The 288,358-nt window shown below is 40.3% G+C and overlaps 1 protein-coding gene across 1 annotated transcript; it reads left to right on the top strand.

The window, feature by feature from the left end:
• Positions 1 to 24,079: 24,079 nt before the first annotated feature.
• Positions 24,080 to 224,745, top strand: auts2a (activator of transcription and developmental regulator AUTS2 a). Its single transcript, XM_061963084.2, has 16 exons — positions 24,080 to 24,165; positions 24,286 to 24,430; positions 124,720 to 124,768; positions 179,633 to 180,203; positions 183,594 to 183,877; positions 187,788 to 188,005; positions 190,060 to 190,104; positions 193,814 to 193,909; positions 193,972 to 194,043; positions 197,028 to 197,057; positions 200,326 to 200,397; positions 203,425 to 203,566; positions 212,218 to 212,298; positions 212,361 to 212,444; positions 212,569 to 212,809; positions 219,621 to 224,745. The coding sequence occupies exons 1-16, from the start codon at positions 24,080 to 24,082 to the stop codon at positions 220,819 to 220,821; spliced, it is 3,417 nt and encodes a 1,138-aa protein (XP_061819068.2). The 3' UTR covers positions 220,822 to 224,745.
• The last annotated feature ends 63,613 nt before the right edge of the window (positions 224,746 to 288,358 follow it).

Raw genomic sequence — 288,358 nt, forward strand, 5'->3', positions numbered from 1 at the left:
AACGGAAAATAACAGAGCTGATTTTTACTCGGTGTTTGAGAAAATGGCGGATTGCTTCCCAATGTGACGCCACGTTGTGACGTCATCGCTCCGAGAGCGAATATTAGAAAGGCGTTTAATTCGCCAAAATTCATCCATTTAGAGTTCGGAAATCGGTTAAAAAAATATATGGTCTTTTTTCTGCAACATCAAGGTATATATTGACGCTTGCATAGGTCTGGTGATAATGTTCCCCTTTAAATGTTATTCTAAATGTGTTCATTACTACATTACATATACTCTTACAGCATGTATATTAAACCTTAATGGAGGTGTTTGGACCATAGGTGAGGATGGGAACGTAGATCGACCGGTAAATTGAGAGCTTTGCCTTCCGGCTCAGCTCCTTCTTCACCACAACGGATCGATACAGAGTCCGCATTACTGAAGATGCCGCACCGATCCGCCTGTCGATCTCACGATCCACTCTTCCCTCACTCGTGAACAAGACTCCGAGGTACTTGAACTCCTCCACTTGGGGCAGGGTCTCCTCCCCAACCCGAAGATGGCATTCCACCCTTTTCCGGGCGAGAACCATGGACTCGGACTTGGAGGTGCTGATTCTCATCCCAGTCGCTTCACACTCGGCTGCGAACCGATCCAGCGAGAGCTGAAGATCCTGGCCAGATGAAGCCATCAGGACCACATCATCTGCAAAAAGCAGAGACCTAATCCTGCAGCCACCAAACCAGATCCCCTCAACGCCTTGACTGCGCCTAGAAATTCTGTCCATAAAAGTTATGAACAGAATCGGTGACAAAGGGCAGCCTTGGCGGAGTCCAACCCTCACTGGAAACGTGTCCGACTTACTGCCGGCAATGCGGACCAAACTCTGACACTGATCATACAGGGAGCGGACCGCCAAAATCAGACAGTCCGATACCCCATACTCTCTGAGCACTCCCCACAGGACTTTCCGAGGGACACGGTCGAATGCCTTCTCCAAGTCCACAAAACACATGTAGACTGGTTGGGCAAACTCCCATGCACCCTCAAGGACTCTGCCGAGAGTATAGAGCTGGTCCACAGTTCCACGACCAGGACGAAAACCACACTGTTCCTCCTGAATCCGAGGTTCGACTATCCGGCGTAGCCTCCTCTCCAGTACACCTGAATAGACCTTACCGGGAAGGCTGAGGAGTGTGATCCCACGATAGTTAGAACACACCCTCCGGTTCCCCTTCTTAAAGAGAGGAACCACCACCCCGGTCTGCCAATCCAGAGGTACCGCCCCCGATGTCCACGCGATGCTGCAGAGTCTTGTCAACCAAGACAGCCCCACAGCATCCAGAGCCTTAAGGAACTCCGGGCGGATCTCATCCACCCCCGGGGCCTTGCCACCGAGGAGATTTTTAACTACCTCAGCAACCTCAGCCCCAGAAATAGAAGAGCCCACCACAGATTCCCCAGGCACTGCTTCCTCATAGGAAGACGTGTTGGTGGGATTGAGGAGATCTTCGAAGTATTCCCTCCACCGATCCACAACATCCGCAGTCGAGGTCAGCAGAACACCATCCTCACCATACACGGTGTTGATAGTGCACTGCTTCCCCTTCCTGAGGCGGCGGATGGTGGTCCAGAATCGCTTCGAAGCCGTCCGGAAGTCGTTTTCCATGGCTTCCCCGAACTCCTCCCATGTCCGAGTTTTTGCCTCCGCAACCGCTGAAGCCGCACACCGCTTGGCCTGTCGGTACCTGTCCGCTGCCTCAGGAGTCCTATGAGCCAAAAGAACCCGATAGGACTCCTTCTTCAGCTTGACGGCATCCCTCACCGCCAGGGTCCACCAACGGGTTCTAGGATTACCGCCACGACAGGCACCAACTACTTTGCGGCCACAGCTCCAATCAGCTGCCTCGACAATAGAGGTGCGGAACATGGTCCACTCGGACTCAATGTCCAGCACCTCCCTCGTGACATGTTCAAAGTTCTTCCGGAGGTGGGAATTGAAACTCTCTCTGACAGGAGACTCTGCCAGATGTTCCCAGCAAACCCTCACAATGCGTTTGGGCCTGCCAGGTCTGTCCGGCATCCTCCCCTACCATCCCAGCCAACTCACCACCAGGTGGTGATCGGTTGAAAGCTCCGCCCCTCTCTTCACCCGAGTGTCCAAAACATGAGGCCGCAAATCCGATGACACAACTACAAAGTCGATCATGGAACTGCGGCCTAGGGTGTCCTGGTGCCAAGTGCACATATGGACACCCTTATGTTCGAACATGGTGTTCATTATGGACAATCTGTGACGGGCACAAAAGTCCAATAACAGAACACCACTCGGGTTCAGATCCGGGCGGCCATTCTTCCCAATCACGCCTCTCCAGGTTTCACTGTCGCTGCCAACATGAGCATTGAAGTCCCCCAGCAGAACGAGGGAATCACCCGGGGGAGCACTCTCAAGTACTCCCTCGAGCTGCGGTTTGGCGCATAAGCGCAAACCACAGTCAGGACCCGTCCCCCCACCCGAAGGCGGAGGGAAGCTACCCTCTCGTCCACCGGGTTGAACTCCAACGTGCAGGCTCTGAGCCGGGGGGGCAACAAGAATTGCCACCCCAGCCCGTCGCCTCTCATTGCAACGCCAGAGTGGAAGAGAGTCCAGCCCCTCTCGAGAGAACTGGTTCCAGAGCCCTTGCTGTGCGTCGAAGTGAGTCCGACTATATCTAGCCGGAACTTCTCAACCTCGCGCACTAGCTCAGGCTCCTTCCCCCCCAGCGAGGTGACGTTCCACGTCCCAAGAGCTACCTTCTGTAGCCGAGGATCGGACCGCCAAGTGCCCTGCCGTCGGCTGCCGCCCAGCTCACAATGCACCCGACCTCTATGGCCCCTGCTATGGGTGGTGAGCCCATTGGAGGGGGGACCCACGTTGCCTCTTCGGGCTGTGCCCGGCCGGGCCCCATGGGAACAGGCCCGGCCACCAGGCGCTCGCCATCGTGCCCCACCTCCGGGCCTGGCTCCAGAGGGGGGCCCCAGTGACCCGCGTCCGGGCGAGGGAAATCTGGGTCCTTTATTTTTATTCGTCATGGAGGTCTTCGAGCTGCTCTTTGTCTGATCCCTCACCTAGGACCAGTTTGTCTTGGGAGACCCTACCAGGGGGCATAAAGCCCCCGGACAACATAGCTCCTAGGATCATCGATTTGGTTTTCTAGTGAGTCCTCACCTATGGTCATGAGCTTTGGGTTATGACCGAAAGGACAAGATCACGGGTACAAGCGGCCGAAATGAGTTTCCTCCGCCGGGTGGCGGGGCTCTCCCTTAGAGATAGGGTGAGAAGCTCTGCCATCCGGGGGGAGCTCAAAGTAAAGCCGCTGCTCCTCCACATCGAGAGGAGCCAGATGAGGTGGTTCGGGCATCTGTTCAGGATGCCACCCGATCGCCTCCCTCGGGAGGTGTTTAGGGCACGTCCGACCGGTAGGAGGCCACGGGGAAGACCCAGGACACGTTGGGAAGACTATGTCTCCCGGCTGGCCTGGGAACGCCTCGGGATCCCCCGGGAGGAGCTGGACGAAGTGGCTGGGGAGAGGGAAGTCTGGGCTTCCCTGCTTGGGCTGCTGCCCCCGCGACCCGACCTCGGATAAGCGGAAGAAGATGGATGGATGGATGGAGGTGTTTGGATTTGGATTTTTTTAGGGGCTCTATAGGTAGAAAAAGAAACTGAAAACTTACCTATTAACCACCTATCTCTAATGCCTCATGTGGGGTAGACTACTGTTGGGTTTTGCATGGTTGAATGAATGTATGTATGTATGTATGTGTATGCTTGCTTTAGTACTATTATCTTGTGTTTATCATATAGCGTTGTTGTTTTTTGTTGTTGTTGTGCTTGCTACCATGTTTCATCATTCCATGTATATACTGTCCTCTGGACCCCCTGTCAAAAGCTTCTTCTAGCTTATTTGGGGGACCCTTTCATGTACCAACATCTTTAAATGATGATATTCACTAATAAAAAAATAAAAAATTGTACACAATTTGATCCATAAATAATAAATAATAAAGTGCTCTTAAAAAAATAAATAATAATGAAAAAATAAAAAAAATAAAAAAATAAAATAAAAAAAATTGAACGGCTCCCATAGGCTCCATTGTAGGCGGACTTTTGATCGCATGTATTTAATATTTAGAATGCATCAAAAGAAATGCATCCGTCATCATGTCTTTCATTATGATTGTGAATAATAGGCAAAATTCGGAAAAAAGTGAGGTTCCCCTTTAGGGTCTCTCAAATGGAAACAACCTGCTATCTGTCTGTTAAGCTAGCAAGAAGATTAATTGAAATTAGATTATTTCTAACAGGAAAAAACTGCTTCAGTTTTGTACGATTTGGTTTTCTAGTGAGTCCGCTAACAAAAAACAGACATTCCCGTGATCAGTGTTTTCATTCCATGATGCTTTGATCGAGTTTGTAGGTGTAGGTCTACTTGCCGTGATGTCTTATACCAAAGGCTACAAAGGAGATTTTTAAAGCTTTCACCGTGCAGCAATGAAGGTCACATGACCGCAAGGCGATGATTACATGATTAGATTTGGAATGAAAAGATTATTTTTCTCGGAGAGACTGAGCCACTAAAGCCAAACACCAAGTGACCTTCACATCTGTCTAATAAGAACTATGTCATTTTATTAATATTTTAAACAAATAGTTTTTTTTTTAGTTTTTTTTTTCACACTGTGATTACCTTTTTAATAAGAGCTTAGCCGTTAGCAATGTTTCAGGACTAACCGATAACGAGAAGACGGCCACGTTCCTTCAGGAGCACATCTGAGTGGTTCTGGTGCTTTGCCAGTGTCTAAGCTTTGATTTGAGCCAAGAACAGAGATGAGAGGATGGTGAAGGATGGAGAACGACAAGTGGAAACCTCGACGGATGAGCTGCCTCCAGTTGGAAGTAACTCCCATCTTCTCCATCTGTTCACCTCAGTATTACACTTCAATCTGCAGGGAAGACATTTCATCTCGTCTCTTCCCGTCTCCACGCTGGACGATGCCAATGTCCACTCGTCTCTTTGGTGCCAGCTGCTAACGAGAGTGCTGAGAGTTGCCAAACTTTATGAGCTGTTAATGAGCAGCGCTTGTGAAAGCATCGTCATTATCGCTCACAGCCGTCGTTATCTCCCGCATGCAGACGTGAGCATTTAAACAACTAGCCTACGACTTATCGCCCCGTACTTCCATATCTGCATATTGACGTTCAGAACAACGTGCAGCAGAAGCTTGGTTTTTGTTCATAACCTGTCCCGAAAGGTGCGATGATGACCAAATCCAACCAGACTGAAACCATTTTTCTGTAAGAAATAATCCAAAACCAGACGGCCAAAAATATCAACACGCACACAATTTATAGAGTATAGTTTTACATGCAGAAAACATTGACCTCAGGCAACTTTTTCACTTGTGATACAATACCAATATCAGATTCCTAATGAAGCCTTAGCTTGACGCTCCTCTTCGTTTTGTATTGTTGACTTGTCAACTTAATCATTCAAAAACGTAAAACAATAACGACGTGAGAACAAATGAATGGCAAAATGAAGCGAGTTTGTTACAGTAAGAAAGAGTTAGAAAAAGTAAGATTAAGTTCAAAAAACTGTGTAGCTCGAGTCCACCATACCTGACTACCGTATTTTCCGCACTATAAGGCGCACCTAAAAACCACAAATTTACTCAAAAGCTGACAGTGCGCCTTATAACCCGGTGCGCTTTATATATGGATAAATATTAAGATTCATTTTCATAAAGTATCGGTCTCGCAACTTCGGTAAACAGCCGCCATCTTTTTTCCCCGTAGAAGAAGCGCGCGGTGCATGCTGGGATATGTGACGTTTCATTTCCATTTGTGTGTTTATGTAAAGACCCCAAAATGGCTCCTATTAAGTGTGTTGTCTGTCTAATTATAAATAATGCAGACGAGGCGTGTTAACTGAGTTCTCAACGTTTACTCACAGCGTGCTCATAACCACATTCTAACTGCCAGCATACAACAACGCTTCTCAGGGCTACCGCGCATGCTCGTCACTATCGTTGCATGCTGGGTAGTGTAGTTGTTATATTTGCTAGCTCATAACATCACATTAAGAGACACGCTTACGCGCTTAATTCAATACTCGCCGTCATTCCGGGTGGATTGACAAAAGACCTCCAGCCGCTACATATTGGTGTCAACAGGGCATTCGAAGCTAGACTGCTAAATGCGTGGGAACAGTGGATGACGAAGAAGCGCGCGGTGCATGCTGGGATATGTGACGTTTCATTTCTATTTGTGTGTTTATGTAAAGACCCCAAAATGGCTCCTATTAAGTGTGTTGTCTGTCTAATTATAAATAATGCAGACGAGGCGTGTTAACTGAGTTCTCAACGTTTACTCACAGCGTGCTCATAACCACATTCTAACTCCCAGCATACAACAACGCTTCTCAGGGCTACCGCGCATGCTCGTCACTATCGTTGCATGCTGGGTAGTGTAGTTGTTATATTTGCTAGCTCATAACATCACATTAAGAGACACGCTTACGCACTTAATTCAATACTCGCCGTCATTCCGGGTGGATTGACAAAAGACCTCCAGCCGCTACATATTGGTGTCAACAGGGCATTCGAAGCTAGACTGCTAACTGCGTGGGAACAGTGGATGACAGAAGGCGAACACACGTGACGTTCACCAAGACAGGGAGGCAGGGAGACAGCGCCAGACGACATTTTGGATCCCACATTCGCCCAACTTTTCAATTCGGACAACGAAGGAGAATAATTCGAGGGATTTATGAATGAAGAATAACTTCAGAAAGTGAGCGTTATGTTTATTTTGTGTGTTGTGACATTAACGTTCGAGCAACATTATGTTGCTATTGCTCTGCACTATTTTGAATTTTACTATGTTTGTGATTGCACATTTGCGTACATTTTGGGAGTGAACAGAGTTGTTAGAACGCTGGTTTTTAATATATTATTAAAGTTTGACTGACCTATCTGACTGTTTTTTTGACATTCCTTTAGCGCAGTTAGATGCGGCTTACAACACCGGGCGGCTTATAGGTGGACAAAGTTTTGAAATATGCCGTTCATTGAAGGCGCGGCTTTTAACGCAGGGCGCCTTATGGTGCGGAAAATACGGTACTATTACCCTTAATACAAACCCCGTTTCCATATGAGTTAGGAAATTGTGTTAGATGTAAATGCGATTTTCTTATTTAAACGGGATAGCAGGTCCATTCTATGTGTCATACTTGATCATTTCGCGATATTGCCATATTTTTGCTGAAAGGATTTAGTAGAGAACATCGACGATAAAGTTCGCAAGCCTTGCCTGTACCGGAAGTAGCAGACGAGTAGCGTGACGTCACAGGTTGTGGAGCTCCTCACATCCGCACATTGTTTACAATCATGGCCACCAGCAGCGAGAGTGATTCGGACCGAGAAAGCGACGATTTCCCCATTAATTTGAGCGAGGATGAAAGATTTGTGGATGAGGAAAGTGAGAGTGAAGGACTAGAGGGCAATGGGAGCGATTCAGATAGGGAAGATGCTGTGAGAGGCGGGTGGGACCTGATATTCAACTGGGAATGACTAAAACAGTAAATAAACACAAGACATATATAATACTCTATTAGCCACAACACAACGAGGCTTATATTTAATATGCCACAAATTAATCCCGCATAACAAACACCTCCCCCCTCCCGTCCATATAACCCGCCAATACAACTCAAACACCTGCACAACACACTCAATCCCACAGCCCAAAGTACTGTTCACCTCCCCAAAGTTCATACAGCACATATTTCCCCAAAGTCCCCAAAGTTACGTACGTGACATGCACATAGCGGCACGCACATACGGTCAAGCGATCAAATGTTTGGAAGCCGCAGCTGCATGCGTACTCACGGTACTGCGTCTTGGCATCCAACTCAAAGTCCTCCTGGTAAGAGTCTCTGTTGTCCCAGTTCTCCACAGGCCATTGGTAAAGCTTGACTGTCATCTTTCGGGAATGTAAACATTGAAACACCGGCTGTGTTATCCGGCACACCAGTCAGGGGGTGCATTCTACGGCGGGGGTGCGTTACCCGGCACAACACCTGCCGCAATACACCGCTTCCGACCTACAGCTTTCTTCTTTGCTGTCTCCATTGTTCATTGAACAAATTGCAAAAGATTCACCAACACAGATCTCCAGAATACTGTGAAATGTTGCGATGAAAACAGACGACTTAATAGCTGGCCACCATGCTGTCCCAAAATGTCCTCTACAATCTGTGACGTCACGCGCAGGCGTCATCATACCGATACGTTTTCAGCAGGATATTTCACGCAAAATTTAAAATTGCACTTTAGTAAGCTAACCCGGTCGTATTGGCATGTGTTGCAATGTTAAGATTTCATCATTGATATAAAAACTATCAGACTGCGTGGTCGGTAGTAGTGGGTTTCAGTAGGCCTTTAAACGACTTAGTGTAGACATGGCCTTATTTACGTGGCTCACCTTCGACAGCGTCTTCTCCCCGTCATCTTTGTTGTATCGGTGTAGCGTGCAAGGACGGGTGTTGAACTGAGCTGAGTTGAGTTGAGTTTGAGTTTATTTGGAACATGCAAGCATACAACATGATACATCACAATTTCCAGTTTCTCTATTCAACATGTTCGAAAAGGAGTAGGAAGAAGCAGAGCTTATTTAATCCTACCCCTTTTCCTTTACATAGCAGTTGTTAAAACTTTGGTTCACTTCCTGCTCTCAATTTATTCACAATATACTCCATAAATAATAACAATAAAAATAAATAAATAATACTTGGTGAAGTAAGTTACATTTCATATAGTGAGATGAGTAAGATTATCTTGAAAATGAATGGATGGATGAGATAAATTCAGAATGTTTATCATGGTTCTTCTTCTTTGTACTTTGTAAACACTTTAAGTTTGAAGAGTTTCTTGAAGTGGATCATATTAGTACATTGTTTGATTGCTTTGCTTAATCCATTCCATATTTTAATTCCACATAGATATACTGAAGGTCTTGAGGGTTGTACGTGCGTACAAATGTTTTAAATTACATTTTTCTCTAAGATTATATGTCTCCTCTTTTGTTGAGAAGAATTGTTGTATATTCTTGGGTAGCAGGTTATAGTTTGCTTTATGTATAATTTTAGCTGTTTGCAAATTTACTATGTCGTGGAATTTCAGTATGTTTGATTCAATAAATAAAGGGTTTGTATGTATTCTATATCCAACATTGTGTATTATTCTAATTGATCTTTTTTGTAACACTTGGAGCTAACTGTTTTAATGACATTCAGACTTTACTTAAATCAATAATGGAGCAGCATCCGTGGCTCAATAATGCAACATCAACGCCGGAAATGTGTCCCGTAAAAAACTAACTAACTAACTAAAGTTCCGTGGGTGAATTATGTAAACCCACTACAGTTTTTAGCGCTTTGATAGCGTATCTACTGACAGATATAATTAAGAACTTTACGCTACTTTATATTAAAAATGGCAACAGCGGAAGATGAATGTCTCATAAGAAGATAGAGATAAAGAAGAAGCTTATGACTACGGGTCGGCACGGAGTACAATGGCGGACGCGCGCGCATTTTCAGGACTTATGCAGACCCGAAATACAGATCAGCAGGTAATATAAGGTAAGAAAAGTTGGTTTTGCAAAATATTGGGAAACAAAACGCCAGGTAGTATGTCTGCTAATAGGTGCCATTTTGCGGTCCTTATAAATGCACCATAATAATACTCGTATGTTCAAATGCGCCGACAATCCATCAAGCGGTGCATCTTCATAGCCTACCAAATTCGTACTAAAAGCATTTTGACAGATTTTTAAATGTGACTTGTGTAATGTTCTATATTCTCAATGGAACATTTAAAGTTTTGGTGTTGTTTACTGGCGTTGTATTGCAGTGTACCCATATCTCTTATGTGTGACTGCCATCTACTGGTCACACTTATCATTACATCATGTACCAAATAAAATTGATTCGAGGTCGGTAAGCACAACCAGAATCATGCCGTACATTAGGCGCACCGGGTTATAAGGTGCACTGTCGATTTTTGAGAAAATGAAAGGATATTAAGTGCGCCTTATAGTCTGAAAAATATGGTACATTACGGGGGGTCACATGATCATTATCATTTTTCCTTTCATTTAAATCTGTCAGTTACAAAATACTTCATCATAAAAGTTAAGATAAAAAAACATTTGGCTGTCAAAGTTTAATAACACTGTATTATTGTTAGAATAAAATCAGGAATGTCTAACGAAACTAACACCCCTTTGTAAAATTCAAAATGATTTATTCCCCCTGGTAGCAGCAAACACTTGACTGTTCTCCTAACACAGACGTCAGGCCTTTTAATTATTCCAAAAGTCCGGACCCATACGTACGGGGAGGCGTCATTCCATTATTACACCCCCCAGTTATGGTACAGCCTGCCGGATGCCTTCAGGGCCGTTAAGAATGTTACGATATTTAAAAACAAGCTCAAGACCCACCTTTTTAACGTAGCGTTTAATTAATACTCTCCATCATCTCATGAATTTTATTTTATTTTTTACCATTTGTGTTTATCTAGTATTCATTAGCTTTTATTTACCACCTGCCAAATTAATTAATCTTGTTTAGCTTTTAACTACATATTTATGCATTTGTATATTGTGTCTTATTAATTAATATATTGTATCCTCTTAATATATATTTAGATTTACAGAGTTGTTTCTAGCTCAGGGGTTGACTGTTTCAACTTGTGGTTATGCAATGAGAGCGGGAGGTACTGTTTTTTTGTTTTTTTATGTTTTTAAATGTATAGCACTTTGTGCTACGTTTTATATGTATGAAGAGTGCTATACAAATGATGTTTGATTGATTGAATGATAACGTTATCAAAGCTCACATTTATGCATTTACACGTAGCGCCAGCATTTGAAAACTGTGGTGCATTCAAGGAACCTTGATTAAAGTTCGAATCAGAGGCATCACTAGTTTTTAAAGACAAGGGAGGCTTAACTCCCAGTAAATGCACTAATAATAATATTAATTATTATTATAATAATGATGTATTATTATGATTATCACTATCCACTAATGATAATCCTACATGAAACATATATACTGCTACAATATGATCTTGGCAGATTTATAATATTTTTTTAGTAAATAATAACAATTTGTGTGATTATTAGAACTTACATTCAACCAAAAAACATAACTTTTTTTTTTTTTTTTTTAATAAAGCAATACCAAATAATTTGGGGGCCTCTAAAACTATGTAAAGATGTCACTGGTTAGAACGCTTGATAAAAATATAATCGATTAAACAAATACAAACCCCGTTTCCATATGAGTTGAGAAATTGTGTTAGATGTAAATATAAACTGAATACAATGATTTGCAAATCATTTTCAACCCATATTCAATTGAATGCACTACAAAGACAAGATATTTGATGTTCAAACTCATAAACTTAATTTTTTTTGTGCAAATAATCATTAACGTAGAATTTCATGGCTGCAACACGTGCCAAAGTAGTTGGGAAAGGGCATGTTCACCACTGTGTTACATGGCCTTTCCTTTCAACAACACTCAGTAAACGTTTGGTAACTGAGGAGACACATTTTTTAAGCTTCTCAGGTGGAATTCTTTCCCATTCTTGCTTGATGTACAGCTTAAGTTGTTCAACAGTCCGGGGGTCTCTGTTGTGGTATTTTAGGCTTCATAATGCGCAACACATTTTCAATGGGGGACAGGTCTGGACTACAGGCAGGCCAGTCTAGTACCCGCACTCTTTTACTTTGAAGCCACGTTGATGTAACACGTGGCTTGGCATTGTCTTGCTGAAATAAGCAGGGGCGTCCATGGTAGCGTTGCTTGGATGGCAACATATGTTGCTCCAAAACCTGTATGTACCTTTCAGCATTAATGGTGCCTTCACAGATGTGTAAGTTGCCCATGTTTTGGGCACTAATACACCCCCATACCATCACAGATGCTGGCTTTTCAACTTTGCGCCTATAACAAACCAAATGGTTCTTTTCCTCTTTGGTCCGGAGGACACGACGTCCACAGTTTCCAAAAACAATTTGAAATGTGGACTCGTCAGACCACAGAACACTTTTCCACTTTGTATCAGTCCATCTTAGATGAGCTCAGGCCCAGCGAAGCCGACGGCGTTTCTGGGTGTTGTTGATAAACGGTTTTTGCCTTGCACAGGAGAGTTTTAACTTGCACTTACAGATGTCTCGACCAACTGTAGTTACTGACAGTGGATTTCTGAAGTGTTCCTGAGCTCATGTGGTGATATCCTTTACACACTGATGTCGCTTGTTGATGCAGTACAGCCTGAGAGATCAAAGGTCACGGGCTTAGCTGCTTACGTGCAGTGATTTCTCCAGATTCTCTGAACCCTTTGATGATATTATGGACCGTAGATGGTGAAATCCCTAAATTCCTTGCAATAGCTGGTTGAGAAAGGTTTTTCTTAAACTGCTCAACAACTTGCTCACGCATTTGTTGACAAAGTGGTGACCCTCGCCCCATCCTTGTTTGTGAATGACAGATATAATTAAGAACTTTACGCTACTTTATATTAAAAATGGCAACAGCGGAAGATGAATGTCTCATAAGAAGATAGAGATAAAGAAGAAGCTTATGACTACGGGTCGGCACGGAGTACAATGGCGGACGCGCGCGCATTTTCAGGACTTATGCAGACCCGAAATACAGATCAGCAGGTAATATAAGGTAAGAAAAGTTGGTTTTGCAAAATATTGGGAAACAAAACGCCAGGTAGTATGTCTGCTAATAGGTGCCATTTTGCGGTCCTTATAAATGCACCATAATAATACTCGTATGTTCAAATGCGCCGACAATCCATCAAGCGGTGCATCTTCATAGCCTACCAAATTCGTACTAAAAGCATTTTGACAGATTTTTAAATGTGACTTGTGTAATGTTCTATATTCTCAATGGAACATTTAAAGTTTTGGTGTTGTTTACTGGCGTTGTATTGCAGTGTACCCATATCTCTTATGTGTGACTGCCATCTACTGGTCACACTTATCATTACATCATGTACCAAATAAAATTGATTCGAGGTCGGTAAGCACAACCAGAATCATGCCGTACATTAGGCGCACCGGGTTATAAGGTGCACTGTCGATTTTTGAGAAAATGAAAGGATATTAAGTGCGCCTTATAATCTGAAAAATATGGTACATTACGGGGGGTCACATGATCATTATCATTTTTTCTTTCATTTAAATCTGTCAGTTACAAAATACTTCATCATAAAAGTTAAGATAAAAAAAACATTTGGCTGTCAAAGTTTAATAACACTGTATTATTGTTAGAATAAAATCAGGAATGTCTAACGAAACTAACACCCCTTTGTAAAATTCAAAATGATTTATTCCCCCTGGTAGCAGCAAACACTTGACTGTTCTCCTAACACAGACGTCAGGCCTTTTAATTATTCCAAAAGTCCGGACCCATACGTACGGGGAGGCGTCATTCCATTATTACACCCCCCAGTTATGGTACAGCCTGCCGGATGCCTTCAGGGCCGTTAAGAATGTTACTGAGCATTTCATGGAATCTACTTTTATACCCAATCATGGCACCCACCTGTTCCCAATTTGCCTGTTCACCTGTGGGATGTTCCAAATAAGTGTTTGATGAGCATTCCTCAACTTTATCAGTATTTATTGCCACCTTTCCCAACGTTATCAGTTTGAACATCAAATATGTTGTCTTTGTAGCATATTCAACAGAATATGGGTTGAAAATGATTTGCAAATCATTGTATTCCGTTTATATTTACATCTAACACAATTTCCCAACTCATATGGAAACGGGGTTTTTACATAAACATATAAATATTGTGGTTTCTGATCATGGAGTTTACCATCTTCTGTACTTCCTGGTTGTCACGTTGGGAAGACTGAGACATGTGTAGAATATCGGGTACAATGATGGATGATGGGAGCGTTTACATGGAAGATGGAACTGATTTACAATCAGATCATCGAGACATGTTCATCCCATCTTTAAAAAGTCCAAAACATTATTCAAGTTTTTTCGATACAAATTCTTGGAAACGTTAAAAGCTGCATGCAAAAATCTTAATAAAGTTTTTTACATCTGTTTCAAAAAGATAGTTTCAACTAAAATAAGTCAATACTTGCCTACATGTAAATATACTGATTGTGTGTATGTGGGACGATGGGAGCTCTTCAGGAGCCTAATAATAATAATAAATAAATAAATAATATTAAAGATCAAAATGAGGCCACAAAAATCTTGTTCAAGCCTAGAACACACAAAGCATAGGACAGACCCTGAGTGCAATAATTTGTTTGTAGCAGTTAATAGATTACGGCCTGACCGGGGGTAAATTAATTAACACAAAGTCAGAAAACAAAATATTGGACACCGTTGCAGCAATTTCCTTTTATAATTTATAGCTGGTGGATTACAATGAATTTAATTATGGCATTTTAGTATCTGTTGCCGTTTTATTTTGAATTGTGTTTTTTTATTTAGATAATATTTTACTATTATATATCTCCCGTATAAAAAAAAAGGTCTGCTATTTGTGTCATTTTAGACGCACGCTGCAGGAATGTGATCTACAGCCTTGCGTGGATAATTGTGTGTTAAAAATGTTTATTTTGTGTAGATTGCGATTCAGAAAAGTGTTACAGATTTAGATTATATATGTGTGCTGCTAGTTCATTCAACGCACTGCACACAGGTCAGAACATCCTTTTATCATGTTTATACTGTATGCTGGGTGACTTCAGGGCTGATTCAAACAAATTCAATTGATGTGTTTTGGTGTCCTATATGGGTTGTTTCTTTTAATGGCCTTCATTTTTTTTTACATAGAATATAAATTCAAAAAAAATATCTTGTTTATGAAAACACTTACCGAAGATGGCATTTTTAATGTCTTGAGTAAAATAAATGCAACCTCTCTCCCATGCACGTTCAGTGATTAAAAAAATAAGAACAAATGGGTTTCAATGTAGATGCACTGCACGGCTGTTTCTAAAATGACAATAAAAAGAAGTAAATGTCTCCTGCATCTCTGAAAACATAGGAATAAGCTGCAGGTAGGAGCATGATGAAATTAATGTTGAGTAAATGATAGAGTGTCTCCGTGGTAAAAGCCCCATTAGTACGTGCAAAATCCGTATTAAGTAAGGCATTCTGCACCACTTTTCAATTGTACATGCAGTGTTAGGAAATCACATGCAACACGCCCACTAATAGTACAAGCTATTTTATAGATTCATACCAATGAATGTTCTCATTCATCCAGATCATTGTCATCTTAGGGCGTTCAATCATTCGCAACTGGACTGCTTAGTTTGTCTTGGAACACGTTTTGCGAGTGAGGAACATAGTCTAAGTAACAAAGACTTAATTTGATGTTATTTGGTTAGGGTTAGGGTTAGAGAGTTAGGGTTAGAGGTTTAGGGTTAGGGTTAGGGTTAGGGTTGTTGTATAATAAGGCCATGCAGAATAAGCACTTAATAATGACTAATTAAAAGCCAATATGTTACTAATTTGTATGTTAATAAGCAACTAATTAATGGTGAATATGTTCCCCATACTAAAGTGTTACCATATATATGTATATATATATATATATATACATATATATGTCTTAATAAGGTTATCCAAAAAATAGTGCTCGATACCGTAGTAGAGCGCAATATATGTATGTGTGGGGAAAAATCTAAGGTAATACGCAAGGACATTAACACATCCGACACATATGTAGGATTAACCGAGGGTGAATTCAAAACCAGATGGAACAACCACAAGGCTTCTTTCAGGAACAAAAACCTGCGAAATACCACAGAACTCAGCAAACACATTTGGGACCTCAAAGACAATAATGTTGAACATTCAATAACATGGCAAATTCTTGCATCCAGCACACCTTACAATAGTGGTAATAAAAGATGCAACCTATGCTTGAAAGAGAAACTGTTTATTATCTACCGTCCAGACCTGTCATCCCTCAACAAGCGCAACGAAATTGTAACAACATGCCGCCATAGACGGAAACACCTCCTAGGTAACACATGAGCCAATCACCACGCCCCTAGGCCAGCCTGTACCCACCCACTCTGTGCCCTATATAAACCATGGTATGCGAATGCTCCCATTAAAATCTCCTGACGATTGAGGGTACCCCCCTCATGAAACAGGCCTGTAGAGATGAAATAGTCTTGTGATTTTTTTCCCCACACATACATATATATATATATATATATATATATATATATATGTAATATGATATATATACAGTGCTCAATACCGGGTTAGAGCGGAATATACGTTAGGTCAGGAAAAAACACAGAGGCTAGATCAGAGGTGCTCACACTTTTTCTGCAGGCGAGCTACTTTTCAATTGATCAAGTCGTGGGGATCTACCTCATTCATATGTATAATTTATATTTACTTATTTATGAAATATATGTTTTTGTTAACAAGTTAAAGGTGTTTAATGATAATGCAAGCATGTTTAACACAAATAGTTAATATTGTTAACAAGTTAAAGGTGTTTAATGATAATACAAGCATGTTTAACACATATAGTTAATATTGTTAACAAGTTAAAGGTGTTTAAAGATAATGCAAGCATGTTTAACACATATAGTTAATATTGTTAACAAGTTAAAGGTGTTTAATGATAATACAAGCATGTTTAACACATATAGTTAATATTGTTAACAAGTTAAAGGTGTTTAATGATAATACAAGCATGTTTAACACATATAGATTCCTTCCTTTCATGAAGACAAGAATATAAGTTGGTGTATTACCTGATTCTGATGACTTGCATTGATAGGAATCAGACAGTGGTGCTGATAATGTCCGCATTTTCGAATGGAGGAGAAAAAAAGTCCTCCTTTCTGTCCAATACCACATGAACGTGGTTGGTTTTTGGCATCTTATTTTTCCAGCTTCCGTACTCCTTTGTATACACTTTACAAGAAATACATTGTCGGCAAACTCTGTAGCTTGCTAGCTTGTGCACGCCAGCTTTCTGAGACTCTTATTTTGTTAGCGCAACTGTGCAACTGTGCAGTCGGTCTTTGGAGTTTTGACGACAGGTACGGCGCCAGAGTCTGTTGAAATAAAGTGTTTCTCGCCTTCCAGTCGGTAATTTTAATGAGCTGGCAGTAGCCAGCGTCATCTCAGAAGATCCTCGGGTGCCGTGAATGTCAATCAAGTGACGAAAGTGACGTCATAGTGAAGATTTATGATCGCTCATTTTTAGGACTATTTTTTTAATGCCTGGCTGGTGATCGACTGACACACCCTCCGAGATCGACCGGTAGCTCGCGATCGACGTAATGAACACCACTGGGCTAGATCATCTCTACAAGCCTGTTTCGCAGGCTTATTCTTATAAACCTATAAATATGTATATATGTATATATATATATATATATATATATATATATATATATATATATATATATATATATATATATATATATATATATATATATATATATATATACATATAAGCGGTAGAAAATGGATGGATGGATATATATGTGTGTGTGTGTAAATATGTGTGTATATATATATATGTATATATATATATATATATATATATATATGTGTGTGTGTGTGTGTGTGTGTGTGTGTGTGTGTGTGTGTGTGTGTGTGTGTGTGTGTGTGTGTGTGTGTGAATATGTGTATACATATATATTTATGTATATATATATATATATACATAAATATATATGTGTGTCCATCCATCCATCCATCTTCTTCCGCTTATCCGAGGTCGGGTCGCGGGGGCAGCAGCCTAAGCAGGGAAGCCCAGACTTCCCTCTCCCCAGCCACTTCGTCCAGCTCCTCCCGGGGGATCCCGAGGCGTTCCCAGGCCAGCCGGGAGACATAGTCTTCCCAACGTGTCCTGGGTCTTCCTCGTGGCCTCCTACCGGTCGGACATGCCCTAAACACCTCCTTAGGGAGGCGCTCGGGTGGCATCCTGACCAGATGCCCGAACCACCTCATCTGGCTCCTCTCGATGCGGAGGAGCAGCGGCTTTACTTTGAGCTCCTCCCGGATGACAGAGCTTCTCACCCTATCTCTAAGGGAGAGCCCCGCCACCCGGCGGAGGAAACTCATTTCGGCCGCTTGTACCCGTGATCTTGTCCTTTCGGTCATAACCCAAAGCTCTTGACCATAGGTGAGGATGGGAACGTAGATCGACCGGTAAATTGAGAGCTTTGCCTTCCGGCTCAGCTCCTTCTTCACCACAACGGATCGATACAGCGTCCGCATTACTGAAGACGCCGCACCGATCCGCCTGTCGATCTCACGATCCACTCTTCCCTCACTCGTGAACAAGACTCCGAGGTACTTGAACTCCTCCACTTGGGGCAAGATCTCCTCCCCAACCCGGAGATGGCACTCCACCCTTTTCCGGGCGAGAACCATGGACTCGGACTTGGAGGTGCTGATTCTCATCCCAGTCGCTTCACACTCATCTGCGAACCGATCCAGTGAGAGCTGAAGATCCTGGCCAGATGAAGCCATCAGGACCAAATCATCTGCAAAAAGCAGAGACCTAATCCTGCAGCCACCAAACCGGATCCCCTCAACGCCTTGACTGCGCCTAGAATTCTGTCCATAAAAGTTATGAACAGAATCGGTGACAAAGGGCAGCCTTGGCGGAGTCCAACCCTCACCGGAAACGTGTCCGACTTACTGCCGGCAATGCGAACCAAGCTCTGACACTGATCATACAGGGAGCGGACCGCCACAATCAGACAGTCCGAAACCCCATACTCTCTGAGCACTCCCCACAGGACTTCCCGAGGGACACGGTCGAATGCCTTCTCCAAGTCCACAAAGCACATGTAGACTGGTTGGGCAAACTCCCATGCACCCTCAAGGACCCTGCCGAGAGTATAGAGCTGGTCCACAGTTCCACGACCAGGACGAAAACCACACTGTTCCTCCTGAATCCGAGGTTCGACTATCCGGCGTAGCCTCCTCTCCAGTACACCCGAATAGACCTTACCGGGAAGGCTGAGGAGTGTGATCCCACGATAGTTAGAACACACCCTCCGGTTCCCCTTTTTAAAGAGAGGAACCACCACCCCGGTCTGCCAATCCAGAGGTACTGCCCCCGATGTCCACGCGATGCTGCAGAGTCTTGTCAACCAAGACAGCCCTACAGCATCCAGAGCCTTAAGGAACTCCGGGCGGATCTCATCCACCCCCGGGGCCTTGCCACCGAGGAGCTTTTTAACTACCTCAGCAACCTCAGCCCCAGAAATAGGAGAGCCCACCACAGATTCCTCAGGCACTGCTTCCTCATAGGAAGACGTGTTGGTGGGATTGAGGAGGTCTTCGAAGTATTCCCTCCACCGATCCACAACTTCCGCAGTCGAGGTCAGCAGAACACCATCCGCACCATACACGGTGTTGGCACTGCACTGCTTCCCCTTCCTGAGGCGGTGGATGGTGGTCCAGAATCGCTTCGAAGCCGTCCGGAAGTCGTTTTCCATGGCTTCCCCGAACTCCTCCCATGTCCGAGTTTTTGCCTCCGCGACCGCTGAAGCCGCACACCGCTTGGCCTGTCGGTACCTGTCCGCTGCCTCAGGAGTCCCATGAGCCAAAAGAACCCGATAGGACTCCTTCTTCAGCTTGACGGCATCCCTCACCGCCGGTGTCCACCAACGGGTTCTAGGATTACCGCCACGACAGGCACCAACTACCTTGCGGCCACAGCTCCAATCAGCCGCCTCGACAATAGATGTGCGGAACATGGTCCATTCGGACTCAATGTCCAGCACCTCCCTCGTGACATGTTCAAAGTTCTTCCGGAGGTGGGAATTGAAACTCTCTCTGACAGGAGACTCTGCCAGACGTTCCCAGCAAACCCTCACAATGCGTTTGGGCCTGCCAGGTCTGTCCGGCATCCTCCCCCACCATCGCAGCCAACTCACCACCAGGTGGTGATCGGTAGAAAGCTCCGCCCCTCTCTTCACCCGAGTGTCCAAAACATGAGGCCGCAAATCCGATGACACAACTACAAAGTCGATCATAGAACTGCGGCCTAGGGTGTCCTGGTGCCAAGTGCACATATGGACACCCTTATGCTTGAACATGGTGTTCGTTATGGACAATCCGTGACGGGCACAAAAGTCCAATAACAAAACACCACTTGGGTTCAGATCCGGGCGGCCATTCTTCCCAATCACGCCTCTCCAGGTTTCACTGTCGTTGCCAATATGAGCGTTGAAGTCCCCCAGTAGAACGAGGGAATCACCCGGGGGAGCACTCTCAAGTACTCCCTCGAGTGAATCCAAAAAGGGTGGGTACTCTGAGCTGCTGTTTGGCGCGTAAGCGCAAACAACAGTCAGGACCCGTCCCCCCACCCGAAGGCGGAGGGAAGCTACCCTCTCGTCCACCGGGTTGAACTCCAACATGCAGGCTCTGAGCCGGGGGGCAACAAGAATTGCCACCCCAGCCCGTCGCCTCTCACTGCTGGCAACGCCAGAGTGGAAGAGAGTCCAGCCCCTCTCGAGAGAACTGGTGCGTCGAGGTGAGTCCGACTATATCCAACCGGAACTTCTCTACCTCGCGCACTAGCTCAGGCTCCTTCCCCCCCAGCGAGGTGACGTTCCACATCCCAAGAGCTAGCTTCTGTAGCCGAGGATCGGACCGCCAAGTGCCCTGCCTTCGGCTACCGCCCAGCTCACATTGCACCCGACCTCTATGGCCCCTGCTATGGGTGGTGAGCCCATTGGAGGGGGGACCCACGTTGCCTCTTCGGGCTGTGCCCGGCCGGGCCCCATGGGGACAGGCCCGGCCACCAGGCGCTCGCCATCGTGCCCCAACTCCGGGCCTGGCTCCGGAGGGGGGCCCCGGTGACCCGCGTCCGGGCGAGGGAAATCTGAGTCTCGGTTCTTGCATTTCCATAGAAGTCTTCGAGCTGCTCTTTGTCTGATCCCTCACCTAGGACCTGTTTGTCTTGGGAGGCCCTACCAGGGGGCATGGAAGCCCCCGGACAACATAGCTCCTAGGATCATTGGGACACGCAAACTCCTCTACCACGTTAAGGTGGCAGCTCAGAGAGGAGATATGTGTGTGTAAATAAATATATATATATATATATATATATATATATATATATATATATATATATATATATATATATATATATATATATATATATATAAAGACAAGATTTTAAGTTGGTGTATTACCTTATTCTGATGACTTGCATTGATTGGAAGCACACAGGATTCAAAGTAGTTACTGATAAGTTCCACAACTTCGAATTTACATTGTGGAGTGGGAATAAGTCCTCCTCTCTTTCCAACACCACATGATAGTAGTTGTTTTTAGGTTTTTATCCGCCTAGCTTCCATACTCGTTTTTTTATACCTTTTACAAGAAATACATTGGAGTCAATCTGTAGCTCGCTTGCTTGCAGAGGTGGGACCAAGTCATTGTTTTGCAAGTCACAAGTAAGTCTCAAGTCTTTGACCTCAAGTATCGAGTCAAGTCCCGAGTCAAGACAGGCAAGTCCCGAGTCAAGTCTAAAGTCAAGACTGGAAAGTCTCAAGTCAAGTCTCAAGTCCTGCATTTTGAGTTTCGAGTCCTTTCAAGTACTTTTAACCACAGACTAATATATTTACACAGATTGTGTATGCTTTTAAAACGCTTTATTTATTCATTAAAACAAGTGCATTTGAAATTGCAGGGGAAAAAACAGTGCTGACATTGCACTTCATAATAGCACTATTAACCAGTCATTTTAAACATTTAACTCATTCCTTTACAGAATAAACACATTTGAAAAAACAAGTGCAACTGTACTTACACGGAAGTGTTAACATTGTATTTCCATGGCATATTGCATTGTAACTAGTTCCACAGCAGTTTCTATCCTGTTCTTACCTTATCTCATTGATCTCATCTCATACTGTATGTGTGTTTATGTGTGCGTACATAACAAACAAACATAACAAAATACATGAACATAACAATGAACAGAGTTGTACTTTTTAGATGTCAGGGCCCTATGCAATATGTACACATATTATTAATATAGTATACATTTTAACTGACCTTTATTTGACTACCGTATTTTCCGCACTATTAGCCGCACCTAAAAACCACAAATTTACTCAAAAGCTGACAGTGCGGCTTATAACCCGGTGCGCTTTATATATGGATTAATATTAAGATTAATTTTCATAAAGTTTAGGTCTCGCAACTACGGTAAACAGCCGCCATCTTTTTTCCCCGTAGAACAGGAAGCGCTTCTTCTACGCAAGCAACCGCCAAGGTAAGCACCCGCCCCCATAGAAGAGGAAGCGCTTCTTCTTCTACTGTAAGCAACCACCTGCCCCCGTAGAAGAAGAAGAAGCGCGTGGATATTACGTTTCATTTCCTTTGTGTGTTTACATCTGTAAAGACCACAAAATGGCTCCTACTAAGCGACAGGTTTCCGGTTCATGAAAAGACGCAATCTCTCCATCCGCACACGGACTACTATTTCACAGCAACTGCCTGAAGACTTTCAAGAAAAGCTGGCTACTTTCCGTGCATATTGTAAAAACAAGATAGCTGAAAAAAAGATCCGGCCAGAGAACATTATCAACATGGACGAGGTTCCACTGACTTTTGATATTCCTGTGAACCGCACTGTGGATACAACGGGAGCACGTACGGTGAATATTCGCACCACAGGGAATGAGAAGTCATCCTTCACTGTGGTTCTAGCTTGCCATGCTAATGGCCAGAAACTTCCACCCATGGTGATATTCAAAAGGAAGACCTTGCCAAAAGAGAACTTTCCAGCCGGCGTCATCATAAAAGCTAACTCGAAGGGATGGATGGATGAAGAAAAGATGAGCGAGTGGTTAAGGTAAGTTTACCGAAGAGGCCGGGTGGCTTTTTTCACGCAGCTCCGTCCATGTTGATATACGACTCCATGCGCGCCCACATCACGCTGGTTTTTAATATATTATTAAAGTTTGACTGACCTATCTGACTGTTTTTTTGACATTCCCTTTAGCGCAGTTAGATGCGGCTTATAACACGGGGCGGCTTATAGGTGGACAAAGTTTTGAAATATGCCGTTCATTGAAGGCGCGGCTTATAACCCAGGGCGGCTTATGGTGCGGAAAATACGGTATGTTTGCCTTTTTGTAGGCGGCTAAAATACGCGGTGCTGCTGACCGCCGTTACGTTACTGTGTGTGTTACATTGACTAACGTAACGTTATGTGTTGGTACCTCATGCAACCCTGCTTAAAAAAAATCACTTGACAAAAAGTATGAATAAGGTAGCGAACTGCAGTGGACGCAACAGGTTGCCGTGTTTGCAATGACGTTATAACCATAGACATCTTATAAGTAGACGCAGCATTGATTGCTGTGACGCGAGAAATTCGGCCGCCATCTTGAAGTGGTGATGAGGAGTTGGCGAGCAGCCTAAACTGACAGTTGACAGGTAGAAAACAAAGCCTGCTGGTGTTCAGCGTTTCCCTGCTCAAATGAGCGGACTGTTGAAAATAGGAATCGGGGGATTACTTTTCACAAGTAAGATTTAACATTAACGTACTATTGGTTGTATTTTGTGAAAAGAATATTACCACAGAGTTGAGAAGGAGCAAAGATCTTCAATATTTGAATACCAAAATGTTGGTATCGGGACAACACTAACCTGCACTCTATCAGCCTTAAAGTCTTTCAAACATTGATTGTTCAGTAAACTGTTTTGGTCGAGTCATCGATAAAAAAAAGTGATGCTTATGCTGTCAGTCGCTGTGCAGCTGGGAATGTCTTCTCTCTTCTTCAAATGACTTCCAAAAAGATCCTGTGCAGCCAAGACAGGTTGAATTTCAAACGGGGCTTATCCGAGGAATTAGAGCGGCCTTTGGAGTTTGAGCGTTGCCTAATTCTTGGTGACCTTTCCCTGGCTGGGGCTTGACTTTTTACCACGATCAGCAGACGCTCTAACAAGCTTTTAGGTCTGCGTGGCTGATGATTAACGAGAAGCAGCCTTGTCCTGCCGTGCCCTCGCCAAGAGCCATCTGTGGAGAGAGAGAGAGAGAGAGATATAGAGATAGGTACATAGAGAGATGGATATGAGAAATGGAAGATGGCCTGAAGGTTGATTGTCGTGTTTGTCTGGATTCTAGCCTGTGATCACTTTCGACATTTTGTCCTTTCATTTTCAATTATTTCAGTTCGCAAAGCATCCGTGGACATTTCATCTGTTTGGCTTTTCTCAAAGGAAAGTTTTTCTCCTCCGGATATTGTTGTGATATTCATTTCTTTCCGCCACAAAAGGCAGGATTATTATTTCCAAAGGGTCATATTTTGTTGTCTGAGGTAAGTCTATTTCCTTTCCTTGCCGTTGATGTTTGTCATTCAGAATGGTTTTCAGCCGGTATGCAGATGAGACGTGGTGTCATGTGATTACACTCATTGTTCGTCGCAGATGATCTTTGTTCAGGGAGCCCTGCTGTGTTAGCGTTAGCATTGATTGTGTTTCATCAGAGCCTTTCTGAATTAATTATAGCGACAGGAAATGTCAAATCAGGTGTAATTAAAGGCTCTGATGATAACATTGGCGATATATACAGTAAGAATGTATTAGGTCTGTTCGCTGTGTTAATATAAATATTCTGTTCATTTGATCCTTTTCAGCATTTCCCAAACATTCATTCATTCATTCATTAATACATTTATTTACAAATATAGATGTGGTGCAACCTGTTAGGTGGCGCTATGCATGACAACACTGCTCTGCCAGAGAATAAGAAGATGCAGCAGAAGTGAACAATGTTTCCAACATAGCGACTTTTGCCGCAATATTCAGCATGAAGAAGCTCATGTTAAAATGTAAATTAATAAATGACAGAGTGCTTTACATAAAATGTTATCCCAAATGCATTCCTAACCCCTGCCTGCTATGTCAGTGATAAGAATATGATAGCTTTAGCACAAACAAAACATCAAATTAAATTCAAATTTGCTTAAAAACATATAAAACATTTTTATTTTTTATATTTTATTTTTATTTTCGGGGGCCGGTATATCTATTTTTAGGAACACTAATACCAAACCTCACAATAATGTCTGATTGAATGCTAAAAACGTTATGACGGACCGACTTAAAAAACGGAATGGAATTTTAAGTTTGTTTTTTTACTAAATGAGACACCCAGAATGTATATGAAAATAAAGAATGTGCGATTTACAATATTAACTGTGAACAATAAAAAACGGAATATTGACAACATATGAACGTCACACCCTCTCAATCGACATATTTTACAATTAAGCGAAACGCAACAAAAAAAGCAACAAACACAGTGAAATATGAACACGAAGGGTACAAAAAACCCCACCTACAATCTGATATATTTGATATATCGTTAAGCTTTAGAACTGTGTTGTAAAAATCTCCTTCCGCGTCTGTCCCTGACACCCGCATTTCAGGCTGGCCGCTCTGGAAACACTCTGTGGAAACACTCCCCACCCACACTGCTTGGTGCCTCGTCTGAGCTGCTGTGACTTAGATGACCATAGTAACTAATTAGATGACCATAGTAACTACTATATCATGCAAAAGCACAGATTCAAACCATTGAAATACTTTGTATAGTTCAAGACTTACGTTAATTTGAACACATCACTGCACATCAAAATGGCAGCTACAGTTTCCATCTTAAAGATCTAAAAAAATCATTTGGGAATGTCTGGCGGGCCAGATTGAAAAGCTTAACAAGCCGAATGCGGCCCCCGGGCCTTGATTTGCCCAGGTCTGGTGTAGAGAAACCCGGGTTCTTAGAATTCTAGAAATGTTGCCTCAAAACAATTTAGTTATACAAACCCTGTTTACATATGAGTTGGGAAATTGTGTTAGATGTAAATATAAACGGAATACAATGATTTGCAAATCCTTTTCAACCCATATTCAGTTGAATGCACTACAAAGACAAGATATTTGATGTTCAAACTGATAAACTTTTTTTTTTTGCAAATAATTATTAACTTTAGAATTTGATGCCAGCAACACGTGACAAAGAAGTTGGAAACGGTGGCAATAAATACTGATAAAGTTGAGGAATGCTCATCAAACACTTATTTGGAACATCCCACAGGTGTGCAGGCTAATTGGGAACAGGTGGGTGCCATGATTGGGTATAAAAACAGCTTCCCAAAAAATGCTCAGTCTTTCACAAGAAAGGATGGGGCGAGGTACACCCCTTTGTCCACAACTGTGTGAGCAAATAGTCAAACAGTTTAAGACCAACGTTTCTCAAAGTGCAATTACAAGAAATTTAGGGATTTCAACATCTACGGTCCATAATATCATTAAAAGGTTCAGAGAATCTAGAGAAATCACTCCACATAAGCGGCATGGCCGGAAACCAACATTTAATGACCGTGACCTTCGATCACTCAGACTGCACTGTATCAAAAACCGACATCAATCTCTAAAGGATATCACCACATGGGCTCAGGAACCCTTTAGAAAACCACTGTCACTAAATACAGTTTGTCGCTACATCTGTAAGTGCAAGTTAAAGCTCTCCTATGCAAGGCGAAAACCGTTTATTAACAACACCCAGAAACGCCGCTGGCTTCTCTGGGCTCGAGATCATCTAAGATGGACTGATGCAAAGTGGAAAAGTGTTCTGTGGTCTGACGAGTCCACATTTCAAATTGTTTTTGGAAATATTCGACATCGTGTCATCCGGACCAAAGGGGAAGCGAACCATCCAGTTCAAAAGCCAGCATCTGTGATGGTATGGGGGTGTATTAGTGCCCAAGGCATGGGTAACTTACACATCTGTGAAGGCACCATTAATGCTGAAAGGTACATACAGGTTTTGGAACAACATATGCTGCCATCTAAGCGCCGTCTTTTTCATGGACGCCCCTGCTTATTTCAGCAAGACAATGCTAAGCCACATTCAGAACGTGTTACAGCAGCGGGGCTTCGTAAAAAAAGAGTGTGGGTACTTTCCTGGACCGCCTGCAGTCCAGACCTGTCTCCCATCGAAAATGTGTGGCGCATTATGAAGCGTAAAATACGACAGCGGAGACCCCGGACTGTTGAACGACTGAAGCTCTACATAAAACAAGAATGGGAAAGAATTCCACTCTCAAAGCTTCAACAATTAGTTTCCTCAGTTCCCAATCGTTTGAGTGTTGTTAAAAGAAAAAGTGATGTAACACAGTGGTGAACATGCCCTTTCCCAACTACTTTGGCACATGTTACAGCCATGAAATTCTAAGTTGATTATTATTTGCAAAAAAAAATTAAGTTTATGAGTTTGAACATCAAATATCTTGTCTTTGTAGTGCATTCAATTGAATATGGGTTGAATAGGATTTGCAAATCATTGTATTCCGTTTATATTTACATCTGACACAATTTTCCAACTCATATGGAAACGGGGTTTGTACGTTCCCATCCTCACCTATGGTGATGAGCTTTGGGTTATGACCGAAAAGACAAGATCACGGGTACAAGCAGCCGAATTGAGTCTCCTCCGCTGAGTGGCGGGGCTCTCCCTTAGAGGTAGGGTAAGAAGCTCTGTCATCCGGGGGGAGCTCAAATTAAAGCCGCTGCTCCTCCACATCGAGAGGAGCCAGATGAGGTGTTTCGGGCACGTCCGACCGGTAGGAGTCCACGGGGAAGACCTAGGACACGTTGGGAAGGCTATGTCTCCCGGCTGGCCTGGGAACGCCTCTGGATCCCCCGGGAGGAGCTGGACGAAGCGGCTGGGGAGAGGAAAGTCTGGGCTTCCCTGCTTAGGCTGCCGCCCCCGCGACCCGACCTCGGATAAGCGGAAGAAGATGGATGGATGGATGGATTTGATCGATGTTCAGCATGAATGAGTGGTTGCTTTATGAGCGAGATAGAAATAGCAATGATGGATTGATTGTAAAAGAAGGAGCTTAGTAATGCCAGGTCGCTGTGATGTCTCTTTAAGAAACATCCGTGATCACCATCATCATCATCATAGAGTCATGTGGGTCGTCTGCTATGGTGCTTCCCCTCCGCATTATCATAAAAAGTCATTTAGGGCTGATTGATGCAAATGGCCCTCTGTTCTTTTCTGTCATTGACGGGTCCTTCGCTGTGGCCACGGGCGGTGATTAAAGCTGTCGTTTCCAGCTTCTCATTAAAGGAGAGCACTGGGCCATGGGAGGAATTTGTGGTGGGCGAGAGAGGAGCAAAAGAGAGAGAGGATATTTTCATCTTAATGCTGTTGAGGAGCAGCGACTAAAAATAAAAAGATGTGTTTTTCATTCTTCTATTCCCCACAGTCTTTGTCTGAATCAATTATCTCAATCAATGAGATAGGCTCCAGCGCCCCCCGCGACCTCAAAGGGAATAAGCGGTAGAAAATGGATGGATTAATTTAATATCATCTGATCCCTAAATGCTTTCTTTAATGCTGCCGACAGGATAAAAGGGAGCAATAACATGCAACTTTCAAGTTCAAATGGAAGTTTATTTTTCTATGCTTTTTATGGTCCAAAACAAGATTTTGTTTGTGGCTCCATTTTGGTCATTAATAATCCTTATGTGTTATTATTAGGCTCCTAAAGGGCCCCAACACCCCCCGAAACCTAACATCACACACACAGACACGCACGCACGCAAGCACACACACACACACACACACACACACTCAGTATGTTTACATGCTAGATTTGGGGGTATTGATCTAAATATCAAATAGTTATTCATAACAAAATGATAATATTAAAAAAATGGATAGATGTTGATAGTCCAACTCATACTGACTGGTACACACAAGCTATGGAGATGATATCAGTAGAAAAAACTGCATTTAGTTTAGATAATGAGTAGAGATGGCCGATAAATGCTTTAGAATGTAGTATCGGAAATTATCGGTATCGTTTTTTTTATTATCAGTATCGTTTTTGTTTTGTTTTTTTGTTTTTAAAAAATTATTAAATCAACATAAAAAACACAAGATACACTTACAATTAGTGCACCGACCCAAAAAACCTCCCTCCCCCATTCACACTCATTCACACAAAAGGGTTGTTTCTTTCTGTTATTAATATTCTGGTTCCTACATTATATATCAATATATATCAATACAGTCTGCAAGGGATACAGTCCGTAAGCCCACATGATTGTGCGTGCTGCTGGTCCACTAATAGTACTAACATTTAACAGTTAATTTTACTCATTTTCATTATTTACTAGTTTCTATGTAACTGTTTTTATATTGTTTACTTTCTTTTTTATTCAAGAAAATGTTTTCAATGTATTTATCTAATTTTATTTTTTTATTTTTTTTTAAAAAGGACCTTATCTTCACCATACCTGGTTTTCCAAATTAGGCATAATAATGTGTTAATTCCACGACTGTATATATTGGTATCGGTTGATATCGGTATCGGTTGATATCGGTATCGGTTGATATCGTTATCGGTAATTAAGGGTTTGGTCAATATCGGAATATCGGATATCGGCAAAAAGCCATTATCGGACATCCCTAATAATGAGTCATATATTGGAATATGTTTTAACTATTAAATGAACCGAAAATATGACTTATTTTATCTTTGTGGAAAATATTGGACACGATGTGTTGTCAAACGTATGAGATGTGATGCAAGTGTAAGCTACTGTGATACGATTGTTCATTTTTTAAATGTTTTTATTAAATTTTTTATAAATGGCTGTTATGATAATGAAAATGAGGGGTTTCTCTTCACTGCTCCACCCTTGCTGCTGATGGGTCGTGGTTAGGGCCTTGCATGGCAGCTCCCGCCATTAGTGTGTGAATGTGTGTGTGAATGGGTGAATGTGGAAATAGTGTCAAAGCGCTTTGAGTACCTTGAAGGTAGAAAAGCGCTAAACAAGTATAACCCATATGTTGGAATTCTTATGAAAATTGATACTGTTGTTGATATTATTCTTTTTTTTTGGACTACTTTTGGATTGTTTTGTGTCATAGTTTGTGTGTTCTCTGAATTGCTCTGTTGATTGCTATTCTGAATGTTGCTGGGCTGGGTTTGGTTTTGGAATTGGAATGGTATTATTATGGTATTATTTTGTTGGATTGATTCATAATTTAAAAAAATATATACATAAATATATATATATATATATATATATATATATATAAATAAAAAATAGTATTCATACCAAGGTTGATATCCGATCAATACTTTTGTTGTAGTTTCTAGCAGATTACTCAAATTTCCTCACAGTTTATGCGACTACAGCGTCTCTTCTGGTCTGCCAGTCTCTCTCTGCAGCTCACTCAGCCACACTTTGCCCATCACCTTACTACTCTACTGACTACCAACATTATTTTCCTTCAAATATATGTTTAATAAAGCTATTTTTGTTGTAAATGTAAATGTGCACATTATTTGGGGAGTTCTTGTACCCTGTGATATACTCACCTTGCATGGCAACCCTGTGTTGGGAGTGTCATTAATCTAAACTATTGCTACTGGCCTATACACTACATCATTGCATACATGCTACTTTTTTTATCAGAAATGGCAACAGCAGAGGATCTTAGCATGCATGTGCATGTATGAGCCAGTGTGCCCCACAACAAGAGGATAGAGAAACATAATGAGCTTATTGACTACAACTTTGGACAACAACTGAATAAAAATGGTGGACTCGCGCAAAATTCTTTGTGTAAACCTTCACCATATATGGAGATTGCCGCTGACATAACTAAGGCAAAATACGTCACTGAAGTCTCAAATTCCAAACAGCTCATTTGAAAGTGTTTAATGAATATATCTGCCGTGACTCCATGATTTGGATTCAAATTTTGGGGGATTAATGGGGATCACAAATACACAAAAACAGGTACCAACAGCTTAGAACAGTGGTTCTTAACCTGGGTTTGATCGAACCCTAGGGGTTCGGTGAGTCGGCCACAGGGGTTCAGCGGAGCCTCCGCCACAGAGGTAAAGACACATCCAAATTATCGTGTAAATAAAAACTTCTCCCTATCAGCGTATTATGGATACCTCCAAACAATGTTCCCTCTAATTTTCCATCTGATTTGCAGGTTGTTTGATTGATTGATTGAAACTTTTACTAGCAGATTGCAAAGGAAGAGAATACATTATATGAAACAGTACATTTTACACAGTACAGTACATATTCCGTACAATTGACCACTAAATGGTAACACCCGAATAAGTTTTTCAACTTGTTTAAGTCGGGGTCCACGTTAATCAATTCATGGTAATGTGTGTAAGGTGTGTAATTTGTTGTGAGTTCATGCACTGTGTTTTTTTTTTTTTCTTTGAACAAGGTGATGTTCATGCACAGTTCATTTTGTGCATCAGTAAAAAAACATATGACTTTTTCTTGAATTTGAAAAAAAATAAAATATATATTTTTCACTAAAGAAGGGTTCGGTGAATGTGCATATGAAACTGGTGGTGTTTGGTACCTCCAACAAGGTTAAGAACCACTGGTGTTACGAACTGGTCAAGGGGGTGACCCCGGGATGCAGAGACGGGAGGCAAGTTTGAATAACAAAAAATGAATACATTTAATAAGTCCAAAAAGTGTAACAAAAAGCGATGGGGCAGAAATGCACACCATGAATACTAACTAAAACAGGTTCCTCAGTGGTCGACAGGGGAAAAAAACCAGGGAGCACTCAGCACAGCATAATGTCCTTGCTGCCTCAAGGAGGCTGGGAAACAAACACAACAAAGTTAGAAATAACAGGACTAAGGAAAAATAACGTACCAGGACTGACGAGGCGAAGTAGACGCATGCACGTGGGAGGTGCAGGATAAAAATAACCGGCAAGACCCAGCTGTGGGTGACGAGCTTAAATACTCCTCTGAAGAAATAGGTTGCAGGTGTGCCTAGTGTCCGACTAATGAGCTGAGGAAACACATCACAATAAAAGAGAAGGCAGGGAAATAAAAACACAACACACTGGCTTAGAATAGTTAGTTTTCTCTAATAGGATCCATTTAAATGATAGTAATTATTTATTCATGTTTTTATTTTAAATCTGCAATATACAGTTAGCATGGTGGCAATGTCACTGCCACTGGGACGGCGTGGCGCAGTGGGAGAGAGGCCGTGCGCAACCCAAGGGTCCCTGGTTCAATCCCCACCTAGTACCTACCTCGTCATGTCTGTTGTGTCCTGAGCAAGACACTTCACCCTTGCTCCTGATGGGTGCTGGTTAGCGCCTTGCATGGCAGCTCCCTCCATCAGTGTGTGAATGTGTGTGTGTGTGAATGGGTAAATGTGGAAGTAGTGTCAAAGCGCTTTGAGTACCTTGAAGGTAGAAAAGCGCTATACAAGTACAACCCAATTATCATTTATTTATTTATTAACTACACTACAGTGTGTTGGATCAATGTTAATACGATGGGACTTGAAATGTGATATATTCCCATCCCTATTTTCTCGATTATTACACAAACAAACATTGCGTATAACAAACTACCGTATTTTCCGCACTATAAGGCGCACCTAAAAACCACAAATTTTCTCAAAAGCTGACAGTGCGCCTTATAACCCGGTGCGCTTTATATATGGATAAATATTAAGATTCATTTTCATAAAGTTTAGGTCTCGCAACTACGGTAAACAGCCGCCATCTTTTTTCCCCGTAGAAGAAGCGCGCGGTGCATGCTGGGATATGTGAAGTTTCATTTCCATTTGTGTGTTTATGTAAAGACCCCAAAATGGCTCCTATTAAGTGTGTTGTCTGTCTAATTATAAATAATGCAGACGAGGCGTGTTAACTGAGTTCTCAACGTTTACTCACAGCGTGCTCATAACCACATTCTAACTCCCAGCATACAACAACGCTTCTCAGGGCTACCGCGCATGCTCGTAACTATCGTTGCATGCTGGGTAGTGTAGTTGTTATATTTGCTAGCTCATAACAGCACATTGAGAGACACGCTTACGCGCTTAATTCAATACTCGCCGTCATTCCGGGTGGATTGACAAAAGACCTCCAGCCGCTAGATATTGGTGTCAACAGGGCATTCGAAGCTAGACTGCTAACTGCGTGGGAACAATGGATGACAGAAGGCGAACACACCTTCACTAAGACGAGGAGGCAGCGCCAGACGACGCCAACATCTGCCAGTGGATCGTAAATTTGCCCAACTTTTCACTTCGGACACCGAAGACGAAGGAGGCAGCGCCAGACGACGCCAACATCTGCCAGTGGATCGTAAATTTGCCCAACTTTTCACTTCGGACACCGAAGACGAAGGATTTACGAATGAAGAATAACTTCAGAAAGTGAGCGCTATGTTTATTTTGTGTGTTGTGACATTAACGTTCGAGCAACATTATGTTGCTATTGCTCTGCACTATTTTGAATTTTACTATGTTTGTGATTGCACATTTGCGTACATTTTGGGAGTGAACAGAGTTGTTAGAACGCTGGTTTTTAATATATTATTAAAGTTTGACTGACCTATCTGACTGTTTTTTTGACATTCCCTTTAGCGCAGCGTAGGCGCGGCTTATAGTCCGGGGCGGCTTATTGGTGGACAAAGTTATGAAATATGCCATTCATTGAAGGTGCGGCTAATAATCCGGTGCGCCTTATAGTGCGGAAAATACGGTATTCTATTTACCCGCAACTTAATCTTCAATAACAGTATATTATTTCTGCATTTAAAACTACAACTCATCCATAATCTAGGACCGATTTATTGGATTTACATTATTTTCTTTGGAAAAAATTGCATTGGTTTTTGTCTGACCTTTTGGGAACACATTACTCACAAAAAACTAAATAAAGCTGTATTTAAAAAAAAAAATGCATGCAGTTATATTATTCTGTATGAAAGGAATCGTTGAATTAATTTGAATGGGTGTAATTTGAATAATATGATAAAATTGTTCTTGAAGGTGTGGGGGCCGCTATCGAGAGGGTTGGGGCCCCCTAATATAATGGTAGGACAGATCACGTATTCATCAGTGATATTGTTACTCTTGAGGATCCTGCCCGCAGACGAGGGTACCAGCTGACTTAACACTCTCCCAAAAGACCACCGAGGAATAAATTATGAGGGCTGCGACCCCCACTGGCATCATATAATTGGACGTGATGGACCCCTTATCCCTCCCAGAGGACAGGAATACGCCCTAGAACCTTATCTTTGTTGAGCATTAAAATACAGAATTGTACCCCCGGGGCACACACAATAATATATCCTTTGTGTTGCTATAATCCATCTAATAATCATAAATAATCATCTTGCAGTGGTAGCACATTCTCTGCAGACCTCCCTGATGATGTAAGGTTATAATATTCATTTTTACTTGGTGGCTGGATGTGATCCCAGCAAGTAAGTCACAGATGTAGGAGAGGAGCTTAGTATAAAACGCTAAATCCCTCGCTAAAATACGTAGCCCTCAGGTGGTGCAGTTTCTTAAGCTCAGCTTTCTTGCGCTGATAAGAACCTTTCTTTGTTGTTGGCTGGAGAGTAAGGCAGACTAGCTAAAGGCTATTAAAGCCAGCCGTGCTTTTGCCAAGTTAATCATTTGATTGAATCTTCTTATGGAATATTAAGACCCCGTCACACACTACAGTAGCGTATGTAACTGTTACCAAAGAACTACACAGTGTTGCCACAGTTACTTTGGAAAAGTAATCCGATTACTGATTTATGATTACGCACTCATTACTTAATTTGAAAGGTCTCGAAGTTAGATTACAAGTTACTTTATTAGTTACATTTTCTGGCCAGCACAGTGTTCAACAAACCTTAATATTGTTGTATACACAAAAAAAGTCCAGACAATGCCTGTGTCTGCTGCTTATGGCACAGGGGTGGGACCAGACTGCTTTCCACTCCTTTTGAACTGTTGATCACTTAAGCAAAATTGTGTGCTTGTGAAGTTTTAACATGTTCAAAATAAAATAAATTGATTGATTGATTGATTGATTTAGCTAGAAAATGCCCATCTTTCTCCTCCCTCCATTGTTTTTTTTATTTTTGTGTTTCTTGCTACGTATTTTCCGGACCATAGAGCGCACCGGATTATAAGGCGCACTGCCGATGAATGGTCTATTTTCAAACTTTTTTCATTTATAAGGTGCACAGGATTATAGGGCGCATTATATTATTGTTGTTTTGTTTTTTTTAATTTAGAAAACACTTCCTTGTGGTCTACATAACATGTAATGGTGGTTCTTTGGTCAAAATGTTGCATAGATTATGTTTTACAGATCATCTTCAAATCTCTTTCTGACAGTTGTAGCGTGCAAGGACGGGGGTGGAAGAAGAGGGAGCTAACTGTTTTAATGACATTCAGACTTTACTTAAATCAATAACGGAGCAGCATCCGGAAACAACAACAAGGCCGGAAATGTGTCCCGTGAAAAAACGTCCGACCGTAACTCTAATAACTAAAGTTCCTTGGGTAAATAATGTAAACTCACTACACCGGTATGTTTTAGCGTTTTTAGGGCGAGTTTACTGACAGATTTAAGTAATAGCTTTACACTATTTTATATTACAAATGGCAACAGCAGAGGATGAATGTCCCATAACAATAAGATAGAGAAAATCGACTACAAAGGCGGACGCGCAATTTTTTTAGGATTCATGCAGATCCCAAATACTGATCCATCAAGTACATCAGTACAAGTCCATCAGTACAATCCATCAAGCGGTGCGGCTTCATAGCTTACCAAAGTCGTACTAAAACATTTTGATATATTTTTGAGCGCCGTGTGTAATGTTCTCTATTTTCAATGGAACATATCAAATGTTGCTGTTGTTTACATGAGTCACATTGCCATCATAGTGCAGTCTACACGCATCTCTTATGTTTGACTGCCATCTACTGGTCACACTTATCATTCCAATATGTACCAAATAAAATTGCTTCTAGGTCGGTAAGCAAAACCAGAATTATTTTGTACATTAGGCGCACCGGGTTATAAGGCGCACTGATGAGAATTTTAAAAGGATTTTAAGTGCGCCTTGTAGTCCAGAAAATATGGTGTAATTTTTTTCAAAGGGGGCGGAGAGTGGGACAGCATCAGGAAATTAATTCAACTCAATGAGTTGTTTTTCCACTCCATGCTTTCATGGAAATATGTTTTTTCAATCATTTTTCATGATAACTAGTGTAAACAACATATACATAAACATACATATACTATGTTCTTTAGCAGAACTGGGTAAAAGTAATAAATAGCAATGTCAAACGAGTAAATGTTTAATTGTTCTTTGTTTGACTCATTTCATAAACATCCACACTACAAAATAATAAATGTATAATTCCTGGTGATATCATAGCTGATCAATATCAGTATCAGCCATTATTCAAAGCTCCAACATCGTTATTGTATCGTAAGTGAAGTAGTATCGAGACGCTGCTAGTTCTAACGATGATGAAAGTTGGAAACCTGGTAGTGACTCAATCACCCGACTTCCTCACCTTATTTCCTATGGGAAATAAAAGGCTTTTGAACAATAAAAAGTATAAATAACACAATCAATTCGGTTCGCATGTATCACAGAACAAAGTGTCTTCCTCCTATGAGCTTCTACGGTGGAGGCTACTGAAATAAACGTCGGGGTGTCGTCTATGATTAAACTCTTTGTGACCGTCATCTCGCACAATCAAACTGTTTTCCCAGGAATTAGTCATGGCTGCTTCCAGCTGTTTTTACGTACACATCAAGCTTCCAGCTGTCAGTGATTACTGCCTTGGACCTCGCTCAGACCTCTTTTTGATTAGCAATTACCCTGGAAAAAAAAGCACGAGGAAAACACAGACTCCTTGGAGAGCAAGCTTCCAAACCTGTCTTTACTGACTTTGGTTCTGTCAGAGCAGGCGAAGGTTACTGCGGTTCACTGAGGTCCACGGCAAACCACTTGATTCCATCACCATGTCCAGATGTTGGGATCTGGCTCGGCAAAGCTGCATATGGTTCCGTTTACTCTCCGGGGAGGAAGATAAATGGTTTGTTTTTCTATTGTGGTCTCGCTCATTACACACTTATAAAACTGGCTTTTGAAGATTAAAACCTCGTGCCTGTGTTGAGCCAGATTTAAGACGGCATTATAGCGAGGAATGTGTGTGTACATTTTGAAGATCACGGTAAAAACTGCAAAGTTCACTGCATGCTTACTAGAAGGCCGAGTAACGGTAGTGAGCGCCATTATTATGCTTGTAGTTTTAGCTGACTCGTGTGTACATAAACTTTGTGACATACTTGGGCCTGCAGATCAGGAGTCTTGCCGCAGGGAAGAGGATATTGCTTTTGAAGCCGCAGTAGGTCAACAAGCTTTAGTGTGTTAGTTGTCCAGCTTTAGATAACATCTTTAAAATGTTCTGTTTCCTCCGCCAACCTTTCCAATATGAACGTTGATGCCACAATATTAGTTTGTGAAGGGCAGTAAGTACAACACAGACGTCAGAATTCATACTTGATCCGTATGAACCCACTCACTTTGATGCTTGCTAGTCCAGTTACTTCATTTGTTGTTGACTAATGGAAACCACTCCGTTGTGTTCTCTGATGTTCTATAGAATAGAATGCCTTTTATTGTCACTATACACAGGTACAATGAGATTAAAAGCAACTCCAGTATCAGTGCGACAGTCTATATATACGCAAAACATAGGAAGGAAAGAAAAGAAAAATAGTGCAAAGGAAGTAAGGTGCACAGTCCAGTCCTGAGAACAAATGTTCTGAATGTGTTGTTTAAATATTAAATATTGTACTATATACATATATACAGAAGCATTCAGACTCTGGGTGGAAAGTAATAATTGCACACAGAGAGGTGCTAAACTATAAAATCAGTGCCTATGAGAGTTCACCGTGGTGATGGATTTATGATCCATACCTCAGAAAACTTAGGGAAGAATTGTGCGGGTGTTCCCATCTATCCCTGCTCTGATCAATTTAAGTGGACCCCGACTTAAACAAGTTGAAAAACTTATTCGGGTGTTACCATTTAGTGGTCAATTGTACGGAATATGTACTTCACTGTGCAACCTACTAATAAAAGTCTCAATCAATCAATCAATCAATTAACCTTTCGAGAGTTGGTCATCAGTTGGTGGGTGTCAGGCCTGAAACTAAGCCAGGTCCCCCTTCTCAAAGAGAGGTCGCACTACTATGAAGGAAAGGCAGGGAAAAAGAACCTTCTCTGACGTGTCGGGGCGCTTTTTGATGTTCAAACTGATAAACTTTTTTTTTTTTGCAAATAATCATTAACTTTAGAATTTGATGCCAGCAACATGTGACAAAGAAGTTGGGAAAGGTGGCAATAAATACTGATGAAGTTGAGGAATGCTCATCAAACACTTATTTGGAACATCCCACAGGTGTTCAGGCTAATTGGGCACAGGTGGGTGCCATGATTGGGTATAAAAACAGCTTCCCAAAAAATGCTCAGTCTTTCACAAGAAAGGTTGGGGCGAGGTACACCCCTTTGTCCACAACTGCGTGAGCAATTAGTCAAACAGTTTAAGAACAACGTTTCTCAAAGTGCAATTGCATGAAATTTAGGGATTTCAACATCTACGGTCCATAATATCATCAAAAGGTTCAGAGAATCTGGAGAAATCACTCCACGTAAGCGGCATGGCCAGAAACCAACATTGAATGACCGTGACCTTCGATCACTCAGACAGCACTGTATCAAAAACAGACATCAATCTCTAAAGGATATCACCACATGGGCTCAGGAACACTTCAGAAAACCACTGTCACTAAATACAGTTTGCCGCTACATCTGTAAGTGCAAGTTAAAGCTCTACTATGCAAAGCTTTATCAACAACATCCAAAAACGCCGCCGGCTTCTCTGGGCCCGAGATCATCTAAGATGGACTGATGCAAAGTGGAAAAGTGTTCTGTGGTCTGACGAGTCCACATTTCAAATTGTTTTTGGAAATATTCGACATTGTGTCATCCGGACCAAAGGGGAAGCGAACCATTCAGACTGTTATCGACACAAAGTTCAAAAGCCAGCATCTGTGATGGTATGGGGTGCATTAGTGCCCAAGGCATGGGTAACTTACACATCTGTGAAGGCACCATTAATGCTGAAAGGTACACACAGGTTTTGGAACAACATATGCTGCCATCTATGCACCGTCTTTTTCATGGACGCCCCTGCTTATTTCAGCAAGACAATGCCAAGCCACATTCAGGACGTGTTGCAACAGTGTGGCTTCGTAAAAAAAGAGTGCGGGTACTTTCCTGGCCCGCCTGCAGTCCAGACCTGTCTCCCATCGAAAATGTTGTGGCACATTATGAAGCGTGAAATACGACAGCGCAGACCCCGGATTGTTGAAGGACTGAAGCTCTACATAAAACAAGAATGGGAAAGAATTCCACTTTCAAAGCTTCAACAATTAGTTTCCTCAGTTCCCAATCGTTTATTGAGTGTTGTTAAAAGAAAAGGTGATGTAACACAGTGGTGAACATGCCCTTTCCCAACTACTTTGGCACGTGTTGCAGCCATGAAAAAGTTTTTTTTTTTGTTTTGTTTTTTAAATTAAGTTTATGAGTTTGAACATCAAATATCTTGTCTTTGTAGTGCATTCAATTGAATATGGGTTGAAAATGATTTGCAAATAATTGTATTTCATATATATTTACATCTAACACAATTTCCCAACTCATATGGAAACGGGGTTTGTAGATACAGCTGTGCCTCGCAACATCGCGCTTCAAATATTGTGGTTTCATTACATTGCAGATTGTTTTATTTATAAGCATATTCATCATATGTCTGGCATTAATTAAGTGTTAAATTAAGTCTTATTGTTGGCTTATATGTATTCCTGTACAGTATTTGTCTTATTTTCTATTACGTTGTGGCAATCGATAAAGATATTCACCAAACGGGACTTCCGTTTCACGATCCATGTGACCTCACTCACTATTGTCTAGTTTCTCTACTGTGTTTATTTGTTTATGTCAGTGCTTCAGTCTTCTTAAGGTGGAAATAGCCGCAAACGAGATGTATGTATTTGTGGGCATCTCCATTAGCTGTGTTCTTGCTATCATACATGTGGCATCATGGATGATGCCAGTCACCCTCTGCATAGCGTTATCAGGAGCCTGTTCAGTGCTAGACTGCTTCATCCCAAGTGCAGGACTAATAGACTAAAAAACTCCTTTGTCCCACACGCCATCAGACTGTACAACTCCTCTCGAGAGGGGTGGGGAGGTACTATGATGACAGGGGATGCAAAACAATAACAGTGCAATACTTTTTCATAACATGGTCACTACTGCCTAGTTTCTCTTGTTATATTGTTATTTTTACTGTTATATTTTTATTCTTATTGTTGCTTTTTATTTTTATTCCTATTGTAATATTTTCTATTTTATTTCCATTTATACCCCCATTATTTACTTTTTACTTTTTAAATTCGATCTCAATTCTGTACACTGCTGCTGGAATTTTAATTTTCCAGAGGGAACTCTCCTGAAGGAATCAATAAAGTACTATCCATCTATCTATCTATCTATCTATCTCTCTATCTATCTACTGTACATGCTTGCATGCAACAAAAAGCATGTTGCATGTAGTCGACGATAACGACTAAGATTCGACTCAGACAATCTTTAGACAGCCCTAGAAAAAGAATCAGAATAGATCAGTGGTGTGCCCTCAGGGCCAGCAAGGCCTTCTCTGCTGGCCTAACATAACCAGAAACCATGATCATAATTAAAGATAAAAGTCATTTTTTATTTACTTTCCCTAAATATCTACAAGTATTCACATTTTCTTCATGTCATATTATGCTCCTTCCAGTGCTTTTGTTTTTAGTTTAGAGTTGATATCCAATCAGAATTCACCTAGCTTATGTTGCCATGCTGTACCAAATCTGCCCGGAGCCTTCAGAATCTACAATGCGGGCGCCTTTGCATTGTAAGTGAACGGAGACATACAGTTGATAGATAATTGCGATAGCCAATCAGATCACGAGTTGTTGTCAGTAAGGCCTTGTAGCTGGCCTAACGCTGTGATTGGATACTCAGTTGGGAGTCCCAAGTGAGTATCCAATCGCAAGTTGTGAAAACAGGAAGTGGCACCGGAGCCATACGAGCCATAGAAAGACACAGAAAACTCACCGGTACAATAACCACGAAGATAAAGTGTTTGTCTTTGGACAGACGAAGCCAAGCAATGCAGGTTCTCCCGCGAAGGAAATACATTTTTGGCAGGCAACCACATTTTGGCACAACACCGATGGTAAAATGGTTTGCTCGCCACTTTCACACGAATCAAATGACTACAATGGTACCACTGGCTTACACGGCGTCGAATGGGTTCTACAAATTGTGAGTTCAAATATTTAATTTCCTTATTTTTTCATGTTTCATTTGTTTCATACAATTCTTTTAATTTCAACACTACCACATAAGATATGTTTTAATTGCTGAAGCGGGTTTATTGAATGTTAAATGTTTTGTACACTGTTGAGGGAGGCATCACTGAAGGCCTAGGTGAGAAACGCACGGGACGCCACTGGAATAGATGAATGGTAAAGTAAAAAATTAAAGTTAAAGTACCAATGATAGTCACACACAGTAGGTGTGGTGAGATTATCCTCTGCATTTGACCCATCCCCTTGTTCCACCCCCTGGGAGGTGAGGGGAGCAGTGAGAAGCAGCGGCGGCCGCACCCGGGAATCATTTTTTGAGTTGTAACCCCCAAATCCAACCCTTGATGCTGAGTGCCAAGCAGGGAGGTAATGGGTCCCATTTTTATGGTCTTTGGTATGACTCACAACCTACCAATCTCAGGGCGGACACTCTAACCCAGTGGTTCTTAACCTTGTTGGAGGTACCGAACCCCACCAGTTTCATATGCGCATTCACCGAACCCTTCTTTAGTGAAAAAAAAAATAATAATAATTTTCGAATTCAAGACAAAGTTATGTTTTTGGTAAGACTTTAGTATGGGGAACATATTCTAAGTAACAAAGACTTAACTAAGTGTTTTTTGGACACTAGGGGAACATATTCTAAGTAACAAAGACTTAATTTAGAGTTATTTGGTTAGGGTTAGGGTTAGAGGGTTAGGCCAGGATAAGAGGGTTAGGGTTTTAATAAGGCCATGACGAATAAGGCATTAATAAGTACTTAATAATGACTAGTTAAGAGCCAATATGTTACTAATTTGCATGTTAATAAGCAACTAATTAATGGTGAATATGTTCCCCATACTAAAGTGTTACCATGTTTTTTTACTGGTGCACAAAATGAACCGTGCATGAACATCACAACAAAATCAACACAGTGCATAAACCATACCAATGCTCTGTTTATTAAATTAAAAATATTACAACTGCACGATCTTGTTGACCTCAACACTACTATTGTGACATACAAAGCTCATAACCACATGCTGCCTGGGTGTCTACAGGAGAGGTTTAAACCCAGAGAGAATCCCTATGACCTCAGAGGTTCAGCTGTCTTTCAGAAAGCTAAGATAAGAATAAACTTAAAAAGTAGATGTGTTTCTGTCAGGCGGGTTCAACTGTGGAACAGCTTGGATGATTCCTTAAAATGTTCCAGTTCCATTCACACATTTAAAAAACACTTTAAGACTAATGTCTTGAAAAAATATATCACTCTTGAATCAATACAGCAGTTAATACTATGATCAATGTTAATTAAAATACTAAGTGTGGGATATAAATAATAATGGAAGTATAATTGTTTGTATATAGTATAGAATTGGTGCAAAGGTTTAACACGTGTACAAGGATATTTCACATGCCTTTACTGTGTATATAATTGAACTGTGTTTATGTTGTGTATAATGTGTATTTATAATATGTTGTACAAAAGACATTTCATAATTTTCGGAAGTTCATCTTGTACTTGACATTGTTTATAGGGTTAGGCGCAATAAGTGTTCAACTTCAGCCTAAACCCTTTCTGTCTGCATCATTTTCATTTTCAATCTATGAATGTACAACTGTTTGTTTATTTTGTTGACCATTGACCGAGGAATAATAATAAACTAAACTCACAACAAATTACACACCTGTAAATCAGTCTGACTTCTGCTGTTGCCGTATCCGTAATACGCCGATGGGGAAAAGTTTTTAATTACACGATGAGTCGGGTGTGTCTTGACCTCCGCCGAACCCCTGAGACCGACTCACCGAACCCCTAGGGTTCAATCGAACCCAGGTTAAGAACCACTGCTCTAACCACTAGGCTACTGAGCACTTGCATGAACAATGTGACTGTGAGTGGGCTGCGTATTTCCTATTGTTGACTTTTTAAAGTGTTTTAAACACAGGAAATGAGCAAACATTAAATGACGAAATGTCGGCAAACAAAATAAGTGTCAACTTGTAAACAATAAACGACTTGTCAGAGAAAGGCTTCGATGAAATGAGCTCTGCTTCTTTTTTTACTCCTATGTTGAATTGTGTAAACGGAACAACGTGATTTATGTCTGAAACAAATAAACATAGGAGTTGTTCCCGTGTTGGCTCTGCTCAAAAAGAAGTCTTGGTCATGTGGATATTAGCTGGAGGCCAGCTGGAAGGAAAGGTGTGCTGATCAATGGAACTCCCACTCTTCTTCAGTCCGAGCGTATCAGTGTTCAAAGTGACATTTGGCAAAGTTGTTAAGAGCTCCAAGGCAGTAAAACAACAAGGTGCCAATAATGTGTCAAACTATACAATCTGTCAGTTCTGTGATAAAAATGTACTTCTTGTAGCCCATCACAAGTTGAGAGAGCCGTAAAGACGCGGCCTATTTTCATTAAACCTTCTTTGAACGCATCATAATTAAATTATCCCCTCAACTCCCCCCAAAATGGATTAACTCGCTGGAATAAAAAAGACAATATAACATACATCCATCAACGTGGACGCATGTGGAAAAAGTGCAATATATTTATCTGTACAGTAATCTATTTATTTATTTATACATATTTATATATATTTATTTATTTTATATATATATTTATATATTATTTATATATATATATTTATTTATTTATATATGCACCGTATTGCTTTTTTATCCTGCACTACCATGAGCTTATGTAACGAAATGTCGTTCTTATCTGTGCTGTAAAGTTCAAATTTGAATGACAATAAAAAGGAAGTCTAAGTCTAAGTCTTTAATTGGCTTTGTGAGGAATAATCACATCATCTCTGAATTACGTCTTTGGCAGACAGGCCGCGTACTTCCACTTGTCATCTGTCAAGATGTCAGCCAGGCGTCAGAAAAGAAGCGCTACACATGGCAGTAGGTTGCACAAACACTCCAGATCACACTCTAATGGGAGGACAGCCTGTCATAAACATGTTTTTTTTAAGAAATATGTTTGGGTAAACACATCTGTCTTTTGCTGTTTTTGAAAACTGAATAAAAGGCACCTGGTTTTTATCATTTCTTTTTTAAATAAAAGACACTTTGTTGGCAGGCACGGCCGACCCGGAATTCACTCTATTTTTACTTTGACTTAAACATGATTATGCAAGCTTTGAAGTAACATGAACACATGAGAAACCAATTTTTTTTTGTGCAAAATAAAATATAAAAGTGATGAAATAAATAACTGCTAATCGTCTTTTTCTGACAAGATTAGGAGTGTCCAAATACAACCTCTGATGTTACGTCAATATTTCGAGAGTGGGTGGGCGGCCGAGGGTGGAGTCGGCTCTCTTGGTTGCTTTGTTGGGTCTGCTCCTGTCTCTGGCCATGCTCCCCCCCCCACCCCAGCAGACGATGGTGTGGAACACCGCAGAGGCCACCACAGTGTACCGCATTTTTCGGAGTATAAGTCGCACCAGAGTATAAGTCGCACCTGCCGAAAATGCATAATAAAGAAGGAAAAAAACATATTTAAGTCGCACTGGAGCCCGGCCAAACTATGAAAAAAACTGCGACTTGTAGTCCGAAAAATACGGTATATGTTTTTTTTTTTGTTGTTGTTTTTACTTTTGTAGCTGTATGTAGAAGTGGCTGGTTGCATCAGCTCTGCTCTTTTAATGCATTTAATTGCCTGTGTTCTTTGATGTTTAATGTTTCCCTCTTACACACATGCTTATGTGTGCTATGGCTATGAGGTTTTTTTCTTGGCCTCTGTCTGGACCCCCTCTCCAGGGGCCAAGGTTTAGACTGATTTTTTTTTTTTCTCACCCCCGCAGCGTTTACCTGTTTCTCACCTTTTTTGTAAGGGGCACCGGAAGTTGGCAGACCTGTCAGCGATCCTGTTCTGTCTCCCTGTAATGTTTGTCTGATCTTGAATGAGATTGTGCTAAAAATCTTAATTTCCCCTCGCGGATTAATCAAGTATTTCTGATTCTGATTCTGATTCTGATTAGAAGTCATATGGCAACACTAAATTGGCCGTAGTGTGTAAATGTGAGTGTGAATGTTGTCTGTCTATCTGTGTTGGCCCTCCATTGGACTTAGGCTGTCTTTAAGTTGGAGTAGAGAGGTAATTTTTGGCGACACTTATAAACACAGTAATTCACAAAGTTACGCTCATGACGCAGTAAGTTGAAAGGTGCGGACACGTTTGTTACTGGATACTTTGTAATACACTTTTGCCTAGAAGACTTTTGATGCGTAAGTAATGTGCAAATTATTTGATACTTGCTTATATTGACAAAAGTGCTGTTTTAGACTGTAATATTATTAAATTAAGGACACTTATTTCGTATGTCGAGCTTGTGTGCTATTGTGTGCTTAGCTGTTAGTTCCTAGGAGCCCATAGCCCAGCATGTTTACCTTATGTAAACATTACTGTACATCTCTGACAGTGTCAGTTTCAATGTGTACTGTAATTCAATGTACTTATTATTTATTGTAGCTCATTATTAGGGATGTCGATAAATGCGTTAAAATGTAATATCGGAAATTATCGGTATAATTTTTTTTATTATCGGTGTGTTTTTTTTTTGTTTTTTGTTTTTATTTATATCAACATAAAAAACACAAGATACACTTACAATTAGTGCACCAACCCAAAAAACCTCCCTCCCCTCATTCACACTCATTCATACAAAAGGGTTGTTTCTTTCTGTTATTAATATTCTGGTTCCTACATTATATATCAATATATATCCATACAGTCTGCAAGGGATACAGTCCGTAAGCACACATGATTGTGTGTGCTGCTGGTCCACTAATAGTACTAACCTTTAACAGTTAATTTGACTCATTTTCATTAATTACTAGTTTCTATGTAACTGTTTTTATATTGTTTTACTTTCTTTTTTATTCAAGAAAATGTTTTTAATTTATTCATCTTATTTTATTTTATTTTTTTAAAAGTACCTTATCTTCACCATACCTGGTTGTCCAAATTAGGCATAATAATGTGTTAATTCCACGACTGCATATATCTGTTGATATCGGTATCGGTTGATATCGGTATCGGTAATTAAAGAGTTGGACAAAATCGGAATATCGGATATCGGCAAAAAGCCATTATCGGACATCCCTACTCATTATATTTTATTTTAGATTTGCACATAATATGAGCTGTGTTTTATGTTTCAATGTTGAAATCACCATTTGTTGCACACAGTATGTTATCCATCATCCATCAAAGCATTTAGGTTATAGATTTGCAAGACCGTAAACAGACCGTTATCTTTGAAGTGACGTTGCACAGTGTACATATTTATTTACATATATGTGTCATTTTGATGGTTGAACACAACTTCAAAGAGCTTTGATTTCTGACATCTGTGAACATCTGCTTTGGTAATTGAATCTAATCTTGGAACAGAAGATTGACTTTGTAGTCACTATTTGAGGGCCAATTAGGGCTGACTGATATACAGTATACACATATTAACAGATGTACATATATTGACATATATACAATATACACAGATTGACAGATATTCACATATTAACATGTACTACACACTCATATTAACAGATATGCAATCTACACATATCAACATATAGTATACACTATACAGTACACATTAACAGCTGTTTTAATTCTTCAAATGTGTCATTAATATTAGAAATTGACCTCAAGGCCTTTGCTCCAACCCATATTAGGAGAGTTCCACCAAATCAGTGATTTGATTTGATCCCCAGGAAAGAAAATATATAAATATACAATAAAATTAAGTGTAAAATAGGTTTTGTATTTATTAAAGTGTCTTGCATATTGATGTTGTGAAATATTGAATTAATTAAATGTATTAAACATATCGTTATGAATAGAAAATATAAATGGAACGGGTGAGGCTCGGTTGGTAGAGCGGCGGAGCTAGCCAAGGGTTCCAGGTTCGATCCACGCGTCCACCATCTTAGTCACTGCGGTTGTGTCCTTGGGCAAAATACTTTACCCACCTGCTCCCATTGCCACCCACACTGGTTTGAATGGAACTTAAATACTGGGCTTCACTATGTAATGCGCTTTGAGTCAGTAGAGAAAAGCGCTACATAAATATAATTAACGTCACTTCACTAAAGATTAGACTACCGTATTTTCCGCACTATAAGGCGCACCTAAAAACCACAAATTTTCTCAAAAGCTAACAGTGCGCCTTATAACCCGGTGCGCTTTATTACGATTCATTTTCATAAAGTTTCGATCTCGCAACTTCGGTAAACAGCCGCCATCTTTTTTCCCGGTAGAACAGGAAGCGCTTCTTCTTCTACGCAAGCAACCGCCAAGGAAAGCACCCGCCCCCATAGAACAGGAAGCGCTTCTTCTTCTACTGTAAGCTACCGCCCGCCCCCGGAAGAAGAAGAAAAAACGCGCGGATATCACCGTACGTTTCATTTCCTGTTTACATCTGTAAAGACCACAAAATGGCTCCTACTAAGCGAAAAGGATCCGGTTCATAAAAAGACGCAATCTCTCCATCCGCACACGGATTACTACCGTATTTCACAGCAACTGATATTCCTGTGAACCGCACTGTGGAACGGGAGCACGTACGGTGAATATTCGCACCACAGGGAATGAGAAGTCATCCTTCACTGTGGTTCTAGCTTGCCATGCTAACTTCCACCCATGGTGATATTCAAAAGGAAGACCTTGCCAAAAGAGACCTTTCCAGCCGGCGTCATCATAAAAGCTAACTCGAAGGGATGGATGGATGAAGAAAAGATGAGCGAGTGGTTAAGGGAAGTTTACGCGAAGAGGCCGGGTGGCTTTTTTCACACAGCTCCGAAGGCGAACACACCTTCACTAAGACGGGCAGACAGCGCCGGACGACATACGCCAACATTTGCCAGTGGATCGTAAATGCCTGGGCAGATATTTCGGTCACAACTGTGGTCCGAGCTTTCCGGAAGGCAGGATTCACAGAACTGCTGCACAACAACAGCGACACTGAATCCGATGACTTCAACGAGACGGAGCCGGCCATTTTTGGATCCCACGCTTGCGCAACTTTTCAATTCGGACACCGAAGACGAAGAATTCGAAGGATTTACGAATGAAGAATAACTTCAGAAGGTGAGCGCTATGTTTATTTTGTGTGTTGTGACATTAACGTTCGAGCAACATTATGTTGCTATTGCTCTACACCATTTTGAATTTTACTATGTTTGTGATTGCACATTTGCGTACATTTTGGGACAGAGTTGTTAGAACGCTGGTTTTCAATATATTATTAAAGTTTGACTGAACTATCTGACTGTTTTTTTGACATTCCCTTTAGCGCAGCGTAGGCGCGGCTTATAATCCGGGGCGGCTTATTGGTGGACAAAGTTATGAAATATGTAATTCATTGAAGGTGCGGCTAATAATCCGGTGCGCCTTATAGTGCGGAAAATACGGCCCCTCGAACACCGAAAAAGTAACATTTGTTGTCTGTTCCTACTTTCTACATTTAGACTTTACAATGAAATATAATCATTGAAATCCGTCTTTAATGTTTTTGATATGTATTTATGTCACTTCATATCTTTAACTTTATTTAGGTTGAAAAATAAAAAAGTTAAAATTGACACTTTTGTGATAGTTCTGTGTTTTCACTTAGTCATGTTACCCTAACACATGACCCCTCTGAAAAATGTGAAATATTGAGCAAGTCACATGATCCACAGGAAGTTGTCATGTGGCTATATTTCATGTAATTATATGCTAAAAACTCACTACTTTCAGTTTTGTTACTCAAATCAGTGATCTTCAGCTTAGGAATCTTTTACAAAAATGAAGTTAAAGGCCTACTGAAATGCGATTTTCTTATTTAAACGGGCATAGCAGGTCCATTCTATGTGTCATACTTGATCATTTCGCGATATTGCCATATTTTTGCTGAAAGGATTTAGTAGAGAACATCGACGATAAAGTTCGCAACTTTTGGTCGCTGATAAAAAAGCTTTGCCTTTACTGGAAGTAGCAGACAAGTAGTGTGACGTCACAGGTTGTGGAGCTCCTCACATCTGCACATTGTTTACAATCATGGCCACCAGCAGCGAGAGCGATTCGGACCGAGAAAGCGACGATTTCCCCATTAATTTGAGCGAGGATGAAAGATTTGTGGATGAGGAATGTGAGAGTGAAGGACTAGAGGGCAGTGGGAGTGATTCAGATAGGGAAGATGCTGTGAGAGGCGGGTGGGACCTGATATTCAGCTGGGAATGACTAAAACAGTAAATAAACACAAGACATATATATACTCTATTAGCCACAACACAACCAGGCTTGTATTTAATATGCTACAGATTAATCCCGCATAACAAACACCTCCCCCCTCCCGTCCATATAACCCGCCAATACAACTCAAACACCTGCACAACACACTCAATCCCACAGCCCAAAGTACCGTTCACCTCCCCAAAGTTCATACAGCACATATATTTCCCCAAAGTCCCCAAAGTTACGTACGTGACATGCACATAGCGGCACACACGTACGGGCAAGCGATCAAATGTTTGGAAGCCGCAGCTGCATGCGTACTCACGGTACCTTGTCTGCGTATCCAACTCAAAGTCCTCCTGGTAAGAGTCTCTGTTGTCCCAGTTCTCCACAGACCAATGGTAAAGCTTGACTGTCATCTTTCGGGAATGTAAACAATGAAACAGCGACTGTGTTTGTGTTGCTGCAGCCGCCCGCAATACACCGCTTCCCACCTACAGCTTTCTTCTTTGTTGTCTCCATTGTTCATTTAACAAATTGCAAAAGATTCACCAACACAGATGTCCAGAAAACTGTGGAATTTTGCGATGAAAACAGACGACTTAATAGCTGGCCACCATGCTGTCCCAAAATGTCCTCTACAATCCGTGATGTCACGCGCAGGCATCATCCTACCGAAACGTTTTCAGCAGGATATTTCGGTGCGAAATTTAAAATTGCACTTTAGTAAGCTAACCCGGCCGTATTGGCATGTGTTGCAATGTTAAGATTTCATCATTGATATATAAACTATCAGACTGCGTGGTCGGTAGTAGTGGGTTTCAGTAGGCCTTTAAGTTGCCTGAGATGAATCATTAAACATGTGTTTTATTCAAGTTAAAATTCTCACTTTAGTTTTGTTGCTGTGTTTTCACTCAGTCATGTTACCACATTACCCTCTCTGAAAAATTGTTGAAGTTGCATTACTCACATCATCTGCAGGCCACAAGGAGCACAAGTACATTACACTACTAGAATCTCAGCACAGTCCTCATTTTTTCATTAATTTCTAATTATCATTTCATTATTTTTGAAAACATTTGTGTATAATCACTGTGAAATGTTCACTGTCGTAAATGCTAATAGCATGAATAATAAATGGTTATATTTCATGTATTTGCTAATTCTATGCTAAAAACTCGGTTCTGTGACTCAAAAGAGTCATCTTCGGATTTAGAGTTAAAAAAAAAAGGCAGAAATAGAAGTTTTTTTGTTTTGTTTTGTTACAACAAGCAAATTGTACAGTGGTATTATGAACAATTATATATCCAGTATGTTCTTGTATTCCTACCCTTCTTGAGACATCAACAAGGAAAAGTGCCTTCCATATGAGGACCGGTGAACAAGTTTGGACGTAAATCATGGTCCCGATACGGAAAACCATTGCATCTAATAGAGAATGTCTCATTGGTGAAATCTATCAAAATTAGGGTGGTCCCAAAATGAGGGATTTTTCTAATTGACTGTGTGTTTTAAAAGTGCTCCCCCTCTGGCCAACATATTAAATAACAAGTGTGTGTAAAAAAAAAAAATGGAAGTGCTCCCCCTCTGGCCAACATGTGTAATAAATGTGTGTAAGAAATTGAAATGCGCCCCCTTTGGCCAAGATTAATTAAAATAAATAAAAAAATAAAAAAAAATAAAATAAAAAAAATAAAAAAATATATATATATATATATATATATAAATGAGACATACTGTAATAACTTGAAGTAAATAATAAAGATTAAAAAACAATTACAAAAAAAATGTATATATATATATATATATGTATATATATATATATATATATATATATATATATATATATATATATATATATATATATATATATTTAACTAAAATCTTACCTTTTTTATATTTGCTTAGTATATATATATATATTGTTAATGTTGTAAAAACAAATCTTTATATATATATATATATATATATATATATATATATATATATATATATATATATCTAGAAAGGGTGGTCCTAAAGAGGCAGGCATTTTTCAGAGGCCTCAAGAAGGTAACAAATACAGGAATCTGTGTGTAGGGATGATGTTACGCTGACTGTAGAAACACACTAAGCCAAACCTGTGTGTGTGTGCGTGCAAGCGTGCGTGTGTGTGTGTGCGTGCGTGCGTGCGTGTGTGTATGTGTGCGTGCGTGCGTGCGTGCGTGCGTGCGTGCGTGCGTGTGTGTGTGTTTTCTTGACACTTCATTAAGTTATTAGTGTTCACACAGAGCACCGGATGCCATGTCACAACTCATCAAGTCTCAAGGTGCTGTTCCATCAATTAAGCGCTCGCTCTCACCTTCCCGCTCGCAGTCATTTGCCATGCATTCAAGTTCCTGTTTAGACCCGAGAGCACTAATCTAATTATGTCTGCTCCGAAATTGTATCTTCATTATTCCCATTATAATAAACGATTTCAGGACCCATACAACACTTTCTCCTCTTCCCCACCGTGATACTGTTAAAGGGGAAATGCCCTTTTTTTGGAATTTTGCCTATCGTTCACAATCATTATCAAAGACATTTGATTACTTTTTATTAATGCATTCTAACTCGTAAATAAATGTAAAAAAAAAAGTCCGCTTACAGCGGAGCCATTGGGAGGTCCTCTATTCTGCCTATAAAACCCAATAAAAAAAATATTGAAAAGGCGCCAACAACACTCCATTTACATTTTGTGACTTTAATATTAACCAAGTATTAGCGCTTATAATAACAATATCATTAACGCAGACAAACTATTTATAGCGGCGCCGTGATCCCAAGCTTGTGTGCCAATGTTGACGTCATCGACTGATCAGCCGCTTCCTCGTTTGCTCGCTTGTCAAACTTTATAGTAGATCATAAATCATCCCCCTCACCTGGATAGTAGAAGAATGAGAATGTATTTCGACAAGTTGGTACACTTTGACAGTCAAATTAGACCCGGAATTGGCGAGAAAGACACAAAAATTTGCTTGGTTCCACCACCCTTTTCTTCTCGATAATTATGAGTCATTCTTCATCTAAATGGAAATATATATGAACATCCTAGCCGTCTGCATTTTAATGACAGCAGACATTGCACAGTAAGTGATGTTTGTTTATGTTTGTTAGCTCTCATAAAGTATGCAGTGAGCAGTAATCGGTGATGTAAAAAACAAAAAAAACAAACGTTGTGATTAGAGATGTCCGATAATTTCGGCCTGCCGATATTATCGGCCGATAAATGCGTTAAAATATAATATCGGAAATTATCGGTATCGTTTTTTTTATTATCGGTATCGTTTTGTTTTTTTTGTTTTGTTTTTTTTTTGTTTTTTTTTATTAAATCAACATAAAAAACACAAGATACACTTACAATTAGTGCACCAACCCAAAAAACCTCCCACCCCCCATTCACACGCATTCACACAAAAGGGTTGTTTCTTTCTGTTATTAATATTCTGGTTCCTACATTATAATTTTTATTAATTACTAGTTTCTATGTAACTGTTTTTATATTGTTTTACTTTCTTTTTTATTTAAGAAAATGTTTTTAATTTATTTATCTTATTTTATTATTATTTTTAAAAAGTACCTTATCTTCACCATACCTGGTTGTCCAAATTAGGCATAATAATGTGTTAATTCCACGACTGCATATATCGGTTGATATCGGTATCGGTAATTAAAGAGTTGGACAATATCGGGATATCGGCAAAAAGCCATTATCGGACATCCCTAGTCGTGATGCGTCTTATAAATCAACGTGCCGTGTCTGTCTTTTTTCTGTCAACTCTAAATGTGATATAAACATATTTAACTACTCAAAATATGTGCTCGTTCATCTCAGGCAACTTCATTTTTTTTTTGTGCAAGATTGACTGAAGGTAGGGGTGGCTCAATCCGATATTGATATAGGACATCAGTCCGATATCAGTCAGAAATTATAGCAGATTATATCTCAAATGTGTGATATAAGTGCTCCGATACAGTACACGCAGTCCTGCAGTGTTTACTTGTGCAAAGTTGGACAGCCAATCCTAATGTCCTCAAATAAACACACAAACATAACCTCTATTTTAGTAAAGTCATGGTAGGCTACTAGGAGCTAGCAGCTACACAACAGCTAAGCACACAATAGCACGCACGCTGGATATACGTATTAAGTGTCCTTCATTGAACAATATTGCAGTCTAAAACAGAACATTTATCAATACAAACAAGTATCAAATAATTACAGTTGTACGTTACTTACACATACAACGTCTCCAAGGTAACAAACGTGTCTGCATCCTTCCACTTACTGCATCATGACTCTAACATCATGAATTATTGTGACCACTAGTTGTCACCAAAAACAATTACCACTCCACTTCAAATTAAAGACAGCATAAGTCCATTCCAGACGGTTAATATTGATTAGGTTTGTGTTTTTCATACCAGTGTTCTCTGTTTATCTAATTTCACTTGACCAAACCTTTTCTAACGCTCCACAATTGGAAATAATACAAATATGTATGATTCTTGCTGATATAACTTTTTATGCTCCATCTATGAAAATATTCTATTTATAATTAATAAGTCCACGGTCAGGCCCGCTATCAATTAAGAGCGATAAACGTGGTGAATAAATGATGTAACTTCCTGTGGACCATGTGACTTGCGGAATTGTTCATAATTTATTTTGCTTTTATTTGGAAAATAAAGTTAGAGTATCCATTTAATTCAGAGATGTGCATCCTACAACTGCTCACTACTCTTGGGGTGATATATTGATTCAGAATCGACCCTCGATTCAGCCAATTTTCCAATATTTTATTTGGTATATGAATTGTAATAAACCCTTCCAAAATAGGTTACAGGCTAAAAGAAGATCTTCTCGGCTGCTGAAAAATTAATTCTTGAACATTTTAAATCGATTCAGAATTATTATAAATAAGACTATTCCAATGTGAATTGATTTTTTACGACGTCACTTACATGTTGTAAAAATCTGATTGACACCCAATTTATCCCATATGTATTTTTTACATATACAATATGTATTATATAGAATAACACAAACATGTAAAAAAATATAACATTTATTAGGGATTTTTTTTTAGTTGTATTTGATGATAATGTCTAATTTTAGGAAGTGTAAACATACCAAAAATTACATTTTTGTCAGTGTTCAAGGTGGTTTAAAATGATGTTTTAAATTGTGTCTATTAAATATGCAATCATAGGGCGCAGGACACTTTGCTGGATAAAAAAAATATTTTACACTAATTGTATTTGAATGTTTTTTACTGGGAACACATTTGGCACATATTGGGTGTAATGGTTCTGACTCGGAGATTTGTATGTATAATATGATGGGGACAAGCGAAATAAAATGGATGGATGGATGGATATGGATTGTGCGTCATCATATTAGCGGCATTTAGTATATTTGTGAGTTTATTATGTATCATTCCTTTAAATAGAAAAAAGATATATTGAACACGAACCTCTTATATTGTAGTGTTGAAGTGGTCGTGACTGCTGACATACGGGAACACTTCCATGAACGACCATCGCTTAGCAACGCCGGGGTAATTAATTACCGCTGAGCCTCCTTGGGATTTTAAGACTACTGCAGACACTGTACAATTATGTTATAAAAGTACTGTTTCTACTTTCAATTAAGATTTGCAATTTGCAGCAACTAATTAGGCCCTAGAGACAGAACTGACAACATTTCACGGCAAAGAAAAGCCCCAATGAAGTGTTGCCTCCCACTTTATGACAGTTAATAGCAAATGTGTTGCAGCAAAGAAGAGTAAAACATATCCAGTTTACAGACATGCTGACAAAGATACCTTACTTTTTGTTAGTAATCCAAAATGTTAGACAAAAACCGAAGCCATTTTTTCAATAAGAAATCATATAAATCCCATTTATACGTTCAAGACACCAAAAATATGAACACAAAACGCATTTTATGGAGAACTAGAAAAGCACTTGCAGAGTGCAGACCCATACTTGCCAACCTTGAGACCTCCAAATTCGGGAGATTTGGTGGGGGGTTTGAGGTGGGCGGGGTCTTCCAGGGGCTGGGTTAAGGGGGTGGAGTATATTTATAGCTAGAATTCACTGAAATTCAAGTATTTCTTTTATATATATATATATATATATATGTAACCGGTGGTCTTTTCCTCTCTGCGTTGTGTGGCTTTTATGAAAAACGACCGACACCATGGATTGCTCAGCTGCACTTTACTGATAAAACAGAACACAATTGTTGTCAATACGTTTTTGACGTCGTCGAGTCCCTCTCCCGTTATGGTGGACAAAAGGGAAGTACAACAGTGAAATAAACATACCTGATAAAACAGAACACAATTGTTGTCAATAAGTTTTTGACGTCGTCGAGTCCCTACACAAAATACAATACAGAACAAGAAAGTTAACTGAAGTTCTTAACATCACAACATATTTTCTGTCGTCACATGAACGCCTACCTCTCCCGTTATGGTGGACAAAAGGGAAGTTGGAAGGCGTGTCCAACGCATATATAAAGACAGGTGTCACAGTAATTATTGCAGTAGGAGGGACAACGAGACAATGGTTCCACATTGACAAAACATCAAACAATATTCAGGTATTTACATGTAACTTACACATTTTGTGTAATTATAACAATAATAAAGCATTATAAAATACATTATTTACAAGACAAAATTTACCCTGTTACATATATATATACATATATATATATATACATATATGTATTTTTTTATATATATATATACATATTAATAAAATAAATACTTGAATTTCAGGGTTCATTTATTTACACACATAAAACTCCTCTCTACTCATTGTAGTATTTGAAAGTGCAATGCTTTGCAGCCAGTAGCACAGCCTTTGAAGGAGCGTAGGTATGGGCAGTGTAATATTCTGGGTTGGAGTCAGTAACCAGGCGAGGTGACGAAGTTACGTCTCTTTACTTCATACTTCAGAACCGACTCCCACACTTGCCGTCAGGGTGCGCAATACAACGTAAACCGTTGGCCAACCAAAAAGTAACCACAGAACACTATAGCGTATAGTGTCCTCACTCAGGTCCGCACGGACCTGGAGGGGGCGTGCCTTAAGTCCGGCTGGAAATCGGGAGAAATTCGGGAGAATGGTTGTCCCGGGAGATTTTCGGGAGAGGCACTGAAATTCGGGAGTCACCCGGAAAATTCGGGAAGGTTGGCAAGTATGTGCAGACCTCTACCAGGTTGGATGAATTCCAATGCGTGTGTGTGTGTGTGTGTGTGTGTGTGGGTGTGTATGTGTGTGTGTGTGTGTGTACTCTCACGTCACGTAGCTTTGGTTCTCTCTGACGACGCCTTATTTGATTTATAGTTCTTCTGTGGGGGTGTGGCACCAGACTTGTAATTCTCTTCCAAAACACTAAGGGGCAGCGTCTCCAGAAGGAGCAACTGCAGCTGTCCTTGACTAGTTACTGTGTTTCCCTCTTGTGAAGAGTGACGATAGATTACAACCATAACATCAAAATCTTTGTCAACCCTGAACTAATCATTCAGAATCATCAGTTTACTTTTAATGGACGCTTTACTCATAAACCAGAGGAAAATACCTTCATGACGACGGACCGTGCAACTTCTGAACGAGTCGCGGCAGAGGACGCTATCATTATTTTCAACGCTGTAGTTTGCAAATGTTTGTAAGTATACCGTGCCTAAAATATTATTGACGTAGAATGAAAAGTGATGTTTAAGAGAAAATTATGTGTGTGCACGAGAACGAACATGTTGGAATTGAACCTGTTGTTAGCACAAGATTGGCAATAAAAGTTTAAAATAGTTACTTTGTGACTTCTTCTGGATGTAACGTCAACACAATCAGCAACAAAACGACAAATCCAGTAATTATTTTTAGAGCGCACAAAGATATTAGGTACACAATATCAGTTTTCATACAAATGTTTAATCATTGTTGTTTATTTATTACAAAAAAATGTGGGCATTTCAAGCAAAAAGTCTGATTGCCTGTTTTCAGTGATTCTACCTGGCAAAAACTGAACAATCACAGTTCTGCTTCGCGAACCTAGGATTTTTAGGCGGTTCGCAGGGGGACGGACGCGTCGGCAAGTGCTAAGGAAACGGCCTCATTGGCTACTCATTACAGCAGGCACTAGAGAATCATCAAGCCTCAAAGCTCCTTGGTTGCATTATCAAGCTTCAGCGTGGTAGCAATGTAAACCATGTGACCAGCTACTGCTCGCACAATGGCGAAATATTTGTAATTAGATCTGGACTCCATTAACTTTCTGTACTAATACTGATGACAGGATATTTGCTCAATGGTTAGAACAGCGATCTCATGATATATTGATTGAAATCATTCAATTACCAGGTTGCACTATTAGCAAGTCAACATCTCAACTCATCAAGAGGCTTTGACTTTTTTAAACACGAATTTACCAGTAAAATGATCTGTTTAGTTGTAAGTTATGTATCATTTAGGTATCATCTGTAGGGGGTCTTGATACAACTTATTTACTTTGATACGGATAATATTGGCCGATACCGATGTTGATCCAATACGATATCAGCATGAATCATACTGTCACGTTCAAACACAGGACATCTATTACACAAGACAAAAGGCAAGGAATCAAACAGAAACAGAATTCAATTTGGACTCAATTGAGGAAAGACATGGCCACTGCACTCTCTGTACAGTCCTGCACCACGCTCTGACAAAGAAGGTCTTCGTCTCCTCTTTTAATTCAGATGTTCCATGTTCACGCACCAACATATGTCACAGCAGGAATTGGGAGTATGTAAAACAGTCATTGTTTTCGGTCGCCTTGAAGTCCAAGAAGAGGACTTCTTGGGCTTGGGCTCTTCCTGGATCCAGCTGGGGCAGGTGTTGGAGGACAATGGACAACCCCTCCCGTCTCCTGTCCACAGCAACTTCAAGAGGGCAGCGGGTCGTAAATAGCGTTGACCAAATAGTTGGAAGAGAGTTTGGGAACCACTTCAAAGAGAGTTCGTTTAACACTTCAAAGAGAGTTCCTCCGGAAGTTGAGCACATCCTGCCATCTGTCCGTGCTGAAATCACAGTGGCGTTTCACGAGCATTCCTCCTCTTGTTAGGCCTCGACAGACAGCCTTCATCTTCTCATCAGGAACATAATGCAATATAATGTTTCTTTTGTGATAACTTACAAACAATTATTCCAACACATACATTTTTGTATTATTTTGTCATGTGGAATGTTAGAAAAGGTTTGTTCAAGTGAAATTAGTCAAACAGAGATCAATGGCCGTTATGAAAAACACTAGCCTATTTATTACTAACCGTATGAAAAGGACTTATGCTGTTTTTAAGTTGGAGTGGTAATTGTTTTGTGGGCGACAACTTGTGGCCACAGCTATTGTAGTACATTCACAGTGAAAGATTACTTCAAGGGTTTTTTCACAGCGTTTGTCAGATTGATAGCCTGGGGAAGAAACTGTTCTTCTGTTGGGTTGTTTTGGCATACAGTGGTCTGTATGTAACGTCTGCCGGAGAGGAGGAGTTTGAACAATTTGTGACCAGGGTGTGAGGGGTCTACAGTAATGCTACCTGCCGGTTTCCTGACCCTGGACCGGTATATGTCCTGGATGGGGGGAATGTCGACACCTATGATGTTTTTGCTGTCTTAACTGCTGTCTGTGTCTGACCAGCTTGGTTGCAGTTCTAGACTATGATGGGGGTGCACAAAACAAACTGAATGATGGAGGTGTAAAACATGATCAGCAGTTCTTGGGGCAGGTTGAACTACTTGAGCTGACGCAGAATGTACATTCTCTGCTGTGCCTTGTCTCTGATTGTGTCTATGTGGAAGGTCCACCTCAGGTCCGGTGAGATTGTGGATGCCCTGACCCTGAAAGAGTCCAGAGTAAACATTGTGCTGTTCAGAATGATGCGGAGAGAGGGGAGGAGCGTGGTTTCTCCTGAAGTCCACTGTCATTTCCACAGTCTTGAGCGGGTTCAGCTCCAGATGGTTCTGATTGCACCTTAGAGACATCTGTTCCACCTTCCGTCTGTAGGCAGACTCTTCGCCATCTTGGATGAGACTGATGACGGTGGTGTTGTCTGCGAACATAGAAGGGTCCCCTGAGGTGCAGTCATTGGTGTACAGGAAGAAAAGCATTGGGGAGAGGATACATCTCTGGGGGGGCGCCAGTGCTGACTGTCCAGGTGCTGGATTTGATGCTCCCCGGCCTTATCTGATGTCCCCTGTCAGTCAAGAAGTTGCGATCCACTGCCAAGTGGAGCTGGGTGAGTTTACGGTGCAGTATATCCTGGATGATAGTGTTAAATGTAGAGCTGAAGTCCACGTACAGGATCTTAACGTAGGTCCCAATAGGAGTCAAGGTGATGCAAGATGTGGTTCAATCCGATGTCGATTGCATCTTCCACCAAGCTGTTTGCCCAATAGGCAAACAACAGGGAGACGAGCAAGGGGCCTGCGATATCCTTTAGGTGGCGCAGCACCAGTTTCTCAGAGGACGTCATGACGACAGACGTCAGGGTGATGGGTCTGTAGTCATTGAGTCCTTTGATGGCAGGTTTCTATGGGACTGGGATGATGGTGGCACTTTTGAAGCAAGAGGGCCCTTCACACAGTTCCAGTGATGAGTTGAAAATCCATCCATCCGTCCGTTTTTTACCGCTTGTACCTCTCTCAGTGTGTAAATTTGGGCCAGCTGCTCAGCACACTCTTAGGCAGAAAGGGAACGCACCATTTGGTCCTGGAGCCTTTCTGATCCTTTGTTTCTGGAAGCGCTTATGCACATCCTTTTTACAGTTTGTCAGTGCAGGTGGGTTTGGGGGTGGGAGGGTTGTGGAGGGAGAGGGTAGGGCAGAGTCTAAGTGTTGGGGTGATGTTTGTGAGCTGGGTGATGGTTGTGAAAACCTGCAGTAAAAACTGTTCAGGTCCTTAGCCATCTATTAGTCTATTGTTATCTGCAGGGTGGGGTGTGGGATTCATGTAGTTAGTGACATCTCGCAGGCCTTTCTAAACTGCTAAGGGGTTGTTAGCTGAGAGGCTTTGTTTTAGCTCCTCAATGTAGCTCCTTTTAGCTACCCTGATCTGCTTTGTCAATTTTCCTGGCCTGCTCGAACAGGATCCAGGCCCGACTCCTGTCGGCACAGTTTCTTAAGCTTAGGTGTATACCAGGACTTGGTGTTGTTGTATGTGCAGAAGGTCCTGGTCTTTGACACACGTGTCCTTACAGAAACTGATGTGTGATATCACAGTGTCGGTGAATTGGTCAAAGTATTTCTGATGCAACCTCCAGACACTGCCTGCTGCTGTTTTGATTCCTTTGACCATTTCTTCACAGTCCTTAATACAGGCTTAGCAGTTTTTAACTTCTGCCTGTAGGTCGGGATACTGTGACTCAGACAGTTATCAGAGAGTCCTAAAGCTGCACGGGGAACAGAGTGATAAGAGTCCTTTGTAACTGTGTAGCAGTGGTCCAGTCTTTTAGCTCCCCTGGTGGGGCACTTAATATGTTGTCGGTAATTTGAAAATTCATGGGTTAAATTTGCTCTGTTTAAATCCTCCAGAATGATGAGCAGGGGGAGCCTGTCACCGAACAGGAGTCAGGATGTTAATATGAAATACTGTATGTGATATGTTATACTAATAATTAATGAAGTTAAGCTCATTACGGAGTAAGTTGAATGATACGGACACGTTTGTTACTAAACACTTTCTAATAAGCTTCTGCCTAGGAGACTTTGTATGTTTAATTAATATGCAACTATAATTAGTAAATGCTTGTTAATATTGACAAATGTACTGTTTTAGACTGCAATATTGTTCCGTCTCTACACTGCTTGTGTGCTATTCTGTGTACTGTGTACTGATATCAATCGTATACAATATCAACAGGAATCATACACAAGTTTTACTTATTTTGTTGGGTGGAATGTTAGAAAATTCTTTATCAAGTGATATGTTGTTGTGATCACTTGGGCGCTGCACGCTGGATCCTGGCGCTGCTGGATAGAAGTGCATGAGCCGAGTCTGGAATGGACCGGACACTATTTAGTTGTCATATCTTGTTTTCTTACATGTCTAAAGTCTCATTTGCGACTATGCACTCTATAAATATAACTAGATATGTCATGCCCCTTTCAGCTGTGTGCCTTCGCCGACATTGGTGAGCATAAACTAGTAGGGAGATTGTGTAAGCATATTGTTGCAGAATGTCGGCACATTGTGCTGCATACGCTTGCAAAATACACCACACAGTTAAAACAAGGACAGTGGTAATTATCTTTCATAGGTAATATATATTTTTATATTTTACATCCATGTTTCTACCGCATGTCCCTCGTGGAGTCACGGGAAGGCTGGGGCCTATCCCAGCTGCACTTGAGCGGAAGGCAGGGTACATTCTCATCACTTGCAAGCAAAAAGAGTGTAAAGACAAAAGTAGTCTATTGCCATTAAAGTGAGTGTTTTCCCATCTTGTATTTTGTGGAGCCTGCTAAGTGCTTATACTGTAAGTATTGTTCTCATTACACATTCACGGTTTGATTGTAACGCACATTGTAGTTGTACTTTTGATTACCAGATTTGGAGGTGTTGAAATCGCAATATAAAAATCGCCAATGCTAACTTCTTGCATGTATATGGTGGATCATAATGTAAATTAGCATTAAGCTAACACATTTGTTTTCATGCATGTCATGCAGGTTTTTTTTTTTATATTTCATGTATGTCACATTGACATACCGTATTTTCCGGACTATAAGGCGCATTTAAAATCCTTTTTTTTTCCCTCAAAACTCGACAGTGCGCCTTGTAACCCGGTGCGCCTAATGTAAGGAATAAGTTTGGTTGAGCTTACCCACCTTGAAGCAATTTTTTTTTGGTACATAATGTTATAAGTGTGACCAGTAGATGGCAGTCAAACATAAGAGATAAGTGTAGGCTGCAATATGATGGCACTATGACTCAAGTAAACACCAACATTTTACATGTCTATTGAAAATATAGAACATTACAAACGGCGCTCAAAAATCTATCAAAATGTTTTAGTACAACTTTAGTAAGCTATGAAGCCGCACCGTTTGATGTGCTTCAACATACGAGTATTATTATGGTGTGTGTATAAGGTAAGACATATTATCTGGTGATTTGTTTCGCAATATTATGCAAAAGCAACGTTTCTTACCTTCTGGTACCTGCTGATCTGTATTTGGGATCTGCATAAATCCTGAAAAATTGCACGCGTCCGCCTTTGTAGTTCGTGGAGACGCCGTAGTCTGTAAGCTTCTTCTTTTTCTCTATCTTCTTGTTATGGGACATTCATCCTCCGCTGTTGCCGTTTCTAATATAAAGTAGTGTAAAGTTCTTACTTATATCTGTCAGTGAACTCGCCATGAAAGCGCTAAAACATACCGGTATGGTGAGTTTACATTATTCACCCAAGGAACTTTAGTTATTAGAGAGTTCCGGTCGAATGGTTTTTCACGGGGCACATTTCCGGTGTTGTTATTTCCGGATGAGAAGATGCTGCTCCGTTATAGATTTAAGTCAAGTCTGAATGTCATTAAAACAGTTAGCTCCATCTTTTGACACTTCTTCCACTCCCGTCCTTGCACGCTACACCGCTACAACAAAGATGACGAGGAGAAGACGCTGCTTGAGGTGAGCCACGTAAATAAGACTGCCCACAAAACGGCGCATTGTGAAGCGACTGTCAGAAAGTGGCTTGGAGATGATCTGTAAAACATAATCTATGCAACATTTTGACCAAAGAACCACCAATAAATGTTATGTAGACCCAAGGAAGTGTTTTACATTTAGAAAAAAATAATAATAATATGACTCCTTTAATGCGCTCTATAATCCGGTGCGCCTTATATATGAAACAGATCAAAAATAGACCACTCCTTATAGTGCGCCTTTTAATCCGGTGCGCTCTATGGTCCGGAAAATACAGTACTTTATTTCTGTGTGTTCAGTTTTACAGTGTTTTGAGGTAAAGACTCTTAAAAGGCTTTCAAAATTGAGACAATCTGTTAACTGTTTGCTAAACTGGTTTAGTTTTTAGTTGTAAGGCCTAACCATTTGATACCTGTTTTTGTTCGTTTTTGCTGTTATTGGACAGATATCAATCTCGAATTTGGACACCCCTCATTATGTGATACTCTTTATTTTAAAATGCATTTTGTGGCATGCAAGTTGAATTGAATAGTAAATAAAAGGATAACTTCCGTAAGTAAATTCGAAATAAAATTTGCAACAGATTGTCATAATATTTTATCAGCTGTAATTATAGTTGTTTATTCTTTAGAATGGATGTTATGTGTGTATTTATAGGGCATTACATCTTGTACCAGCAAATGAAGGATGCTTGACATAATTCACAATTGGATGCTCTTCATGTTAGACTTGAATTTACAGAACAAGATTGTTACATTTCAAGGTAAATAGCTCTAGTTGGTAATTATCAGTGACGTGCGGTGAGGTTCATGGCTAGTGAGGCACTGACTTCATCACAGTCAGATTTACAAACATATGAACCCTAAAGAGTATCTTATTCACCATTTGATTGGCAGCAGTTAACGGGTTTTGTTTAAAAGCTCATACCAGTATTCTTCCCTGCTTGACACTCAGCATCAAGGGTTGGAATTGGGGGTTAAATCACCAAAAATGATTCCTGGGTGTGGCGCCGCTGCTGCCCACTGCTCCCCTCACCTCCCAGGGGGTGAGCAAGGAGATGGGTCAAATGCAGAGGACAAATTTCCCCACACCTAGTGTGTGTGTGACAATCATTGGTACTTTAACTTAACTTTAACTTTATACATACAAACTGTAGCACACAAAAAGCACATTTAATTAAAAAAAAACGTAAAATTATGGTCTTACCTTTACTTATAAATGAAGTCCATGCACCGCTCCTTCTGAACAAAAGCATCGATAACTTGTTTATAGAAGTCTTCCTTATCTTTCTTCAGTTTTAAAAGTCTCTCTGTCTCGATGGAGATCTTCCATTAATTATTACCTCCTGCTTCGATTGAAAGTCCAGTTTAGAAAACTGTTCTATTTTAGATATGTAATCCTCCATGTTAAAAGTCCAGGCGAGAGGAAAAAATAAACGATCGCTGCTAACTGTTGCTGCTTGTCACTTTTTCTGCAGCCGAGTAGTCGCAAGAATGATCTCTGGGATCACTAGCGCCCTCTACCACCATGAGGTGGGATTACTGCGAGCCTCACACAGTGCGTCTTCGCAGCCGTTTTATGATTGCTCAGCACAAGAAATACGTTACACACATACAGTTGTTGACAAAATACACTGTACATTATATACCTCAGCTAACTAAACTATAGAAATGTATAATATAATTCATATAGCAATACGGTCTCACTGCACAGCAGGCCAGCAGTTAGCCGAGTCATTGCGCAATCCATGGTGAGGCTCAACTGGTTGCTGATCACCGCAAGTCTCTTCTCAGTATTTGAACGGCAAATGTGAAAATTCTGCGATTTTGAATAAAAATAATCTAAAACTGGTGAAGTTAAATGGAAAATAACTTTATAGTATAATCACTGGATACATATAACAATTTAATTAATTGTTTTTCTTTTTACATTTTTTTTCTTTCCATGTTGGCACGTGAGGCCCCGCCTCACCTGCCTCCCCTGACTGCACGTCACTGGTAATTATTCATAGTCAAGTCCAGTCCAGACCTACAGTCTTCCAGTTATCAGCGCCTTCAAAGTGATATCACTCTGATATTGTCAAGATCTACAATTGATAAAATGGTTGTGATGAACACCAATTACGGCCATCATTAGCGTGCAGGATTGTTCCGGTGTGCATCCTGCTTTATCTTTGCTTTCAGGATTTTATGGGCAGTATTGAGTGAAATGCTTCATAGTTTAGTTAACCCTGTAGCATTCTGGGATTGTACGGTTAAAAAGGCAACAACAAAAAAAGTCATACACATAGTAAATGTAAAGGCATGGCTTTGGGCACTTTTAAGGTTTTTGTCATCTGCATCGCCAACAGTCAGAATGTGTCAATGATCCTGATAAAAAATGAAAATCATTTATTTCCCTGCCATTTACGCGGAAATGTCCAATATTTTTAAATACAAATGTTGACAGGTATGCTCGGGTACGGTGTCGATCAAAATGTCACACTTTATAGTTCATTAGGCAGCTTAAATTGACTAATGCATCTATGCTAACTGTTTTTATGTGGGAAATATGTGTATCTGATAGAAATGTTGCAAGTGTGTAGCAGTGGCTAGTGTGTTACTGTGAACTATTTACATTTACCGGATCATTGCCGACAACAAACTTCTATCAACTGTTTAATGATTTACAGCAGGGGTAGGGAACCTATGGCTCGCGAGCCAGATGTGGCTCTTTTGATGACTGCATCTGGCTCTCAGATCAATCTTAGCTGACATTGCTTAACACGATAAGTAATTAATAATTCCGCTGGTAATCAGTGTTAAAAATAATGTTCAAAATATAAAACATTCTCATGCACTTTAATCCATCCATCCGTTTTCTACCGCAAGAAGTCGCAACAATGATAAGAAGTATTATATTTATTATTGGTTAGCTTCAGAATAACAATGTTATTAAAAATAATAAGAGACTAATTATACTCTAAAAATGTTGCTCTTACTTAAAAATGCACACATTTAGTTGTATTCAGTGTTAAAAATATTATATGGCTCGCATGGAAATACATTTTAAAATATTTGGCTTTCATGGCTCTCTCAGCCAAAAAGATTCCGAATCCCGACCCCTGGTTAACACTATTACACCCTGGGAAACACACATGGGGCAGGGGGGCATAAACCCCTAGTTTCATCATAAATTTAGTAGAAAGTGTTTAAAAAGCTCTGCTTCTTCCTGCTGCTTTTCACAATGCCTGAAAGAAAAAAAACATATCATTATAATATAATAAAAATAATTGAACAAAGAACATTGACCAACATAAAAAACTAAAATGCTTGTTGTCGTTAAAACAATCCCTTTGTCTTTGTTCAACTCTAATTGTGAAAATTCACTTATTGAACTATTCAAAAGGTTCATTGGTCCTTCACAGACCACTTTATTTCATTTGTGTATTACAGCTAAACTGAAGATGACTTGTTTCAGAAAAAGTAATGAAAATAATAGTAATGAGTTTTTACCAAATAGAAATTGCAAATACATGAACTACAGCCACATGCTAAGAGCATGTTGACACAAACACATTACAGGGATTTAACAAAAAAGTACTTTAAAAAAAAAAAACACACAAAAAAAAAAAAATGTATGTATATATATATATATATATATATATATATATAGAAGTAACAGGACTGTGCTGAAATTTAAACCTCTAATCATATTGCAAATATAATGAAATATACATAAAAATAAATGAGTTAACTTACTTTTCTTCTTTTTTTTCATAGCCTGCAGATGATTTGAATAATGCAAACTCCTGTGGACCATATGACTTGTGGAATATTCCACATTTTTCAGAGCGGGTAATGGGTTAGGGCAGTGATTCTCTAGTGGTACGCGGGCTCTATTTAGTGGTACGCCAAATAATCATTTAATTAACTAGAATCTGTGCAATTCCGGTAGGAATTGCGTGTGAATGTCATATATGCGCAGGCCACAGAACCACCGATACGTATGAGTGGAAATAAAATGCTTGAAGTAAAAATGCATTTCTTTCAATATGCATAATAACAAAAAGGGTAATATTAAAAAAAATGGATAGATGTTGATAGTCCAACACATTCTGACTGGTATACACAAGCTATGGAGATGATATCAGTAGAAAAAAATTAATTTAGTTTCGATAATAATGAGTCATATATTGGAATACGGGATCCATTATTTAAATTTGTTTTAACTATTAAATGAACCAAAAATATGATTTATTTTATCTTTGTTGAATATATTGGACACAGTGTGTTGTCAAGCTTATGAGATGTGATGCAAGTGTAAGCCACTGTGACACTATTGTCCTTTTTTTCTTTTTCTTTTTTTTATAAATGTCTAATGACAATGTCAATGAGGGATTTTTAATCACTGCACTGCACTGAAATTGTTACTAATATTGATACTGTTGTTGATAATATTCATTTTTGTTTCACTACTTTTAGATTGTTCTGTGTCATGTTTGTGTGTCCTCTCAATTGCTCTGTTTATTGCTATTCTGAATGTTGCTCGGTCGGGTTTGGTTTTGGAATTTGATTGCATTGTTATGGTATTGCTGTGTATTGTTTTTTGGATTGATTAATAAAAATAAAAAAATAAAAATAATAATAATAATAATTTAAAAAAAAATTAAAAAAAAATGCTTGAATGTCCAGGGTGAGTGGGGTGTGTGGATGCTGGAACGGTTGGAATCGGTTGAGAAATGTGGGATATGAAGATTTATGTATACTGCCCATTTATTCTCAATAGGGGAACATTTCTGGTAATTACGGGTAATCTGTGAATTTTCGGAACATGCTGGTGTGAATGTCCAGGATGAGTGGAGTGTGTGGATGCTGAAACGGTTCAAATCGGATGAGAAATGTGGGATATGCACAAGTTTGTACATTGTCCATTCATTTTCAATAGGGAGAAATTCCTGGAAAACTGGGAATTTTGGTAAGTAGGAAACGTGTTTATGGCTTCATTATCCAGGGTAAGTGGTGTGTGTGGATGGTTGAAAGGTTAGAAATGGGGAGAAAATGGTACAAAAATGTGAGAAACTTCGAAGTTGTAGAACTTTGAAAATGTACATTCATTTTAATCGGAATTTCCTGAAAATTTGGGAATTTCGGGATCACAGGTAATTTTTTTAAATAAGATAATATCAAAATTGTTCCAGATTATTTGAATAGGTTGGTGTTGGAATTTTTTTTAATGGGTTGATAAATGTAGATTTAGTAACACTTTGTAAGTGAGAATTGGTATTTTGCAAATACTGGAATTTCGGGGAAAAAGGGGAATTTGTAGGGAAAAAAAATTTAACTTTTGATGTACTAACTACAAACGTAAGAGGAATGTTTTTATGGTTGAATGGTTGTAATTGGCTGGAAAATGTGGACAGTGAAACCACTATAACAAATGGTAAAAATAGGGCTTTGGAAAACCGGGGATTCCAGGAATTCCTGGAATTGTTTTTTAACTTGGAAAATGGTAGTTTGATTTGATTTTTTTACGAAGCCATCAATTCCCAGCGGAGCCAAACATTATAATCCAATCGGATTAAAACTGTGGCGGCTGAAAGGCGTCAAAATTTGGGCTGGAATTGCCTGTGAATGCCCCAATCAATGCTGACGCTGAATTTAAAAGTTAAAGGACTACAAAAATATTTTAGAGAAAAGTTTGAGTGTACTGTAGGAATGGTTTGAAATTGAAGAGCTGAAGCTCAGCTGGAATGCAGAATTATTGGTAGACACAATTTGACTGTGAAATGGTTTGAAACTTGAAGATTGGAAACTGTACTGAAAAATAGTATGAATACAGAAATGTCCAACATACAAAACCCAAAACCAGTGAAGTTGGCACCTTGTGTAAATCGTAAATAAAAACAGATTACAATGATTTGCAAATCATTTTCAACTTATATTCAATTGAATAGACTGCAAAGACAAGTACAAACGTTCGAACTGGTAGACTTTGTTATTTTTTGCAAATATTAGCTCATTTGGAATTTGATGCCTGCAACATGTTTTAAAAAAGCTGGCACAAGTGGCAAAAAAGACTGAGAAAGTTGAGGAATGCTCATCAAACACAACATCCCACAGGTGAACAGGCAAATTGGGAACAGATGGGTGCCATGATTGGGTATAAAAGTAGATTCCATGAAATGCTCAGTCATTCACAAACAAGGATGGGGCGAGGGTCACCACTTTGTCAACAAATGCGTGAGCAAATTGTTGAACAGTTTAAGAAAAACCTTTCTCAACCAGCTATTGCAAGGAATTTAGGGATTTCACTATTTACGGTCCGTAATATCATCAAAGGGTTCAGAGAATCTGGAGAAATCACTGCACGTAAGCAGCTAAGCCCGTGACCTTCAATCCCTCAGGCTGTACTGCATCAATAAGCGACATCGGTGTGTAAAGGATATCACCTCATGGGCTCAGGAACACTTCAGAAACCCACTGTCAGTAACTACAGTTGGTCGCTACATCTGTAAGTGCAAGTTAAAACTCTCCTATGCAAGGCGAAAACCGTTTATCAACAACACCCAGAAACGCCATTGGCTTCGCTAGGCCTGAGCTCATCTAAGATGGACTGATACAAAGTGGAAAAGTGTTCTGTGGTCTAACGAGTCCACATTTCAAATTGTTTTTGGAAACTGTGGACGTTGTGTCCTCCGGACCAAAGAGGAAAAGAACCATCCGGATTGTTATAGGCGCAAAGTTGAAAAGCCAGCATCTGTGATGGTATGGGGGTGTATTAGTGCCCAAGACATGGGTAACTTACACATCTGTGAAGGCGCCATTAATGCTGAAAGGTACATACAGGTTTTGGAGCAACATATGTTGCCATCCAAGCAACGTTACCATGGACGCCCCTGCTTATTTCATCAAGACAATGCCAAGCTACGTGTTACATCAACGTGGCTTCATAATAAAAGAGTGCGGGTACTAGACTGGCCTGCCTGTAGTCCAGACCTGTCTCCCATTGAAAATGTGTGGCGCATTATGAAGCCTAAAATACCACAACGGAGACCCCGGACCGTTGAACAACTTAAACTGTACATCAAGCAAGAATGGGAAAGAATTCCACCTGAGAAGCTTAAAAAATGTGTCTCCTCAGTTCCCAAAGGTTTACTGAGTGTTTTTAAAAGGAAAGGCCATGTAACACAGTGATGAACATGCCCTTTCCCAACTACTTTGGCACGGGTTGCAGCCATGAAATTCTAAGTTAATTATTATTTGCAAAAATAAAATAAAGTTTATGAATTTGAACATCAAATATTCTGTCTTTGTAGTGCATTCAATTGAATATGGATCGAAAAGGATTTGCAAATCATTGTATTCCGTTTATATTTACATCTAACACAATTTCCCAACTCATATGGAAACGGGGTTTGTAAGTACTATATGATTGTGAGCTGCCGAACATGCTCCTCTGCTCGTAAAACCAACAATGACACGACGTGACGACGGCGGGTTGACCGATACTTTTTAGAGGAGGTATAGTACTGAATATGATTCGTCATTATCGTGGTACTATACCAATACTGTACAACCCTAGTGTACGCTGTGTACAGGTCAAAATGATATCATTACCCAGAATGCATTTATGCGTAACCGTCAGTCAGAATGGTGGAAGGAGTACCAATTATATTGTCCAATATTGTGGAAACTCATGAATGCCTTAAAAGCTGGGAATTTTATGTAATGTATAAAATTCACATGTAGTTTTAAGGCAGCAAGCTAACGTGTCTTCAGTCGTGTAACAGTAAGCTCATGCATGAATTATTAATGCTAAAAGATTCCATTTGCTGGATCTAATCGCTGCGCGCCGAGCACAACCTTGTTAATATAAGAAGCACGCTCAATTTTTCATGTCCTCACCAAGTGTAGCCTTCAATTTTACATGTGCTTTTCATCCTGAGAGCGCCAAATTGCTTTTTAATGTCGAGGAATATGGTGTGTTTTTTTTTTTTTGGAGGGGGGGGGGGGGTCTCATGAAAAATGCATCCACAAGATACGGCGCAAAATCAGATCCAGTTTATTTTTGAGGCAGGAAGGAACAAAGTCACACCGGAGCAACAAGAAGCCAAAGCAATATGTTGTTTTGACACTTCTGTCACCTCGGGGTTCTCAGGTCCCAGGTATTTTTAGTGCGTAATTGCACAGAACTAGCATATGGTTACACGTAAGAAAACATGCCGACTGGCGTGTCACATTCTTTCGCTCGTGAGTGTGAATTCATGAGCAGTGTTAGGTGTTATTGTGCCTGCAGCGTGAGGGGATGTCAGGTGTTTATAGGCTTCGCTCCACCCGCCCTGCAGACCGCAGCCTTTGATGGTGTCTGAACTCCGTGAAGCATGACTAAAAGGCACTTCTCTAATAGTATTCCTGGTCAGAGTGTCGGTCTGTAGGACCTCCTCAGGGCATCAGACACCCGCCCACTCTTGTCATGTAACAATGCGGACGTCAGAGCAGACTAATCAGCTGACAGACAGCAAAGGGAAACTCAGCCCGCGGTCTTTTGAGCGACAGCTGCATTCAAAATGTCTTATGACAGAAGCAAGAAACAATGGACCACACTGTACAAAGATGGATTGACTCCACAATATAACAATCCAACACATATTGGGCACCCACCCAACAGAAAATGTCTAGTGCCGCTCAAAAAAATAAAAGAATGGCATCAGGAATTTGACATCTAGTGTAAAAAAACGACCGTATTTCCTTGAATTGCCGCCGGGTATATAGTATGCGCCTGCCTAGAATTACCGCCGGGTCAAACTCGTTTCGCAAAATAATTAGCGCATGCTTAGCATTACCGCCGGGTCAGAATTACCGCCGGGTCAAACCCGTTTCGCAAAATAATTAGCGCATGCTTAGCATTACCGCCGGGTCAGAATTACCGCCGGGTCAAACTCGTTTCCCAAAATAATTGGCATATGCCTAGAATTTCCGCCGGGTCAAACTCGTCACGTCACGAGTGACACTTCACCTGTCATCATTTTCAAAATAGAGGAGGCTGATTTCAATCATTTAAAGGCCTACTGAAATGCGATTTTCTTATTTAAACGGGGATAGCAGGTCCATTCTATGTGTCATGCTTGATCATTTCGCGATATTGCCATATTTTTGCTGAAAGGATTTAGTAGAGAACATCGACGATAAAGTTCGCAACTTTTGGTCACTGATAAAAAAGCCTTGCCTGTACCGGAAGTAGCAGACGAGTAGCGTGACGTCACAGGTTGTGGAGCTCCTCACATCCGCACATTGTTTACAATCATGGCCACCAGCAGCGAGAGCGATTCGGACCGAGAAAGCGACGATTTCCCCATTAATTTGAGCGAGGATGAAAGATTCGTGGATGAGGAAAGTGAGAGTGAAGGACTAGAGGGCAGTGGGAGCGATTCAGATAGGGAAGATGCTGTGAGAGGCGGGTGGGACCTGATATTCAGCTGGGAATGACTAAAACAGTAAATAAACACAAGACATGTATATACTCTATTAGCCACAACACAACCAGGCTTATATTTAATATGCCACAAATTAATCCCGCATAACAAACACCTCCCCCCTCCCGTCCATATAACCCGCCAATACAACTCAAACACCTGCACAACACACTCAATCCCACAGCCCAAAGTACCGTTCACCTCCCCAAAGTTCATACAGCACATATATTTCCCCAAAGTTACGTACGTGACATGCACATAGCGGCACGCACGTACGGGCAAGCGATCAAATGTTTGGAAGCCGCAGCTGCATGCGTACTCACGGTACCGTGTCTGCGTATCCAACTCAAAGTCCTCCTGGTAAGAGTCTCTGTTGTCCCAGTTCTCCACAGGCCAATGGTAAAGCTTGACTGTCATATTCCGGGAATGTAAACAATGAAACACCGACTGTGTTTGTGTTGCTGCAGTCGGCCGCAATACACCGCTTCCCACCTACAGCTTTCTTCTTTGCTGTCTCCATTGTTCATTGAACAAATTGCAAAAGATTCACCAACACAGATGTCCAGAATACTGTGGAATTTTGCGATGAAAACAGACGACTTAAAAGCTGGCCACCATGCTGTCCCAAAATGTCCTCCACAATCCGTGACGTCACGCGCTGACGTCATCAAACCGAGACGTTTTCAGCAGGATATTTCGCGCAAAATTTAAAATTGCACTTTAGTAAGCTAACCCGGCCGTATTAGCATGTGTTGCAATGTTAAGATTTCATCATTGATGTATAAACTATCAGACTGCGTGGTCGGTAGTAGTGGGTTTCAGTAGGCCTTTAAAATCGCATAAAGGGAAGAAGATTAAGAGCTATTCAGTAGGATTTAAGGTCCAAGCTATTGAATATGCTAAAAAGAACAGTAAGCAGCTATGTTTTATTAATATACCGTAGCTGCGTGTGTCAAATATGAGTCATTAAATGACTCCCGCCTACTGGTGGTAGAGGGCGCTAGTAATCCTTCTTGCGACTACTCGGCTGCAGAAGAAGTGACAACAAGCAGCAACAGTTAGCAGCGATCGTTTATTTTTTCCTCTCGCTTGCACTTTTAACATGGAGGATTACATATCTAAAATAAAACAGTTTTCTAAACTGGACTTTCAATCGAAGCAGGAGGTAATAATTAAAGGAAGATCTCCATCGAGACAGAGAGACTTTTAAAACTGAAGAAAGATAAGGAAGACTTCTATAAACAAGTTATTGATGCTTTTGTTCAGAAGGAGCTGCGCATGGACTTCATTTATAAGTAAAATTAAGACCATAAAACATTTTGTTTTATTAAATGTGGTTTTCATGATGGTATCCTTACATCACACTCAAATTTATAAGCGCAGGCCTAAATTTACCGCATGCCTTTGGTAAGCGCCGGAGTGAGAAGAGGTTTTAAATTAATTACCGCCCCGGCGCTAATTCAAGGAAATATAGTAATACAAATCAAACAAGTGATTGGTAGGAAAAGCAAAGATATAAAAATATTGATTTCTTTTTTCTAATTTATTTATTTGAATTAGGACAATGCATATTCATCAACATAGAGCAACAATGTAAATATGCCAGAGTTAGCACAATAGCTCATTTTCATCCGTTGTCCTAAGGCAGGGTAATACAGTAAACATTCAACAGGTCATGATACAAAAGAATACATAAATCACAAGACATTACACATTATAAGCATACCATGAGCACAGACCAGGGACAAAACGAATTTTAAAAAAACAAGTTAATAATCAATTTGTGCCATTCCACCAAATCAGTGCTATTTGCTTGTTGAAACCCTCAAAACAAATTAAAATGTCTGTCTTTTTTGTACTCTAAATTTGATCATTTGCGAATTAAACTACTTATATTGTGTATAGGCCCTAGTGTGTGAATGTGAGTGTGAATGTTGTCTGTCTATCTGTGTTGGCCCTGCGATGAGGTGGCGACTTGTCCAGGGTGTACGCCACCTTTCGCCCGATTGTAGCTGGTTCATCAAGGTTCTTAAGATACATATGACTCATTTTGGCAGTGAAAGTAACAGGAGTGATTTTTTTAGCATTGAATACTATGTATATAAATTGTATTTAAATTGCCAATATACTTGTGATGGTGGGGGCGTGGCTTGGGGCTTGGTGGGGTGTGGTCAATATGACATCATCAATAAAATGTGCATAATCAAGGTTGACGCATATGTTTTCTTTAAAAAGGCTTAAAGAATGATATGTTATGTATATACATTTAAAAACAAATATGTGTTATTAATAATTAGTATTATAAATAGGGGTCAGTCATAGATAACTTTATTAATAATACAAAGACATGCACCTGGTTGGGGATAGACTGATTGGCAACACTAAATTGGCCCTAGTGTGTGAATGTGAGTGTGAATGTTGTCTGTCTATCTGTTTTGGTCCTGCGATGAGGTGGGGACTTGTCCAGGGTGTACTCCGCCTTCCGCCCGAATGCAGCTGGGATAAATGGATGGGATAATATACTAGGTTCATTACACTTCTTTCAACCTTCCGCCTCAGCCACTTGGTCCATCGGCGAAAGTTGGACCGCTGTGACTTCTGTTGTGTCAGTCACGTCCTTCGTGGCTTAAAGTTGTGGTGTGGCTTTGCGTTATTGTGTTGTGGCGTTTGTATTTGTTGCGGTGTTTACAATCTTGCTGTAGCTGAAAGTTGTTGTGTTGTGGCTTTATGTTACTGTCTTGTCACGTTTGTATTTGTCTCCTTTCTCGCCCACGGTAGCAATCCACCATTAGATGTTTTGATGACTGATGGCGCGTGGCGATGACGCCACAAACCGGTATCCATAAAATCGATTGATTGCCTTGAGCAGATTGATGTAGTTGAATTTTAGTAAAATATATATCAATAGATCGATGTAGTGGATAAATAACTACAGCTGGCAGCTTTTAGTTTGCTGTTTCATGATCAATATATATATATATATATATATATATATATATATATATATATATATATATATATATATATATATATATATATATATATATGTATGTGTGGGAAAAAAATCACAAGACTATTTCATCTCTACAGGCCTGTTTCATGAGGGGGGGTACCCTCAATCATCAGGAGATTTTTCATCTCCTGATGATTGAGGGTACCCCCCCTCATGAAACAGGCCTGTAGAGATGAAATAGTCTTGTGATTTTTTTCCCACACATACCGTATTTTCCGCACTATAAGGCGCACCGGATTATTAGCCGCACCTTCAATGAATTACATATTTCATAACTTTGTCCACCAATAAGCCGCCCCGGATTATAAGCCGCGCCTACGCTGCGCTAAAGGGAATGTCAAAAAAACAGTCAGATAGTTCAGTCAAACTTTAATAATATATTGAAAACCAGCGTTCTAACAACTCTGTCCCAAAATGTACGCAAATGTGCAATCACAAACATAGTAAAATTCAAAATGGTGTAGAGCAATAGCAACATAATGTTGCTCGAACGTTAATGTCACAACACACAAAATAAACATAGCGCTCACCTTCTGAAGTTATTCTTCATTCGTAAATCCTTCGAATTCTTCGTCTTCGGTGTCCGAATTGAAAAGTTGCGCAAGCGTGGGATCCAAAATGGCCGGTTCCGTCTCGTCGAAGTAATCGGAGTCAGTGTCGCTGTTGTTGTCCAGTAGTTCTGTGAATCCTGCCTTCCGGAAAGCTCGGACCACAGTTGTGACCGAAATATCTGCCCAGGCATTTACGATCCACTGGCAAATGTTGGCGTATGTCGTCCGGCGCTGTCTGCCCGTCTTAGTGAAGGTGTGTTCGCCTTCGGAGCTGTGTGAAAAAAGCCACCCGGCCTCTTCGCGTAAACTTCCCTTAACCACTCGCTCATCTTTTCTTCATCCATCCATCCCTTCGAGTTAGCTTTTATGATGACGCCGGCTGGAAATGTCTCTTTTGGCAAGGTCTTCCTTTTGAATATCACCATGGGTGGAAGTTAGCATGGCAAGCTAGAACCACAGTGAAGGATGACTTCTCATTCCCTGTGGTGCGAATATTCACCGTACGTGCTCCCGTTCCACAGTGCGGTTCACAGGAATATCAGTTGCTGTGAAATACGGTAGTAATCCGTGTGCGGATGGAGAGATTGCGTCTTTTTATGAACCGGATCCTTGTCGCTTAGTAGGAGCCATTTTGTGGTCTTTACAGATGTAAACAGGAAATGAAACGTACGGTGATATCCGCGCGTTTTTTCTTCTTCTTCCGGGGGCGGGTGGTTGCTTACAGTAGAAGAAGAAGCGCTTCCTGTTCTATGGGGGCGGGTGCTTTCCTTGGCGGTTGCTTGCGTAGAAGAAGAAGCGCTTCCTGTTCTACCGGGAAAAAAGATGGCGGCTGTTTACCGAAGTTGCGAGATCGAAACTTTATGAAAATGAATCGTAATAAAGCGCACCGGGTTATAAGGCGCACTGTCAGCTTTTGAGCAAATTTGTGGTTTTTAGGTGCGCCTTATAGTGCGGAAAATACGGTACATATATTGCGCTCTACTACGGTATCGAGCACTATTTTTTGGATAACCTTATTAAGACATATATATATATATATATATATATACGTTAGGTCAGGAAAAAACACAGAGGCTTTTTCATCCCTACAAGCTAGTTTTACAGGTTTTCCTGCTCTTCAGGGGAGTTTTTAGAAACTAAAGGCTTGTAGGTGTAACGACCGGGGCGCATTGTGATGCGGGGTTCGTTCTCTCAGGAATGCAGACGGGCGTCAGACACAGCGTGTAGGTAAGAAAGTATTTATTTAATAAATAAATTATACTGGAACAAAGAAAAGGGTGCTCATAGCACATAAGGTAAAAACTAAAAGAGCTAGCATGGGAGCTAGAAGGTAAAAAAGGAGTTTAGCGTGGAAGCTAAGAGGTACAGAGCCAGAAGTGGTCAACTGTTGCATAAAAACAAACTACGAAGCAAGAACGAATGACAGGGAGGACAGGCTTAAATAATAATGTCAGTGATGACAAACAGGTGCGTGTCGGGAAACAAACGCGGCAGGTGAAAATAATAAGCAGCCATGGCAACAAACTCAGGTGTACAAAACAGGTACTCAAGGAGTCCAAAACTAACCAAAAACACAAGTATCTTGAAAACGTAAACAAAAAATATGATCCGGGCAACGGATCATAACAGTAGGGATGAAATAGCCTCTGTGTTTTTTCCTGACCTAACGTATATTCCGCTCTACCCCGGTATTGAGCACTGTATAACGGATAAACCACAGTAACATAGACTATACATATATATATATATATATATATATATATATATATACACAGTATATATATGTATATATATATACACAGTATATATATATGTATATATGTATATATATATACACAGTATGTATATATGTGTATATATATATATGTATATATGTATATATATATATATATATATATATATATATATATATATATATATATATATATATATATATATATATAATAGGTATAGTTTGGACACACCCTCTCATTTCAATGCGTTTTCTTTATTTTTATGACTATTTACTTTGTAGATTGTCACTGAAGGCATCAAAACTCAGACACCTTTGAAGTGAAAACCATTTCAGGTGACTACCTCTTTGATGGCTTCAGTGACAATCTACAATGTAAATAGTCATGAAAATAAAGAAAAGACATTGAATGAGAAGGTGTGTCCAAACTATACATATATATGTATATATATGTGACATTGTGTGTTAAGCATACTTGGAAAATAAATCTGATTCTGATATCAAGGGGTTCATAGTGACATTGGCTACTCCAATGAGTGATGGGAAGGCTCATAACCTGAATTTTAGCTCCTGACCTAAAAGCATAACAAAGCATGATAACAAGCTGGGGCACTCGTATTCAGAGGTTCCATTGTATAACATTTCTAAAGGTTTTAAATTTTACATTTTATTCCTTGGGGACTCAAACATCACTCGTTTGATGGACTGGTGCATTCACTGCCTGGCCCCAATAAATTTAGCACCTGCATTTTAATTTAGCAAAAAGGTAAGAGCAACATTGAACCATTAGTGAATGGGCGATTATGTTTTGGCTGGCAGCAATTTATTTAAGCCTTTTAAACTGTCCAACACATTATTAGAATTGGAAAGGAGACTGAGGAAAGTTTGTACAGATCCAATTTACTCGTCATCAACACAAGATCTTGGCAACTTTGCAGAAGCTCATAGAATGCCACAGCGAGTGATGAAGGCGGTCTAACCAAATATTGGTGTGTGTGACCTTTTCTGGGCCAGGCACTGCACTAAGCTGCATGATTGACCAAGTAAGCAGATCAACTGTAGCTGAAACAAAGTCCCCTGTTGTTACTGACTTAAACCTGTTAGTACAAAGCCTAAAGCATGCCCGTGTGCCACTGTGCCATCCCACTGGATCACAGTTATTGGACCTGGCAAGGCTCCTTCAGAGATTATGTGTTTGTTGTGGTGTGTGTGCCTAGCAAGTGCGTGTGCGTGTGCGTGTGCGTGCGTGTGTGTTTGTTTGTGTGTCTCAGATCATCTTGTTGAAGCTTGATGTTGGTAAACACTGCACAGGGTGAGCTCGGCTAAGCGGTGGCAGATTACTGGGTGGCCTTCAGCCCTGATGGCCTCCTGTGTAGCCCCGCTTAGACCAAGCCGCAAACACACAAGCTGAAAGAACACAGCAGCCCTAAGAGGATATTTATACAAGAATATTTTACTAAAATATTATTTTTTTAAATGTGTTTTGATTGCTACTCAAAACATCTACCAAAATATTGGACAACCAGAAACAGGTATCATAACATTGTTAACATAGTAAAACTTTACATATTTTCAAGATGGCGCCAAGTGTCAAAATACATGTTGTTTATGTTCAGACATATATAATTAACTGAGTTGCTAGTGATGTGTATTTCTGGTCTGGTCATCCTCGTCCGGACCGAAGGGCGACACGGCAGTGTGGCTGGATCAAGAGAGATGTCGGAGACGCTTTACTGAACCAAAAGTTGCTTTATTACAAGCGAGCGTCCTTATACAGGATTGCAGTTCCTGGAGGAGGTAATGTCAAAAAAATGTGTCTCTCCTAACTTGGAGAAGCCAAACCATCAGTTTTTATATTCCTCCTTTCTGTCTCTGGGTGTGTGCTAAGTCAGGACACCACACCCTGACCATAAAAGGAGATGTTCGTGTTTAAGTGTCTGGAAAACAACTGCTTTAAGTCATAACTTAAGTGTTGACGTTGCGCTAGACATGTAGTCTCTTCTCAAGGATAGGGCTATCACTTTTGCATTTCAAAGTCCCAATTGGGGCCTTTTTCCTATGAGAAGTCATCCAATCCACCTGCGAATATCAAACTAAGAGGCCTTATTTTATTATGTGATCAAACTGAAATACCACTATTTAATTAAACTTGGTGGTTTGCTTTCTCCAAGATGAATATAAACATTTATAATATGCAAAACATAATATGAGGTAATTAACTACCTTCACTAGCATGCTAATGTTAACATGCTAATGTTAACATGTAAACATAAGAACAGCCAATTATCAAAATCTATGATTTATAGATTTAAATTATTCAAATGAGCTAAAATGCTAGCATAAAACATTAGCATGCTAAAGCTACCATGTTACATAGGACAAGTTAGCATATTTGCAAGATGGCACCAAGTATCAAAAATCTAAATTTTTAGATCGCCTATCCCAGCTGCATTCGGGCGGAAGGCAGGGTACACCCTGGACAAGTTGTCACCTCATTGCAGGGCCAACACAGATAGACAGACAACATTCACACCCACATTCTCACAGGCCAATTTAGTGTTGCCAATCAATCTATCCCCAAGTGCATGTCTTTGGAGGTGGGGGGATTTCGGAGTACCCGGAGGGAACCCACGCAGTCTCGGGGAAAACATGCAAACTCCACACAGAAAGATCAATGTATTATTTATATCTTTTTTTTTTTTTTTACATAACTATGTGGTTTGTGCTAATTTTCCATTGCTGATTAATGGCTTTCATTGCTGATCACATACTTTTTCAAGAAAATCAGCCGAATCGATCAGCACATCACTAAAACAAACTACACTTAAATTTTCATTAAAAGAAATACCGGTAATAGATATTAAGTTGTCAATATTGATAATTGTCCATTCGTTGTTTTTCACTAAGATTATTGTTATTATGCCAACTAAAACCTTTTTTATGGGCTATAGCACACTTGAAAACGTACCATATTTTGGAAAAATGTGTTCATCACGAAAGGGTGCAAAGAAAATCATCAAAGACCGTTGAAAAACTTAACTTAGGACACCCATGGTGCTACACAAACAAACAACTTGTGTTGAATATCACTCACACTCTCAGACTGTGTACTTTAGCTCCACTCAAGTAGGCTCCTGCTGAATGTTGCTGCCAGTGTGGTAGCCTCACAGTGTGCATATTCAGGACCCAGAGTGTGAGTTTGTAGTGGAATGTGTCCTGCAGGCAGATGTCCTTCACTCTCAAAGGCATCTCTATTACGAGTAGACAAGCAAGGCTTTATGTCCTGGTCACTCGGCTCAATTCCACATTACTACACCAGTGCCCTGCTCTCTGCCAGCATGCACCCGTGTGGAAATCTACTGGCCCACTTCATCACTGGAAGCACTTCCACTTGACAGACCGAGAGTGTCATAGAGAGCACGCAGAATCATTCATACTGTACTTGGTTATGCTGGTTAGTTTAAAGTGCATAGGACTTGAAAGTGCAACGTAGTAAAAGCATTGCGTTGTTGGTCTTGTTGCACTCTGAATAGTTTGTTTACGCAAGACTCTGTGCTAAAGTTTTGTTTTTCTCTCTAATAAGATCAAAACGTGGCACGAACATGCAGCATCATTAACTTCCACAATCCTTGTCATGAATTCTTCAGGGAAAAAAAGGATTTGGTGAGATTTTGAAAACAAAGCCAAGGAACTTGGGTTACTGGGCTAATAAAAAGACGATGAATGGCCTGGATAGCAGCCGTGAAACAATCAAACATCACTTTTAACGCCATCACCTGGTACATGTTGATGTTTTCACTGAATTTTCAGACTGGTAAGTTTGAATTTAAGCACGTTTGTTCAGTAATGCACACAGCGTTTATTAGGCTGGTAGCGTTAGCCAAGCTAGCTATAGGCTACACACAACCTACTGTATTTTGGAAAAAAAAACATCTCGTCTAAAACATTAAAACATAAGCAACAACACCAAATAGCAGTGGAAAGTACTTTACGGTTAAATACAGAGCTTGAAAGTTACTAGCGCTAGCATATCAGCATGTAGCTTTCTCTTCTTCTACTGAGTGGCCATGCCAGCAATCGGAGGGTTGCTGGTTACTGGGGTTCAATCCCCACCTTCTACCAACCTCGTCACGTCTGTTGTGGCCTTGGGCAAGACACTTCACCCCTTGCTCCTGATGGCTGCTGGTTAGCGCCTTGCAATGGCAGCTCCCGCCATCAGTGTGTGAATGTGTGTGTGAATGGGTGAATGTGGAAATACTGTCAAAGCGCTTTGAGTACCTTGAAGGTAGAAAAGCGCTATACAAGTATAACCCATTTATCATTTATCATTTACTGTATTTAACATGCCGAAATGACCACAATCGCCCCCCTAGTGTACAAGAGGCACAATGCTAATGGCCAACAGTCACATTAGAGATAGAGCATGGAAACTAGAACTCCACATGTCCGTGTGAAAATAGAAGAAACTAAACTCCTATTTATTACCCAGAGGAAACATAGTCTGGTAAAAATATTCAACAGAAAAGCCATCAGTCAGAGCTGACAAACTGCCACTGCTAACTGCAATGCTAACAGATATAGCTCAGCTGAAACACTTGCTGACGTCACACGTCACTTGGCATTAGACACTGCCTTTTAAAAGCACACACATGCTCGCACACTCTGCTCTCATGAAACTTCTCTCAAATGCATATGGCATAGTTTTTTTTAAGTAATACATTAATTACCTTACCTGTTAAAGAGTAATTCCGTTAGTAATTAAATTACTTTTTTGATTAAGTAACGAGTAACTATAATTCATTAATTTTCAAAATATTTTTCAGAGCACTGGTAGTAACAATAATGTGGTGTTGAGTTTAAACTCAATACTTAGACTTAGACTTAGACGTCCTTTTTATTGTCATTCAAATTTCAACTTTACAGCACAGATAAGAACAAAATTTCGTTACATAAGCTCATGGTAGTGCAGGATAAAAAAGTAATAAGGTGCATATATAAATAAATAAATATATATAAATAATATATAAATATATATATAAAATAAATAAATATATATAAATAAATAGATTACTGTACAGATAAATATATTGCACTTTTTCACATGCGTCCACGTTTATGGATGTATGTTATATTGAGTATAGCGAGTTAATCCATTTTGGGGGGAGTTGAGGGGATAATATAATTATGATGCGTTCAAGAGTCTTACGGCCTGAGGGAAGAAGCTGTTACAGAACCTGGAGGTTCTGCTTCGGAGGCTGCGGAACCTCTTTCTAGAGTCTGCACGTTTTGTTTAAAATACCGATATACAGTACAGACCAAAAGTTTGGACACACCTTCTCATTCACAACACAACTGGTGGTCCCAACCCTATTGATAAAGCAAGAAATTCCACTAATCAACCCTGATAAGGCACACCTGTGAAGTGAAAACCATTTCAGGTGACTACCTCTTGAAGCTCATCGAGAGAATGTGTGCAAAGCAGTAATCAGAGCAAAGGGTGGCTATTTTGAAGAAACTAGAATATAAAACATGTTTTCAGTTATTTCACCTTTTTTTGTTAAGTACATAACTTCACATGTGTTCATTCATAGTTTTGATGCCTTCAGTGACAATCTACAATGTCATGAAAATAAAGAAAACGCATTGAATGAGAAAGTGTGTCCTAACTTTTGGCCTGTACTGTATATCGTATATCGCGATTCGGACTAAAAATACCGGGATATAACTTTTAGTCCATATTGCCCAACCCTAGTCATGAGTGAGCACAAAAATAAATGACTATTATTTTCGGAGTAGCGAAGTGAAGTATTTAAAGTAACAATGGGCGTGTTTGTTTTTTTTAAGAAAAACCTGCTTATGAAATGAGGCTGCGCAGCCTCACTCCACCTCGGACGTATAAGAGATGAAAGACGTAGATTACACAGATTTTGAACGAAGGACAATGAGCCTTAAAAGACAGCGTTCTGAAATCCTTCTCGGGTATAAAAACTGAGAAGATTGGCTTCGACAATGGCGACAGCTTACTCAAATCTCTTGTCCATTAGACTTGCTTACGTGGGTCAATTCCATCAATTTTACGAGGTAGCAAACCTTTGAAATGGTGTACAGTTCGTCTCGATGCGGTCCCTAGATTTTTTTTTGTTTGTACGATCCTTTTTAATCCAGTTTGTTGCTCTCTCTCATAATTCCGAGGGAACAGTACAGCCATGTAAACAAGAGCTTTGGCCAACAGTGGCTACCGCGGCCCCACAATGCATTGCGAAATCCCGTGCCCTTTCGAGCCTTGCAGACTGTGTCCTTACTGGGATCTTAAAGTCCTTCTGTGTTCTCTAGCTTGTATGAATTGAAGGGTGTAGCAAGTTTTATTTGATTGATTTTCTAAGTGTGGAATCAAAGCTAGTTGCATGAGCCGCAGCCAAAGCATGACAGCTCCGCTCAGGTCTGTCTTCAGCCGGCCTTTGATCGATTGTGACGGATAAAGAGCCCTGTGATCTCGCGAAACAGCGAGCTCGAGTGTTGATTACCATCCCCGCTGATAACGCCGCATGCTAATCATTGTAAACATCATGTCGTGCTTTGAAACGCTCAGGCTTATCAGTAATTGTTGTCAGTCTTACGAGCTTTTAATGAGATCACTGCGCTGATATGCCGAGTGCCAACAGGGCCCGCGTACGAGCGTGTGCTGCCTCAGTTGTGCTGGCTGATGGGGACATTTGATAGGCACTAAGTCCTCTTGCTGTGCTATTAATGAAAGGCAGCCACAAGCCGGAGAGCAAATCAGATAAAAGAGTCTTAAGGAGAGGCTGTCATGAAATATTGAAATATACAAGGCTTCAAAGCAGAAGAGGCCTCTCGGTCTTGTAAATAGGCAGACCCCCTGCAGTCCAGTCATGACCTCAGTCCCTGGACTAAAACCAGCTACACATGTACTCAGTTCGGAAGGTTTTTAGGACCGCAGAGGTCCTACTACTGTTGCGCTGTCATCGGGCAAGGCACTGAACACCCCAGGTGTTACCGGCTCAGGGGTGCAGTCAGGGCCACGTTAACCTAAGGGGGCGCCCCGGGGCTGAGTAGTTTTCAATTTTGGAATAAGGCTGTAACGTAACAAAATGTGGAAAAAGTGAAGCGCTGTGAATACTTTCCGAATGCACCTGATGTGATGATATGTGCTTGTGTGATCGCCCTGAGAAGGGAGATGTTTGAGTTATACAGATACGAGGACACAACTTTGTTCTGCTCACGTCTGTAATGACTGCCAAGGATAAATCAAATACCAAACAAGTACACGGTATTGCAACAAGTGAAGTTTGAAGTGAATTATATTTATATAGCGCTTTTCTCTAATGACTCAAAGCGCTTTACATCGTGAAATGATCTAAGTTACATTCAAACCTGTGTGGGTGGCACTGGGAGCAAGTGTCTTGCCCAAGGACACAACGGCAGTGACTAGGATGGCAGAAGCGGGGATCGAACCTGGAACCCTAAAGTTGCTAGCACGGCCGCTCTACCATCCGAGCTATACCGCCCCCAACAAATATTCATAAAATGCACAACAGTATTATTATACGCATATACATTCAAATAACATTCGAGTAGGTTTTCCTGTTCTTTGCACTAATAGACTTTACCTCAGTGTAACTGTATTGGAAGATGTCTCAACAAGTACCGTATTTTCCGCACTATAAGGCGCACCGGATTATTAGCCGCACCTTCAATGAATGGCATATTTCATAACTTTGTCCACCAATAAGCCGCCCCGGACTATAAGCCGCGCCTACGCTGCGCTAAAGGGAATGTCAAAAAAACAGTCAGATAGGTCAGTCAAACTTTAATAATATATTAAAAACCAGCGTTCTAACAACTCTGTTCACTCCCAAAATGTACGCAAATGTGCAATCACAAACATAGTAAAATTCAAAATAGTGCAGAGCAATAGCAACATAATGTTGCTCGAACGTTAATGTCACAACACACAAAATAAACATAGCGCTCACTTTCTGAAGTTATTCTTCATTCGTAAATCCTTCGTCTTCGGTGTCCGAAGTGAAAAGTTGGGCAAATTTACGATCCACTGGCAGATGTTGGCGTCGTCTGGCGCTGCCTCCTCGTCTTAGTGAAGGTGTGTTCGCCTTCTGTCATCCATTGTTCCCACGCAGTTAGCAGTCTAGCTTCGAATGCCCTGTTGACACCAATATCTAGCGGCTGGAGGTCTTTTGTCAATCCACCCGGAATGACGGCGAGTATTGAATTAAGCGCGTAAGCGTGTCTCTCAATGTGCTGTTATGAGCTAGCAAATATAACAACTACACTACCCAGCATGCAACGATAGTTACGAGCATGCGCGGTAGCCCTGAGAAGTTCCCACGCAGTTAGCAGTCTAGCTTCGAATGCCCTGTTGACACCAATATCTAGCGGCTGGAGGTCTTTTGTCAATCCACCCGGAATGACGGCGAGTATTGAATTAAGCGCGTAAGCGTGTCTCTCAATGTGCTGTTATGAGCTAGCAAATATAACAACTACACTACCCAGCATGCAACGATAGTTACGAGCATGCGCGGTAGCCCTGAGAAGCGTTGTTGTATGCTGGGAGTTAGAATGTGGTTATGAGCACGCTGTGAGAAAACGTTGAGAACTCAGTTAACACGCCTCGTCTGCATTATTTATAACTAGACAGACAACACACTTAATAGGAGCCATTTTGGGGTCTTTACATAAACACACAAATGGAAATGAAACGTCACATATCCCAGCATGCACCGCGCGCTTCTTCTACGGGGAAAAAAGATGGCGGCTGTTTACCGTAGTTGCGAGACCTAAACTTTATGAAAATGAATCTTAATATTTATCCATATATAAAGCGCACCGGGTTATAAGGCGCACTGTCAGCTTTTGAGAAAATTTGTGGTTTTTAGGTGCGCCTTATAGTGCGGAAAATACGGTACATAGAGACATTCACACGATACCGTAGGCCTATACTGCTTTAGTAACAAAAGTCACTTGTCCTTTCTTATTATTAAACAGACTACACTGAACTAGTCCCAGAAACTGTAGTAAATACACATTTCAGCAGAAATATACACAGATTAATCATTAACTACGCACAGTACCTTTCTATATATTTAACACTATTGACGCAGTTAGCATCAGCTTTGACATCGGCAGCGCAATTAGCTTTAGCATTAGCTTGATCATGTATAAAGTCGACTGAAAAGACACATATCATAAAAATATACCCTTTCAAACATGTTTAAGCACTATAAGGATACACTCAGGGGTAAAAACTATTTACATAAAGACACTTGTACCTGAGAAGTGAGATGTTTCAGTATACAGATTCGTTCTGTTCACGTCTGTAATGACTGCAAGGAAGAAGTCGGGTGTGTTCTAGTAAAGCTCCCATAGCAACACGCCCCCCTGCTGGAGCCCTCCAGTACTACAATGGCTCTTACCTTTACAATAACATTAGCTCCATATAATACAAATGACTGTGATTTACTGTTGCCATTAACAACAAACGTTTTTTTAAGATTGCAAATATAAAATGACATAGTAATACAAACCCCGTTTCTATATGAGTTGGGAAATTGTGTTGGATGTAAATATAAACGGAATACAATGATTTGCAAATCCTTTTCAACCCATATTCAATTGAATGCACTACAAAGACAACATATTTGATGTTCAAACTCATAAACTTATTTTTTTTTTGCAAATAATAATTAACTTAGAATTTCATGGCTGCAACATGTGCCAAAGTAGTTGGGAAAGGGCATGTTCACCACTGTGTTACATGGCCTTTCCTTTTAACAACACTCTGTAAACGTTTGGGAACTGAGGAGACACATTGTTTAAGCTTCTCAGGTGGAATTCTTTCCCATTCTTGCTTGATGTACAGCTTAAGTTGTTCAACAGTCCGGGGGTCTCCGTTGTGGTATTTTAGGCTTCATAATGCGCCACACATTTTCAATGGGAGACAGGTCTGGACTACAGGCAGGCCAGTCTAGTACCCGCACTCTTTTACTATGAAGCCACGTTGATGTAACACGTGGCTTGGCATTGTCTTGCTGAAATAAGCAGGGGCGTCCATGGTAACGTTGCTTGGATGGCAACATATGTTGCTCCAAAACCTGTATGTACCTTTCAGCATTAATGGTGCCATCACAGATGTGTAAGTTACCCATGTCTTGGGCACTAATACACCCCCATACCATCACAGATGCTGGCTTTTCAACTTTGCGCCTATAACAATCCGGATGGTCCTTTTCCTCTTTGGTCCGGAGGACACGACGTCCACAGTTTCCAAAAACAATGTGAAATGTGGACTCGTCAGACCACAGAACACTTTTCCACTTTGTATCAGTCCATCTTAGATGATCTCAGGCCCAGCGAAGCCGACGGCGTTTCTGGGTGTTGTTGATAAATGGTTTTCGCCTTGCACAGGAGAGTTTTAACTTGCACTTACAGATGTAGCGACCAACTGTAGTTACTGACAGTGGGTTTCTGAAGTGTTCCTGAGCCCATGTGGTGATATCCTTTACACACTGAGGGATCGAAGGTCACGGGCTTAGCTGCTTACGTGGAGTGATTTCTCCAGATTCTCTGAACCCTTTGATGATATTACGGACCGTAGATGGTGAAATCCCTAAATTCCTTGCAATAGCTGATTGAGAAAAGTTTTTCTTAAACTGTTCAAAAATTTGCTCACGCATTTGTTGACAAAGTGGTGACCCTCGCCCCATCCTTGTTTGTGAATGACTGAGCATTTCATGGAATCTACTTTTATACCCAATCATGGCACCCACCTGTTCCCAATTAGCCTGCACACCTGTGGGATGTTCCAAATAAGTGTTTGATGAGCATTCCTCAACTTTATCAGTATTTATTGCCACCTTTCCCAACTTCATTGTCACGTGTTGCTGGCCTCAAATTCTAAAGTTAATGATTATTTGCAACAACAAAAAAAGTTTATCAGTTTGAACATCAAATATGTTGTCTTTGTAGCATATTCAACTGAGTATGGGTTGAAAATGATTTGCAAATCATCGTATTCCGTTTATATTTACATCTAACACAATTTCCCAACTCATATGGAAACGGGGTTTGTACAACTCAAGAGCTTAATCTGCTACTTACAATCACTATATTCTACATACTGTCACACTTGCATGTAAAATGTGTGATATAAGGCTGTTCACTTCTGCATCTAAATGTCCTCCAACAAGCACACTAAGTTGGTCTTGTCTTGTCTCTTTAACCGCCAAAACAAAAATGAATAAAAACAATTTGTGCTTTTTTTATTTATTTATTTTTTAATCAAAATTAGGAAGTCAGGATTAATTCCTCACAGCCTGAAGCAGAGGGGGAGGAGCTCAGTTTCTGGCGAGCCAGACTTCAAAACCCCGCCAACAGAGGCATCCAAAAACTATGTGCAAGCTCACGCCAAAATGCATGATCCTTAAGATTTGATGCTTTGGCGTTGTTCAACACAGTGATTCTCAAACTGTGGTACGCGGGCTCCGTCTAATGGTACGCCAAATAATGACTTGATTAAAGTACAGTGTTTTATTTTCCTATATTCAAACACTGTGTTACTGTTCAAAATGTGTGCAATGTTACAGTAGCCAAAAATATGCCAAGTATGTTTAATAAAACCTCTGCCTTTTTTTTTAATGAATACTTGGGCCTACTACGGTACTGTACTTTAATGTTTGTGGAGAGCCAAGTGTCTAATGAAGTGGTACTTGGGAAAAAAGAAAAAAGTTTGAGAACCACTGGTTTCACATGAGTATTCAACTTTGTAACATTTGCAAGTCAGAAAAAATGAAATTCATAATAGGTCCCCTTTTAGTACAAAGTGCTTATGTAACCTTTATTTTGTTGGCGCACTCAGACAGGATCTTGCACACAGCGCTGTTATTGTGAAGGCTTGAAGTTTGTTGCAATGTTTGTTGAGTGTTGTTATGTTATGATTTTGTGTATACTATATTTACAGGGCATCACCACGGAGACACTTGAACATTTACTGCACATTCCATGCTCCTACCTGTGGTTTTTTGTTTTGCTATGTTGGCAACACTAAATTGGCCCTAGTGTGTGAGTGTGAGTGTGAATGTTGTCTGTCTATCTGTGTTGGCCCCTGCGATGAGGTGGCGACTTGTCCAGGGTGTACCCCTCCTTCCGCCCGAATGCAGCTGAGTTAGGCTACAGCACCCCCCGCGACCCCGAAAGGGAGAAGCGGTAGGAAAATGGATGGATGGATGGATGTTTTCAAACATGCAGGAGACATCTACCACTTTTTATGGCATTTTTGACACAGTCCAAATGGCATCTACAACCGAACCCACTTTTTTTTTCAGTGCTGAAGGTGCGCTCATGGGAGAGAGGCAGCACTTACACGCTCAAGAAGAAAAAAATGCATACTTCAAGAAGTTGTTATTATATAGGAGATATGTTAATAATATATATTCCATGTGAAAAAAATAATAAAAAAAACACCAGAAGGCATCAATTGAATTTGTTTAAATCAGCCCCTTCAGTAACACCTTAGCATTTTGAGATGTTGTTCAAATGTAAAGTGCAATACAAATAAACTCTATTGTTATTATTATTATTATTATTAAGTCACCCAGCATGAGCGTACAATTATAGAAGGTTGTTGCTGAATAGATGATATGTCTAATACTTTTTTTTACTGACCGTTCAAATATGTAGGATGGCGGATTCTCGTCTGTCCATAGCAGGATCAGCCGTGTGTGTAACTGTCAGTTTGCACACACTTTTCAGGCGTGCGAAATAAAAATGCTACTTTAGGTGCTGCAATCACTTTCTAGTTTAGTAAATCAGGCTGCGTGTACTAGGGATGTCCGATAATGGCTTTTTGCCGATATCCGATATTTCGATATTGTCCAACTCTTAATTACCGATATCAACCGATACCGATATATACAGTCGTGGAATTAACACATTATTATGCCTAATTTGGACAACCAGGTATGGTGAAGATAAGGTCCTTTTTAAAAAAAATTATAAAATAAAAGAAGATAAATAAATTAAAAACATTTTCTTGAATAAAAAAGAAAGTAAAACAATATAAAAATAGTTACATAGAAACTAGTAATTAATGAAAATGTGTCAAATTAACTGTTAAAGGTTAGTACTATTAGTGGACCAGCAGCACGCACAATCATGTGTGCTTACGGACTGTATCCCTTGCAGACTGTATTGATATATATTGATATATAATGTAGGAACCAGAATATTAATAACAGAAAGAAACAACCCTTTTGTGTGAATGAGTGTAAATGGGGGAGGAAGGTTTTTTGAGTTGGTGCACTAATTGTAAGTATATCTTGTTTTTTTATGTTGATTTAATAAAAAAAAAAAATTAAACAAAAAAACCAAAAAAACAACGATACCGATAATAAAAAATACGATACCGATAATTTCCGATATTACATTTTAAAGCATTTATCGGACATCTCTAGCGTGTACTAAATTATTCTCTTTGCATTTTCTCCTCCCAGTATTGTGGGTGTTCTGATGATCAGCATACATTTTGCATATTAATGGACCCATCCCCTTGTTCTACCCCATGGGAAGTGAGGGGAGAAGTGAGCAGCAGCGCTCGGGAATCATTTTGGTGATGTACCGTATTTTCCGCACTATAAGGCGCACCTAAAAACCACAAATTTTCTCAAAAGCTGACAGTGCGCCTTATAACCCGGTGCGCTTTATATATGGATTAATATTAAGATTCATTTTCATAAAGTTTCGGTCTCGTAACTACGGTAAACAGCCGCCATCTTTTTTTCCCGGGAGAACAGGAAGCGCTTCTTCTTCTACGCAAGCAACCGCCAAGGTAAGCACCCGCCCCCATAGAACAGGAAGCGCTTCTTCTTCTACTGTAAGCAACCACCCGCCCGCGTAGAAGAAGAAAAAGGGCGCGGATATTACCGTACGTTTCATTTCCTTTGTGTGTTTACATCTGTAAAGACCACAAAATGGCTCCTACTAAGCGACAGGGATCCGGTTCATGAAAAGACGCAATCTCTCCATCCGCACACGGATTACTATTTCACAGCAACTGATATTCCTGTGAACCGCACTGTGGATACAACGGGAGCACGTACGGTGAATATTCGCACCACAGGGAATGAGAAGTCATCCTTCACTGTGGTTCTAGCTTGCCATGCTAATGGCCAGAAACTTCCACCCATGGTGATATTCAAAAGGAAGACCTTGCCAAAAGAGACCTTTCCAGCCGGCGTCATCATAAAAGCTAACTCGAAGGGATGGATGAAGAAAAGATGAGCGAGTGGTTAAGGTAAGTTTAAGTTTAAGTCCATGTTGATATACGATTCCATGCGCGCCCACATCACGCTGGTTTTAATATATTATTAAAGTTTGACTGACCTATTTGACTGTTTTTTTGACATTCCTTTAGCGCAGTTAGATGCGGCTTACAACACGGGGCGGCTTATAGGTGGACAAAGTTTTGAAATATGCCGTTCATTGAAGGCGCGGCTTATAACCCAGGGCGCCTTATGGTGCGGAAAATACGGTAACCCCCAATTCCAACCCTTGATGCTGAGTGTCAAGCAGGGAGGTAATGGGTCCCATTTTTGTAGTCTTTGGTATGACTCGGCCGGGGGGTTTGAACTCACAACCTACTGATCTCAGGGCTAGGTTAGAATGTCCCACTTTAACAGATGCAATCCACTTTGCACACATTTAGTAAATGAGGATTGGGTGTGCTATCAAGTTTTTGCGTGTTTTAGTACATTCAAACCTTTAGTAATTCAGGCTCTTCGTCTGTGTTTCAAGTGGCAGTTTCTACATTGTTTAAGTTCTGGAGGGGGTGGCTCAGTGTTTCCGCATTTAACAGTAGATTCCGTTTTACACAAATAAGCATATAAAGTCAACTCGTTGTTTTCACTCTACAGGTATCTTAAGCATGGAGTGCCATGGCAAAGTGTTGAAAATACGCCCCGAGGCATTCGGACGTCGCTTGACTTTTGCAATGTTTTTTAAATTAAATTATGTCTTTAAAACAGGGACAGCATATATCATTCTTTTTTTTTTCATTTATTCATTTATTTCAGGCAATGACATAAAAAAAAAAAGTACAAGGTAGACAACACATAATATTAATTAATATAATGCAAAAGGTAATGTACAGTATGTAAGCATGATGATCCAGTTTTGCATGAAAGGGAGTGAGAGGAAGATAATCCCACCCCCAGTTCTCCATTCAGTGATTAATACATTGAGTTTCACTCTTACTTTGGTCAAGGATTATAATACAAATGTTGTATCATGGTGGCATTACCACAGGTAACAATAATTATTACACTGTAACAATAATTTGTATCAACAATGTAGGAAGAATGAACAATACCAACAATGGCATTTGACAAAATAGCAATAATGGTAATAGACAACACAGCAATTATGGTAAGGAAACATTGAGCACATGTTAACACTTTGAGACTGAGTTCAACAGCAAGTCAAATTAAAGACCCTCATCTCTATATTTGAACCAGACCCCATGTTTTTATAACAGTTTAAATCGATTAATAATTTGGCATTGCTTGTGTTGTAAGTCCAGTTTGTTCCAGAGTTTTACTCCGCATACAGACACACAAAAATAATTACGAGTGGTTTTAGCTCTTGGCAATGACAAATATCCAATGAACATACACGCAATATGTAAATATGTCAGGTTTTAGCCAAAGGCTAATTTCCGCCTGCCGTCCCCAGACAGGTTGGTGTTTACATACAATCAAATGACAATAACATTCACACAAAACAGAGAAAAGTCAAGATCACCACCACAGACTCAGTAACATTCCGGTAATTTAAAAGAGAGAGTTCAAAAAATAAGTAATTACTAGGGATGTCCGATAATATTGGACTGCCGATAAATGCTTTAAAATGTAATATCGGAAATGGTCGGCATCGGTTTCAAAATTATCGGTATCTGTTTCAAAAAGTAAAATGTATGACTTTTTAAAACGCCGTTGTGTACACGGACGTAGAGAGAAGTACAGAGCGCCAATAAACCTTAAAGGCACTGCCTTTGCGTGCCGGCCCAGTCACATAATATCTACACACACAAGTGAATGCAAGGCATACTTGGTCAACAGCCATACAGGTCACACTGAGGGTGGCCGTATAAACAACTTTAACACTGTTACAAATATGCGCCACACTGTGAACCCACACCAAACAAGAATGACAAACACATTTCGGGAGAACATCCGCACCGCAACGCAACATAAACACAACAAAACAAATACCCAGAACCCCTTGCAGCACTAACTCTTCCGGGACACTACAATATACACCCCTGCTACCCTTTCCCCCCCCCCCACCTCAACCCCGCCCACCTCAACCTCCTCATGCTCTCTCAGGGAGAGCATGTCCCAAATTCCAAGCTGCTGTTTTGAGGCATGTTAAAAAAAATAATGCACTTTGTGACTTCAATAATAAATATGGCAGTGCCATGTTGGCATTTTTTTCCATAACTTGAGTTGATTTATTTTGGAAAACCTTGTTACATTGTTTAATGCATCCAGCGGGGCATCACAACAAAATTAGGCATAATAATGTGTTAATTCCACAACTGTATATATATATATATATATATGTATCGGTTGATATCAGAATCGGTAATTAAGAGTTGGAAAATATCGAAATATCGGATATCGGCAAAAAGCCATTATCGGACATCCCTAGTTGTGATGAGTCTTATAAATCAACGTGCCGTGTCTGTCTTTTTTCTGTCAACTCTAAATGTGATATAAACATATTTAACTACTCAAAATTATCGGACATCTCTAGTAATAACTTTAAAAATAACAAAACTGTTACGAACTGGTCAAGGGGGGTGATCCCGGGATGCAGAGACGGGAGGCAAGTTTGAAATACAAAAAGTAATATATTTAATAAGTCCAAAAATGTAACAAAGAGCCATGGGGCAAAAAGTGCACACCATGTATATTAACAAAACAGGTTCCTCAGTGGTTGGCAGGGGGGGAGGCCAGGGTGCACCAAGTACTGCATAAAGTCTTTGTTGCCTCAAGGAGGCTAGGGAACAAACACAAAGAAGTTAGCAATAACAGGACAAGGGAAAGCAACGTACCATGAGGCGAAGTAGGTGCATGCACGTGCGGAGTTCAGGAAACAATGACCAGCAAGGTCAAGCTGTAGGTGATGCGCTTAAGTACTGGCGGGCTAATTGCGAGCAGGTGTGTCACCAGGTCCGCACCTCGCCGAGGATGAATCACTAAAACACAGGTGCAGACAACAGAGAAGGCAGGAACACACTAAAACACAACAAAAACAATTAAATAAAAATAAAAAGGAGGAATGTAGATGTATTGCATTGCACATAGCCCGATAAACTGCCAAGATATATTGCTCATAATGTCATTAACCTGTGACGTAAAGCAAATGCGACAAATGTGTGTTTACTTTCAAGATGGCGTTGCATGGGATGTTCGGCTTTGCTTGTCCTTTTTCTTTCTTTCTTTTGCCTGTCTACGTCAAGAAAAACACAGAATCATCGACAAGTGTCCCTTTTGAAAAAATGCATCTGATAGTTACGCCGTTACATGTTGGTCTCATGCAAGTTTCCAGATACAACCCGATGGCAAAGGGTGAAAGTAACATACAGATTAGGGTTGTACGGTATACGGTATTGGTATAGTACCGCGATACTAGTGAATTAGAGATGCGCGGTTTGCGGGCACAACCGCGGAGTCCGCGGATTATCCGCGGATCGGGCGGATGAAATTTAAAAAAATAAGATTTTATCCGCGTGCGGGTCGGGTCGGGCGGATCAATTAGATTTTTTTTTTTTTTTTTTTTTTTTTTTTTGCGGGTGGCAGTTAAACCAATTCGGAAATATATATACATAGTTAAATGTTGTTACCCACATACGAAAAACTAGCAGGCACCTGCTGCATATGCCACAACAGAAGAAAAAAAAAGAAAAGAGATGGACACTTTTACGGAGCGGAGAAGGGACGCCTCGCCGGTGTCCGGGACCGAGGCCCCTTCCCCCGAGAGGGCCCCACCGGGAGCCGTAGCTGAGGCGATCCGCGAGAAGGGCCCGACGCATGTCCAGGGTCACTACCGCGCCCACCGCACCGACACCCCGCCTCGTCCGCCTTCGCCGCGGCCGGCGTCACGCGCAGCAGGTAAGCAGCATACCTGCCCGCCACCCCCCGAAATTCACATTTCTATCACAATTATCATACTGTAAACATGGTAAGCTAACTTCATTAAAATTAATAGTCCTGTCAATAGCATGGAATTACAATTCAAATGTAGTTTTTTTGTAAGCCTTTCAAAAGAATTCAAAATATGAAAAATTAATGAAAATTAATTTAAGCCATCAGACACTTTGAAAAGTGGCACATCACATCTCTAATCATTTGAACTTTTCAACAGAAATAGCACTGCAAAAATATTAAGGACATACTTCTGTATTTTGGTAGTTATGCTGTCAACATTTAACAAGATTTCTTCAACTTGGACTTGAAAGCATAAATAGTATAAACACTTTTAACAGTATGTCGTGCTGTGAAATACAGCCGACAGGATTGCGCACCAAACACGAGGCAAGGCCAAAGTGCATGCATGGTGCAGGAGAAGAAAGGACTTCTTTCATTTAAGGTTTGTGATAAACCATCAAACTCATTCGTTAAAAGGACTCTATAGTAATATAAAGCGAATTTTTCTGGACATTATCATGCAAGAAAAGTTTATTTTTGGGACCGCGATCACCGCGTAATGATTTTTAAAGGTTGCATTACAAACATGTAACTGTCCCATGTGATCAGCCAGTGCGATTGGAAGTCCATGCTCAATTATTGCCTCCGTAAATAAAACTTCGGCATTTATCACATCCAAAGAATCTGTTTGGGCGACGAAAAACGTTGAAAGTTTTCCACTTGTATCGCTAGCAACGGCATTAGACTTGTGTTCTTTTGTCCCAACGTGGTCTTTTACATCGCTAATTCCTCCGTGTCCGATCGAAAAATCTTGTCTGCACAAGGTGCAATTCGCGTAGTTTTCACCCTTTTTTTTTTTAATTAAAGAAAAAACGTATTTTTTATCACTGCACCCGTAACCCGGAATAGGTTGATGAAAACCGTACGAATTACGGGAAAACCGGAGTAGTTGGCAGGTGCCTCACTAATGCCTTGCATCGTCTATATTAGATATACCGGGCGGATAGCGGGCGGATGCAGTTCTGATCAAATGTTAGATCGGGTGGATTGCGGATGGTTGACGACTTTCTGATGCGGTTGCGGATGAAATATTTGCCTATCCGCGCATCTCTATAGTGAATCATATTTGGTACTATACCGCCTTTGAAAAGTAACGATCCGCCACCCCCCCCCCCGCGCCTCCGTCGTCGTCACGTTGTGACATTGCTGGTTTACGAGCAGACGAGCATGTTCGGCAGTGCACAAACACAGAGTACTTACAAACAGACACAGTGTTTGGACAGAAAAGGGAGAACGGACGCATTTTGGCTTAAAAACTAACGATAAAGGTGAAGTTATAACACTGAAACGCCCACCGGAAGAGGTGCTTTAAGACATGGTCCAGCCCTAATCGGCAATGTTTTAGCTACTTCTAAGTTGCCTCCATGACGACAAATAAAGTACGTTTCTTACAAGTATCATCTCTGCAGGACGAGGAATAGCTAAACATGCTTCACTACACACCGTAGCTCACAGGCATCACAGTGTAAACAAACGCCATTGGTGGATCTACACCTGACATCCACTATAATGATACCAACTACAGAGCGTATCTAGTTGATGCTACTATGATTACGTTGATATTTTTTGGCATCACAACATCTTTTTTCGTTTTTTTAAAAGTTATATTATGTTTATAAACTCAGGAAATGTGTTCCTTGACACATGAGAATTTTGAATATGACCAATGTATGATCCTGTAACTACTTGGTATCGGATTGATACCTAAATTAGTGGTCTCATCCAAAACTAATGTATGGTATCAAAGAAGAGAAGAATAAGTGATTATTACATTTTAACAGAAGTGTAGATAGAACATGTTAAAAGAGAAAGTAAGCAGATATTAACAGTAAATGAACAAGTAGATTAATAATTCATTTTCTACCACTTGTCCTTAATATTGTTGACAAAATAATACAATTGAAAATGACACAATATGTTACTGAATATGTCAGCAGCTAAATTAGGAACCTTTGTTTGTTTACTTACTACTAAAAGACAAGTTGTCTTGTATGTTCACTATTTTATTTAAGGACAAACTTGCAATAAGAAACATATGTTTAATGTACCCTAAGATTTGTTGTTAAAATAAAGCCAATAATAAAAAATGTGGCCCCCTTTATTTATAAAAGTATCGAAATGTATCGAAATAATTTTGGTACCGGTACCAACAGTGCAAAAACTGAAATCTAAGCAAGATTAAATATCTCAAATAAGGGTGATATTTGCTTATTTTCTGTCTCATAAGATACTTCTTCTCACTAAGCAGATTTTATGTTCGAGTGTCTTACTTGTTTTAAGGGTTTTGGTCCTAAATGATCTCAGTAAGATATTACAGCTTGTTGCTGAGATTTGATGACCTATATTGAGTAAAACATGCTTGAAACTAGAATATCAACTGTTGCAAAGCTGAGTCATCAACACTTAAATATAAATAAAACTACTTTTTTAAAGTAATAATTTCTTATTTCAAGCATGAAAAAAAAAATCATGACTTTGACACAGTTGTGTCTCATAATTAAAACAGATGACAGCCAAATGGACTTTGCTGTTTTATTTTCAATGCAACAATAGAAAATACGTACTCGTATAGTAGTACAGTTGGTACAGTACAGTAAACTGACAGTTAATATTCAAACATTTGACATGTGACATTTCTAACAATTTTGAACAGAAATAGTTCATGCACATTCAGATAAAATCTTCAAAATTACAATTAAAACATTTTTGGCCGGGGGCCGGGCTGTATATATGAGCACTAATTGACTGAAAGAGCACGCACTTGGCGCAATGATGTCATGTTGTCAATGGAAAAATGCATTTTTAGACCATATGATTTGCCTGAGCGGCTAGGAGACCCCGAGAGTAACAAGCGGTTGCCTTGTTGCCTTTCCATTAAAAACAGTACATTAGTTTTAGTATAGGTTTGCTGGTTTCAAGAAATGTAATGCCGAGCGCATATCATTATGTCAAGATAATGGCACTAGTATTTACTTAATTTAAGAATATTTTTCAACATATTGAGCAAAAAGGTCTCTTTTTTTTCTACCAAGAAAAGTGCACTTGTTATTAGTGAGAATATACTTATTTTAAGGTATTTTGTGTTTTCATTGAGGTTAGCTAATTTTACTTGTTTTGGAAAGTCTTGACAAGCCAAATTTTCTTGTTCTATTGGCAGATAATTTTGCTTAGTTCAAATAAAATACCCCTATTTTTTTTTTTTTTTTTCTTGTTTCTGAACACTGACTTTTTGCAGTGAAAATATTGGTATCGGGACAACACTAATATAGACCTTTCACAAACATGTATTATCTTACAATACTGATGTAATGAGGCAGAAAACAAGGCGAATGCGGTGTTCTGAAGCAATAACCGACGGTAGCTTCAACCACGTTGCTGGCTTGTGGTAACCAGCGATGACAACATACAATTAACAAACAATTGAAAATGTGGCTTATGTGGCTGCGCTGTTTATTCTTTCTACATTGGTTAAAAAAATAGTATAGTTAAAGCTGCTTTAGAAAAATATACTGGAACATTTTATCAAGCAATAAAAAAATACAACAACCAATTAAAAACCAGTCAATATTTACGTGGAGTATCAACAATAGTAGCAATAACATGATGACAACAAATATGGTAATGGTCCTCACCAATAACGCCAATAACAAGTAGACAAATGTTAAGGTGCAATGACGCCCTAGGGCGGGGGTCAGCAACGCGCGGCTCTCAAGCCACATGTGGCTCTTTAGCGCCGCCCTAGTGGCTCCCTGGAGCTTAGATGAGGAAAATAAATATATATTTTGTTTTAATATGGTTTCTGTAGGAGGACAAACATGACAGAAAAAAATTGTTAGAAATCCCAATGTTTACATTAAACTTGCTTCACTGATGAGAGTATTTGGCACGCGCCATCTTGTCCTACTAATTTCGGAAATCCTTGAACTCACCGTAGTTTGTATACATATTTATGCCACTCTTTCTTTGTCTCATTTTGTCCACCAAACGTTTTATGCTGTCCGCGAATGCACAAAGGTGAGCTTTGTTGATGTTATTAACTTGTCGGAGTGCCAATCAGGCATATTTGGTCACTGCATGACTGCAAGCTAATCGATGCTAACATGCTATTTATGCTAGCTGTATGTACTTATTGCATCATTATGCTTCGTTTGTGGGTATATTTGATGTCATTTTATTTGCAGTTTCCGTTTCCTTCAACTTGGACACACACATCTTCACCTTTGGCCATTCTAAGCCAGTCATTTCCAGGAGTTATCAAACCCTCTGAAAAGCCTCCGTTTTAGTGGTTTTCCAATGTTGTAAAAATCCATCCATCCATCCATTGTTTACTGCTTGTCCCTTCTTTGGGGTCGCAGGGGGTGCTGGAGCCTATCTCAGCTGCATTCGGGCGGAAGGCGGCGTACACCCCGGACAAGTCGCCACCTCATCACAGGGCCAACACAGATAGACAGACAACATTCACACTCACATTCACACACTCGGGCCAATTTAGTGTTGCCAATCAACCTATCCCCAGGTGCATGTCTTTGGAGGTGGGAGGAAGCCGGAGTACCCGAAGGGAACCCACGCAGTCACGGGGAGAACATGCAAACTCCACACAGAAAGATCCCTAGCCCGGGATTGAACTCAAGACTACTCAGGACCTTCGTATTGTGAGGCACATGCACTAAGCCCTGTGCCACCGTGCTGCCAAAAATGTGTAGAATAAATTATACATTTCAACATTTCTGTCAACAAAGATTTGTGTCAGCCTGCGACACATAGTCATTTTGATAGTAGGCTAAAATAACTAGTATAGACACTTACATCATGTGTTGTCTTCATTAGAACACTTATATAAGGCTTTACATTTTTTGCGGCTCCAGACATTTTTTTTTTTTTTGTATTTTTGGTGGCAGAGGGTTTAGTGCATCTGCCTCACAATACGAAGGTCCTGAGTAGTCGTGAGTTCGATCCCGGCCTTGGGATCTTTCTGTGTGGAGTTTGCATGTCCTCCCCGTGACTGCGTGGGTTCCCTCCGGGTACTCCGGCTTCCTCCCACCTCCAAAGACATGCACCTGGGGATAGGTTGATTGGCAACACTAAATTGGCCCTAGTGTGTGAATGTTGTCTGTCTATCTGTGTTGGTCCTGCGATGAGGTGGCGACTTGTCCAGGGTGTACCCCGCCTTCCACCCGATTGTAGCTGAGATAGGCTCCAGCACCCCCCACGTCCCCGAAGGGAATAAGCGGTAGAAAATGGATGGATGGATGGATTTTTGGTCCAATATGTCTCTTTCAACATTTTGGGTTGCCGCCCCCTGCCCTAGGGGTTAAATATCTACCAGTCCTTCCAAAGGAGTCTACCATTGGTAGAACACAACATTAAGAATACCATTGGAAACTCCTCAATGACCAGCGGGGTTCTATGGTGGGATGCAGAAAGGGACAAGAGGGGAGGATGGGGGAGGGCGGACCGAGAGCTCCCTGCTGCCTGTCTCTCTGACAGCTTTTGATGTCCGTCGCCCATCTTGTGCCCCCCTCAAGGGACTATCATGAGGCCCGCACTCTGGAGCTGTTGAGTGCCAAGAGGGCCTGAGAGATGACAGGGGCTGTCTCTTAAGATGCTTGACAGAACGGTCTTGACGGGGCCTGACTAATCCCTTCGCTCGTACCCCTCGTGCTGGGTGTCGCTCAAGGGGGTGGGGTCAGACAAGGTCTTACAGGAGGTTTCGGTGGTGATTTCCTGTAGTGCTTTCTTTTTAAAGGACCCAGCAGGATTTTTCTTCCTCCCTCCTGACTCCCTCTTTTTCCTCTCCGCTGCCTCCCCTCTGGTTCTGCTCCTTTATCTCCCCTTGTCTCCTCGGGTGGGGGTTTTGGGGTTGCAGCGCTACGTTTTTTTGGGGGGGGTTTTTTGTGGGTGGTTGTCTGCTAGGTCCTCCCAAATATAAAGACATGTAGATTAGGTAAGGAAATGCAAGGGTCTGAGGTTTGACATGCACTAGTGGTTAGAGTGTTCGCCCTGAGATGGGTAGGTTGTGAGTTCAAACCCCGGCCGAGTCATACCAAAGACTATAAAAATGGGACCCATTAACTCCCTGCTTGGCACTCAGCATCAAGGGTTGGGTCTGGGGGTTAAATCAACAAAAATTATTCCCGGCCGTGGCCACCGCTGCTGCTCACTTCTCCCCTCACCTCCCAGGGGGTGATCAAGGGTGATGGGTCAAATGCAGAGAATAATTTTGCCACAACTAGTGTGTGTGACAATCAGTAGTACTTTAAGTTAAAGTGAAAGTTAAAGTATTAATGATTGTCACACACACACTAGTTGTGGTGAAATTTGTCCTCTGCATTTGACCCATCACCCTTGATCACCCCCTGGGAGGTGAGGGGAGCAGTGAGCAGCAGCAGTGGCTGCGCCCGGGAATCATTTTCGGTGATTTAACCCCAAATTCCAACCCTTGATGCTGAGTGCCAAGCAGGGAGGTAATGGGTCCCATTTTTATAGTCTTTGGTATCACTCAGCCGGGGATTGAACTCACGACCTACCGATCTAAGGGCGGACACTCTAACCACAACTTAACTGTGCAGGGTTTCAGTCTGGATGAATCTACAGTTTGATTCTTCAGGAGGGAAAGAAAACCGCTTTAAATTCCTCATTTGTAGTGATTCACTAAGATGTGCTTAGACCGATGACAACAAGTATTAAGTCTGATGCAGTGGCGTAAAACACTTTTTAAAAGTTGAAAATCTTCCCCATATTTGGAAATGCAAAAGTTGACAGAGAGAGAAATGTCGACTTTCTGAGCGTGGTAAACGCTCCAAAAAAACTAACCATTAACTCAAAGAAACAACTCAAAAGAAAATAGAGAGTTTAATGATTCCCGAGCGCGGTCACCGCTGCTGCTCACTGCTCCCCTCACCTCCCAGGGGTTGGAACAAGGGGATGGGTCAAATGCAGAGGGTCATTTCACCACGCCTAGTTGTGTGTGACTATCAGTGGTACTTTATTATGACAGATTATTTGCCTTCACTGCAAACTGGTTTAATATGTGTGATTGATATGTGGCCAGAAATTTCCATAAGGTGTAGCGTTAAAATACATTTTTCAAGCAAGGAATGAGTTGTTTTTTTTAAAGTAGTCATTTATTTCAACCTAGTAAAGAACATGCAGACTGTTTGTTTGTCTAAAAATAAAAAAAAATTCAAAGTTTATAAGCTGTGTTGCTGTATATTTTCTTAAATTATAGTATGCTATTGTGAGAACAATACCACCAAATCCAACACATTTGCTCTACATTTATTTATTTATTATTCAATTTGTAGCATGAATATGCCATATGACACCTGGTGGGGAAAACGGCTAATTGGGCCCAATTTTGACACTTTCCCCTCACGGTGTATTTACTTTTTGTTACCAGCCATTCACACATTAACATATATGTTTTTAATTGTTTTGTAAGACAGTGCATTTATACTCTTGTTTGGGGTGTCCCGCACACAATGTCTTCAGTTTTAGTCAAGGCATTTAAAGAAGGTAAACATGCTCGGCTATAGCCACTTCACAACAGCTAAGCACACAATAGCACACAAGCTGGTCATATATATGTAATAAGAGCCCTTCATTGAACAATGTTGCAGTCTAAAACAGTACATTTGTCAATATAAACAAGTATCAAATAATTATAGTTGTCCAATGACTACTTTACATTGTATCAAAGTGATGTTTCTTCAGTGTTGTCCCATGAAAAATGTTATCAAATATTTGCAGAAGTGTAAGGGCTGTATTTGCTTTTGTGAAGTACTTTCGGATTTAATTAACTTTATTGCCACACCAGCACAGAGACGGAAAAAATTCCCAAATTATGACACTTAATTTAGGACCTGTGGTCCCGGATTTAGCCCAATGAGTATCACAAGAACGATGGTATGTACAAACCCTGTTTCCATATGAGTTGGGAAATTGTGTTAGATGTAAATATAAACGGAATACAATGATTTGCAAATCCTTTTCAACCCATATTCAATTGAATGCACTACAAAGACAAGATATTTGATGTTCAAACTCATAAACTTTATTTTTTTTTTGCAAATAATAATTAACTTAGAATTTCATGGCTGCAGCACGTGCCAAAGTAGTTGGGAAAGGGCATGTTCACCACTGTGTTACATGGCCTTTCCTTTTAACAACACTCTGTAAACATTTGGGAACTGAGGAGACACATTTTTTAAGCTTCTCAGGTGGAATTCTTTCCCATTCTTGCTTGATGTACAGCTTAAGTTGTTCAACAGTCCGGGGGTCTCCGTTGTGGTATTTTAAGCTTCATAATGCGCCACACATTTTCAATGGGAGACAGGTCTGTACTACAGACAGGCCTGTCTAGTACCCGCACTCTTTTACTATGAAGCCACTTTGATGTAACGCCTTCACAAATGTGTAAGTTACCCATGTCTTGGGCAATAATACACCCCCATACAATCACAGATGCTGGCTTTTCAACTTTGCGCCTATAACAATCCGGATGGTTCTTTTCCTCTTTGGTCCGGAGGTCACGACGTCCACAGTTTCCAAAAACAATTTGAAATGTGGACTCGTCAGACCACAGAACACTTTTCTACTTTGTATCAGTCCATCTTAGATGAGCTCTGGCCCAGCGCAACTGACTGCGTTTCTGGGTGTTGTTGATAAACGGTTTTCGCCTTGCATCGGAGAGTTTTAACTTGCACTTACAGATGTAGCGACCAACTGTAGTTACTGACAGTGGGTTTCTGAAGTGTTCCTGAGCCCATGTGGTGATATCCTTTACACACTGATGTCGCTTGTTGATGCAGTACAGCCTGAGGGATCGAAGGTCACGGGCTTAGCTGCTTACGTGCAGTGATTTCTCCAGATTCTCTGAACCCTTTGATGATATTACGGACCGTAGATGGTGAAATTCCTAAATTATTTGCAATGGAATCTACTTTTATACCCAATCATGGCACCCACCTGTTCCCAATTTGCCTGTTCACCTGTGGGATGTTCCAAATAAGTGTTTGATGAGCATTCCTCAACTTTATTTATTTATTGCCACCTTTCCCAACTTCTTTGTCACGTGTTGCTGGCATCAAATTCTAAAGTTAATGATTATTTGCAAAAAAAAAAAAAGTTGATCAGTTTGAACATCAAATATGTTGTCTTTGTAGCATATTCAACTGAATATGGGTTGAAAATTATTTGCAAATCATTGTATTCCGTTTATATTTACATCCAACACAATTTCCCAACTCATATGGAAACGGGGTTTGTAAATTAATTGTGATCCTGATGCACAAATAGAATGTAAAACCAATGACAGCAAACCAAACCAAATAAAAGCCCAGTTCAGCACAGTTGGAACACGTGTGGAAGTTAAATGTACTTTTTGTACTGTGTTAAATTGACTTGTCTTGTATTTGTCATGACATAAACATGATTCTGTCTAATTTGCATGATGGTATCAATGTATTTGTTGGTTGTTCTTAAATTATGTAATGTGTGACAAGGCAGAATAGTGTGATGGTGTGAGTACGATGGGGGGTTTAAGCGTTTGAGGAGAGGAAGGTTAAACCAATTTCCTTGTCTCTACTGGTTTTGTCAGGCTAATTCCATGGCGGCGACATGACACTGATGGTCAGTGAAGCGAGAGCTCTTTTTTTTGCGCTCCCAACGTCAACTGGATCTAATTATAGCCTACCAGATCTGATTATTGCCTACCAGATCTAGATAATGTCGAGCATCGATCAGGCCGTTTATTCTGAGTGCCCACGTTCTGCTCTGCTTTCAGGGCTTTAATGCTAACACACACATCTGGTTGGCAGCACAGAACAGATTTTTAAAATCTTCATCTTGGAATATTTGAAACAGTTGAATAGACGAGTGTCAGCTTTTACTAATTAGGCTCCCTCCCCCACTGTTGTCATGTTTGCTGTCCCAGTTTAGTTGTGAATGCTGGATGCACTTGTCTCTGTGTGTACGAGTGTTTGTTTGCTTGCACAGCCATGTGTCTTCACATTAATAACAGCGGTGAGTGACAGATTAATTTATGTCTGGCTCTGTGTCTGAGGAATTGGGAAGAAAGAGCCTGTCAGCGCTGCTTGTTGGGAGGAGGTAGAGATTAAAGCCAGTTGTCACTGACAACCCACTGCAGGCTTAGGGAGATAAGGTCGAAAACACATTTTCAAATAATCATTATTAATAGGAAACCATTGCAAGCAAGGATGGACCAGGAGGAGATTCATTACGTGTCCATGCACTAAATTAGTTTGACTTCTCAAAGAGTTCGGCTCTAAATAAGCATCTTAAAACCCATGGAAACACCTTAATCCGATTGTGTTCGGTTTTTGAAAAGTCGGACTAACACACCTGGATTATGCGATTGAAAACCAGGTCTTTTGAAGCGGTGTGTGCGACCGGAGAGGACCCTTAGTATCGCGCGTACGCCAGTCTAAACGCGCGGGATACAACCCGGAAGCAGATAACATTCAATTAAAACGTAGGCAACAATTGTAATGAACTGTTAATTTGCTTCACAAATTAAGAGAACAGAACATTTTGAAGTGCATCGATGGTAGAAAAAAAAGATTTATTTAAGAAGGTAGCTAAGGAAATGTAAAATGCCGGTTTAAATCGGACACCCGGACAAAATACGAATGAGATGAAAGATAATAAAGCATGTATATTAAAGGCGAATAATAAAGCGTACTAAAACCTCTTCACGCTGCGTTTGTGCAAGCCAACTGATTACCTTTCCGCACAATGGGCATGATAGAACAATAGCAACCTTCCTATGGATACCAATCGAGGCACGAACGGTCTTTTCCTTCGGATTTAAAAATCCTTCAATCAATCCACAGAGCCTTTGAATGAACTTTGAGACATTCAAAAGTTTTGTTTCCATGATTTTCGTACGAAAGTTCCTTCGAAAAAAAAACTCTTCCGCTGCCTTTCTTTGCATCCGACCCGATAAATTCTTGGTAGTAGCCTCATGTCCGTAGCGCAAATCAAGATAACTTTTTTGTTGCTGTCGGCTATTTAACATCAGCATAGCCATTAGAAACGTAATATTTGTAATCTGTGCCAATATTGTTAAAACAAGTTGTAAGGATCCGCAAATCCTCGTGAGACGTCATAGGTTAACTGGAAAAGTAATTCAGTTATCCATGCTAAAAGGAAATAAGTGTACAGGAGGCACATGGCGTATGACCAGTAGTCGCATTTGAGAGTGTGCATGGGCACTTGGACTTCACACGTAGGTGTAAAAATACAAAAAAACAAACTATTTGGGAAATCAGACTATTTTAGTGCATGGAAACGTAGGTGGTTTTTATAACTAACTACAACTACAACTTTTACCTAACACAACCCATCGACCCCACCACATTCCACCCCCAGATTGGAAATAATTGTGTATAATTTTTTTAATGCTCTCTGAGTGTCTATCATTCACTGTTTGCTGTAAATATTCTTCAATGTTGTGACCTACTTTTCTACATTATTATGATGTCTATTAATGAGTCTGGTTTTGATGATTAACTTGAATGATGACTGTGTTATGCTGATAGTGAATAATTGTACCATGAATGGATTATCAGATTATGGTTTATTAGGTTTATTAAGACATTATGGAGTAACAATTGGTTTGAAGTAACATGGTTTGAAGGCTGTGTAAAAGGGCATCATTTTGCATCCAATCTTGGAAAAAAGATCAGTCTTCAGATAAATCTGATAAAGGCTTTTAACATATTCGATTGCTTGAACTCGTTTTACAGTTTTCTGCCATATTTCAACTGACATCCAATGTAATGGCAGAAAAGCTCATGAAGCCGCTCCCCTGTGATTGTAATCGAGAAGTTCCTGTAAAATGACACCTTGGTTGTTTGTCAGGGGAAGGTCTAAACGGCTGTGGTTTTGTTTCACTGGAGAACTGACATCCATGAAAGGAATACAAATCGATTAAATGTCTTTCAGGAGCTGATAATAGATCTGTAATTACCGAAGTACTGCATCCATCCATATGTTTGATCTTAGTACCTCAGTCTACAGTATTAAACAGATGATGTTTTGAAACTCTTTGTAATGTGTGCAATGAACTCTGTTTTCATTTTATTGGTATTAAGAATAATGTGCAGTGAGGAATGTGGCCGGTGGTGGTTGTAATCACAGACTTGTGGTTGCACTAAAATCTCATAAGTGTTTCAAATAAGGAACAGCAGCTCATTCATAGCAGCTGCTGGAAATGACTGGTACACGTTTTCAGGCTGTTAGTTATGTAAATACAATTTTGGAAAACAGTTGTTCCATGTGCTTAAGGAAATGTTTTCCCTCTCAAAGTGCAAGAAGTACATATAAAATACATATTTCTGCATACTATAGTGACTTTTGCAATTCAAAAGTATTTACTGTGATCTACAACTGTAAATAGATTTGTTTTATCATTTCGTTTGTTACCATCTATGAAACAAAATGTACAAATGTAATATTAGAATTGATTAAATAAACACATGCAGTACCAAACTACACCAAGTGAAAGGACTTTAACCAGCCACCTGAGGCCAAGCCATTCCGCCTCTGAGTGGAGCTTAACATTCTTGGTTCTGTATGTCATCGGTTTGCCCATAAACATCCAAGGAAGAGTCCATACAACCAGGACCTATTTTGGACAACTGTACCTCCTCCAATGTGTAAGGGTTTGTTGAAATAATTTCCAATTACTTCAGGTTTGTAAGGGTAGGTCCAACCAATGGACATTTAGGCCCAATCCCAATACACCCACTCACTCGTTACCACTAGCCCTCACCCACTACCAGTGCATCCTCCAAATTAGGTAAAAAGGGTTAGAGCTTTTTAATCTTCCCTAGGAGTTGGGACACCACTTTTTGTGTTACTGCATAGTTTCAGTGGCGGGCCGTGCGTTTCTCACCTAGGCCTTCAGTGATGACCTTAATGATTACCTCTCAAAATACCATAATTTATGTCACCACATATCCATTGCTGGAGAAATTCTATACAGAAACACATTTACTGTGCATTTCATTACCTCAACAGTGTACAAAACAGGTTTTTTTCTGGCGCATTTAAAAATCAATAAACCCACATCAGCAATTAAAACATATCTTATGTGGTACTGTCAAAATTAAAATTGGAAAAAACATATTAAACGTGAAAGAATAAAGAAATAAAATACTTGAGCTCACAATTTGTAGCACCCATTTGACGCCGTATAAGCCAGTGGTACCGCTCGTAGTCGCTTGATTCGAGTGGAAGTGGCGGGCATTTCCCCATTTCATTGCCTGCCGGGACAAATGAGCTAGCTTCCGGGTTTGGCCGAGATGTAGTTTCTGTCTGAATATCCTTCTTTAAAATGGCCTTGGAAATATATATCTGCCACCTAATCAACGTTTTGTTCTCCTTCTTCGTGGGTTAAAAAAGTGAGTATCTGTGATTTCTCTGCCAGCCCGGTATGGCTACGGCGCAATACTTCCTGCTTTAGTAAATTGAAATTGCAACTTGTGATTGGATCCTCACTTCGGAATGACAAGTGAGTATCCAATCACAGTCTCGTTAACATCCTAGATAGGCTAATGTCGACAACTTGTGATCTGAATGTCTATTGCAACTGTCTATCAACTGTATGTGTTCTCAAATTCATCTGCTAACGGTCCCGGGTGTGGCTCTGCTGATCTGCATAGCACCGCCGCGGCTCAAACCAGTGAGTATCCAATCACAGGACACGTAAATGTCACGTTCAACGTGAGGCCACCTAGAAAGCCTTACTGACAACAACTCGTGATCTCATTGGCTATCTCAATTATCTATCAACTGTATGTGCCGGTTCACTTACAGTGCACGGACGCCTGCATTGTTGATTCTGAAGGCCCCGGGCAGATTTCGTACAGCATGGCAACATAAACTAGCTGAATTCTGATTGGATACAAACTCACACAACAGCGCTGGAAGGAGCATAATATGACATGAGGAGAATATGAATACTTTTAGATATTTAGAGAAAGTAAAATGAAAAATACTTTTATCTTTAGTTATGATCATGATTTCTGGTTATGTTAGGCCAGCAGAGAAGGTCTTGCTGGCCCTGACGGCACACCACTGTCTGGGATATATTAAAGCTACGTCCATGTCGCAGACATGCTGACTACGCTCCAGGCAATCACATGTGTCTCGTTTACTTCATCAAAACACTTGGTTTCGGCAGTGCTGTTTTCGGTGGTCAAAGTCTTTTTTCGGCGGCCACATTTTTGGTACATCACTAATCAAAAGTGCGCTTAATAATAGGCTATATATAATTATTCATACTGTAACGACCTGCTGGTGGTAATGTAATGTACAAGCACCGTCCGTGCTTGTAAGGGGATTTGACGCAGGATGAGGAAGTGTTGTTCTGTGAGACGAAAGTGTCTGCACGGTAGGTAAAACCTGTTGAAGTTGGGCCGGTTGTCATCACAATATTGGCAATAAAAGTTAAAAAGAGCGCCAGACTTTGTGTGATTTCTTCTGGAGGCTTCAATACTATATTTAATTTGGTTTCACTTAAAAAAAATATATATATTTTTTTCAAGCTGTCGCAGCAATGATTTTTCCATGGCGGTGCGCCACTGTGAGTTACATTGAGGATAAACTACAGGCTTATCTTTTATACTTTATATTTTAGTCGATTTGCTGTAATTTTAGTAGACAAAAATGTGTAATTCAGATGACTAAAATTAGAATAAAAATAAAATACATTTGCGTCAAAGGACTATGACTAAAATTAAATTAAAAACTTGTAGGCAGAAGGGTAACTGCTTTGTTCTGCTCCTTGTGCTCCCATTGTGAATGTTTACATCAGTGTTCAGGTTGACACTATTGCTTCTGTTTTCAGTAGAAGTAAAGCTGTCTGGTCCTATTTGCGTGCCACAACCCTTATTGCTGGTCTTCTTGATACATGCTTGAGTTGAATAAAGAATTACACTGTTTTGTTTGTTTTTTAGGTTTTGGGATGAACTGCCCCTTTTTAGTGGGAGGAAAATAATTTATCTGCACTGCAGGAGTGGTCACAGAGCCATTGTTCAACCTGAACCAAATAAATTGGGTTTGTGACACAGCAAACCAGTTGTGGTGGAATCACAAGCCTGATCAGGATTTACCAGACCATACTGTGGCATAACAACAAAGTGTTGCATCCCATTCCAGAAATTGTCATGGTACAGATGTGCTATTTGTGAAGCCTCCATGGCTTTTAAAATGCTGAAATTGCCTAACCGACTGAATCAAACTATGCTGCTTTGTGGGGAAAGGGTTGAAGTGGCCCTTAGAGCAAACTGCTGAGCTCTGCTACCTCTAGCACCATTATGTTCTGTAGTTGACCCTGAAAAAATAAACTGAGTTTTTTTATTTTTCTAAATCCCTCTCGGGCTCTATAAAGTTATCACATAATTATAGACTCTGTAGTTGGGCTAAGTAGCAGCTTGTGAGGGTATAGTGTGAGCCTTGTCAAGGTGGGCATGGCGAGCGCTCAAAGCTCCCGTTGAAGGCTGAACGACCTTAAAGTGCTTTTTATATCAATAGTTGACCTACCTGCAGGCCTGCGGAGTAGGACTCCCAAGTGCAAAACATGGTTGCAAAGAAGAGCTTTTCATGAAGGACTTAGGCTTGCCAACTTCAGGAAAAAGAAGTAAGGGACAACTTGATGCAGGGCTGGTGTTTTCCAACAAGTGATGCACCTCTTTCAGTTGTGCATATGGTAGTGCAAAAAAATGATAATAATGCAGATTTTATTCATGTATTGGTGTACTTGACAGGGTCAGTGTAATTAATATTGCTGAAAATACACCAGAATTTGCTAAACGGCTGCTTTTCACCTGGCTGTGAAACTACCTTAACGCTATAAATATGGATTGTCCACATCTTCACATCATAACCCAATAAATCGAACATGTTATTGTTTATTAGGTTGTAGTGTAAAAGATGTATATTAAATGACAAATTACACTAATAATGCCGTAATTAGTATAAAGATTAAAGACACGTGAAATATTTATTCAACTAGTTTGACAGTTACAAAATTAAAAGGAATAGGTGTGCCAAAAAAATGTGTTCATATCCTTATTGTGATTCTCATTTATAAAAGTCCTGAATCGATTTTTAACGTTTAAGAATCGGTTCTTAAAAGTAATTTTTTTAGGCTATTTCCACACTTACCGGTACTCATATCAAATACGTAAAAAGAACCGCTTTCGCAACCTATGACTTGTTTTGAAAAGGTTGTAATATCACTTACAGTATATTCCAAATAATATATTGCGAATAATCCGTTTGAATCAAGAACTTGTCACCCCAAGGATCGGTTTCGAATTGAATCGTGAGGTGTTGAAAGATTCACATAACCTGTTTTTCCATGAGAAGGAAGAAAGTGAGTGTAAAGGACAGTGTTGAGAAGAAAAAGTGGGTGATAATCATTGAATTAAAAAAATAAATCAACAAACTTGGCAGTTTGGCACTTATGGCACTGCTAATCGACGTGGCACGATACTGAAGCAGGAGCCAGCTTTTTTTTTGCCAGCCAAGGGCGTTAAAATAATATGTAAATGGCAGATATTCATCCAGGAAAATACGGGAAAGCTGCTGATGGTGTGTTTGACGAAGAAGCAGCTGGAAGAACATACTGTAGAAGTCCGCTCTACATAGTAGAAACAACCGGCACTTGGAGCGGCACATTGCCCCAAAGTGGTCCGGAAAAATTAATGTATCATTCGTTTATAATGTTTTACTCATTTGAAACCACCACAGGAGAATCTCTACATGTTTTTTCATACTTCTTTCTTTTTAAAGTAAAACAAAAAATTACTAGTATTTTGCTTTTCCTATTTTACATTAATATCAATGAAATCAAATGTAAAAAAAAAAAAAAAAAAAAAAAAAAAAAAAAAAAAAAAAAAACATGGATACCATGCATTTAAACATGTCTGCAAATTCATATGATTCGATGTGAATTTGAGCTTGCAGCTAAACAAACGTAGAAGAAGACCAAAGACGACCAGGAGAATTGAGATTATGCACAATGGGACATTTGGACGCTTTTGTTGGCATAATTACATTTTTTTTTTTTTAAATTACACTTTTGTTGACATAATGTCATGTTCAAAAAGTGGCAATACACATGGTGAAATATTATTGATATATACCACAAAGAAACAGTCTGTCCAAAATATTTAGGTACAAACTACTTCCAGGTGAACGCAGCCATCAGACAGATTCATAAACATTGCGTTTAAAGACTTGTTATTTGGAGATGTCTTTTAGTCTTTGTTTAAAAAAAAAAAACAAGCGAAAAAGTGACATTGTTGTTTTTCTATTGTTAGTTTCAAATGGAAAAACAAATGAATTGCTTACCTTCCAATGTATTTTTAGCATTATATCATACATTATATACTGTACGGCTTTTAGCGCGTATTGACGTAAACCCCCGTGCATAACATGTGCACACGCATTAGCTCTGTGTGTTGGTAGCTAATAATAGCAATATGGATAGCTAAGGTTAGCTATCACTGAATATGATATGTTATCATAACAACAACATAACTGCAAATTGTTAGTCACTTTTTTTCGGACTGTTTTTGTATGTGTGCACGCGCTCCCTGTGTGTACGAGTGTACAAGACAGCGGGGGCATGACAAGCATGAACGCCGAACAAATTCCTCAGACCGATTTTTTATTCAATATAATTTTTAAGGAGCGCTGTAAGTGGCTGATCCGTTGGCGGTCCCGTCTTGTCCCCTTGTAACGTATGTCTGTTCTTAGTGGGACTGTGCGGAAAATTAAATTTCAGTTCTTATGTGTCTTGTACATGTTAAAGAAAGGACAACAATGAAGCATCTTGAATCTTGAATCTTAATTGTAAAGAATAAAGACACTTTAAAAAAATGATGTTAAACCACCAATGGTAAGCTACCCTGTGGTGCTGTTGTTATATTTTTGGTTTGAATAAAGTAACTGAGAGCAAGTTGCAAACAGCTGAGCCCCTTTAAAATGATGTATTTATTACTAGTTCTTGTATTATTATTATTGTTATAAATATTGTATTGAATTCCTATGGTGAAGGTGTGGTTTATATTTATTCTAACAGATGGATTAATTTATGTTGAAAATGTATCTGAAATAAAACTGTCACAAGGGCATGACATACAATAATAAAATAGCATTTGGTAACAACATAAATACAACCTAAATAAATTAGTAAAATCCAAATGAAAACCAATAGTACACAAAATATCAATAGAAGTGCTCATTTTAACGCAACCAAACCATTCTTAACCGCAATCAATGTGCTTCTTTTGTTGAGAGTAATGCAAATATTGAAGTACATGAAATTGTCATGTGAAAAGTTCAAACATGTGTATGTGTTGATGAGCCACAGCTGGAGAAAAGAAGAGAAATAGATGGAAGGTTGTACAGGCGACGTTGAAATACTATTGCTAGTCAGATCATTAGTGTTGGAGGCACTACATATAGCTAAATTGTCTGCTAACAAGCAATAATTTTATTTTTTTCTTTAGTGCCATTTTTGCATTCTTTCCCTGCATCCTAACTCGTCAGATGCGGCATCTGTGCGCGGACGCCGTCTTAGCAAGAGATTATTTCATCACCGATGGACTATATTTGTTATTTCATTACAGCATGTCCTCATTACATTAAAACACCATGGTGAATGAATTAACACAACATTTATTGGTGGAAACGGGGGTTTTATTTTATTATTCACGACTCGGTTGGTAGAGCGGCCGTGCCAGCATATTGAGGGTTCCTGGCTCGATCCCCAGCTTCCGACATTTTGGTCATGTCCCTTGTGTCCTTGAGCAAGACACTTCACCCTTGCTCCTGATGGGTTGTGGTCTGATCTTGAATCTTAATTTCCCATCGGGTTTATTAAAGTATTTCTGATTCTGAATCGCGATTCATTCGAAAAGAAAAAATTTTTACACCCCTAATAGGTTGTATTCACCTGACGTCACATCTGGCTCATTAAATATGCAAGGCTCGAAGTGGCGCTCAAATAATGCCCAAGTGAGCGTCTGTTGTCTAAGCGTATTGAGTGGCATTTTGCCTCTCTCAAAGAAAAATGCCCCTTGCTTGCGTTGTTTTAGGCTGTTGGAACCGTTCAAATCGCTTTTCCAAGCGTTCATCTGTTTTGTCGTGTAGAATTACGACTCGAGCACCAGATAGTTCGACATGTCTGGGAACTCAATTCTATTGCAGTTTAATGTTTTGCTCGTATGTGCTTTTTGCAGTAATATGTAGGCCCCTTGCGTACTCAGATAGTCCGAACTCTGTTTGCTGCACGGTAGCCATATTGGTTTGGTTGGCCACCACTAGGGCACAGTGCGTTTCTCTAGTGACTCAAAGTGATTTTACATAGTTAAATCCAATATCTAAGTTACATTTAAACCAGTGTGGGTGGCACTGGGAGCAGGTGGGTAAAGTGTCTTGCCCAAGGACACAACGGCAGTAACTAGGATGGCGGAAGCGGGGATCGAACCTGGAACCCTCAAGTTGCTGGCACGGCTGCTCTACCAACCGAGCTATACCGCCCCGTATAGACTAAATTGCAGTGACGTGCGGTCACTAGAGGCAGGTGAGGCCCCGCCTCACCTGCCATCATGGAAAGACAAAAAATGTAAAAAGAAAAAAAATTTATTAAATTGTTATATGTATTCAGTGATTATACTATTAAGTTATTTTCCATTTAACTTCACCAGTTTTAGATTATTTTTTATTCAAAATCGCTGAATTTTCACATTTGCCGTTCAAATACTGAGAAGAGACGGTGCGGTGATCAGCAGCCAGTTGAGGCACGTCACTCAATTGTGCCTCACCAAGGATTGCGCAATGACTCGGCTAACTGCTGGCCTGCTGTGCAGTGAGACCGTATTGCTATATGATCTATATTATACATTTCCATAGTTTAGTTAGCTGAGGTATTTAATGTACAGTGTATTTTGTCAACAACTGTATGTGTGTAACGTATTTATTGTGCTGAGCAGTCATAAAACTGCTGCAAAGACGCACTGGCTGATGCTCGCAGTAATCCCGTCTCCTGGTGCCGGTTAATGCACCCCCCGACGTGAGCGCCACACCAACCAAAGCCACACCCAAACCCTCCACGTGCAAGACCGAATCCACCCAAAAAAACTTAACAAGAAGCCAAAAAGTGCAAAAACAACAATGCTTGCGCCGGAGGAGCCGTACGTGAACAACTGCAGGGACACAACATTAGGTACACTTGCAGACTGCAGCACGGATTTCATATTTCATTCATTCACAACTCCTCCAACACGAACACCACTGTTCCCGCACTTATAAGTAAAGGTAAGACCATAACAACCTTTTTTTAATTAAATGTGCTTTTTTGTGTGCTACAGTTTGTATGTGTAAAGTTAAAGTTAAGTTAAAGTAGCAATGATTGTCACACACACTAGGTGTGGTGAAATTTGTCCTCTGCATTTGACCCATCCCCTTGATCACCCCCTGGGAGGTGAAGGGAGCCGTGGGCAGCAGCGGCGCCACGCCCGGGAATCATTTTTGGTGATTTAACCCCCAATTCCAACCCTTGATGCTGAGTGCCAAGCAGGGACGAATGCTGGTATGAGCTTTTAAACATAACCTGTTAACTGCTGCCAATTAAATGGTGAATAAGATACTCTTTAGGGTTCATATGTTTGTAAATCTGACTGTGATGAAGTCAGTGCCTCACCAGCCATGAACCTCACCGCACGTCACTGCTAAATTGGCCCTAGTGCAGTGGTTCTTAACCTTGTTGGAGGTACCGAACCCCACCAGTTTCATATGTGCATTCACTGAACCTGTCATGTCTGTGTGATCATGTTTTGTTTGGCCATGTGCTTTTTTGGATTTTGTCAGTTCCTGTTTTTTCATTCCCCGTTTTGTTTCCATGACAACCCATTAGTTTTCACCTGTCCTCATGTCACACACCTGATTCTTTTGCACTCACACACCTGTTGTTAATCATGTCTGTGTTATTTAAGCTTTTCATTTTCTGTTGGTCGGCCTGGCGACATCACATTCATGCTCTGCACTCTTGATACACTCCTTACACTCTGTTTCATGTTCATAGTCCATGCTGCCCTGTTCACGTCATCGCAAGTAAGTTTTGTTGATTAATGCCACAGTTAGTGTCTTTTGTTTTTTTGTCCATAGTTCTGCCTTTGTGCGAGTTTTTGTTTTTATAGCCAAGTTTTGCACTTCCGCCCTTGTGCGCGCCTTTTGTTTATTCCTTTTTTGAGTGTTAAAATTAAATATGTATTCACCTTCACGCCGTGTCCGGTCCAAATCCTTTGCACCTCGGGAAAACAATCCACGCCAAAGTCCACGTCTTGACAGAACCCTTCTTTAGTGAAAAGTCAAAAGTTTTTTTTTTCAAATTCAAGACAAGTTATATGTTTTTGTTAACACTTTAGTATGGGGAACATATTCTAAGTAACAAAGACTTACCGGTAATTTTGAGTTTTTTGGACACAAGGGGAACATATTCTAAGTAACATGGTTAGGGTTAGGGTTAGAGGGTTAGGGCCAGGGTTAGACGGTTAGGGTTATAATAAGGCCATGCCGTTTAAAGCATTAATAAGTACTTAATAATGACTAGTTAAGAGCCAATATGTTACTAATTTGCATGTTAATAAGCAACTAATTAATGGTGAATATGTTCCCCGTACTAAAGTGTTACTATGTTTTATTACTGGTGCACAAAATGAACCGTGCATGAACATCACCTTGTTCAAAGAACAAAACCAACACAGTGCATGAACTCACAACAAATTACACACCTGCAAATCAGTGTGACTTCTGCTGTTGCCGTATCCGTAATACGCCCGATAGGGAGAAGTTTTTATTTACACGATGAGTCGGGTGTGTTTTGACCTCTACCGAACCCCTGAGCCCGACTCACCGAACCCCTAGGGTTCGATCGAACCCAGGTTAAGAACCACTGCCCTAGTGTGTGAATGTGAGTGTGAATGTTGTCTGTCTATCTGTGAGGAGGTGGCGACTTGTCCAGGGTGTACACCACCTTCCGCCCGTGTGCACGGTGCACCCCCGGCGACTCCGAAAGGGACAAGCGGTAGAAAATGGATGGATGGATGGATGTGCTTTTTGCAGTAATATGCGTACTCAGATAGTTCTGCACGGTAGCCATATTGGTTTGGTTGACCACCACTTTGATCACCGGACGTAAACAAGTCAGGAAAAAGTCACCCATTCAACTCATTCTCTTTCTATGCCACATCAATATGGAATGCACACCCAACAGGTGTAAAAGAAAGTGCATCTCTATCCCCCTCCACATCCCACCTCCCCGGATTGTAAATAATCAAATGTAAATCATCAAATGTATATACATTTTCTTATGCTTTCTGAACTCACTATGTTCACTGCTCGCTGTACATATCCTACCAAGTCAGACCTACACTGTTTCAATGTCCATTTCTCAGATGATGCAATTGTTGATGACTGAAGTGCTGATATCAACCAAACCCCCCCCCCCCCCACCGCCCCAAGCCAACCCCCCCCCACACCCCTCTCCACATCCCACCCCCCGGATTGTAAATAATGTATATAATTCAATGTGTCTGATGATTAACTTGTGTGATGACTGTATTATGCTGATAGTATATATTTGTACCATGAATTGATTAACGTGGACCCCGACTTAAACAAGTTGAAAAACTCATTCGGGTGTTACCATTTAGTAGTCAATTGTACGCATACTTGCCAACCCTCCCGGATTTTCCGGGAGACTCCCGAAATTCAGCGCCTCTCCCGAGAATCTCCCGAAATTCAGGCGGAGTTGGAGGCCACGCCCCCTCCAGCTCCATGCGGACCTGAGTCTGCTTTCCCACAATATAAACAGCGTGCCTGCCCAATCACGTTATAACTGTAGAATGATCGAGGGCGAGTTTTTGGTTTCTTATGTGGGTTTATTGTTAGGCAGTTTCATTAACGTCCTCCCAGCGCGGTAACTACACACAACAACAGCAGTCACATTTTCGTCTGCCGTAAACAGCAATGTTGTGACACTCTTAAACAGGGCAATACTGCCATCTACTGTACATGCATATGTGACAATAACATCTACGGCTTTTAGAGAGTGCAGTGCAAAACTGCGCACACAACAAGGAGACGAAGCAGAAGAACGAGGAAGATACAGCCGTGGCGACGCTGACGACGAGTAAGATGAAGAAATACGCTTGTAAGTTCCAAGCCACAGCTGCAATTGGACCTGGATAGCCTCCGGGAAGAAGTAGTGGACTACCAAGTGCTTGGCAGTGAAGATCTTCCTCAGGAAGCAAAGATTGACCGGTTTTAGGCCATGCTAGGGAGAGATGGAAGATTCCAGACTCTAGTGCATTTGATGAAAGCACTTTTGTGCGTGCCACACAGCAATGCATCATCAGAGAGGGTGTTCAGCATGGTTAGAATAATAGTGACAGAGAATAGAACAAGGATGGACAATTCAACCCTTAACTCAACAATGAGTAGATGAGTGTTATGTGTGTATATGTGTAAATAAATGAACACTGAAATTCAAGTATTTCTTTTATATATATATATATATATATATATATATATATATATATATATATATAAAATAAATACTTGAATATCAGTGAATTCTAGCTAGATTTTAATAAGGCCAATCTGAAGACTGTACTCCCTAAGTTCTACCAGCACGTGAAGTGTTCTACAAGGGGCAAGAACACCCTGGACCACGTGTATACCAACATAAAGCACGCGTACAGAGCTACACCCCTCCCCCAGCTTGGACAGTCAGACCATCTTTCCCTCCTGCTCTCTCCTACCTACACCCCCATCAGACGCCAGGCCAGGCCTATCACAAAGACTGTTATGACCTGGCCTGACGATGCACTCCCCAAACTTCAGGACTGCTTCCAACACACAGACTGGGACCTCTTCCAACAACAGGAGCTGGAGACAGCCACAGGAACGGTGCTGGACTACATAAAGTTCTGCATCGGGAATGTGACTGTGGAAAAAACCATCCGGGTTTACCCCATCAAGAAACCCTGGATGACCAGCCAGGTCCGCACACTCCTCAGGGCCCGCGACGCAGCCTTCAGGTCAGGGGACAGGGCACTGTACAGTGTTGCTAGAGCCGACCTGAAGAGAGGGATTAAAAAAGCAAAGGCGGACCACAGGAGGTGCATAGAGTCCCATCTGTCCAGCAAAAACTCACGGGAGGTGTGGCGGGGCATTCATGACATCACGAACTTCAGAGGCTGCAATATGACAACTGCGGATCAGAGTGCGACACTGGTAGAGGAGCTTAACTGTTTCTTTGCCCGTTTCGAAATCCCCCAGCGACACTCATCTGCTCCAGCCCTGCCCCCGCCCCCACCGGGCTCCGGCGCCACTCCACTCACTGTACAGGAGCACAGTGTCAGACGAGTGCTCCTGGCTGTGAACCCCAGGAAGGCTACCGGACCAGACGGAGTACCTGGAAAGGTGCTCAGGACGTGCGCCCACCAGCTCGCTCCCCCCCTCACCAGGATCTTCAACCTCTCCCTGGCTCAGGCAGTCATCCCATCCTGCCTGAAGTCATCTACAATAATCCCGGTGCCGAAGAAGTCTCCCATCACCAGCCTGAATGATTACCGACCAGTGGCCCTCACTCCGGTAATCATGAAGTGCTTCGAGCGACTTGTTCTCCAGCACATCAAGGACCATATCCCTCCAGACTTCGACCCCCACCAGTTCGCATACCGGGCGAACAGGTCCACAGAGGACGCCATCGCTGTTGCTCTCCACTCTGCTCTGAACCACCTGGAGCAGCAGCAGAGCTACGTCCGGATGCTCTCTGTGGACTATAGCTCTGCCTTCAATACAATAATCCCGGACAGACTCTGCAATAAACTGGACACTCTTGGCCTCCCCCCTCTCACAAACGCCTGGATAAGGGACTTCCTAACGGACCGACCCCAGAATGTGAGACTTGGCCCGCACCTCTCATCCTCCCGCACGCTGAGCATCGGCTCCCCACAGGGCTGTGTGCTGAGCCCCCTCCTCTACTGCCTTTACACTCATGACTGCAGTCCGGCCCACAGTGACAACCTTACCGTCAAGTTTGCCGACGATACCACAGTGGTCGGGCTCATCTCCAGGGGTGACGAGGCTGCCTACAGAGAGGAGGTCCTGAAGCTGACGGCCTGGTCTTCGGAGAACAACCTCGCTCTCAACACCAGCAAGACCAGAGAGATCATCGTCGACTTCAGGAGGAGCAGCACCGACCCTGCCCCCCTCTACATCAACGGCGAGCGTGTAGAGAGGGTCCACACCTTCAGGTACCTTGGAGTCCACATCTCTAATGACTTCTCCTGGACAGTCAACACCACATCAAACATCAAGAAGGCTCAGCAGCGGCTACACTTCCTTAGAGTCCTCGGGAAGTACAACCTGAAGCCTGACCTGCTGCTGACCTTCTACCGCTCGTCCATCGAGAGCCTGCTGACCTACTGTATTACGGTATGGTACGGCAGCTGCACTGCAGCAGACAGGGAGAGGCTGCAAAGAGTGGTCAAGACGGCTCAGAAGATCATCGGCCGCCCTCTCCCCTCTCTGACGGACATCTACACCTCCCGCTGCCTCAACAGAGCCAGTGCCATCATCAAGGACAGCGCCCACCCTGGCTCTGACCTGTTCCACCTGCTGCCCTCTGGGAAGCGCTACAGGTGCATTAAAACCAAAACAAACAGGCTAAAGAACAGCTTCTTCCCCAGGGCCATAACCATCCTGAACGGACTGCCCCATTGTCCCTCATAACTGCCTTCTCTTCGGTGCAATAACCCATTCCACCAACCACCCTGTTTTTGTTGTGTTTTTTTTTTTTCATGTATTTATTCATTTCACACCATATTCATTGCACTTCTACATTTTTTATATTTTTATATATTTGCACATTGTTTTTCTAGCATGCACACATCGCACTGTATGGAATGGCCTCAATCTCGTCACCTTGCGTAATGACAATAAAGCTGATTCTGATTCTGATTCTGATTCTAAATATAAATGAAAATATATGAAATACTTGACTTGGTGAATTCTAGCTGTAAATATACTCCTCCCCTCTTAACCACGCCCCCAACCACGCCCCCTCCCGAAACCGGAGGTCTCAAGGTTGGCAAGTATGATTGTACGGAATATGTACTATACTGTACAATCTACTAATACAAGTTTCAATCAATCAATAAATCAATCAAAAACCCGTCCCAATACAACCTAAACTGAATTTTCTTACAAAGTGAATTTTAACGAATTGAGTTTTTGAACACACAAATATTGCTCAAAAATATTTATTCAATTAAACTTTAACTTTAATATATTAAAAAAAAAAGTTCACAAAATTGAAAATACAAAACAATCAGTTACATAAATTCAGTGTCCAAAAAAGCTTTCGTCAAAAACACACACAAGAACCTTCATTCAATCGGGAATCGTAATATTTCAAAATAAGAGCCGATTCCGTTTTTGGAGGTACGGTTTAGTTTCCCTTCCCTCGCGGTGGGAGCAACATCCTGGCGTCTGACATCATCTGCAGTCCTCAGTGGAAGAAAGCGTTCCCCTCCTTTTCCCCTTTCGCTCCTCTCCCTGCTCGCAGTCTGCTTTGCGCTGTCGGGTCGCCTTTTCTTTTCTTTTTTTTTTGCCCGCCATTTTACTGCGAACGTAAAGACGCGATGTGTCACCCAGCGGTGAAGCGCCTCTAGACCCGGAAGTGGGTGGACCCGACCCGCCGTGAAGGCATCAGCGGCGCTCCGGCACTTGGTCACCGAATGGATGCGAGTTGGTGTGCCGTGGAAGGATGGAGAGTAGAAAACTACAAGAAAATAACTGCCTTTGCGAATTAGGCTTGATGGTTTGAGCTGCTTCCCCCCCCCCCCCTTTGGATTGCTTCTTCGGTGCAAACACAACCGGATCCCCCGGACCTCTTTTGGATATTGAGGAGAATAAACAACAACAAAAAAAAGGATATTTTTTTCTCCTGCTCGTCGTGCTTTCTAGAAAGAAGCTTCGAGACTCACGCTTTTCTTTGTCCGAAAGGTTCTGCTTTTTGGGGGTGCTTTCTTTCTCCTTCTTCACCTTTCTGTCAGCATGGCGGTCATTCGTGCACACGGAGTAGACTTTTTTTGTGGAATATACCGTTTCAAAAAAGAAGATTGACAACATACATTTAAGGTACAATAATATCTGACTTTAATTGCTGCTACAGTTCTATTGTTGACGTTATTCCAGCATTGTATTGTGTAGTTTATTAGTACATGCAGACTATTAACACAAGCGTACTAAGAGAATACAAATATGCTGCTGGCAACATAACATTACATATGCTGCTAAAATAATATTCTAAAGGTATTTTTAAATGGCAAATTATAGTCAACATGTGCAGCTTTTAATCAAATGTAATTGTCTTGCTTCCTTCACGTCCTTGGTGAAATCCAACAGAAGCTTTGAGTAGGAATAATTTAACAAAATATAGTCAGCTGAAGATTTGGTGTTATAGCTGTGCTATATTTTTATTGTCCAGTTTTGGTTTCAAATCCATATTTGGGGAGTTATTATTGAAGACACCGTCTTGGCGGCTTGTAGTTGTAGAGTCACGGAGCAACAGTGCCCCCACATGGACAAAAACTGAAGTGACGTTTGAATCTGACGTTGACATTGTGTTGAGGTGATCAATATTTATGTGGTTGACGTCATTATGTCATGTTTGATAAATACAAAATAAAAGATACGGTTGTGAAATATCAAATATTTAGCATGGTCTATTCTATTTAATTTAATTTTGATGTATTCGCTTTATCTCGTGTATTCCTATTTTTTTTACTTGAATTTAAGCCACACATTCTTATTTGTAACATTTGTATGTCTTATTCTTTCCCAAACAATGCACAGGTAGTGTAATTTTTTTAAACTCCTATTTGCTTATTGATGTTTTTCCCCAGCAAGAGGAAATGAACACAATATAAATGTAAACAAACATGTGAACTAGTGTCAACATTGCAGTTATAAATACAGTGAGTTCTGCTTTTTCTGACTCCTTTTCAGGCATGTTGATGAGTACAATGTAACCATGTGATGTTTCTTAAATGTCAAACTAATACACAATTCCATATTTTGTTGAATAAATGGAATTGAGCAACATCAACCAATTGTTTAACATTTTCTTAAAAAAAAAAAAAAATTCTAATTCTTCTGCTTTTTTTGTAGGTTTCTGATGCCAGCTCAGAGAAATTTTTCAGCACAGCTGCACTTAAAGGTACAGGTATGTTTTATTTAAATTTGATACAAGTGAACAGGTGTATTGCTATCTTGTAATTGTTCCGACATGGTGACATTAGCAAGGTTGTATGCAATGACAGACATGTCGTTCTGGACTTTTGTTTACCACGTACGTGTGTGATATGGCCGTTTTGAGGCAAAGTCGTGTTCCAGCACCGGGAGCTGTGCTGCAGTCAGAGGAGAGAGATGTTCATCTATTTATGGCCACATGCGACCTCATTATCAAGTCATTAATTTGATGTTAAAAGTATTATCCCCTCTCTAAGGTGAATGGACATTCCTGTGTAATGAGGGGGCGTTAGCGGGCGGGCCGAGAGGCGAGCCTTTAATACGAAAGTTATGACCCCGTCAGGGCTGTGGCAGAAACCGAGACGATTGCTGCTATCATGTCGCTGAGCTCATTTCCCCGCACTTTTTGTTGGCACAGACACATTCTCCGCATAGAGGCCTTTGATTTGTGGCGTCCATTGGGGGTGTCTCAAAGGCCTTGACAGGGAGGCTTCCTTTTGAGTGTGCTTCTCCATGGACTGATTTGGTTCCCTTGAAAGGATTAGGACCTCCTTTGTGCTGCTTAAATCAACAGAGGGCTACCCTTCCTTTGAAAGGACCGGGCCGGGGAACGCAGTACGCAAAATACGCTTATTTTCTCCTGTGCGGTCATCTCCCCCACCCCCCCCACCCCCCGGCCCATATATCCATCTTAACATCCCCTTTTCATCATCACCAGCCCTTCCTCCTCCCTCGCCATATGTCAGTGTCCCTTGCAACAGGCTAGTAAAAGAATCCAGGTGCTAAAAGAAGACGGAGCGTTGGTATTTTTATGGTGTTGGGATTAAAAGGTTGGCGGGTTTTTGTTGGCGAGGATTAGCAGCACTCCATAGGATCTAAACCTCAAGACCAACAACACATCCCATTGAATATACTGCTTACAGCCTCATTGATGAGTGTGTGTGCATGTGTGTGTGTTGTATGTGTTTGGCAGGTGCAAGTCATCTACATTTGTGTGATGCTGTGTGTGTCATTTGGTGGCATGTAGTAGTTGTGCAAGACAACTGCAACAATAGTGGGAATGTAGAAAAAAGTAGTGTTTATGATTCACAAAGCAAAAATATGACCACTAATGCTACACAGCTTTACTAGCTGCAGTCTATGTAAGAATGTCTTGTAATATATTAATAAGCATGGGTATTGTTTACGTTATTACAAATTCTAAACATGTCGCTTAAAACAATGCATTTGTATTTTTAAGGATTTTGTGTTATACAAGTTGAACTGGATTCTTGTTAAATATTTCAGTTGTGTAAATACAATAGTAATGGGCTTTGGTTGGAGTAAAATTTTTATAAACACAAACTATAACAAGAAAACCACCAACTATATTATAAGTCCTCCTAGGTTTTTTTGCGGACTGAAACAAAATGTCTGAATTCGCGACAAATTTTTTTGAAAGTTACGGCAAAAGTTGCAATGTTTTGAGGCATATTTTTTCAATAACATTTAATGTTTTAGGTGTTCCTTGTAACCTTAACCTCAAAAAGCACAGGATTTCAGCAAAAATCATAAAACAAATACTGTATTGGTGTTTTACTTGTTTTATACCACACATACTTAAAAAGAATAGACACTAAATGGCAGTCAAAGCACATACTCCAAGCCCACTCTCAAAGTACTGTTCTAATTAATTGTAACTAATAATAGTAATGATATGTTATAATTACAAAAATAAACACCTCCACAGGCTGCATTACTGTCTTCTATCTACTCTGTCATCCACAAGTTTCAGACATTCTTTGTGTTTGTTTTACACTTGAAAACTGTTTGTCCAGCTTAAACATTTGTTTATGTTCCAACACATTTGCCCCTGCATGTTAAGAGCATTAGCATTGCAAATATGAATATGTTTGTAATTATCTTACCCTGGATGAATACATTTTAAATAAATGTAAACTCGGAAGTAAATGTTTACATACCACATTTCTCAGAAGGCTTTGCACTTTAGACAGGAACAGGAAATAAAGTTAAAGTTAAAGTTAAAGTTAAAGTACCAATGATTGTCACACACACACTAGGTGTGGCGAGATTATTCTCTGCATTTGACCCATCACCCTTGATCACCCCCTGGGAGGTGAGGGGAGCAGTGGGCAGCAGCGGTGGCCGCGCCCGGGAATCATTTTGGTGATTTAACCCCCAATTCCAACCCTTGATGCTGAGTGCCAAGCAGGGAGGTAATGGGTCCCATTTTTATAGTCTTTGGTATGACTCGGCTGGGGTTTGAACTCACAACCTACCGATCTCAGGGCGGACACTCTAACCACTAGGCCACTGAGTAGGTCTGAGCTACGCAGGAGGATGGAAATTATGTTGTTTGATCAATTAAAGTTTTGATATTGTTGCACATTGTTGGTCCTGCTTCATCGACACAAGAAACAAACATGAGTTTTGATTAGACAATTGACATGCACGTTTGAGCACTGCTCAGAAACATATTTGATTGGTGAAAATGACGCTGATTGGCCAAAATGTGCGGGGAAGTTGTGGGCATTGGACAAAGTTTTGAGGCTGTGTATAATTTCCGCCCACTTTGCGTGCGTTGGCGCGATCGCGACATTGTGAATTCCTAGAGGGACTGGAATATGTTACCATTAGTGGTTTAATAGTTGAGTTTATAGGACTAGATAGTACAAACCCTATAGATAATTGGTACTTGGTGTAGCGGTGGGGATGAAGGGCTAAACACTTCACAGGGGTCTTCAGGTGAGCACCCTCTTCCATTGGTGTTTTGTTGAAAAGCCCATAACACCTCCAAAGGGCTCACAAGCGACACCTGGCATCCCAGGTATGCCCCCCTCTGCTTTTACCCCTCTATGGTCGCTTTGCAGCCCAGTTGGGGTCCTTTCTCTTCATCCATAGCCAGCGGCTGCTTTGTTCGGCAGCATCTGACAGTGACTTGACGGCTTGTCTTTAGGCTTGTCCCCGCATTCCCATTCCCTTAAGAAGCTTGGTTGTGGACGTGGCAGCAAATCCTCTACACCCAACCCCAACCGGAAGAGCCTGTGAAGGCCAGCCATGTTGTTTTGCCTCAGTTGCTATGTCAGAGTACTTCAGTCGATTTGGTCTTTAAGATCTCGTAGACCGTTAGCGGCCAAATCAGGTGCGGGAGCAATCCAAACTGCAGGCACCACAGTTTCAACTTGCCAGGAAGAAAGGTCTTGTCTATACTGACAAAGCCTTCGATGGTTTCTTACTTCAGCTGATCACTCCGGTCTGCATCCTAGAGGCTTGCATTGTACCTTGTCCTTGGGACTCGACTGCCTGTTCTGACACCAAAGGAATGAGTGTATACATTAATTAAGGGAGAAGTTGAAATACCAGTAACATTTCTTGCAATAATTATAATTATATGTTTGCATGGGTCAGACTCAAAATTATAGCAGGAACGGTATAAGTACTCAAATTATAATGAAGTTATAAAAAATAATTAGCATTAACATCTCAGGGCATTCAAACGATCGCAACTGGACTGCTTGGTTTGTCTTGGAAGATGTTTCGCCGCTCATTCGAGTAGACTTCATCAATTGGTGCTCATAGATTTAGGACTAAGTCTAAGCCTACTCCGATGAGCAGCGAAACGTCTTCCAAGACAAACTAAGCAGTCCAGTTGCGATCGATTGAATGCCCTGAGATGACAATGACCTTGATGGATGAGAACCTTCATAGACAATTATCATTAACGTTATACTTTTTTGTATATTGTGTATCTACATTTTAAGCAAAAGCGTGAACTATTATATTAATTTATTATCTTAAAGTGAAGCTGCACTTTTTGGGGGGAATTTTGTTCACACATTTTTTTTACAATCATTCACAATCATTATGAGAGACAAAAACACATATCTTTTTTTTTTTTTTTACAGATTTTAAAGATGATAAAAAACGCTTGAAAGATGTGGCTAATGGGAGTCACCACTGTAGCCTTCAAAGCCCTTTAAACAACTTCAAAACCCTCCATCAACGTTTTACATACACACTGCAAGTATATATATATATATATATATATATATATAATGTAATAACAGACAAGTTCATAACAATATGTAATATGTACAAATTATACGACATTTTGATCATTTTAATCAATGCCGAGACTGATTTATTCAGCGCATTGATTACCGTTTCCATAGCAGTGCACGTCCGACTTCTGGTAACAACTGTGTGTTCTGGAAACAAATACGTGAGTGTTCTAATCATGGCAGAATCGATAACAGACAACGAAGACAACTATTTTTGGACAAATGAGAATTCACAACCTTATCTTTCTGAAGCTGAATATATGGAGGATGAACTGCTGCTTGTAAAAGCGAGCACAAAGGAAGCGTGAGTGAGGTGAAAGTGACTTCATATATATATAAATATATATATATATATATATATATATATATATATATATAGTCATTGGTTGTAAAACATTTGAAAATTATCGGTTCAAATTTTCATTCTCGTGCATCCCTAATATTTAGCAAAGGTCATTTTGATGGAGCAATGACTCATTAGTTTGCAGCTGTTTCGCAAATCCCTCATCTATTTATTTCCTATCATCATGCATCATAAGAAAGTATTTTCATTCTCGCTGTAAGCATAATCTGTATTTTTTCCCGATGACTTACTTTCTCTTCCCATGTCCCAAACGTTGAGGCTTGGTTATGACCAGGAAACAACTTTATTATGTAGGAGTCGTTAGATGTAAGCTTTAATTAGCATGGCTGTCAGTGTGTCAGTGTTTCTGCAGGTGTTATTACAATATGCAAAGTGATGAATAAACGGTATGAGACTGAGTTCAGTGCACAGTGTAGTGACTCTCACCCAACTGCCAAACACGTATTTCACCACGCTTTACTGGAGTTAATGTGAAAATGAAGCGCACTGTGTCGGTGAAGTGTGTTGGGCTTGAGTTCCTCCATCACCCGGGGAGGGAGTATAAGTGTGATGTGGAAGGTGTAATTTTCAGTGCTGATGGCATTGTTTAAAAAAATAACAGAGACAAAAGCTAGGGTGAGCTTAGAGCTGAAGAGCTCCCTGGATTGCCATGAAGAGCTCTGTCGGCTACAAAGTGTCCTAAAGTGTGTGACTTGTGTGGGAGGCTTGTGTTTCTCTCATCGCTTCATTCTCTCGGTTCCATGAGAGCTGGTGATGGAGCTGTGTGCACTTCATTCCCGGGCAGCCACCTGCTGTAATCCCAAGTGATATAGTGGGTCGCCCCGCCGCCCCTGGAAGCCATTCAGTTAACTGGAAAGAGAACCTTTCACAGCCCTAACTCCCCCTTTCGCTGCCCTTGCTCACCTCACGCAGACTTCTGGCCTCTGTGTGGGTTTGTGTGTTGAGAAATCAGCGCTGTTGTTGTGGATCTTGACCTTGTGTGCAATGGAAAGATGACCTGAGTACAGTTTGGCTTTTGTGCCTTCTGAGGGATGATTGCAGTCAAGGACGATATCTTTTTACTTGCCTGGGGCCTGGACATCACTGACCCCTGAACCCCTCCTTCTTAAAACCACCACGGTGCAATAAAGTTTTCCTCTGCTGCTGGACCACACATTGAATGGTATTTAAAAAGCATTAGTCGTTTCTAGGGCTGTCAAAGTTAACACGTTAACGCATGTGATTATTAAGATTTGTATCACGTTGAATAAATAATAAATGGAAAAAGATAAATTACAGTGTTTGTTTTGACCGCCATAAGGTGGCGCGCATTGCACAGACACTGATCAGTTTATCTGCATTCACCACAGATACATGTACCGTATTTTTCGCACCGGAGTATAAATGATAAATAAATGGGTTGTACTTGTATAGCGCTTTTCTACCTTCAAGGTACTCAAAGCGCTTTGACACTACTTCCACATTTACCCATTCACACACACATTCACACACTGATGGAGGGAGCTGCCATGCAAGGCGCTAACCAGCACCCATCAGGAGCAAGGGTGAAGTGTCTTGCTCAGGACACAACGGACATGACGAGGTGGGGATTGAACCAGGGACCCTCGGGTCGCGCACGGCCACTCTTACACTGCGCCACGCCATCCCTAATAAGTCGCACCTGCCGAAAATGCATAATAAAGAAGGAAAAAAACATATATAAATCGCACTGGAGCTCGGCCAAACTATGAAAAAAACTGCAACTTATAGTCCGAAAAATACGGTAGTTAAAACATTTATTTTCTAAATTGACAGCCAATGCCTCATCGCAATGCTGCGATGAGGTGGCGACTTGTCCAGGGTGTACCCCGCCTTCCGCCCGATTGTAACTGAGATAGGCTCCAGCGCCCCCCGCGACCCCAAAGGGAATAAGCGGTAGAAAATGGATGGATGGATGGACAGCCAATGCATCGACAGTGTCGCCAACTTGGCGACTTTGTCACTAAATCTGGTGACATTGCAATCCTCTTGGCGACTTTTTTTTTATAAACAGCTACTAGCTAAAAATCTAGCGACTTTTTCCAGTTTTATTGGAGACTTTTTTTTTGTCTTGAAGACTCTGACGTGCAGCAGTACTGTCCTCAACGAGCAGTGACGGGTGCTACTGTGAGCCTCTCCCCCGTTCCAAAACACTCACAGGCGGTCACTTTAAAAAAGTAATTAACTATAGTTACTTGGAACTTAACCAAAAAAGTAATTTAATGTGATGTCAGCAAGGGTTTCAGTTAACCAGTATTTGTAGTTAGCAGCGGTAGTTTCTTGGGCTCTGTCGGCTGCTCTGTTGAATATTTTCACCAGATTGTGTTACCTCTGGTAAATAAAGAGATTGAATGTGCTTTAAATATGTTATTGTCCATAAACAGGGTATTATTTGGATTGCAAGCTTTTCACTTCAATCATTGTTTTGTTGTTCACTAATGAAGTGCTTTATGTAATTGCCTATTTGTTATGTATTACTGCTTTTCTTTATTGCCTATTTATTATATATTACTCTTTTTCTTAATACTTGCTGGAACCTTAATCCAAATTTTGTGGCAACATGTGCACATGTGTACGGGTATGACAAATAAATCTCTTTGAATCCTTGAATTATTCCCACGGCAAGTAGTAGCATTGTGTATGTGTGCGTGTGTTGTTGTCTTGCTGTCACTGTGTGATTATGCCTCTTTCTATTTGATATCAAGTTCATTTTGATATCAAATAGTAAAAATATATTTCCTGGATTGAATTTGCTGTGCTTCTGACGCTGTCTTGTTGACGTATAACCATATCAGAAGTAGCAAGACTATCGCTATCAGTCTCATCTGGTACGGGACCATGGAAATCTGACTTATGTGTGTGAATGCTTTCACACAATTAAAACAAAGCATCGCAAAAGCCCGTGGCGGGTTTTGACGCACTGTGAATTCTGCCCAGTGCTCTGAATGTCAAAATAAAAGAACTCAAAAAGCGCAGGTTAACGGCGGGAGTAACTATCAAAGTCAGCATCAAAGTATATTCTATATCGGTATGTCGGTAATGTCTCAAATATATATCTCTTTCTAAAAGATATTGGTATAACTTGTATTACCGGTATACTGCCCAGCCCTAAAGCCAATGAACACAAATAATTCAAAACAAGTTTTGCTTTCATTTAATTATACTTCAAATTACAGTGCATTCACTGCGTCTTACTCTGAGCAACATTCTAATTTGTATAATGTTATTTGTAGTCCAAATATAAATTGTACTTTTTATGCAATCATGTTCTAAGAACTAAATAAAGTGCTTCCTCTGCAAGGCAATACATCTGCTGGAATAAAATACAATAAAAAATGTAACGTTGTTCATTGCATGCACATAAATAATACCCTCCAACATTGAGATTAAAGAAGTGCAAATGGATAAACACAGGCTTTTCACTGAAGTATCCTGGGCTCCTTGTTAGTGTGCACTGATGTTAAAGACAATGTACACTTCATTGTACATGTATGATATCACTATATTGATGATTAAATGCATTATGGTTCCACGATAGTTTTGCAGCAGCACACACACAAGCTGTCCGGTTTGGATGTGCAGATCGGCTGATTCAGGTGATCACTCTGTGCATTGTGCTCCTTTCTCATCATACATTGTCCATCCATCCATTTTTTCCCACTTGTCCCTTTCTACTGCATTCGGGCGGAACATTGTACCTTGGGTAAATTATTTCACCATAGTAAGCTGCTTTTTAGCGGGAGTTTGTTTTTGTTGCGGTCTTGTTCGCTTCGAAAAGGGTTGCATTTCACCCACTTTGTTTTCAGTTGCTGAAATAAGTTTGTTGTGCTGTGGCCTTTTTCAAAGAAACTTTCAAGCGTGCAGTCGTTTGTTTGACACCTGTTGCCGCAAATCTAAAGCAAGGACGACACTTGTCTTTTCTTAAGAACAAACGTCTCGCTCTCGTTAACATTAGCATAAGGGGGACGGTGTGGCGCGGTTGGGAGAGTGGCCGTGACAGCAACCTCAGGATCCCTAGTTCAATCCCAGCCTTCTACCAACCTTGTCACGTCCATTGTGTCAGCGCTCCTGAGAATTGTACTTTATAGCCTATGGAATCATAACTAAGCCATCATTCGAGGACAAGCCTGAACCAACTATACATGGAGTTTTAAATGTGAGCGATTCCTGAGTATTCCTGTAATGCTTCTGCAGCTTCACTTCCCTTCCTGTTGCCTCCAGCACTACAAAGAGGTCGTTTAGAGTTTGTTCCCCAAAACCCTGAGGTTAGAGACTAAGTAAATCCATCCATCTTAATGCACTTATTGTAGCACCAGGAGAGTTGCAGGGAGACTGTGTAAACACTCGCCATATCCGACATGCCACGCTAAACCCAAAGAGCCTGGAATCCATCAGGCCCAAAATGAAAGGTCTACATCTCAAACACAACATTTTAACGGGCTGCACTCCAGGGATCAAAGTGAGTGATTTTGTTTTCCACTGGTCCACCGTCTGTTTGATTGGCAGTTAAGCTTAATGGGCAATAAATGTTTCATATAAAAACAAATCTGTGGCAGAATGTTTTGTTGCGCTATGTAAGACTGAAATAATTCATGGAAGAATGCTCTATTTGAAAATGTAGTGTAGGTTAACACAACCTTAAAGGTGCAGTGTTTAGGGGAGGCTTGCAATAAGTTGAATGATGCAAACACATTTGTTACTGGATACTTTCTAACTTTATATTTGTAAGTGATATGCAACTCTAATTATTTGATATTTGTCTATATTGACAAATGTGATGTTTTAGACTGCAATATTGTTTAATTAAGGACACTTATTACGTGTGTCTGTATGGACCACTCTTCCACGCACAGCACAGGTGAACCCGGAAGGACATCCCCCACTCAATTATACCCACTCAACGTCCATTGCCACTGATTACCCTAGACGCAGGGTCCCTACATCTGCGGTCCCTTCTCAAAGTTTCTGGTTTTTTCCCCCCAACTGGGGTCTTTTGAGTTTTTCTTTGCCCAGATGTGTGTTTAGATTAGGGGATGTTGTTTTGAATTTTTAAAGCCCTATGAGACACTTGTGATCAAGGGTTATATAAATAAATTGATTGATTTTTTTTTCTTTTATGTCTTGTTTTTGTGCTATTGTGTGATTAGCTGTACTATATCCTAGTTCAGTGTTTTTCAACCACTGTGCCGTGGCCGTGAGATACAGTCTGGTGTGCCGTGGGAGATGATCTAATTTCACCTTTTTGGGTTAAAAATATTTTTTGCAAACCAGTAATTATAGTCTGCAAATGATGTGTTGTTGTTAAGCTCGGCAGAGTAACCGTGTATTACTCTTTCATATCAGTAGGTGGCAGCAGGTAGCTAATTGCTTTGTAGATGTCGGAAACAGCGGGAGGCAGTGTGCAGGTAAAAAGGTGTCTAATGCTTAAACAAAAAATAAAAAAAAAGGTAAGTGCCCCTAAGAAAAGGCATTGAAGTTCATGGAAGGCTATGCAGAACAAAATTAAAACTGAACTGGCTACAAAGTAAACAAAAACAGAATGCTGGACGACAGCAAAGACTTACTGTGGAGCAAAGATGGCGTCCACAAAGTACAATTCGAACATGACATGACAATCGACAATGTCCCCACGAAGAAGGATAAAAACAAAGTAGATGCGGGAAATATCGCTCAAAGCCACCAAAATAAGAGTGCAAGACAAGAACTAAAACACTACACACAGGAAAACAGCAAAAAAAGTCCAAATAAGTCAGGGTGTGATGTGACAGGTGGTGACAGTACACCTACTTTGAGACAAGAGCTATAGTGATGCATGCTTGGTTATGGTTTAAAGACATATCCAACAATTGCGACAACAACTTTTTACTGTCAACTGAGTTTTGTTTTTTAATGATTTCTGCTGGTGGTGTGCCTCTGCATTTTTTCAACGCAAAAAATGTGCCTTGGCTCAAAAAAGGTTGAAAAACACTGTCCTAGTTGTCCTTTTTGTAAAGGACTTTACTAAAATGTAAGAAAAAAAACAACCATAGCCTAAGGCTGAGAATATTGCCCAGCCTCACGACATACGTTTTTTATATTGATCGATATCGATAATTATTCATACTTTTTATGACTTATTTAAGCCTGACGATAAATACGGTAAAACAATTTCCAACTTACCAAAGGTGCTATTTATCAGTGGAGAAAGTGTCAGGTAGCCAAGTAGGATGAGCGCAGCTAAGGTAATAAAAATATAAAAGTAGATTTGAAAGTAGTTGCCGTTTTGAGACACTAGGTGGCAGTAGTGTATAAGATATTGAACACTACACAGAGTAGTTTGAGAAGCTCCTCATTAAACCGACACATTTGAAGTGTCAGGATGGTGCTGCCCAGTCTGCATTAAAACTAAGAAAACTAAAGACAAGTTTCTATTATTGAGTTGATATATCAGGATGTCACAGTTTCTCTTCTCACTCAATGCAGAGAATCCAGAGAAAGACAGAAAAACGGCGTCACCAAACTTGGTAATTGATACTGTTATGTGTTTGGATGTTAGCGTGGGCCTCCCATTGCTCAGTGAATACTGTTACTCGATTGGCTGTTAGCGTGTCCCTCCCAATGCTCAGTGACACTTCCTGTTTCCTGTTTTCGGAGCGCGCGAGTGACTATTTTCAACTAATCTTGCTTCATAATTTCTGGTTTCTCCCAACCAAAAAATATAAATATATTACAAATGTTGTATCGATCGCATTTTATATTGATATCGATCATGTGTCCAGGCATGTGATTTTTCCGTCTAAAGTCGGAATTCCGTCTTTTTTAATCTCGGGAAAAGAAAAAAAAATTATCTCCCGTTTTTCCGTTTTTTTTTCCGACCCTAAATCAAGATTCGTTTATATTACGCCGTAGTTGATTGGTCGATATGTTCCTTGTGACCAATCAGGACATCTGTTATGAATGATGACGTTAATAACGTCATCATTCATAATGGTTATTACCGCCATTTTCCATATGTAAACGATGTCGGTTCTCGAGAGAAAGGACGCTTTACGAGTAAAAGAAATTGATAAACATGTCAAAAATAAGTTTCGATGGGACTGGATGGAAAGGGAAATCACTGATACTGTTGGGAAGAAGGAAGTTACGACTTTGTTCGGTGATTTTATTCGGAAAATCGATCATCCCGGAAAGGTTTTGTGCACGTGGTGTCATGATCATATGGATTATGGATCACGAGGTTTCAAGGCTTTGGAAGTACATGCGAAACACCAAAAACATATGAAACAACTTGAAGCAAGGTATGTTCTATTAATGATGTTTTCATGTCTTTAAACACTAAAATATTTTCTTCAAATGGTGCTGTCTTTGTTAATTTTAGCATGTTAAATTGGTGAAAAACCAGGAGCTTCGGGGGGCGTCGCCCCCCAGACCCCCGGAAATTGTTTGTCTTTTTCATTGTGGTCAAATCACATGTCTGTGTGTCTATCGCGATATGTATTGATATCTTTTTATACGTCCAGATCTAACTGATACCATGTAAATAAACAGACAATATTAAGTCATATGTCTTTTACTAAAGTGTAAGTAAAACAAATACAAAGCAATAATATACAAAACGATATGATTTAGCATTAGCCTGATTTAGCATTAGCCTGTTAGCATTAGCATTTGGTTCACTCGGGTTGAGGCCAATAACTACACAAATGGCGTGTCACTTAATACTTTTACACCACGTAACGTAGTATACGGTGAATATTTTATGTGACTTACCTTTGTTTCACTTGTCCTTCATTTCACATTTCTCTTTAAACTACAAGTTCGGAGTCCCAGTAAGCTGTTCCCCTCGCCGCTTCGAAGTCCGGCCCAAACTGTGTTCAGCAAATCAGCGGTCGACAGCACAGTCCGCCCCTCAAAGGTTCTTGGTGGTACTTCAGAAAGTCCCACCTCGCGATTAGGAACTGGAAATACTTCCTTTCGAACTAAATCTACCCGGGTAGCTTTTGGTGGATACACAGGGGCATGTTTGGCTAAATCCAGTAAAAGTTCCTAGAGTGGAAAAATGCCTCTTGTGTGCTTGTTGGAGGACATTTAGAGGTTAACTGACTGTCCAGCTTTGCACAAGTAAACACACAGCAGGACTGCTTGTATCGGAGATTATATCACACATTTTAAATGGAAGCACATGATTTCGGGCAGATATCAAAATCTGATCAAAATTCAGGACACCCCTACTTGGGATTCCTATTCAACTGCACAATGCCATCAATGTATAGCGGGGCCCATACAACCCCAATGCTAACAACACCCACAATAAAAAAACATTAAATGAACACCATTGGCATTGTGTCATAAAAATTAGCATTATTTTTGTTGAGACTGAACTTTTCTGTAAGTGTACCCACTGCGTTGCGGCAGGCCAGTGTTTAACCCACCCAACGTCATTCTAGAAAGATATGGCATTTGAAGGTGTTTTATGGTCACAGTGCAAGTGATGGATGTGAGTTGGAAATGCAGGCTGACGGATAGAACAAAAGGCTGTTGAATGTGCGGGGCAACGCAACGCTTCCCTTATCCCAGGAGGAATTCTCCCCCATCACCATCACCAGTGACCATTGATCCAATGCGACATCAGCCACTCTGCTGCCAACTGTGCCGTATTAACAGGGTCAACGCACAACTCGCACAAACCCACACACACACACAAACACACCACTTATCAAGAGCAGGGCATTCCCAGTGCACGCTGACGGTGTGTGCAGGCCAATCATGCCTGTGTCAGTCCCTAAGTCCCTGCAGCAAAGGTGACATTGCCCGAGAGTGAGAAGACCTACTTAATGAGGCATCGTGGTGGCTCAGGAGTGTGTGTGTGTGCACAGCAGCAGGAGATCTGATTTCCGCCACCACAAGCCCAGCTAGTGTGCATTACCACAAAACCTCCAGAAGCGTGCAACCCAACCCTTATTACTTCCATATATGCTTAGAGACACTCTTCTTTTGTTAGCCAACACGTTGGACACCACTGCTTTACTTATTTCACCAGGAAGGCCTGAGGGCCATTTGCTGAACACAGGTCACAGCAAAAATTGGAATATAAAGCAAAAAGGTATAACACAATGAGAAAGGCTTGAATGATATACTGTATGTATTAGCCTTTTTAACAGATGACATGTAGCACAATATGAATCATTGCAGTGAAGGAATATTAATAAAAACAATTAGCTTTTTATATGTCAAAGATCCAACGGCACTGTTGTATTTTTCTGGTACACCTACTGCCTGAGGCTAAGCCAATCAGTGGCCACGATCCTATACAGGGTGCACTGATTGGTTTGATCTCATCCCCTGGCCAAGGCTACTACTGTATTTTTCGGACTATAAATCGCCGTTTTTTTCATAGTTTGGCCGGGGGTGCGACTTATACTCAGGAGCGACTTATGTGTGAAATTATTAACACATTACCGTAAAATATCAAATAATATTATTTAGCTCATTCACCTAAGAGACTAGACGTATAAGATTTCATCGGATTTAGCGATTAGGAGTGACAGTTTGAGTGATTGTTTGGTAATTATATAGCATGTTCTATATGTTATAGTTATTTGAATGACTCTTACCATAATATGTTACGTTAACATACCAGGCACGTTCTCAGTTGGTTATTTATGCGTCATATAACGTACACTTATTCAGCCTGTTGTTCACTATTCTCTATTTATTTTAAATTGCCTTTCAAATGTATATTCTTGGTGTTGGGTTTTATCAAATAAATTTCCCCAAAAAATGTGACTTATACTCCAGTGCGACTTATATATGTTTTTTTTCCTTCTTTATTATGCATTTTCGGCCGGTGCGACTTATACTCCGGAGCGACTTATACTCCGAAAAATACGGTATATAATATTGATAAGTTTATCAGCCAAAAATATGTCAAACATATTTCAAATCTGCGACAGAGTGAAGCCTCAAACTTTGAAGCGCGATATTACGTGGAACGACTGTATTGCATAAATGGACAGCCCAAAAAAAGTGAATATCAGCCGCGGGCTCAACACTACAATTTTTACGGTACAACAGCACCATGAGTGAGGCGTTTATCCCTATTCTGCTTTATACAGTGGTGTGCCGTCAGGGCCAGCAAGGCCTTCTCTGCTGGCCTAACATAACCAGAAATCATGATCAAAATTAAAGATAAAATAATTGTTTTATTTACTTTCCCTAAATATCTAAAAGTATTCATATTCTCTTCATGTCATATTATGCTCGTTCCAGTGCTGTTGCTTTTAGTTTTAGTTTGTATCCAATCAGAATTCAGCTAGCATATGTTGCCATGCTGTACGAAATCTGCCTGAGGCTTTCAGAATTAACAATGCGGGCGTCCGTGCACTGTAAGTGAACGGGGACATACAAGTGATAGACAGTTGCGATAGCCAATCAGATCACGAGTTGTTGTCAGTAAGGCCTTCTAGCTGGCCTCACTTTGAACGTGACATTTACGCGTCCTGTGACTCATCCTGGGACCGTTAGCGGATGAATTTGAGAACACATAGAGTTGAGAGACAGTTGCGATAGCCAATCAGATCACAAGTTTTGATAGTAGCCTATCTAAGTAGCCTGATGTTAACGAGACTGTGATTGGATACTCACTTGTCATTCCAAAGTGAGTATCCATTCACAAGTTTCAATTTAGTAGGAAGCGGGAAGTGTTGTGCCGTAGCCATATATATATATATATATATGTGTATATATATATATATATATATATATATATATATATATATATATATATATATATATATATATATGGCAGATATATATTTGCAAGGCCATTTTCAAGAAGGATATTTAAAGAGAAACTACATCTTTTGAGACGATGTCGGCCAATCCCGGAAACTAGCTCAGCTGTTCTGGCGTTGAAATGGGGAAATGCTCGCCATTTCCACTCGAATAAGCCGACGACGAGGGGTACCACTGGCTTATACGGCGTCGAAAAGGTTCTATAAATTGTGAGTGCAAATATTTTATTTTTTTACTTTTAATATGTTTTTTGATATTGAAATTTTGACAGTACCACATAATATATATTTTAATTGCTGATGCGTTATAATAGTTTTTTTTAAATGCGCCAGAAAATACGCAGTAGGGCGTAAATGTGTTTCTGTATAGTATTTCTCCAGCCAAGGTCATGTGGTGACATAAATTATGGTATTTTGAGAGGTAGTTATTGAAGTCGGACATCACTGAAGGCCTGGGTGGGAAACACACGGCCCGCCACTTAGTAGTGGAGATCATCTCATTTGATAGATGGCAATTAGTTCGCCCTGTAGAAATACCATCAATGATTGAGCTTGAAAGAGGTCTGTATGTATTAAATCTGAGTAGACAAACTTTGACTGGCCAAATGAAATGACTCGTGTGTGTCAAGTTGGGCCCCACTTTGGGCACCGCTGCAGGCACAACTCAGTCTAAACGTTTTAATACATTATAAACATACGCATTTATACTTAATTGGCATTCGTCTTCCCTTCACAGTTGAGCTTTACTCCCCAGAAAACATAAACAAATGATGCATTCACTCTGTAATTCACAACAGCCAGAAAAGTGCTTTTTACAGGCGCTTAGACTGCAGTCTTACAACGTGTAGAACTTTCAAAGAAGAGGTCAAGTTAAAGACTCTTTTCTGTTTGACTGTCGGCTCCCGTGGACCCAGAGGTGGGTCAGTTGCTGTGCAAGTGAAAGTGTAAACATCGACCTTTTAAAGAGGCAAAAAAGCCGAAAGAGAAAAGAGCACAAGGGCTCTGATCAGGATTGATGAAAGCAAGGATTTAATTGCTCCCACAAGAGAAGAGGTTATATCTTTTATGCCCCCCTGGCCTCTTTCTGGTGAACGCCGCAGTTCTCATAAATATTCAGGGCCAAAAGCACTGATGAGCCGCAGAGTGGATTAAAGAGAACTACACAGCGGGTTGGTGGTTTGTTCACTGATCTTTTGCATGTGTTTCTGCTCTGCACACAGTCTGGTTTTAATTTGTCTCAACCCATATTTTATTATATTTCCACAGGCTACTATTACATACAGACCCAAATGCTGGAAGTTGTGATAGGAGCTGTCAGAGCTATAGGGGAACATTGCCCCCTGGTGGTGGATGTGATCTCTTTAAGCGAGTGTGTGCTGTGCTGAATGATGATGAAGTGAGCTGAACGTTGAAGGATGTGCTTGTTTTCAAAGCAAACAGTGTTCGGTTTTATCGCCGTTATTTGCTTCTCCTTGCCTGGCTTGTTGCCACATTTCCTCTAAGCCCGCCCGAACCCATCATTGTCCATCCAGCTGTCACCATCTGCTAATGATTAAGCTGCTCCTGGTGGGAGCTATTTGATTTCAGGGTTCTGTTGCATTGGACTGTAAACACTTGTAGAGAAAATAAATCCCAGAAGAGATCGCATTTTCAGGCCTTTCAAGCCAAAAGCAAACAGACAGTTGTGCTTGGACATGCGGTATGTTTTGTGGAGCCGTCAGCATATTGAGACCAGGAGAATGTGCCAGGGCATTTAATCGAGAAAGCTGTATTTGGAAGCATTTTCCTTCAACTCTGCCCAGTCAGTGTGTTGTGGTTCTGTGATGTATGAATCCTCCAGCCATAGGCGACACTAGCCAGACTGTCTGAGGCCGTGTCCTCGTTGACTAGGGGGCCATGCACAGAGCCGGCATTGTTCCATCGGAGTAACCTAAACCATGAGCCAGCCGCTGCCCAAAGGGGGATATCAGGTTGTGTTCTCCCTACCAATTCAACAATCCTCACTTAATCTCCGAGGCTTGACAAGAAAGCAGAGAGGCAGCTGACTGTTTAGACGACTGAGCAGTTCAAATAAACAGCTCAAATCCCAACCAGCCTCACTTAATCTAACCACCCTCCACCCCCCACCGAGTAATGCAGCCTTGCGGCCGCGGCTCATCGCGCTCGGGCCTGCCAAAACCCCTTAGCTAATTTGTGGTGTTATTTTGGAAAGCATGTTGATGTGGCTGTGCTGAGGGTTTTGCACAGAGAAGGCGAATGACGTAGGAATTAGGCCTCTCCTCCGAACTTGAATGCTGGCTTGGTTTACCACTACATCAGCAGGCCGCGTCACATTTGCAGTCCAAAAGCAATTTAGTACGTTAACAGGGTTTCCTCTGCCAAGATACCGGGCGTGGTCACCAGGACGTCATGAAGTAATTTGCATAATTTACTATGATGGTATGATTTTTTATTTAAAAAAGGCTCAAATGTATGCATACATTTAAAACAGATGTTATTAGTAATTAGTATTAACATGTTTTTTTTTATCCTTTTGCCATTATTTCAATTGTTCCTGCTTTTCGTACAAGGTACTTGTGAAGGGGGGCGTGGTCTGCGGGACTGCCGCGGAGCGGGGTGTGGAAGGACCGGCCTCGAAGCACAGCTGGCAGGTGATTGGATTACCCAGATGGGGCTGATCATCCATTCACCTGCCATGCTTATTAGCAGCAGCCGGTCCGAGACACGAGTGTTGGAGTTGGAGCGAGAGAGAGACACTAGAGAGCAAAGTAGAGACACGTCAGGCTGAAAAGTCCTATCTAGACACTGCCGAATAGCAAATCATACTGGTGGATGACAATAAAAGACTTGATCCAACCTGAATACCGGACTCTCGTGCCAGTGGTCAGGGGAACCCACTAGAGGGCAACTACTACAGTACTTTTAATGACTTTTTTCAAATCAAAAACAAGTATCAACAAATCTAGCAACCTCTTCTTTTGCTATTATAAAGTGTACTTGTGTTTAGAGACTCTTAACTTCTGTTACTCGATGTCCCTGACGAAAGAAGAGAGCCGCAGCTAGCATGACGTCACACTTGCGTCGCACTGTTGCTCTAGTTTCTTTTCTTAAAGCCGCCACTGTACTCTATATTTTTGCACATTTTGTAGATGACTGTCCGCAGGTATATCTGCAATATATATAAAAAAACAGGTCCACATCGCGACATGCTGACAACGCTCCGGACAATGGTAGCGCGATTTTCGATATTCAATGTCTTTTTCCGGTGGTCAAGTTTTCGGTACATCACTTGTCAATAGTGCACAAATAATAGGCTATATATATATCAATTCATACTGTAACGACCAGCTAATGTTAATGTTTTGTGTTCGTGTGGTTTGGATTTGATGTCAGTCTTACCACATTTGCAAACACACCGTCCGTGCCTTATAGGTGATTGGCGGAAAATGAAAAAGTGTTGTTGCACGGACTCTTCAGAGACAAAAGGTAAAAACTGGGGTTTGTTATCATAAGATTGGTAATAAAAGCTAAAAAATAGCATCAGCCTTTGTGTGATTTCAATATATTACAATATATTACATTACTTTAATTTGTTTTCAAGTAAAACAAAAAACAACAACCTTATTTTCAAGGTGTGACGGTTATAAAAATGTTAAGGGGAAACCCGATTTCTTAAACAATTGGGTTTCTTCTATTTTCACACATATGTGAAGTTTCGCAACCCCGAGAGCGACAAGCGGTAGAAAATGGATGGATGGACAGTTTTCATGGTGCATTGGTAATGCGACTTTCGGCCAAACGCTGTGTTCCGTACACTCAGGGGGCATTTGTGGTCATTTCATCTTGTTTAGCTATGTGGGAATGTCAGTAGAGTAAGAGAATGCTACATGCTAATAAGCATGTAGCTGTCACGCTGCGGACCTAACCGATAACTACAACGTTCTACTCAGGCTGCAGAATTTTGAGAAAAAACCTAATTGCGATTTTTTTTTTTATATATATATACAAAATAGATATAGATAAAATATACTTAGTGTACAGTTCTACTTGATTTAACTTACTTGTATTTATCTTTGGCTGACATAGTTTTACTTAGCATATAAACTGAACATAATTAAACAACTTTAATTTCTATTTGAAAAATGTTAACCATGTTAATGAATATTTTTGTGTAATTGTCATTTGTCATATAATACGTTGTGTTGTATTTTGTTTACTAGTATACTAGAATATTTGTTTAATTATCATATCATACTCATCCATTCTATCCATTTGCTACCGCTTGCCCCTTTCAGGGTCGCGGGGGGCTGGAACCTATCCCAGCTGCACTCGGGCGAAAGGCAGGGTACACCCTGGACAAGTCGCCTCACAATCAATATGAGAGACAATAAAACAGACTTTTTTTTTTTTTTATGGATTCTAACTCGTAAATAAACATTAAAAAAAGTCTGCTTGCAATGGAGTCAATAAAACACCTCAAAAAAATCAATCCAAAAACCACCAACAACACACCATACATATTTTGTGACCTGAATATTAACTATTAGTGATATTGTTATCATAAGCGCTAACAAAGCACACAAACTATTTTTAATGGCGGCGTGATCACAGAGAGCTTGTGCTGTTATATTGACATTATTAGCCGTTGAGCTGCTTTCTCGCCTCGGAGCTCGTGAAAGTTTATTCTGGATCATAAATCATGCCACTCACCTTGATAGTAGAAGGATGAAGACATAATCCGACAAGTTGATCAACTTTGGCATCCAATATATATGGTGAGAAACACAAGAAAAGATACTTGGTTCCACCCCCCCCCCCCCTCCCCTTTTTCTTTTCGAGGATTATGAGTCATAATCCTCTGTCAATATAACAACATCCCATCAGTCGGCATGGTAGTGACAGCAGACATTGTACAGTAAGTGAGGCTTTATTATGTTTGTTGGCGCTCATGAAGTCTGTTGTAATCAGTGATGTAGTTAAAGGAAAAAGCAAATGTGATGTGTTTGTAAAATGTATGCGCCGCTGTATGCTTAAAATGAGCAAAATATGTAAATATTACAGGTTATTATGAATGTGCCTGTTACTACGTTACATATATAGTGTATAAAACACCTTGATTGAGGTGTTAGAATGTTTTGTAGGGGCTTTATAGGCAGAATAGAGCGACTCCAATCGGCTCCGTTGTTAGCGGACTTTTGCTCGCATTTATTTACAAGTTAGAATTAGGGCTGGGCGATATGGCCTTTTATTAATATCTCGATATTTTTAGGCCATGTCACGATACACGATATATATCTCAATATTTTGCCTTAGCCTTGAATAAACACTTGATGCATATAATCACAGCAGTATGATGATTCTATGTGTCTACATTAAAACATTCTTGTTCATACTTCATTAATATATGCTTATTTTAAACTTTCATGCAAAGAGGGAAATCACAACTAAGTCAATTTACCAAAACTGTATTCATTAAACAGTTATTAAGCAGTGGCACAAACATTCATGTCATTTCCAAAACAGAAAGTGCAATATTGTCAGACATTTTAAAACAAGCTATGAGTGCACTTTTGTGCATGATGTCACTAAGATGACATATCAAAACAACACTAAATTAAAGTGCACTTTTTGTACAGAACACCACTACAATAGTTTAAAACAAATAAAGTGCACTTTTGTGCAGGATGTCACACAAGATATTTCAATAAGTGTCAAATAAAAATTAGCTGCATAATAGGAAATCAAATAGTGTATGTTCTTCGCTATGTGGTAGGTTCCTGCGCACGTTATCTCCTTCTACTGTTGACTATTTTTTTCATACGGTGTTGATCTGGAAATAGTTGCTTCGCCATTTTGTTGGTGTGGCACCGAACGGAGATGTTGACATGCAGAGTTTCAAGCACTTCTTATTCTCTTGCGGGTGACTTTTCAAATGATGCTACATTAGCAGTGGTGCTACTTTTTGTAGCAACGCTTTTGCCGCATAATTGTTCAACATCTTCCCGCTTGAAGCCAAACCACCGCCAGACGATGGACCCCGTGCTGTTTTTCTTGATAATTAATTCTTCCTTCATTTGTTACCAGATTCGCACCTTCTCTCTCTCGTATTACCACCCGCACCGCACTGTTAGCATCACAGCTAACTCCGCGGGAGTGTGTGACGTTGCACACGTGACGTATGTAAGAAGGTGCGCTTGTTTTATCTCTCTGTGAGAAGGAGAGACAAGAAAGAGTGGGAAACGCATGCAGTGTAATGCCCGCAGCTAAAAGCAACTGCGTGAGAACGTATACCCGAATATCACGATTAGGGCTAATCGATTAAATCGATTAAAATCGATTATAAAAATAGTTGCCGATTAATTTAGTCATCGATTTGTTGGAACTATGCTATGCGCATGCGCAGAGGCTTTTTAAAAAAAAAAAAAAAAAATTAATTTTTTTATTTTATTTTTTTTTTTTTAAATAAACCCTTATTCATAAACTGCAACATTTATAAACAACCGAGAAACAATAATCAAAATAAGTACAAAAACAGTACAAAACAGTGCCAGGGCAGCGCTGAGGCTACGTCTCATGAGGTGGCGTCAGCTAGCCAATCATGTGTCATGTACAGCTCACGTCTCCTTTGCGGAAACTTTCAAAAAATGGCGCAGGAAAACAGTACGAATAGTTCAGCGGAAAAACATCTTGAGGTTATTGCTTCAATGGAGAAAAGTGTACGACCTAAGTCGTCAAAAGTGTGGGAACACTTTACTTTAAAGACTTCAAAGAAGAGCGTTTCCTGCAAAATGGCACGGAAGTACAACATTGCTTCAGGAGCACCTGAAAAGGAAACATGTTGGAGCCATGGATGAAGGGAACTCACGGTACGTAACTTTTTAAGTCCATAGTGGCAACAAGCATTCATGAGTTCAGCTTTTTTGTGAGTAACGTTAACGTTATGCCTTTGTTGCAACGCGGGGCTGATAATGTGTCTCCGGCACATTTGACTCCGTTTTGAGAGAGAAAACGCACGGTTACCAATTTGGAAATAAACGTAACGGACAGAAATATCACAGGTTGGTTTCATAATGGATCAATGTATTTAGATTTGAGTGACGCTTTAGTATAACTAAATGTTATGAAGGTGCTGGAATATTTCATGCTATTATTCAGAGGCAGCCTAAAATGAATCCTTTATTATTCACAACAGAAACGTGTACAATATCTGATTCAGTTCTGATCTGATGAGTTACATTTCTGTGTTATTATTGGTGTATACTGCATCCCCAATGTCCAGAACATGGTGCCAGTCTGCTGTTTTTTCCCCAATAAAATACTGGAAAGGATAGAAATGTAGTTTGTCTCTTTTATCCGATTATTAATCGATTAATCGAAGTAATAATCGACAGATTAATCGATTATCAAATTAATCGTTAGTTGCAGCCCTAATCACGATATAGTCATTTTCTATATCGCACAGAGACAAACCCAGTCCTAGTTAGAATACATTAAAAAAAAAGCATGCAACATTTTTTTTAAAGTGCAGTTGCTTTTGAAGACCTCAGTCTTGTGTTTCTAAACTAAACAAAGTTGATCCTAATCAACTTGTTTTTGGTCCTTTCATCCAAATGAGAATCGATAAGGGAATCGTTGAAGAACCGAACTGTTGCAAGCATAATCGGAATCGTAAAAATCTCATCAATTTTCATCCCTAATGGAAACGCAGTGTGAGTGTCTCTTGCTAATCCAACTGCAGTGGATCGTGAGCCTGGCGGTAATAAGACAGCACTTGACACGATCACAAACACATGCACAAAAACACATCAGATGCTAATACTACTGCTGCTTTAGACTTAAGAAGCCCAATGGCAACATGCAAATTGATACTTTGCCAGATTTTTTGATATTTGATGCATGCCGTCACGCCATTATGGCGCAATTGACAAAGGCGGTATTAAATCTAATCCTTGCAAGCAGCTCGAATGTGTGGTGTGGATGTGTTAAACCAGTTGGCTCCATTTGAAAGCCTACGAAAGAAGCCTGAGACTGTTGAATCTCCGGGGACACATTTCTCTTTTTCCAGCGCGCCAAAAGCTTTTCTTCCCGTGAAATCACGGCGGTGTCAGCACGTCAGCTCAAGCTGTCACTCATCAACGTATTGCTGCAAGCCACTTTCACTCACACTCACTGTGATGGCTCACGGGAGACAGAAAGAAGCTTGCGAGGGAAGGAAGGGAAGAAAGGAGGCGTTTTCAGCAACAACCATTTGCTGCAAGTGGAAGAACAAAACAGTTGTTAAGTAAGGTTGCCTGAGAGGAAACAGCTTTACAATTAGCTGACACCTACCCACTAATGGGTGGTTTTGATTAATCCTGCTGACTGCATGGCGAAGAGGACATCAGTGGTGAGAACACGGCACATGACCTTAGCTGGAGGGGTTCTGGACCTGCTGTCTGATATAGTTTTCTATCTTTGTCAAATTAATTGAAAGTCAGTGGTGTTTATGAGCAGGTGTTGTAATTTTATGAGCATGTGGAAGTAATTGTGAGTTGTGACGTAGGCATGCATGTATTTGAGGTTACGCCAAGCCGCCGCGGTGGCTGACAGGAAACACCTGGAAGTGTTGGGCAATCCTTCTGCAGTTCTGGCATACGGTTGGTAGTTCAAGTGTTTGAAATACGTGTTTGTTTATACTATTTCGGGTTAGCTCGCAGTTCATCACAAGTGGTGTATTGACAAGTAATGGAAACACTGTAGGTAGTCACTAGATGGGCAATATGGTCTAAAATCAAATTTTGTGATTATAAAAGAATATACTGACCATATACTGATACAATGTTTAGTATCATTACTGTTGATTTTTGTATTGATCCGCCCACCTCGGTTTACATTCAATAGCTTTAGCTTAGTGGTTAGCTATGCTTTTTTTGTATGCGCCTATAGTGTGTAGTGTAGCATGCTTAGCTATTCTTCGTCTTAGACACTTAGACTTAGACTTAGACTTCCTTTTTATTGTCATTCAAATTTGAACTTTACAGTACAGATAAGAACAACATTTCATTACATAAGCTCATGGTAGTGCAGGATAAAAAAGCAATAAGGTGCATATATAAATAAATAAATATATATAAATAATATATATATATAAAATAAATAAATATCTATAAATAAATATATAGATATTGCACTTTTTCACATGCGTCCACGTTTATGGATGTATGTTATATTGTCTTTTTTATTCCAGCGAGTTAATCCATTTTGGGGGGAGTTGAGGGGATAATTTAATTATGATGCGTTCAAGAGTCTTACGGCCTGAGGGAAGAAGCTGTTACAGAACCTGGAGGTTCTGCTTCGGAGGCTGCGGAACCTCTTTCTAGAGTCCAGCAGTGAAAACAGTCCTTGGTGGGGGTGGGAGGAGTCTTTGCAGATTTTCTGAGCCCTGGTCAGGCAGCAGCTTTTTGCGATCTCCTGGATAAAACAAAGAGGAGTCCTGATGATCTTTTCCGCCGTCCTCACCACTCTCTGGAGAGACTTTCAGTCTGAGGCATTGCAGGCTCCAGTCCAGACAGAGATGCTGTTGGTCAGCAGGCTCTCTATAGTGCCTCTGTAGAATGTGCTGAGAATGGGGGGAGGGAGCTGTGCTCTTTTCATCCGACGCAAAAAGTGCATGCGCTGCTTAGCTCTTTTTATAAGAGCTCCGGTGTGTAGGGACCAGGTTATATTGTCAGTTATCTGCACCCCCAGGAACTTGGTGCTGCTTGCTATCTCCACCGCTGTGCCGTTGATGAAGAGTGGAGCGTGGCTGGACTGGTGCTTCCTGAAGTGCTAAATGCTTAGCTATTCTTCGTCTTCCAATGTTAATGATATTTGTAAGAAACGTCGTTTAATTGTCGCCATGGAGGCGAGGACTCCTGACTTAGAAGCAGCTTTACACTATACAGGGACATGAGCCGCAAGCAAGGACACTACAATGCGTTGAGGACTCCTTCATTTGCTTGTCGCTTTCAAATTTGCGAGACACAGCTCGAACGTGTCATCAACATGCATTATCATGATGATAAAAGCTCTATCGTTAGCCACATTTATAGAATCTATACTGTTTTGTCTATATCGCGCAACCGTAACTAGGGATATATACCGTGTACCATTTTTTTTTTGGTATCAGTTCGTAATATGGTCAGTCCAGAAAACCCGTTAAGATTCTGGACTCGTGATACAGTATCTGAATTTTTTTTTTATTAGGCTGACCGTCGTAATTATGACACGCTGTCAAGTGCCGCTGCTACGCATAAAAAAAGACATGGGTAGATGGTTATCAGTTTGGAATAATTCAAAATAAGGAAGCAACACTACACAAAAGTGTGTAACAACAATATTTCTTCAGTCAGGCATGCTTATAGGAGTAAGTGTCACTTTGAAGTGAACACACTACCATGGTTCATCAACTGTGCAATAAGCGATCCAGTAATACACAGGCCAATATCAATCCACTGAAAAAAAATAAAAAATTTGAATAACCAACGGGTCTTTTTATTTATATAATACACATCACACAGACACATACACTGGGTTTCCCCTTAATGTAACTGAATGTGGCGCACTGCCACGGCAATATCATAGCCTTCAGACCTTGAAAATCTGGGTTTTTTACGTGAAAACAAATGAAATAAATACAATGTATTGTAGCCCCCAGAATAAATCATACAAAGTCTGATGCTATTTTTAACTTTTATTGCCAATCTTATGCTAACAAATGGCACAATTGCAACAAGTTTTACCTCCCGTGCGAACACTTTCGTCCCTGAGCTTCCCCAGACACGTTTACAACCCTTTGTCATTCTCCGCCGATCCGCTTTCATGCACAGACAAGGTCTGTGATCATGGGAAAAATTGACATCAAATCAAAACCACCCGAACATAAAACATTACCACCAGCATATCGTTACAGTATGAATGGATATATATTGTCTATTATGTATGCATTATTATCTAGAGCAGGGGTCAACCTTTTTGAAACCAAGAGCTACTTCTTGGGTACTGATTAATGCGAAGGGCTACCAGTTTGATACACACTTAAATAAATTGCCAGAAATAGCCAATTTGCTCAATTTACTTAACTCTGTTGTTATTAATAATTAATGATATTTATCTTTGTGGAAACACTGATCATCTTAATAATTTCTCACAATAGATATATATAGAAACAGATAAATATCAATATGCAACACTTTATTTTTATATTTTCTCTAAGTGCACATTTTTCAAATTGAACATTTTCAAATGATCACTTCTAAGACAGTCTTGTGAAATCACAATATCCCATTTTAACTAGCTAAACACCAACATTTTTTAACAAATCATGAATTACTTTGCACCATGTTTGTACAAATAATAACTCATGTAAAATACAAAAGTCAACTCTCATATTCTTCACACTCAGCTGCGAACCGATCCAGTGCTGAGTGTGAAGAATATGAGTTCGCAGCTGAGTGTGAAGCGACTGGGATGAGAATCAGCACCTCCAAGTCCGAGTCCATGGTTCTCGCCCGGAAAAGGGTGGAGTGCCATCTCCGGGTTGGGGAGGAGATCTTGCCCCAAGTGGAGGAGTTCAAGTACCTCGGAGTCTTGTTCACGAGTGAGGGAAGAGTGGATCGTGAGATCGACAGGCGGATCGGTGCGGCGTCTTCAGTAATGCGGACGCTGTATCGATCCGTTGTGGTGAAGAAGGAGCTGAGCCGGAAGGCAAAGCTCTCAATTTACCGGTCGATCTACGTTCCCATCCTCACCTATGGTCATGAGCTTTGGGTTATGACCGAAAGGACAAGATCACGGGTACAAGCGGCCGAAATGAGTTTCCTCCGCCGGGTGGCGGGGCTCTCCCTTAGAGATAGGGTGAGAAGCTCTGTCATCCGGGGGGAGCTCAAAGTAAAGCCGCTGCTCCTCCGCATCGAGAGGAGCCAGATGAGGTGGTTCGGGCATCTGGTCAGGATGCCACCCGAGCGCCTCCCTAAGGAGGTGTTTAGGGCATGTCTGACCGGTAGGAGGCCACGAGGAAGACCCAGGACACGTTGGGAAGACTATGTCTCCCGGCTGGCCTGGGAACGCCTCTGGATCCCCCGGGAGGAGCTGGACGAAGTGGCTGGGGAGAGGGAAGTCTGGGCTTCCCTGCTTAGGCTGCTGCCCCCGCGACCCGACCTCGGATAAGCGGAAGAAGATGGATGGATGGATGGATGGAACTCTCATATTTTTAAATAAATCATGTCACACTTTGAAACTGGACACCAAATCTGTTATCTGTTTCTTTGTCAGTTAGTGAAGGAAAAATATTTTCTTGGCTTTTCAAATTCTATTTGAGTTTTGTCTCTCTTAGAATTAAAAATGTCGAGCAAAGCGAGACCAGCTTACTAGTAAATAAATACACTTTAAAAAATAGAGTCAGCTCACTGGTAAGTGCTGCTATTTGAGCTATTTTTAGAACAGGCCAGCGGGCTACTCATCTGGTCCTTACGGGCCACCTGGTGCTCGCGGGAACCGCGTTGGTGACCCCTGGTCTAGAGACTAAAAAGACATTGCAGGTGGAATTTGTGTAACATACATTTTTGTTTGTTTGTTACAAAAGCCTTCAGTTTGGTACATAAGTACACTGAATTTCCCAAGAGATACCCATTTTAAGAGATGTGAAGTGTTTCTTGCATCATGCATTTACTTGCTAATAACATACGGTCATGAAAGGCAAAGTATTTACTCGTGTTTAGAGACTCTACTTCTGAGCAGCGAGCATGACGTCACATTTACTTGACGATGCCGCTCCAGTTGGACTTTCTCGCCCTAAAAGCCACCACTGTCCTCTATATGTTAGCACTGTGGCACTAAAAAGGTGATTTGAATGAATTACTCCCACTGTGACCTAAGCATGTAGTGCTCTGTGACATTCATGTGTAAAAGTTGTATGGAGTCTCATAAACTTGTAAGTGAGAAGCAATCCCATCACTATGTGCTCACACACACACACTTCTCAATTCTCAGTAGTGGTGAGAAATATAAATATGGTGGTACATGTGACATGTCTGAGGTTAAACAGTGCGACACAGCTGCCATGGGTGTAGGTTTACATCACCATGTTGATGTTTGCCAACTATCTGCTGTCAGTCCCTGTTAGATGCCGTTGTTATTTCAACGCTTAAGCAAGGCCGGCGTATGAAAGCGGTAGAGCTCAGGTGTCAGGTTACAAAGTGATCCCAACATTGAATACTGACTAGGTTTTTACTGTTGCTTGTACACACACTGAAATATTTAAAAGAATGTATTGAAAAAAAAAAAAAAGGATATATATATAAATATATTCGTGTGTGTGTGTGTGTGTGTGCGTGTGTGTGTGTGTGTGTGTACACATCCATCCATCCATCCATCCATTTTCTACCGCGTATTCCTTCGAGGTCGTGGGGGGGCGCTGGAGCCTATCTCAGCTACAATCGGGCGGAAGGCGGGGTACACCCTGGACAAGTCGCCACCTCATCGCAGGGCCAACACAGATATATATATATATATATATATATATATATTTATATATATACAAACCCCGTTTCCATATGAGTTGGGAAATTGTGTTAGATAAGCGAAATACAATAATTTGCAAATTCTTTTCAACCCATATTCAATTGAATGCACTACAAAGACAAGATATTTGATGTTCAAACTCATAAACTTTATTTTTTTTTTTGCAAATAATAATTAACTTAGAATTTCATGGCTGCAACATGTGCCAAAGTAGTTGGGAAAGGGCATGTTCACCACTGTGTTACATGGCCTTTCCTTTTAACAACACTCAGTAAACGTTTGGGAACTGAGGAGACACATCAGGTGGAATTCTTTCCCATTCTTGCTTGATGCACAGCTTAAGTTGTTCAACAGTCCGGGGGTCTCCGTTGTGGTATTTTAGGCTTCATAATGCGCCACACATTTTCAATGGGAGACAGGTCTGGACTACAGGCAGGCCAGTCTAGTACCCGCACTCTTTTTCTATGAAGCCACGTTGATGTAACACGTGGCTTGACATTGTCTTGCTGAAATAAGCAGGGGCGTCAATGGTAACATTGCTTGAATGGCAACATTGTTGCTCCAAAACCTGTATGTACCTTTCAGCATTAATGGCACCTTCACAGATGTGTAACTTACCCATGTCTTGGGCACTAATACACCCCCCGTACCATCACAGATGCTGGTTTTTCAACTTTGCGCCTATAACAATCCGGATGGTTCTTTTCCTCTTTGGTCCGGAGGACACGACGTCCACAGTTTCCAAAAACAATTTCAAATGTGGACTCGTCAGACCACAGAACACTTTTCCACTTTGTGTCAGTCCATCTTAGATGAGCTCAGGCCCAGCGAAGCCGACGGCGTTTCTGGGTGTTGTTGATAAACGGTTTTCGCCTTGCATAGGAGAGTTTTAACTTGCACTTACAGATGTAGCGACCAACTGTAGTTACTGACAGTGGGTTTCTGAAGTGTTCCTGAGACCATGTGGTGATATCCTTTACACACTGATGTCGTTTTTTGATGCAGTACAGCCTGAGGGATCGAAGGTCACGGGCTTAGCTGCTTACGTGCAGTGATTTCTCCAGATTCTCTGAACCCTTTGATGATATTACGGACCGTAGATTGTGAAATCCCTAAATTCCTTGCAATAGCTGGTTGAGAAAGGTTTTTCTTAAACTGTTCATTTCATTTTTTCATTTATTTATTTCAGGCAATGACATAACGAAGTACAAGTTGACAAAACATAATAATATAAATTAATATAGTGCATGATTGTCCAGTTCTGCCTGAAAGGGAGTGGGAAGAAGATAACTTATTTAATCCCACCCCCAGTTCTCCATTCAGTGATTTTTCACATGAGTTTCACTCTTACTTTGTTCAAGGATTATAATACAAATGTTGTATCATAGTGGCATTACCAAAGGTAACAGTAATTATTACACTGTAACAATAATTTGTATCAACAATGTAGGAATAATGAATATACCAACAATGGTAATAGACAACATAGCAATAATGGTAAGGAAACATTGAGCACATGTTAACACTTTGAGACAGAGTACAGCAGCAGGTCAAATTAAAGACCCTCACCTCTATATTTGAACCAGACCCCATGTTTGTATAATAGTTTAAATCGATTAATAGTTTGGCATTGCTTTAGTTGTAAGTCCAGTTTGTTCCATAGTTTTACTCTGCATACAGACACTCAAAAATGTTTACGAGTGTTCAACAATTTGCTCACGCATTTGTTGACAAAGTGGTGACCCTCGCCCCATCCTTGTTTGTGAATGACTGAGCATTTCATGGAATCTACTTTTATACCCAATCATGGCACCCACCTGTTCCCAATTTGCCTGTTCACCTGTGGGATGTTCCAAATAAGTGTTTGATGAGCATTCCTCAACTTTATCAGTATTTATTGCCTTCTTTCCCAACTTCTTTGTCACGTGTTGCTGGCATCAAATTCTAAAGTTAATGATTATTTGCAAAACAAAAAATGTTTATCTGTTTGAACATCAAATATGTTGTCTTTGTAGCATATTCAACTGAATATGGGTTGAAAATAATTTGCAAATCATTGTATTCCGTTTATATTTAAATCTAACACGATTTCCCAACTCATATGGAAACGGGGTTTGTATTTCGTGCATGGTGTAATGATAAGTGTGACCAAGAGATGGCAGTCAAACATAAGAGATAAGTGTAGGCTGCACTATGATGGCAATATGACTCAAGTAAACAACACTAACATTTTATATGTTTCATTGAAAATATAGAACATTACACGCGGCGCTCAAAAATCTACCAAAATGTTTTAGTACGACTTTGGTAAGCTATGAAGCCGCACCGCTTGATGTGCTTCAACATAGGGCTGGGGGATATATCGATATATGCGATATATCGCGGGTTTGTCTCTGTGCGATATAGAAAATTACTATATCGTGATATTCGAGTATACGTTCTCACGCAGTTGCTTTTAGCTGCGGGCATAACACTACAGGCTCTTCTCACTCTGTCTTGTCGCTCCTTCTCACAGACAGCAAGCGCACCTTCTTACATACGTCACATACTGTCCCGTCATACGTCACATACGTATACGCCCTCCTTGAGCAGAGAGGTAGAGGCATGGCTAAAGTTAGCTGTGATGCGAGTGGGAAGACGAGAGAAAGAAGGTGCGAATCTGGTAACAAATGAAGGAATAATTAATTCCCAAGAAAAACATCGTTTGGCGGTGGTTTGGCTTCAAGTGGGAATATGTCGAACAGACAACCGTAATTTGTCAAGTGTGGGGCGAAAGCGTTTCTACAAAAAGTAGCATTACTGCTAATATGTAGCATCATTTGAAAAGTCACCTGAAGAGTGCTTGAAACTCCGCATGTCAACATCTCCGTTTGGTGCCACACCATCAAAATGCAGAGCCAAACATTTTCACATCAACACCGTATGAGAAAAAGAGTCAATAGAAGGAGATAACGTCCGCAGTAACCTACCACATAGCGAAGGACGAACACTATTTGATTTCCTATTATGCAGCTCATTTTTATTTGACACTTATTGAAATATCTTGTGTGACATCATGTTTTAAACTAATCGCTTGTTTTAAAATGTCTCTGACAATCTTGCACTTTCTGTTTTGGAAATGACATAAATGTTTGTGCCACTGCTTAATAACTGTTTAATAAATACAGTTTTGGCAAATTGACTTAGTTGTGATTTCCTTCTCTACCTGAAAGTTTATAAGTAGCATATATGAATGCAGTATGAAGAAGAATGTTTTAATGTAGACACATAAAATCATCATACTGCTGTGATTATATGCGTCACGTGTTAATTCAAGGCTAAGGCAAAATATCGAGATATATATTGTGTATCACGATATGGCCTAAAAATATCGAGATATTAAAAAAAGGCCATATCGCCCAGCCCTACTTCAACATACAAGTATTATTATGGCGTGTGTATAAGGTAAGACATATTATCCGGCGTTTTTTTTCGCAATGTTATGCAAAAGCAACTTTTCTTACCTTCTGGTACCTGCTGATCTGTATTTGGGATCTGCATAAATCCCGAAAAATTGCGCGCGTCCGCCTTTGTAGTCCGTGCCGACACCGGAGTCGATAAGCTTTTTTCTTTTCTCTATCTTCTTGTTATGAGACATTCATCCTTCGCTGTTGCCATTTCTAATGTAAAGTAGTGTATAGTTCTTACTTAAATATGTCAGTAAACTCGCCATGAAAGCGCTATAATCTGGTGCACTATAATCCGGTGCGCCTTATATATAAAAAAGATAAAAAATCGACCATTCATGGGCAGTGCGTCTTATAATCCGGTGCGCACTATGGTCCGGAAAATACCCCTTTCAGAGATCACATTTAGTTCCGCTTAATATATATTTTTATTAGCATTTCTGTAATCTAGTAACAGCATTTCATAAATAATATTCATACGACAAATTAACATTCTTAATAAATGACTGAAATAAGCACATCTGTTAGGGGAGTCGTAGTGTAACAGTCTGGAATTGACACTTTGTGTGGTGTTGGAGTTATCCGACTTTTTGTGTGGCAGTAAATGCATCACTGGCGAAGTGGCGTGAGTGCGTGCGTTGGTGCAAGTGAGAGATATGACAGATGACAAAGTGTTGGTTTAAGCCTGGTTTGTACGTCACTTTTGCTGGATAGAAGTTTTTTTTTCTTACAATGTTTTTGTTGTGGTTACGGCCGACAAACAGTTTTGCTCAATAAAGTGACGGATGGAATTCCTGCCCTCTTTAATTTAATAGTGTTGACGAACATTGTTTTCTCTGTTGTGGGCGCTTGCCGTCACCTGTTACTCACAGTTGAATTGCAAAAACATACCGAACAAATTATCTGTTTATTTTGTTTATAGTTCAGATGGGATATATTTGCCATGCGCAGAGGGTGTGTGAGCAATGCGCAATTGCTTAGGTGTGCCCTTTAAAGGGAACGTTGAGTCCAAGTATGTTTAATTTGCATGTTTTCTTAGCTATTTCTGCATTGCATTTTGCCTGACACTTATTCATGTTGTCACTTTTTTCCTTCATCTACTTCCCTGCATGCCTCAACAACACTATTTTCAATTTCCTGTTAGTGAACTTTATGATGATGACCGCTGTGGCGTTATTCATGTTGTTTTGTAACAAGTCAATCAGAAAAATCATCATGTGATTTGTAAACGAGGGTGAGACATGTTGCACACAAACATAGTAAACACTAATACATGGATGTGTGGAAAATGCTGGCTGGTGTCCCAAAGATTGAGTTGAGTTGAGTTTGAGTTTATTTCGAACATGCATGCATACAATATGATACATACTAGGTTGTATCGATGTTTATTTATCTAACCCCGGTCTAGCGGCAAATACTGTGCTTTTAGTGAGCGCTGGTATTTGATTAGCCAGTAATAGCTTGATGCAAGAAGCACTTCCTGTCTCTCACTTTTAATGTGTGGTAATACGACACACCTCTGTATCAAACCCACAGCTCCACAGCAAAAAGTTTGAATACGGATACATTCACCATTACACCTATGGGGTGTCCCCGATGCAACTCTGTTTACTTCCGATGTCAATCCGATATGATACCAGCAAGAGTTATACATACTTGTATGACTTACTTTGTACAGTAGTGTGGAATGTTGGAAAATGTCAGGTCAGGTATAGGAATGTAGCAATAAACAATGTTAATGACAATTGCGGTAAATCTCGGATAGTATTACCATTTTAGATTAAAATGATCGGGAAACTGTGATTCTTATTCACACTAGCGCTAGCTCAAGTGAGGCACAAGAAGGAATTGAAGACAACGCAGAGAAAAACGAGAAAACCAATGCCGAGTTAATCCAAGTTTTTGATGACAAAAGCCTGTCGCTCATTATGAGGGAAGCAGCGGAAGGTGGGAGGAAAGCATTAAAGATACTGCGACAAAATGATACAGATAAAGGAATAAAGGAAATATAGTCTATAACAAGAGCGTTATAGACTATATCTTCCGAGCAGAAGCTGCAATTACCGCACTGAGAAATACAGACGAAACTTTCGAGCAAACGACTATTGAATGCAATGATCCTAAAAAGCATGCCTCACAAATTTAAGCCGTTTAATGTGTACGTGACACAAAGCGATGAGACGATGACAAGTTCAAAACAAAGCTAAGGAGCTACAAAAGTACGGACAAATACGGGAACAGCTCAAATGATAACATAATACTGGCATGTGGCGGAGTTAAGAGGAGAGAAAATAAAAATATCTCAGAGATTACATGCTACAACTGTGGACAGAACGGTCACAAGGCACGTAAGTGTACAAGTGAAATCAGAAAATATAACCCAGAGACAATGGTGCAGTTTTGCAAAAATTCGACTCATACCAATGTCAATTGTGGACGAAGGAAAAGAGACAATGTGAAACAAGCAATTGACACTATTTTAGATGGCAAGGAGTATGTTTACTGGAGTGTAACTTACCAAAACAACCTTGGACGTATGCTGCATTGACAGCTGCAGCTATCCGTAACCTGTGTTACAATAGACGTGACGGACAGACTGAATACGTCTTATTGACAGGACAGAGACCTGATCTTACAATAATGAAAACATTTAGATCAGTTTGCTATGCATACAGGCGGCATAAGAAAAAGTTAGATCCAAGATGTGAAGAAGGGATTTTTGTTGGTTATGATGAAGATAGCCCCTCATATTTGGTCTACAATCCAGACAAAGGAACATTTCTTAAATACAGACTGGTGAATTTTACTGTTAAAAGTACAGTTGAACAACAAACTCAGACCCACAGATGATAGATGATCCCTGTGAGGAAAGGTTCAGGACACCCATACCAAAAGTCAAAGAGACAGATAATAAATCAGAGGGGACACAGGAACTTACTGCTGAGCCTTTGCAAAGGGAAAAACAATTCTGGACAGAGCAACAAGGAACTAGTCACAGTTCACATTGTCCTACTAGGGAAGGGAAGAAATCTCAATATTAAGAAGACTATGAATGTGATGTAGAAGAAAGGTGATGACCTTGCCTCAAAAAAATGTTGACTACTGTTACAGGATGGTCTGTAACATACCACAAACGTATAGTGGAGCCATGCAGTCGCCACAATCAAAATTATGGAATAAGGCTATGAAATATGAAATAAATTATTTTCAGGGGAATAACACATTCACGTTAACCACACTGCAGAAAGGTAAACATGCAGTGGGTTACAGATGGGTTTACGCCGTTAAATAAAATCCATGTGAGATTGAAATATACAAGGCTACCGTATATTTGTTTGCGAAAGGCTACAATCAGGTGGCGGGAATAGATTACAAGGAGACATTTTCCCCAACTGTAAATATGATATCAGTGTGTAGTTTGATGCAACTGGCAGCCCAGTATGACATGACATTACATCAGACGGATGTCAAGACATCTTCACGCACCTATCGATTGTTTGGTGTGTATTAATCAAACTGAAAGATTTGAGATCAAGTCATGTGACACAAATGGCAAACTAGCCTGGAAACTAAACAAGTCACTATATGGGTTAAAACAGTCAGGGAGAAACTGGAATAGGATGTTACATGAACAACTTGTTGAAAATGGTAATGTACAAAACCTAGTAGATCATTGTGTATATAACAAACAAAATGATGGTGAAAGTATTAATCTTATAACTTGGGTTGATGATCTGATCATTGCTGATACAAATTAGAACACACTTAATAAAGTGAAAACAATTGTTGAAGTCACAATCTAGTATGAAAGACCTTTGGAAACTCAACCACTTTTGGGGTATTATAGGAATGCTGCAAAAAATTGGAATGATTGATTGTAAAGTAAGATCAAAACCTAGTAGATCATTGTGTATATAACAAACAAAATGATGGTGAAAGGATTAATCTTATAACTTGGGTTGATGATCTGATCATTGCTGCTACAAATTAGAACACACTTAATAAAGTGAAAACAATTGTTGAAGTCAAAATCTAGTATGAAAGACCTTGGGGAAACTCAACCACTTTTGGGGTATTATAGGAATGCTGCAAAACATTGGAATGATTGATTGTAAAGTAAGATCAATCCCATGTAACAAAAGCTGGATATTGACAGTGACAGCGCACCTGGTAATTCAAGAAACTATCGTGAAGTTGTCGGAAGTCAGATGTATGTCATGACATGTACAAGACCTGCCCTAAGTTGGATTGTCAGGAAACTATCACAATATCTAACAGAACAGACAAGAACAACACTGGATGATGACAACACATGCATTAAGATAATTGAAGGGAACAAAGGATCAAACATTGTGTTACAAGAATAAAGCAGGTAGTCTTGTAATGTATTGTGATGCCGATTGGGCAGCAGATCAAAATGACAAACAAAGCACATATTTAGCTCGACTAAATATGGACCTGTTATTTCATGGAAATCCAAGAAGCAATCAACTGTAGGTTTACCAACATGTAAATGGTGAATGGGTTGTACTTGTATCGTGCTTTTCTACCTTCAAGGTACTCAACGCACTTTGACACTATTTCCACATTCACCCATTCACACACTGATGGCGGTAGCTGCCATGCAAGGCCCCAACCACGACCCATCAGGAGCAAGAGTGAAGTGTCTTGCCCAAAGACACAACGGACGTGAATATAATGGTAGATCAAACCAGGAACTCTCAACCAACCACGCCTCAGCATCCCGTGAAACTGAATTTGTGAAGAATGTGAAGCAGAATTTATTGCATTGGCTGCTGCAGCACAAGCAAGTTTGCATATTGTCCAACTTTTAAAGGGAATTGACAGTGGATATAAATACGCACCTGTAAGAAGACAACCAAGGTGCAATATCCAACGCTTTTAAATTTGGCGACAAAGACCTGGTCCTGAACGTCAACAAGACCAAGGAGATCATCGTCGACTTCAGGAGGTACCATTCCAGCCACACAACATTCTTCGTCAACGGCACAGCAGTGGAGATCGTAAGTAGCACCAAGTTCCTGGGGGTGCAGATAACTGACAATATGACCTGGTCCCTACACACCGGAGCTCTTGTAAAAAGAGCTCAGCAGCGCATGCACTTTTCACATTCGGATGAAAAGAGCACAGCTCCTTCCCCCCATTCTCAGCACATTCTACAGAGGCACTATAGAGAGCCTACTGACCAACTGCATCTCTGTCTGTACTGGAGCCTGCAGTGCCTTAGACTGGAAGTCTCTGCAGAGAGTGGTGAGGATGGCGGAAAAGATAATCAGGACTCCTCTTCCTCCTATCCAAGAAATCACAAAAAGCCGCTGCCTGACCAAGGCTCAGATAATCTGCAGGGACTCCTCCCACCCCCACCAAGGACTGTTTTCACTGCTGGACTCTATAAAGAGGTTCTGCAGTCTCCGTAGCAGAACCTCGAGGTTCTGTAACATCTTCTTCCCTCAGGCCATCAGACTCTTGAACACATCAAAATCATTCCCTCAATTTCCCCCTAAAAATGAATTAACTCGCTGGAATATAAAGACAATATAACATACATCCATAAACGTGGATGCATATAAAAAGTGCAATATATTTATCTGTACAGTAATCTATTTATTTATATCTGCACATTATTGCTCTTTTATCCTGCACTACGAGTTAATGCAACAAAATTGTGTTCTTATCTGTACTGTAGAGTTTAAATTTGAATGACAATAAAAGGAAGTCAAAGTCTAAGTCTAAGTCTAATATCCTTGTCAAAGAAGCCAATATGTTGACTCATCAGAGATGCAAACATATTGATATCAAGTATCACTTTGTTCGGTTTGCACTCTGTGAAAAAAAGGTAAACATTATATATTGTCAAATAAAAAAGATGATTGAAGATGTTCTTATAAAGCCTGAGACAAAAAGCAAAATAGACAAATTTGGAAAGTTTTTGTTCTGGATTTGAACTTGTTTATTTGATGTACAAACGTTTGTATGTAAATGTGAAAAGCTTTGCTAACATTGTTTAGTGTTATGCCCAACAGATTGTAAAGTGTAAGGAGTTAATAATGACTCAAATAGCGAATAATAGTACAGTGATTCAGCGGGTTCTGCATGCTGAATCCTGGCTCTGCTGGATAGAAGTTCGAGAGCAGGTTCTCTGGAATTGACTGCTTGTACGGTAGTGCTTGTATCAGAGATTTTCGATGTAGGCCTATATAAGCCGAGACTCCTTTTTTTCTGAAGATATTGTACCAATATCAAATCATATCGGGAAACCCTAATTACACCACTGGTATTTAAGTATCTAAAGCAAAGTCGCTAAGTTGGCAAAACTGATCCTTGCTGCTAAGTCTTTATTATCTGGCAGACCAGGTGTATGTCAAAGGCTGTTTAAAGTAGCAGAGTTACCATGTTTAAGGTATCGCCCCTTTTTTTATTTGTGGTGGGAAACACTGCAATTGATAATTTGTCCTTAGATGCGAATGTGTGTGTGAATTATTGTTTGTCTATATCTTGCTCTGTTACTGACTGGCATCTGACAGATGTAGGCTTCAGCCTATCTGTGATCCTAATGACTGAAGAAAGTGAATGGAAACCATTGCTGCCCTCAATGCCTTCTTGTCCAAAAGCAACGTGTTGTAGCAGCAGTTTATATTCCTGTGAGCTAATATCAGCATGCTGTGATATTCTCACAAAATACTTCTCGTCAGACTCTCTTAGCCAGAATAGTCGGTTGTTCAGTCGCCCCCACCATCCCGCAAACATTGTTTTCGTATCAACTTCCCTTCTACACTCTCGGAGTCGCCCTCGGGCGTCTAGGACTAATTAAGCATCTCTCGTCAAAGACCCTCCGCACAGCAGAATGTCCAAGCTGTGTAATCCAACACTTCTACCAGCTCTAGCTTTTAAGACCTGCTGACATGACGGCAAGTTTGGGAGGGCCAGCAGGGGAGTGTCCGTCATTCCCAGACCACAGTGCTCACAACTCAATTGTGGGTCCAGTGTTATTGTGCACTGTAGATGCAATGCAGCAATATACTGTACTACAGAAGCAAGGGAGTAACATAGGGTACATTGTGTTGCTCTGAGAACAGTTAATGCTGTTAAAGGCTTCCAAGATAAGGAAGAAGGGATAAGGGGCTAATAGTCTGGAGATTTCAGGAGGCTTTGGCTATGAGATCAAGGAGAAAGCTTCCGCAGATTAGGTTACTGACACAAGAGTTCAGCTGCTCAAGAAGCTGATACCACCAAGTGCGAGTGTCACAGTTCAGCCACAACATTTTAAACTTTTGTTGTTTTAGCATGACAGGCAACATAATAATGTATTATAGTTCACACGTATAGGCTCGTAAAATATGCATTGGGTCTACATTTGAGTAAAGTAGATGTGGGTATTTGTGCGACATGGACCCTCCCCACTTCAGGCACCAGAGGGAAGTATTATAACATTGGGGTCTCAAAACAACTTCAAATCACAGCAACATGGGAGTTGAGCTCAGCTGTCATCCACTAATGTGAACTCCTGGGTATTCCACTCAGCTGGCAAACTCCTGTGTGTGAATGTGTTGGCTTACTCAAGTGCATTATCTACGCATAGGTTCTAGAAACAGACTTACGTATGAATCGATCCAGCAGAACTTTAAGGCAACATCTGCACAACAACCAAGTATAATCTGTCATTTTTCCCTTGCATTCTAAACCATCAACAAACAGGCATGCAAAAATTATGTATCATTAAAGGGGAACAGCACTTTTTTGGAATTGTGCCTTTCATTCACAATCCTTATGTAAGATAAGAACTATTCTAAATAAATAATAAATGCGATCAAAAGTCCGCTGACAATGGAGTCGTTCTATCCTACCTACAAAGCTCTTACAACATATCCAAACACCTCCATTAAGGTTTTATATAATTGCTGTAAGTATATATGTAATGTAATAACAGGCATATTTATAATAACATTTTAAAGCCCCACTTAAGAACTGTCAGTTTTGGTTGATGTTAGCAGCGGCAGTGGACCAAAGCGGTTTTGTTTTGCCTGAAAGAAGACCACATTTCCCATGAGGACCAACCGGCGTTGCAAATTGTCAGAAACTACTGTCAACTACCAACTGACGCGATAATACCACACTGATTCAGTATGACGGATCTTTCTACAGTAGGAACCTGCATATTTTACTCAAACTTTATATTTGCGGTTTGCAGCTATCGCATTGTTTTTTCTTTTTACAGTGTTTTTGAGTTTGTTGCGTGGCTGGTCGTGTCAGTGTGGAACTGCGAAGGTGGGTATTTATTGCTACCATGAAAATTTCCAATAGCTAACATTAGCATTATCATTCTGATTTGAGCATCAAAAGTCAGAAACAGGGCAGCATTGGGTCAAAAATCTCTCCTTGTTGGAGCTCACGCCAGCGAGTGTAAGCCGGCGCAATGTTTATCCGGGTAGGCTCCCCTTTTCTTATTTTTGTCTCCTCAGGCAAAACTTTTCGATTGTTCGGCTGTTTTGCAACTTCAACCATGATAGCAGTGTAATGTTGTGTTCCATTTATCTGGGAAGTTGGAAGTCGGAGCTGGGAATAACGTCACAGCCGAGTTGAGAGTGTTTCAATTACGACGTGGGAAATCAAAATTGCCACATCCAGAAGGCTATTATTGTGCTTGCCTTATCTGGATATAAACAACTTATGGGAAAATATGCACTTTTTCTGCAAACACCGTTTGTCCCTTTCGGGTCGCGGGGGGGTCGCTGAAGCCTATCTCAGCTGCATTCGGGCGGAAGGCAGGGTACACCCTGGACAAGTCGCCACCTCATTACAGGGCCAACACAGATAGACAGACAACATTCACACTCACATTCACACTCGGGCCAATTTAGTGTTGCCAATCAACCTATCCCCAGGTTCATGTTTTTTAGAGGTGGGAGGAGGCCGGAGTACCCGGAGGGAACCCACGCAGTCACGGGGAGAAAATGCAAACTCCACACAGAAAGATCCCGAGCGCAGGATCGAACCCAGGACCTTCGTATTGTGAGGCAGACGCAGTAACCCCTGTCCACCGTGCTGCCCTACACTACACTAATGTTACCATATTTAAACATACAACAATACATTGTTTATAGCTGATTTACTGCGACAAAAACTAATCAGAAGTGCTAATAACGGATATTATAGAAGCGGACATCATTGTTTACATTTAGAGCAGCCATCTTTGAAACAAACTCAGGGGTGGTGAAAATGTTCCAACTTTCCGAGTCATAAATCCGACTACGAGGGGCGTTCCAGTTGAAATTCCGACTAAGAACTCGGAAATTCTGACTTACCAAAATGGAGCGCTTGTCCGTCGTTGTTTGCATCGACTTTTGACTTTTTAACAAATGGGGCAAGGCGGAGTGACGTATGCCGTAAAGCAAGTCAGGACATTTGTAGTTTTTGTGGCAGGGTACCTGCCACCTTCCCGACATTTGCATAGTGCCAGAAAAAACAATACAGACCCCGTCAGGCCATGACAGAGGTGTCATTCAACTAGTTGTAAGTCAATGTCTCATCCCAAAAGTTATGAAAATATTATAATATTATAATTAATGTTGCTTTAATATTTACGTAATTTGAACATTTTAAGCATACGCGGCGCATTAATTTCAAAAACGCATCACAGCGTTCGCTTTTTATTTTTACCACCATCACTGATTAAACATCACTGCAGACTTAATGAGAGCCAACAAACATAATAAAACATCACTTACTGTACAATTTCTGAGGACATTAGGGTGCCACTAGCACCCTAAAACTGGAGTGGAATCAAGCCTCTTTCCGTGTCGTTCTCTAAATTGGCTACATCTTCGTCCTTCTACTAATTAGGTGAGAGACATGATTTATGATATAGGATAAACATTCACGAGCAGGTAAGCAAGGAAGCAGCTTACCACTCAATGATGTAAACATCGGCACACACACTTCTGATCACGGCACTGCTATAAATAGTTTGTCTGCTTTAGCGCTTATCATAACAATATCACATACTTGGTTAATATTCAGGTCACGATATTTGAAGAGTATTGTGGGTGGTTTTTGGATGTTTTTAATTGGGTTTTATGGACGGAATAGAGGACTTCCCAATGACTCCGCTATGCTCATTTTTACACAGATTAAACACGCATCCTTTTTTAAAGACTTCCATTTTCAGCCTTTAGATATTTGCATTTCTTTTATTTGAAAACACAGTTTCTATAAAAACAAATGGCCAAAATACCACTTTATTCTGTGTTCAATTAGAGCAAATTGCTTTGAAGATACACAGACAGCACAGTTTTAAGTATTGGTTTTGAGTGGCTTTTTATTAATTTCATTTATGTGGAAAATAGTTCCTGTCCTGCAATTTTTGCAATTCAAAACTTGATGAAGAGCTAAAAAAAAGACTGATCCCAGAGACCATATTGACCACTATTAGGAATTGAACCACGTATGCTATCAAATTAAATATGGATGTCTCAAGTCGAGAAGGATTTTTTTTGTGCACTCACAAGGTGACTCACAAGGCCAACCCTGGATTTGCAAGTCCGTTGGCAGACTGGGCACATTCCTGCTCTCGTAACCACTCCTTGATTGCAGAGGAGTCTTAATAAAAGGAAAAAGCCTATGCCTGAATCTTCTTAAGTGTGGTGACTGCTGCACGACACACAGCTCAACAAGGATGAGGACTCGTATGCACTGACAAAGAGAACTGATGATTGTGAGTCAACATTTGCTGCAGCCCTCATCTGCCTTTGCAGCCAGTGAACTACTGCATGTTTGCTACATAACTGTCAGTTTTACAGAACTGCCATTGACACTGGTCTTGTAGGACCATGAATTGGGTGAAATCGGGCTGTATCCCTGGTGCGGGCGGGGAAGCTAGTGTCTAGGAAGTGCCTTACTTCTCAGCCGAACATGGTGCTTGGAACATACACATTTTTTGCTGCAAGAATTAGAAAGCCCTGCGGAGTAATTAGATTGTCAACTAATGCTCTCCTGTTTTGATAATTCTTCCGTGGATGCAATGAAATAAAACAGCAAATGCTGTTTTATTTCATTGTTGTGTACCTGGTAGATCTGTTTCCATCTTAGTGATTCAGAGGGGTTGTGATACCATTTTTCGGTGCTTTGAAGTGCTAAAACAGATGACTGCCGGAGTGTTTAGTTTATTATTGCACTTGTTACAATGTGTAAACACATTTGTCTTTTTGCCAAAAACAAGGGATGCTTAACAACATATTTAGCTACAGTTACAAACCATCTTTAGTCCCGAGTAAGGTTGGTTACGGCAATAACCATTGATCTGTAAGAAGTCGCTTTGTGTGGCAAAACAGCGATTGAAATGAAAAACGTTGGCCTCGTTTACACTGCACATCAAATCTGATGTCTTTGCCCTCAAGTGACACAGATGTGATTTTTTTTTTGCAAGTCTAAATGCTCCAAAGTGATTTAAATCTGATCTTCTGGCATCAGATTCAGGCCACATCAGGAGGTAGTCCTGAATTCAATTGGAATCTGATCTTTTCTTTCTCCAGTCTAAACGCAATGCGACCTGTATGTAGGGCTGGGCGATATATCGAATATACTCGATATATCGAATATACTCGATATATCGCGGGTTTGTCTCTGTGCGATATAGAAAATGACTATATAGTGATATTCGAGTATACGTCCTCACGCAGTTGCTTTTAGCTGCGGGCATTACACTACAGGCGTTTCTCACTCTTTCTTGTCTCTCCTTGTCACAGAGTGGTAAAACAAGCACACCTTCTTACATACGTCACATACTGACGCGAGTGCAACGTCACACGCCCTCACCGGGCAGAGAGTTAGTGACATGGGTAACGTTAGCAGTTGCAGGTGCTAACGGAGCGGTGCCAGTGGTAATACGAGAGAGAGAAGGTGCGAATCTGGTAACAAATGAAGGAAGAATTAATTCCTAAGAAAAACAGCACAGGGTCCATCGTCTGGTGGTGGTTTGGCTTCAAGTGGGAAGATGTTTTACAACTATGCGGCAAAAGCGTTGTTACAAAAAGTAGTATCACTGCTAATATGTAGCATCATTTGAAAAGTCACCCGCTAGAGAATGAAGAGTGCTTGAAACTAGGGCTGCAACAACTAATCGATTAAATCGATTAAAATCGATTATAATATAGTTGGCGATTAATTTAGTCATCGATTCGTTGGATCTATGCTATGCGCAGAGGCAATTTTTATTTTATTTTATTTTTTAATTATTTTATTTTTTTATTTTTTTATAAACCTTTATTTATAAACTGCAACATGTACAAACAGCTGAGAAACAATAATCAACATAAGTATGATGCCAGTATGCTGTTTTTTCCCCCAATAAAATACTGGAAAGGATAGAAATGTAGTTTGTCTCTTTTATCCGATTATTAATCGATTAATCGAAGTAATAATCGACAGATTAATCGTTAGTTGCAGCCCTTCTTGAAACCCTGCATGTCAACATCTCGGCCGGTGCCACACCAACAAAATGCCCAAGCAACCATTTCCACATCAACACCGTATGAAAAAAATGGTCTAAAACAGAAGGAGATAACGTCCGCAGTAACCTACCACATAGCGAAGGACATACACTATTTGATTTCCTATTATGCAGCTCATTTTTATTTGACACTTATTGAAATATCTTGGGGCAGCACGGTGGAAGAGGGGTTAGTGCATCTGCCTCACAATACGAAGGTCCTGAGTAGTCTTGGGTTCAATCCCGGGCTCGGGATCTTTCTGTGTGGAGTTTGCATGTTCTCCCCGTGACTGCGTGGGTTCCCTCCGGGTACTCCGGCTTCCTCCCACCTCCAAAGACATGCACCTGGGGATAGGTTGATTGGCAACACTAAATTGGCCCTAGTGTGTGAATGTGAGTATGAATGTTGTCTGTCTATCTGTGTTGGCCCTGCGATGAGGTGGCGACTTGTCCAGGGTGTACCCCGCCTTCCGCCCGATTGTAGCTGAGATAGGCTCCAGCTCCCCCCGCAACCCCAAAAGGGAATAAGCGGTAGAAAATGGATGGATGGATGAAATATCTTGTGTGACATCATGCACAAAAGTGCACTTCCATCCATCCATCCATTTTCCACCGCTTATTCCCCTCGGGGTCGCGGGGGGCGCTGGAGCCTATCTCAGCTACAATCGGGCGGAAGGCGGGGTACACCATGGACAAGTCGCCACCTCATCGCAGGGCCAACACAGATAGACAGACAACATTCACACTCACATTCACACACTAGGACCAATTTAGTGTTGCCAATCAACCTATCCCCAGATGCATGTCTTTGGAGGTGGGAGGAAGCCGTAGTACCCGGAGGGAACCCACGCAGTCACGGGGAGGACATGCAAACTCCACACAGAAAGATCCCGAGCCCGGGATTGAACTCAGGACTACTCAGTACCTTCGTATTGTGAGGCAGATGCACTAACCCCTCTTCCACCGTGCTGACCACAAAAGTGCACTTTATTTGTTTTAAACTATTGTAGTGGCATTCTGTACAAAAGGTGCACTTTAATTTAGTGTTGTTTTGATATGTCATCTTAGTGACATCATGCCACTGCTTAATAACGGTTTAATAAATACAGTTTTGGTCAATTGACTTAGTTGTGATTTCCCTCTCTGCATGAAAGTTTAAAATTAGCATATATTAATGCAGTATGAACAAGAATGTTTTGATGTAGACACATAGAATCATCATACTGGTGTTATTATATGCATCAATTGTTAATTCATGGCTAAGGCAAAATATCGAGATATATATCGTGTATCATGACATGGCCTAAAAATATCGAGATATTGATAACAGACCATATCGCCCAGCCCTACCTGTATGTGACTTTTTCGTCAGCTTTGGGCGAGCTACGTCATTCGTGTGCGCGGAGAAAGACGCAGTAGCCAGCGCAAGTGGGTTGTTCATCACAACATCCGGTTTCAGTGAGCAAAGTCTATTTAAGACGTCCAAATTTTCAGTGCATCACTTGTCAATAGCGCACAAATAATAGGTTATATGTAATATGTGAATGTATATATTTATTTATATATATATTATATACTTTGATTCCGAAGAAATAGCGATTATTGAAAGACCAGAATTGAAGCTGTGGCGCATTTGCTTATGTGTGAGTTGAAAAATAAAGCACACGTAGATGTCTGTGTCTCCTTTAGTTAACAACAATTAAAAGATTAGAACCCTCCTAAATATATTACACTATATACATCCATACATACATTACATTACTTTATATTACATGGACCACAATGGAAACAAGCCTTTTGGCTTTTTGTGCCATCCATTTGCCTTTTTAAAGCATTACATGGATTAAATTCTTTAAGATGTCAATAAACTTCTCAATCAATCAATCAAAGTTGGATTTACATTCACGTAAAAAAAACACACATTTTTAAGGTGTTGTAACTTTTATTGTATTTTGTACTAGTAGCAACTTCCTCCGGGTCAACTTCCTTTGTTTTCACTTTATTTAAGTGCGCATGCATGTGACGCCGAGGCCACATTGGGGCCTGTGCGAAATTACACTGGAGTCTGATGAAAAGAAATCACATTCTTCTTGCAGTGTAAACAGTCATCTGGAAAAAAATCAGATTTAAAAAAATTTGGATTTGGCCCAACTTGGCTTGCAGTGTAAACATAGTCAACGAGTGGCAGGGGCATCAGTGAGCCAGTAAGTCTGGTGTCGTCAACACTGTGACAAGTTTGCTTTTTAGAATTGTAAGCGCCTCCTTTTTTGTATCTTTTTCAATTTTTTTCAACAGCGTTAAAAATACACTTAAATTTTTCTATTTTATATATCACATTAAAACATTGGCTTCATTAGAATATTTGCACTCCTAATAATATGACAATAGATCACGGACAAATCATGTCAATGTTAATATGCATTATTTCTAGGGCTATAAATATATAATTAGTGGCTGTTTATAGAATTTAGATAATTTGTTGGCTCTGGGCTATGTGGTGTTTTTCTGCTCATGCTGGTGTTATTCTTGTTTGATTCAAATAAAGGAACATTAGGGTTGGAAGGTACTTTTTGGAGGTAAAAAATGGATGAGAAACAGTGACGGCAACAGAAGGAGGCCACAGATGCACAGATGTTTAGAGCCTTCGAGACGTCTGCATGTGCAGGTTGTCATGTCCAACCACTGTCACATTAAATATAGACAGTAAAGATTAGAGTGGTTTGGGCTCATATTACTAATGTATTTTTCAGTAGGACAGCTGCTCGCCTTCTAGTCATGCCTTTAAAACATGATCGCTTGTTTGTCAATCAATTATGCAGGCCAGGCTGTATCAAGTGAGGGCAATGAAATATGAGAGACTTCGTTAATTCCCCTCATCTTCCACATCAGCGATCTAACACCATATTGAACTGCCTCATCAGCAGTGTCTCACTTTGCTTTAGTCACTGTTTGGGTTACATGAAGTGCAAAGATTTTTAATGGAACTTTCCTTTTGTCAGTTCATTTCTCATCTGGGCTCAGTCGAATAAAAATTAAATAGATCAATGAGACAGTCATTTTTTAATGGCACACAATTCATTCAATTCTGCACCCAAACTAGCCAACCTTTTAGCACTCCTTTTTTAATCTTAAAAACTTCCGTTTACTTACAGAATAGAGAGTAATTGGTTCGAGATTACTGTGGTTCTGTGACTTAGCTCATACCTTAAAAAACTCTCGAAACAGGGTCGCCCGTTAAATTAATTGAAATGTTTTTTAAATCGGTGCTTGGCTCCTAAAATAGCACAATTTTAACATGTAACATGCCTTTTAAAAAGAAAAAATAACTTCAAGATAATAAATATTGTATGAAAAACAATGCAATAGAATGCAATGGAAAAATGATCGTTCTTACAATGCATTACGATTAGAACCTGGACGATTTATAAATCGATGGACAAATGTCAAATATCAATTGTATGTTAATTAAGTAATACAGACGGTTCTTAAATGTAGCATTAAGGCAAATGTTCTCTAAACATTAGTTCTAGGTTTGGTTCTAACTAATCATGGGAGAAGCATTAGCAAACATTATTTTAATGTTATGTGTTAGCTGGGTTAGCGTGGACACCCAGGGAGAGGAGAGGACAAGCCATGCTAGCCGTAGCGCTAAGCTAGCTTGATTGTGAAGTAGTAAAACAAGACAATAATACATGCTTTATACATTTCAACAGAAGGCTAATAGGAACCACGTTACAACAGAGAGTAACCAGCTAAAAAGTGGAAGTTAGCAAGTAGATTAGTAAGTCAAGAAAGACAATAAATACTCATACAGTCTCTACATTTCCATGCACTAAATTAGTCAGAATTCTCAAATAGTTCGTTTTTTTGTATTTTCACACTTACGTGTGAAGTCCAACTGTCCATGCACTCTCTCTAATGGGACTATTGGTCATACGCCATGTGTATCCCGTACACTAGGGGGTGCCATTTCCTTTTAGCACGGTTGAATGAATTCCTTTTCCGGTTGACCTATGAAGTCACATTAGCCATTTGCAGAGCCTTACAACTTGTTTTAACTGATATTCGCTGTAATATTGGCACTTATTACAAATGTTACGTCTTTAATGGCTATGCTGATGTTAAATGGCAAACAGTATCAAGAAATGATCTTGGATTGCGCTACGAACATGACGCTACTACCAAAAATGTATCAGGGGAATGCAGGTCGGATGCAAAGACAGACCGGTGGAAGAGTTTTTTGAAGGAATTTTCGGATGAAAATCATGGAAACAAAAGTTTTGTATGTCTTAAAATGCATTCAAAAGGTTCTTTGGATTGATGGAATGAGTTTTAAATCCGAATTAAAAGACTGTACGTGCCCCGACGAATATCAGAGATTAGTTGCTATTGTTCTGGACTATTTTGCTAGTTGTGCGGTAAGTGAATCAGTTGGCTTGCACAAATGCAACATGAAGGGGTTTGTGTACGCTTTATTTTTCGCCTTTAATATACCTGCTTCATTCTATTTAATGTCATTTGCATTTCGTTCTGGAGTCCAAAAGCCAGATGTTTTGGTCCGATGTTACACCAATGTTACGGTGCTTACTGTGACATTCGCTACACCAACTACACCACCAACGGTGGAGAGGCTGGTAACACAAAGTATGACAATTAGTCGAGAGAGTGATCTGAAAAATCTGTAAACTGGGGGACTGGTATCCCGTAGTACCACAATACTTCTGGACCGATGCGCAAACAAACTGCTCTACCTTGATCGGTCACTCTATGCCTTCTTTAATGTTACAGTGGTTCAAATGAAAGGGAATCATTTAAAAAGCACTATTTTAAAACTCTATGGAACACAATTATTCAAAGTTGTATTTCTTGTGTACAAGCAGTGTAAGCATAATCTTCTGCAGTGTTCGATATTGTTCTTCAGTTGTATTTTTCTTTGAAGTGCACATTTTTTCACTGGTATATTATGCTGTATCACTATTTTCAAAACGGACAGAGCAAACATTCGCTGCGGTTGAAACATTAGCCTAATCGAGGCTTACTGAATCGTACCATGGATAATTGAACTGAACTGCTGTGTGGAAGGAAGACTTGACACGGTTGGACTATAATGACACGGCTCTCAATTGGATAGCAAGCTAACTCCCCCTACCCCTTTCACGATCCCATTTGTCTCGTCTACGGAACCTTACAAAGCCTCCTTCACCTCTTTAATCCAACTTCAGTTTCAGCCTCCCACGCAGACCTCATTCTCCTCTCTAGTGCTCCACCAAACTGTGTGATAGTCAAAAATGCAATACCACTGAAATGTTGACAAACAATAGGGTTATACATTCTGCAACACCCAAAAGGGAATTGAGCATATTTTCTTCCAGGGACAAAGAAGACCAACAAATGAACCCTTATGGGACAGGAAGCTACCACAACCTATTTGTTCCTGCTCTGCCTGGCCCTCGAGTCTTCATTACGACCAGAATAGACCCCTTCTTTAAATCAGTTTGCTTGGGCGTTCTCAAAACAAGCTGTGGACCTCAAGGGGGTTGGAGGTGCAAGCAGGCGATTGAGAATTGGGAATTCCCTTTCTACTTTGTTTGTCGGAGACGGCTCCATCTGATGGCTTTGAAGCACAAAGTGCTTTTTATTACTAAGTAAGTTGAAACCGTGACAAAACAACTTCAAACCATTAATCTTTTGTCTTGTGACAGATGTCCCATGAAACTCTTGCATACAGCATGTGTGTCAAAACGTGATCTGGCCTACGCAACAGCACAATGCTGCATGGGCCTGGGGCGGCTAATACCTTGCATCTTAATGCTAATGGAAATAGGTTATGGAGGCATTGTGTTGGAACAGCCTGCTCCCAATGGAAAAGGCAGCGGTCTGGAGGGAGTTGCGTGTCAGCCAGGAAGCCCGTTGTGACAGACTGCACCTTCAGCTCAGAGGGTTACTGCACCTCTTTGTCTGTTAAAGGCTCTTAACAGGTTGCATTTTGGGGGAAGAGGATCCCCCCGGGTTCTGCCACTATACTCCCCTATGGCCCAGAGAGAGCTAATTACTGCTTGTGTATGCACCGTCATCCCCCTTGAGCCTGTGCTGCTGATGTTTCAGGAGGGGTTCTGTTGGAGGAGGTCCCTGCAAACAAATACTCTGTACAGATAATTTTAGGTATCTTTATTTCACCTCAGCCCACAACACTTTAAGTTAAGAAATTGACTAACTTTCCATCGCCCAAAACTACCATATTTTCCGGACTATAGAATGCACCGTTACATAAGCCACACCCGCTAAATTTTAGGGAAAAAAATATTTTTTCATATATTAGCATGTACCTGGGGATAGGTTGATTGGCAAAACTAAATTGGCCCTAGTGTGTGAATGTGAGTGTGAATGTTGTCTGTCTATCTGTGTTGGCCCTGCGATGAGGTGGCGACTTGTCCAGGGTGTACCCCGCCTTCCGCCTGAATGCAGCTGAGATAGGCTCCAACACCCCCCGCTACCCCGAACGGGACATTGCGAAATGAGTTATTTATACAGAAAGATGCTGTAAATGTTAATTTCCATACTTCAATTGTTTTCAAACGATGTATTTTACACCGCAGTAAAACGAACACAACAGAAGTCATTGTCATGGACCCACTAGCTGTGGAAGCTAGCTCTACAATTAGTTAAACTGAGTCAATAAGTCTTGGTGAATTTACTGAGAAATTTGTGAAACTGAAACAATCCAAAAATTTGCCCTGAGCAAAAAGGCCTAAAAATAAAATCCCATTTTTCCCCGATTTTTCCCCTACTTTTTAAAGAAACCATTGAATATAAATGACAGAGATAATTCAAAACAAGTTTTTCTTTTATTTAATCAAAAACATGTAGTTTAAAATAATACTGCATACACTGCAGAGGGAATAAGCGGTAGAAAATGGATGGATGAATGGATGCATACACTGCATCTTACTCTTAGCAAAATTATAATTTTTATAGTGTTTTTATTTTTAGATCAGATATAAATTGTACTTTTTTGGAATAATTTTCAAATAATTAGATTAAGAGCTTCTCTTGGAAAGCAATATTTCTGCTTGAATAGAATATGTTTGTTAAATAAAATGTGGCATTGCACATTGCATGCAAATAAACAATCTCCAACATTGAGATCAATTAAGTGCAAACTTCTGTCTTGAATAATTGTTAATAAGTATTATACATTGTATCCAAATAAATAATTAAATAAAACATTGAGAGGACTTTAGTTTGTTTCAGTAAGTAGATAAAGTAAACGCAGCCTTTTTCATTCACACATCTTTGTGGTGCGCAGATCAACTGCTTTAGTGATTGTGCTTCATTCTCATCATACATGGTGTGATCATACATACATTGGATAAATGATTCCACCATAATAAGGCTTGGTTAGTAGTGCCAGCAACTTGAGGGCTCCTGGTTTGATTCCCACCTTGTGCCATCCTAGTCACATCCGTTGTGTCCTTGGGCAAGACACTTCACCCTTGCTCCTGATGGGTCGTGGTTAGGGCTTTGCAAGGCAGCTTCCGCCATCAGTGTGTGAATGGGTGAATGTGGAAATAGTGTCAAAGCGCTTTGAGTACGGTACCTGGAAGGTAGAAAAGCGTTACACAAGTTTAACCCATTTACCATTATCATTTACCATTTTTAGCCCGTAGTTAGTTTGTTTGTTGTTGCGTCTTGCCTTTTTGAAACAAACTTTGCAGCGTCCATGCCTGTTGCCGCAAAACCTGACAACACTTTTCTTCTCTTTGGAGCAAACGTCTCATTAGCATTAGCAGCAGCCATGTTTTACTATGTGTGCCGCAAAAGAAGTAAGGGGACGGCGCAAGCTATGGAAGCTCCAGAGGGGCAAAAAGTATGCCGGGACAAGAGTAGAAACATTTATTTTTTTTTCAATTTTCAAATCATCTGCAACAAAAAACTTGAATATATTGATAAAATTGATATATCGCCCGGGTCTAACAAAAAATGGCATTCTAAGCTAATATTACATTCATAAACTTAACGTAAAACTTACAAACATTGCTTGGAGTGATGAATGAAGAATTCATACAAGTAGAACCGCTGTGGATGGCTATAAGACGGAACAGGACACTTACTTTTGGTTGAAAGTACTAAATGGAAGGACACTGCAGCACCTGCAGTGATCGAACTTGTCTAAAAGATGGCGCCATAGCACAAACAATAACACACCTTGCCCCATAACTTGGTTGAATTGCGTGAATTGGTGCAATCACAACAACGCAAGTGCTTTGATGTACTGCTTATTAGTATCAACATCATGGCTTTTTCTAATTATTTTATACCTTTTTGATGAATTTTTTCATTTTTCGCTGTTATGTTTTTGTGTATTTTATTTCTACAATGTGCCACATGCCCGTAGCATTTTGGACACCCATGGTTCATGTATTTCACAACCAGGAAGTGTTTCCGAAGGATGGAAGGGCGACTCCAGGCTATGTCTTCTTAGCACTATTGCAAGTTATGACTCCTAAAGATCAAAAGCTGGGCTGCACGCTTGTGGAGGTGTTCTGCATGGGTCCACACCTGGCCTTTTACAGGTGGTAATGCACACTCCAGCGGCTTGTGGAGGAGTCTTAGATCTCTGTTCCTACCTGAGATATTTTACCTTTTGTGACGACTCGTATTTGATTTCAGAGTGAATATATGATCCAAGAAACTTTTGAACATTGTTCTTTCATTTTTTATGCAGACCACATAAAATTTCGGAGCAGTGTCGGGATGTATTTACATTTATTAGTGGTGGGCCTCCACAAATAAATGAATGTATGTGGAGCACTGGTACTATTTCTAGAACTGCTTTTAGCGTGCTGATCTATTGGTTGCTCACTGATCAAGATGATTTGGTCTGGTAATAACATAAAGAGGAAAGAGGAACGTCAGCATTTTGGTTGGCTTAAATGTTTGACTTTTATCAATATCAGATTCGGTCACCCTTGTCAAACGGTAGCTTAGGGCTGGGCGATATTGCCTTTTTTTAATATTGCGATACACGATATGTATCTCGATATTTTGCCTTAGCCTTGAATGAACACTTGATGCATATAATCACAGCAGTATGATGATTCTATGTGTCTACTTTAAAACATTCTTCTTCATACTGCATTAATATATGCTACTTTTAAACTTTCATGCAGAGAAGGAAATCACAACTAAAAAAAATCACTATTTTTTTTTATACGTGTTGATCTGGAAATGTTTGCCTCTGCATTTTGATGGTGTGGGCGTGTGGCACCGAACGATGTTGACGTGCGGAGTAAGCCCTCTACATTGTCTAGCGGGTGACTTTTCAAATGATGCTACATATTAGCAGTGTAGCCGAGTGTCCTGGGTTCGCCTATACAGTGTACTTATCTAATAAAATAATAAACGGGAGACATTAGAGCAGGTTCGGTAGCCACCGCTTCTTTAATGTCAACATCACACACCTCCTTCCACAACCACACACACCCTACGTCACAGCCCTACGGCAACAACTCTGGAGGGACAAAACTCCTCCTCCTTACTAACACACTCCGCCGACTCCGGTAACTTAGGACACCCTGAACTGTTTGTTACAGCAGTAATACTACTTTTTATAGCAACGCTTTTGCCCCAGACTTGACAAATTACGGTTGTCTGTTCGACATATTCCGACTTGAAGACAAACTACCGGCAGACGATGGACCCCCTGCTGTTTTTCTTGGGAATTAATTATTCCTTCATTTGTTACCAGATTCGCACCTTCTTTCTCTCGTATTACCGCTAGCATCACAGCTAACGTTAGCCATGCTGCTACCTCTCTGCTCGGGGAGGACGTATACGTATGTGACGTATGACGGGACAGTATGTGATGTATGTAAGAAGGTGCGCTTGTCTGTCTGTGAGAAGAAGAGACAGGAAAGAGCGACGAGAGCCTGTAGTGTAGTGCCCGCAGCTAAAAGCAACTGCGTGAGAACGTATACTCGATATCACGATATAGTCATTTTCTATATCGCCCAGAGACAACCCCGCGATATATCGCGTATATCGATATATCGCCCAGCCCTACGGTAGCTATATTTTTCTTAAAAGGCCACCATTTTAATGTGTTCATGTTTTTTCTTTTCACCCAGTTCCACCATTTGGCATCAATGCGCTCTCCACCAATGGCAGCCAGGAGCCTCAAGGCCCAGGCTTTCTCAAGGTGTCAGGCCTAGAGCGCAGTCAGGAGAGGAGCCAGGAAAACTGCAGGGACTCTCAATCCCCTTCAGCTACTGCCCCCAGTCAGCCTGTGTCCCCACAACCCCTGCCCCCACCCCAGTCCCAGCACCAACTATTCCTCCCACGGTCTCCGTCCTCACAGCGGACTCAGGCAAACATCCCCACCCAGACTTTGCCTTCCGTTCCACCGCTTCCCCTTTTAGAAGCTCTGCCCAGGCACCACCCGCAGACACCCGCAGCCGTGCCTCTCGCCCAGGGCCAAGTGCCATCACCGGCGCCCCCTCCCCATCACGTGCTGAAACTGCTACCCCAACACCGGCCTCGACATACACCCAAGCTCCATCCACACCCACCGTCGCCTGCCCCTTCCAATAACCATCCTCACCAAGCACACCCCAGCCAAGCAGGGCTACACCGACCTCCTTCACGCTGCCAGCCCAGGCATCTTTCTGCCTACAACTGCCTCAACCTCAACAGCCACAGGTAACCCTATTGTGGAAAGTCATCCACCTATTTGTTTTAAAATGTGTTCATATCTCTCAATTCCTCTCATACATGCAAAAAAACAAAATCACATACTTGAAAATGCTTGCGAATTATACAAAACGCCCGATGATGTAAATGACCATCAGGGAGAATCTTTAGCCAAGTAGTTTATTGACCAGCTGGATAAAAAGCACATTGAACTGAGTGTTTAAAACTTGGCATTGCTGGATGTCATCCATTGCTGTTCTTTGTTAACTGTGTATCAGTTGATTATTAAATTATGCTCATGCTGCTAACGCCATTCCAGCTATGTAACTGTGGAGGGTGGCGTGGCCACCGGGCCTGCAGCGGAACGAAGTCAGCGACAGGTGCGTAGATGGCCCAGGTAATCACATGTCGCCCTGTATAAGCAGCAGCCGGCAGGAGAGAGGTGGTTGGAGCTGGCGTGAGAGCGAAAGCGTGCCTGTCACAGACAAAAGAACACTTGCTGGAAAGCAACCTGCAGAAAATATTGAAAAATAAAACTGTATTGTAACCCTGAACCGGGCTCTCATGTCGGTTCGTGGTGGTCTGGAGGACCCACGGGAGGGCAACCTCCACAATTTGGCGCCCAACGTGGGGCCTCCAGACCACCACGCACCGACATGAGAGCCCGGTTCAGGGTTACAATACAGTTTTATTAACCACCTCTCTCCTCCCGGCTGCTGCTTTTACTGGGCGACAGGTGATTAGATGACAAGTCCCACCTGGGCCATTCCACGCACCTGTTGCTGACTTCGAGGCCGGTCCTGGCACACCCCTTTCTGCTGCAGGCCCGCAGGCCACGCCCCCCTCCACAGTAACATATGCTGGATCAGGGTGTGCAGCTTGCGCTTCACTGAATGAAAAACTGAAATAATTTGCACTGTTTGGCGGAAATGACCTTTTAATGTCCACGTTAGATTTCAACCTCTTAGAATTACTTGACGCGGGTGTAACTTAATATTTTTATCCGATAGCAAAGATAATGTGTGATTTTTATCAAACTGGAAGAGTGTTTTGAATGATATACAACAGGTGTCTTCAGCGATTTTCAGGTCATAGACCCCCAAACTGATGGAGAGATAGAGCAGGGACCCACTACTTATATACAGTATCTTGTACAAAAATGTGTTTTAGATTAAACTGATCCTGAAGGTGCTTTGTTATCATACAATACAAAAATATTCAAATAATATAATATAATGCCACATTAATTGCAGACAACTGGCACGTTAATCGCTAGCTGACCACCAGTACATTAATCTCTAGCTGACAACCAGCACACTGATCGCTAGCTGACAATTAGCACGCCAATCACTAGCTGACAACTGACGCCCTAATCGCGACCTGATGACTGACACGTTAATTGCTAGCTGACAGCTGGCACGCAAATCGCTAGCTAACAACTGAAACGCTAATTGCTACCTGTAGACTGACACGCTAATAACTAGCTGACAACTGCCGCACTAATCACTAGCCAACAACTGGAACGCTAATTACAAGCTGACAACTAGTATGTTAATTGCTAGCTGACAACTAGCAAGCTAATCGCTAGCTGACAACTGGCACGCTAATCGCCAGCTGACAACTGGTGCAATAATCACTAGCTGACAACTGGCGCACTAATCGCTAGTAGGGAACTAGAGCGCTAATCGCTTACTATGCTAATATGGATACAATGTTATAATTCTATATTCATGTTTTTTGTTTTTAACCAGCTAAGTACAGCGAGTAGAGTGTCCATGCCACTGCTTTTTATAAACTACACTCCTGTGTGTTGGATCAATGTTAGTGCGTATTTGAAGACATTCAAATTTGTGGAAAAATTGTGTGAAGAATAGAAAACAATATTTTGAAAAAAAAAGTCTAATCAACCAAAAATTTCACAACCCTTATGCAGACCCCCTGGTGGTCACGGACTCTCTGTTGAAGACCTCTGATATACAATATACTCGGGGGTTACGTTCCAAGAGCAACAGTTAGAATCTTGAAAACTGGACTAGATAGGGCTGCGCTGATAATCAGTAAATCAATTAATTAATGATAAATGAAAATGAACATAATAATTTTGCTGGCATCGATATATTGCCATTTATGTTTGTTTCTTTCATCCGTCGCTTTCAAACAAGACATTATTATGTTTTTCTATAATTTTCAATTGTCGCTGCTTATTTTATTACTACAATATAACACAGGCTGCACTTTGTACACTCCTGGTTTATGCAAATAAATTATTCAGTTCTGTTGGAATTTAGTTTGGCAGATAGGTTAACAAAAACTTCCAACTTGTGGGTGTTTGTTGGCAGTCTCCACAATGAAGTTAGTGTAAAACTAAGCACACAAAGGAAAGTACATCATTAATACAGAGGAAGTGCACATGTTAAATCAACAATAGTTTGGCATAAAATAAAATAAAAACCCAATACAATTATACAGCATAGGTTGGCTATTAGGCTGCTAGTTTAATGCTAATGTACAATGGACGACCCCATTGACAGGCTAACAAAAATTAGCATGCAATCGTTTCAAACTTGTATAAGCATTTAACAAATAAGATTTTAACACAAAATAATTTACATAAAACAGACATATTCACCAAACTCCATGGACACGAATATTGATCGCTAATGTTGTACTCTTAGACCAGTCTGCTGTCAGCTCCGTAGCCGGCATTTTCTTTTGAAAAGCGGTAGAAAATGGATGGATGGAAGTTTTTGTGTTGCGTCATTGTGCGTCAGAGAAGACTACGTAACTACGGGGTTGAGTTTACATGTAGTGATTTCTCCAGATTCTCTGACCCTTTTGATGATATTACGGACCGTAGATGGTGAAATCCCTAAATTCCTTGCAATAGCTCATTGAGAAATGTCGTTCTTAAACTGTTCGACAATATGCTCACGCATTTGTTCACAAAGTCGTGACCCTCGCCCCATCCTTGTTTGTGAATGACTGAGCATTCCATGGAAGATGCTTTTATACCCAATCATGGCACCCACCTGTTCCCAATTAGCCTTTTCACCTGTGGGATGTTCCAAATAAGTGTTTGATGATCAGTCCTCAACTTTCTCAGTCTTTTTTGCCACTTGTGCCAGCTTTTTTGAAACATGTTGCAGGCATCAAATTCCCAATGAGCTAATATTTGCAAAAAATAACAAAGTCTACCAGTTCGAACGATAAATATCTTGTCTTTGCAGTCTATTCAATTGTGTATAGGTTGAAAAAGATTTGCAAATCATTGTATTCTGTTTTTATTTACGATTTACACAACGTGCCAACTTCACTGGTTTTGGGGTTTGTACATCAGCTGGAGATGAGCTGATGTGTTGACTGCTTCACCTTCCTCCTCCTCCTCCTCCTCCTCTTTAGCAGCAGCAGCAGTAGCAGCACACCTGGGACCAAGCCCCAAGGGCATCCTGCTCCTTCCTCACACCTTCCACAACCCCCGTCAGGTGCAGCAGTATCCACCTTCCCCTTTCCCCTGGTGGCTAACCACAGCGCCCCCCATAGCTTCCCCCCTGCACTGCAGTCCTCATCGCACCTTCATCACCCCAATATGTTCGCTCCTCCAGCGGCTTTGCCTCCACCACCACCGCTAACGTCGACCACCCTGCCAGTACCTGGACATCCTGCTGCTGGGAGCGCCTACTCAGGTACAAATCACTTATATTTTTTTATAGTTATTATAATTACATAGCACTAGACAATAATGGCAAAAATAATAATCACGGTTATTTTGATTGATATTGAAATCAAGATTAGTACCACGATTATTCATTAATTTGAAAACGTGAGTGTTTATTGTGCCACCCAAACTCAACTTTAAATAAAATGTAAAAGAACAACATATATAAATTAGTAACAAATAAAAAACATATAAAATAATAATAATAATAATAATAATAGTAAGGGCAATAAATTAAAATAGCTATATAAAAAAAATACAATTCAGTTTTTTGAGTTATGTTTTTTGCCTTTAACACTTATTTTACCACCATATAATGTGTGTGTTTCGTGTCATTAATAAAATTGTATAAATGTTTGTTAAATGAATGCAAGACATCGCTGACCATTTCCTGATAATATTGTAAATCCTACATCTTTTATTTTTGTCCAAAATGATTTTTGTTACGTACGCAAAAAAGGGTCATCGTGTGAGTATTTGTGGGTGCATGTGTGTGTGTGTGTGTGTGTGTGTGTGTGTGTGTGTGTGTGGACGAGTAAAACTAAGATTTGTATTTTTTGTCAGAAGAAATATGGGACATCATATAATGTTTTTAATCTGTCAACAACAATAAATTAAGTTTTTGACTTGTTGGTTTCAGTTTGTGCAGCGGTGACTGTACGTGCCTTATAATGAGGGATGTAACGATAACTGGTATAATGTTAACTGCTCATGATTGGGTTTCCTCCAATCATGTTAGTTGTTAGTTTGTCTTTTTTTCCTGTAAGGTGGCTTATACTTTATAGTTCTAGTTTTGTAGTTCCAGCTTAGTTTCGATAGGTGGTGCTGCACCTTTACTTAGGGTTCTGATTCATATAAGCACATCTGTTTTATATTTCTAATTAGGCCTTTCTAAGTTCCTTGTCTCACAGTTTCAGCAAACTATTTTACCTGCATGCCTTCATCTGTCTCTGTATCCCGAGGTCACGCGAAGCTCAGCCATGCGCTATCGTAACAATAAACCGCGGCAAAATTCTTGATGGTTATTATTACTGTTTAAAATTTTCAATATTGTCAAACAGCGGTTGATTATCACATTTTTAAAAACTCACTGTGATATAGTTAATTTGCTGTAGAAGTAGCATGCGCACTAATGGCTAGCTAGCTTAAACACTAACATGAATACAAGGCACATTAACATTATAACACAATATAAACGTGTATAAACATATTACTGTATGTGCAACTCAGATTTTTAATTGTGTACATTGAACCTACAGGCTGTGCTCCCTTAGAACAAAGTGGTAAATAAACCGGAAGTAAAGCGTGCTATCCTTGTTTTGTCTTTTTAAATTTTAAATGTATTTATTTTAAATTATTTGATCCAAATGTTAAACTATTTCAGTGTGTGTGTGTGTATACAAGTACTTTTTTGAGCACATTCAACTTTACCTTGATAATAATAATATGAATAATATGAAATATTCGTATTGTTACGCCCCTATAACACACACTGTGTTAAAAAAAGCATTCATTATGTGTTTTGATGAGTTTGCTTATTTTAGATATCATTTCCACATAATTATATATCTATTTTATCAATATATTGTATCGTTCAGGGGAGTTGGAGTTCCCAGCATGCCTTGCGGGCACTTTGTAAATAACAGTTGAAGTTACATGTTTGTTGTTAGCGCTTAGTCGTTTGTTACTCACATAAAATTGATGTTTATCGTTTTTGTGTGTTAACTTCCCTGTTACGTGTTGTTTGTTTTGGTTTATGCATGACTAAGAGTGTCTTTCTGTTTGTGAAACAAGTTGTTGGCTAAGCTTGCAAATTGAAGCGCTCTGTGCCACTGATTTTACAGATAACTAAACTTACATTAATAGATTACTGAGTAACTAAGATGTATAAATGTGCTCATTGAACTTACAAACTGCTCTTTTAAAACAGAGTGATTATTCTATACTCGAAACAAAAGTGTTGTACGATGTGTTCAAGGACCGCTGAACAGAGTAAGACGCCACAACGCCTGCCACAAATAATAAAAACTAATAATAGATTGTATTTGTTACGCACTTTTCATATACCGGTAAATATATTTTAAAGTGCAGCGGTACAAACCAATATTCAAAACAATAAAAGCTTAGCCATTAAAACAGAAAATATAATATTATAATACGAAGACTAAAACACTGTCAGTGAAGCCTAAAAAACAGAAAACATGCAAATAGTGTGTCTTTTTATTTTAGGTATTATACTGTATAAATTGGTCAAAATATTTCAGTATGTGTACTTACAATACCGCAATAATAATGATAACCATGATATGAAATTTTCATATTGTTACAATCCAAAATGTATAGAGGAACTAATAGTTTATTGGTGATGATCAATAAAAGTAATGTTCATTTGATGTCATTAATGCCATAATTATAGACTTCTGATAGTTGATTGTTGATGACTTCAAGCTGCATCAAGTCTGTAAGTTTTAGTTTTTTATTTTCTTCTGATCGAGATGATGTTTGACAACCAACACTTAGGCTTCCTGCGATGCTCGTTTTACACTTTTCAGTTGACGCTCCAAGTGCTTTTAATTTACCCCTGCTTCCTTAAGTGGCGTGCTTTCTTGACCATGTCAGCTCATGTTCATCAATGTAGACGGTTGTTCCTTTCAGCTTGACTCTTGCCTCGGCAATGCCACCTTGTTTTTTTTCTTGGTGAACCGGATGATGATGACGGGTGTGCATCTACATATGTGCCCGTGTTGTTGACATCCACCCCCTGCAAAAAGTGGTCCTCCAGTTACTCTGCTGAAGCAACAGCTCTTGTCGTTATTTGCTCACTATCACATTGTTCATGCGTGAAACCTAGGGATGTCCGATAATGGCTTTTTGCCGATATCCGATATTATGATATTGTCCAACTCTTTAATTACCGATACCGATATCAACCGATATATGCAGTCGTGGAATTAACACATTGTTATGCCTAATTTGGACAACCAGGTATGGTGAAGATAAGGTATTTTTTTAAATAATTAATTAAATTAAATAAGATAAATACATTAAAAACATTTTCTTGAATAAAAAAAAAAGTAAAACAATATAAAAACAGTTACATAGAAACTAGTAATTAATGAAAATTAGTAAAATTAACTGTTAAAGGTTAGTACTATTAGTAGACCAGCAGCACGCACAATCATGTGTGCTTACGGACTGTATCCCTTGCAGACTGTATTGATATATATTGATATATAATGTAGGAACCAGAATATTAATAACAGAAAGAAACAACCCTTTTGTGTGAATGAGTGTGAATGAGTATAAATGAGGGAGGGAGGTTTTTGGGGTTGGTGCACTAATTGTAAGTGTATCTTGTGTTTTTTATGTTGATTTAATTTAAAAAAAAACAAAAAACGATACCGATAATAAAAAAAACAATACCGATAATTTCCGATATTACATTTTAACCTGTTCTATATCATCAATTCTAGACATAATTTACGATGGGATGCGATCCTTTTCCTAATGTTGCTTCTTTGAAGCATCCACTTTGTCTTGCAACGTGTCCATTTATTGAATTGAATCGATGCAGAATCATTCATTTCATCAACATTTTGACATTTCATGTCATCATTGTGCTGTTCATCTCTGATTTCATTCCACCTGTCTTCTGGACGCCACCTGATTATTGTCTGTCTTTCGCGTGCTCCTCGTCTGCAGTTTTTTTTTTTCAGTAGCTTTGGAGTTTGGACGTTTGCGACGGTTAGCTGACTTGTTTATTCCGATGAAAACAGAAAAGCAAATATGTTGAATCAGTGACGTCAAATGTAGATTATAAATAACCACAAGAACATTTCATGTAATATTCACCTTCCCTTCAATGTTCTCTTCCGCAGAGCAAGACCTTCTGCGTCAGGAGCTCAACACCCGTTTCTTGGCCTCCCAGAGTGCCGACCGCGGCGCCTCACTGGGCCCCCCGCCCTACCTGCGCACAGAGTTCCACCAGCACCAGCACCAGCACCAGCATCAGCACCAACACACCCACCAGCACACGCATCAGCACACCTTCACGCCATTCCCCAATGCCATTATGCCCACCCCAGCACCATCCATGGTGCGTACCCCTGCCAGAAATGTGAGGATAAGTAGAAGACATCCATGTTGCTTTTGTTCCTTCTGTAATGTTTCACACTTTGATGAGTGGGTGGGCGTGGCACAGGAAGTCTGTTCCCACTGTGGCTATGAGATGTGACAGGTGTTTAAATCAGGGGTCCCCAAAATACGGCCCGCGGGCCGGATCAGGCCCCCCTGCATCCAAAATCCGGCCCACAGGAAGTCCCAAGTTTAAAAAAAAAGTATTTTTTATTTATTTATTTTTTATTTTTTTATCTTTCCTTTCTAATCCATTTTCTACCGCTTGTTACTCTTGGTGTCTCCTAGCCGCTGAGGCAAATCATATTGTCTAAAAATTAATTTTCCCATCAATAACGTGACAATGTTAAATGTTGATGAACATCAATGTTAATTGATGTTAAATGACAAAACAGATTATAAAGACTATGTATATATATATATATATATATATACACAGCCTGGCCCCCGGCCAAATTTTTTTAACCCAATGCGGCCCCCGAGTCAAAAAGTTTGGGGACCCCTGGTTTAAATGCACACTTGTTGCTTTCCTTGTGTGTCCACACAACAATGATGCTTTTATTCACCAGAAAGACATTCTTGTGTTTTTTCTGGTTGAGTCGTTATTTTCTATCATTTGCTTAAAGCATATCTTTAGCCAATTTTTAGAACATAATACTCTTCATTCATTCTGAACGAAATTACATTATTGACATTACTTGGCATAAGCCTCACATTACATTATCCTTTAAGATTGAAAACTCACATCCATGCATGCTATTACTGCTTGGAGGTTCTTGCTTGGCTCTTATTAGACCTCAGAGGGTGCACGTCTTGGCCTTTGACAGCCAATGAGGCCATAAAACGGCTTTTAATATCTGTTGTGGGGAACCAGGAGACTTGTGTCCTTTAGTGTTACCCACAGGACTGCAATCTGTCTGTGGCACTGGGTTGTTGGGGGAGGGGTGCACCAGATGACATTGTTGTTTAATTTACATAATTGGCCATGGACGCAAAATAAGGAAAAGTAGCCTTCTCCTAACGAGTCCTATTATAATGTGTTTATGAACGTGGAAGAACCTAGGTAGTGTTGCGTAATAAAGTATGAAACTGCTGTATGGTGTATGGAATTATTGACCACTTTGGGGTTCTGGTCAGAGAACACAAGATCTTCAACTTTAATTGTGTACTTTAAAGTGTACACATGTTGCATTACTTTAAGTTTATGATGTAATATAATGGAATACAATCAATGTCTGCCTCTTATATGCATATTTCAGTCCCTCCAGGATTTTGCAGGCTTTATTAGGATTGGCGCGGCCTAAAATGTAGCTTTTTTTTTTTTAAAGTTGCAATGTTTTGAGGCTTACTTTTTTTCAATAACATTGAATCAACTTGTGATTTTATGAATTTGTTATCAATGTTCAAATGTTCCTTGTGACTTTAACCTAAAAAAGCACAGGATTTCAACAAATATTGGAAAACAAATACTGTATTGATCATCAAAACAATTATGTGAATTTACGTAAAATGGTGATAGTGGCAATTAACTGTAGTCTTAAATCAGCATGTTTAGTCACAGCTAAATGTGTTAGCATTCAGATGCTATTTACTAAATAAACACGACTATAATGGTATCAGATATTAGAAGAAGCCATCAATTATTCATTATGTCTTAAAGCGTTACAAAATTCATATTGGCAATGACTTCTGCATTGATGTAACATAGAAGAACCAAAAGTGAAAGTTTCACTTTTAATATAAAAGGTTTTTCTAAATAAGAAAATAACATGGAGACATTGACAGCGACGGTCCAAAGTGTATCTATGGCAGGCTGACACAAATAAAAGGATCATGTGATCCTTGCATGAGAGAGAGGAGGAGGAACAAAAGTCTTGGGGCTGTTTGCCAGACAGTTAAATTTTTTTTGTAATGAGAAAATGTGTCATTCTCAACTCTACTACTGTAATATAAAGTGTTTTTTTGTGTGTCTTTACATTTGTTGTCTTCTTACATCATTTTCATTTTCTCTTACAGTTTGACAAATACCCAACTAAAGTTGACCCCTTCTATAGACACAGTGTAAGTTGCACTCTTATGTCAATTTTTTTTTAATTTTTAGTGTGTGTGAGAGTGTGTATGTGTGTGTGTGTGTGTGTGTGTGTGTGTGTGTGTGTGTGTGTGTGTGTGTGTGTGTGTGTGTGTGTGTGTGTGTGTGTGTGTGTGTGTGTGTGTGTGTGTGTATGTGCGTCTGTGTGCGTTTCATTTCATTGATGTTACATTTGCATATTAGACTTGTGTTCTCGTAAAGCAGATGTAAATTGACGGTACCGGTAATAATTTGATGAAAAAGTGATTTAATAAGTTCATTGTATCAAGTATGTTTGTTTTAACATTTTAAAAATATATATATATATATATATATATATATATATATATATATATATATATATATATATATATATATATATATATATATATACATATACAGTATATATATACACACATCAAACAAAGATTATGAATAAATTTGTATTTGGTAGATTAAGATTTGAACTGTAGAAAATTGGTTATGTTTCTAACTTGAGAGATGAGGGTTATTATATAACCGATATATGATATAAATGATAGTAAATCTGGCCAACAATTGAGATTTTAATTATATCACCACAATGAACATGTCATCAACACAATGTAGTGTCCTCATTAGCAAGCGCAGCTAATGTCCCTTCACAGTGTGAAGCCACTTCTAAATTACTAATCCTTGCCTTCATGGTGGTTTCTTACAAGTAATGTTATCACTGTAGGATGAGGAATAGCTAAACATGCTCCACTACACACAATAGCAGGATAATATAAGCCATGCTAACCGCTAAGCGAGAGCTCTTAAATGTTAACAGGTATGGATGGATCGATACCAAGTGTGGTATCAGTATATGCTTAATTGTTTACCTTGAAAAAATGTTTTTTGTTATTGTTTACAAACTCAGGAAATAAGTAGGTGAACACAGAAGGATTTAAATCAGGGCCAATAGTAGATTTTGCTTATGTTTATAAATAAAGTTGATTTGATTTGATTTGTTATCTCTTTTGCATCGTTGGCTTTATTTTGCTCAGAAATTTGAATGTAATAAAAAGGAATAAGAAATAATGTCAATATTTAATTGATACTGTTATAGTCTGTGTTTTTGTCTCATTATAATTGTGATAAAAATTGGAATCATTCAATGATCTTTGAAATTTAAAGTATCAGTATCAGTATTGACACGACCAATGTATGACCCTGTAACCATACCTAAATTGTAGTAGAATTGAATAGAATTCAATACTTTGTTGTCATCAAATATGAGAGCATCACAAAATTACACAATTGTAGTATCACTCAAAACTAATGTTAAGTATCAAACAAGAGAAAGTAACCAGATATTAACAATAAATTAACACATAGATGAAAGGGGACCTACACTATGATGATTTTTTTTTTTTTCATTTAAAACCCTTCCTTGTGGTGTACTAAACATATTTTGGGTAAGCTTTGTGTTTCGGTTTTGTGTACATTTTGCTCCACAGTTACTTTTTTAACCCGTTTTTCTGCAAGCTGGCCGTTTGTGGAGGCGCTCCCAGATTGCGATTGAAACCACACACTCCCCTCTTAAAAATATCAAATTTATATTTTAAAAATGTACACTTTTTAAATATATGTCTTGAAGTCATCAAGGCTATATTTTTCCAGACAAAGTCGGAAAAAAAAACTTTAAAAATTTTATGATCGCTTGTCATTAGGAACACCTGCACACTTGCCGATAGATCAGATTAGCTGCATCAAAAAATCTAGGTTGGGCAGAATTTACGTCGCTGCATGTCGCTGTGCTAAGTGCATGCCAAAATTATATAAAAATAATACTATGTCTTACATTTTTTTTGTGTTTCCTCATTGCCTAAAGCAGAGGGGAGGAGCTCCTATCCGTATAGTTGAGAGCTAGACTTTGGTCCTGATCTACTAAAGGTTTGCGTGTACTAAAACACGTGCAAACTTGATAGCGCACACAAGGCGCATCTACTAAACGTTTGTAAAGTGGATTGCCTCTCTTAAGTGAGCAGAATAAGGCGTGCAATCCAGTTTGCATCTCTGTCTTCATTAATATGCTAAATATATGCTAAACACAACGCCCACAATACTGGGAGGAGATATGCAAATATAATTATTTAGCACTTGCAATTTGATTCATCAACACTCATCACCGTTTTGCGAGCATTACTTAGCGTTGTATTGTGCACGTGTGAGAATGTGCAAACTGACAGTTCCACACGGTTGCAGGATCGTTGCTCGCGCTATTCAGACAGACGGTGGACAGAGGAGAATCTTGCATCCTACGTGTGTGTGTCAACATTTTGGACTCACAGATATAAAAATTGACTATTTAGCAACATAATTTTATAATTTTATAGCTGCTAGAGGACTTAAGGAGCTGATTAAAATGAATTCAATTGATGCGTTTTGGTGTACTTTTTTAATGAAGTTAGTTTTTTTCACACACAATACGGTATATATTATCAAATTATTTCTTATATAAAAAAAAAAATTTTTTTGCGTCTTGAGCAGAGTAAATGGTATTAGGATCTTAGTAAATTACGCCCTTAATGTCCAAATAAGGACATCCAGCTCGCTGTGACGTCATCTTGTAGCCAGAAGGCAAAACCCTGCGAAAGGAGGCATCTAAAACTGTATGCAAGCTCACGTCTAAATGCATGAACTTTATGATTTGATACTTTGATATATTTTAACATGAGTTAACTTTGTAACAACATGTATAAGTCAGAAAAGACTAATTTCATCATAGGTCCCCTTTAATAATAGTGTTGATAAAATAACACAACTGGAAATGATGTAATATGTTACTGCATACATCAGCAGCCCAATCAGGAACCTTTTTAACCTGTTTTGAAGAATCATAAAATATATTATATTATATTATCATTTACTGCATATGCCAGATATTATATTGTGTATATATTGTTATTGCAGGAGGCTGCAATGAATTTTAGGCCACATCACCAATCCCTAATATAGATATTAGAAACAGCTGGTACAAATGACAATCTACTTTGACATATCATTAAAACACTAAGCTACAGTGTTTTAATGACATGTATTACATTACATTACATTGCTTTGTCTGCTTTTGTGCTATTTGTGTTTTCTTATTAATATTGATTGAAGTCTTGTACGATGTCCAAGTCATCACTGATGAAGTTGTATCAGTCGCGAATATTACTAAATAAATCATTGTATTGCATCAGTTGAAGCAAAACAGTGTTTCTCTGATTCTCCAATGTTTTTTTTTTATTTTGTATTTATTATTTACAGTAGTCTGGCAACATTCCTCGTTTTCTGAAAGCCATGAGCACTTGTTGGCTTTACATTGGTCTTGCATATGTTGCATGCTTTTAATGTATGTACTATATATATATATATATATACATTAATGTGTGTGTGTATATATATATATATATATATATATATATATATATATATATATATATGGCAATGATAATATATATATTTATATATATATATATATTTATATATATATATATATATATATATATATTTATATGTATATATATATATATTTTTATATATATATATATATATATATATATATATATATATATATATATATATATATATATATATATCAATCAACAGAAGCTAGACTTGGTTTTGCTGTGTTTGCACATTTTTCTGCACTCTGCTGAGTGACGCCTCCCTCCATTCCTTCATCTTTAGCTCTTTCACTCGTACCCACCGGCGATGTCAGGCCTCCCCCCTGTCATTCCCCCTACTGGACCCTTCAGCTCCCTGCAAGGAGCATTCCAACCCAAGGTAACACACACACATTATCATATAGCTCGTGGAAATAGAAGTTTGAAATCTTTTTATTCTAGACCTCTAATCCACTGGATGTGTCCACACGACCTGGTGCTGTCCCGAATACTTTCCTCCAGAAAGACCCAAGAGTAAGTCAACATGGAGAATAAACACTTTATTAGACACTTATATTTCAATTCAGTGTCGCCCATTAAAAAAATTAACTATATTGGACCCCCCAAAATATCACAATTTTAACATGCCTTTTGAAAATAAAAAACACCCAATTATATAAGAAATATTGTATGAAAAACAATACAATAGAATGTTGTACAAACAAAGACAGTAGCTTTTTTGAAGTAATGTAATAATAATGTACAGCATTGGAGAGTGGACTTCTACAGTATCTCCTTGCAGCTGCTTCCCCGTTAAACACACCAATAGCAGCTTATCCATACTTTCGTAGATAAATGTCCGCCGTTGAAATATTACTTTAACATCCTTGGCTGCCATTATCAACTCATTCTGCTTCAGTATGGTGCCGACTAGCAGTGCTATGCTTCAACTGCTTCACCAAGTTAGCTGGCTACACGCTCTGTCATGTTTTTGATTATTTATTTCTTTAATCCCATCACTAACATCCACTTCTTGTCATCACTGTCCTTCACACTCACTTTCTTCCTTCCCGTGCGTGAAAAAACTAAATTATGTTAATCTCAAGCTATAATCTAATGCTAGCGAGGATGACCGGATGTTTTGGTCGTATCTTACAGAGTTTACTGTGACATTCGCTACGCCAACTATTATGATCACAACTTAAAGCGTAACAAAAAGCCAAGAGACAGCTCGTACAGTGGAACCTCGATTTAGGAACTTAATTGGCTCTTGGACATGGTTTGTAAATAGAAACGTTTGTATAGTGAAGCAGAGTTCCCCAAAGGAAACAATGTAATTATGTATAATGGGTTCCAGCCAAAACTATGAAAAGGCATATATACAAGTGAAGTGGATGGCTCCGCCTCCCCAACAATGTTTCCCCTGCTTTCTTGCCTGCAGCCGCATGAATGAAGTATTTGTCCACAGAGACATGGTCTGCACATGAGGCATATTTGGCTTGATATAAAAGTAATACATTGAAAAGTTTGCTTATAGAGGGGTTCGTAAATCGAGGTTCCATTGTATCTCAAAATTCTAACTGGACGTATATATGCTGTGTGTGATCACACAGGGGTGGGCAATTAATTTGCATGAGCAACCCGAGCACTGCTGGAGGGCCACACCGACAATATTTCAATTAAATTTTGCTCAAATTATTTTTGATATACAGTAAGATAAATAATAATAATAATAATATTTTCATTCAACCTAACTTATCTTTATACAAAAGCAGATGGCTTTTGATGGTTTTATTTTTAACACTTTCTTACACAACACTTCCTGATGTATACTACAATGTAAAAATGTCAATTTCTGTCACTTTATCCTGCATCCTCTTTGTTGTGAACGTATCACGCCTGTAAGGTGATTGGCGAAGAAGGAGGAAGCGTTGCTGTTGTGGAAATGAGGAGTGAGGATAGACGTGCGTGTGGAAAGAACGAGATAAGTTGAGCTGTGTTAGTATAGGTTGCTCAATAAAAGTTTAAAAAGAGCGTCAGACTTGGTGTGCACTTCTTCTGTACGCTACAATTGGTGTCAGAAGTGGGATGAAATGCCTCCCAGTTCGTCTTGCCATCAAACCTGGGAGTCTTCATTGAGGGCGGAATTCCCCCATGCCAAGCAGCGTGCGCTGCACCTGTAGATGCTGCCTCTCTCCCTCTTTCTCTTTGCGACGAGCTCACGTCCGGGATTCACACAGACATCTGCAGACAAAGTCACCAGGAAACATCGTGGCACGTACCTCCCGATGACGTAGCAGGCTGAGCACACAAGCAGCGCAGTATGCTCACACAAACAACTGCAGTATGCGCAAAGTTTTACTTCTGACACGCACGTCTATCCTCACTCCTCATTTCCGCAACTAAAGAACACAACATCAACTTCAGTAGGTCGTTACACTATATTCTTTAAACACAGCAACATGTGTACCACAAATTAAGCACACGGTTTTACCTTTAATTTCTGTAAAGAAATACTTGGCAGTCCATGTCTTGTTGAAAACACGCCATTCGTCATCAACTTTTCTCTTTTTAGCGTCTCGGGAATAACCGTGCATCACTTGTCGCTGTGCACCTTCACTCACAGGTTACACACGGACATACGCCCATAAATAACACTTTTCAAAATAAAAGCAGCACAGTTGTATTGCACTAATTTATTTTGTAATTTGTGATTGCAGCTGTTCACATTCACTCACAATCGCGCACGAGCATACGTCCACACGGAAGTAATACAAATAACGCTTTTCAAAACAAAAGCAGCACCGTTGTATTGCACACTCGACATAGATACTTTTTAAAATGTATTTTGTAATTTATGATTGGCCTCACGCGGGCCGGACAGGGATGTACAAAGGGCCGGATGTGGCCCGCGGGCCGCAGAATGCCCAGGTCTGCCGTAAATGAAGCAATACTTTCCTGCATATGTCATCAGCCAAAGGAGAAGCCTTTTGTCATTAATACTTACAAATAGTAATACAAATATAATAAAATGCAATATAATTAAAGATACATAAATAACCCTTTTCTAATCAAACCCTAGCCCCTGAATCGTAATTGAGAAGTGCCCAAAGAGACATATGAACAATTAATAATATCTAAAATATTTGGCCTTTATGAAAGTAAATATGCTCACTTTTGACTAGGATAGGCTCCAGCACCCCCCGCGACCCCGAGAGGGGCAAGCTGTAGAAAATGGATGGAGGGATGGATGATTAATACTTTCCTCTCAGAGAAGCTTTATATTTATGTTTTAATAATGAGCCTTTTGACGTTTCATTCATTATGCTGAATAAAGCACCACGGATTGTTAGCATAACAGGTGTAAGATTGTGCAAGTGTACCTAATAATGTGTGTGTTTTAGGAGTTCCTCCCTTTTTAATATTCTTGTTGTATTTGTTGTATTTATTGTATTCATGCAAGTTTTTCACAGCAAAAGATCTCAACCTGTTTTTCCCGCTCTGCTTCCTTTACATAGCTAACGGATCCATTCCGGCCCATTCTCAGGGTGAGTGATAGTGTTTATGACACAAACATTACACACAACTCCCTACCTGCAGCACAAGTCAGCCATTAGGCCTTCTAGGGTTTTGAAAATGAAGTTGAAAAAGTGTGAATTCAAATCTGGCCTTGTAGTTGTTTAAAAAAAAAGAAGTACTCATTGCAAAATGTCTCCAGTTTAGTAAATGTCAGAATGTTCTCAAATAAGACAGATGTTCTTTGGGGGACTGGGGGCTCTGTAAAATATAATTTAATGAATGACAGGACGCTTTAAATAAAATTGTACCACAAACGTAAAACTAGCCCGTCCCTGCTCTGTTACTGACTAGAATATAATGAAAAATGTATCTAGACTTTCTCAGTGTTAGTGGTGAGTTTGATGCCCGTTCAAAGTTGTGTCAGGAAAGTTTTCAGAATTATCTTTTAAATATGTCAAATTTGTTATTTTGCACTTAAAGGGCATCTGCACTTTTTTTGGAAATGTTCCCTATCATTCACAATCCTTATGTAAGACAAGAACACGCATGTTTTTTTTAATGCATTCTAACTAAATAAATGCAATCAAAAGTGAGCTTACAATGGAGTCGCTCTGGTTTGCCTATAAAGCGCTTAGAAAAACATCCAAACACCTCCATTAAGGTTTTATATACACGCTGTAAGTATATATGTAATGTAGTTAAATGCACATTCATAATAACATTTAATATTTAAGCCATCTGCTTTTTCTATCGACAACATCACTGAATATTACTCACTGCAGACTTCATGAGAGCCAACAAACATAATAAAACATCACTTACTGTACAATGTCTGCTCTCAGTGGGATGCCGACTGCTCGGATGTTGATATATTCCCGTTTGGATGACTCATTATATTTGTGAAGAAAAAAAGGGGGTGGAACTAAGTGTCTTTTTGTGTCTTTCTCGATATTCCCTGGTCTAAATTGGCTCTGAAAGTTGACCAGCTTGTCAGAATATGTCCTCCTCCTTCTACTATACAGGTGAGAGGCATGATTTCTGATCTAGAATAAACTTTTACGAGCTCCGAGGCGAGAAAGCAGCTCACCAGCCGATGATGTCAACGTAGCAGCAACAAGCTATATGTGTAACAATGCGGCACTAAAAATAGTTTGTCTGTGTTAGCGCTTATAATAACAATATCACTAATACTTGGTTCATATTCAAGTCACGAAATGTAAAATAAGTATTGTTGGCGCTTTTTGGATAGTTATTTATTGGGTTTTATAGGTGGAATAGAGGAACTCTCATTGGCTCCATTGTAAGCAGACTTTTATTTATGTTTACTTACAAGTTAGAATGCATTAAAAATACATCTTTCTTCTTGTCTCTAATAATGATTGTGACGATTGTAGCTGAGATAGGCTCCAGCGCCCCCCCCCCCCGCGACCCCGAAGGGAATAAGCGGTAGAAAATGGATGGATGGACAGCAAAATAAAAATTTTAAAAAGTGCAGTTCCCCTTTACAAACTAATTATTGAACAATTTATTTAACATTAATCAATTTTAGTACAAACCGTGCGTCAAATTATTTTGATTTAAGTTGTTTGATTAAAAAAGTTAAACAATCACATGAATAAAAAAGTGTGAAACAAATTTTGTAATTGGGGGTGTCCAAATAAAATTCTGCTTAGAGCCCCAATTTAGCCAAGAGCGGCCGTGCATGACGCCAAAAGAGACACCTTCAGGATTTTACAACATTCAGTAAGATGTGTACAGTAAATGTACAAAAATATCCATATTTACAGAGAGCAAGTTACATTACAGACGATTTACACTGTATAAAAATCCAGAGCCAGGTAATTGGGCAAATATGGACTACAGTGAGCCAAAGGTAAGTAATTGAAATTAAAATGGTGATGTTATGCCCACTTCCTTATTATTCTTATCCACTGCCCCAGAGCTCACTTTTCTATCTGTAACCAGAATACTCGTCACACTCACTATTCACTTAAATATATACTGTACATAAAAACGTGTTAGAATACTTTGGATGTATTTTTGTATAACACACCTAAATTAATATACTGTAGTAGGTGATACGTGTAGTTTATTGTTAATTCATAATTTTTAGTGAGTAAAATGTTGTGTACTGGGGGAGTAGACCGCACAGACAACAAGAGGCAAGTCCAAAAGGGGCAAGGCAGGCTCATAGATCCGTGAGAAGCAGAAAGTCGGGGGGCTACAGAGAGGTGTCGAAGGTCCAAGCGGGAGGTCGAAATCCAAGAGACAGTCCAGGAAGCACAAGGAACGCGGGGGAAGACGAGACGCACAGCTCGTCACGTGGAACGAAGGCAGACTGCTGGAAGGACGACAAGGAAGACACGGGACCAATCAAACAGAGAAAACACAGAGAGAGAGCAAGGTTGCATAGAGCTTGATGATCGCTTACGGTACTCAAACAGATGGTTACATTCTGGCATGCAACGCAGGTCTGCACTGGCTTAAGAGGCCCAGGAAGCTCATCAATCACAGGTGCGCTGAATGCAGATTGATTGCAGCTGCTTGCTGCCGCCGGAGTGACGCGTGCAGGAGATGAGCGGCCGTGGGCATGTCCCGAGGTGCGCTACGCGGGACTCATAGATGAATGCGCATTGGCATGCGCCCGGGCCGTAACATAAAATTATGTAATAGGCTTTCAGTATACCTTCTCATTCAAATTGTACTCTTTTGTTGCCTTGGTTCAGACGCCAGTTTGGGCAAACCACCTAAGCTGAGAAAGCCACTGTCATGATCCATGGTCGGATCATGTTTTCTTTAGTTATGTTCTGTTAGTTTTGGACTCCCTGAGTTAACTATAGTTAACTACAATGTGATAACTACATCACATTAACAACATGGGTCTTAAATCTTAATAATTTAGTGATTTAAGAATTAAACCTCCATACACAACAATTAACACAACGTCATAAACCAATAATTGCATGAATTAACATTACCAACATCAGATAGGTATAGAAAGTTATTGCTATTTTAGCTTCTGCTTTTGACAACTTGCATTTATGGAAACATTGACAATAAAGAAGTGTTGACTCCGTTATTAGCATGTCGCATTATCTTCCTCTACTTCACTACGCAAGCTTAAATGACCACAGTAGCCTCCCAGTAAAATATAAAGATCGAGCTCATGAACTTCACAGAGAGAAATAAAAGAAACACAATTTTGGTAGAAATCAGATGATTTTATTGCAGGTGTAAACATATGTATGTGGTTTCTTGTAAGATTTGTGATGTTTTCCTTCTGTTTTGTGTGGGCAGAAACCAGGGAAGTGGTGCGCCATGCACGTCCACATTGCCTGGCAGATATATCACCATCAACAAAAAGTCAAGGTGAGAACTCTTTGGACTTTTCAACTGGAATGTTTCTGAATCCAAGAAACACAATCTAGAAAGTTCTACACTGCAAAAAGTCAGTGTTCAAAAACCAGAAAAAAAAATACAAAAATTAGGGGCATTTTACTTCAACTAAGCAAAATTATCTGCCAATAGAACAAGAAAATTTGGCTTGTCAAGACTTTCCAAAACAAGGAAAATTAGCTAACCTCAATGAACCCAAAAATACCTTAAAATAAGTATTTTCTCACTAATAACAAGTGCACTTTTCTTGATGGATAAAACAAATATGAGACCTTTTTTCTCAATATGTTGAAAAATATTCTTAAATTAAGTAAATGCTAGTGCCATTATCTTGACATAATGATATGCGCTCGGCATTACATTTCTTGCATTTTCCCATCAATAACATGACATCATCGCGCCATATACATATACTGTATATATTTACAGCCCGGCGCCCGACCAAATGTTTTTTTATTGTAATTTTGAAGAATTTATCTGAATGTGCATGAACTATTTATGTTCAAAATTGTTAGAAATGTCACATGTTAAATGTTTAAATGTTAACTGTCAGTTTACTGTACTGTGCCAACTTTACTACTATATGAGTACCGGTATGTATGTTCTATTGTTTCATTGAAAATAAAACAGGAAAGTCCATTTGGCTGTCATCTGTTTTAATTATGAGACACAATTTTGTCAAAGTCCAGATTTTTTATTTCATGCTTGAAATAAGAAATTATTACTTTGAAAAAGCAGTTTTATACTTGTGAGTGTTGATGACACAGCTTTGCAACAGTTGATATTCTAGTTTCAAGCATGTTTTACTCAATATAGGTCATAAAATCTCAGCAACAAGCTGTAATATCTTACTGAGATCATTTAGGACCAAAACACTTAAAACAAGTAAAACACTCCAACGTAAAATCTGCTTAGTGAGAAGAAGGATCTTATCAGACAGAAAATAAGAAAATATCACCCTTATTTGAGATATTCAATCTTACTTAGATTTCAGTTTTTGCAGTGTAGGGATGTCTACTGTTAACGTACCGATTCCCGGTATGTGTGTACTGTACCATTTGTCGGTACTTTTGTGTCTGTTCATGTGTTATTGAATATCAATTTCTTTAAAATATACTATCTTCTTTTTTAACATTTTAACAATCAGCTAAAAAAAAAAAGTGATGTCCAGTTGTTATATCTTGATATTATTTTACACTTCTCAGTCTCATTCATAGTATTTATTATAATAGACTTTGCATGGAGTTCCTATTCCAAAACGGTGGATGCCAAACTGTCCTGGGAGGCAGAAGGGTCTCAGTCACAGTCAGTAGTTCTAAGTACAGTCTATCTTACAGTGTAATTCCTGCACTAGCTGACATTCACAAACAGACCCCGCCCCCCCGGCTCTACATGACACCTCTGCTCGGATGAAAGAGAAACCCTCCAACTCAAATCAGAGAGTCCATTAAATATATTATGGAGCCATGTTTGTATGAACACCATCACGTTTGATTGAAGCGGTGTGGTTTTGGAGTAACAGCTGTTTAACAAGACATTAACATTTCCCAAAGAATAAGCGCCAGAGTAGTTCTTGTACAGAAGTTGTCATGATGGTCAGCCCAACACAAATGCATTAGACAAAACAGCAGCCAGCAGGAAGCATACACGTGCAATAAAGGTATCGAAATATGGCACCGTTTTATTTTACGTAAGTAGATAGCTGGTAGTACCGATGGAATGTGGTCGGCTCCTATAAAAGTACCGAATTTGGAACCCACTACTAGAAAACTCTGTATTTTTGATAAGTGATACAACACCCATGTCCTAGCAGTGTTCCCACAGAATGGATCAGTGCTTTTGGATTGGATTCATGATACATAATGGCACCATTGTATTTTTTGCATAATTGGCCGTTATTGTGTGTACTACACAATAACATTGTGTGTCACCATGGAAATACTCATTGACGGCACCTCATGCTCCAACCCATTTCACTAGTAGTTGAACATGCAGAACATCTCTAATCTGTTCCATCTTTTATGGGCAACAGACGCACAATCTTGACAACAGAACCTTGTACGTTTTAATAGTAGTAGGAGTAGTTTGTTTTTCATTTATAGGAGATATCTTGATATAAACTATATGTGAAAACATTAACGTCATTAAAAAAAACACCAGCAGACACAACTGATTCATCAGCTTCAAAGACATAATTGCTGAACAAATCAGAATCAGAATAGTTTTATTGCCATTGTTTGAGAACGGGTTCACAAACTAGGAATTTTTCTTGTTGCAATCGTGCAACATAAAACACATATAACACAGATTTGGTAATAACAAGAGCTGATATGTCAAATATTGGTATTTCTGACAGAAATATGTCGACATGCAATTGGAAGATTCTCTCCATCGTCTGTCAAATTTCACAGAGCCAGTTTGCACGTGCATTCCAAATTAGCTAAATATAGGCACAAAAACAGTGGCCTCAAAACAGGTTCAGGTTTGCCAGATCCCATTGTGGCGGCTGAATGATTATATTTGCACCTCTTCCTATTGTGTTCTGAAAATCAGCATATGTTCTGCATGAGGACAAACAGACTAAATGGTTTTAAATATTTTCATCATTTAAGAGACGGAATCCTCTACGCACAAGTTCAGTAGATCAGCTTTGTGTGCTATCAAGTTAGCACATATTTAATACACACAAACCTTTCGTAGACCAGGTCCAATGTGTTTGTGAGTACCAAATACATAAAACCTAGAAAAAAAAGGGAAGCCAAATATTTGCGTGGTGATCTAAATGTAACTGTTGCGAGCCGCCACAAATAAAGGAACGTAAGTGAAACACTGCACACTTGCAACACCTCTATGTGTACTACGGCACTATTGCAAAACTACAAGCACAATTATAAAGTCAATAAAGTGTAAATAAAAATAGGTATGATGCTCTGTGATTATAGTGTGGTTGTTAGTTAAAGAGATTTTACACGTTTCTCTCTTTGCTTTGGTGTCTTCCAGCAGCAGATGCAGGTCGACCCTCACAAGTTAGACTTTGGCATCAAGCCCGAGTTCCTGAGTCGACCTCCAGGCCCGAGCCTCTTTGGTGCCATCCATCACCCCAACGACTTGGCTCGGCCTGCAACGCTTTTCTCTGCCGCAGGTGAGAATGTTATTTGGTTAGGAAACCGCAGCTAGAATAATTGTGATATTTCAAACAAGCATGACACTGGAATTTAGTCATAAGCCAATATTATTATAACCTTAGTAATGAAGCAAATATATCATGTTGTTAATGGAAAATATCACACGTGCTAATCGTTCAAAAAAGCAGCGCAGTGTGGTGAAGTAAGAAAATCTGGTTTTCATAATCAAACGTCACAAAAGCCATCTTTTTTCTTTTTTTTTTTTGCAGTTCTTTTTATTGATTTCACATTCACATTAACAACAAATTCAAACCCTCTTCATCCTCTACCCCTGCTGTCACTCAAAACAAAAACAAAAAACAAAAGTAAGAGTACAAAAGTACCCAGTGTAAAAAAAAATAAAAATAAATAAAGTTCAATACAAGGCACTTAAGACAAAGTAATTGAAAACTGAAACACCCTGTAGAAGCAGCATGACAAGGCCTGAAACGTCGGCAGTCATAGATAGGTAGATGTCTAGGGCTCTTCCTGCACTTGTGGAGAGGATTGGTCAAAAAAAGTCAAAAAAGGTCTCCACACTTTAAAAAAACTTGTTTTCAGAGCCCCGTAATGTATATCTTATTTTCTCGAGCTTCAGGTTTGCTAGCACGTCCCTTATCCAGTGGGAGACTGAGGGTGGGACAGCCTCATTCCACTTCACTGATCGGGACACCCCGACTACAGCATATGCTTAAAGAGTACCTTTCCTACATTGTCAACGTTTTAATTATGTTCCAAATTATGTATTCTTGATGATGTGTAAGTGTCATATCATGAGAGCTTGTTGTGTTTTTAATTTACACTCCCTTGTTTATCGCTGTTAATTGGTTTCAGGCCCGAACGCGACAAGTGAATTTCCATGAAGTAGGGATTGTTATTTATACATTGAAAACTTTTTCTATACTTTTTTCATATTATTACTTTTTTTAAATTAGTGCATTCTAAAAATGATTTCTAACACAACTAAAGAACTCTAGAAATGAAATAACACCCATATAGTCATTTGCATGTAATCCAATATACAGTAATAGACATAAAAAAGATACTGCGCAGCAATATAGATTCACACAAACACCAACCTGTGAAAATACTGAGACTTGCTTGATGATGATGATGATAATTATGATCTGCTGTGCAAAACAGCATGGTTACAGCGCATTTGTCATTTAGCCATTGTATCCGGGTACTACGGCTTCCTCCCACTTCCAAAGACATGCACCTGGGGATAAGTTGATTGGCAACACTAAACTGGCCCTAGTGTGTGGATGTGAGTGTGAATGTTGTCTGTCTATCTGTGTTGGCCCTGCGATGAGGTGGCGACTTGTCCAGGGTGTACCCCGCCTTCCGCCCGATTGTAGCTGAGATAGGCTCCAGCGCCCCCCGTGACCCCAAAGGGAATAAGCGGTAGAAAATGGATGGATGGATGCTTGAAAATGCTCAAAAGGGAAGTGCATTTTTTTTCAAATTTTGCCTATTCTTCAAAATCCCTATGTTAGACAAGAACCCATATGTTTTTTCTTTTCAAGACACAAGGAGACACTCGTTTGCACCCAACTTTTTTTCTTTTTACCTGCATAAGAAATATGATTAATTATTCACCTAAACAGGAAGATTATAAACATTTCATTAGTCGGCATCCCACTGAGAGCAGACATTGTACGTTGGGTGAATGTTTTATTATGTTCTTAGTTTGGCATCACGGTAAAACAGGGGTTAGGTTGCAGAGGTGTGGACTCGAGTCACATGACTTGGACTCGAGTCAGACTCGAGTCATGAATTTGATGACTTTAGACTCGACTTGACAAAATGTAAAGAGACTTGCAACTCGACTTAGACTTTAACATCAATGACTTGTGACTTCACTTGGACTTGAGCCTTTTGACTTGACATGACTTGCCACTTTCCCCAAAATCCAAAGCTTAAAAAGTTATTTGGGAGCGCTCCGTATCTTCCATTTTCTTCGTCTGTGTCGATCAGCGTGTTGTTCCTGTCAGCGTGTGTGCTCTCAGTACAACAGCCAATCAAATTAGATCTATGTTGTTTTCATCACGCAGCATTCATCCAATCAAATTGCAGTACAACCAATGAACACGAGTTGTCCAACAACGTGCCAGTGAGAAACAATTATGCCAAAGTTGGTTTGTTCGGGTATAAAAACTACGACTTGGTCAACAAAAAACTAATTGCAGTATGCAAATCATGCAGTTCGAATATTACAGACAGAGACGCAACAATTTCCAACTTCGTTCGACATTTGAAGTTGCACAAAGAAGGGTAAGTTTTGAATGTAAGCTAACGTTTATTGGCTAAGTAACGTGACTTTTATTTGCTGTGTAGTTAAATCAGTGAGGCTGCAAACTCACTGCTAACGCTATAACCATAGACATCTTATAAGTAGACGCAGCATACAGCGCTACTGCCTACTGGCGCAGACGAGACGCGTGGCCGCCATCTTGGAGTGGTGATCCGCTCCACTCAGTGCAATTCATTTGGCAGGAGCTATGAACTGTCAGCGCATTTAATTCATTTTACCTCACTGAATACCACTGATTTCACCCCTTTTTTTTGTCATACGTGTAGCTATGATAACAGACACACGTTTTGGCGTGTTTTATTATTCATAGTTTGCTTAACAGTAATATAATATTCTTATACGCTATAAGTGACCAGATGTCCGAGATCAAAACTGGGAATATAATCCCAGAGAAGGGGAAAAAAACGGTAAGCTATTTTTAAATTGAAGAAACAATATGATTAGGTTACATATACATGTGTATATCCTACATAAACAATGTATGAATACATTAGATATCTATATATCTTAGGGTCCTATAGACTGTATCTCTGTTGCTGCAGCAGCAGAGAGTTTATTCTGTCTTGACACTTTGTATTGATATTTTCTATTACATTCTTCCCTTAAATGATAATGTTTGCAGTGATTGTTTTATATGTATTTTTTTATGTAAGTCGCTTTGGATAAAAGCGTCTGCCAAATACTTAAACATATATAAACACCTGAAAGTCTTTATATCAGCTAAAACCACCAATCTGTTTCACTGGATTCAGAATAAAACCAAATTCTGTTTTACCCAACAATGTTAGTATTTGAATATTGTTACTTGAAGACTTATTCCTGGTTACAATTATACTGTTAAGAAAGTATTGTCTTATACTTTGCCTAAAATGAGAATGCATCATAATCAGTGGCGGCTGGTGAATTTTGTTTTAGGTGGGGCCGAAAGTTTGTAAACCAAACCCCTGTAGGGGCGTCATCCTCCCCCAGAAGATTTCTTTGTGATTTTCACATACAAATATTGAAGATCTTTGCTCCTTCTCAACTCTGTGGTAATATTCTTTTCACAAAATACAACAAATAGTACGTTAATGTTAAATCTTACTTGTGAAAAGTAATCCCCCGATTCCTATTTTCAACAGTCCGCTCATTAGAGCAGGAAAACGCTGAACACCAGCCCAGCATCTTTGTTTTCTACCTGTCAACTGTCAGTTTAGGCTGCTCGCCAACTCCTCATCACCACTTCAAGATGGCGGCCAAATTGCTCACGTCACAGCAACCAATGCTGCGTCTACTTATAAGATGTCTATGGTTATAACGTCATTGCAAACACGGCAATCAGTTCGCTACCTTATTCATAGTTTTTGTCAAGTGATTTTTTTTTAAGCAGGGTTGCATGAGGTACCTACACATAACGTTACGTTAGTCCATGTATCACACACAGTAACGTAACGTTATTCAGTGTATCACACACAGTAACATTACGTTAGTCCATGTATCACACACAGTAACGTAACGTTAGACGGCGGTCAGCAGCACCGTGTATTTTAGCCACCTACAAAAAGACAAACATAGTCAAAAAAAGGTCAGTTAAAATGTATACTATATTAAGAATATGTGTACATATTGCATAGGGCCCTGACATCTAAAAAGTACAACTCTGTTCATTGTTATGTTCATGTATTTGTTATGTTTTTCATGTGTACGCACACATCAACACACATACAGTATGAGATGAGATCAATGAGATAAGGTAAGAACAGGACAGAAACTGCTGTGGAACTAGTTACAATGCAATATGCCATGGAAATACAATGTTAACACTTTTGTGCAAATAAGTACAGTTGCACTTGTTTTTTCAAATGTGTTTATTCTGTAAAGGAATTAATTACATGTTTAAAATGACTGGTTAATAGTGCTATTATGAAGTGCAATGTCACCACTATCTTTTTCCGTGCAATTTCAAATGCACTTGTTTTAATAAATACAGCGTTTTAAAGCATACACAATCTGTGTAAATATATTAGTCTGTGGTTAAAAGTACTTGAAAGGACTCGAAACTCAAAATGCAGGACTTGGGACTTGACTTGAGATATTCCAGTCTTGACTTTGGACTTGACTCGGACTTGCCTGTCTTGACTCGGGACTTGACTCGAGACATGAGGGCAAAGACTTGAGACTTACTTGTGACTTGCAAAGCAATGACTTGGTCCCACCTCTGTTAGGTTGTGTGCCTCACAATAAGAAGGTCCTGGGTTTGATCCCTGGGCTTGGGGTCTTTCTGTGTGGAGTTTGCATGTTCTCCCCGTGACTGCGTGGTTTCCCTCCGGGTACTCCGGCTTCCTCCCACCTCCAAAGACATGCACCTGGGGATAGGTTGATTGGCAACACTAAATTGGCACTAGTGTGTGAATGTGAGTGTGAATGTTGTCTGTCTATCTGTGTTGGCCCTGCGATGAGGTGGTGACTCGTCCAGGGAAAAGCAGTAGAAAATGGATGGATGTTCTTAGTTTGTATTTCTTGTTGAGCACTTTAATTGCTACTTGCTGGATCTGTTTAGAACTTAGCTTCTAAAACTTGTAGCTCATCCGCCGTATATTCAGGCTCAAAAATATAAGGTTCCGAATAATGATTGTTTGTTCCAAAGTAGTCTTTGTTGGCTCTCACAAAGTCTGCCATGATTAATGGTAGTTGTTGTTGTGGAAGGAAATAACGAACATTATAATGCGTCTGTAAAATGTATGCGCTGCTGTATGCTTAAAATAAGCAAAATACGTTAATATTACGTTATTATGAATGTGTCTGTTACTGAATTACAAATATACTTACAGCATGTATATAAAATATTGATGGAGGTCTTCGAAAGTTTTTAGAGCGCTTTATAGGCAGAATACAGCAAATCCCATTAGCAGACTTTTGCTAACATTTATTTACGAGTTAGAATGCATAAAAAAAACATATGTGTTCTTGTCTTACATAAGGATTGTGAATTATAGACACAATTTAAAAAAAAAGGGCAGTTCCTCTTTAATTTAGGCCAGAAATAGGTCAAATCTGGGCTGTACAGTGTGAGCATTTAACTCGCATTTGCGACTAAAAATAGGTCTCACGAGTATTGAAAAAAAAAAGGAGCACAAGTGCAAACACAGATTTTAACCCTTTAATTTGCATTTTGCTCCCAAAATAAATAAATCCCAAGCTTATCAAACTAGAATAAAATGTTTGCGCATCTATATAGCATGTTTGAAATAAACCATAACCAAAAGGACAAGTGAATGACGTGGAAGTCTCACTGATCACTCTGTGCGCTCTGTGTGTCTTCCTCCTCCATGCAATGAGGGAGCGGGGCTGTAGCTGACTCACACACACTCTCTTCAAACAGGGAAGAAACAATGTCTCAGTTGGAGGAACTGGTCAGTAAAAGACAAACATTTTTTCACAACCTTAAAATTTGACACAAACTCCACCATCAGAACTGTTTAGCCTCACATCTTTTGCCTCCTGGCCAATCAAAAGTGTCTCTCTTCAAATCAAACAGGCAGAAAAAGGTCTCGCTCGTTGCATTGCTCTTGGCACCTCAGCGCGTTTATTTACAGTAGAATTAACTGAGCGCAGTGATCCCTCTTTTCAGTTTACAGCACTTTATTTCATATTTTGTTTTTTTGGTGTTTTTGTTTTGCTGAATAATTGAGCACAGATAATTAAAGATTAAAGATTACCTTTTACTTTATTTTCAAGGCTTTTTTTTATCAACACCTTTTAAGTTGGGGTCCTATTTAGCAAAATCTACTTTTCTTACAGGGGTTAGTGCATGTGCCTCACAATACGAAGGTCCTGAGTAGTCCTGAGTTCAATCCCGGGCTCGGGATCTTTCTGTGTGGAGTTTGCGTGTTCTCCCCGTGACTGCGTGGGTTCCCTCTGGGTACTCTGGCTTCCTCCCACTGCTAAAAACATGCACCTGGGGATAAGTTGATTGGCAACACTAAAAATTGGCCCTAGTGTGTGAATGTGAGTGTGAATGTTGTCTGTCTATCTGTGTTGGCCCTGTGATGAGGTGGCGACTTGTCCAGGGTGTACCCCGCCTTCCGCCTGAATGCAGCTGAGATAGGCTCCAGCACCCCCCTGCGACCTCAAAAAAGGGACAAGCGGTAGAAAATGGATGGATGGATACTTTTCTTACTTATTGGTACCTGTTTTTGTGTATTTGGGAACCCCATCATTCCCGAAAATGTAAAATCAAGGCACGTGGAGATATTTAGTTACGTTAAAGGATATATTTCCATATATGGTACAGATTTACCCGAAGAGCTTTGCGCAAATCCGCCATTGTAGTCAATAAGTCCCTTCTTTTTCTCCATCCTCTTGTTGTGGGGCAGACTGTCTCGTACATGCACGTGCATCCGCCGCTGTTGCCATTTCTAATACGTATGGATCTAACTTAAATCTGTCAGGAGACTCCAAATGGAAGCGTTAGAAACTACAACATGGCTCACAGGGAGAAGACTCAGTCGAAGTGGAGGCCTTGTAAATAAGACCGCCCACAAAACGGCGCAAGAGACAGTCAGAAAGCGGCTTGAAGATGGTCTGTAAAACATACAGAAATATGCAACATTTTGACCAAAGAGCCACCATTAAATGTTTTGTAGACCACAAGTAAGTGTTTTAAATGTAGAAAAAAAAATTAATGACCCTTTATTATTTTGTATCTACACATTAAACTTTAATATTACAAAAAGTTACAACTTTGTCCAACTTCACTTTACGTAAAAAAAATATTGGGATATATATCGTATATCGATATTCAGACTAACTATATCCATATCGCCCAGCCCTACACTCGTGTAAGCGACAGTGTTAGTTAGCACAGTTTAACGATGTTCTCTGTGTTTTTTTGAGCATTACAGTTGGCCTTATGATGGCATTGTGTCTATAAGTATGCGTGCACATGTGTACCTTGTTTGAGTGTTAATAATGAAATTGTGATATTTAAGACATTTCATAATGCTCCTAAATTTGTTCTGTTCTACTGAATTGTTTTGCTCTTAGTGGAAAAGCTAAGCTTCCAGCCTGGTTAAAATGTGCTTAAATATTCATATTTTTGACTAAGTCAGACTAAGTCAAACATTAAACAGCAAGGAAGCGTAATGCGTGTACCATTTGTTCAACTTTAGTTGTTCTTTAACAAATGTTTAGATTTTCGTATTTTACATATATTATTTAAATTAAATGCGGGAGAAAAATTAATATCATCCATAGTAACGTAATTTTTGCAAATCCATTTGATACAAAGACTTTAGCGGGAAGTAGTTTGATGTGGATTTGAGTTTACAGAGAAACAAATGTAGAAAAAGGACTCGGAGAATTAAGAATATGCACAATAGCAAGTCTGGAGGCTTTTATTGACATAATTACACTTTTGTTGATGTAATGAAACGTTCAAATAGCAGCAATACGCATGCCAAAATATGAATACATACTTTAAAGCAACTGGGTCTGTCAAAAATATGTGACAACAAATTACTCCCAGGTGAACGCAGCCATCAGACAGACATTGAGTTTATACGCTTGTTGTCTGGAGATGTTTTTTAGTCTTTTTAAAAAAAAATTAAAGTGGAAAAAGTAACAGTTGTTTTTTTAGTGTTGGTTTCAAATGGAAAGACAAATGAATGACTGATTAACTGTTATATGCGTTGCATATAACCGTTATATACGTTTTAATATATTTTGAAAAACTGGGAAAGAGTGAAGCCGCAAAATTTGAAGTGCAAAGTGGCGAGGGATGACTGACTCCCTGCATTTCAATCTTAAGCTGCTGGGTATCGTTTGTTGTGTTTTCTTGACATTGGCATGTAAGAATTTGATGTAAGAATCGTGTTTCGAAACTGCAGTAAGACGGCAATAGAAAAGTTTACTTTTTTCAGGGAGCCAAAGACTCCTATCATAATCAACGGCTCTGTCATGTATGAAGCACAGTTTCATAATGGATTGTGTTATATTCATCCAATTATATCCACTACACTACCTAATGGTTTGCTAATAACCACCACTTGATTTTTATGAAGTATTTTATTGGAAGACACTTTCTATAGTTCCCCTCTAAGGTCTGATATCATTTTTAAAGATAGTAAAATGAGCAGGATAGGACCCCTTTAAACCACACTTGACACCATACCTTCATTTGCATATTGTTCACACACTCAGGCTGGCTCGCCACCAAGAACCAAGTGAAGTCGACACATTCACACGCTGAATTTCATCATCAGGATCCTTACATTATTCACTAAAATGTTGTGGAAAATGTTTATAAAAAGTTAATTTCTTTCTTTCCCTGTGCAGGTCCAACACATCCCTCCGCAGGTCCTTTTGGGCACCCGCCCCACCACCTTGGAAACTTTCTCACCCCAGGATCTCACTTGGGTAAGAGGTGGAGTGACAGCATTTCTGTGACAGTCACGCTAACATTTTTGATGTCCTTTCAGAACCTTTCAGTCGGTCGCCTTCCTTCGGAGGACTCGGATCGCTCAGTTCTTCAGCGTTCGGAGGGCTTGGGAACCCATCACTAAGTGAGTTTTAGCCTCGTGAATCTTCCTTGTTGCTACTAGTATGTTAAATGCTGAACTCAAAGGTGTGAGATACGCATTTAACTTGAGTCCTGCTGTGCGTTTCCGTGTGTTGAATCCCTGGCAGCGGTCAATTCCATGTTTGGCCATAAAGATGGCCCCAACACGCAGCAGCACTTTGGCAGCAGTACCACCAGTAACCACCAGGAGCCCTGGAACCGCCTGCATCGCACGCCGCCGTCGTTTCCCACGCCCCCGCCTTGGCTGAAACCCGCAGACTCTGAGAGAAGCGCCTCGGTCAGCTCGCACGAGAGGGACAGAGATTCTGATAAACGAGACTCGATGGGTGGTAAAGATGACAAAGACAGGTGAGTTTTTTTGTTTAAGGCATGTGAAATGTCCGTGGAAAAATCAGCTATTTTAAAGATTATTTAAATATCACTTCGGCATTTTTTTAAATGAAATATCAATAAAAAAATACGATCCAAGCAAAAATATTTAAACGCAGGTTTAAATGCTTCTCTTGCCTAAACGCCGCACTGAGTTGCAGGACGGGGAGATGATCAGGAGCATCGAAACAAGCTCGCTAGTTAGTTAACCATCTAGCTAGCCTACTTACTGTCGCCTCTGTTTGCTCTCAAAGCCACAACGTTGACTGCTCTCTACTTTGCTGCTAATCATATTTGGATGATTACAATCCGAACACTGATAGTTCTGAACCACTTATAGTTCTAGAGCAGTGGTTCTTAACCTTGTTGGAGATACCGAACCCCACCAGTTTCATATGCGCATTCACCGAACCCTTCTTTAGTGAAAAATAAAATGTATTTTTTTCAAATTCAAGACAAAGTTATGTATTTTTACTGGTGCACAAAATTAACCGTGCATCAACATCACTTTGTTCAAAGAACAAAACCAACACAGTGCATGAACTCACAACAAATTACACACATGCAAATCAGTCTGACTTTTACTGTTGCCGTATCCACAAAGCCGATAGGGAGAAGTTTTTATTTACACGATAAGTCGGGTGTGTCTTGACCTCCACGGCGGAGGCTCCGTCGAACCCCGAAGCTGACTCACCGAACCCCTAGGGTTCGATCGAACCCAGGTTAAGAACCACTGTTCTAGAGTATTTATTAATTGCCAGCGAGAATGTATGTTTTTGACAGAGGTAACAACATCGGGAGTATACTACCCGAGGGGGCGTGGCTACAGGATAGAGTTGCCAAATGGGAAACATGTACTAAGTTCTTTGCATGCATGTTGAATGAGAGGCAGCACAGGGGTTAGTGCATGTGCCTCACATTACGAAGGTCCTGGGTTCGATCCTGGGGCTCGGGGTCTTTCTGTGTGGAGTTTGCATGTTCTCCCCGTGTCTGCGGGGGTTCCCTCCGGGTACTCCGGCTTCCTCCCACCTCCAAAGACATGCACCTGGTTGATTGGCATCACTTAATTGGCCCTAGTGTGTGAATGTGAGTGTGAATGTTGTCTGTCTATCTGTGTTGGCCCTGTGATGAGGTGGCGACTTGTCCAGGGTGTACCCCGCTTACCGCCCGAATGCAGCTGAGATAGGCTCCAGCACCCCCTGCGAGCTCGATAGGGACAAGCAGTAGAAAATGGATGCATGGATGGATTTTCAATGATAATAATGTTAGTAAAAAAAAATCTGTGCTACATTACATGGGACATGTAAGTGTCAAAAAGACAGCCAAAAAAGGTCGGTAGATGACAATAAATCTTAAGGTAAATATAGTGTAGAAATGCACCCAATCAAAATGTTTTATTTGGGGTTTGTGTGGCACTTTGTACTGATAGAAAGGTTCCTCCTTTTTTCCTCAATGTTTCCTCCCTTTTTTCTCAAAGGGGGTACTCACATTCCTGTTGGTTACCTGAATAGAAGAGCACTGACGAAACTGTACAACTCCATCAAGCTTAACTTGTGTGAGAGAATAATTTGCTAGTTTGTCTGACTTCATTGTTCAATGTAGTGTGTGACCTGACAATAACGAGGCAGTTGTTTAGTTTACTGTAAATACTGTTGGCGTTCTCTGCTAGCCAACATAAAATAGCTACCATTTGGATAAAATGGATAAGTCTCTTGTACGGAAAACAATTTTTTTTTTTCAAATCGATAACATCCCACTTCTCATGACAAATTACTTATGTATATCTATTATATATCTATTTACTATTTTGTTAATGTAGATTTAAGTGTTGTTTTTGCACATCTTTATTTGGGGCAGCTTCTTTAGCAGCAGGCAACTTTGTACATTTTCAAAACACCATTGTACAGTAATTATGCTGGCATTTCAGGTGGCTGATAAGTTTTGAAGCGCAATGTTTTTTTACTTTCTCACAGAATGGTTGCAGAACAGTTTGAGCAAATAGCACACAAAAGTCTTTCTCCGAAACAGTGTAGAACAGTGGTCCCCAACTTTTTTGTAACTGCGGACCGGTCAACGCTTGAAAATTTGTCCCACAGACCGGGGGGTGGGGGGGTGTTTTTTTTTTTTTTGTCATAAAAAATACAATTATGTGTGCTTACGGACTGTATGCCTGCAGACTGTATTGATCTATATTGATATATAATGTAGGAACCAGAAATATTAATATTTGTAAGTGTATCTTGTGTTTTTATGTTGATTTAATAAAAAAAAAATAATAATAATAATTTTATTTTATTTTTAATTTTTATTTTTTTTATTTCTTTTGCGGCCCGGTACCAATCGATCCACGGACCGGTACCGGGCTGCGGCCCGGTGGTTGGGGACCACTGGTGTAGAAGACCCACACGATCATCGTGCGTTTACAATAAGCTCAGGGAAGTTTACTACAACCTACAAAGGAGGAGAAAAGGAGCACTTGATTTGTTCACCCCAACCCACAGATAGTCTGGCCTCATTGGAGCATTTATTTTTTTATGTTATTGGATATATCAAACATCATAATTCCTAAGACTTTCTTTAGACCCATGGTGGATTATTTTGAAATCATACTCAATAGTTGAAAAGCACTTGTAGAGCGCAGACCTTCTGTAGGACATATTTCACAATAGTAAAGAATCCTATGAGAGAAACATCTTGTTAGTCATCCACTCCCTTTATCTCTGTGGGTGGAGGCGCAGTGCTTGCTTACACACGCAGAAAGGTTAAGCCCCTTAACGTGAACATGAGGTAGCGTTGTAGAAATGATTCGCATCAGCCACAAAATGTAATCACTTGTTCTTTATCCCCTTGTTGACATTTCCTCCATATATTGAGTTGTGTTGCTAACCAACAAACAAACATCAACAATTACATAACCTCGAAGCAAAGGTAAAAAGAAAAAAATCAACACAACATTGTGTGAAATGATACGCTAGTAAACAGATTAGTTTGTTATGTGCTATGTTTAAACCGTACAATAACAGACAATTTACGAGAACCGTGGCTAAAGTTCTAAGCAAAAACCGAACTACACAAAAAGTGGGGCATAGGAAAACCAAGGTCCCTTTGTAAATCCCCTCATATTTATAATAAATTAATGTGCAAGTTTCGGTTGTATGATAACCGAGACAGCCTACGAAAACTGGGAATCATGTGAAAAATGGTGTGTACGAAAACCCAGGTCCTTCTGTACTTGTTCTGAATCCACTTATATTTATATCTTATTGATGTGCAATGTTTGACTGTACAATAACAGAGACAGCACACAAAAAACATGGCAAAATGATGCTGGAAATTCTAAGCAAAAATGTAATTATACAAAAACTAAGACATACGACGACCGAGGTACTACTGCACTTGTTGCCCGAAAAAATTATGTGTATCATATTCATGCGCAGTGTTTTGTTGTACAATAAATTAGTAAGACAACACACGAAAAGGCAGGCAAAATTTTGCTAAGCAAAAACGTAATCATAAAAGAAGTGGGCTGTACCAAAGTCAAAGTACGACTACTTTGTAACGAGTATAACAGTAATAGTAATATTTTAATCATTATTAAATAGTAACTAAAGTTATATGAGGTGGCGACCGAATCCAAGCCTGAGTCAGGCTTGGATAAGCTTCAGCCACCCCCGCGAGCCCCAGAAGGACAAGCGGTAAAACATGGATGGATGGATGGAACTTAAGTTATAATAGTCAGACTCTTTCTTTTGTTTGTCGTTGGCTTCGACGTTAGAATTGGTCGTTTGCATCAAAACAGTTGTTGTTCTCACTACGATAGGGCCAAACCATCCTTGCCCAGGCACACCCTCCTGGTTTTGGAGTATAAACATTTTGGGTTTTGGCACTAGCCTCAAGACTAGATCTGACAATCTAAGTAAGTCTATGAGCATGAACTGATGAAGCCTACTCAGATGAGCGGCAAAAAATGTCTTCTAAGACAAACCAAACAGTCCAGTTGTGATCGATTGAACGCCCTGAGATGACGATGACCTAGATCAGGGGTCGGCAACCTTTACCACTCAAAGAGCCATTTTGACCAGTTTCACAAATTAAAGAAAACAATGGGAGCCACAAAACTCTTTTGAAATTTAAAATGACATAACACTGCATACAAGGTTTTTTTTTTGCTTTGTGCTATGTATAAACCAGGGGTCTCAGACACGCGGCCTGCACCGTAATATGAAAATGTAATGTTAGTGCGGCCCGCGAGTTTTATATGAATGGCGCTTGACAGCATCATACTTGCCAGCCCTCCCGATTTTTCCTGGGAGACTCACGAATTTTAGGGCAACTATTCTCTCAAACGTCTGCTGATTTTCACCCAAATAACAATAATAAGGGCGTGCCGTGATGGCACAGCATTTAACGGCCTCTACAACCTGTACAAACAGCGTGTCAGCCCAGCCACACGTTGTATGCAGCTTCTGCTTGCGCACGTAAGTGACAGCAAGGTATACTTGGTCAACAGCCACACAGGTTACACTGACGGTGGCCGTATAAAACAACTTTAACACTCTTACTAATATGCGCCACACTGTGAACCAAAACCAAACAAGAATGACAAACAAATTTCGGGAGAACATCTGCACCGTAACACAACATAAACACAACAGAACAAATACCCAGAATCCCATGCAGCCCTAACTCTTCAGGGCTACATTATACACCCCCGCTATCACCAAACCCCTGGGAGAGGCACTGAAATCCGGAAGTCTCCCGGGAAAATCAGGAGGGTCGGCAAGTATGCAGCTGAGCCGCATCAGAGTGGTCAAAGAGCCGCATGCGGCTCCGGAGCCGCGGGTTGCAGACCCCTGACCTAGATCAATCAATCAATCATCAATCAAAGTTTATTTATGTAGCCCTTAATCAAAAGTACACTTCATTCATTAACGGTGTTACAAAAAAGATCAGTTAGAATAATACACAATGTTGGATATAGAGAACACACAAATCCTTTATTTATTGAATCAAAGATACTGAAATTCTACGACATAGTGAATTTGCAAACAGCTAAAATTATACACAAAGCAAACTATAACCTGCTACCCAAGAATATACAACAATTCTTCTCAAAAAAAGAGGAGAAATATAATCTTAGGGAGAAATGTAATTTAAAACATTTGTATGCACGTACAACACTTAAGACCTTCAGTATATCAGTATGTGGAATTAAATAATGGAATGGATTAAGCAAAGCAATCAAACAATGTACTAATATGATCCACTTCAAGAAACTCTTCAAACTTAAAGTGTTTACAAAGTACAAAGAAGAAGAACCATGATAAACATTCTGAATTTATTTAACTCATCCATTCTTTCATTCTTTCACTCACAAACTAATCTTACTTATCTCAACATATGAAATGTAACTTACTTCACCAATTATCATTTATTTACTTATTTTATTGTGATTACTTATGGAGTATATTGTGAATAAATTGAGAACAGGAAGTGAACAAAAGTTTTAGCAACTGTTATGTAAAAGAAAAGGGGTAGGATTAAATAAGCTCTGCTTCTTCCTACTCCTTTTCGAACATGTTGAAAAGAGAAACTGGAGATTGTGATGTATCATGTTGTATACTTGCATGTTCGAAATAAACTCAAACTCAAAAACTCAAATCACAAGTGTCTCACAGGGTTGCACAAGCCACAACGACATCCTCGGCTCAGATCCCACATCAGGGCAAGAAAAAACTCAACCCAATAGGATACAATGAGAAACTTTGGAGGGGACCGCAGATGTGGGGACCCTTTCCCCTGGGCAAAGGACGTCAAGTAGATCTAGTTAATAGTGTGAGAGTCCAGTCCATAGTGAGGCCAGCAGGGGATCATCTTGAGTGGAGACAAGTCAGCAACGCAGAGACTTCCCCAACTGATGCACAGAGGAGTGGTCCACCCCGGGTCCCGACTTTGAACACTGTGGTCACCTAATAACCTCTCCATGCAGGAGAGGGGGGCAGAGCAGAAAAAAGATGGCAGATCAACTGGTCTAAAAGGGGGGTCTATTTAAAGGCTAGCGTATACAAATGAGTTTTAAGATGGAACTTAAATGCTTCTACTGAGGTAGCATCTCTAACTGTTACCAGTAGGGCATTTCAGAGTACTGGAGCCCGAATAGAAAACGCTCTATAGCCCGCAGACCTTTTTTGGGCTCTGGGAATCACTAATAAGCCGGAGTTCTTAGAACGCAGATTTCTTGCCGGGACATATGGCACAATACAATCAGCAAGATAGGATGGAGCTGGACCGTGTAGTATTTTATATGTAAGTAGTAAAACATTAAAGTCGCATCTTAAGTGCACAGGAAGCCAGTGCAGGTGAGCCAGTATAGGCATAATATGATCAAACTTTCCTGTTCTGGGATAGGCTCCAGCCACCCCTGCGACCCAGATGAATGGAACTTAAGTTATAATAGTCAGACTCTTTCTTTTGTTTGTCGTTGGCTTTGACGTTAGGATTGCTCGTTTCCATGAAAACAGTTGTTGTTCACTGTACGATAGGGCTAAACCATCCTTGCCTAGGCACACCCTCCTGGTTTTGGAGTATAAACATTTGGGGTTTTGGCACTAGCCGCTGGACTAGACCTGACAATCTAAGTCTATGAGCATGAACTGATGAAGCCTACTCAGATGACTTCTAAGACAAACCAAACTGTCCAGTTGCGATCGATTGAACGCCCTGAGATGACGATGACCTGGATGAATGAGAACATTCATAAACATGACTCTTTGTTGTTGGTTTTTTTCAGAGAATCAGTGGAGAAACGTCACGCAAGTCAACCCTCTCCAGTTCCAGTGAACCCCATCGGTCTTCTTGGTCACAGTCGTCCTCTGGAGCACAACAGGAACCAACTTCCTCCGTCCTCTGGAGACGCTCAGAGGGACAAAGACAACAAGTCCAAAGAGAGGGAACACTCTGATCTTTGGAAAGACGGCTGCTCGGACGAGCACAAGACAAAAGACCACCCACCGGGCAATAAGGACACGCTCACTATCCACGAAGGTAGAGAGCCAGAGGATGTGGTGTCCAACAGGGGCACGGCGTCACCTTACCTCAGACTGAGCGGTCTAGAACATTCTAATGGAGGTTTGAGAAGGGAGCTTCTGGACAAGAAAAGTGAGCTTCCCTTCGAGCAGCAGAAGAAGAGCAGTGAAGTGAAAGTGAAGGAGGAGAGAAAAGAGGACCAAGATGGCGCAGGTGAGAAGCCAAGCGAGCACACGATGGCGCCCTCCGCGCCAAACCTCCACCCGCCGTCCCCCATGCCTTTGCCCATGAGCCTGGCAGGAGTCCATACGATCAACAACCTCAGCAGCCTTGAGAGAAGTCGAGTGGTGGCACCTTTCTTAGGCATCAGTCCAATCCCTGGAGCGGAACGCTTCCCTTACCCCGCCTTCCACTGGGACCCCATGAGAGACTCCATGAGAGACCCCTACAGAGGACTGGACATTCACAGGCGGGACCCCCTGGCAAGGGATCTGTTGCTAAGGAACGAACATCACCGACTGGCTGCTCCACGTCTTTACGAGGCCGAGCGCGCCTACAGAGACCGCGAGCCTCACGACTTCAATCGCATTCATCCGCTGGCCTTGGAGCACAGGAGGGAACACGAGCGCGCTCAGTTGGAGGAACGCGAGCGTCTGCTGAGAGACGACTACGAGCACGGGCGCCTGCATCCCACAATGCACCACCCGGCCCTCGACGGACACCTCCCCCACCACGCCCAGGGACTCATGGCGCCAGGACTCCCGGGCATGCACTACTCCAGAGTCAGCCCCTCGGCCGCTGCCCACCATAACATTCTCAACAAAACTCCGCCCACCGCTTCTTTGAGCGCTCCGCCCCCTCTCATTCCCACGCTCGGCGGCAGGCCGGGCTCGCCCAGACGAACTACTGCCTTGGTGGGCGACATCAGAGACAGAGCGCCGCACAAAGACATCGAAGCGCGATGAGCGCCGCCCTCATTCAGCACTTAGTGAGGAATGTAACATAACTGTGAATACGTGCCGTGAGGACACACCCACAAGTCATTGTTTTATAAGAGCGTGTGTGTGTGTGTGTGTGTGTGTGTGTGTGTGTGTGTGTGTGTGTGCCTCCAGTCTTTCTATTGTAGAGCAAAGAGAAGCGAGACTGAACAATGGACAAATATTCTTTACACTGACAAACAAAACGTGTGAAGTCGCTGTGTTGGATCATGTTACAGGATATGCAAATGAGTGACTTAAAGCTTTACGTTCAACATGTGATGTCATTGTTTAGTGATCAGGATGTGTTTTCTGCAGTTCTACTATGCAACAAGTCCGACCCCCTCAACACTTCACCACGACCAGGAATTAACAACAAAGTGTTTTCTCTCCACAACTTTACACTTCAACAAGCTTCGAACACAAAGTACTACCTCGGTTTTTGTTCGTAAATCATTCCAAAAAGTCAAACTTCAATAATTTGTCAAAGTGCTGACACTCGCAACTTTGTCCGGCCCCACTTTGGCTATTTTGCAGTCGTACCAAAAAGCACACCGTGCCTGAAAGATCCTTAACTTAAAGGGACTGTTTGCAACATTTACACACATGCCTAAAGGGCGCCAACTTCCCAATGTGTTTTAAGCGTTGTAAACGTCTCCTAGGACGTAATGATGTAACTACGTACGTACATAACACATGTACGCGCAGTAGCTTTGGGTGTTGTTTGCTAATAATATCAATTTGGATAGTTAGTTAATGGTAATTGGGTTACGCTTTTCTAACTTCAAGGTACTCAAAGCGCTCACAACTCACAACACAGGACACAACGGACGTGACTAGGTTGGTAGGAGCTGGGGATTGAACCAGGAACCCTCAGGTTGCTGGCCCGGCCACTCTACCAACTCCGCCACGCCGTCCCCAAAATGTATATTCTATCATATCAACAACATGACTGAAAATTGTTCAGTTCAGTTTGTTTTGAACTGCTTTTGTATGTCTGCACATTAAACATCAATCTATTTATCCGGGGCCGATAAAAAAAATTGTATTACGTAAACTTAATATTTGTGGAAAAATATAGAGTTTTAAGACAAATGTGTTCTGTTGAACCACAAATTGTAACATAAGCTAGCCAATGGTGTTCTTGTTATATTGTTTTTGCTTTGAAAAAAATGTTACTGTGAGCAAGTTGCAAACAGCCCCTTTAACACTTGGAGTTACGCAGTGCACTTGAACGCAGTGCAGGGAGCAAAGTGCTTGATTCATCCTGTTTGGACATGACGAAAGGATACAAACATCATTAGTGTGCACTCTGTGAGCAAATAAACTATTTACACACACACACAATAAAGATTATTAAAGGATTCCTATAGCGACCCGACTAAAATGATTACAGATTCCGTATTTTCCGCACTATAAGGCGCACCGGATTATTAGCCGCACCTTCAATGAATTACATATTTCATAACTTTGTCCACCAATAAGCCGCCCCGGATTATAAGCCGCGCCTACGCTGCGCTAAAGGGAATGTCAAAAAAACAGTCAGATAGTTCAGTCAAACTTTAATAATATATTGAAAACCAGCGTTCTAACAACTCTGTCCCAAAATGTACGCAAATGTGCAATCACAAACATAGTAAAATTCAAAATAGTGCAGAGCAATAGCAACATAATGTTGCTCGAACGTTAATGTCACAACACACAAAATAAACATAGCGCTCACCTTCTGAAGTTATTCTTCATTCGTAAATCCTTCGAATTCTTCGTCTTCGGTGTCCGAATTGAAAAGTTGCGCAAGCGTGGGTTCCAAAATGGCCGGTTCCGTCTCGTCGAAGTCATCGCAGTCAGTGTCGCTGTTGTTGTTCAGCAGTTCTGTGAATCCTGCCTTCCGGAAAGCTCGGACCACAGTTGTGACCGAAATATCTGCCCAGGCATTTACGATCCACTGGCAAATGTTGGCGTATGTCGTCCGGCGCTGTCTGCCCGTCTTAGTGAAGGTGTGTTCGCCTTCGGAGCTGTGTGAAAAAAGCCACCCGGCCTCTTCGCGTAAACTTCCCTTAACCACTCGCTCATCTTTTCTTCATCCATCCATCCCTTCGAGTTAGCTTTTATGATGACGCCGGCTGGAAAGGTCTCTTTTGGCAAGGTCTTCCTTTTGAATATCACCATGGGTGGAAGTTAGCATGGCAAGCTAGAACCACAGTGAAGGATGACTTCTCATTCCCTGTGGTGCGAATATTCACCGTATGTGCTCCCGTTCCACAGTGCGGTTCACAGGAATATCAGTTGCTGTGAAATACGGTAGTAATCCGTGTGCGGATGGAGAGATTGCGTCTTTTTATGAACCGGATCCTTGTCGCTTAGTAGGAGCCATTTTGTGGTCTTTACAGATGTAAACAGGAAATGAAACGTACGGTGATATCCGCGCGTTTTTTCTTCTTCTTCCGGGGGCGGGTGGTTGCTTACAGTAGAAGAAGAAGGGCTTCCTGTTCTATGGGGGCGGGTGCTTTCCTTGGCGGTTGCTTGCGTAGAAGAAGAAGCGCTTCCTGTTCTACCGGGAAAAAAGATGGCGGCTGTTTACCGAAGTTGCGAGATCGAAACTTTATGAAAATGAATCGTAATAAAGCGCACCGGGTTATAAGGCGCACTGTCAGCTTTTGAGAAATTTGTGGTTTTTAGGTGCGCCTTATAGTGCGGAAAATACGGTAAAACTAAAATGTTGGATATGTTGTCCGATACAAGCCGTCCTGTGATGTGCTTACTTGTGCAAAGCTGGACAGCCAGTAACATATAAATGTCCTCCAATAAGCACAAAAAATTGGTCTTTTCCTGTAGTTTAGTCAAGTCAACATGAAAAGCTATAGGCCACTAGAAGCAAGCAGCTACACAACACCTAAGCACACGATAGCATAAACGCTCGACATACATAAAAAGTGTCTTTCATTAAACAATATTGCAGTCTGAAACAGCACATTTCTCAAAATTAACAAGTATCAAATAATCATGGACGCATACTACTTGCACATATTAATCTGAAGCAGAAACGTATTAGAAAGTATCCAGTAACAAACGTGTCGCATCACTCAACTGACTGCGACATGAGCTATAATATTGTGGCCACTAGATGTCGCCAAAGAACAGCATAAGTCCATTCAGGATGGTTAATAATGGTTCAATTCATACCTGTTCTCTGTTTGACTGATTTCACTTGATCAAACCTTTTCTGGCATTACACACTACAAAATAAAAGTATGTATGATCCTTACTGATATGGTATCAATATTGGTATTGGCCAATACTCAAGACTATGATATTGGAAAAAGTTGGATCAAGTTGTCCAGAGACTGGACTGGGTTAAACAACTACAGTTCACTTCATGTTTTACCATATAATAACTCTTCAAAAACCAGCGCTAATTATGAAAACCGAGGTGCTACTGTACGAGCTTTTAATAATGCATATATTAACGATAGTGTAAAACACTTGGTAGGACAATCTTTATTGTATTTAAAGACATTTTAGTCTGGTTGTGGGGAGAACGTGTCATTTGTTCAAAAAGTACATTTTGAAAGTAGAAGCGCTACAAAATTCAAGGACAAACAAACCTCAACCATGTTTAGTTTAAAAGAAGCAAATTAATATTCATTTATATTGATAGTCTGCTGAAGTGTTAGTTTTACTTTCATTTCACATTCACAGAGCTGCTTAGCCATCATATCCTGCAAAGAGATTTGCTCTTAATGCGTACTGTACAGTAAAAAAAATAAAAATAAGAAGAAAAAAAACATTTCTAAATCATGTACAAAAGTATCAAAATATGAAGCGACTGAATCTTCAGCATGCCCTCGTAGGAACTTGTAAATTATTATTGTTATGTAAATTGTGCCATGTTATTAAAAAAATGTGTATCGATTTTGTCTTTGATTGTTCTGTCCTTCACATGATGGGTTCTCTAGGAAGAATGTAAATCTTTCAATTTGATTCTTGAGATGATGATTAAAGCCAGAATATATATTTGTTGGTATATACTGTACAGTTAGTTACGATAAAACAAGCTCCTCTTGGCTTGCTGACATATGATATAAATGTGCAGAGATGGCCTAAAAAAAACGTATTCTTGAAAACTGATCAGTTTTAGTGTGCGTCAAGCAGTGCAAGTGCCTTACAGCATAGAAACGCGTGATATGCAATGTATGCAGTGTGTTGACTATCCATTGCATTGATTAAATGATAGACATCACTCTCTTTATCGAGCTGAAAAATGCCATAGTGTGACTCATTGCATGACAGCTAGTGTCTTGGTGTCTGCAGACACTAATTCTGGTATATTTTATTGATCTTTCAGATTTTGTGAAGAAGCTCCATCCCTCAAGTGAAGCAAATGTGATAAAGAAAATCATTGGAGTGAAACTGAACATTGCGCAGAAAATGGAAAAAAAGAAGGCCTCAGAAACAAATTCTGCTGGACGTCTAGCCGTCTCTAACAGTCGGGGAAGCGCGGTGATCATGTTGATTTATGCTGCTGACATTTATTTATTACGTCAAGATTTGAGTTACATGTATATAATAAATACAAGTCAACATTCATTCAACTGCAATATTTGTCTTTCTCCATTGCCAGTGTTAGACCACAGATTTTGTAGAATGCCTGGCCAATCATTTCTACATCATTCTGAACCGTATTCCACAGAAAGCCATTCCATAGGAGCCTGTTCTATAGAACTACTCTTTAGAACTTTCTTCTATAGCACTATTCTTTAGAGGTGATCTATAGAACCATTCTTTAGAACCCTGTTCTATAGAACCATTCTTTAGAACCCTGTTCTATAGAACCATTCTTTAGAACCATGTTCTATAGAACCATTCTTTAGAATCCTGTTCTATAGAACTTCGGTCCTAACGTTCATTAGAAATTCTATAGAGATATTCTTTAGAAATTCTATAGAACATTTTTTGCAGGGGAGTCGATTCAGAATCGTAATAAATTGGGAGTATTCTTCTAGCACAGCAAATAAAAAGTATTTTGTAAGATAGTTAGAGAAAGTGGATTTGAAGGTTGGTCTCCAAACTCGAGAGTTCGCATGGCTTTTCTGGAAAAGCACATTTATATATATAAAAAAAAAAAAACGGTACACTCCACATTTTAGTAAAATCTTGGATCCAGGGGTGTTTTTTAGTCCTTGTCCATGAACACTGCTTTAGTTCAAGACTACAAGAAGGCACAGTCGTCACAGCATGCTTCAAATATTTCAGCTTCACTACATCGCAGATAAAAATGTATATTTTTTAAGCATATTTTTCCATCCATCCATCCATCTTCTTCCGCTTATCCGAGGTCGGGTCGCGGGGGCAGCAGCCTAAGCAGGGAAGCCCAGACTTCCCTCTCCCCAGCCACTTCGTCCAGCTCCTCCCGGTGGATCCCGAGGCGTTCCCAGGCCAGCCGGGAGACATAGTCTTCCCAACGTGTCCTGGGTCTTCCCCGTGGCCTCCTACCGGTCGGACGTGCCCGAAACACCTCCCGAGGGAGGCGTTCGGGTGGCATCCTGACCAGATGCCCGAACCACCTCATCTGGCTCCTCTCGATATGGAGGAGCAGCGGCTTTACTTTGAGCTCCCCCCGGATGGCAGAGCTTCTCACCCTATCTCTAAGGGAGAGCCCCGCCACCCGGCGGAGGAAACTCATTTCGGCCGCTTGTACCCGTGATCTTGTCCTTTCGGTCATGACCCAAAGCTCATGACCATAGGTGAGGATGGGAACGTAGATCGACCGGTAAATCGAGAGCTTTGCCTTCTGGCTCAGCTCCTTCTTCACCACAACGGATCGATACAGCGTCCGCATTACTGAAGATGCCGCACCGATCCGCCTGTCGATCTCACGATCCACTCTTCCCTCACTCGTGAACAAGACTCCAGCATATTTTTGGATTAGGTGAATTAGTGTGTTATTATAAGGGGTCCTATTATGCAAAACCTTGTATTACAGTACTAATGCAATTGCCTGATTTATCGGGATTCTGGAATTTGCAGCGTTGTCGAGCGTACGTCGTCGAGCTTGGTAGTCCTTCTTTGTCTTAGGGAAGATTCTACGCGCATGCGCGTCAGATTACTCGAAAAACACAACACGTTCGCGGAACGTTAGGGAAACGTTACTACATAATGTATATAAAGTAAATTTGCGAAAAAAAAAACACTTTGAAAAGCCTAACGGTTGCTGTTTCCATTGCAGGCAAATATTTTGTGTGTCATAGGTTTTGATATGTTCTGAGAATGTTCTTAGAATGTTCTCATCTTGCATAACCAAACGAGAACCATACAGTAACGTTACGCTAACGTTAGGTGTTACCTGGGTAGTACCTGATTTTGTGTCTTTGGGAAAGGGACAAGCGGTAGAAAACGGATGGATGGATGGGATCCCTATACCCGAAAATGTGAAATTAGACCATTACGGCATGGCAGAAATATTGATATTGACTTGCTTTAAACAATGCTATGTCTTGGGTGTAACTCTGTATTGTCTCTGTTTTCCATGAAAGTTAAGGCTGGAACAACAATCTGTTTGCATGCCAGTTCCAGGCCATCTTTTGCCGTCTGATGGTTCGCCGTGGTGTGGCAGCCCAAGATAACATAATGTCTCTCTCTGCAGTAGAAATGTCCTCTGCTGAATCTGCAGAAGAACACCCATCTCCATTTGCCAACATTTCAGCCTTTGAGTGTGACCACAGTTATCTTCCCACTCGCTTTGCTGGTCTGGTGGAAAATGGTCTGGTCTGCATAGCAGAATCTGTAGTCTGGCATGATACTATGGAAGCTGTCGTGTGATGTGTGCTGTCTAGCGTCATGATTAGAGACAGCTACCACCTTCTAGTTCTTAAAAACAACGGCAGCCTAATGATTCCATCACAGGTCACAGTAAAGGTTTGATTATAAAATAATGTTTGTTTTTTAAATAAAAAAGGTATTTTCTTATTTTCCCTGTTCTTTGTCTTTTAGCTCTGTGCACAGCGCTATATAAATAAAATGTATTATATAAACAGTACAGGGCAAAAGTTTGGACACACCTTCTCATTCAATGTGTGTTCTTTATTTTCATGACTCGGCATCAAAACTATGAATGAACACATGCGGAGTTATGTACTTAACAAAAAAAAGGTGAAATAACTGAAAACATGTTTTATATTCTAGATTCTTCAAATTAGCCACCCTTTGCTCTAATTACTGCTTTGCACACTCATTGAGCTTCAAGAGGTGTTCACTTCACAGGTGTGCTTGAAGTTCATTGAGAGAATGCCAAGAGTGTGCAAAGCAGTAATCAGAGCAAAGGGTGGTTATTTTGAAAAAACTAGAATACAAAACATGTTTTCAGTTAGTTCACCTTTTTTTGTTAAGTACATAACTCCACATGTGTTCATTCATAGTTTTGATGCCTTCAGTGACAATCTACAATGTAAATAGTCATGGAAATAAAGAAAACGCATTGAATGAGGAAAAGGAATGTCCAAACTTTTGGCCTGTACTGTATGTGTATATATATATATATATATATATAACGGGTATAAGAAATACTTTCATTATTTGAGTGAAATTCCTGCTAAAATATGTATATTGTTTTGTTATGCAATGAGAGGTCCAATTGCGCCATCTGCTGGTTCCTAAAAGTCTATAAATATGACCGCAAACCGGAAACTATTAGCAGACTTCCCGCACTCTGCTAATGGTAAGCCACGGCCTATTACTCTGCAAAGTATTATAAATTACACTAAAGCTAATGTGAGATTTATTGTAACCTACACAGTCAATTAACAGCAGTTGAAATGCTATATTGGGGAATTTTCGTTTTGAATTGGTTGTTGCTCACGTCAGATGTACTACTATTTTGCACTGAAGTCGATATTATTTTCCCTCTGTAGACATCGAAACCAGCGGAGGTGCTAACCACATATTGTGTCTATGTGCGTTCTGATCACTCATTACAGGTAATAATTGTTGCACTATGTGCGTTTTATGTGTCAAGACGTTCATATTTAAGTTTGTATTGAACGTCATTTTAACATGGGAACAACGTGGCCTGTCATATTCGCTAGTCACCACTAGAGGTTGCTAAAAGTCCATTTAATTTTTTGTGTCATGTCTTGTATTGTATTTTGTATTTTTCTATTTTCTATTTCATAAATATATTAAAACAAGGATGATGTTGGTTGAAAATCAAGTTAGAAATATGTTGTATTGAATTAATTGTAATACCAGTAAAGATAAAAGCAAGTTAAAACCATTATACAATCACACGTTAAAAACTATACTGTTAAAAACCATTGTATTAAGTCACATCTTTAATTGCATTTGATGTAATTGTAAAAATATGAACATGTTATGTACTGAGCAGACTTCCCGCACTCTGCTAATGACATCCAAACCAGCGGAGGTGCTAACCACATATTGTGTGTGTGCGTTCGGATCGCTCATTGCAGCTACCAGTATAAGAACCACATCATCCAATCCAGCCTGTGTGTGGGTTCTTGGCGGGACAGGTACACAGCCGTTACATATATATATATATATATATATATATATATATATATATATATATATATATATATATATATATATATATATATATATATACCGGTATATATATACATATTTCTACACCGTTACATATATATATATATATATATATATATATATATATATATATATATATGTATATATATATATATATATATATATATATATATATATATATATATACATATATGTATATATATATATATATATATATATATATATATATATATACATATATGTATATATATAAATATATATATGTGTATATATATATATATATATATATACATATATATATATATATATATATATATATATATATATATATATATGTATATATATATATATATATATATATACAGGCACGTGCACACATAGGGCCCTATGGGTGCTTGAGCCCCTGCCCTTTTTGCCTCGTCTTAAAAAGTGCCCTCTGCCTGTGTGTGTGTTTTTTTTTTCTTTTTTTTTCTTTTTTTTTCTTTGAACAACATTAATAAATTCCTGTCAGGGATGTAAAAAAAAACAGCGGTACAAAAACTCCACGTTTTCTTGTAATACCGGGTTGTTTGAGCCTGCCGCTTCCGCCAGAGAGAGAGAGAGAGAGAGAGAGAGAGAGGGCGAGTGAGTGAGTAAGTGAGAGGAGAGAGAGCCAACTGCGGCGCTGAGGAGACGTGACAGTCGAGCAACTTGAACCTGTGAGTTATGGTGTAGTGGCCGTCCACTTATTCAGCATCTAATATGGGTAATATTTCAGAAAAACGTTGTATTATTCTATTATTCAATGTGTCAGCTTCTGTTTTTGCCGGACGTCGGAGCACGGCACATCAAATCCGCACAGAGCAGAGCGGATCGTGCGGGACAGGAAGTAGTGTACAAAATACAAAATAAAACACCGGGTTAATTTTCAAAATAAAATGCACTGTGTTTACGGCGGATCACATTTCTCTCACAGTAGAGGTTTAGATATAAAGTTTATAGTGACTTTGCTATTTCTGTGTGGGTTAACAAAATAATAATAATAATAACGATAATAAGAATAAGAATAATGATAATGATGATGATGATGATAATAATAATAATAATAATAATAATAATAATAATAATCCATCCATCCATCCATCTTCTTCCGCTTATCCGAGGTCGGGTCGCGGGGGCAGCAGCCTAAGCAGGGAAGCCCAGACTTCCCTCTCCCCAGCCACTTCGTCCAGCTCCTCCCGGGGGATCCCGAGGCGTTCCCAGGCCAGCCGGGAGACATAGTCTTCCCAACGTGTCCTGGGTCTTCCCCGTGGCCTCCTACCGGTCGGACATGCCCTAAACACCTCCCGAGGGAGGTGATCAGGTGGCATCCTGACCAGATGCCCGAACCACCTCATCTGGCTCCTCTCGATGTGGAGGAGCAGCGGCTTTACTTTGAGCTCCCCCCGGATGACAGAGCTTCTCACCCTATCTCTAAGGGAGAGCCCCGCCACCCGGCGGAGGAAACTCATTTCGGCCGCTTGTACCCGTGATCTTGTCCTTTCGGTCATAACCCAAAGCTCATGACCATAGGTGAGGATGGGAACGTAGATCGACCGGTAAATTGAGCGCTTTGCCTTCCGGCTCAGCTCCTTCTTCACCACAACGGATCGATACAGCGTCCGCATTACTGAAGACGCCGCACCGATCCGCCTGTCGATCTCACGATCCACTCTTCCCTCACTCGTGAACAAGACTCCGAGGTACTTGAACTCCTCCACTTGGGGCAAGATCTCCTCCCCAACCCGGAGATGGCACTCCACCCTTTTCCGGGCGAGAACCATGGACTCGGACTTGGAGGTGCTGATTCTCATCCCATTATTATCATTATTATTATTATTATTATTAATAATAATAATAATTTCAGCATTCTGGGGATATAAGATGTAGGTTATCTGTTAGGAATATTACCATCTGTATTTAAACTTGATTCATGTTGATTATGCCTGCAGCACAATGCCAAAAAAAGAAAGGATACAGAAAAGGAAGGAGAAGGAGCGCCAGGAAGCAGCTAAGGGTAGCAGACCTCTTAATGCATGGCTAAAACCAAGTACTAGCACCAGAATTGAAGAAAGACCACAGACCTCAGAAAGTGTCACACCTGAGAGAGAGGCAGAGACCTTAGAAGCAACACCTGAGAGAGAGGCGGTGGAGAGTGTAGAAGCAACACCTGAGAGAAAAGAGGCTTTACAGGTAAAAGCCAGTAAATTAGAATATTTTGAAAAACTTGATTTATTTCAGTAATTGCATTCAAAAGGTGTAACTTGTACATTATATTTATTCATTGCACACAGACTGATGCATTCAAATGTTTATTTCATTTAATTTTGATGATTTGAAGTGGCAACAAATGAAAATCCAAAATTCCGTGTGTCACAAAATTAGAATATTACTTAAGGCTAATACAAAAAAGGGATTTTTAGAAATGTTGGCCAACTGAAAAGTATGAAAATGAAAAATATGAGCATGTACAATACTCAATACTTGGTTGGAGCTCCTTTTGCCTCAATTACTGCGTTAATGCGGCGTGGCATGGAGTCGATGAGTTTCTGGCACTGCTCAGGTGTTATGAGAGCCCAGGTTGCTCTGATAGTGGCCTTCAACTCTTCTGCGTTTTTGGGTCTGGCATTCTGCATCTTCCTTTTCACAATACCCCACAGATTTTCTATGGGGCTAAGGTCAGGGGAGTTGGCGGGCCAATTTAGAACAGAAATACCATGGTTCGTAAACCAGGCACGGGTAGATTTTGCGCTGTGTGCAGGCGCCAAGTCCTGTTGGAACTTGAAATCTCCATCTCCATAGAGCAGGTCAGCAGCAGGAAGCATGAAGTGCTCTAAAACTTGCTGGTAGACGGCTGCGTTGACCCTGGATCTCAGGAAACAGAGTGGACCGACACCAGCAGATGACATGGCACCCCAAACCATCACCCAACCATGCAAATTTTGCATTTCCTTTGGAAATCGAGGTCCCAGAGTCTGGAGGAAGACAGGAGAGGCACAGGATCCACATTGCCTGAAGTCTAGTGTAAAGTTTCCACCATCAGTGATGGTTTGGGGTGCCATGTCATCTGCTGGTGTCGGTCCACTCTGTTTCCTGAGATCCAGGGTCAACGCAGCCGTCTACCAGCAAGTTTTAGAGCACTTCATGCTTCCTGCTGCTGACCTGCTCTATGGAGATGGAGATTTCAAGTTCCAACAGGACTTGGCGCCTGCACACAGCGCAAAATCTACCCGTGCCTGGTTTACGGACCATGGTATTTCTGTTCTAAATTGGCCCGCCAACTCCCCTGACCTTAGCCCCATAGAAAATCTGTGGGGTATTGTGAAAAGGAAGATGCAGAATGCCAGACCCAAAAACGCAGAAGAGTTGAAGGCCACTATCAGAGCAACCTGGGCTCTCATAACACCTGAGCAGTGCCAGAAACTCATCGACTCCATGCCACGCCGCATTAACGCAGTAATTGAGGCAAAGGGAGCTCCAACCAAGTATTGAGTATTGTACATGCTCATATTTTTCATTTTCATACTTTTCAGTTGGCCAACATTTCTAAAAATCCCTTTTTTGTATTAGCCTTAAGTAATATTCTAATTTTGTGACACACGGAATTTTGGATTTTCATTTGTTGCCACTTCAAATCATCAAAATTAAATGAAATAAACATTTGAATGCATCAGTCTGTGTGCAATGAATAAATATAATGTACAAGTTACACCTTTTGAATGCAATTACTGAAATAAATCAAGTTTTTCAAAATATTCTAATTTACTGGCTTTTACCTGTAGATGCAACTCCTGACACAGAGGAAGCCATAGAAATCCCGGTAAATGTTGGGGAGGAAGAATCCACAGGAAGGGAGGCAGATGATACTACTGCAGCGGAAGCCATAGATGAGGGGGAAGTTGAAGGAGATACAAGTGATGTAGGAGAAGAGGTCTTATCAAATATTGCAGTATAGTATAGTTGTATAGTTAGCTTCCTATTAGCAAATTTAATTTTACATTAATTTCCATATTGTGTAAAGGACCAAAAAAACATTTCCTGCCCTTTTCTGACTTTGAGCCCCTGCCCCTCTATAATCATGTGCACGTCCCTGTATATATATATATATATATATACCGGTATATATATATATATATATATATATATATATATATATATATATATATATATATATATATATATATATATATATATATACCGGTATATATATATATATATATATATATATATATATATATATATATATATATATATATATATATATATATATATATATATATATATATATATATATATATATATATATATACCGGTATATATATATATATATATATATATATATATATATATATATATATATATATATATATATATATATATATATATATATATATACATATACCGGTATATATATATATATATATGTATATATATATATATATATATATATATATATATATATATACAGGGACGTGCACATGATTATAGAGGGGCAGGGGCTCAAAGTCAGAAAAGGGCAGGAAATGTTTTTTTGGTCCTTTACACAATATGGAAATTAATGTAAAATTAAATTTGCTAATAGGAAGCTATCTATACAACTATACTATACCAGATGGAACAATCACAAGGCTTCTTTCAGGAACAAAAACCTGCGAAATACCACAGAACTCAGCAAACACATTTGGGACCTCAAAGACAATAATGTTGAATATTCAATAACATGGCAAATTCTTGCATCCAGCACACCTTACAATAGTGGTAATAAAAGATGCAACCTATGCTTGAAAGAGAAACTGTTTATTATTTACCGTCCAGACCTGTCATCCCTCAACAAGCGCAGCGAAATTGTCACAGCATGCCGCCATAGACGGAAACACCTCCTAGGTAACACATGAGCCAATCACCACGCCCCTAGGCCAGCCTGTACCCACCCACTCCGTGCCCTATATAAACCATGGTATGCGAATGCTCCCATTAAAATCTCCTGACGATTGAGGGTACCCCCCCTCATGAAACAGGCCTGTAGAGATGAAATAGTCTTGTGATTTTTTTTTCCCACACATACATATATATATATATATATATATATATACATATTTCTACACCGTTATATATGTATATATATATATATATATACATATATATATACATATTTCTACACCGTTACATATACATATACATATATATATATATATATGTAGAAACAGACGTTCATTATGCCATCAGTGTGTGAATGGGTGAATGTGGAAATAGTGTCAAAGCGCTTTGAGTACCTTGAAGGTAGAAAAGCGCTATACAAGTATAACCCATAACCCATTGATTAAATTATGAATGAAATGTTGCAACAGCGCCTGTTGCTGGCGAGAAGTGGTATGTACGGTTACCTGCGGGAAGTGCTCAGAACTGTGAAGGCTTCCAACTGGTAAGACACGTTTTTGCATTGTCCAGGATTGATTACTAATTAGTGAATATTGACTGTTTATATTTTGATTAGCACTTTGTAACGTACACATAAAAAGGTTCGCTAATTGGTATTGACCAAAACTATATCTTAGAGTGATATTTTGAAGACAATAACACACTTTACTGTGTAAACTAATTGGTGATTGTTGATGTGTTATTTAGAGAATACCGTGACCCAAGTGGACTCACAGTCTCACATTTTGCACTGTTTTGCAGGTAACATTATATTTCATGCCACTGTGATTGTTTGGTTGTTCAAATAGCTGTCCCCACCTATTATGATGATGCTAATGGTAGCTTGGCTAGGCCGCAGCCTGGTTTATCAACCGCATGGTTTGAAGCAGCCATTTTGGATGCGAGGTGCGTTCAGGGACATCCTGTACAATGTAGTGACTGTCAATTTACTGTGTATTTTGCATATAAAAAAGGATTATTGTAAATTTAAGCATACCAATATCAGTACAGGTGAAACCAACTGAGAGAATGAATATGATAATTAGTATGAACATTTGGTTTAAACACTATACGATCACACCCAAATGTAACATGTTTGTAAAATGAAGCTGTGGTTTTATTACCGTATTTTCCGCACCATAACCCGGTGCCCCTTATATATGGATTAATATTAATATTCATTTTCATAAAGTTTAGGTCTCGCAACTACGGTAAACAGCCGTCATCTTTTTTCCCCGTACAAGAGGAAGCGCTTCTTCTTCTACGGTAAGCAACCGCCAAGGTAAGCACCCGCCCCCGTAGAAGAGGAAGCGCTTCTTCGAGGGATTTATGGATGAGGAATAACTTCAGAAAGTGAGCTTTAAATGTTTATTTTGTGTGTTGTGTGACATTAACGTTCGGGCAACGTTGAGTTATTGATGTTGCTATTGCTCTGCACTATATTGAGTGTTACTATTTTTATGATTGCACATTTGCACATTACATTTTGGGAGTGAACAGAGTTGTTAGAATGCTGGTTTGTATTTTATTATTAAAGTTTGACTGACCTATCTGACTGTATTTTTGACATTCCCTTTAGCGCAGCGTAGGTGCGGCCTATAACCCGGCGCAGCTTATAGGTGAACAAAGTTTTGAAATATGCCATTCATTGAAGGTGCGGCTTATAACCCGGCACGGCTTATAGTGCGGAAAATACGGTATGTCAAACATCAGAACTGTGAAGCCTTCCAACTGAGAATCCCGTGACCCAAGTGGACTAACAGTCTCACAATTTGCACTGTTTTGCAGGACACTGTAATAAAATAAATTCATAATCCACCTGGTGCCAGTGATATGTTGAAGCGACAGCAGTGTGGAGCTGCATTTTGCCACATACAGTTGTGGACCGTCACATATACACACCAGTGACGTGCGGTGAGGTTCATGACTGGTGAGGCACTGACTTCATCACAGTCAGATTTACAAACATATGAACCCTAAAGAGTATCTTATTCACCATTTGATTGGCAGCAGTTAACGGGTTATGTTTAAAAGCTCATACCAGCATTCTTCCCTGCTTGGCACTCAGCATCAAGGGTTGGAATTGGGGGTTCCATCCATCCATCCATCTTCTTTCGCTTATCCGAGGTCGGGTCGCGGGGGCAGCAGCCTAAGCAGGGAAGCCCAGACTTCCCTCTCCCCAGCCACTTCGTCCAGCTCTTCCTGTGGGACCCCGAGGCGTTCCCAGGCCAGCCGGGAGACATAGTCTTCCCAACGTGTCCTGGGTCTTCCCCGCGGCCTCCTACCGGTCGGACGTGCCCTAAACACCTCCCTAGGGAGGCGTTCGGGTGGCATCCTGACCAGATGCCCGAACCACCTCATCTGGCTCCTCTCGATGTGGAGGAGCAGCGGCTTTACTTTGAGCTCCTCCCGGATGACAGAGCTTCTCACCCTATCTCTAAGGGAGAGCCCCGCCACCCGGCGGAGGAAACTCATTTCGGCCGCTTGTACCCGTGATCTTGTCCTTTCGGTCATAACCCAAAGCTCATGACCATAGGTGAGGATGGGAACGTAGATCGACCGGTAAATTGAGAGCTTTGCCTTCCGGCTCAGCTCCTTCTTCACCACAACGGATCGATACAGCGTCCGCATTACTGAAGACGCCGCACCGATCCGCCTGTCGATCTCACGATCCACTCTTCCCTCACTCGTGAACAAGACTCCGAGGTACTTGAACTCCTCCACTTGGGGCAAGATCTCCTCCCCAACCCGGAGATGGCACTCCACCCTTTTCCGGGCGAGAACCATGGACTCGGACTTGGAGGTGCTGATTCTCATCCCAGTCGCTTCACACTCGGCTGCGAACCGATCCAGTGAGAGCTGAAGATCCTGGCCAGATGAAGCCATCAGGACCACATCATCTGCAAAAAGCAGAGACCTAATCCTGCAGCCACCAAACCAGATCCCCTCAACGCCTTGACTGCGCCTAGAAATTCTGTCCATAAAAGTTATGAACAGAATCGGTGACAAAGGGCAGCCTTGGCGGAGTCCAACCCTCACTGGAAACGTGTCCGACTTACTGCCGGCAATGCGGACCAAGCTCTGGCACTGAGCATACAGGGAGCGGACTGCCACAATCAGACAGTCCGATACCCCATACTCTCTGAGCACTCCCCACAGGACTTCCCGAGGGACACGGTCGAATGCCTTCTCCAAGTCCACAAAACACATGTAGACTGGTTGGGCAAACTCCCATGCACCCTCAAGGACCCTGCCGAGAGTATAGAGCTGGTCCACAGTTCCACGACCAGGACGAAAACCACACTGTTCCTCCTGAATCCGAGGTTCGACTATCCGGCGTAGCCTCCTCTCCAGTACACCTGAATAGACCTTACCGGGAAGGCTGAGGAGTGTGATCCCACGATAGTTAGAACACACCCTCCGGTTCCCCTTCTTAAAGAGAGGAACCACCACCCCGGTCTGCCAATCCAGAGGTACCGCCCCCGATGTCCACGCGATGCTGCAGAGTCTTGTCAACCAAGACAGCCCCACAGCATCCAGAGCCTTAAGGAACTCCGGGCGGGTCTCATCTTCCCCTGGGGCCTTGCCACCGAGGAGCTTTTTAACTACCCCAGCAACCTCAGCCCCAGAAATAGGAGAGCCCACCACAGACTCCCCAGGCACTGCTTCCTCATAGGAAGACGTGTTGGTGGGATTGAGGAGGTCTTCGAAGTATTCCCTCCACCGATCCACAACATCCGCAGTCGAGGTCAGCAGAACACCATCCTCACCATACACGGTGTTGATAGTGCACTGCTTCCCCTTCCTGAGGCGGCGGATGGTGGTCCAGAATTGCTTCGAAGCCGTCCGGAAGTCGTTTTCCATGGTTTCCCCGAACTCCTCCCATGTCCGAGTTTTTGCCTCTGTGACCGCTGAAGCCGCACACCGCTTGGCCTGTCGGTACCTGTCCGCTGCCTCAGGAGTCCTATGAGCCAAAAGAACCCGATAGGACTCCTTCTTCAGCTTGACGGCATCCCTCACCGCCGGTGTCCACCAACGGGTTCTAGGATTACCGCCACGACAAGCACCAACTACCTTGCGGCCACAGCTCCAATCAGCCGCCTCGACAATAGAGGCGCGGAACATGGTCCATTCAGACTCAATGTCCAGCACCTCCCTCGTGACATGTTCAAAGTTCTTCCGGAGGTGGGAATTGAAACTCTCTCTGACAGGAGACTCTGCCAGACGTTCCCAGCAAACCCTCACAATGCGTTTGGGCCTGCCAGGTCTGTCCGGCATCCTCCCCCACCATCGCAGCCAACTCACCACTGGTAGAAAGCTCCGCCCCTCTCTTCACCCGAGTGTCCAAAACATGAGGCCGCAAATCCGATGACACAACTACAAAGTCGATCATGGAACTGCGGCCTAGGGTGTCCTGGTGCCAAGTGCACATATGGACACTCTTATGTTTGAACATGGTGTTCGTTATGGACAATCTGTGACGGGCACAAAAGTCCAATAACAAAACACCGCTCGGGTTCAGATCCGGGCAGCCATTCTTCCCGATCACGCCTCTCCAGGTTTCACTGTCGTTGCCAACATGAGCATTGAAGTCCCCCAGTAGAACGAGGGAATCACCCGGGGGAGCACTCTCAAGTACTCCCTCGAGTGAATCCAAAAAGGGTGGGTACTCTGAGCTGCGGTTTGGCGCATAAGCGCAAACCACAGTCAGGACCCGTTCCCCCACCCGAAGGCGGAGGGAAGCTACCCTCTCGTCCACCGGGTTGAACTCCAACGTACAGGCTCTGAGCCGGGGGGAAACAAGAATTGCCACCCCAGCCCGTCGCCTCTCACTGCCGGCAACGGAATTGGGGGTTAAATCACCAAAAATTATTCCCGGGCGCGGCGCCGCTGCTGCCCACTGCTCTCCTCACCTCCCAGGGGGTGATCAAGGGATGGGTCAAATGCAGAGGACAAATTTCATTACACCTAGTGTGTGTGTGACAATCATTGGTACTTTAACTTAACTTTAACTTTACACATACAAACTGTAGCACACAAAAAAGCACATTTAATAAAAAAAACGTTATTATGGTCGGGGGGTGCAGTCTGCGGCGGAGGTGCATTAACCGGCACAAGGAGGCGGGATTACGCGAGCCTCACACAGTGCGTCTTCGCAGCAGTTTTATGATTGCTCAGCACAAGAAATACGTTACACACATACAGTTGTTGACAAAATTCACTGTACATTATATACCTCAGCTAACTAAACTATGGAAATGTATAATATAATTCATATAGCAATACGGTCTCACTGCACAGCAGGCCAGCAGTTAGCCGAGTCCGCAATCCATGTTGAGGCACAACTGAGTGCCGTGCCTCAACTGGCTGCTGATCACCGCACCGTCTCTTCTCAGTATTTGAACGGCAAATGTGAAAATTCAGCGATTTTGAATAAAAATAATCAAACTGGTGAAGTTAAATGGAAAATAACTTTATAGTATAATCACTGGATACATATAACAATTTAATTAATTTTTTTTCTTTTTACATTTTTTTTCTTTCCAGTGACCGCACGTCACTGATACACACACACACACACACACATATATATATATATATATATATATATATATATATATATATATATATATTCATATTCAAGGACCTTTGTCATGGTATGACTCAATTTAATACCCTCCAGTGACCGCACGTCACTGATACACACACACACACATATATATATATATATATATATATATATATATATATATATATATATATATATATATTCATTCATATTCATATTCATATAGAAGGACCTTTGTCATGGTATGACTCGATTGAATACCCAATGTTCCAGTTTTAGCCCAATGAGTACCACAAAAATTTAATTTTTAAAGTAATATTAAAAATATAATAAATATATAATATACAAAGGGCTGCGCGATATGGCCTTTTTTTAATATCCCGATACGTTCAGGCCATGTCACAATACACAATATATATCTCGATATTTTGCCATAGCCTTGAATGAACACTTGATGCATATAATCACACCAGTATGATGATTCTATGTGTCTACATTAAAACATTCTTCTTCATACTGCATTAATATATCCATCCATCCATTTTCTACCGCTTATTCCCTTTGGGGTCGCGGGGGGCGCTGGAGCCTATCTCAGCATTAATATATGCTCATTTTAAACTTTCATGCAGAGAGGGAAATCACAACTAAGTCAATTGACCAAAACTGTATTTATTAAACCGTTATTAAGCAGTGGCACAAACATTCATGTCATTTCAAAAAAGAAAGTGCAAGATTGTCAGAGACATTTTAAAACAAGCTATAAGTGCACTTTTGTGCATGATGTCACTAAGATGACATATCAAAACAACACCAAATTAAAGTGCACTTTTTGTACAGAACGCCACTACAATATTTAAAAACAAATAAAGTGCACTTTTGTGCATGATGTCACACAAGATATTTCAATAACTGTCAAATAAAAATGAGCTGCATAATAGGAAATCAAATAGTGTATGTCCTTCGCTATGTGGTAGGTTACTGCGGACGTTATCTCCTTCTGTTGTTGACTATTTTTTTCATACGGTGTTGATCTGGAAATGGTTGCTTGGGCATTTTGTGGGTGTGGCACCGAACGGAGATGTTGACATGCGGAGTAAGCACTCTTCATTCTCTAGCAGGTGACTTTTCAAAAGATGCTACATACTGTATTAGCAGTATGCTACTTTTTGTAGCAACGCTTTTGCCCCACACTTGACAAATTACGGTTGTCTGTTCGACGTCTTTCCGCTTGAAGCCAAACCACCGCCATACGATGGACCCCCTGCTGTTTTTCTTGGGAATTAATTCTTCCTTCATTTGTTACCAGATTCACACCTTCTTTCTCTCGTATTACCACTTGCACCACAGCTAACGTTACCTCTCTGCTCCGCGAGGGCGTATACGTATGTGACTTATGTAAGAAGGTGCGCTTGTTTTATGTCTCTGTGAGAAGGAGAGGCAAGAAAGAGTGAGAAGAGCCTGTCGTGTAGTGCCCGCAGCTAAAAGCAACTGCGTGAGAACGTATACTTGAATATCACGATATTGCACAGAGACAAACCCGCGATATATCAAGTATCAAGTATATTGATATATCACCCAGCCCTAATACAAAGCATAGGTTAATAGGTATTATAATATAAATAGAGTTTAAAATGTTTGCAAAATAGCTGTCTACAGTCTAGTCTGAATATTGTATTGTTGTATCATAGCTACATGTATGAAATTAGCATTGAAAAAAACTGTGTGGAAAACAGTTAAGTATTGAGATAGTTATGATGGATTAAAATGTGATGACATGTCATTAATCCTGTCACTCGGTGGAGATGGCGGCCTCACGGCTCGTCAGTATATAATTATACTGACGTTTATATGTCTACGGTCACAACAACACAAACAGATGAGATGTCGTGGCTAGCATTAGCATTAGCATTAGCTTCCTGGTAAATTGAGTCTTGTTTGTGTACCAAGTGGTCGTTTCTACATTGCTTGGTTGAGTGTTTCAGGGCGGTGAGTGGTGACATGATTTCACCAAACAAACATTCTTTCTCTTTACAATGACCACATTTCACTCACATTTAGGTACACTTCTGTGGTATTACACGTTTAACAAGATCTGCGATTCCGTCGTCATTATTCTGCTGCTGATGTTTGAAGAATAAATACCATTTTGTTGGGTAAGTAGTTAGCCTATGTTTGGGTCATTAAACTTAGTTTTCATGAATGGGAAATTAAAAAACTAAATCAATTGCTTTGTTTGAATTTTATTTTGAAAATACAACAATTAAAATTGGAAATAAAGAGCAATCTTTTTAGGAGTCAATAGATTATCACTGCGAACCGGCATGTAGGAAAAAACATTAATACTAATTAATACAAAATATTGAATGTTATGATCATACTTTGATTGTCAAACACGTTTAATGATCTGTGTGATTTCTATGACATCATTGTAATGAAGTATGGGTTCTCCCAAAACATGGCCCTGTAAAATGGGGTCGTATTTGATAAAAACGGTTGAGAACCGCTTCAGTATAACGTACTAAATGGTCCATTTTAGCATTTGAATCTTAGTATGTTTTTAATAGACCTCGTTAAAAAAGAAAGAAACGCAAATTAGGGTTGGTGTTTTAAAATTTGAATGGGTTGCACCAACTTGTCCTTTAGTGACTGTGACGTCACTGACAAATAGATTAGGGAAATGTTCAAATGGTCCCTTATATGTTAAGATTGTTTTAATGTATATAGTCATGCATAAATATGCATGACTATATACATTAAAACAATAGTTGGGGAAATTATCGTTAATTCAATGTTGATCGTAACGTTGAATCAACGTTGATTCAATTTAACATTGTTTTAATCTTGATCATAACGAGCACTTTCAATGTCACAAATTTAAATGTTGATTCAATGCTTTTTAGCTTTTTGGGTAATAATTTTACATGTACACTTAAAAAAAATAACTATTACCAAATTGTTTTTAAGGTGTAGTTGTCAATGTTTGTTCACATGAATTAAAACAAGTGCATAAAAACAGAAACAAGCTAAAAGCAAATCATAACTGCTTGAGGAAAAAACTAAACAAACCATTCGATGACAAGCGAGCAGTTAAAGACGAGAGTATTTCAATAATTTCACAAAATAAAATGTACTTGAATCAAGCAGCATTGAGTAGCATGAATATTAACTTTTCATGTCTGCAGGAAACATTAATATGTATTTTTTTAAATTTTAAAACAAATACCCATGTAAATCTCAAACATGCATACAATAAATAATTTATTTTGGATTATGTGTATGTATATATATACATATATTGTTGTGTTTTTATTTCCCTGCCTTCTCTTGTGTTGTGATGTGTTTCCGCAGCTCATTAGTCTCCAGCGAGGGGCGGACACTAAGGCACACCTGCAACCTATTTCCACCGAGGACTATTTAAGCTCACCTCCCACAGCTGGCTCTTGTCGGTTAATTTTATCCTGCACCTTCCACGTGCACGTGCCTGCTTCGCCTCGTCAGTTCTGGTATGTTGTTTTTTCCTAGTCCTGTAATTCCTAACGTTGTTGTGTTTGTTTTCCTAGCCTCCTTGAGGCAACAAGGACTTTACCCTGTGTTCTAGTGTGCCCTGGCTTCTCCCCCTGCCGACCACTGAGGAACCTGTTTTCATTTGAGTATTTCATGGAGTGCACTTCTGCCTCCATCGCTTTTTGTTATACTTTTTGGACTCATTAAATGTATTCCCTTTTTGTTACTCTAACTTGCCTCTCATCTCTGCATCCCGGGGTCACCCCCTTGACCAGTTCCTAACATATATATATATATAAATACACACATATATATATATATATATATATATATATATACACAGGTAAAAGCCAGTAAATTAGAATATTTTGAAAAACTTGATTTATTTCAGTAATTGCATTCAAAAGGTGTAACTTGTACATTATATTTATTCATTGCACACAGACTGATGCATTCAAATGTTTATTTCATTTAATTTTGATGATTTGAAGTGGCAACAAATGAAAATCCAAAATTCCGTGTGTCACAAAATTAGAATATTACTTAAGGCTAATACAAAAAAGGGATTTTTAGAAATGTTGGCCAACTGAAAAGTATGAAAATGAAAAATATGAGCATGTACAATACTCAATACTTGGTTGGAGCTCCTTTTGCCTCAATTACTGCGTTAATGCGGCGTGGCATGGAGTCGATGAGTTTCTGGCACTGCTCAGGTGTTATGAGAGCCCAGGTTGCTCTGATAGTGGCCTTCAACTCTTCTGCGTTTTTGGGTCTGGCATTCTGCATCTTCCTTTTCACAATACCCCACAGATTTTCTATGGGGCTAAGGTCAGGGGAGTTGGCGGGCCAATTTAGAACAGAAATACCATGGTCCGTAAACCAGGCACGGGTAGATTTTGCGCTGTGTGCAGGCACCAAGTCCTGTTGGAACTTGAAATCTCCATCTCCATAGAGCAGGTCAGCAGCAGGAAGCATGAAGTGCTCTAAAACTTGCTGGTAGACGGCTGCGTTGACCCTGGATCTCAGGAAACAGAGTGGACCGACACCAGCAGATGACATGGCACCCCAAACCATCACTGATGGTGGAAACTTTACACTAGACTTCAGGCAACGTGGATCCTGTGCCTCTCCTGTCTTCCTCCAGACTCTGGGACCTCGATTTCCAAAGGAAATGCAAAATTTGCATGGTTGGGTGATGGTTTGGGGTGCCATGTCATCTGCTGGTGTCGGTCCACTCTGTTTCCTGAGATCCAGGGTTTTTCCCACACATACATATATATATATATGTATATATATATATATGTATGTATGTATGTATATATAAAGTGTATTATTTTTCATATCATTGTTATATATGTTTTTATTTGTATCTTTTTCGAGAGAAATGTTTTCCTAAGTTGAAACTCAGCATCAAGGTTGTTTAAAAAGTTGCAATTCTAACTTTTGACCACAGGGAGGTGCCATCCGGCGACAAATACACATTACATTATTCAGCACGATAACTTGTTTCAGTACGAATCTTATTTTGCTCATAATTATTATAGTCATGTCCAGTCAGAGAAAAAATAACTCAAATATTTTATATATAATCGTTTAAGATTGATAAAAAATGTTATATTCTGCCAAACCTTTGTGTATTCTATGATTGTACACACACAGTGTTTACTTAAATACTGTACTCCCATTTTAATACATACAGTATGTATAAAATTATACTGAATATTTAAATATATAATGTTATTTGATAATATATAATATTTTGCCACATCAGCATGATGTAGTGTAGATGTGCACCACAGTAATTAGTGTTAACATAATTACATTTATTGACTATGACAATTAATTATACATCTAATTACACACAAGTTGATGATTTACGATGAAGTTCATACCTGCTAAAGACTTTAAAAAAATTTAAATTATTATGTTCTAATGAATGTTAATACATGTTGTTCATTGTAAGGATAACAAAAAGGAATAATTCGACGGACATGTATAGCCAATACATAACATATATCCAAGAAGACAAAATTAATGTATTTGAGCTTTGAAGTTATGTAGTGTCGAATGAGAAAGTTCTGTCGCACTTTTCTAGCAGACATCCATCCATACATTTTCTACAGCTTATTCCCTTCGGGGTCGAGGGGGGCGCTGGAGCCTATCTCAGCTACAATCGGGCGGAAGGTGGCGTACACCCTGGACAAGTCGCCACCTCATCGCAGTCTATCAGACATATTGCTCAGATTTAACTCACTATTCTCACATTTAGCTAATTTTCATCACATTTAAGTATGAATATTATATCTAAATGTTAAATCTAAAGGTCAAATCTAAATGTTATATCTCAAACTAAATATAAAAATATATGGCGACTTGTCCAGGGTGTACCCCACCTCCCGTCCGAATGCAGCTGAGATAGGCTCCAGTCGAGAGGCCTTGGATTGGTGGAATATTGACACTATAAATTTTAATCCTTACACTTGGCGAGAATTCCGCGCTCACATTTAGATTTAGATTTAAGATTTAGATTTTAGAATTAACATATACGTTTTGATTGAACATTTAGCGCTCACATTTACATTTAAGATTTATATTTAACATTTAGGTTTAGAATCACGATTTAGATTTAGATTTAAAATGTTGGTTTTAATTTTAAAATTTAGGTTTAAATTTACATTTAACATTTATATTTATATTTACACATTTAGGTTTATATTCAACATTTAACGCTCACATTTATATTTACATTCATAATTTAGGTTTAGAGATAACATTTAGCGCTCACATTTAGGTTTAAGATTTATATTTAACATTTAGGTTTAGAATCAAGATTTACATTTAGATTTAAAATGTAGGTTCAAATTTACATTTAGGTTTAAACTGAATGCTTAGATTTAGATTTTACATATAGATTTAAGGTTTGGATTTAGATTTAACATTTATATTTAACATATAGGTTAAGATTTAACATTTAGCGCTCACATTTAATATTTATATTTTAGATTAAAATTCAACATTTAGATTTAGGTTTAACATTTAGGTTTGGATTAATAAAACTAACTAATGATCATGACTATTATTCCATCTGTTCAATCGATTACCTTTTATAATCATTGATTATCGGTGGGTACATAAATATTTTATACTTTAAAATGTTGAATATGTTTGTGTGAGGAATTTTTTTTTGGCTGGATTGTGCTTGTATGAACGATAACAAAGTAGGCAGGGAGGATTACTGTAAAACATGATCATCATGAATTAATTAACAATAACTTATTATTTCAGAAACAATTGATATCTAAATTGAATGATCATACAAATATTTGCAGTAATATGTGATATCTATTAACTTTAAAAAAGGTCAAATTAGTTGTATGTCTTTTATTTTAGCGTGTTTTTGTTTGTTTGAGAAAGCTTTTGTTTTTGTGCTGTGATCATGTTTGTTATAAATGCTTGAAATATTCCTGTATTCAAATGTTTAACAAAAGTCATCAGGCTTTGTCTGAGCGTTTTGAGACTTATTTTCACAAAATATGTTTTGTGAAAATGAAGTGTATTTCTGGCCGTGCCACCTTCTCCCGGGCAGAAGGGTGACACGGCAGTGCGGCCGGATCAAAAGAGACGTCGGAGATGCTTTGCTGAACAAAAAGTTGCTTTATTACAAGCGAGCGTCATTATACAGGACTGCAGTTCCCTGGTGGAGGTCAGGTCAAGAAAACGAGGCACTTCTAACTGGAGAAGGCAAACTATAAGTTTTTATATTTCTCCTTTCTGTCTCTGTGTGTGTGCTAAGTCAGGAGAGCGCATCCTGACCATAAAAGGAGATGTTCGTGTGTGAGTGTCTGGAAAACAACTGCTCATAATTCAAATGTTGGCGTTGAGCTAGACATGCAGTCTTTTCTCAAGGATGTGGTTATCACTTTTGCATTCCAAAGTCCCAATTAGGGCCTCTTTTCCTACGAGAAGTGATCCAATACACCTGTGAATATCTAACTAAGGGGACTTATCTATTTATGTGCTCAAACTGAAATACCACTATTTAATTAAACTTGGTGGTTTGCTTTCTCCAAGGTGAGTATAAACATTCACCATATGTAGAACATAATATGAGTTAATAATTAACTTCAAAAACAACTAATATTTAAGTTTACAAATAAGCTAAGAATCGAATTGTGAGTTGTTTTAAGATCCACATCCCTCTTAAACAGTATTCAAACATTGTTATTACGTTGTTTGGATTATCAAACCTCAAAAATGCACAAATTTTACAAAAATATATTAATTACATGATATTAATTACATGATATTAATCTGTGTTGGCCCTGCGATGAGGTGGCGACTTGTCCAGGGTGTACCCCGCCTTCCGCCCGATTGTAGCTGAGATAGGCTCCAGCGCCCCCCGCGACCCCAAAGGGAATAAGCGGTAGGAAATGGATGGATATTAATCAATGTCACATTTGCTAATATGTATTATTTTCATCTAAATGTATCACTCTTGACTCTGTATATTGTCTTATTTTTAAATAAGTTATTATTGTAGTTCTTTTTTTCACCAGCAGATGTCACTGGTGTGTGCTGGCAGAGAGAAGAGAGTTCAAGCAGGTAAGAATGGTCACCTGACCAGAAAAGAACCAGTCTGGTTGGTTGTCATGTGACCAAGCAATGCTCGCTATTTCATGCACTGCTAAAAACAAACATGTGAAGAAGGTGAATAAAAAGGTAAAGAAGAAGGTGAAAAAAACACCTCCTTGTGTTACAAAGTAGTTTCCACAGCAATCGGACTTTTATTTCTTTGACCCAAGTCTGACAGGTGGCGACCAGCCCTCACGCGCGTCACATGATCCCAGCAAATGTCAACATCTGATGCTTGGTTGACATTGTCAACACAACCTGCATCATGCAAGGCAGAACATAATCCTACAAACCATGCGGCCATCTTGGATAAATACACTTAGATTACCAGTTGATTGATTGCCATGCATCAAACTAATGTGTTCCAGGGGTCCCCAGACTATGGCTCGCAGGCTTTCACAATCTGGTCCGCGAGACGTGCCAAGTTCATTTTTGATTAAATTAAAGTTGAAACAATGCAAGTGGGCTGCCATTTTTTAGAACAGTGTTTTTCAACCACGGTGCCGCGGCACACTAGTGCAGTGTTTTTCAACCTTTTTTGAGCCAAGGCACAATTATTGCGTTGAATATATCCGGAGGCACACCACCAGCAGAAATAATTAAAAAACTAAACTCATTTGACAGTAAAAAGTCGTTGTCGCAATTGTTGGATATGACTTTAAACCATAACCAAGCATGCATCACTATAGCTCTTGTCTCAAAGTAGGTGTACTGTCAACACCTGTCACATCACCCCTGACTTATTTTGAGTTTTTTGCCTGTTTTCCTGTGTATAGTGTTTTAGTTCTTGTCTTGCGCTCCTATTTTGGTGGCTTTTTCTGTTTTTGGTATTTTCCTGTAGCAGTTTCATGTCTTCCTTTGAGCGATATTTCCCGCATCTACTTTGTTTTAGCAATCAAGAATATTCCAGTGGTTTTTATCCTTCTTTGTGGAAACATTGTTGATTGTCATGTCATGTTCGGATGTACATTGTGGACGCCGTCTTTGCTCCACAGTAAGTCTTTGCTGTCGTCCAGCATTCTGTTTTTGTTTACCTTGCAGCCAGTTCAGTTTTAGTTTCGTTCTGCACAGCCTTTCCTAAGCGTCAATACCTTTTCTTAGCTGCACTCACCTTTTGTTTATTTTTGGTTTAAGCATTAGACACCTTTTTACCTGCACACTGCCTCCCACTGTTTCCGACATCTACAAAGCAATTAGCTACCGGCTTCCACCTACTGATATGGAAGAGTATTACACGGTTACTCTGCCGAGCTCTAGACAGCACCGACACTCAACAACAACACATCATTTGCAGACTATAATTACTGGTTTGCAAAAAGTATTTTTAACCCAAATAGGTGAAATGAGATCATCTCCCACGGCACACCAGACTCTATCTCACGGCACACCGCGGCACAGTGGTTGAAAAACACTGCACTAGTGTGCCGTGAGATGCAGTCTGGTGTGCCGTGGGAGATGATTTAATTTCACATATTTGGGTTAAAAAAAAAAATTCAAACCAGTAATTATAATCTGCAAATGATGTGTTGTTGTTGAGTGTCGGTGCTGTCTAGAGCTCGGCAGAGTAACCATGTAATACTCTTCCATATCAGTAGGTGGCAGCAGGTAGCTAATTGCTTTGTAGATGTCAGAAACAGCGGGAGGCAGGGTGCAGGTAAAAAAGTATCTAATGCTTAAACCAAAAATAACAAAAGGTGAGTGCAGCTAAGAAAAGGCATTGAAGCTTAGGGAAGGCTATGCAGAATTAAACTAAAACTGAACTGGCTACAAAGTGAACAAAAACAGAATGCTGGACGACTACGAAGACTTACTGTGGAGCAAAGACTGGTCCACAATGTACATCTGAACATGACATGACAATCAACAATGTCCCCACAAAGAAGGATAAAAACAACTGAAATATTCTTGATTGCTAAAACAAAGTAGATGCGGGAAATATCTCTCAAAGGAAGACATGAAACTGCTTCAGGAAAATACCAAAAAAAGAGAAAAAGCCACCAAAATAGGAGCGCAAGACAAGAAGTAAAACACAACACACGGGAAAACAGCAAAAAACTCAAAATAAGTCAGGGTGTGATGTGACAGGTCGTGACAGTCCACCTACTTTGAGACAAGAGCTATAGTGATGCATGGTTAGTTTTGGTTTAAAGTCATATCCAACAATTGCGACAACAACTTTTTACTGTCAACTGAGTTTCGTTTTTCTAATGATTTCTGCTGGTGGTGTGCCTCCGGATTTTTTCAACGCAAAAAATATGCCTTGGCTCAAAAAAGGTTGAAAAACACTGTTTTAGATGATGCCAGTGTCGTTATGCACCATGCAAAAGGTGCGTAGAAACAGTATTAAGGTTCTCAGTTAGACAACCGTTCCTACCAAGGGTCCAAACAATCAAAAACCAACACAGAAAGTTAATACAAGTACAAAACACACAACCTGCCCACTGAACTATGTGGACAATGTCCTTTTTACGCGTGTTACACTGGATGTTTACATTGTTATTACATTAAGTTGTTCTTTTAAATATTTGCTTGAAACAGTAGATGTTCCTAAACAATTATTTGCACTTTAAATTACTTGTTTGTCATAATAGATTTGACTAGAACATTTTAACATGTTTTTGTTCAATTATAGTAAGTGTGTTTATTCTAAAGATTCCTGCTACTTCATTTTACAAATTATGCCATTTTTACCCAGCTCTTTTTTTGGTGGGGGACATATCGCAATAATATCGTACATTGAGATTTGATACCGTTACATCCCTAATATTTATATGTCAATCAATCAATCAAAGTGTTTTTATATAGCCCTTAATCACAAGTGTCTCAAAGGGCTGCAGAAGCCACAACGACATCCTCGGCTCAGGCTGTATATATAACATGATGTATTGCAAAAGTTATTTGAATGTGCTGTTGAAATGTAATCAATCTAGCCTCAATAGCATTGGCTAATATGCTAACACACAACGGCATTCTTTTTGTAAGGTTTCAGTTTCAAAAATTTCTCAGTAAATTCACCAAAATGTCACCATGGAGTTATTGAGTCTGTTTAGCTGATTGGAGCGCTGGCTTCCAAAGAGAGTGTGTCCATGATGATCACTTATGTTTTGTTTGATCGGCCGTTTTACTGTCGTGTTGCAGACTTAGTTTGGAAACAATTGGGTATGTAAATAAACATTTGAAAAATCTCTCTGCGTAAATAACTAATTTCACATCATATATATCTGCGGCTTATATATGGAAAAATATTTTAAGATTTAGTGGGTGCGGTTTGTATACCAGTGCGCTTTATAGTCCGGAAAATACGGCAGGTTTTTTTCTTAAAATGGTGCGGTTCTATAACACAAAACACTTCAACATGAAATGCAGCAACACAGAACGTTGTGACATCATGACACCAAGACCACACCACGATCAATTATTGATCAACAGTACTTTGCCATTCAAACAGGATTTTGTCAGCGGGAAGTGGCCACTGAGCTAAGAGTGCCATTAAAAGAAGCCACTTGTTTTTTGTTCAGCTACTTGTTAGAGAACAGCAAGAATAAAAAATATTGTGAGCAAACGTTGCTGGGAAAAAGAGCCTCCTCGCCATGAAAGGAGCATCCTTACCTTTGCTGAACCCTACCAGACTACGGAGGAGCCTGCTACAATGAGAGCGCTGGGATACTAGAAGTAACACGTAATCATTAGTCAGCGATAAGCTTTTATCTGCTCGCCGTCAGCACAGAGACGAAGACTTTCTTCCGAAGTGAGAACTCCCAGATTCTTCTTTTCATCCTCCCACGGCTCATGTAGAATGACGTTGATATCACTGATACACTCAAACCATTCACTGCTGATGCACACAAATCAACTTCAACTAAGAATTCTTGTTAGAACATGACTCACGCCAAGTAACCAAGGTCACAAACCACTCACAGAATGTGTAGGGAAACAGCGGGATTTACATAAAGTTTTGAAGTTGCGCTCAATTTGCAGGAATTGGAGCCTCAAACACTGCAAAATCTTGCAGGGTCTTTTTGGAGAAAATCAATCAATCAATCAACGTTTACTTATATAGCCCTTAATCTCAAGTGTCTCAAAGGGCTGCACAAGCCACGACATCCTCGGCTCAGATCCCACATCAGGGCAAGACAAAAACTCAACACAATGTAATACAATGAGAAACCTTGGAGGGGACCGCAGATGTGGGGGACCCCCACCCCTCCCCTGGGCGACCAGTGCAATGGACGTCAAGTGGATCTAGTTAATAGTGTGAGAGTCCAGTCCATAGTGGGGCCAGCAGGGGATTATCTTGAGTGGAGACAAGTCAGCAGCGCAGAGACGTCCCCGACTGATGCACCGATGAGTGATCCACCCCGGGTCCTGACTCATCTGAATCAGAATCAGAATCAGAAGAGTTTTTATTGCCATTGTTTGAGAACAGGTTCACAAACTTGGAATTTTTCTTGGTGCAATCGTGCAACATAAAACACATATAACACAGAATAGGTAATAAAATGAGCTGTAACTGAGCTATCAGATCGTGTTATTGTTCATGTGTCTGATGGCTGAGGGGAAACAACTGTTCAGGTGGCGGGAGGTGTGGGTCTGGATGGACCGTAGTCTCCTGCCTGAGGGGAGAGGGGGGAATAGTTTGTGTCCAGGGTGAGAAGAGTCATCTGTGATCCGACCCACACGCCTCCTGGTCCTGGAGGAGAACAGGTCCTGGAGGGATGGGAGCCTGCAGCCAATCACCTTCTCAGCACCCATTACCATGCGCTGCAGTCGATGTGGCGTTGGGGAACCACGCGGGGATGGCGGAGGTGAGGATGGACTCAATGATGGCTGAGTAGAACTGCACCAGCATCTCGGTCAGCACCTTAAGTTTCCTCAGCTGCCGCAGGAAGTACATCCTCTGCTGGTCCTTCTTGATGAGGGAGCTGATGGTCAGCTCCCACTTGAGGTCCTGGGTGATGGTGGTGCCCAAGAAACGGATGAAGTCCACAATGGAGACGGGGGTGGGAGAGTCAATCAGGGTGAGGGCGGCTGGTGGGGCTTTGACTTTCCTGAAGTCCATGATCATCTCCACTGTTTTCTGGGCGTTCAGCTCCAGGTTGTTGAGGCTGCACCAGGACGCCAGCCGGTCCACCTCTCTCCTGTAGGCGGACTCGTCGCCATCCGAGATGAGCCCGATGAGAGTAGTGTCATCCGCAAACTTGAGCAGCTTTACGGACTGGTGACTGGAGGTGCAGCAGTTTGTATACAGGGAGAAGAGCCAGGGGGAAAGTACACAGCCCTGAGGAGTACCAGTGTTCGTAGTTCAAAAACAAAGCGCACAAGAGCACCGAGGCAGCTGTGATCGGCGCCATGATGATCAAAGAATATCACTCAAGTTAATATCACTCAAGTGATGTTCACCTGATAACCTCTTCACACAGGAGAAGGGGGCAGAGCAGAAAAGAGACGGCAGATCAACTGGTCTAAAAGGGGGGGTCCATTTAAAGGCTTAAATAAGGACTTAAATGTGTAAATAAAATATGTTCTGTAAAAGTAAGAATGTATTTCAACTTTATCTGGAAATCAACCTAATTAAACAGTATTTATAACTTTTTGCTGGTAGTGTGCTCAGAGGAGGATGTAACACCAGACGCTGTAACACGAATCACTGAAACACGAAACGCCATAAAATGAAAGTCTGTACATGGATTGACGTAACAAAAACACTGTAACATAAAATGTTGCAATATAAAACACTGTAACATAAAAGGCAGTAACAGAACGCCGAAACACGAAACGCTGTATCATGGAATGAAACGCGAAAGGAATGTGACGTATGAAGTGAATTATATTTATATAGCGCTTTTCTCTAATGACTAAAAGCGCTTTACATAGTGAAACCCATCATCTCAGTTACATTTAAACCAGTGTGGGTGGCACTGTGAGAAAGGTGGGTAGTGTCTTGCCCAAGGACACAACGGCAGTGAGTAGGATGGCGGAAGCGGTGATCGAACCTGAAACCCTCAAGTTGCCAACCGAGCCGTTTCGTTTTCCGCAAATGTCGTAAAACAAATGCCGTAAAACAGAACTGCATAACACAGAACACATAACAAATAATGCAGTTGAACGGAACGCTTGAACACAGAACGTCGTACGATGAAACGCCGTAACTTGGATAGTTATAACATAAAACGCGGTAACAGAACGCTGTAATATTAAATGTAATAGCACAGAACGCTGTAATATTGAATGCCATAAAACGAAACGTCGTAACATGAAACATGAAAGGCCATAACACGAAAAGACGTAACACAAAACGCGATAAGACCAAACACCGTACTGTAACACTGTAACCGAAATGTAACACACACAAATATCGCGAATGTACAGTATTTCAAATTTGTCAAATTAAAAGTAATGAAAGCTTTTGTACGTATTGTGTCCTTACATATATTATTCTCATTCATTCAAGTTCCAAACTTTTATATTATTCGTTTTTCGTTGTTGCCACGGTTTTTTATCATACTGACAAACATTGTAACAAACTAGTCTCTCTATACTGAGGTAGCATCTCTAACTGTTACCGGGGAGTACTGGAGCCCGAATAGAAAATGCTCGAAAGCCCACAGATTTTTTGGGGCTCTGGGAATCACTAATAAGCCAGAGTACTTAGAATGCAGATTTCTTGCCGGGAAATATGGTACAATACAATCGGCAAGATAGGATGGAGCTAGACCGTGTAGTATTTTATACGCAAGTAGTAAAACCTTAAAGTCACATCTTAAGTGCACAGGAAGCCAGTGCAGGTGAGTCAGTATAGGCGTAATATGATCAAATATGACTCCCTTGTGGAACAATAAAGTTTGTCTAAGTCAGAACTTTCTTGTTCTTGTCAAAAGTCTAGCAACTTAACTTGGATATTTAAATGTTTACGCTCCAATTACAATGTGAAAATGTAAATGAAGGGGTATACATGCATTACTATGTATTACAATTACATCAGTGGTTAATTTGGTCTGAAAATTATAATGACAATAATATTGTTTATCAGCAATAAGTTATAGTCAATATATTGTCAAGCAAAATCTTTTATTGGCACAGGCCTATCAAAGAATTTACTTGTTACTTGTTTCGTATGACTGCAATTTTGTGATTAATTTGTTTTAACAGATTTATCACAAGTTATTTGCTTGCATAAATAAAAATGTACGGAAGAAAACACCCCAATATTTGGATACAAATGCAATTTTGTAGTCAAAATATCATAAAGTAACGTGTGTTTTTTTATGTTGTACTGAACTGCAAGTCATTGATTTGCTAAAAACCTGGTCACAGTAAGTATAGTGAGAATTAAATGCACATTTTGAAAGTTTTTGCAATCATATAGCAAATAAGTGAAGTGAAGGGAATTATATTTATATAGCGCTTTTCTCAAGTGACTCAAAGCGCTTTACATTGTGAAACCCAATATCTAAGTTACATTTTTAAACCAGTGTGGGTGGCACTGGGAGCACGTGGGTAAAGTGCAGAAGCGGGGATCGAACCTGGAACCCTCAAGTTGCTGGCACGGACGCTCTACCAACCGAGTTATACCACCCCAAGGTGGTATAGCACAAGGTAGAGTTACTAATAGATCATGTCGTAAACACACTAATAAACAATTGAACATAGTGCACCATTTACTTCTACATTTACTCTTCTTTAGTTTAGTTGTTAAAACAAGCAAGCTTAATTAGAATTTCAGATGACAGTGCTAATCTTCTTTTTTGGTACAATGCGACCCCAGCTCGTTGTGATTACTTACTCAGGTTCAATTGTGTCCAGTCAGCAAAATACATTCACATTCAGACAGTATTTGTAACTTGATGCTCTTGTTCGTGTAGTACAGTTTGTTTAGTCCTTGTTGTAATTGTGCCTCTCCAAGGTATTATACGGCAGAGCACCTGTGGTGATATGAATGACATCATCTTGCAACACCTGACGTTTGCAACCTTTACACAGATGCCTAGAGGGCGCCAACTTTCCAATGTACAGGTAAAAGCCAGTAAATTAGAATATTTTGAAAAACTTGATTTATTTCAGTAATTGCATTCAAAAGGTGTAACTTGTACATTATATGTATTCATTGCACACAGACTGATGCATTCAAATGTTTATTTCATTTAATTTTGATGATTTGAAGTGGCAACAAATGAAAATCCAAAATTCCGTGTGTCACAAAATTAGAATATTACTTAAGGCTAATACAAAAAAGGGATTTTTAGAAATGTTGGCCAACTGAAAAGTATAAAAATGAAAAATATGAGCATGTACAATACTCAATACTTGGTTGGAGCTCCTTTTGCCTCAATTACTGCGTTAATGCGGCGTGGCATGGAGTCGATGAGTTTCTGGCACTGCTCAGGTGTTATGAGAGCCCAGGTTGCTCTGATAGTGGCCTTCAACTCTTCTGCGTTTTTGGGTCTGGCATTCTGCATCTTCCTTTTCACAATACCCCACAGATTTTCTATGGGGCTAAGGTCAGGGGAGTTGGCGGGCCAATTTAGAACAGAAATACCATGGTCCGTAAACCAGGCACGGGTAGATTTTGCGCTGTGTGCAGGCGCCAAGTCCTGTTGGAACTTGAAATCTCCATCTCCATAGAGCAGGTCAGCAGCAGGAAGCATGAAGTGCTCTAAAACTTGCTGGTAGACGGCTGCGTTGACCCTGGATCTCAGGAAACAGAGTGGACCGACACCAGCAGATGACATGGCACCCCAAACCATCACTGATGGTGGAAACTTTACACTAGACTTCAGGCAACGTGGATCCTGTGCCTCTCCTGTCTTCCTCCAGACTCTGGGACCTCGATTTCCAAAGGAAATGCAAAATTTGCATGGTTGGGTGATGGTTTGGGGTGCCATGTCATCTGCTGGTGTCGGTCCACTCTGTTTCCTGAGATCCAGGGTCAACGCAGCCGTCTACCAGCAAGTTTTAGAGCACTTCATGCTTCCTGCTGCTGACCTGCTCTATGGAGATGGAGATTTCAAGTTCCAACAGGACTTGGCGCCTGCACACAGCGCAAAATCTACCCGTGCCTGGTTTACGGACCATGGTATTTCTGTTCTAAATTGGCCCGCCAACTCCCCTGACCTTAGCCCCATAGAAAATCTGTGGGGTATTGTGAAAAGGAAGATGCAGAATGCCAGACCCAAAAACGCAGAAGAGTTGAAGGCCACTATCAGAGCAACCTGGGCTCTCATAACACCTGAGCAGTGCCAGAAACTCATCGACTCCATGCCACGCCGCATTAACGCAGTAATTGAGGCAAAAGGAGCTCCAACCAAGTATTGAGTATTGTACATGCTCATATTTTTCATTTTCATACTTTTCAGTTGGCCAACATTTCTAAAAATCCCTTTTTTGTATTAGCCTTAAGTAATATTCTAATTTTGTGACACACGGAATTTTGGATTTTCATTTGTTGCCACTTCAAATCATCAAAATTAAATGAAATAAACATTTGAATGCATCAGTCTGTGTGCAATGAATAAATATAATGTACAAGTTACACCTTTTGAATGCAATTACTGAAATAAATCAAGTTTTTCAAAATATTCTAATTTACTGGCTTTTACCTGTATTTTACACAGTATGCCGTCTTCCGACTTTTCGTACGTAGTGACGTAATTACGTACGTACATAACACATGCGTGCACATTAGCTTTAGGTGTTGTAAGCTAATAACAACAATTTTGATTGAGAACGTTAGCTGTCATTGAATGTATATTCTATCATAACAAAATGACTGCAAATTGTTCGTTGCTTCTCTTAGACTGTGAGGCAAGCTAAGTGACTGCCATAAACACCTATCATTCTAATACGGCCTATTAAAATGTTCATTACATAAACATAATCGTGAAAATATAAACAATTGTCAAACAAATGTGTTCCGTTAAACCACTAATGGTAACACGTGCTCGCCGGTGGAGTTCTTGTTATTTATTTTGCTCTGAAAAGTGTTACTGTGAGGAAGTTGCAAGCAGCACTTTTTAAGCTGCATTCTTTCTAGCGGCATTCTCGGGTATGTGTCTAGCTTTAAGATGGTATTTTAAACTTGATGTGCGCCGATGACAAGGAAGTTTGTCGCCAACAAGTTACCTCAGTTTTATTTTAAGGTCTGTTTTGAAGAAAAATTGGTCGCCTCTCATCGCTCATCTTCTCTCTGCACTGCAAAAACTGAAATCCAAGTAAGATGAAATATCTCAAATAAGGGTGATATTTGCTTATTTTCTGTCTGATAAGATCATTCTTCTCACTAAGCAGATTTTATGTTAGAGTGTTTTACTTGTTTTAAGTGTTTTGGTCCTAAATGATCTCAGTAAGATATTACAGCTTGTTGCTGAGATTGTATGACCTATATTGAGTAAAACATGCTTGAAACTAGAATATCAAGTGTTGCAAAGCTGTGTCATCAACACTCACAAGTATAAAACTACTTTTTTTAAAGTAATCATTTCTTACTTCAAGCATGAAAAAAAAAAATCATGATGCCGAGCACATATCATTATGTCAAGATAATGGCACTAGCATTTACCTAATTTAAGAACATTTTTCAACATATTGAGCAAAAAGGTCTCTTTTTTTTCTACCAAAAAAAGTGCACTTGTTATTAGTGAGAATATACTTATTTTAAGGTATTTTTGGGTTCATTGATTATTTTACTTGTTTTGGAAAGTCTTGACAAGCCACATTTTCTTGTTCTATTGGCATATAATTTTGCTTAGTTCAAATAAAATACCCCTAATTTTTGTATTTTTTGTTTTTTGTTTTTGAGCACTGACATTTTGCAGGGTGGCCTGTGACCAGATCACAGACAAGTAAGTAACAATGCGCACGTCTTGCGGGTTAAGCCTTTACCCGGATGGGATTCATCTTCATTCTTTTACAAAACCCAAAACCAGTGAAGTTGGCACGTTGTGTAAATCGTAAATAAAAACAGAATACCATGATTTGCAAATCATTTTCAACTTATATTCAATTGAATAGACTGCAAAGACAAGATAGTCAACGTTCGAAAAGGTAAACTTTGTTATTTTTTGCAAATATTAGCTCATATGGAATTTGATGCCTGAAACATGTTTAAAAAAAGCTGGCACAAGTGGCAAAAAAGACTGAGGAATGCTCATCAAACACTTATTTGGACAGTCCCACAGGTGAACGGGCTAATTGGGAAAAGGTGGGTGCCATGATTGGGTATAAAAGCAGCTTCCATGTAATGCTCAGTCATTCACAAACAAGGATGGGGTGAGGGTCACCACTTTGTCAACAAATGCGTGAGCAAATTGTCCAACAGTTTAAGAACAACATTTCTCAACCAGCGATTGCAAGGAATTTAGGGATTTCACCATCTACGATCTGTAATATCATCAAAAGTTCTGAATCTGGAGAAATCACTGCACGTAAGCAATGATATTATGGACCTTCGATCCCTCAGGTGGTACTGCATCAAAAAGCGACATCAGTGTGTAAAGGATATCATAACATAGGCTCAGGAACACTTCAGAAAACCACTGTCAGTAACTACAGTTGGTCGCTACATCTGTAAGTGCAAGTTAAAGCTCTACTATGCACAGCGAAAGCCATTTATCAACAACACCCAGAAATGCCGCCGGCTTCGCTGGGCCCGAGCTCATCTAAGATTGGCTGATGCAAAGTGGAAAAGTGTTCTGTGGTCTGACGAGTCCACATTTAAAATAGTTTTTGGAAACTGTGGACGTTGTGTCCTCCGGAACAAAGAGGAAAAGAACCATCCGGATTGTTATAGGCGCAAAGTTGAAAAGCCAGCATCTGTGATGGTATGGGGGTGTGTTAGTGCCCAAGACATGGGTAACTTACACATCTGTGAAGGCACCATTAATACTGAAAGGTACATACAGGTTTTGGAGCAACATATGTTGCCATCCAAGCAACGTTATCATGGACACCCCTGCTTATTTCAGCAAGACAATGCCAAGCCACGTGTTACATCAGCGTGGCTTCATAGTAAAAGAGTGCGTGTAATAGACTGGCCTGCCTGTAGTCCAGACCTGTCTCCCATTGAAAATGTGTGGTGCATTATGAAGCCTAAAATACCACAACGGAAACCCCGAACAACTTAAGCTGTACATCAAGCAAGAACGGGAAATAATTCCACCTGAAAAGCTTCAAAAATGTGTCTCCTCAGTTCCCAAACGTTTACTGAGCGTTGTTAAAAGGAAAGGCCATGTAACACAGTGATAAAAATGCCCCTGTGACAACTTTGTTGCAATGTGTTGCTGCCATTAAATTCTATGTTAATGATTATTTGAAAAAAAAATAAGTTTCTCAGTTCGAACATTAAATATCTTGTCTTTGCAGTCTATTCAATTGAATATAAGTTGAAAAGGATTTATTTAGGAATTACATAACGTGACAAACTTCACTGGTTTTGTGTTTTGTATGATAACACAATTTTTTTCTTTATTAATCACATGTGTCAGCCCTGATATTAATATAATCCACCATGGGACTAAAGATAGTTGCCAATGCCAGCACTTTTTTTTTTTAAAAGAGAGAAACACTAGTGATAGTACTGATAGACACATTTTAGTCATCATTTATATGTACTGTAATTCACATTATTTTCTTCATGTAAAACTATATTTATTCTCGACAATATGTATTTTGTGTTCATGTTTTTAGGTGTTTAGTGCAAAATACCAACAAAAAGCGAGGTCCCAACACTTTTGTCCATAAAGTGAGAGTAGTTCCAATGATGCCATGAAACAAAACAACAGTGAATCACTTTTAGAGCGTGTGTTCTGTGCAGTACTTGTTTTGTTGCAGCTGTGACCTTTAGATATACACAACCTACACTGTGATAGAAGACAGCAGATTATATTTCATTTATTGTTTCTCACAGCTGATTAATGCAACATCCCTTTCGCTGGAGTCAGATATGTTTTATGAGCATTTCCTGTTACAAAGTATTACATGAAATGCAGCTTCAGTTGACAGGTTGTTTTTACCGACAACCACCTGCACTTCACCCACAAACACACTCCCGCCGCCTCGTTAGTGGCAAGTTTCAGCTCAAACAGCGCAGACAAATGAACTTTAATTACTGCAGGAGGCTTTTTCCCCCCCTTCCTTACACGAATCCTAATCAGCGCGCTCACATGTTCTCGCCTCTAATGAGAAGGAGACGTGTGCAAAGTTGACATTTGGTGTGTGGACTTTGACATTCTCAAAATAGCACCAAAGACAGCAAAGCTTGTGGGCGAGATGAATCTGTCCTAAGCCAGATAGAGCTCACCTTTATAGTTTTTTTTTATCCATCCATCCATCCATTTTCTACCGATTGTTCCTTTCAGGGTCGCGGGGGGTGCTGTAGCCTATCTCAGCTGCATTCGGGCGGAAGGCGGAGTACACCCTGGACAAGTCGCCACCTCATCACAGGGCCAACACAGATAGACAGACAACATTCACACTCACATTCACACACTAGGGCCAATTTAGTGTTGCCAATCAACCTATGTTCATCTATGATGTCCTTTATCTGGATATGTACTACAGTACATAATATATTGTACTAGAGATGTCCGATAATATCGACCTGCCGATATTATCGGCCGATAAATGCGTTAAAATGTAATATCGGAAATTATCGGTATCGTTTTTTTTTTTTATCAATATCGTTTTGTTTGTTTAAAAAAAAAAATAAAAAAAAATTGTTTTTTGTTTTTTATTAAATCAACATAAAAAACACAAGATACACTTACAATTAGTGCACCAACCCAAAAAACCTCCCTACCCAACTCATTCACACAAAAAGGTTGTTTCTTTCTGTTATTAATATTCTGGTTCCTACATTATATATCAATATATATCAATACAGTCTGCAAGGGATACAGTCCGTAAGCACACATGATTGTGCGTGCTGCTGGTCCACTAATAGTACTAACCTTTAACAGTTAATTTGACTCATTTTCATTAATTACTAGTTTCTATGTAACTGTTTTTATATTGTTTTACTTTCTTTTTTATTCAAGAGAATGTTTTTAATTTATTTATCTTATTTTATTTTATAGATTTTTTTTAAAGTACCTTATCTTCACCATACCTGGTTGTCCAAATTAGGCATAATAATGTGTTAATTCCACGACTGTATATATCGGTTGATATCGGTATCGGTTGATATCGGTATCGGCAATTAAAGAGTTGGACAATATCGGATATCGGCAAAAAGCCATTATCGGACATCCCTACATTGTACTTATCAATGCATGATGTGATATTCTAATAATATGATACTCTTATACTTATTCAATGGCTGGATGTTGACTGGAAGTGAAACCCCACCAACTGTTATAAAGGCAGCAGTGTTGGTGCTCGGAATTTTCAAAATGAGGTCCCTAGGGAGGTGTTAGGGGCACGTCCGACCGGCAGGAGGCCAAGGGGAAGACCCAGGACACGTTGGGAAGACTATGTCTCCCGGCTGGCCTCGGGATCCCCCGGGAGGAGCTGGACGAAGTGGCTGGGGAGAACGAAGTCTGGGCTTCTCTGCTTAGGCTGCTGCCCCCGCGACCTGACCTCGGATAAGCGGAGGAAAATGGATGGAGGGTCCCAGGGACCCCATCAAGTCATAAAAATGGGGTCCCACAGTAAATTGTTGGGGTCCCACTTTTTTGTAACCGTTTTAAAAACAAATGATGAATGTATACATTACCCTGTTATACATACTTGCCAACCCTCCCGATTTTCCCGGGAGACTCCCGAATTTCTGTGCCCCTCCCGAAAATCTCCCGGGGCAACCATTCTCCCGAATTTCTCCCAATTTCCACCCGGACAACAATATTGGGGGCGTGCCTTAAAGGCACTGCCTTTAGCGTCCTCTCTCACCTGAAAAGGAGACTATTATATATGTCTCCGTTATCCATAGGTTTATCTATAACCCATAAAGTAGGTAGGCACAGAGCTATTTCTCAGCGTGTGTTTATTCCAGCCGGCACGTTAATACACTGACACACAACATCCGGATTTCCTTCATGCATTGCTTCAAAACTACGGCAAGTAGTAATGTCCAAAAACATAACAGAAACAAAGCAGAAGAACGCAGAAGAGACATGGCGACGACAAGTAAGAATAAGAAGTACGCTTACAAGTTCCAAAATGATTGGAAAAAATAATTTCAGTTCATCCAGGACAGCTCGAAGGGGAAGGCGTATGCTGCCTGCACATTTTGTAGATCAGACTTCTCCATTGAACACGGTGGCCGAACGGATATACTCATTCATGAACGGATTATTTTTATATACATATATATATATATATATATATATATATATATATACTGTATGTATATAACAAATATTTTAAAATATATACCACCCCCCCAGGATGGTTAAATAAATGCAGACATCGCATCAAACTTTATACATTGTACACGTGATAAAGTCACGACGTCGAAAGAAGACAGTTGGGGTGGTTTGGGATTTTAGGCCTATGGTCAGTAGTAGTATGGTCAGTCAGGAGGTAGAGTTTATTGGACGGGTTGGGGCAGCTTCCATGAAATGCTCAGTCATTCACAAACAAGGATGGGGCGAGCGTCACCACTTTGTGAACAAATGTGTGAGCAAATTGTCCAACAGTTTAAGAACAACTATTCTCAACGAGCTATTGCAAGGAATTTAGGGATTTCACCATCTACGGTCCGTAATATCATCAAAAGGTTCAGAGAACCTGGAGAAATCACTGCACGTAAGCGGCAAGGCCGAAAACCAACATTGAATGCCCGTGACCTTCGATCCCTCAGGCGGTACTGAGCCATCTAAGTTAATGATTATTTGCAAAAAAAAATGAAGTTTCTCAGTTCGAACATTAAATATCTTGTCTTTGCAGTCTATTCAATTGAATATTGTCACACCTGGGTGAAGTCTTGTCTGGGTTTTGTCTGCTTTCATGTTGTCTTGTCATTTCCTGTTTTATTTTGAAATGCTGACTCTCCCTCTCGTTTCAGATAACTTGCCTTTCCTCCTGTATCACTGGTCTGACGTCTTTCCTGATTGCCTGATTGTGCCCACCTGTGTCACCCTCCCTCATGTGTATAAATGTCTCATCCTCCTTCTGTCCTGTGCCAGTGTCTCGTATCTTTTTGTGCGTACCTCCAGCGTTCTTTTGCCACAGTCTTGTCTACAGCCATTGCCACGTTTTTTGTGTACCCTTAGATCCACAGGAGATTCTTGGTTTGTAAAGTTTTTGTCAGTTAAGATTAGCTTCTTAGCTTCGCCTCCGTTGGAGCGCTTTTGGAGTACTTGGTATATTTTGTTCTTAGCACATTTTTCCTTCCATAGCCGGAGCGTTTTGAGTTATCAATATTTTTGTTAGTTGAGAGGTCAGGTTAGATCTGTTTTGATAGCCTGTTTTGTTTCTCCGGTTTTGGACCCCTTCCCTGTTCAGAAAACATATCTGTTTCTGAAAATCCTGCAACTGTGTTCAGAGTCCTGTTCTGGTCGTAGGGCTGGGCGATATGGCCTTTTTTTAATATCTCGATATTTTTAGGCCATATCGCGATACATGATATATATCTCGATATTTTGCCTTAGCCTTGAATGAACACTTGATGCATATAATCACACCGGTATGATGATTTTATGTGTCTACATTAAAACATTCTTCTTCATACTGCATTAATATATGCTACTTTTAAACTTTCAGGCAGAGAAGGAAATCACAACTAAGTCAATTTACCAAAACTGTATTTATTAAACAGTTATTAAGCAGTGGCACAAACATTTGTCATTTCCAAAAACAAAAAGTGCAAGATTGTCAGAGACATTTTAAAACAAGCGATTAGTTTAAAACATGATGTCACACAAGATATTTCAATAAGTGTCAAATAAGAATGAGCTGCATAATAGGAAATCAAATAGGGTTCGTCCTTCGCTATGTGGTAGGTTCCTGCGGACGTTATCTCCTTCTGTTGACTCTTTTTTTCATACAGTGTTGATGTGGAAATGTTAGCCTCAATATTTTGATGGTGTGGCACCGAACGGAGATGTTGACATGCGGAGTTTCAAGCACTCTTCAGGTGACTTTTCAAATGATGCTAAATATTAGCAGTAATGCTACTTCTTGTAGAAGCGCTTTCGCCCCACACTTGACAAATTACGGTTGTCTGTTCGACATATTCCCACTTGAAGCCAAACCACCGCCAGACGATGGACCCCCTGCTGTTTTTCTTGGGAGTTAATTCTTCCTTCATTTGTTACCAGATTCGCACCTTCTTTCTCTCGTCTTCCCACTCGCATCACAGCTAACTTTAGCCATGCTGCAACCTCTCTGCTCAAGGAGGGCGTATACGTATGTGACGTATGACGTGACAGTATGTGACGTATGTAGACGCTGCGCTTGCTGTCTGTGAGAAGGAGACACAAGAAGGAGTGAGAAGAGCCTGTAGTGTAATGCCCGCAGCTAAAAGCAACTGCGTGAGAACGTATACTCGAATATCACGATATAGTCATTTTCTATATCGCACAGAGACAAACCCGCGATATATCGCGTATATCGATATATCGCCCAGCCGTATCTGGTCGTGACAAATATAAGTTAAAAAGGATTTGCAAATCATTGTATTTTTTTCTTATTTACGATTTACACAACATGCTAACTTGACTGGTTTTGGGTTTTATTTATATAAGTATATATTTACCGTATTTTTCGGACTATAAGTCGCAGTTTTTTTCATAGTTTGGCCGGGGGTGCGACTTATACTCAGGAGCAACTTATGTGTGAAATTATTAACACATTACCGTAAAATATCAAATAATATTATTTAGCTCATTCACGTAAGAGACTAGACGTGTAAGATTTCATGGGATTTAGCGATTAGGAGTGACAGATTGTTTGGTAAACGTATAGCATGTTCTATATGTTATAGTTATTTGAATGACTCTTACCATAATATGTTACGTTAACATACCAGGCACGTTCTCAGTTGGTTATTTATGCCTCATATAACGTACACTTATTCAGCCAGTTGTTCACTATTCTTTATTTATTTTAAATTGCCTTTCAAATGTCTATTCTTGGTGTTGGGTTTTATCAAATAAATTTCCCCCAAAAATCGACTTATATATGTTTTTTTCCTTCTTTATTTTGCATTTTCGGCAGGTGCGACTTATACTCCGGTGCGACTTATACTCCGAAAAATACGGTACATATTTAATTTTTTTACCATAAGTGACCCCAAAAAGATTGGGCCTCAGTATATGACAAATGATGGTCCAAGAGAACCCAAAACGAACTTACCCCTGAAATTACTGGTGCTCCAAAAGGTCCGAAATGTGCCCAAAATGTCCAGGGGCTGGGCCCCTTTTGGGTGCATTTTGAACCATCTTGGGCATCCCATTTACGATTATGTTCCTTTTGGGACCTTTTTAAACCACTCCAGGGTTGGTACAATTGGGGGATTGTACCAATTGTACCAATACATTGGTACAATTCAGACTTCTTGGAGACCTGGAAAAACGGGCTTGGGTTAGGGTTGGGGAAAAAATGGCAAAGTACAAGAATGATTATGTCTTGCATCTGGCCTGAGAAATGGAACAGGTACCGCAGACCAGGAAGTCTTCAGAACCGTATAAGCAGGATAATGCAAAACTTCACAGAAAGTCTTCTCAAACGTAAAGTCCAAAGTTTTTTGTCTGTGTGTCATGAGCGGCTAATTGTGAGCATCGCATGCTTCATTGAGTCCATACTTGCATCAAATCCGAGCTGACAGTCTGAACTTTAAAGGCAGTCACCTTGTCGAGGAGGAAAAGGAACGATGTCGATGTGGCTGTGTCGGCGTGCTAACAGTCGGGCGTATGTTACCCCGGACGACCTGCATGGATAAACCCGCAGGGATCGAGTCCAAGAAGTGATGCAAACATCTTCGTCCGTCTGCAAGCTCACAGACATCTTAGCTTCCCCGTGAGGACGAGCTCCTTCGCTTGTCGCGCATCTTTGAGATTGTTAGCACTTTGCTCCTCTTGGCCTATAGTCTCACGTCGCAGATTCGCCCTCGCTTCACTCGCTCCGTAGTTGACCTTCGTCTTGGTGCTCTGGGGAGATTTAAGGAGCAGCAACGCCGATCCCCATTGCATTGCGTTATTACAAGATTTCCCTCCCGACTCCGGGGGCGGTACAGCTTAGTCTGGTGGATTTCATGGATCAGTGAGGTGATGCTCATCAGTGGATGTGACATTTCATTCACAGGCGAGAACATTGTGTGTGTGAAAAAGACCCAGGAGACACCCGGGAGTTATCTGAGGGCAGGAGCGCTTCAACCTGATTTGATGTCCGCCGGTGTTTACTTTTCTCCCTTTTTACAACAAATACCTCTGACATACTAAATCTCTTGTAAAAAAAAAGAAAAACACAAAAAATATTCAGAACCTGAACCATATCTGGACACCAAAAGCTCATTAGGCATGAAGAGCCAACAACACCAAACCGTTAAAGCCTGAGTGCTACCTTTTAGAGTACCACCTGTTTCACATCACCTTCCTCAACCATTATCATGGACGTCATTTGGGGGGTCAGGGAGGACTGTTTTGTCCCCTGCACTTTTTAAAATCCATAAATAATGTTACGCTATTAAATGGAGACAAGTCAAACACTAACATCAGGTGGAATACAGTCGCTCAACTGAAGCCTGTTCCTTTAGACCAGTGGTTCTCAAATGGATGTACGCGTACCCCTGGGGGTACTTGAAGGCATGCCAAGGGGTACGTGAGATTTTTTTTAAATATCCTAAAAATAGCAACAATTCAAAAATCCTTTAAAAATATTTTTATTGAATAATACATCAACAAAATATAAATATAAGTTAATAAACTGAACATCAAATCAAATAGACTATTCCATTCATTACCATAAACCCAGAGTTTCCCCCATGCCGTGATGGTTTGACCCTCACTAAAATGTCCGTCAAAAAGAACTGTGAAAAGAAATGCAACAATGCAATATTCAGTGTTGACAGCTCGATTTTTTGTGGACATGTTCCATAAATATTGATGTTAAAGATTACTTTTTTTGTGAAGAAATGTTTAGAATTAAGTTCATGAATCCAGATGGATCTCTATTACAATCCCTAAAGAGGGCACTTTAAGTTGATGATTACTTCTATGTGTGGAAATCTTTATTTATAATTGAATCACTTGTTTATTTTTCAACAAGTTTTTAGTTATTTTATATCTTTTTTTCCAAATAGTTCAAGAAAGACCACTACAAATGAGCAATATTTTGCACTGTTATTCAATTTTGGTCTAAAGCAGTGGTTCTCAACCTTTTTTCAGTGATGTACCCCCTGTGAATTTTTTTTTAATTCAAGTACCCCCTAATCAGAGCAAAGCATTTTTGGTTGAAAAAAAAGAGATATAGAAGTAAAATACAACACTATGTCATCAGTTTCTGATTTATTAAATTGTATAACAGTGCAAAATATTGCTCATTTGTAGTGGTCTTTCTTGAACTATTTAGAAAAAAAGATAGTTTTTTATTTATATTTATAAAGGATTTTTGAATTGTTGCTATTTTTAGAATATTTAAAGAAAACCTCACGTACCCCTTGGCATACCTTCAAGTACCCCCAGGGGTACGTGTACCATTTGAGAACCACTGCTTTAGACCACCCACATTGGTTGGCTTTCTGGGGCTGCCTTCTTGCCAACGTGGCAATGATTGACGGCACGCAGCAGCCGTCAAATGCAAGACGAGTGCTTATACAGATAATGGCTTGATTATCAGTCTTTTTGTTCCAGAGGACATTGTTCGATTCCCAGCCAGGACGGACAAAGTAATCAATAAACATTAAAATCATAATACAATCTTGAAAAACCAAAGTAGAGTTATTTATTTAATTATGTTAATGTTGTTGTTTCATACAAAAAAATAGGTATTTGAACAATTGGTTTCCCATTCATATTACTCATCTAATCCCTGCGCGCAAAGTTAGAATTGTGTCCCTGACATTACTGTGTGTACACTTGTACCTCAATTTTGTTTAGTCATTGCTCCAAAAGGTTGAGCGAAAAATAGAGATGTCCGATAATGGCTTTTTTTGCCGGTATCCCGATATTGTCCAACTCTTAATTACCGATACCGATATCAACCGATACCAATATATACAGTTGTGGAATTAACACATTATTGTGCCTAATTTTGTTGTGATGCCCCGCTGGATGCATTAAACAATGTAACAAGGTTTTCCAAAATAAGAGAACAACTTCAACTCAAGTTATGGAAAAAAGTGCCAACATGGCACTGCCATATTTATTATTGAAGTCACAAAGTGCATTTTTTTTTTTTAAATGCCTCAAAACAGCAGCTTGGAATTTGGGACATGCTGTCCCTGAGAGAGCATTAGGAGGTTGAGGTGGGCGGGGTTGGGGGGGGGGCGGGGTTGAGGTTGGAGGTAGCGGGGGGTGTATATTGTAGCGTCCCGGAAGAGTTAGTGCTGCAAGGGGTTCTGGGTATTTGTCCTGTTGTGTTTATGTTGTGTTACGGTGCGAATGTTCTCCCAAAATGTGTTTGTCATTCTTGTTTGGTGTGGGTTCACAGTGTGGTGCATATTTGTAACAGTGTTAAAGTTGTTTATACGGCCACCCTCAGTGTGACCTGTATGGCTGTTGACCAAGTATGCGTTGCATTCACTTGTGAGTGTGTCTAAAGTCGTAGATATTGTGTGACTGGGTCGGCACGCAAAGGGAGTGCCTTCAAGGTTTATTGGCGCTCTGTACTTCTTCCTACGTCCGTGTACACAGCGGCGTTTTAAAAAGTCATACATTTTACTTTTTTAAACCGATACCGATAATTTTGAAACCGACACGGATCATTTCCGATATTACATTTTAAAGCATTTATCGGCCGATAATATCGGCAGTCCGATATTATCGGACATCCCTTGCGGAAAAACAAATATTACAAAAAACAAATACATTTTTCCCTAAGAAATAATGTAAATCCAATTAATTAATCCGTTCAAGACTAGGGATTGCAGAGATTGGTAGGGTAGTCAAAAATTTGTAAGTGTACCGTTACTTTAGAGTAATATGATTTAAGTAAAAGTAAAAAGTAGTCATCTTATTATTGGACTCCTGATTATAATTATTTTTATTGTTATGTACTATGTACCAAAAAAGAACGCTGCGGTCATCAGTTGCTGGGTTATTAGAGGCTCCCAGAAATAGTCAAAAGAGGATCGGTGATGCAGCCTTTGTCAACTACGCCTAAAAACTATAGAACACACTGCCCAAAAATATCAGGGAAGCCAACTCGATAAATATCTTCAAAAGACAGCTTAAAACCTATCTCTTTACTCAAGCATTTAAATGAGATATCAGGGAAGCCAGCTAACTACACCTTTAACCACTATACTATCACCTTGCACTTGCTGCACCCACACTGCATCACCCTTTTATTTCCTACCTTGCTCTTAAATTTCTGCATCCACACTGTGATTAGTGTACTGTAAATGCAAAACCTGCGATTCAGCGCCTTTTATTTCCTACATCAGTGTTTTTCAACCACTGTGCCGCGTGAGATATTGTCTGGTGTGCCGTGGGAAATTATGCAACCTCACCTAATTGGTCCCAAAAATTTTTTTTGGCAAATCAATAATTATCCATCCATCCATCCATTTTTCTACCGCTTATTACTTTTGGGGTCGCGGGGGGCGCTGGAGCCTATTTCAGCTACAATCGGGCAGAAGGCGGGGTACACCCTGGACAAGTCGCCACCTCATCACAGGGCCAACACAGATAGACAGACAACATTCACACTCACATTCAGACACTAGGGCCAATTTAGTGTTGCCAATCAACCTATCCCCAGGTGCATGTCTTTAGAGGTGGGAGGAAGCCGGAGTACCCGGAGGGAACCCATGCAGTCACGGGGAGAACATGAAAACTCCACACAGAAAGATTGAACCCAAGACTACTCAGCACCTTCGTATTGTGAGGCAGACGCACTAACCCCTCTCCCACCGTGCTGCCCTTATCAATAATTATAATCTGCAAATAATATGCCGTTACTTAGTGTCAGTGCTGTGTAGAGCTCGGCAGGGTAACCATGTAATACTCCATGTCAGTAGGTAGCAGCTGATAGTTATTTGCTTTGTAAAAATCAGAATGTGTCGGGTGAGACGAGGATGGTTTGTTGTGATCCCAATATGCAGACCACAGCGGGAGGCAGCGTGCAGGTAAAAAGGTATGTGCTGCTTAGACCAAAAATGAACAAAAGGAAAAAACAATGAAGCATAGGGATGGTGTGCAAAACAAAAGTAAAACAGAACTGGCTACAAAGTAAACAGAAACAAAATGCTGGACGACAGCAAAAACTTACGGCGTCCACAAAGTACATCCGTACATGACATGACAATCAACAATGTCCCCACAAAGAAGGATAGCAACAACTTAGGTAGTCTTGCTTGCTAACACGACGCAGGTGCAGGGAATATCGCTCAAAGAAAGACATGGAACTGCTACAGGAAAACAACAAAACAGGAAGGTCCACCAAAATAACAGCGCAGGGACAAAAACTAAAGCACGACACAGGAAAACACAAACAAACTCAAAATAAGGCACGACGACCTGGTGGAGTTTTATTTTGTAATATTTTCTTCTGGTGGTGTGCCTCCAGAATTTTTTTAATGAAAAAAACGTGCCTTGCCTCAAAAAAGGTTGAAAAACACTGTCCTACCTTGCTGTGATTACTGTAAATGAGACCTACGGCTCACAGTGATCCTTGTATTTTATTACACAAGGATTACTGTCTGCATTACCTTCGGCACTGCCTTATCGTACTGCTTCCTACTTTGTTTTTATTTTATATCATTGCGGTACCAAAATTATGCAACCTTAAAATCTTAGTGACCCTGTAAGACCATTATTGTGGTTGTAATACATTTTTACTCTTATTGTAAGCACCTTGAGGTCACTGTAATTTGCTATTCTGACTTTTATCCTATATAATTGCACTATATCGTATTCTCTGCATCCAGACTGTACCATTATTGTACTGTAAATGAGACCTCTGGCTCACAGTGATCCCTGTATTTTACATTGCATTACTTTTAGCCTTTCATTTCCTACATTACTTTCTTGACCCACACTGTGATTATTGTAACTATTATTGTCTGATGCTTTTGTTTTTGACTTTGCTTTTATCTTTATTTTTATTTGTTATCATTTATTTTCCATTTTCTACACTTGTTTTTACCATATCTTTACTTAATCATGCCATTTACTGCTGTGAAGCACTTTGAGCTGCAATTCTTGTGTGAAAGGTGCTATAGAAAAAAAAAAGTTTATTATTAATATTATTATTGTGGCTTGTGCAGCCCTCTGAGCCACTCATGATTTAGGGCTATATACATAGACTTTGATTGATTGATTGATTGATTATTAATTATTATTATTATTATTAGTTGATCTTCTGGGGTTTCATGTGAAAAAGTGCAATATATTTATCTGTACAGTAATCTATTTATTTATATATATTTATTTATTTTATATATATATTTCTATATTATTTATATATATTTATTTATTTATATATGCACCTTATTGCTTTTTTATCCTGCACTACCATGAGCTTATGTAACGAAATTTCATTCTTATCTGTGCTGTAAAGTTCAAATTTGAATGACAATAAAAAGGAAGTCTAAGTCTAAGTCTTAAGCATCCCTCTGTCTTTAAAAACTAGTGACACCTCTGTTTCGAACTTTAATCAAGGGTCCTTTAATGCTAACTGGTGCATTAAAGGACCCTTGATTATTGATCATTGTGCTATTAGATGCATAAGAGAAACAAGCATTGACCCAGCAACTTGTGCTGGGTGACTGAAAACTATAAATCCAATCCAATCCACTTTATTTGTATAGCACATTTAAACAACAAACATGTTTCCAAAGTGCTGCACAAAAATATTAAAAACAATATTCAAATATTATCCTTAGCTCCACCAATGACTGAATAACAACAAAAAAACAATAAATAAATATAAAAACAATATAAAAATAAATTAATTGATTAAAAACGATTTTAAAGGGTAAAACCAATTAAAACATTAAATAGAAACCAAAATGTAAAAACACAGAGGACCACACAACTCACATAGTGTTAAAAGCCAGAGAGTAAAAGTGGGTCTTAAGACGAGGAGGAGGAGTGATTAATCAAAACAGCTGGTGGGAACACTAATTACTAAACAAGGGCAGGTGTGGAGAATCAGTGCCCATAGAAACCGACAGTAAACTAAAGGAAAGAGGGTACAGCCAGGAAACAGACTAAAAACATAGGAAACAAGCTACTAAACATAAATCCCGCCATGACCCGGGTAACGGATCATGACATTTATTTTACAGTCCACGTGTTCACTTGGAGGAGCCTCATGCTGCGACTCAACCTGCAAAGAGGAAGGTTCCGTGTGGAAAAACCATGGAATTGGTAAGTGCCAAATTGTTTGTGTTAGCATTAGCCTAGCCACCTCCATTCATAGGCGCTGTTTGGTGACTTCAGTGCTGCCAAGTTCCAGAAAATGACATGAGTGAGACTTTAGTGGCATGATGCTTTTGATACAAATGTATACTTAAGACTGATGTCCTCACCCCCAACCGCTCTCTCTGCACTGTGGCTTTCTTAGACTTAAGACTTAGACTTCCCTTTTATTGTCATTCAAATTTGAACTTTACAGCACAGATAAGAACCAAATTTCGTTACATAAGCTCATGGTACTGCAGGATAAAAAAGCAATAAGGTGCATATATAAATAAATAAATAAATAAATATATATAAATAATATATATATATATATATATATATATATATATATATATATATATATATATATATATATATAAATAAATAAATAGATTACTGTACAGATAAATATATTGCACTTTTACACATGCGTCCACGTTTATGGATGTATGTTATATTGTCTTTTTTATTCCAGCGAGTTAATCCATTTTGGAGGGGGAATTGAGGGGATTGTTATGATGCGTTCAAGAATCTTACGGCTTGAGGGAAGAAGCTGTTACAGAACCTGGAGGTTCTGCTTCGGAGGCTGCGGAACCTTCTGTCTAGAGTCCAGCAGTGAAAACAGTCCTTGGTGGGGGTGGGAGGAGTCTTTGCAGATTTTCTGAGCCCTGGTCAGGCAGCGGCTTTTTACGATCTCCTGGATAGGAGGAAGAGGAGTCTTGATGATCTTTTCCGCCGTCCTCACCACTCTCTGGAGAGACTTCCAGTCTGAGGCATTGCAGGCTCCAGTCCAGACAGAGATGCTGTTGGTCAGCAGGCTCTCTATAGTGCCTCTGTAGAATGTGCTGAGAATGGGGGGAGGGAGCTGTGCTCTTTTCATCTGACGCAAAAAGTGCATGCGCTGCTGAGCTCTTTTTACAAGAGCTCCGGTGTGTAGGGACCAGGTTATATCGTCAGTTATCTGCACCCCCAGGAACTTGGTGCTGCTTACTATCTCCACCGCTGTGCCGTTGATGAAGAGTGGAGCGTGGCTGGACTGGTGCTTCCTGAAGTCAATGATGATCTCCTTGGTCTTGTTGACATTCAGGACCAGGTTGTTGGTTCTGCACCAGTCAATCAGATGTTTCACCTCCTCCCTGTAGTTCATGTCGTTGTTGTCACGGATGAGGCCCACTACTGTCGTGTCGTCTGCATACTTCACAATGTGGTTAGTAGTGGACCTGGCGCAGCAGTCATAGGTCATCAACGTGAACAGCAGCGGACTCAGGACGCAGCCCTGGGGGGAGCCGGTGCTCAGGGAGATGGCACTGGAAGTGTTGTTGCCCACTCTCACAGATTGGGGTCTGTCTGTGAGGAAGTCAAGCAGCCAGTTGCATAGGGGGGTACTGAATCCAAGGGGGGCCAGTTTGCTCACCAAGTACTGCGGGATGGTGGTGTTGAATGCTGAACTGAAGTCCAGGAACAACATCCGCATGTGTGTGTCCTTTCCTTCCAGATGTGGTACAACCAGGAAACAGACTAAAAACATAGGAAACAAGCTACTAAACATAAATCCCGCCATGACCCGGGTAACGGATCATGACATTTATTTTACAGTCCACGTGTTCACTTGGAGGAGCCTCATGCTGCGACTCAACCTGCAAAGAGGAAGGTTCCGTCTCGAAAAACCATGGAATTGGTAAGTGCCAAATTGTTTGTGTTAGCATTAGCCTAGCCACCTCCATTCATAGGCGCTGTTTGCTGGCTTCAGTGCTGCCAAGTTCCAGAAAATGACAAGAGTGAGACTTTATTGGCATGATGCTTTTGATACAAATGTATACTTAAGACTGATGTCCTCACCCCCAACCGCTCTCTCTGCACTGTGGCCTTCTAATGCTATAGTCTAAAATGTAGACATTTAAATCATCTTCACAGTTTTCTCTGCTGGTCCTTCTGTCTCATCCTCTGCATCTGAGTTCTCAATTTATATCTCTTCTACGTCTCCATCCTCACTGTTCTCAACCGCTTCTGATCTCTCTTCATCTTCCAGCGTTGCCAACACCTTAGTAAGGAAAGTAGCTATTGGCTGTCATAAAAGTTGCGAGAAGGAGGTAGATGACATAATTGTCTCATTTGCATATTGGATGACAATGAACGCTGTAGTAGAGGAATACCGTTGTGGGTAGACGTAAAAAGTGAGTCTAAAATGCAAATTATGATTAGAATTGTAAATACATTTTAGTTCAGTTGTATTCGTCATTGTTTTAAATCTTTAAAAGTATCAAATTTGATCAAAAGACTGAATGGATGTGATATTCACAAACTAACCAAATATATTGACTGGCCGTAACATAAAGGGCAGGTTTATTTTTATTTGAAGCGTGGCAGTGATGAAATTAATCTCACTCTGTAAAAAGGCAGAAAAACCGACAGCTTAGCACAGATTGGGTGTGGGTCTCCTCTCTTCTCGGAATGGAATGGTATGGAACTTTATTGTCATTGCACTTTAAAGTAAAACAAAACATGTTTTCAGTACAAGCTGTCTAAGAGCCAACAATCAGTAGACAGGGGCGGTATAGCTCGGTTGGTAGAGTGGCCGTGCCAGCAACTTGAGGGTTCCAGGTTCGATCCCCGCTTCCGCCATCCTAGTCACTGCCGTTGTGTCCTTGGGCAAGACACTTGACCCATCTGCTCCCAGTGCCACCCACACTGGTTTAAATGTTACTTAGAAATTGGGTTTCACTATGTAAAAGCGCTTTGAGTCACTAGAGAAAAGCACTACATAAATATAATTCACTTCACTTCACTTCACTTTGAGGAAAGGCTCACAGCAGCACCGCTTGTACATTGAGGACATTATAGAGTTATACACGCTTTCATGTCTCTAAACATACAAAAAAGTTGCTAGATTTGTCGCCAGTCGCTTCTGAGAAAAAAACTCCCTAAGAGGAGTTGGAAAGATTCTAAATTTAGCGAGAAAGTCACCAAGTTGACAACACTGCACTGAGGTGTGTGAAAGATAGACAACAAGACCCGCCTTAGGTTGCTTCTGATTGGTCAACATTGCGTGGTGTCTTCTGTGGTTGGCTAGATTTAGGCACAATAATTTATGAATTAGTCTGGGATTGGTTCTTTCTGTCAATCAGTCAGTACTCCAATACGTCATGTCTCCAAGAAAAAAGTGTATATTTATGAAAAAAATTAAAATCGGGTTAAATGAAAAGAATGAGAATGGGCCGGGACATATAAGCGTGAGAAATGTCAAGTGTGGCGTGAGAATGGGATAAATTGCATGATTACAATTAGAGATGTCCGATAATATCGGCCTGCCTATATTATTGGCCGATAAATGCGTTAAAATGTAATATCGAAAATTATCGGTATGGTTTTTTTATGATCAGTATCGTTTTTTAAATTTTTATTAAATCCACATAAAAAACACAAGATACACTTACAATTAGTGCACCAACCCCAACAAAAATTCACACAAAAGGGTTGTTTCTTTCTGTTATTAATATTCTGGTTCCTACATTATATATCAATACAGTCTGCAAGGGATACAGTCCGTAAGCACACATGATTGTGCGTGCTGCTGGTCCACTAATAGTACTAACCTTTAACAGTTAATTTTACTAATTTTCATTAATTACTAGTTTCTATGTAACTGTTTTTATATTGTTTTACTTTCTTTTTTTATTCAAGAAAATGTTTTTAATTTATTTATCTTATTTTATTTTATTCTTTTTTTTTTTAAGTACCTTATCTTCACCATACCTGGTTGTCCAAATTAGGCATAATAATGTGTTAATTCCACGACTGTACATATCGGTATCGGTTGATATCGGTATCGGTAATTGAAGAGTTGGACAATATCGGAATATCGGATATCGGCAAAAAGCCATTATCGGACATCCCTAATTACAATTTACAAGTGTGAGGCTTGCCAGCTCTGTTGCTTGTTTAACAAAGTTAATCTCTTGTGTCTGTGAAATTTCAAATGTCTAAACATTGGATATTTTAAAGTCATTTATAATTCAAACCATGAAATCAATTAACTATAAAACTGCAAGATGTATTTGATTATGGTTATTAACTGCAAGTGTCATGCACTTTTTGACATAACTATGATTGTATATTGCCTGTACCGCACTTGAATTATATGGTTGATAAACATGAATCACTACTAATGAATCAAAAACGGTACTATGCTCTGTTTGAAAAGTTTTTTTTTTTTTACAGGCATGACGGCGCGTTGTCGTCACGTCGTAACATTGCTGGTTTTACGAGTAGAGGAGCATGTTCGGCAGCACAATATTACGGAGTACTTACAAGCGGACACAGTGTGTAGACAGAAAATGGAGAATGGACGCAGTTTGGCTTAAAAACTAACGATAAAGGTGAAGTTATAACACTGAAACGCCCTCAGGAAGAGGTGCTTTAAAACATGGCTAGCTAGAATGGCCATCCGCATTCGGCAGTGTCTTCTTCTAAATCACTAATCCTCGCCTCAGTGGCGACAAATAAAGTGAGTTTTTTACAAGTATCATCCCTGCAGGACGAGGAACAGCTGAACATGCTTCACTACACACTGTAGGAGGATACAATAGCTCACCAGCGTCACAATGTAAACGAATGCCATTGGTGGTACCAAGTACAAGAGCTATCTAGTCGATACTACTATGATTGCATTAATATTTTTTATTGTCACAAAATATTTTTTCTTTTTTTTTTTAAATTAATATTATATTCATAAACTCAGGAAATACGTCCCTGGACACTTGAAAATGTAAATTATGACCAATGTATGACCCTGTAACTATTTGGTATCAGATTGATGCCTACATTTGTGGTATCATCCAAAACTAATGTAAAGTATCCAAACAACAGAAGAATAAGTGTTTATTACATTTTAACAGAAGTGTCGATAGAACATGTTGAAACGGAAAATAAGCAGATATTAACAGTAAATGAACAAATAGATTAATAATACATTTCTACTGATTGTCTTTAATAATTTTGACAAAATAATAGAATGGGGGCTTCACGGTGGCAGAGGGGTTAGTGCATCTGCCTCACAATACGAAGGTCCTGAGTAGTCTTGGGTTCAATCCCGGGCTCGGGATCTTTCTGTGTGGAGTTTGCATGTTCTCCCCGTGACTGCGTGGGTTCCCTCCGGGTACTCCGGCTTCCTCCCACTTCCAAAGACATGCACCTGGGGATAAGTTGATTGGTAACACTAAATTGGCCCTAGTGTGTGGATGTGAGTGTGAATGTTGTCTGTCTGTCTGTGTTGGCCCTGCGATGAGGTGGCGACTTGTCCGGGGTCTACCCCGCCTTCCGCCCGATTGTAGCTGAGATGGGCTCCAGCGCCCCCCGCGACCCCAAAGGGAATAAGCGGTAGAAAATGGATGGATGGAATAGAATGGGGAATGACACAATATGTTACTGCATACGTCAGCAGTTTGTTTGCTTACTTACTACTAGTATGTTCACTATTTTATTTAAGGACAAAATTGTTCTTCGATTGCAGTAAGAAACATATGTTTAATGTACCCTAAGACTTTTTTGTCAAAATAAAGCCAATAATGGCATTTTTGTGGTCCCGTTTGTTTAGAAAAGTATCGAAATACATTTTGGTATCGAGACAACCCTAATACAAAGTACAGTATATTAATGGACACTTTGTTTGGACACTCCGTTTTGCGGAATCCTACATGGACCAGTTTGTTACATGCAACATTTGAACGTAAGATAACCGACGGTGTACGAAAACTAGGGCAAAGTTTTGGTGTAACATTTAATCGACAATCGAATCTTACATAAAAGTAGGGTTCATGAATACAAGTGTATGCGGTACTATGTAAGGATGCTAACACCTCTGTCCTGTACATACTGTACTATTGCATGTAGTCTGTTTACAACAGTGGTGTGTCGTCAGGGCTAGCAAGGCCTTCTCTGCTGGCCTAACATAACCAGAAATCATGATCATAATTAAAGATAAGTCATTTTTAATTTACTTTCCCTAAATATCTCAAAGTTTTCATATTCTCTTCATGTCATATTATGCTCCTTCCAGCACTGTTGTTTTAGTTTATAGAGTTTTTATCCAATCAGAATTCAGCTAGCTTATGTTGCCATGCTGTACCAAATCTGCCACAGGCCTTCAGATACAGCAATGTGGGCGTCTTTGCACTGTAAGTGAACGGGGACATACAGTTGATAGACAGTTGCGATAGCAATCAGATCACGAGTTGTTGTCAGTAAGACCTTCTAGCTGGCCTAAGGCAGATATATATCGTGATGTTATAAGCTAGGTAACATAAGAACTCCATTACCCAGCATGCCACAGTAGTGAAGAGCATGCGCAGTAGCCCCGTTTAGGTTGTTGAATGTAGACGTGCCGGCAGCGGGATGTTTTTGATGAGCACGCTGTGGAGTAAACTTTAAGAACTCCGCCAACATGCCTCGTCTGCATATTTTATGATTAGACAAGACAACACACATATATTTGCAAGGCCATTTTCAAGAAGGATATTTGGGGTTCAATCCCCACCCTCTACCATCCTTGTCACATCCGTTGTGTCCTTGAGTAAGACACTTCACCCTTGCTCCTGATGGGTCGTGGTTAGGGCCTTGCATGGCAGCTCCCGCCATCAGTGTGTGAATGGGTGAATGTGGAAATTGTGTCAAAGCGCTTTGAGTACCTTGAAGGTAGAAAAGCGCTATACAAGTATAATGTTATGATCCGCTGCCCGGATCATATTTTTGTTTTTGTTTTCAAGTCACTTGTGTTTTCTGCACCTCTTGAGTTTGTTTCTGTTGCCATGACGGCAGATTATGGTCACCTGCCTCTGGTTAGTGTCCCGGACGCGCACCTGTTGCCCGGGCACTAATCAGAGGGCTATTTAGTTTACGCGCTGGCCTCATTCGGTCTGTTGGTTTTGTTTGCTCCTACGCAACAAGTTACGCTCCTAGTTTCGCTCATAGTTTACATTTTTGATATTAGCATCTTTGCTACCCTCTTGTTTTCCGTGCCGTGGTGCACCGCGCAGCATTTTGTTCTGCATTCAGAATAAATCATTTATTCTCACCTGCAAGCCGCTTCCTGACATCCCTCTGCATCTTGAAAAGACGACCTCCGGCATCACAATGCCTCGCTACCGTAACATATAACCCATCACCACCATCATTAAAGACAAACTACATCTTGTGAGACCATCTCGGCCAACCCCGGAAGCTAGCTCAGTTCAGATATTTTATTTCTTTATCCTTTCACGTTTAAAATGTTTTTTGCCATTTTAATTTTGACAGTACCACATAAGATATGTTTTAATTGCGGATGCGGGTTTATTGATTTTTAAATGCACCAGAAAATAACCCGTTTTGTATAATGCTCAGTAGTGCGTAAATGTGTTCCTGTATAGTATTTCTCCAGCAATGGTCATGTGGTGACATCAATGATGATATTTTGAGAGGTAATCATTGAATTCGGACGTCACTGAAGGCCTAGGTGGGAAACGCACGGCCCGCCACTGGTTTACAATTCAATAATCAAGCAACTTTTTGCCTCAGCTGCTTTTTACCTTTGCTGATCAAACAGGCCCGATTGAAACACGTCTTTTTAAAACTTGCTCAGCAAGACAAGCTTTGTTGTTTCCTGATTCCGACATTTAATCCGCGCTTGGCACAAGTCTATTACGCTGGAGTCTATTACACTATTACAGATGAGTCTCTGACCGGTGATCAGCCTCCAATGCCGTGTCATCACAAATGTACAATGGAGGCCGCTATAAAACGTCGCCTTGGCTGAGGAATGGAGTCCAGGTCGGCCTTTTTGCTTCGTCTCATGATTGGGGTCATCTCATCTTATTACCGCGGCAATGTCAGTGATACTGTGTGAGTGTGTGTGCGCGCGTATGTGCGTTCATACAGTATGTATTAGCACTCGACGTGTGCATCCGTGTGCAATGGAATCACTCTGAGAGGCCACGGGGAGGGCACAGGTCAGGGTGGTGATTTAACAGGATCAGACTATCCTCCTCCAAGACGCGCACACACGCACACATACACACACACACACAAAACCTCAAGCTATTTCTAGCCAAGCAATTAGACAGTCTCTTCTCCATTCTGTACACGTAACCCACCTTCACACACACATCCCCCCCGCTAACGTTACACTCAGTGACTACTATGACCACGTGTAGAAACGTATACTTTCATTTTAATAAGTGTTTATGTTGCAATTTCCTAACCACCAACCCTGCCTCCAATGACATTCATGAAGGTTACAAGATTCGATAACCTGAAGGTGTTATTTATTTCAAATGGAACACAAATAATGGCTGTGAAAATGACATGTCATCAGATTATTAAAAAAAAAAAATGGACTTTTATCATAATTTAAACACGCTCTGACAATATCAGTGCAAGCCAAAGCCCGCCCAAAGTTTTTATTGTGATGTACATTACATATGCGTAGAGATGTGTACCTCTAAAATGTCATCCCAGGAAATTGGTGCCAGCATTCAACTGGACCAATTTTTGTTATTTTATGTTTTTGTTTGAGTATCCATATGAACCAGGTTTTACGTTAGAATTCTCCCAGACCAAATTTTTAAACGTTGCTCCTAGAGATGTCCGATAATGGCTTTTTTGCCGATATTCCGATATTGTCCAACTCTTAATTACCAATACCGTTATCAACCGATACCGATATATACGGTCGTGGAATTAACACATTATTATGCCTACTTTTTTTGTGATGCCCCGCTGGATGCATTAAACAATGTAACAAGGTTTTCCAAAATAAATCAACTCAAGTTATGGAAAAAAATGCCAACATGGCACTGCCATATTTATTATTGAAGTCACAAAGTGCATTATTTTTTTTCACATGCCTCAAAACAGCAGCTTGGAATTTGGGACATGCTCTCCCTGAGAGAGCATGAGGAGGTTGAGGTGGGGGGGGGTAGCAGAGGGGGGTTATATCGTAGCGTCCCGGAAGAGTTAGTGCTGCAAGGGATTCTGGGTATTTGTTCTGTTATGTTTATGTTGTGTTACGGTGCGGATGTTCTCTCGAAATGTGTTTGTCATTCTTGTGGCGCATATTTGTAACAGTGTTAAAGTTGTTTATACGGCCACCCTCAGTGTGACCTGTATGGCTGTTGACCAAGTATGGTTTGCATTCACTTGTGTGTGTGAAAAGCCGTAGATATTACGCAAAGGCAGTGCCTTTAAGGTTTATTGGCGCTCTGTACTTCTCCCTACGTCCGTGTACACAGCGGCATTTTAAAAAGTCATACATTTTACTTTTTGAAACCGATACCGATAATTTTGACAGTTTTATGTTAGATCCACTATGGACTGGACTCTCACACTATTATGTTAGATCCACTATGGACTGGACTCTCACTATTATGTTAGACCCACTATGGACTGGACTCTCACTATTATGTTAGACCCACTATGGACTGGACTCTCACACTATTATGTTAGATCCACTATGAACTGGACTCTCACACTATTATGTTAGCTCCACTATGGACTGGACTCTCACACTATTATGTTAGATCCACTATGGACTGGACTCTCACTATTATTTTAGATCCACTATGGACTGGACTCTCACTATAATGTTAGATCCACTATGGACTGACTCTCACTATTATGTTAGATCCACTATGGACTGGACTCTCACTATTATGTTGGATCCACTATGGACTGGACTCTCACTATTATGTTAGATCCACTATGGACTGGACTCTCACTATTATGTTAGATCCACTATGGACTGGACTCTCACACTTTTATGTTAGATCCACTATGGACTGCACTGTCACACTATTATGTTAGATCCACTATGGACTGGACTCTCACACTATTGTGTTACATCCACTATGGACTGCACTCTCACTATTATGTTAGATCCACTATGGACTGGACTCTCACTATTATGTTAGATCCACTATGGACTGCACTCTCACTACTATGTTAGATCCATTATGGACTGGACTCTCACTATTATGTTAGATCCACTATGGACTGGGATCTCACTATTATGTTAGATCCACGATGGACTGGAGTCTCACTATTATATTAGATCCACTATGGACCAGAGTCTCACACTATTATGTTAGATCCACTATGGACTGGACTCTCACACTATTATGTTAGATCCACTATGAACTGGGCTCTCACTATTATTTTAGATCCACGATGGACTGGAGTCTCACTATTATATTAGATCCACTAGTGTGACCTGTATGGCTGTTGACCAAGTATGGTTTGCATTCACTTGTGTGTGTGAAAAGCCGTAGATATTATGCAAAGGCAGTGCCTTTAAGGTTTATTGGCGCTCTGTACTTCTCCCTACGTCCGTGTACACAGCGGCATTTTAAAAAGTCATACATTTTACTTTTTGAAACCGATACCGATAATTTTGAAACCGATACCGATAATTTCCGATATTACATTTTAAAGCATTTATCGGCCGATAATATCGGCAGTCCGATATTATCGGACATCTCTAGTTGATCCCTATTTTCGAGGCTCAGTTTGCCGACTGGAAAAATGAGCTGCCACAGAGGCGACTAGTACCTAACTGTATCTCAGTACACAGCAGGGTTTCCTCCTAATGTAACTGAACGCGGCACCCCGGCATGGCTGCCACACCTTGAAGTGAAGTGAATTATATTTATATAGCGCTTTTCTCTAGTGACTCAAAGTGCTTTTACATAGTGAAACCCAATATCTAAGTTACATTTAAACCAGTGTGGGTGGCACTGGGAGCAGTGGTTAAAGTGTCTTGCCCAAGGACACAACGGCAGTGGCTTGGATGGCGGAAGCAGGGATCGAACCTGGAACCTTCAAGTTGCTGGCACGGCCACGCTACCAATCGAGCTGTATCGCCCCTTCAAAATAAGGGTGTTTAACATGAAAACTAATTAAAGTGATAAAATGTATTGTAGCCTCCAGAATAAGTCGAAATTCTGAAGCTATTTTTAACAGTTATTGCCAATCTTATGATAACAATTCCAAGAGATTTTACCTCCAGTGCACACACTTTTGTCTCCGTGCTTCCCCGAACACACGACAACACTTCCTCATTCTCCGCCAATCCACTTTCAGGTATGAACGGTATGTTTGTGATCTTAGGAAAAATGAACATCAAATCAAAACCACACTAACATAAAACATTACCACCAGCAGGTCGTTACACTATGAATAGCCTATATATATAGCCTATTATTTGAGCACCATTGACGAGTGATGTACCCAAAATTTGGCTGCCGCAAAAAGACTTTGCTTACCAAAAACAGCGCTGCTGAAACTGAATGTTGTAAAGATGTAAACAAGACACACGCCATTGTCTGGAGCGTTGTCAGCATGTCTGCGATATGGACGTACTTTAATATATCCCAGATATACCCACGAACAACAATCTACGAAATGTGCAAATATTAAGAGGACAGTTGATGCTTTTAAGGAGAGAAAGTCCAAATGGAGCAGCTTCGCGAAGCAAGTGTGACGTCATGCTTGCTTTCTTCAGGGGCATCGAGGGACAGAAGTAGAGTTTCCAAACACGAGTACATTCTACAATAACGACAGAAAAAGATGCTAGACTTGCTGCTAGTTGGTTTTAATAAAGAAAAAGTCACTAAAAGTTTCTAGTCACTTCAAAAATTCTTAATGTACATTGCACAATAAGCAGCAACAATGGAAAACACAGCAAAACGATAAAAAATATTTATTCTTCCGCCTAGTGTGTGTGTGTGTGTGTGTGTGTGTGTGTGTGTGTGTGTGTGTGTGTGTGTATATATATATGTATATATATATATATATATATATATATATATATATATATACACCGTATTTTCCTGACCATAGGGTGCACCGGATTATAAGGCGCACTGCCGACGAATGGTCTATTTTCGATCTTTTTTCATATATAAGGCGCACTGGATTATAAGGCACATTGAAGGAGTCATATTATTTTTTATTTTTTTCTAAATGTAAAACACTGTCTTGTGGTCTACATAACATGTAATGGTGGTTCTTTGGTCAAAATGTTGCATAGATTATGTTATACAGATCATCTTCAAGCCGATTTCTGACATTCGCTTTCGGATGCACCGTTTTGTGGGCGGTCTTATTTACGTGGCTCACCTTCTGCAGCCTTTTCTCCCCGTCATCTTTGTTGTAGCGGCGTAGCGTGCAAGGACGAGAGTGGAAGAAGTGTCAAAAGATGGAGCTCATTGTTTTAATGACATTCACACTTGACTTAAATCAATAACGGAGCAGCATCTCCTTAATAACCTGTGAAAAAACGTCCAATCGGAACTCTCTAATAACTAAAGTTCTTTGTGTGAATAATGTAAACTCACTACACCGGTATGTTTTAGCGCTTTCATGGCGAGTTTACTGACAGATATAAGTAAGAACTTCACACTACTTTATATTAGAAATGGCAACAGCGGAGGATGAATGTCCCATAACAAGAAGATAGAGAAAAAGAAGAAGCTTATCGACTACGGTGTCGACACGGAATACAAAGGTGAACTCGCGCAATTTTTCAGGATTTATGCAGATCCCAAATACAGATCAGCAAGTTTTGCATAATATTGTGAAACAAAATGCCAGATAATATCTTACCTTATATACACCATAATAATACTCGTATGTTTAATGCGCCGACAATCCATCAAGCGGTGCGGCTTCATAGCTTACCAAAGTCGCACTAAAACATTTTGATAGATGTTTGACCGCCGTGTGTAATGTTCTATATTTTCAATGGAACATATAAAATATTGGTGTAGTTTTCTTGAGTCATAGACTCTACACGTATCTCTTATGTTTGACTGCCATCTACTGGTCATACTTATCATTAAAACATGTACCAAATAAAATTGCTTCGAGGTCAGTAAGCAAAACCAGAATTATTCCGTACATTAGGCGCACTGTTGAGTTTTGAGAGAGAAAAATGATTTTAAGTGCGCCTTATAGTCCGGAAAATACGGAATATATCCATCCATCCATTTTCTACCGCTTATTCCCTTTGGGGTCGCGGGGGCGCTGTAGCCTATCTCAGCTACAATCGGGCGGAAGGCGGTGTACACCCTGGACAAGTCGCCACCTCATCGCAGTACGGAATATATATATATACTAATAACAGATTTGTTTTCAAATATGTGTATGCATTTTTGGAGCCTTTTTAAAGAAAATCAATACCAAATTATGCAAATTATAAAATGGCGTCATGGTGACCACCAATGGCAGCACGGTGGTAGAGGGGTTAGTGCGTCTGCCTCACAATACGAAGGTCCTGAGTAGTCGTGAGTTCAATCCCGGCCTCGGGATGTGGAGTTTGCATGTTCTCCCCGTGACTGCGTGGGCTCCCTCCGGGTACTCCGGCTTCCTCCCACCTCCAAAGACATGCACCTGGGGATAAGTTGATTGGCAACACTAAATTGGCCCTAGTGTGTGAATGTGAGTGTGAATGTTGTCTGTCTATCTGTGTTGGCCCTGCGATGAGGTGGCGACTTGTCCAGGGTGTACCCCGCCTTCCGCCCGATTGTAGCTGAGATAGGCTCCAGCGCCCCCCGCGACCCCGAAGGGAATAAGCGGTAGAAAATGGATGGATGGATGGGTGACCACGACCTAACCATGCCCGCAACCATACTTGCCAACCTTGAGACGTCCAAATTCCGGAGATTGTTGAGGTGGGCAGGGCCGGGGGTCGGGGTGAAATTAAAGTATTTATTATATATATATTTCTATAGTACAGTACACAGTAATGAAAACACAGTTGTTCTACTAACTGTACTGTACTTGCTGCTTACTTAAAAAAAAAAAAAAACACTTACCTTTCACTATTTGAGTAGCTTTTGTTCTCCCATTTGAGTACTGGCGAGCGATCTCTGAATCCGGGAACATATCCTTCACAGATTTGTTGAAAACATCCGCAAATGAGAACGGGATGTTGCTTGCAGCTATCAGCATAGTCATCTTTGTCTCGGCATATGTTACACCCTCGGGTCTTCATTTAGCAAGGTGGCCCATAATACTGGGCTGCGTTGCCACCGCCTTGTGCTTCTCTGACCGTTACTACTTGCCGTACTTTTGAAGCAATGCATGATGGGAATCCGGATGTTGTGTGTCAGTGTATTAACGTGCCGGCTGGAATAAACACACGCTGAGAAATAGCTCCGTGCCTGCCTACTTTATGGGTTATAGATAAACCTATGGATAACGGAGACGTATATAATAGTCTCCTTTTCAGGTGAGAGAGGATGCTAAAGGCAGTTTATTGTCGTCCGGCTGGAAATTCGGGAGAATGGTTGTCCCGGGAGATTTTCGGGAGAGGCACTGAAATTCGGGAGTCTCCCGGAAAATTCGGGAGGGTTGGCAAGTATGCCCCCAACGCCACAGGTAATCTAAGGGAAACCCTGCACAGTGTGAGTTACTCCTCCTCCATTGGGCAAATAGAGTTCTTAACAAAAATAAAAGTGCAAGCGCCACAAGACAATAGTTTAACACCTGTGACGTGTGTCTGTGCTTTTAAGAGGTGGTGCTGTTGTGTGTGTCGTGTGCGAGAGAGCGGCAGAGTGACCAGTGTCATGGAGAGTTTTGGCGTCTGTGTGTTGAGTGCCTGAGCGTGAGTTGAGGCGAACAACTCCCTGAGTTTGCTACGGTTTGTGAGCGTGTATCTGCGACTGTGTCTCTCCTTCAAAGTATCATAACTTTCAGCTACAACACGATTGCAAAAGCCACGACAAAATGTTGCATAGATTATGTTATACAGATCATCTTCAAGCCGATTTCTGACATTCGCTTTCGGATGCACCGT

The sequence above is a fragment of the Nerophis lumbriciformis genome, linkage group LG09 (genome assembly GCF_033978685.3).
Source record: "Nerophis lumbriciformis linkage group LG09, RoL_Nlum_v2.1, whole genome shotgun sequence".
NCBI lineage: Eukaryota > Metazoa > Chordata > Actinopteri > Syngnathiformes > Syngnathidae > Nerophis > Nerophis lumbriciformis.

What these genes read in the sequence shown, in the direction of transcription:
- auts2a (XM_061963084.2), top strand. Translation starts at nt 24,080, where the DNA reads ATGATTAACGAGAAGCAGCCTTGTCCTGCCGTGCCCTCGCCAAGAGCC. An exon ending in ACCATCAACAAAAAGTCAAG is followed by an intron (nt 200,398 to 203,424) that starts GTGAGAACTCTT and finishes GGTGTCTTCCAG; the next exon opens with CAGCAGATGCAGGTCGACCC. An exon ending in GGTAAAGATGACAAAGACAG is followed by an intron (nt 212,810 to 219,620) that starts GTGAGTTTTTTT and finishes GGTTTTTTTCAG; the next exon opens with AGAATCAGTGGAGAAACGTC.